At 40.0% G+C, this 229,568-nt stretch overlaps 2 protein-coding genes and 1 long non-coding RNA gene across 11 annotated transcripts; 1 reads left to right on the top strand and 2 right to left on the bottom strand.

Annotated features, from left to right (window-relative positions):
- Positions 1-6,260: 6,260 nt before the first annotated feature.
- SLFNL1 (schlafen like 1) lies at positions 6,261-11,866 on the bottom strand. The gene is made up of 4 exons (XM_004450666.4): positions 10,190-11,866; positions 8,025-8,564; positions 7,608-7,751; positions 6,261-6,914 (listed from the first exon to the last, which is right to left on the bottom strand). The coding sequence occupies exons 1-4, from the start codon at positions 10,625-10,627 to the stop codon at positions 6,792-6,794; spliced, it is 1,245 nt and encodes a 414-aa protein (XP_004450723.1). The 5' UTR covers positions 10,628-11,866; the 3' UTR covers positions 6,261-6,791.
- Positions 11,867-12,024: 158 nt separating this feature from the next.
- Positions 12,025-17,373, top strand: LOC131279784 (uncharacterized). Its single transcript, XR_009187239.1, has 2 exons — positions 12,025-12,114; positions 16,709-17,373. It is a non-coding gene; the product is annotated as an uncharacterized lncRNA (long non-coding RNA).
- A 652-nt stretch (positions 17,374-18,025) lies between these two features.
- Positions 18,026-217,010, bottom strand: SCMH1 (Scm polycomb group protein homolog 1). 9 transcript variants are annotated; one of them, XM_058303796.2, is made up of 17 exons: positions 216,821-217,010; positions 183,568-183,648; positions 167,393-167,519; positions 161,959-162,027; positions 160,221-160,244; positions 147,597-147,667; positions 141,120-141,354; positions 126,350-126,438; positions 118,803-119,046; positions 84,458-84,690; positions 80,920-81,046; positions 71,323-71,523; positions 69,006-69,197; positions 26,428-26,622; positions 23,547-23,612; positions 20,326-20,468; positions 18,026-19,229 (listed from the first exon to the last, which is right to left on the bottom strand). In XM_058303796.2, the coding sequence occupies exons 3-17, from the start codon at positions 167,403-167,405 to the stop codon at positions 19,104-19,106; spliced, it is 2,028 nt and encodes a 675-aa protein (XP_058159779.1). In that variant the 5' UTR covers positions 167,406-167,519; positions 183,568-183,648; positions 216,821-217,010; the 3' UTR covers positions 18,026-19,103. The 9 variants fall into 9 exon arrangements, with proteins under 9 accessions (XP_058159779.1, XP_058159780.1, XP_071073617.1 ...); XM_058303797.1 differs by lacking the exon at positions 183,568-183,648 and having other exon boundaries at positions 216,821-217,008; XM_071217516.1 differs by lacking the exon at positions 147,597-147,667 and having other exon boundaries at positions 216,821-216,961.
- Between the last annotated feature and the right edge of the window lie 12,558 nt (positions 217,011-229,568).

The raw sequence follows: 229,568 nt of genomic DNA, 5'->3' as shown, positions 1-229,568 counted from the left end.
AGAACTTCTACCACAATGCTGAATAATGTGGTGGCACTGGGTATTCTTGTCTTGCCCCTGATCTTAAAGGGAAAGCTTTCAACCTTTCCCCATTGAGTATGATGTTGGCTGTGATACATGCCCTTTATCATATTGGGGAACTTTCCTGCTATTCTTATCTTTCAAAATGATTTTATTAAGAGAGGATGCTGGATTTTGATGAATGCCTTGTCTGCATTGATCGAAATGGTCATGTGGGTTTTTTTTTCATTCAGTTAATGTGGTATATTATGTTAATTGATTTTCCTATGTTGAACCACCCTTGCATACCAGGAATAAATTCCACTTGGTTGTGGTATATAATTCTTTTAATATGCTGTTGGATTCTACTTGCAAGTTTTTTTTTGTTGAGAATGTTTGCATCTATGTTTATTAGAGAGATTGCCATGTAATTTTCTTTTCTTGTAGGATCTTTTGATGATGCTGGCTTCATAAAATGTGTTGGGTAATTTTCCCTCCTCTTCAATTTTTCGGAAGAGTTTAAACAGGATTGGTGTTCATTTTTCTTGAAATGCTTGGTAGAATTCACCTGTAAAGCCATCTGGTCCTGGACTTTTCTTTGTTGGGAGATTTTTGATGACTGATTCAATTTCTTTAAATGTGATTGGTCTGTGAGTTCTTGTAGAGTCAGTATAGGTTGTGCATTTCTAGGAATTTGTCTATTTCATCTAGGTTGTCTAATTTGTTGGCATACAGTTTCTCAAAATATCCTCTTACGATTTTTTATTTCTGATTTTATTTACTTGCACCTTCTCTTTTTTTGTTAGTCTAGGTAGGGGTTTGCCAATTTTACTGATCATCTCAAGGAACCAGCTTTTGTTTTTTTGAAATTCTCTAATGAGTTTTTGTTCTCAATTTCATTTATTTCTGCTCTAAATTTTATTTTTCTGAGTATGGGGATTCTGCTTGCTTTGAGATTGGTTTGCCGTTCTTTTTCTAGTTCTTCCGTATATTTAGTTAGGTCTTTAATTTTAGCTCTTTCTTTTTTTTTTAATATAGGCATTTAGGGCTATAAATTTCCTTCTCACAGCACTGCTTTTGCTGTATCCCGTAAGTTTTGGTAAGTTGTGTTTGTGTTCTTGTTTTCATTCGTCAAGAGGTATTTACTAATTTCCTTACAATTTCTTCTTTGACCCAGTGATAGTTTAGAAGTATGCTGTTTAGCCTCCACACATTTGTGAATTTCCCCCTTTTCTGTCTATTATTGATTTCCAGCTTTATTTCTTTATGATTTGAGAAGGTGCTTTGTATAATTTCAATCTTTTTATGTTTATTGAGACCTGCTTTATGACCCAACTTGTGGTCTATCCTGGAGAAAGATCCATGGTCACTTGAGTAGGCTGTATAACCCGATTTAGGATGCAACATTCTGTGTAAGTCTGGTAGATCTAGCTCCTTTATCATATTGTTCAATGTCTCTTTTTTTTTTAGCAAATTTTTTAAATCGTCTTTTTAAAAAAGATACATATCAGAAAAAATGTTACATTAAAAAATATGAGGGAAACAGATTTGGCTCAATGTGTAGAGCATCTGCCTACTATATGGGAGGTCCAGGGTTCAAATCCAGGGCCTCCTGACCCATGCGATGAGCTGGCCCATGTGCAATGCTGATGCACGCAAGGAGTGCCGTGCCACACAGGGGACCCACGTGCAGGAGTGCGTCCCATAAGGAGAGCCACCCAGCGCGGAAAAAGTGCAGCCTGCCCAGGAGTGGCGCCACACACACGGAGAGCTGACACAGCAAGATGATGCAACAAAAAGAGACACAGATTCCCAGTGCCGCTGACAAGGATAGAAGTGGACACACAAGAACACACAATGAATGGACACAGAGAGCAGACAATTGGGGGTGGGGGTGGGGAAGGGGAGAGAAATAAATAAAAAATAAATTAAAAAAACCCACAATATATATATATTTATATATAAGGGTTCCCATATACCCCATACAATCCCCACCCCCCACCCCCACTCCTCCCACATCAACCACCTCTTTCATTATTGTGGCACATTCATTGCATTTGGTGAATACATTTTGGAGCACATTACATTGTATGGATTATAGTTTACATTGTAGTTTACCCTCTCCCCCAGTCCATTCAGTGAGTTACAGCAGGATATATAATGTCCTGCATCTGTCCCTGCAATATCATTCAGGACAACTCCAAGTCTGTTTCTTTTTTGATCTTTTGTCTAGTTGTTCTATCTAATGGTGTGAGCAGTGTATTGAGGTTTCCAACTGCTATTATAGAGATGTCTATTTCTCCCTTCAGTTTTGCCAGATTTTGCCTCAAGAATTTTGGAGCACTCACTCTGGTTACATGCATAGGTATTTATGGCTGTTACTTCTTCCTAGTGGATTGTCCCATTTATTAGTATATAATGGCCATCTTCATCTATTACCACATTTTTGCACTTAAAATCTATTTTGTCTGATAGTAGAGTAGCTACGCTTGCTCTTTTTTTTGGGTACTGTTTGCATGGATTATCTTTTCCACTTCACTCTCAGCTGATTTATATACCTGGATATAGGGTGAGTCACTTAAAGATAGCATATTGATGGCTCATTTTTTGTTTTTAATTTTTTATCCATTCTGTCAGTCTATATATTTTGATTGCGGAGTGTAATCCATTCACAATCAATGATATTGCTGTAAATACAGTATTTGCTTCTACTGTTTTATTCTTTGGCTTTCATATATCATATTTTCATCAGTCTTTTTACTCTTTTGGTTATACTTTCTGTTAGTCTTCCCTTCTACATTCTCCTCCAAGCCTCTCACTTCTCTTTCTTTTGGGCTGTAAAGTTCCCTTTTTTAATGCTTCCTGCAAAGTCAGATTTTTTAAAATGAATTCTCTTAGTTTTTGTTTGTGGGTATTTTAATCTTCATATTTGAATGACTATTTTGTTGTGTAAAGAATTACTGACTGGAAATTTGTCTCTTTCAGTATCCTACTTATATCATACCACTCTCTTCTCGTCTCCATGGTTTCTGATAAGAAATCCATGCTTAGTCTTACTGGGTGTCCCTAGTATATGATGGCTTGCTTCTCCCTTGCTGCTCTCAGAATTTTCTCTTTATCTTTGTCATTTGATATTCTGAGTATTATGTGTCTTAGAGTAGGTCTATTCACATTTATTCTTATTGGGGTACACTTCTTGAACATATAAATTCATTTCTTTCATAAGAATTGGGAAATTTTCAGACATTATTTCCTCAAATACACTTTCTTCCCCCTTTACCTTCTCTTCTTCTTCTGGAACTCCCACTACATGCATGTTGTTGCACTTTGTGTTATCAATCAACTCCCTGAGACCCTGCTCAATTTTTTTTCCATTCTTTTCTCTCTCTTCAGTTTCAGCTGTTCTGCCTTCTGCATCACTTATTCTTTCTTCTATCATTTTGTGTCTTCTGTTGTATGCCTCTAATGTTTTTTTTTCAATTCATTTTTCATAATCACGCATGTTTTGACATTCTGCCTCCATATGCTTTTATGGACCCCTGTGTTCTTGGGCTGGGACTGAGCCTGTGCCCAAGGCTGCCCTGGAGGTGTGCGCAGAAGATGTGCTCTTTCTGGCTGCCCCAGGGACCTTGTGTGTGGGCCCGGGTATGGAAAGGAGATGCTGGATGTTTCCCTTCTAAGTCTTCAGCAGACACACACACACAAAAGACAAGGATACTTTTTATCTTAATGACTCACCCTGTTACACAAGGTTCTAATGTGGTTTTTAAAGAAATTTTTATTTTTAAAAGATACATAGATCACACAAAATGTTACTTTAAAAATGTAGGAAGTTCCCATATGTCCCACTCTCCACAGCCCCCACTTTTCCCACATCAACAACTTCTTTCATTAGTGTGGTACATTCATTGCATTTGATGAATACATTTTGGAGCACTGCTACACAGCATGGATTATAGTTTACATTGTAGTTTACACTCTCTCCCAGTCCATTCAGTGGCTTATGGCAGGATATATAATGTCCTACATCTGTCCCTGCAATATCATTCAGGACAAGCCTAAGTTATTTTTATTCTTACTTATTGTGTCTTTCATTCCTGTAAGCTGTTATTTTTCTATTCAGGTTTTCAAATTCTTCTTTGTTCTTGCCCAGTGTCCTCTTGATGTTCTTTCTCTCTTTAGGCATATTGCCTTTCAACACATTGATTTGATTTAGATTTATATGGACCTTGTTGATTAGCTGTTCCAAAACCACGTCTCATAGGAAATGGATGTGGCTCAACTAATTGGGCTCCTGTCTACCATATAGGAGGTCCAGGGTTTGAGGCCCAGGGCCTCCAGGTGGGGACGAGCTGGCCCACATGGAGTGCCAGCCCATGCAGGAATGCCGCCCTGCACAGGAGTACCTCCCTGCATGTGAATGCTGCCCAGTGCTGGAAAGCCATCCTCTGCAGGAGTGCCAGCTGACACGGAGAGCTGGCACAGCAAGATGACAGAACAAGAGATACAGAGGAGAGAAATAAGAAGACAGCGGAGCAGGGAGTTGAGGTGGCGCAAGGGAGTAAGTGCCTCTTTCCCATTCTGGAAGGTCCCAGGATTGGTTCCTGGAGCCGCCTAAGGAGAATACAAGCAGACAAGGAATGCTCAGCTAATGGACAGAGAGAGTAGACAATGGGGGGAATAGAGGGTGATGGTGGTGAGAAATAAAATAAATCTTTAACAAAACACTGTGTCTCATCTGGGTTTTTGATATAATCATTTGCTTGGGCCATATCTTCTATTTTCTTAGTATGGCCTGTAATAACTTTGCATATCTGTGCATCTGATTATGATGGTGATTTTACTCTTGCTCAATATCTCTCTCTTTCATAAGGATTTAGTTGCAGGAGTCTGTGTTATTGCCGTTCTTTGATTCTTGGTTCAACCTGTTCTAGCTCTTTAGGATTATTCCTGTTTAGTTGCTCGGGTCCAGGCCATGAACTCAGTAGTGGGCTGCAGACCTACTTCCGAGGGCCCTGGGGCAGAGGCTGTAAAGGCCATCATAAGTCTCATTTAATTTTAATTTCCTCACATGCACTTCTTTGGTTCCCAGCAGATGGCATTCTTCAGCAACCCTCTCATTTCAAACCCTGGTTGGAATGTGTTTGCTGCAACATCAACTGCAACAATATGACAGAGGATCCTGCCACAAGGCTATTTACAGCCTCACAAATTAAAGTTTCTCAGAAGCTGTTCTCCTACCTTTGCCAGCTACCCCTTTTTCCCGGGTAGGAAATAATTCCTCTCCCCTCTACGTCCTCAACAATTAGTCCCAGTCAGTATGGAGGGTGTTTGTGAGAGTTGGATCTTTTTATTTCCCTGCTGGCTCCCAGGACCAACAGTTGTGCAGCCCCATCAGGCCTGGAAGAGTTTGTGGGACACAGCAGTCCAAATTTGTTGGCCAAAAGCTGCATCAGCCTTAGGCTGCATTCCTCCCTTTCCCGCTTCCTGGAGAGGTGGACTCCTATGGCCCCCTGTCTGTAGTCACTGGCCAAAGGCCAGAGAATTTAAGGCTGTGTGCTCTGAGGGTGGGGGGGATGGGCACCGGCAGCCCCAGTTGCAACTTTAACTCACAGTTTTCCTATCAACATTCTTTTCCTTTGCCCTCTCTCTTCTGGGTGGTATCCAGCCTTCCCCTGGTGCCCTAAGCCCTAAACCACTCTTTTTCAGGCCATTTCCGCCTGTCCTCTAGCTATCTTTCTGGCAGAGAAGTGAGTCCTGTGTCTCTCTAAACCTCCATCTTCCCGGAGGTTTTAATCGGGTCTCGGGCTGTGCTGGTGGAGATGGCAGGGGATAAGGCCAGGGCAGCAATCCTCTCCAGTGGTTGGAGGGTATTTGAAATGGAAGTCGAACCCTTCCTGTGCAGGTGCTGCTCAGTGCCCTATCTGGCATGTGCTGGAGCGAAGTGGGACACTGGCATGATGATGACGACATGCCCCTACCCCTGCCATTTTCTCAACAACCCCACCCTTGAGGCAGGCATTGTCTCTATCTTATAAGTGAAGTAACTGAAGCAAAGAGGTGTAGCAATTTGCTCCAAGACACCCAGTCTTTAAGGCAGAACAGGACTGGAGCCTGACTTCTGGGGTTCAGTTCCTCCACAGCTGTGTGCTAGGAGCCCAGGACCGGCTCTGCTCCTGGACAGAGGTTGACTGGGCATGGGAATCATGCCCCATGCATCTAACTGGCTGACCAGGTGGCCTAGAAATAATCATTCTTGCTCCAGATGTATGTCATTTATTAAGGACTTTGACAATCGCAAGTTACAGCAAGCCAGGGGCAGGGGACCAGGGCGGAGTTCCCCAGTGTGCCTGCCTCCTAGGGAGGCCGAGATGACAAATTCCTTTCTGGCCCCATCAAGCCCCTGGAGGCAGAGACCCCAGCCCAGGCAATATCAACATTTTAGGGAGGGGGAAGTCCCTTAGAGCTTGGCCTAGGGTACCTCTAGCCACATTTTTACAACCTCTTTTTAAGAGGCAGGGTTCCACTGGGGATGGTGCTACAGGTGATTTCTTGGCTACACGGACAGAACCGATCTGCTCAGGGTTGCAGCCAGTGAGGCTGGTCCGTTCGGCCCATGCGCAGTGTTGAAGGAGAGGAAGCAGAGAGCTTCCGTCCGCCACTGAGCAGCCCACTTGCCAGGTGGGTTTTATTAGGACTTAGGCTCAATTAGGAAATTCCTGCCTTTCTCCCTGGGGAGGGCACTGGCTCATCCCCATCCTGCCTGAAAGCACTGCGCCACCACTGCGCGCTCACAGGACGCAGCAGGTGCAGGAGACAGGCCTGTTTTCCTTTAGCTGCTGCTGGAGCTCCGCCTTCTCTGCTCTCAACACCCTCACCTTCTCCTCCAGCTTGCCCAGTTCCACCATCCATTTCTGAAGGGGACATCAAAGCAGCAGATGTCCAAGCTGGCTTTGCCTCAGGCCTGTCCACCTCCCCTCCCTGGGTTTGAATGGATGGAGAAAAGCCCACCCAAGGTTTTGCCCAGGACCCTGGGCAGGCCACCACCTCTGACTGGGGCAGCCCTGGGGCCTTGAGGAAAGCTGCCTGACACGAGGGTCCTGCCAGCCTCCCAGACCCTGGACCGGCCCATCCTCTGAACAGGTTGCCTAACCCAGGAAGGTCCGTCCCAGGGCCCATCAGCCCCCTTGCCCTCTGCCTTTGCCACCACCCGACATTTCCTCCTTGAAAAGGCCTTTCCTTGGGACTGTGCCCAGCCCACCCCGGCCCCCTCTCAAGGGCTTCTCTTAAGACGCCGCCCCAGCCCTCTGGGTTTTCTCGTAACCTTTCCATGTTACAATCTCCCCGTCCCCAGACCACTGCCCGAGTCAAGGGGGAGGGGTATATCAGGCACATGGAATGTGGGGTAGAGATGTTTTAAAGGGGAGCACTGGAAGCCTTGGCCTTGCCCCCAGTCACGCAACAGTGGAATACAGGGGGCATGGGTCATTTCAGTCTGGTCCTTCCGGTGTATGTTACAAGGTGATTGGAGGACCAAAGGAAACTGAAGGCTTGCTCAGGAAGGGGGGGTGGGCAGCCCCCGCCCTCGGCGGCCTTGGCCTAGTTACCTGCCTGCACCACTCCTGGATGGCGCTGCAGGACAGCGGGCCCTGGATACTCCCGTCTCGCCGCAGGAACACCTCTCCCTGGTCTGTCTGGTAGAGTTGCGGCTCGCTCTGCGCCCTGGGGGCGTGCACCGTCAGGCGGATCACCTGGGGAAGGGCCACAGAGCTGCAGGGCTGCGCCTGCCCAATCCCAGCAGGCACCTGCCTCACCGTCCGTGGGTTCCTTAGGGCAGCCTGCAGAGGCTGGGGGACAGGGGTTATTTCCAGACTCTTCTCCAGTCACTCCTTCCCCAAATCCCCTCCTCCAGGACTCCCTGCCCCAGCATTGCTCAGCTCGCGGCTTCGCAGAGTAGATATGGGCCATCATTTGTCGAGTGGACAAAACTGAGAGCCAGAGACCCTCCTGTCGGACAGGCTCACCTTGAGGGGGACTGACCCCTTGGTCACGCTGGTGCTGACCACGGGGATGAAGGAGAGGTCATAGGCGTCGGGAAAGACCTGGGGCTTGAAGGCCTGCAGAATGGAGTCCACCAGCAGGCGCACGCGGTCCTCGTCGCGGTGGCTGCAGCGGATGCCCTGCACCAGGCCGCTGTCCTCCACGCCCACGAACAGGCTGCCGCCCTCGCTGTTGAGGAAGGCGCACACGTAGCGCCGCACATGGTGCTTGAGCGCCAGATTTAGGTACTCACCGCCGCCACGCTTGAACTCCAGGTTGCGCGTCTCGCTGCCCAGGGACGTGCCCTGGAAGAGCTGCTTCTGGCCCCGGATCTCCTGGTACATGATGGCGCTGTCGGAGAGCGTGCCACTGGGCCGGTTCCGTGAGTGCATAGAGCTCAGTCCCCAGGCCAGGCTGGGCAGGGTCTCCATGGGCTGGGCTGGCGGTGGGTGGCTGGTCCCCGGGCTGGGACCAGGGCTTGGGCCGCTGTCCTCCTCCTGCTCCACCAGGGTCAAGAGTGGGATCTGTGGGACCAGACTGCTGGAATCCCCATCCCAACCTTGCTTGGGGTCCAGCACCCTGTGGGCATCCTTGTGCCCCCTTCCAGACCCAGTTCTGCCCACCCCTCCTGCAGCCAATGAGGGATCCTCTGGAGGGCCCCAGGCATCAGCTGGTTCGAGGGTTCAAACCAGCCGCTGCTCTGTGCTCTGCTGGGCTGGCCCCTCTTCCACTGTGGGATCCCTGGGTAAAGAGAAGGGATTTCTCCTTCCTGGGGCAGGGAGCTGGGAGACCTGAGGACCAATCTTTTTCTACTTGGATTGTGAACAGGCCTCTGAGGCTAAGGAGCAGATCATTCCAGGAGGTGCCTGAGCACCCTGGGGCTCCCTGTGACAGAGCTACAGGTCGCTGAATTGAGAGGATCTCCCGGAGAACCCACCTATTTCCTGATCTCCCTGAAGCCCTTGCTCTTGTTCTCTGGACTGCTGACAAGTTCTGAATCTCAAACTTTCTCTGCCCGTCTTAAGCCTCTCCCTGGTTCTGCTCTGTCCTTCCAGGGCTCTGGGCACAAGTATCCTCATGGCCACTGTCCTTGTCTGGGCCTCATCAGTCGGTCCCTGGATGACTGTGGCCTCGGGATGACCTTGTCAGCCCCTCACTGGGGCTGACACTCCCCCTGCCTCCAGGCTCTGGCCCTGCATCCATCCTTCCCTGTGTGAGCTGGGATGGAGAGGGAGCCCTGCAGCTCTCCTAAGAAGACTAATGTACCTGTCTTAGAAAGATGATGAAAGCATCACGCAAACATAAAATCAGGCATAAAGGTCTTGAAATGAAGTTACAGATCTGTTTAGTCCTGCAACAGTTTAAACTCCATCCCAAAATAAAAGAAAAAACCAGGCCACCGGTCGCATGGAGTGACCCGCCATGACCACGGTGCATTGACCATCCCCTCGCCTCCTACACAGAAGCCAACTCTCAGCCCTGCTCTGCCGCAGTCTCACGGCCCTTCCTGGCCCTGCTTCTGCCCTCTGCCCCAGCGCTCTTCCTTGGTACCCTCCACAGCCTTCAGCCCCAGCTCCAGGGTCATGGAACGGCTTGTCCTTCGGCACACTCAAGCTTCCCCTTCACCCCATTCCTGTGCGTGTGCTCTGTCCCTCTGCCTAAAACGTCCTTGTCCCAGAGCAGCTGTCACACTCCCCAAGTCTAGCTTGGATTTCATCCCCAGAGAGCAGTGAGGACCCTCAGGTCTCCTCCCCCGGCTCGAGGCAGCCACCTCGCAGCTTCATAACTGCGGGCTCCTGGAGGGCAGGGCCTGGCCCAGAGCAGCACTGGGCTTGTCAACTGAAGGCAGGAGGTGGGCCAAGGAGGAAACCAGGTCCCCTGTGCGCCCTGAGGCCTGGGGTGGCCGAGGCCCAGATGCTGGGGTGCAACGGGACCCAGGGAGGAGTCACATCTGCTTCCTGGCTGGAGGTGAGTGCTAAGGGTCAGCACTCCTGGATGAGCTTCTAGGTGAAGCTGCAGCACCAGCTTTGGCCACGGCCATGTCAGTAGCATCGCCCCAACTTGCAGATCCATCCCCGGCTCCTCAGATACCCCTCCCCCACCCAGCGCAGGCACCCACACCACGGAGTCTGGGCGAAGCCCCCCGTACCTCTTTGTGGCTGGGGGAGCCCCAGCCATCTGTCACCACGAGGTCCTTCCCACGGGCCGCCAGCTCCTTGAAGATGAGGTGCTCCTCCGAGGCCAGCTGCAGGCGGCTGGGCAGCGAGGCCAGGGTGGCCCTGGGCACGGTCACCTGCACCAGCGCGTAGGCCTTGCGCGGCCGCCTCACCACCTCGATGTGCTCCCGCTTCACGGGCAGCTCGAGCCGCTCCAGGGTGTCTCGCAGCAGGCAGGCGAGCACGGGCACTGAGAACTGGGGGTTCAGGTGGCGCACGCAGAGCATGCGTGGGGTGTACGAAGCCCCGGGCTCTGCCTCCTCAGGCAGGGACCCCTCCAAGGGGGGTTTCTTCAGGGGCTGCTTGTCCGGGGGCTCCTCCTGCATCTGGGCTTGTGACGGTCTCTTGTAGGTCTCTGGAGGGGTCTCCATTGGAAGGGATTCTGGATTCCTCACCCCCGGCTGCTCCCCGCAGGGCCCTGGCCTCTCAGCTGGGCCCAGGGTCTCCCAGAGGACACAGGGGGTGCACAGGCTCTGGTGAGGTTAGCAGATGGGCAGGGGCTGGGCAGGGGAGGAGAGCAGAGGGCCAGCAGGGAGGTGATGGCCGCCTGCCTGGGGCCTCCGCAGCAGAGCAGAGTCGTGCAGGGCTGGGCCAGAAGACAGGGCGTGTGGGCCTCCCCTCAGTGCTCAGAAGGGAAGGCCGAGGCTCAGAGGAGGGGTGTGCCCGCAGAGCTAGAGCAGAGGGGACCAGAACTCAGGTCCTTTCAAGGGCCACAGAAGCCCTGTCTTCCCTCCCCAGTCGGTCTCCCTCCCCAGGTGCCGGCTCAGTTTCCTGCCCACCAGACCACTGCTGCCTCCAGGCACTACAGAAGCCTTTTAAAGGGGTCTTTTGGAGAAGAGGCCTGAGCCCGGGCTCTGGAGGAGAACTGGCAGGTGGTCCCATCACTGCTTCTCCCTGCCTGGGCCCAGCAGAGGCTCTGAAACTAGACAGGGCTGGCTCGAGGGTTTTAGAATGGAGGTTTCTATGTTTGTTTTTTGGGGGGGCACACTGATGAAAACCATGTTTTCTCTGCAGAGAAATGGCCATATGCATATGTACGAACAACGTGAGGAGGTTCTTGGGCCCTGGTTAAGAACCGCTAGTGTGGACCGAGTCCTCCGTTTTTGGTCCAAAGAGCAGAAGCGAGCCAGCCTGAATAAGGGCTGGAGCCGAGTGAGGCCTTGCCCACCCCACCCTGAGGGCCTCACCTAGGAGCTGTGGACACACACCAGCCCACACTCACAGCCCCTCCACTCACCCCCACGCACCCAGCCTCCAGTTTGTGTGGTAGGTGCCACCGGCCCGCATTCTTTCAGATTGGATCCCTGAGGCAGTCAGGGCATGGGGGTGGGGACACAGGGCAAACGGGAATGGGAGGAAAGGGGAGTCTTAAGACCGAGCGTCATGCCCCCAGGGTTCCTGGCTCTCCCTGCCCCCTGGCTGGTGGCTGCCAGGGCACTGGGACGCACACTCACCCTTGGCAGGGGCTTCACGCACCACTCTGGAGGAAGTGGGTGGGGCCTGCTCATCTGTGAGCTCATGAGGGGCAACAATGCCTTCTCCATCAGCCGCAGGCAGGCAGGCTGGGGGAGGCAGGCAGGAAAACTGACACCCCCAACACAGCTGACTGAGCTGTGCACCCTCTGAGCAGCTCGGCATGGGGCCCCTCTGGGCAGCTCCCAGAATCCAGGCGCTGAAGACATCCTCCCTCCCTCGGTAACGCCTCTCCAGGCCCAGTTCACACAGGCCCCGCTTCCATCCCTCTCTCACAGCCCTGCTGCCTAGCCCAAAGCTCCGGGTCTTCTTCAGCCACTAACTCCTGGCCCCACTAACTGTTGACAGGGCCCAGCTTCTCCCAGGATGGAGCAGAAAATACACGGTCAGTTCCAGGGTGCCCACAAGGCCCTTCTCTGTGCCCGAGACAGGCTTAGCTGTCCAGAGGAGCCCTGAAGAATGGGTCAGGCACGGCCATCTGTTCTGAAGGGCAGAGCTGTCGCCTGCTGTTTGACAGGAACAAAGGCATGGATGAGACACATGCCTTTATTAATGCAGAAATCTGTTTTTGGGGGAGGCCTTATGAGAGGAATTTCGTTTTCCTTAGGAACTTAGGCATAAACTTGGGTGGAGATCTTGAGAAAGAAGGCTGTGGTGTAGGGGCACGGAAGAGGCCCCAGGTGCAAAATGGTGGCAGAGGGGAATGGATGTAGTTCAAGTGGTTGAGCACCTGCTTCCCATATATGAGGTCCTGGGTTCGATCCCCCGATCCTCCTAAAAATCTGTAGCAGAGTGAGGCTTTGGGGAGAGCCAGCCAGCAGGGAGTCCCAGAGAATGGACCTGGCTAAGGGATTACAGGTTCCTTGATATCTGAGAGCCAGGATTAAGTCCTCCCTCCCTAGCCTGGCGTCAGCTCTACTTTGGCAGAAGGAACTTCAAGGTGACTGGGGAGAGCCTGGAGTCCAGGTCCAAAGGGAGAGGTGATGGGCGGGTAGGCACCCAACTCCCTGCAGACTGCCGGGGTGGAGTCCCAGAAGCCTAGAGAGCAAGGGGATCCTCTGGTAAGGCGATCAGTGGGCCGGGTAGGAGTGAGTACAGATCCAGACCTGGACCCTCAGGAGCCAGAAAATGGATGGCACTCCTTTTCCCTCCAGCTCCTCCTCTGGGGAAAGCCTCCGTTCATTCTGCCTCCACCTATTCAACTGGACAGTATTTATTGATCTTCTGAGGGTACGAAGCCTCACCCCCTACTCAGGGCTCACACTTTTCCCATGCTTGTTGGAGTACCTGCCCCCTGGCCTGTCAAGTGCCGTCTTCTGCCCACCCCCCAGCCAGGTCTGACTCATCTCTGCAACCACAGCTCTGGAAGCTGCAGAATGCTGGCTCTCCCTGCCTCCCCCAGCTCCAAGGAGAAGTCCTCTTCTCCCTCAAGCCTTTCTTGACTATGTCATCCTCGAGTTGCTCTCATGTCCACTGTACAGCTGAGGCTAGAGCTATACTGAGACTGCTAACTCAAGTCACACTGAGTTGCACAGAAAACAACCAGCCACCAGGAGAGGCACGTCACCAGAGGCACCCTCCCTGCTTATCTAGACCCCTTGTTATCAGGCAGCTATTCTGCATAATATTTTCCAAACTGGTTCGAGTGCCAAGACTTTTCCCATTCTTACTGGAAACCTCTTTAAACTACTGTGTTACATTTTCCTCTGGAATCTTCAATAATCTCATGTAAGCTGAGCCTTATGTCAGTTTTTTACTTTTAAACGCAGGAAAGAGTGTGTAAAATTGTCTTTTGTTGTTAAGTACTATTTAAATAAATTTGCAAAATAGTTTTTAAGTACAGAATTGTATCCCAATGTAATTGGGTTATGTGCAGCATCCCAGGCTTTCTGGCAGTACTGATGGTGCTCAGCAGACAGCCAGGGGCAGACAGACATGAGCTCAGTGTTGTGTGGTAGGCAGCCACTCTTAGTCCTCTCACTGGGTGTCTGTGATCTTCTTCACAAACCTCATTTAGCATTGGAGAAAAAAAAAGACAAATCTTGAATTTAAGGTTTTCTCTGAATGTGAGGTGGGGCCCAAAGAAGAGGGAAAGAGGTGGCTGCGGACGCTTCCTTCTGTGTTTCCGATGGACACTTCTCCTCACAGTGCCCACCTGGTGGTCCACATGGCCACAACCTCTGAAAGCACATCAGGGATGGGAGTCTGCCTGCTCTTGGATCATCAGTTTGCACTAATAACTCAGGGGGACGGGCCAAGGGGTGGAGGGACAGGAAGGGGCCTGAGCTCGGGGAGAGAGTCTGCTGCCGTCATTGGGAGAGGACAAGGATGTTAAAGAAGAGGCAAATCTCGGGAAACGGACTTTGGCCCAGTGGTTAGGGCGTCCCTCTACCACATGGGAGGCCCGCGGTTCAAGCCCCGGGCCTCCTTGACCCGTGTGGAGCTGGCCCATGCGCAGTGCTGATGCGCGCAAGGAGTGCCGCACCATGCAGGGTGTCCCCCGCGTAGGGGAGCCCCACGCGCAAGGAGTGCGCCCATAAGGAGAGCCGCCCAGCGCGAAGGAGGGAGCAGCCTGCCGAGGAATGGTGCCGCCCACACTTCCAGTGCCGCTGACGACAACAGAAGCGGACAAAGAAACAAGAAACAAGACGCAGCAAAAAGACACAGAAAACAGACAACTGGGGGAGGGGAGGGGAATTAAATAAATAAAAATAAATAAATCTTTAAAAAAAAAAAAAAAAGAGGCAAATCTCGGGAGGAATGCCATGGATGCGGCCTTTGCCATGCCGGGCCCCATGGCCCTCCAGCCTTAGTCTTGAGCCACATCAGGATTTCCTCAGGCTCAAGCCCTCCCCTTGGGTACTCTTAGCCATCCCATTGATGCCAACCAACCTTTGAGAGAGCGCAGTTCCACCCATCCATGAGGTATCTCTGAGATTAGAAGGGCTGTGGCCAGGGTCCAGCCACTGGCTTCCTCCTGGCGGCAGGTCTGTGAGCATTTGCAGTGGCTTTGGTATTGGAGGCACAAATACAGATCTCAGGCCTGCCTGGCTGTGACTGTCCCTGGGATGAAAGTTCAAAGATGTGGAACTTTCCTGATAGAAAGTGGTGGCAAGCCCAAATCCAGTGACTTGGGTGAATATTAGGGTCCGCAGTTTGCAAAAAGCTGGAGAAGAGGCAGGGAGTGTCTGGACACTCATCTAGGTTTCCTACATTTTTACTTTGGTTGTAAAAAGGGGCAATGGTCCAGGAAGGCCGAGTCCCTTCTGGCTCTACCTGAGGAAGGATCACAGCATCCAGTGTGAAGGCAAGAAGAGTGTCCACTTGGCCCACCAGTGCTGCATCTCAGGGAGATCCACAGAGGTGCCAGGGTGGAGTGCTTGCAGACACTCCTTAGGACAAATGGCCTTGACAAAGACAGTGGAGAGGTGATAATGATTGTGTGACTAGCAAGTAGGGACGGGCCAAAGCTGGGGAGGGGAAGAGATTCTGGAAAAATATCCAATATTTTCCTGGACTCGGCCCCAAGTGGAGTCTGGACTTTTCTGCTATCCCCTGGAAGTGTTTGCTTCTTTTCCTCCAGATGTTCCTCAGCATTGGATTTAGTGAGGACAAGTGTTAAGGGTAGGCATGGGAAGCTGGTGCCATGAGGCCTTGTCCCAGTCCCACTTTCCTATATGCCTTCCCACGTGGCTGGGCTGCTGTGGTCAATGGGGTGGTCTCTCCTGCACCACAGGGCCTGCCTGAGACCAGTCCAGCCTCTGTTGATGACTCTGCTAGAAGGCTTGGCTTTGTGAAACAAGTCGAGGATTTTGTTTGTTCTTAAATAACATTTAATTCTGACCTCAGGTTAGAGCAGTATGAATAAAGGGTAAACAAACCCTTCCTTCTAGCATGAGCATTTGACATTTGGTTACCTTTCAGTTTTGTTCCCCTGGAAACCAGAGAAAAGTGGAATGTCCATTGTCTCAAGGCAACATGACTTGTGACCCTTGATTTAAATCTGGACATTGAGTTCTATGTATGAACCATAAACATGTGCTAAAAGCCACAACCTTGGGCTTCCGGAGTGCAGTGACTCTTTCGATTGGGCAAGCTTCTTGTAAGGACCCTGGAAGCTAGGCCTCTGGAGTTGTTACAAGAGATACTGGCTTCTGGGGCACAAGGCTTCTAAGCCAAGGATTCTCTACTTCCTCCTGGTATGTCTGTTCCCTTGTACCTGAGCTGTCACCTGGGCAACTTAGGAGAACAGCTCCTGGATGACAGGGCTGCTGCAAGGACTTCTTCACTGCAGAGGACAGCATGAAGCTGTGTCCAGTCTGGCAGTTTTCAAAGAGAATGCAATGCCCGGTGGAGCCAATGGGATTCTTGAGACTGACTGTCGAGTTGGGTCTAAGACAAAAGTCCCCAGAAGAGTGTAAAATGGGGGTGTGTGCTAGGTATCCTGTGGGGTTGTTTGTAAATATATAAAGATATTTATGTTCTTTATACCCTTATAAAAAGAGATGGAGATAAAAATATGAAATATATAAAGGGAGCAGTGTGCAGTGGGTGCCGTTTTCTCCACAAGGTATTATGTCTGCTGCCTACATAACCTGGTTATAGTCAGTCCCTGTGTCTCTTGGGTAAAGGTCACATCAGAAGTTCATTGTTACGATTCATAAGGTTCTGCTTGGGAGTACCCCGGATGGACCGCACAACCCTACCAGACCCAAAAGTCCAGGAATCTGTGGAAAACGGGCTTATTCTGGTTTGGCAGCCCTGACCTTAATGGTTTCACCAGTGATCATGGTTAGAACCAAGTGGAATAGATATTAGAGCAGGGGTTCTTAACCTTTTTTGTTCCATGGACCTCTTTGCCGGTCAAGTGAAAACCATGGACACCTTTCTAAGTCCATACTATACTGTGTATTATTTAATAAATATATCACACCCACATCAACATGTCCCCAAATGAATAATGCTTTTTTGAATTTCAGTTGAAACTCATGGACCCCTTGTTAAGAATCCCTGAATTAGAATTTCGCCATGATGTCAGAACCAGTCACTGGTCATTGCTGGCAGGACCCTCAAAAATCTCTTCATCCTTGGGAAACGGATGTAGCTGAACCAATTGGGCTCCCGTCTACCATACAGGAGGTCCAGGATTCGATGCCCAGGGCCTCCTGGTGAGGGCAAGCTGGCCCATGCAGTGAGCTGGCCCACACAGTGCCGGCCCATGAGGGAATGCAGCCCCATGAAGGAATGCCGCCCTGTGTGGGAATACCACCATGCATGGGAAAGCTGCAAGAGTGCTGGCCAATGCAGAGAGCTGGCGCAATAATTTGATGCAACGAGACACAGAGGAGAAAAAATAAGAAGACAGCAGAACAGGGAGTTGAGGTGGTGCAAGGGAGGAGTAATTGCCTTTCTTCCACACTGGAAGGTCTCAGGATCGGTTCCCAGAGCCATCTAATGAGAATACAAGCAGACACAAAAGAACACACAGCCACAGTGAATGAACACAGAGAGCAGACAATGCAGGGAAGGGCAGGGGGGAGAAATAAAAAAAATCTCTTCATCCAAACCCCTCACAGCCAGATGGGCCTATGGAATGGAAATGACCTGTTCGAAACTTCACAATAAATCAATGAACTGACTAGAACCTTAGGCTTGGCCTTGGAGTATTATTGCTTGGCTTCAAATGGCTACTTTGGTACTTTCTAACTATATGATCAGAGTTTCAGTTTCCTCGCCTATAAAATGAGTTTGCTGTGAAGTTAAATGCGATTCATTTGGCACAAACTGATAAAACTTTTAGCTATTGCTATTATCAGGTTATATACTGCACTGCTGTCCCTTACACCCCCATTTTAAAGAAGGATGTGCAGCCCTGGCCTTGAGCACATGGCTCCTGGCCCAGCTGGCCCAGCTTGCATCGCTCCTCACTCCATAAGGACGAGGATGAACCCTATCATCGAGGCTCTTCAAAGAAGCTGACCCCAACACTGCTCCCTCTGCTCTGGTTTCCTGTTGCTGCTGTACTCACTGCTGTCTAGCTGTACCAGAGTGCAGCCCTTTGATGGCAGAGAGTGGACCCATACACTTTTATTCCCAGCAGCTTACACACTACTGGGTCCCCGGTGGGCATTTGGCAAGCTGCCTGTTCTTTAAGGATTGCTGGAATTAAAACACTTATGAATCATCTCATCCAAGCTCCTCACTTTATATATGAGAAAACTAAGAAGAAGAGAAGAGGAGTGACTTGCCTACTGGAGGTACAATTGTTTAGCTGTCAAGTGATTAAAAAAAGACACTGACATCTATACTGGTTTTTATTTATAAACAAATTGACATAAAATAAGTCCAGATGGCGGCAGGGGCATCTGTGCTGCTGACTTGCTTACAAAGGAAGCATATGGACAGCGGAGTGTGTGGAGCCAGCCTCTGGTCCAAGACACCCTCCCTACTACCCATCTTAGGACCTCCCCAGCCTAAAATCATTGGGTCCAATCTTCTTCAGCCATAATTCTGGCCAGCGCAAAGAGCTGGAGTAGGGGACAGACTGTCAGAGGACAGGGCAGGGTGGGAGGCTCCTATCCCCACAGATGAGGCCTGGGGCTACAAAGGGCCCCATGTGGGAAGGGAGGGGAAAGTGATAGGGAGCCTCTCCTCCCCGTGCTGTGCGATGTGGCCAAGGCTTTATGGGTCTGGCCATCCCAAAAGCAAGTGCTCTAGGGCAGTGTCCTGTGAAAAGGAGCCAGACCTGGAGAAAGTCTCTGGGGCCAGGGCAGGGCAGCCACCCTCCTCCTGAGACCCATTCTCCAGGGCAAGGATTTGTGAACTGGAGGGTTTGCCCAAGTGCCAGAAACAATAAGTTAACAATAAAAAAGATCTTTTTTTAAAAAAGGTAGAGGTTTGCACCATCAGTTTGAAGTCTGGGAGGCTGGTGGAAGAAGGCAGGTGCTGTGGGGCAAAGGGAAGGGGTGCCACACCGGACCCAGTAGGTGGTGAGGGGATTGGGCACAATTTAGGGCCCTGCCTTCTGAAGCCCCAGGGATTGGCCCCCTCCTCCATCAACTGGAAGGTGTCCAGTCTCTACTTCTGGTGAGAGGCCAGCCAGGCTTGAGAAATAAATACAGGGGACCTCAGAGCCAAGGCAGGGCTGAGGGGAAGAGCAGCACCAGCCCTGGGCCTCACACTCTCCCGTCCACAGTCCTTCATGGAAGAACACGTCTTGGCAGGAGGGGTAGTAGTGGCTCCACACAGCCTCCGGGTGTCCTGAGGCCCTGAATCCCACTGAGGTGCCCAGGAGTGGGCTGATGGCCCACCTTCCTGGGGAAAGAGTGCTCCCATCGGCTCGACCACGTGGCTGTCTAGGCTGCATCTTGCTGCTCAGAACTTGCCCTGTTTCAGTCGGTCAATGTGGTACGAAAGCTTGAGCGCAGGCCCCAGCTTCAGGCCCATGTACTTCATCATCACGTCACTGCGCAGCAGAAGCAGGGCCTTGCCATCGATCTCCTGGGGGTGGGCGGCAGGAGGAGCCATTAGAGGCCTGGGTGTCTGACCAGCCCAGGCTTTACCTGAGGTCTGCCCAGGGAAAGGCCAACCGCAGAGACTTGAATCAATGTGCTGCGACCCTGAAGCCCACCCTTCCTTCCCAACATCCCTCTCCCAAACATCTACTTTTGAGACCACGAGCTCAGGCTCTCCACACCTACCTGTGCCCTTTCCCTGTCTGTGCTGCTTGAGAGGCAGTTTTCCCCACCCTCCCAAACCTCTGATCAATCCCATCTCTTCCGGGAAGCCTCCCTAGTCATTGTACTTCTTTCTTGTGTCACAGACTGTATTTTTATTGCTTCTCAACTATTACTGAGTCATCTTACTTCTGAATGACAGAGACGCCTCATGCCTGTGTGAGCCAGGCACAAAGCAGGCACCTACTGAGCAGATGGGAAACCTTCAGGCCTGATCTAAGAGCACCCTCCAAACCCACCTGGTGTGAGAGAATTAATCAGTGAAAGGGAGCAGGCCTGTTTTGAGTACCCAAAGGTTCAGCACAGCACCAAAGAGTAGGGGCAGTGGGGAAGCAGCTGGAGTCGCCGATGCGGGAGTATGATCACTGCAGAGGGATCACGGCCATGGAGCCAAACTGTCACCTGAGAGATGCTGGAGGCTCACAGAGGGTCAAGGAGAAGACGGGGCTGATGAGGCCACTTGGAAAGGACTCTTCGTTTAACTGAGGCCTCTGATTCTCATGTCTAGAAAATGCCCAACATGAAAGTCATGGCGATAGTGGAACATGACTGACAGGCTGGAGAGGAGCTGTGAAGGCAGCAGCTGGGAGAGCAAGTGCCCGGGAAAAGAGATCCCTGTCCCTGGAACTAAGATCCCAGGACACACACACAGTGGGACTGTGGCTGAACCAGATCTCACACTAAAGGAAGGAGGTAAACTAGGTGTCCGGTGTCTGGTGAGGTCTGAGACCCAACTTCTGTTTCTAAGTCTTTGTGGTGTCTCTCTGGAACAAACACAGAGCCCACACCCATGAAGAGTCTACAAGCTGCAGAAGCGAGACTCCCAGTGAACACGGGAGAGGTCAGGCAGGGGCACCTACGTGTTTGCGAAAGAGGTCGGCGTGAGGTCCAAGCTGAGGATCAACTTCCCGGACAAACTGCATCACGTCCTCGACTGTCCACGAGGAGGGGTCCTGGCCACTCAGTCGAGGGGCATCCCGGTTTTCCAGGTATCGGTCTGACCCTGCAGGACAGAAGGACACCTATCATAATGGGCGGAGACTGTCTGTAACCCCTGCCACCGCCTCTCTCCTTGGCGTGTTGCAACGGCCCTCTAGGCGGTGCTCACAGCAGTGTGAGAGCAAGAGCAGAGGAACCGGTGGAGCCTAGAGAGGGAAGGGACTGTAGGGCCTTGAGACTCGTCCTAAGTCAAATCTTTGTTCTCTAAAGACAGATTTGATGTTTGGAAAGGGTCAGAGGAATTTTGCATTGAGGCTGTGATTTAGGAGTCTGGTCCTGAGAGAAGGGATGACAGTGAGATAAAGAGACTAACTTGGATTCAGTAGGGGTTGGTGGATGGGGCTGCTTCTGCCTTGGCTCTGGAGATGTAGAGAAAAAAAAAGTGGCAGACAGTACCTGGGTCCTCTTCCAAGGCCTGGAGAAGAGCTAACCTTGCCATAGTCTGACACACTAAGGCAGAAAAACACTTTTGCCTTGGCTGCCAGGAATCTCAAAGTCAATTTAATGTTCTGCTTAGAATTTTTATCTCAATCTGGACTTAAATGGAGCTCCTCCCATTTTCCCTGTAGGATTGGGATCTCTGTATTTTGATCATCACCTGCCACAGATCTCTTGCGTATTTTCCCCCCTCTTCCTGGAATGTGCCCTCTTTTGTCTCTTCAATTTTTCCTTTTCTTCTGGCAAACTGCAACTTAAGCAGATTCCAGCTTTAAGGACCAGCTCCTTTTTGATTCTGACCCCCAAAGAACTGGTCTCACAAAACATGTAGTGTAACTCTTGGTTATAGCTCATTCTCTATCTATTCTTTCTCCATCACACCATGCCAGTAATCTGTTCTCCCTCAAGTAGCCAAAGCAGCCTTTAAAAAGCAATAATTGGATCATGTCAATCCTCTCTAAAAACCTAGCGTAGTAGCCTCCCATTTCACTGAAAATGAAATCAGAACTTCTTAGTGTGGTGTAGGAGGCACCACATCACTTGGTCCTTCCTCCCTGTCTGACCTCTCCTCACACTCCTCATCTTACTCTCCATGCTCCAGACACACTGGCCTTCTTTCTGCTCCTCAAACAGGCCAAGTGCTTATCCTCTGACTGGCAACATGCTCTTCTTGGAATGCTTTTTCCAGATCTTTGTATACTGAACTCCTTCTCAACATTTAGGTCTCCTCTCAAAAACTGATTTCTCACAGAGGCCTTCCCTGGACTCCTAGCAAAAGTATTCAATTTCCCACATAGTCATTCTCACTCATCTATTTTTTTTCTCATAGCACATATTGCTACCAAAAATGATTTCATGCATTTATTTTTGTTTATTATCTGTCTCCCATCTACAGAACATACCTTGTTCTCTGTTATATCCCCAGCACGTTGAATAGTTCCTAGTCTGTCATAATAGATATTAAAATACATTTGGTGAAAGAAAGAATGAATAATATTATATAATAGCTCTTTGTGTATTTTTCTCTTTTACCAGACAATGTCTGTCTTACTCAGCACCCAGTAAATCAAACAAATGACTGAAAGAGAGCAAGTCATGAAACTACCAAGTGGTAGAGCTGAAACATGGGTGTGATGTAGAAGGGACTTAACTTTCAAATATCTCCTGCAAAGGCTAAAAATCTCCTTTTCTTCATTCTGGGTCCCAGTTCTAAAAATCAAACCATACTTTGCCTGGTCTAGCCCAGACCCTGCTCTCTGGCTAAAAGACTCTCCAGTTTATAGTTGGGAACTGACCAGACTGGGAGAGAAGTGGGCTGGAGCAGGGGTGAGGAGAGCCACAATTCCCATGACCTTTTCTTAAAGTAGACAGGAAGCTGGAGGAGGCCTGTGAGTCAGCCTTTTCTCCCTGCCCTAAAAGTCCACCGTGATGCTAAGAGAGAAACCAATTGCAGAGATTCTAGAGAGCAGAGAGAAGATATGAGGAGAGGGTATATACGCACACATGTATCTTTCTCGAGTCATCTTACCTATTTTCACTACTCAGAAGCTAGGAATCACACACACACACACACAATTATATATTTATGTGTTAGCCTACCTCCATTAGAATACATTAATAAATGCCATAGGGCAGGTGGTTGGGAAGTTGCTAATTTATATGGTGGTTAGGAGAAACATGCTCTGAGATGATAACATATGAGCGAAGACCTGCAGGAAAAGAGGGGAATGAGTCATGTTCTTTTGGAGAACATGCCAGGTAGAAACAATAGCAAGTGCAAAGGCCTTGAGGCAGAAGAGTGCCTGACCTTGACTAGCATCTTTGGGGCCTAGCCTGGAGGCCAATGGGCTGGAACACAGTGAATGAGGAAGAAAGTGGTAGGAAATAACATCCAAAAGGAATAACTGGGGGAGAGAGGAATGGTGGTGCATATAACAGAGGCCTGTGTATGCTACTGAAATGCTGTGGTGCTTGTGAGTGATCTAAGGTAGGCTTTGAGCTGAGGAGTGACACGAACCATTACAATGAGAAGGATCCACCTGATAGTCTGTGTTGAGAATAGACCTTAGGGGACAAAGATAGAAGAAAGAGAGACCAGTTATAAAAGAGCTACTATAATAATCCAGGCAAGAGACAACAGTGGCAGGCTCCAGAGTGGCAGTGGTGGACATGGCGAAAAGGGGTCTGATGCCTACTCCGGTTTCTGCAGACTGTCTATGCTGGGCTGCCTGCCCCCCCGCCTTGCCACCCCCCCATGTATACAACAGGCAGTTACTCTTCTGGGAAGGCTAAGTAACTCAGCCTGAAAATGAGGTAGGCAGGTGAGGCATATTCACAAGAGGCCAGGGCCAGGTAAGAAGCTGAGGTCTAACCATGAACAGGAGAGAGGAATGACTTAACATCTAAACTCTTGAGGTAAACAATTCTAGGGCCAACCAAGTAGAATCCTCCCACAGCTTTATGAAGTTCTTCATGGTTAAAAGACAGTTAGACCATGACCTGACAGACAGACTCACAATGCTTCAAAGGAAGAGAGGAGATGCCTGGGAGACAATACTGGCAGGCAGCCATGCCCATCTCATGAAGCACTCCTGTCAGAGACAGGGCCTTGGGGAAGGAACCATAATAGTAACTACCCTCATACCTGCGGAATGCTTTAGTTTCCAAAATGACTCCATAGCCCTTCTTTCACTGGATCTTTTTAACACTCCTGTGGAGAGACCAGGTTGATATCACCATCTCCATTTTGCATAGAAGGAAAATGAAAACCTGAGAGGTAAGATGACTTGCCAAAGTCTCTAGGGCAGGGGAGCTGAGCCTAGAATCAATTCTGAGCTCTACCTCTACTTCAGAGCTCTTTAGACTCTTGCTGGGGTTGAGGTATCAGTGGCTTCTTCCCTTGTCTCAGCCTTCAATAAAAGTGCTCTCTCCAGAGGACACTTCTTTCCCTTGCAGGCCCTGCTAAAGGAGTCTTCTTATTCTTTCACACGTCACAATCCCTGGGCTGGGGAAGGTCAGAGTGTGGGGTGTGGAAATGGTGTTCCCTTGGCTCCCCATTGTTGCTTCTGGACCATCCTTCTATTAAAGCTCATGTTCTTCAGAGGGCAAACATCTACCCAACCATCTGCTCTTCTAGTCCCTGACATCTGTAGACCTCTGGGTTGCTACCCATTGTTAAATGATGAACTTTTTCATACTTAGCTGATCCTTCTGTTCCACCCCAATTCCAGCCAGAATCCTCAGAGATTACCTCCTCTAGAGGTATCCCATTCAACCACTAGGCCTCCAGGGACTTTCACTGTGGCATTCTATGTGAATTTTCTACTGCCAAGGCCACTCTGGTTTTTGTAACCACTGGGAACAAATCCACTTCAGAATTTTAAACATTCCATCCTCTGACCCCAACCTACCAAATTTCCAACTCTTTACAGCTACTACAAATGTTGCATCTCAAAGACTTTTAGCATATCAGACTTTCAATTTCCTACATCCTTCAGCTTTCTCTCAGCCTGGCCTTCTTCCCCACTCTGCCTAGATCTGGTGGTTGATAATCTATACTGGTCTTGCTCCAGCTCCACTGACTCCCTTACATTCTCTCCTTCTTCCTTCCCTCTTCTTGCCCTACCAGCCAGCAAACTGGCAAACTACTTTGCAAGCACAGCTGGGCCCCTGGTGTTTCCTGAAAATCATTCCCTTTTCCTTGATCAATTTTCTCCCCTCTTCTTTATGACTAGTTCACATTTTTGGCACTCCCAAGCCCTTCCCTACTCAGCCCTCTCTCCATTTACACATGGTCACAGTGAACCTTCCCTCCAGTCTCAGAGATGATGATGTGCCTCCTTCTAGCTTAAGATTGATCCATTTGTCTATGCCCTTGACCCCTATTTCTTCCTATCACCTCTAAGACCTTACTTTCTTCCTTTTCTTATATTCCTAATACCTTCCTCCTGGAAGACTCTAGCTGTCTGCCAAACACACCCATAGTGTTCCCACTTAAAAAAACCCTTCTTTTGACTTGTAGTCCCTTCTAGCCACTATCTTTCTTTTTTTCTCATCAAACTTTCCTTGACATCATCACTCAATGCAATCTCCCTTACCACCTCCACCAGCCAGAAGCTGCTCTTGCTAAGATCACCAATTACCCACTAATTACCATATTCAATAAATATTTCTCAGTCTCTATTTTACTGAACCTTTGCTATGTTGTAGTCTCCTTAAAAATGTTACCTCTGGCCACCATAATGTTAAATTCTTCTGTGTCTCCCCACATCTGACTATTCCTTTGTCTCCTTGGTGGACTCCTTTCCTGAAATTTGCTGTTCTCCAGGATTCCATCTTTGGTTAACTGCTTTTTTTCATTCTTCCCAAACTCCTAGGAAGTGGGTGTCATTTACCTACAGTTTCAACTATATGCTGATGACTCCCAAATACTTAACTTCAGCTCAGTCTTCTTCCCTGAGCTTCAGACCTGTGTAGCCAAAACCCACTGGTTATTATCTAGGTGACCCATGGGCTCCCTCCCTCTCCTTCTTGCTTTTCTATGGCTCCTTCTCTCAGTGAATGGAACATCTATCCAGCTGCCCCACCTAGAAACCTGAGAGACATGGCCAACTCCCTTCTTCCTTGCAATCCTTAAATCTGGCTAAATTTACCTCTTGAGTAGTTTTCAAAACTACTGACTAATCAATAGAGTAGTCAATGAAATATTCAAAACATGAACTCTTGATGTCTTGTCTCTAATTAAAAGTCTTGAAAAAAAGAGATAATAATTTTTAAAAAGTCTTCAGTAGCTTCACATGGCCTACAACATCACCCCAAACACTTGAACATGGCATTTAAATCCTCTACATTTTGCCTCCTGACCTTTCCAGGTTTTTCTCTTTAAAGTTCCAGTACTGCATTTTATGTTTTAGCAATACCAAACTGCCCAAAGTTCCTGGTACAAACTAGGCATTTTTTTGTTATTTTTGCCCTTGTTCATACTATCCCCTCTTACTGGAAAGCTCTCCCTCCTCTACCACCCTGATATGGCCATTCGTACATTCACCCTTTAAGTCTCAGGCAAGGCGTCACTTCCTCAAGGAAGCTTCCCTCAAACACCAAGATTGGGTTAGGTGCCCCTTTTGTTTTCATAATATCCAAAGCACATCTCTGATACTGCACTCAAGATACTGTTTTATAATTATCTGTTTAAATGTCTGTCTTCCTCACAAGACTGAACTACCTGAGGGCAGAATCCCTATGTCCAACACAGAAATAGTGTTCAAATAGGTGGCTGATGGGTGAATGAATGAATCCCTCCCTGTCCCTTTGGCTTGGGATCTTGGCTCTTAGTCTCCATCATGCCCAATCCAATTCCAGAGCTCCATTTACCCCCCAGGTGTTTGGGCAGGTGAAGAGTAAGTCTGATTCCCAGTCCCATCACGACGTGGAGGCAAGAGCTAGGCCCTTTTTGGACTCCCAGAGCTTAGGAAGGAAGGAGAGAGTGAAGGAAGGCAGGAGGACCATAATTCTGGTAGGCTTACCCCTGGAGCACAGCCTATGCACAGCTGATGCAGTGCTCTGTGGGAGGCCACAGGTTGGAAGCAAGGGCCGGTACACGGGGGCTCGAAGATTTTGGGAAGTGCTGACAAGGTTGGTAGGAGTCAAGGTGGAGTCCATTGGGTCTGAGTGTGGCTCCAGGGACCGGGTCAGACTATTCCCCAGGACAAAGGCTTCACCTGGAAAACAGTAAAACCAGGGTTAGAGGAGAACCCAGTCCGGGAGGACTGCCAGGGTGCTGGCTTCCAGACACCTGTTTGGGATCTCTGTAGAATGGAAGAAGGGGCAGCAGAACAGAAAAGCCTGGGACTGGGATTCAGAGGGCTGTGTATCAGCCTTGGTTCTGGCTCTAAGTGACCTTACTCAAGCTTGCTGCCACTTTCTGGACTTTGGTTTCCTTAGAGACTTTCCCTCCTAGATCAGATGGTCTTTAAGACTTCTTCTGGTCTCGATGTACTATGCTTTCTCTGATTAAGGGGGACCCTAAAAAAATAAAGCTGTTCTTGGATGAAGAGGCTGCCTTACACACAGATCCTAGAGCAGGCAACCAAGATGCAGGAGAAGAGATACATTTACTTGGATTTAGGGTACTCCAGACTCTGACCCTCTGCTCAGGCAGAAGTGCTTCTTAATGCCTGGCCTATTGATAAAGGATCTGCTCCTACTTCCCCTCCCTCCTTTCATACATAGAAACATTCCAAGGTAACTGGCATTGTCAAAAACCTGGACAGAGACCAGAATCTAAGTTAGAATTTTGCTCTGTCACTCAGCAGGCAAGTTACTTCTCTCAGAACTTCAGTCTCCTCATCTGTAACATGGGAAGAATCGGGCTTGTAATATCAAAACAGAAGCCATTCACAATAGCTAAATGGTGAAAACAACCCAAATGTCCATCAAGAGATGAGGTGGATAAACAAAATGTGGTATATTCATACAAAAGGAATGAAGTTCTGAGACATGCTACAAATTGATGAACCTTAAAAACATGCTAAGTGAAATAAGCCAAAAACAAAAATAAAGGACAAATATTGTAAGATTCCACTTATATGAAATATCTAAAATAAGCAAATTCATAGAGATAGAAAGTAAATTAGAGGTAACCAGGGGCCGGGGGTGGGGGGGGGAATGGAGAGTTATTTCTTAATGGGTAAAGAGTTTCTGTTTTGGGTGATAAAAATGTTTAGTAATGGAAGGTAGTGATAGTAGTACAACATTGTAGAAGTAATTAATGCCACTAAATTGTACACTTAAAAATGGTTAAAGATAGCAAATTTTATGTTTATATATATATAACCACAATAAGCAAATAAACTAATTAAATATACAGGGTAAAGTTACTCCTACCCTGATGTTTATGCCATGGCCCATCAGAAGCAGCAGCCCCAGTCCTTGCAGTTCAGAACTGCAGCAGACTCCCTTTCATATTGGGTTCTACCCAAACCAAGCTGGCCACAGTGTTCTCTGTTGCGGGGGTTGTCCTGGGTACTGGATCCTAACACTGTTTTTTGTGGTTATTCTTAGAGATTGGGTGTTTGTTTATTTTAATATACTTTTTTAATTTTTATTTTTTAAAAGAAACTCAAATTACATAAAATGTTGCACAAAAAATACAGGGGATCCCCTCATTAGTGTGGTGCATTTGCTATAACCGGTGAACACATCTTAGAGCATTGCTGGTAAGCATGGATTATAGTTTACACTTTCTGCCGCACACTTTTGCAAGTTATTATAAGATATACAGTGGCCTATATCTGTCATTGCAATGTCATTCAGGATAATTCCCAAGTCCTGAAAATGCCCCCAAATTACATGTGTTTTTCCCTCTCTCTTCCCTCTCAGAACCTCCAGTGGCCACTGCCTCCACATCTATGATAAAAGTTCTTCCATTATGATATTTCCGGCCCCGCCACCTCACCCACTGTGCCCAGCTCAGCTGGTTACTGCCAAGCTCCTGCTGTGGGCACAGCAACGCCATGGAGCGTTTTGATAAGGCAGTGCTGAACATGTTGCAGTTGCCCGAATTCAGAACTGAAAGTTCATTAGCGTCTACCCTGAAGACGCTCCTGTTCTTCACTGCTTTAATGATCACTGTTCCAATTGGGTTATATTTCACAACTAAATTTTACCTATTTGAAGGTGCCTTGGGGATGTCCAATAGTGACGGCTATTTTTTTTTTTTTAAAGATTATTTATTTATTTATTTAATTCCCCCCCTCCCCCGGTTGTCTGTTCTCGGTGTCTATTTGCTGCGTCTTGTTTCTTTGTCCGGTTCTGTTGTTGTTAGCCGCATGGGAAGTGTGGGCGGCGCCATTCCTGGGCAGTCTGCACGTTCTTCGCACTGGGCAGTTTTCCTCACGGGCGCACTCCTTGTGCGTGGGGCTCCCCTACGCGGGGGACACCCTTGCGTGGCACGGCACTCCTTGCGCGCATCAGCACTGAGCATGGGCCAGCTCCACATGGAAATGACGGCTATTTTTATTCTGCTATCGTTGCAGTGGTAGCCGTCCATGTGGTGCTGGCCCTCTTTGTGTACGAGGCCTGGAATGAAGGCTCATGACAGTGGTGGGAAGGCAAACAGGATTAAAGTGACTATCACCCTTTAATAACATTAAATTGGTTTTTAAAATGGTAACTGCTTCTGGCGGCATTGATGATTTGAAAAAAAACTGAAAGAAGATGTTAAAAAAAAAGTTCTTCCACTGCTATGATCACAAGTCTACAGTAGAACAACTGTTAAGTTTACTCTAGTCCATCGTCCATTCTCCAATCCTGCGGATTCTGTGCCCATTCCACCTCTAATTGAGAGAGGGCTTAGATCTCATGGGACAGATGGATGGGACTTTCTTGCTTGCAGTTGCAGATTCTCTCTATTCCTTAAGATGGTCATTGTCAGAGATTGGGTGTTTAAATAATGCTTGGGATTTATTTAGGGTCTCCATTAGAACCCTAAACTCAAGCACATTGTCTGGTACACAATAATATCTCAGTGGCAAGATGGTTTAGGATTTTAGGACTACTTTCTAATACTCACCTACAAGTGCTCAGGAACCATGGGCTCAAAGCCAAATCTAGTACGAGACAAAGCCAAATCTAGTATTAGCCCTTCTCTCAGGAAGTTTGATTGATGAAGCACTTCCCTAGAAGTGGTTCTGAAGAGAGCAGTCTCTGAGGTTCCAGGGTACCTCAACCATCTCCAATCCCCTGCAGATAAGGCTTCTGATTCCTATTTTCCAGGAGAGATGACTGCAGAGTGTGTCCCACACTAAGACATGACAGGAACCCTGTCAGGAAATAGGAGACCTGGGCTCCTGCATTTCTGAGCACCAGTTTCCTCCTCTGTAAAATGGGGGAAAATCAGAAGAAAATGGAATGAGATAGACTTTATGAATATGAGGGTTAAAGTCACAAACCTAAGCTCTCTGTGATAGCTCAAGAAAAAGATCTAATCTAGTCCTTGCATATATCAGTAGGACAAACTCACTTTTCTAGCCTGCTTTTGCTTTTCTAATTTTCATTCTAGCAGCATATATATATATATACACAACCTAAAATTTCCTCTTTTAGCCACATTCACATATATTATTTAGTGTTAATTATATTCACAATGTGCTACCATCACCACCATCCATTACCAAACATTTCCATCATTCCAAATAGAAACACTGTACATTTTAAGCCATAACTTCCTATTCCCTATCCCCACCTGTCCCCTGGTAACCTATATTCTACATTCTGATTCTATGAGTTTGTTTATTCTAAATGTTCCAAATCATTGAGACCATACAATATCTGTCCTTTTGTGTCTGGCTTATTTGACTCAATAAGATGTCTTCACAGTTCATTCATGTTGTAGCATGAATCAGCACTTGATTCCTTTTTAAGGCTGAATACTATCTCATTTTTAATACATATCACGATTTATTCATTCATTCATTAGTTGATGGACACTTGGGTTGTTTCCACCTTTTTGCGATTGTTAATAAGGACACTATGAACATCAGTGTTTAACTATCTGTTCGAGTGCCTGCTTTCGATTCTTTTGGGTATATACCTAGTAATAGGATAGCCAAGTCATATGGTAATTCTACACTTAGCTTTCTGAGGAATGGCCAAACTGTCTTTCACAGCGGCTACACTATATTTTATATTCCTACTAACAATGAATTAGTGTTCTTATTTTCCTACCTCCTTTCCATCACTTGCAATTTTCTTTCTTTTTTTAATAGTAGCTATTTCAGTGGGTGTTAAATGATATCTCATTGTGGGGTTTTTTTTTGTTGTTGTTGTTAATATACACAGATGTATTAGTCATAACAAAATAAGGAAGAAATACACATAATAATTGCAGTCCTAATTTCTGCAACCGGACATGTGGATATGGTTCATATTTGTAACTACCATCTTCCACTACTCATTCCATATGTCCTGGACTTGCAGCAAGCACTCCAGTTGGTCATGAGTGCTTTTTTTTTGGCCTAGTTGGACAAACTGAACTTTCCTGAAGTATTTGGATTGTGATGTTAGTTTCCTATTTATTTTAATCACAAGTCAGGTAGTAGTTATGGATGTCCTTGTAATCTCCTGTATTCCTGTAATACTCTTTAAAAAAAAAAAAAAGATTTATTTATTTATTTATTTCTCTCCCCATCCCCCCTGACCCCGGTTGTCTGTTCTTTGTCTATTCGCTGCGTGTTCTTCTCTGTCCGCTTCTGTTGTTGTCACACGGGAATCTGTGTTTCTTTTTGTTGCGTTATCTTGTGGTGTCAGCTCTCCATGTGTGCGGCACCATTCCTGGGCAGGCTGCACTTTCTTTTGCGCTGGGCAGCTCTCCTTACGGGGTGCACTCCTTGCGCATGGGGCTCCCCTACGCGGGGGACACCCCTTTGTGGCACGGCACTCCTTGCACGCATCAGCACTGTGCATGGGCCAGCTCCACACGGGTCAAGGAGGCCCGGGGTTTGAACTGCACACCACCCATGTGGTAGACGGATGCCCTAACCACTGGGCCAAGTCCGCCGCCTGTAATACTCTTCTTTACCTCCATTGTGTAGTAGCAGTCCAACTTCTCCTTAATGATACCTCCTTTTCTTGCCTGTTGATTTAAAGGCATGAAGTGACAGAGTGGCAGTCTTAACATTGAATTCCATGGAATCAATGTTCTGTTGCCTATTGGAAGCACATTTCCCTTTTAAACTAAAATGTCTAGCCCAGCAGAGTGTGAGGTCAAGGGGATAGGAAGCAAAACTTTTGCAGTTTACCACCAGAGGTAATAGTGTGTGGTACTACTCCTGTTTCCAGTCCTTGATTCCTTCACCTGTGAATCCAGTCTACAGTAGAAACAGCAACATACAATGGGCACTGATTTAGCGCATATACAGTTTCAAAGGGAACACTTTCCTAAACTAGAAGGTATTTCTACCTAACCTGCTCCATAATTGAGTCTTCAAAGGCCAATCAACTATTCTTCATTCCAGGTGGTTCACGTTAGTTGGGACCATGGTAAGAAAAGGAATTTCCATGAGCATGGGCTGACGGCCATACTTCATTTCCTATGAATTAAGGCCCTTGTTCAGAAGCAACAATTCTGTGTAAAGAATGATGAAGTAGAAGAAGCATTCTACAAATTCATGGGTGACAGTTCTGACAGGACATTGTGTAAAGGCGGCAAATCCACATCCAGAGTAAGAATGAATCCCAGTAAGAAAATGTTGCCTTTTTCCATAAGGAATTGGCCCAATGAATTAATCTGCCATCAGCGAGCTGAATGATCACCTTGGGTGGTATACTATTAGGTTCTCAATATTGGTTTATGCTCTGGCAGTTTGCACACTCAGCAGTATTTGTAGACAGGACAGACTTGTTGATCTGGAGGTCCATTTGACTGGTCCCATGAATAATCTCCATCCCTGACACAATAGCCCCCTTTTTATAGGTCCATTGGGCAAAGACAGGAGTGGCTAGGGGTAGAGGTATCTACAGAATGGGTCATCCTAATCATGTCATTATTAAAATCCCCCTCTACTGAGGTCACCATTTGGTAAGCATTCACATGGGACACAAATATCTTCACCTTTACCCACATTCATAAAGTTCTTTTCACATACCATTATCCTAGACCTTGTCACCAATTACATTCCTTTATACCCTGTCCATCCAGCTAATCCCATAGGCACAGCCCATGAATCAATTCCAAGCAAAATGAAAAATCAAGTTTACTACTTGAAATTCTGTCCACAGGAAGGAATTCCCTTAGCCGCTTTCTTCAGGGGTGTTCCAGAAAGGGTCTCTTGTGTTACAGCTATTGACTTTTAGGTCATGCCTGCAAACAACACAGAGTTATTGGTAAACCAGATGCCAATTTTCTCTTCCTTGGTCTACTGTCTTAGGTAACTCTCCATGAGACTACAGGTATGAACTGGGAGAGAGGGAGAGAGATGTGGTAGGAGTGGAGGCCATGGGCATTTAGGCTACCTCCTCATTTAACTTTCTTGTACTTTGAAGGCCTGTTAAGGTCCAATCTCATATATACCAGTTTGTTTAAAAAAATTTTAAGAAATCAATTTTACAGATACATAATAATAAGGCATAAACTCATCCAAAGTGTATAATCATTGATATATGGTAAAATCACAGTGTACATTTATGACTTCAATTATTTTATAACATTTTCACTATTCCAGTAATAACAATAATAAAAATTAAAATGAAAAAAATCTACAAAACCAATCAACCAAACAAACATAAGTAATTACATTTATTTATTTATTTTTTTCTCTCCCACCCCCCCCCAAACCCCCTCCCCGTTGTCTGCTCTCTGTGTCCATTTGCTGTGTGTTCTTCTGTGACCGCTTCTATCCTTATCAGCGGCACAGGGAATCTGTGTTTCTTTTTGTTGCGCCATCTTGCTGTGTCAGCTCTCCGTGTGTGCAGTGCCATTCCTGGGCAGGCTGCACTTTCTTTTGCACTGGGTGGCTCTCCTTACGGGGCGCACTCCTTGCAGTGGGTCTCCCCTACGTGGGGGACACCCCTGCGTGGCAGGGCACTCCTTGAGCGCATCAGCACTGCACATGGGCCAGCTCCACATGGGTCAAGGAGGCCTGGGGTTTGAACTGAGGACCTCCCATGTGGTAGGCGGACACCCTATCCATTGGGCCAAGTCTGCTTCCCAGTAATTACCTCTCACTCACTCAATGCTTACCCTGCAGGACATAGCTGCTATTCTGTTCCCTTCTCTCTAGTTCATTAGTGTTTATATTTTGTAAAAAGTCTTATATATGCAAAATCACCCATATATGTATTTTTCATGAGGTTTCACTATGTTATACAGTCACATGTTACATTTTTTAGCTTTCCTTCTAGTAATATACAAGTCTTTAGTCTCATTGTGGTTTTGATTTGTATTTCCCTAATAGCTAATGATGTTGTGACAGTTTAAGCTGGGTGGGCCCCAGAAGATCATATGCCTTCAATGTTTTTAAATTTTCATTTTTCATTTATTGTACCTTTCATTCCCATAAGATCTGCTATTTATCTTTATTCTTACTTGTGCTCACCCAGTGTGTTCTTAATATTCTTAATCTCTTTAGCCATTTCATTGAATTTATTAAGGAGATTCGTTTGAACATCTATGATTAGTTGTCTCAATTCCTTTATATCATCTGGAGGCTTAGCTTGTTCCTTTGAATGGGCTATGTCTTCCTGTTTCTTGGTATGGATTGTAATTGCTTGTTGGTGTCTTGGCGTCTGATTTGGTAGATGTATTTATTCTGGGCTGTTTCTCTCTTTAGTCCAGGGCTTTCTGTTTGATTGGTTTTGTGCTATTGCACCTCTTTGATACTTGGTTCAGCTTAATTTGGAACTTTATAATGGCTCGTGTTCAGCCAATCTGAATTAAAAAAAAAAGATTTATTTATTTATGTATCCCCTCTCCCCCCTTGTTGTCTTCTTTGTCCATTTGCTGTGCGTTCTTCTGTGTCTGCTTGTCTTCTCTTTAGGCGCTACTGGGCATTGATCCTAGAACTTCCTGGAGTGGGAAAGAGTGCTCAATCTCTTGCACCACCTCAGCTCCCTGGTTTGCTGTGTCTCTCCTTTATGTCCCTTTTTGTTGTGTCACCTTGCTGTTTCAGCTCTCTGATCAGGCCAGTTTGCTGCACAGGCCAGCACTCCTGCACGGGCCAGCACTCTGCTCGGGCCAGCCTGCTTTCACCAGGAGGCCCCAGAAATAGAACTTTGGACCTCCCCTATGATAGACAGGAGCCCAATTGCTTTAGCCACATCCACTTACCCTGAATTTTTTTTTTTTTTAGCTCTTTTTCACCTGTTTTTTTTTTTTTTTTTTTTTTTGCCCTTTCTGCCTTGCTAATATTGTTGGTACTGTAAGCTGAAGGTGCCCGTACTGCTTTACGAACTGATGAAGACTTCTCCCACCTCTCTCCCTTGCTAGGGGTAGGGAAGGAGCTACAGCCATGTGCAGTAGTCCATGCCATGCAGGGCAAGACTATTTGCGCAGAGACTGATGAAGCTCCATGCCCCTTCCTCCCTTGCCAGGGGTGGGGATGGAGCCACAGATATGTGCCACAATCTTGTCTGTGTGGGCTGTAAGTGGCTGCTGGTGCCTGGAGTGGCTGAGGAATCACTGGCTCCCACCTATTGGGGGTGAGGAGGGAGCCAAAGGTGTCCAACAATCCAGTCTGTGTAGGCCGAAAGTGACTACAGTTTCCCAGGGAGGCCAGTGCAGGTCCCGCAGCCTCCTACCTGGCACAGGCAGGACAGGCTATGGTAGCTATCAAACCTGGGTGGAAAGAAGCTGGTCTCTACCATCACTGTGATTTTTAATCAGTCCTGCTTCATCTCATTCTGGGGGTGGAGTTAAAAATGGAGGCTACCATCCTCTTTCCAACTTGAAAAGGTTCAAACTTTAGCTGTTCTTAGGATTGGACTTTAGCCAGCCGAATTTAATAATCAGTAGCTGAAGTTGGTACCTGTCTCTTCTGCCTCCATTTTTTTCTTCATTTAAAAAAAATCTAAGTATATCACTCATACATAAACATATATAAACAATAAGTGTATAGTAATAGTTGTGAATGTATAAAACAAACATACATAACATCATACAGGGTCCTCATACCTCAACTCATCCTACCATCAATAGCTTGCATTGTTGTGAAACATTTTTAACTAATGATTAAAGAGCATCCTAAGAATATTACTAACCAAAGTATCTTACATTTGGTATATTTTCACCCAATCCAGCCTATTATTATTATTATTAATATTACCGTATCATTTATACATGAACACGCATAAACAAAAAGTGTATAGCAAAAGTTGTGAACTTACAAAGCAAACATGCATAACATCATAGAGGGGTCCCATACATTAGCCCACCACCAACACCTTGCACTGTTGGGAGACATTTGTTACTAACTGTGAAAGAATATTGACAAAATCTTACTACTAACTATAGTCCTTATCTTACATTTGGTGTATTTTCTCCCAACCCACCCTATTATTTTTAAAATATATTTTTATGGCAGAAGTTGTAAACTTGCAAAACAATCATGCATATGTGCAGGATTCCCATACAACACCCCTCTATCAACACACCACACCACACCATGGTAGAACATTTGTTACAGATTATGAGATAATATCATCAGACTATTACCAGGTCTATCGCATACAGTTGGTACACTTTTTTCCATACTCCCCCATTATCAAAACAGTACATTTTTGGCATAGATTCATGAATATTATATTATACTGTTAACCACAGCCCATAGGTCACTCCAGTTGTATTTTTTTCCATGCTTCTCCACATTCACACCACCATGCAATAGTGTTGTACATCTGCTCTAGCTTACAAAGGACACTCTTGCATCTGTACCATCAACCACAATTCTCATCCACCTCTGGGTTTACTGTTAGTCAGTCCCTAGATTGTTCTTCAGCTTTCTTTCAGTTGACATTTACATACCTAGACTACCATTTTCAGCCACATTCCCATTTATAAAGCAGCTGTTACTCACTATACTGTGTAACCATCAACTCTATACATTTCCACACTTTTACAGTAAAGTTAATTAAAATCTCTACATACTTTCAGTAGTCCATTTCAGTCCTCCTCTTATCTCCTTCAAGAATCCATCACCTACCACCAGGTCTTGAAGATATTTTCCTACATTTTCTTCTAGAAGCTTTATGGTTCTTGCTTTCATGTGTAGGTTTTTGATCCATTTTGAGTTAATTTTTATATAAGGTGTGAGATAGGGGTCCTTTTTCCTTCTTTTGACTATGATATTCAGTTCTCTCAGCACCATTTGTGGAATGGACTGTTCTGCCCAAGCTGGGTAGGTTTGACAGGCTTGTCAAAAATCTTTGGCCATAGATGTGAGGGTCTGTTTTTGAACTGTTAATTTGGTCTCATTGATCTGTGTGTCTGTCTTTATGCCAGTACCAGGCTGTTTTTTACCACTGTAGCTAGGTAATATGATTTAAAGTCTGGAAGTGGGAGTCCTCCAAATTTACTTTTACTTTTTAAGATGTTCCTGGCTATTCAGGACACCTTACCCTTCCAAATAAATTTGATAATCATGTTTTCTATTTTAAAAAAAAAAAATGCTGGTGAAATTTTTATCAGGATTGCATTGAATCTGTCTATCAATTTGATAGAAATTGACCTCTTAATGCTATTCAGTGTGCCAATCTGTGAGAATGGAATGCTCTTCCAATTATTTAGTCCTTTTTTGATTTCTTTTAACAATGAATTGTTTTCTGAAACAAGTGCTTATTAAATCATGTTAAGTTTATTCCAAAATATTTGATTTTATCTGTCATATTTTTTCACCACTCTTTTGAGACTTTTAGCTACTTTTTCTGATATAATTGTCATTTCTAGACACTCCTCCAGGCCTCTCTCTCCTGTCTTTTCTTTTCAGACTGTAATGCACCCTTTAGTATTTCCTGGAAAGCTGGTCTCTTGGTTACAAACTCTCTCAGTTTCTGTTTATCTGTGAATATTCTAAATTTGCACTCATTTTTAAAAGACAATCTTGCTGAATATGATTCTTGGCTGGAAGTTTTTCTCTTGCAGTATGTTTTTTTTTTCCTTCTCATTTTCTCCTCTCGGGCTCACCAGGATGCAATCGTGGGGTCCTCTGATGTGGAGAGAGGTTCTCTGTCACTTGCACCAGCTCAGTTTCTGGTTTCTTTTGCATCTTGTCTTGATGCTCCCATTTAGTCTTTTTGTTGCATCATCATCATCATCATCTTGCTGCATGGCTTGCCTGGCTCATGGGCACTGGCTTGCTGCCTGGGCACAACTTTACCAGGAGGCCCCAGGGATTGAACCTGGGTTCTCCCACATGGTAGATGGAAGCCCAACCACTTGAGCCACATCCACCTCCTCTTGCAGTATCTTAAATATACCACACCAATGTCATCTTGCCTCCATGGTTTCCAATGAGAAATTGGCACTTAGTCTTTATGGGTATCCCTTATATGTTATGAATTCCTTTTCGCTTGCTGCTCCCAGAATTCTTGGTCTTTGGCATTTGACATTCTTAGTATGTGTCTGGGAATTGGTCTATTCAGATTTAATAGGAAGGAAGTACATTGTGCTTCTTGGGCATGGATATCTATGCCCCTCAAGAGAGTTGGAAAATTTTCTCCTATTATTCCTTCAAATATTCCTTCTGCCTCTTTCCCCTTCTCTTCTCCTTCTGGGACACCCATGACATATATGTTTGCAAGTCTCTTGCTATCATTTATTTCCCTGAGAACTTGTTCAATTTTTTCCATTCTTTTCCTCATCTCTTCTTTTGTATGTTCGCTTTCAGAGGCCATTTCTTTAAGCTCACCAATCCTTTCTTCTGCCTGCTCAAATCTGCTATTATATGATTCCAGTGTATTTTTAATTTCATTTATTGCACCTTTCATTCCCATAAGATCTGCTATTTTTCTATGTATGCTTTCAAATTCTTCTTTGTGTTCATCCAATGTCTTCTTAATATCCTTAATCTCTTTACTCATCTCATTGATTTTGTTACGGAGATTGTTTGAACACCTATGATTAGTTGCCTCAACTCCTTTATGTCATCTGGAGGCTTATCTTGTTCCTTTAACTGGGCCATATCTTTCCATTTCTTGGTGTGGATTGTAATTGTTTTTTGGTGTCTTGGCATCTGGCTTACTAGATGTATTTATTCTGGGTGCAGTTTCTCTCTTTAATTTAGGGCTTCCTTGCCCTTTCTCTTGCTGGTTGTGTAGTAGAAGTCAAGGATATAATTGGTGCTGCCAGCTGGTGAGGCTCAAGCTGAGCTCATTGCCCAAGGGAAGGATGAAGCTTCTCTCAACTTTCTCTTTTCCCAGGGGTAGGGAGAGAGTCACAGCTGTGTGGAATAATCTAAGTTGTGCAGGCCTAGACTGTAGTTGCCCAAAGAGACTGATGAAGCTTCACATCCCCTTCTCCCCTGCCTGGGGCTGTGATGGAGCTACAGGTGTGGGCAGCATCTATGCTGTGTGTGTACAAAGTGACTGCAGTTGCCCTGGTAGATTTCTGACAGTTCAGTCTGTGCTAGCCAAATGTTCCTATGGTTACCTAGAGACACTGGTGCAGAGCTTACCAGCTTCCTCCCTACTAGAGGTGAGACTGAAGCCGAGGCAAGGGCTGAAGTCCGATCTGGGTGAAAGAAATGGGTCTCTACTGTCACTGTGGTTTTCAGTCAGCTGGGCTTCCCCTCATGCTGGGGTTGAGTCAAAATGGTGGCTACCAGTCTCTTTCCAACTAGGACAGGTTCTAACTTTAGCTCTTCTTAGGGTTATATTTTAGCCAGCTGGATTTACTGATCAGTAGCTGAAGTCATCACCCAACCACCTCTCCTTCCTGTTTTTAGGAAATGGAGCTTCCAATTCCAGCCACAGAACAGCTCCCAGGGCAGCTTGCGCCACCAGAGTAGGATGATCACCGGCCTTCGTGGTGTGGCCTGTATTTTCCTGGAGAGGCTGGTGTAGGTCCCCACAGCTTCCTCCCTGCCAGAGGCTGGGCTGGGACTTATGCTAGGGCTGCAATGTGATCTGGATGGAAAGAAGCCAGTTCCTACCAGCACTGTGATTTTTCAGTCCACCCCGCTTCCCTTTGTGCCAAGGGTAGAGTTAGGATGGCAGTTACGGGCCTCTTTCTGACTTGAACAGGTTCAAACTTTAGCTGTTCTTAGGATTATACTTTAGCCCGACAAACTTATTAATCAGTAGCTGAAGTTGGTGCCCAACTGTCTCTTCCTCCCATGTTTTGGGGGAAGTGGAGCTTCTAATTTCAGCTGCCAGTGAAAGATGGGCACCAGCTTCTATGCTGTGGAGTGCTCTCCTTATGTATCTTCTCTGCAGATGGGCAGTCTTCTCCTTCCATTCCTTCAAGGATGTTGCAGGATGCTCTTCTGGTCTCCTGGATCCCCCTAACAGGTGCTTAGATAGCTCTGGGTGGTTACTAACTGCTCTGTAGCACAAGTTGACTCTAGGAGCTCCTTACTTTGCTGCCATCTTGCTGGCTGTCCTTCTTCCCCTATTTTGGGGAAATGGCGCTTTCAACTCCTGCCAGGGAAAAGCTCTCGAGGCATCTTGCATTGCCTGCAGGGGTTAGGCACTGGACTCCGCAGTGTGGAGTGCTCTACTCATGAATCTTCACTGTAGATGGGCAGTCTTCTCCTTTCCTTCTTCCCATGATGTTGCACGATGCTCTTTTGGTCTCCTGGGACCCCCAAAAGGTGATTTAGATAGCTCTGAGTGATTCCCAACTGCCCTGTGGGACAAGCTGACTCTTGGAGCTCCTTACTCTGCCGCCATCTTGCTTCTCCTCTCTTGTCCCAGATCTTAGAGGGAAAGTTTTTAGGTCTTCCACCACTGAGGATGATGTTAGCAGTGGCTTTTTCATACATGCCCTTTATCATAGGTTGAGAAAGTTTCCTTCCATTCCTATTTTTTTTAAGTGTTTTTATCAGGAAAGATGTTGGTTTTTGACAAATGCTTTTCTGTGTCAACTGAGATGGTCATGTAGTTTTTTTCCTTTCATTTTGTTAATGTTATGAATTACATTAATTGATTTTCTTATGTTGAACCACCCTTGCATACTGGGATGAATCCCGCTTGATCATGGTGTATAATTCTTTTAAATGTGCTGTTCGATTCAATTTGCTAGTATTTTGTTGTCAATTTTTGCAATTATATTCATAAGAGAAATTGGTTTGTAATTTTCTTTTCTTATAATCTTTGATAGGGTGATTTTCGCCTCATAGAATGAGTTAGGTAGTGTTCCCTCCTCTTCAATTTTTTGGAGAGTTTGAGCAGGATTGGTATTAATTCTTAGAAAGCTTGGTAGAATTAATCTGTGAAGCCATCTGGTCCTGGACTTTCTTTGTAGGGAGGTTTTAGATGACTGATTCGATTTCTACTTCTAATTGGTCTGTTGAGATCTATTTCTTCTAGAATCAGTGTAGGTTGTTTGTGTGTTTCTAGGAATATGTTCATTTCATTTAGGTTTCTAATTTGTTGGCATACAGTTATTCCTGGTCTCCTTTTATGATACTTTTTTATTTCTGTTGGGTCAGTAGTAATGTTCTCCCTCTCATTTCTGATTATGTGTGTCTCTCATTTTTTCTTTATCAGTCTAGCTACGAGTTTGTGAATTTTATCAACCTTTTCACAAAACCAACAATTTGTTAATGCTCTCTTGTTTTTTAAATTCTCTATTTCATTTATTTCCACTCTAATATTTGTTATTTATTTCCTTCTGCTTATTTTGAGTTTAGTTTGCTGTTCTTTTTTCTAGTTCCTCCAGATGTGCAGTTCGGTCTTTGATTTTTAGCTTTTCAAATTTTTAATAGCAGTTTTATTGAGATATATTCACATACCTACAATCTATCCAAAGTTTACAATCAATGGCTTTTAATGTAATCACAGTGTTGTGCATTTATTACCAAAAAACTTTTTAGCCCTTTAAAAAATTAAGCATTTAGGGATATAAATTTTCCTCTCAGCACGGCCTTTGCTGCATCCCATTAGTTTTGAAATGTGTTCTCATTTCCACTCATCTCAAGGTACTTACTAATTCCCTTGTAATTTCTTCATTGACCCACTGATTCTGTTTTAAGAGTATGTTATTTAACTTCCACATATTTATGGATTCTCCAGTTCTCTTCTTGTCATTAATTTCCAGCTTCATTCCATTGTGATCATAGAAGATGCTTTGGATAGTCTTAATCTTTTAAAATTAACTGAGGCTGTTTTGTGAACCAAGATGTGGTTTGTCCTGGAGAACGATCCACATACACTTAAGAAGAATGTATATCCTGCTCTTTTGGGGGTGCAATGTTCTGTATATGACTCTTAGGTCTAGTTCATCAAACACATTATTTATGTTCTCTGTTTCCTTATTGATTTTCTCTCTAACTATTCTATCTATTGATTAGAGTGGTGTATTGAAGTCTCTATTATTTGTAGAGGTGTGTACTTCCCCCTTCAGTTTTGCCAGTGTTTGCCTCACGTATATTTTGGGCACTGTGGTTAGGTGCATAAATATTTACGATTGTTATTTCTTCCTTTTACAATTTTTTCTTTGCTCTTTTGACTTAGTCTATTTTGTCTGATATTAAGTAATGGCTACTCAAGCTCATTTTTGGTTACTATTTGCATGGAATATCTTTTTCAAACCTTTCATCTTCAACTTGTTTGTGTTCTGGGTCTAAGGTGAGTCTTGTAAACAACATATAGGTGGATCATGCTTTTGGGGAGTTTAATCAATTAACATTCAGTGTTATTACCATAAAGACAGTATTTATTTCAGCCATTTTGTCCTTTGTTTTTTTTTTTAAAAAAAGGTTTATTTTTATTTATTTCTCCCCCATTTCCCCTCTTGTCTGGTCTCTGTGTGCATTCACTGTGTGTTCTTCTGCATCTGCTTGTATTCTATTTAGGCAACTCTGGGAACCCATCCCGGGACATTCTAGAGTGGGAGAGAGGCGATTACTCTCTTGTGCCACCTCATCTCCCTGTTCTGCTATGTCTTCATATTTTCTCTTCTCTGTGTCTCTTGTTGCATCATCTTGCTCCATCAGGTCTCTTTGTAGACTGGCACTTCTGCGTTGGACGGCCTTCCTGCATGGGGTGGCATTCCCATGCAGGGTGATACTCCTGCACAGGGCCACATTCCCATGTGGGCCAGCTCATTGCGTGGGCCAGCCTGCCCTCATTAGGAGGTCCTGGGCATTGAACACTGGAACTCCTATATGGTAGATGGGAGCTCAATTGGTTGTGCCACATCCATTTCCCCGTCCTTTGGTTTTTATGTGTCATATCTTTTTTGTCTCTTTTCCTTTATTGCATCCTCTTTTTCTGTATAGTTGTTTTTTTGTAATGTACCTGTCTGATCCCTTTATCCTTTCTCTTTCTGTATATTTTTAAAATCCTTCCTTCATGGTTATCCTGCAGTTTGTATTACACAACCTAGTTTTATAACCTAATTAAAAAAGATATCAACTTAGCATACATGTTCTGTCTTCCCATATCCCACTGTTTCCCCTCTTTGTTGTTTTTGTCCCACATTAACACACTCTCACTCTGTCTCTCTCTATATACATATCTTCAGTAAAGGTTTTTATTTTAATTAAAAAAATTTTTTTATTTAGGAGGCACCAGAGATTGAACCCAGGACCCTGTACATGGGAGGCAGGTGCTCAACCTACGTTTGCACCAATAGTTCTTTATATTTTGAGTGTCAATTATCAGGAAATATGACTTTTTATTGTTCAGCTGTATTCTGACTCTTAGAGGAATTAAAGAGTAGAGCTATATATTGAAGATATATAGTTACCTTTACTGAAGATCTTCACTTCTTCATACTATTCCAAGGAACTCTCTCCTCATTTTTCCTTTGAACCTGAAGAACTCCCTTTAGTAATCCTTGTAGGGCATATCTTTTGTTGACAAACTCTCTCAGTTTCTGTTTATTGGTGAATATTTTAAACTCACCTTCATTTTTGAAAGACAGTTTTGCCTGATAAAGAATTTTTGGCTGGCAGTTTTTCTCTTTCAGTATATTAAATATATGATACTATTGCTTTATTGCCTTCAGGGTTTCTGATAAGAAATCAGCACTCAGTCTTATTGGGGATCTCTAAAGTGTGAGGACTTGCTTTTCTCTTGCTGCTTTCAGAATTCTCTACCTTTGGCATTTGACATTCTGATCAGTATGTGTCTTGAAGCAGGTCTACTAGGATTTATTCTGTTTGGAGTATACTGCACTTCTTAGACATGTGTATTTTATGTCTTTCATAAGAGTTGGGAAATTTTCGGTTATTATTTCCTCAGATATTCTCTCTGTCCCCTTTCAAAACATTTATTTTTCTGGGACACTCATGATGTATATGTTTGTATGCTTCATACTGTTACTCAAGTTCTTGAGACACTGCACAGTTGTTTTTTGTTTTTTTTTTTAATTCTTTTCTCTGTGTGTTCTATGATTTCTATTCTCCTGTCTTCGGTTCGCTAATTCTTTCTTCTGCCTGTTGTATGCCTCTAGTGTATTTTAAATCTCCATTATTGTGCCTTTCACTCCCATAATTTATGTTTTGCTTCTTTTTAAACTCTCAAACTCTTCTTTATTCTCACACACTGTCTTCTTAACATGCTTTAGTTCTATATCCATCATTAACTTATTTCTATCCATATTTTCCTTCATCTTCTTTAATTATTTTAGGGGATTTGTTTGAACTTCCTTGATTAGTTGTTCCAAAATCTGTGTATCCTCTGAAGTTTTAATTTGTTTCCTTGACTGAGCCATATCGTCCTATTTCTTAGTATGGCTTGTAATTTTTTGCTGATGTCTGGGCATCTGATTGTTTTAATGTGTTAATTCTGACGGTCAGTTTTTCCTTCTTTCCTAGGGTTTTACTGTTAATTGGCTTTATGTTAAGGCTCTTCTTTGATGCATAATCCAACTTATTCTGGACCTGTACAGTGGCCTGTGTTTAACGGTGCAGATTTTCTCAGCTCCCACACCTGATTCTTGCCTTGACTATATGGTACAATTTTTAAGATTGTCTTTTTATGTGCAATTGTTTCACCTCCAGGAGCAAACTTCCTCTTCTCTGACTCTTCTCTGGGAATCCTGATCTGTTCTGTGTTTGTGTAGAATTTTCTTCCCAGTTCCTATGAGTTGTTTAAATTCTCTCCTTCACTCAGTGCTCCCTTATCATTATACTTTACAATTCTGGGACCCATCATGTCTTACAGTAGTTATTTCCCCTTCCCCTCTTTTTTCCCATGGGGCCTTTCTGCCTCTGGTTTCTTCCCCATTAGGGTATCCCACCCTGGAGAGCTAGGGGTCAATCCAGAAAGATCTGTTTTGTACTTAAGTGGTCCAGCAAACAGAGACAAGACTTAATGTGTGCACCTCTTGACAACAATTCTGTCATGGTCTTTTTTTTCCCTGGGGGCACTTCTGTATGTGGCACTCCTCAGTTGCTTGTGTTCTGCCCTGGATCTCTGTGGACCTGGTTCCCTGTGCCTGAATATGGATAGGGTTCCAACTTGCTGCTGTGAGTCACTCTACGGTCTGCATCTGTGGCAGGAAAGATCAGGCTGTGCTACCTCTGTGTGACTCTTAAGCTGTGCGGGATGGTATGAGAGGGAGGGGTCTGGACTGGTGGGTCCAGGACATAAATCTCCTACCTGATTTTTGTGTTTTATTTTCTTTTTCTTCAGTTCGGCATTTTGGAGTCCTTCTCCAGTATCTATTGTACTCCAGAGTTCCAAGCAAGTGGGATTATCCTTTTATTAACTAATAAAATTCTGAGGGAAGACTTTTCCAGGGGATGTCTTATGTCACCATGTTGATGATGTCACTCTAATCCTCATTTTACTCAGCTAAGACTAGGGATAGTACCATCTCCCTTACATAAGCTAATGGATATGAACTAATATGATGAAAAAGCCAGGGGCTCACAGAGGCTGATGCAAATCAGTGGGTAACTTCCTGCCAGCAATGCTAAGAATGTTGAGATCTAGATTCTAAGTTAAAAGGTCTGAAAATCTGGACTGATGGCACCTGGACTAGGCAAGTTCTTATCCTAAGGTGATACCTTAGAAAAATGAAGCAGCATGCCCAAGGTTCTGGGAGGGCCTAGCCCTCTTAGAGCTGATCACCGGAGTTCTGGCTGCCTTTAAGTAGGGCAATACCAGAGTAGAAAACTGCAATGTTTCTGAACAGTGCTCCATAGCGCTCTAGGGGTATTCCACAAGGGGAGGCCAAGTGAACAGTGCTCTGGGCCTCATCCCAGTGTCTATCCAAACAGCTCTGGTTATAATGGAGTTTTATATAATCTTACCTTTGCTAAAAAGGAGTTCTACTGGAAACAAACAAACAAACACAAACGAACTTTGAAACCATTGGTCCAGGGGTCAGAGGATGGGGCTGTAATACTTAAGCTCTATTTCTGGTATGATCATTAGTCAATGATCAATGTTTTTTTCTGGGCTTCAGTTTGCCCATCTGTAAAATGGAGATGAAAAAACCTTAACCACATATGGTCAATGTAAATTAAATTTACTATTGACACTTTGGAGACATGGGAACAGTTAGCATGAGAAAGAGTTTACTCATTCATTCATTCAGTCAACAAACATTTGTTGGAGACCCTTTGTGTGCTAGTCACTATGCTAGGTATGGGGTATGCAGAGGTAACAGACAAATAAGGACCTTGCTCTTATGCATTCATTTTCTGTGAGAAGCAAATCTCTAAGTATTGCGTTGCAAGGCTGACCTTAAAAAACTAGTGTTTCCAGTGGATGATGACAAGGATGTTGGTGAGGAGCCTAGAAAACATGGCAAATGAGAAAAGGCCTGGGAATGTATAGCCTGGAGAAGAAAAAACTCAGAGCTCTGAGACAGTAGTCTTCAAATACTCTAAGGGCAGTCATGGAAAAGAAAGAAGGCTGGATTTGTTCTTTTGGAATGCAGTAAGCAGGAATCTGTACTGGGGCAGGATTCATAACAAGGATGATCTCAGGTCAAAAGGAAGGGCATTTTAACAATCAGACTTGTCCAACAATAAACTCAATTGCCAAAGGAGATAGAGAGCATCTTATCATTAGGAGTATTTAAGCAGAGATTAGATACCACCTTCATCTGTTGGGCTAGACACTAGATTATCTCTAGAGCCCTTTACACTTCTGAGAGCCAAAGATACTGAGCTTATAACCAGGTTTTCCCCTTCACAGGGATGAGCTAAGTAACCAAGAAATTAGAGCTGTGGGAAAAAAATTCTTACACCAACACAGGACCTGGAGACTAGCAAAGTCATTGTGCTTGCTTAAGTCTCTCCAAATTAAAAAAAAAATCCCTATCTGAACCAGAGGTCCCACATCTACTATCATTTTTTCATCCAACAACTATTATAAATTATGTACTATGTGACAGTTGGGGTTATGTATACTGAGGATGCAATGGTGAAAAAGAAAGTTATTCTCCCCTCATAGAATATTTAATCTAGTAAGGAGGATGATAAAAGGCAAGTAAAAAAAACAAACAAACCTGAAACTATTGTAAATATTATGAAGGAAAGGAATAGAATTTTAAGACAGAAAATAACTGGGGGACTTTTTTTTAGAAAAGGAGATTCAGGGAGGTCTCTCTGACAACTTGATGTTTAAGCTGTGATCTGAAGAAGAGACCATCTGAAATGTGGAGGTATGCCAGGCAATATGCTTCATTTTAGGGTTCATCAGAGGCCCAAATGGAATCCCAAGCATAATATAAATATCCAAATTCTAAGAAAAACAGCAAAGAATAGAAATATGGTCCAAGACCCAAGAGACCCTAGGTAATTGAATTGGTTTGGGTAGAACCTAGTCATGGGAAAGGATCTGCTATAGGTTCCCTGGTGCAATGGCTAGAGGCTGCTGCCTGGTAACACAGAGAAAGACTCTGAGGTAGAAAATAGCTTTGAATATGTATGAAACTGAGGGGAAAACAGTGGAACTAAAATGTACAGCATAAAGGGATATGTTTGGAGAGATAAGCAGTGACCAGATCATGCAGGACACTGCAAATCAAAATAATATATCTGAATTTTATTATAAGTACAATAGAAAACTACTAAAGAGTTTAAGTGGGAGAGTGATACAATTAATTTAAACTTTAAGATGATCACTTGAACTATTAAATAGAAAATGGAGCAAAGAGGAATAAGAGACACAGTAAGGAGATGACACAGGTCAGAAAGAATCTCTTAGGCTAGGAGAAGGAGGATGTTGTGAAGGCAGTAGAGATGGTAAGATGTTCATGGAATCAAGATACACTGACTTTCTGTTGCCAGCTAAGATGGAGTAACAGAGACCAAATTTATCCTAATGCCTGGAACAAGTAAAAGAAAATACAAAATATACAAAATGCCACTCTTCAGATGTTGGATATCAGGCTGTGAGGACAGTGATTCCTGAAAGAGGAAGCAAATGAGCTGAGCCCTAAGCTTGTTCCTAGCTTACTGCCTGGATTGGGTTTCCAGGCCACAGTGCGAGGGGAGGAAAATCAGGCAGAGCCCAGTGATATCCTGAGTTAAGGAGATGGAAGTGAGAATACAAAGAGGCCAAGACAGCTAAGTTCATAAAGCATAGCACTGGAGAATATAACTATATTTCATATGCTCGAGAAAGGAGAGGAAAGACAGCATGTTAGGCAGAGACATTGAAGATAAAAAAAGACCTGTAATGAACCTCTAGAATTGAAAAATACCATGTCTGACATGAAAAATACAGGAGATGGATTAATAGCAGTTTAGATACTGCAGAAAAAAGATTAATAAATTTATACAAAGTTATAGAGTCTATCCAAAGTGAAACACACACACACCAAAAATACTGAAGAAAAATTAACAGCATCAGTAAACTGTGGGAAAACTTCATGAGGATTAATAGATGTGTAACTGTAGTTTCTAAAGGAGAGAAGGGAAAGAGGGGTGAAGAAATAACATCAGGATATTCCCAAATTTTATGAAAACTATAAATCCATACATCTAAGATCGGTGACCCCCCAAACACAAGAGACATGAAGAAAACCTCACCAAAGCACACTGCCAATAAATTTCTTAAAACCAGTGATAAACAGAAAATCTTAACACCATCTAGAGGAAAAAAACAGAAGAACAAAAAACACCTTATATACACAAGACCAAAAATACAGCATACTTCTTATCAGAGATAATGCAAGACAGAAGACAATGGAGCAATGTCTTGAAAGTGCTGAACAACATCAACCTAGAATTCTAAACACAGCAAATGCATCTTTAAAAAAAAAAACAAACCCAAAAAACAACAAAGCAAAAAAACAAAGGTGAAATAAGACTTTTTTTCAGAGATACAAAAGCTAAAAGAATTTGTCTCTAGTAGACCAAAACCATAAAAAATGTTAAAAGAAATCCTTTAGGCAGAAAGATGATATGAAACTCTGGATCTATGCAAAGGAATGAAGAATATCAGAAATGGTAACTATAAAAGGGTAAATATTTCAAAAAATATTTTCAAAAGACAATTACATATTTAAAGCAAAATAATAAAAATATAAAGTGGGCCTTCTAAGTACAATGAAATGTATGATAACAATAGTACAAAAGCTGGAATGGAGATTGTGAAAATATACTATTGTAAGGTTCTTACTATATGTAAAGAGATATGATATACTTTAAGGTAGACTGTGATAAATTTTAAAAGTATACTATAAACTCCAAAGAACAAAATAACAAAACAAAGAGTTATAGGTAATAAGCTAACAAAGGAAATATAACAGAATCATAAAGAAACACTGAATTAATCCAAATCAAGTCAGAAAAAGGGGAAAAAGGAAATAAAGAATACATGTAACAAACAGGAAACAACGAGATGACAGATTTAAAAGCCAACCAAATTAATAATTGAATTAAAATGTAAATGGTCTAAACACGACAATTTAAAGCCTGAGATTGGAAAAAACAAAACAAAACAAAACCTAGGTATATGCTACCTACAAGAAATGCCCTTTAAATATAAAGAAATTAATATGTTAAAGTAAAAGAATGGAAAAAGATACACCAAACTAACACTTATCAAGAGAAATCTTAAGTTGCTATTTTGATATAAGATAAAGCAGATTTCAGAGCAAAGACTCTTACCAAGGTTTAAAGTTGGTCATTTCATAAAGATAAAGAATAATAAAGAATATTATGCCATAAATAGAACATACTAATAAAACTTTTATGCACCTATTAACGGGAAAAAATAGTAAAATTAATTGAACTGCAAGGAGAAATAGGCAAATATTCAATTATAGTCAGATTCCACACCCAATTCTCAAAAATTAATTGAACGAGAAGACAGAAAAGCATTATCAAACAACAGCATTAACCAACTTGAAATCTGACATTTATAAAACACACTGTACCACAATGGCAGAAAACACACTGTTTTCAAGTGGAACATTTACCAAGAAATAGAACATAAAACATTTAATAAAATTCAAATCAGGAGTTCCGGGAAGATGGTGCCTGAATAAGCAGGCAGGGCTCAACTCCCTCACAAAAACAATGGAGAAAGGTCCAAAAGTTGTCCAAGGAACCTGCTTGAGGGGTCAGCAGACCAGGACAGTGCTGTGCAACCCCCAGGAGGATCAGGGACACAGACAAAGAGCCTGAAACAACAAATGTGAATTCCTAAACCCCTGTGGCACTGGGAAGGGCACCCGTCCCCATACTCAATACATTAAGCCTGGATAAAAGCACTGGCTCACTGCAGCCGCCTGAGAGGAGAACAGACGTCTTCCTCACTGTCAGCTGTTATTATAAGGGAAGAGGGAAGGTACATTGGAGGGCTGAGAGTGGTTTCTCTTCAGGGAATTCAGCCAGCACAGCCTGCTTTGAATGTTAGCTCTAATTAGGTTGGAAACACAAGTCATCAGAGGTTGAAAGAAACACTGCTGTTGAAAGGTTCCCTGATGAGTGCCATCATCTGGCTGGCTAGGAAACTGCAAGGAGAAAAAATGCTTTTAGTCTCTCTTTAGCCCCAGCTCATGGGAGAAAATCTGCACCCCATAAGCAAGACCCTACCTGATTTTGGGCAATTTTAAAGACTGAGAATAACTGAACCAAAAATCAGAGAAGAGCTGTGAAGAAAATAAAAACATTAGGCAAGAGAGAGAAATCGACCCCCAGAGTAAAATCACCAAAACATTCAGATGCCTAGACAGCAGCAAAAATTACAAGTCTTTCTAGGAAACAGGAAGAGATGGCCCAAATATCCTGATGAGATACAGGAGTTAACCCAACTAATGATAATCAAACAAATCTCTTAAAATAATTCAAATAATTGAAGGAAAATATGACTAATGAGATACAGAATATTAAGAAGATGCTAGGTGAGCATAAAGAACAATTTGAAAGCCTGCAAAGAAAAGTAACACAGCTTATGAAAATGATAGTTACAATGGATGAAAATAAAAATACATTAGACCACTTTCTCCACATCAGTGCTACAATTTCTTCCATTACTAATAGCAATAGTTTCATAGTAGAATATCAGTAAGTCCATTTTTGGATCCCTGGTGTGGTGGTTGACCTTCTTCACCTCCCTGTTAGCTGGCCAGGGTAAGTCCAATAAATCAGAGGGTAGGAGTTGCAAGTCTCCTGAGGCTCAGGGCCTAGCTGTCGCATGGACAGTCCAAAGATTCAGTAACGTACTGAAAGACCTGTATACTCAGGTTTCCAGAGTATACACCAACCTCAGCACCAACCACAGGTCCACTGAAAGTGACAGAAGAGTCATGTGTAGCACTGATGTACAGAAAGTGGCCACGGTAGCTACTGAGGGTAGGGAGAGGGAAGAAGAGATATGATGTGGGGGCATTTTTCAGGACTTGGAGTTGTCCTGGGTGGTACTGAAGGGACAGATGCTGGATATTGTATGTCCTGCCATGGCCCACTGGGTGGCCTGGGGGAGAGTGTAAACTACAATATAAACCATTATCCATGTGGTGCAGCAGTGTTCCAAAATATATTCACCAAATGCAGTGAATGTGCCATGATAATGAAAGATGTTAATGTGGGAGGAGTGGGGTGAGGGGGGTGGGGGGTATATGAAGACCTCTTATATTTTTTGAATGTAACATTTAAAAAAAAAATAGAGAGAGAGAAAAAAAAGGACTTTGTATCAATAATTTTTAAAAAATACATTAGAGGCACATAACAGCAGATTTGCATTGATCAAAGACAGAATTAGCGATACTGAGGACAGAACAACTGACCTGGAAAAGACAGGAGAACAGAAAGAGAAAATGGAAAAAATGGAACCTAGTCTCAGGGAATTGTCACATGACAATGTGAAATGCAAAAACATATACATTATCAGTGTCCCAGAAGGAGGAGAGAATGGAAAAGGGGCAGAAAGAATATCTGAGGAAATAATGACCAAAAACTTCCCATCCCTTAAGAAAGACATAAATATCAAAACCAAGGACAATGCACCCCAAACAGAATAAATCTGAATAGACCTACTCTGAGACACCTACTCTTCAGAATAACAAATATCAGAGATAAAGAGAGAGGATTTTGAAAGCATCAAGAGAAAAGCAAAGCATCCCACACAAGGGAATCTCAATAAGATTGTTTTGACCTCTCATTAGAAACCACAGAGAAGAAAGTGGTATGATGTATATAAGGTACTGAAAGAGAAAAACTGCCAGCCAAGAAGTCTGTATCCAGCAAAGCTGTCCTTCAAAAATGAAGGTGAGTTTAAAGTCTTCACAGACAAACAAAAACTGATAAAATTTGTTACCAAAAGACCACACTTAGAAGAGACACTAAAGGGTGTGCTGCAGCCTGCAAGGAAGAAACAAGGGTGAGAGACTTGTGCAAGAGGGTAGAAATGAAGATCTTTAAGAAGAGTAAATTAAAGTGTAAAAATATAGACAATAGTAAGATTTGATAATGGAAAGACAAAGGATAAAATGGATGAGGTAAGTAATGCCTTAACAGTAATAACACTGAATGTTAATGCCTTGAACTTCCCAATCAAAAGACACAGAACTGATGAAATGGATAAAATATGAGCCATCTAAGAGCTGTCTACAACAATCCCCCAAGTGCAAGGACAATGACCAGTGAAGGATGGTCTAAGGATGGGCCCTTGATACTGATGACTATGCTTATGAGCCTGTTGTGCTTGAAATTTCAACTTGACCTAGTGTTGCAGGGTGCCTAAGAGTTACCTCCTGAGAGCCTCCATGTTGCTCAAATGTGGCCACTCTTTAAGCCAAACTCAGCATAAAAATGCATTACCTTCTCCCCAGCATGGGACATGACTCCCAAGGATGAGCCTCCCTGGTGCTGAGGGATTACTACCATGCACTGGCTGGTGATGCAACTGGAAAAAGACCTTGAGTAAAAGGGGGAAATGGTAAAGACAAATGAGTTTATATGGCTAAGAGACTTCAAAATGAGTCAGGAGGTCATCAAATGGGTTGTGCTTATGCATATATCTCAGCAGGATCTCATAGGCAGCCAAAGTAGATACAACTCCAGGTAGTGGTGCTCCTGAGGGCTATGAAGACATCCAGTTCCTATGGTGATGGCAGATGGCTCTGGAGTCTGGTACCTTGCCAGTCAGCCCTATTTTGGAATTTGTGCTCCTGAGAGTGATGGAGTTGGACTCAGATGTGACTTCTCTACACATGACTCTTTTGTCCTTTTTATTGAACCTGTGGTTGGTGCTGGGGTTGGTGTATGCCCAGGAAACTTGAATCTCTGGGCTGTCCATGTGCCAGCTGGGCCCTGAGCCTTAATGGTATTGCAGCACTTACTCTCCAGTTTGTTGGACTTACCCAGGTCAGTTGACAGGGAGGTGAGGATGGACAACCACCACACTAAGGAAACAAGAGAGTGTACAGCTGTGGGCATGAAAATCCCATCCACCCATCCACAATGTAAACTATAATCTATGCTGTGTAGCAATGCTCTAAAATATATTCATCAAATGCAATGAATGTACCACAGTAATGAAAAAAGTTATTGATGTGGGAAAAGTGGGGGAGTGGGGGGAGTGGGACATACGGGAACCTCCTATATTTTTTAAAGTAACACTTTGTGTGATCTATGTATCTTTTAAAAATAAATGAAAAATATATTTTAAAAAAGAAAGGTCTCCACAAGATACTCACTTCAGATGTAAGGACACAACCAGTTAGAAGTGAAAGAATGAAAAAAAGATATTCCATGCAAATAGTAACCTAAAAAGATTTGCAGCAGTGATACTAATATTAGACAAAATAGATTTTAAATGCAAAACTGTTATAAGGGATGAAGAGAGCCATTATATATTAATAAGAGGGACAATTAACCAAGAAGTAACTATAATAAATATTTATGCACCTAACCTGGGTATACCAAGATACATGAGGCACCCACTGGCAAACCTGAAGGGAGAGACAGACATCTCTACAATAATAGTTGGAACATCTGGACAAAGATGTTCTATCCAATACTAAAGAAACAGAGAACTTGAATAACATCATAAATGAACTAGACAACATTTATAGAGTATTATACACCAAAACAGTAGGATATATATTCTTTTCAAGCATTCATGGATCCTTCCAGGATAGACCATATGTTGGGTCACAAGACAGGTCTCAATAAATTAAAAAAGATTTAAATTTTACAAAAACACTTTCTCTAATCATAGTGGAATGAAGCTGGAAATCAATAATGGATGGAAAAAAGGGAAAATTCATAAATATATATGGAGATTAAACAACAAACTCTTAAGTCATCAATGGGTCAAAGAAGAAATTGCAAGAGAATTCAGTAAATACCTTGAGATACATGAAAATGAGAACACAACATATCAAAACCTATGGGATACCACAAAGGCAGTGCTGAGAGGGAAATTTACAGCCCTCAAATGCTTACATTAAAAAAAGAAGAGCTAAAATTAAAGATCTAACTGCATACCTTGAGGAACTAGAAAACAACAGCAAACTAATCCCAAACTAAGCAGAAGGAAAGATACAGTAAAGATCTGAGGAGAAATAAATGAAATAGAAAACAAAAAACAATAGAGATCAACAAAACCAAAAATCAGTTCTTTATGAATATCAACAAAATTGACAAACCCTTAGTTATACTAACAAAGAAAAAAAAAAGAGATAAGATGCAAATAAATAAAATAAAAAATGAGAGCAGGGGGACATTATCACTGACCCCATAGAAATAAGAAAGATAAGAGCATACTGTGAACAACTGTATGCTAAAAAACAAGACAATGCAGAAGAGAGGGACAAATTCCTAGAAACACACAAACAACCTACACTGACCCTAGAAGAAACAGAAGACCTCAACAAACCAATCAAAAGTAAAGAGATTGAAATAGTCATGAAAAACCTCCCAAAGATGAAAAGCCCAGAACAAGATGGCTTCACAGGTGAATTCTGCCAATTATTCAAAGATGATCTAATACCAATCTTGCTCAAGCTCTTCCAAAAAACTCAACAGGAAAGAAAGCTATTAAATTCTACGAAGCCAACATCACCCTAATACCAAAACCAGATACACTATGAAAAAAGAAAATTACAGATCAATACTTTTAATGAAAATAGATGCAAAAATCCTCAACAAAATACTTGCAAACTGAATCCAAAAGCACATTAAAAGAATTATATACCACTATCAAGGGGGCTTTATCTCAGGTATGCAAGGGTTTTTCAACACAAGAAAATCAACTAGTGTAATAAGCCACATTAATAAATTGAAGAAAGAAAATCTCATGATCCTCTCGACTGATGCAGAAAAGGCATTTGACAAAATACAGCATCCTTTCTTTTTTTTTGTTTGTGTTTTCTATTGTTTTTTTTAAACAGTTTTATTGAGATATATTCACATACCATGCAATCGATCCAAAGTTTACAATGTATAATTACAATGTTGTGTATTCATCACCACAAAAAACTTTAGAACAATTTAATTACTCCAAAAAGAAAAACTCCATACTCCCTAGCAGTCACTTCTCAATCTTTCTATCCTTCCCCAGCCCTACAAAACCACTAATCTAATTCCGTCTTTATAAAGTCATTTATATTTACATTTCATATAAAAGGAATCAAACAATATGTAGTATTTTGTGCTTTATTTCACTTAGCATAATGTGTTTTTTTTGCCTAATAGTAACATCTTGTAATAGCAATATACATAATATTTGTTCATTTTCAAAGTAAAACAGTCTAATATATGCAGTATTACCCATATTCATATTTCACATGAGGTTCTACTATGCAAATGTTTTAAGAGATGTAACAGTCCCATGTTACATCTTTTAGCTTTCCCTTTAAGTAATACACATGACCTTAGACCTTCCCTTTCAACTACTCTTATACCCATATAATAACACAACTAATTACAAACATTCTGTTGTGCTTTCACCTAGCATCCTTTCTTGATCAAAATACTCCAAAAGATAAGAATAGAAGGATGCTTTCTCAATATGGTAAAGTATATATGTGAAAAACCTACAGCTAGTATTGTACCCAACTGTGAAAAACTGAAAGCTTTCCCACTGAGATCAGGAATAAGACAAGGATGCAGTTATTCAATATTGTGCTAGAAGTTCTACATAGAACAATTAGACTAGATAAAGAAAAAAGGTACCCAAATAGAAAAGGAAGAAATAAAACTTTCACTATTCCCTGATGATATGATTCTACCTCTAGAAAGTCCTGAAAAATCCACAACAAAGCTATGAGAACTAATAGACGAGTTTGGCAAAGTGGCGGGATATAAAATTAACACACAAAAATCAAAAGAATTTCTATACACTACTGATGAGCAATTTGAGGAGGAAATCAGAAAAAAATTCCATTTATAACAGCGACTAAAAGAATCATTATTGATGATTGTCAGAGTTGGAAACAACCCATATGTCCATTAACTGATGAACAGATAAACAAAATGTGGTATATACACATGATGGAATATTATGCAGTGGTAAGAAGAAATGAAGTCACAAAGCATATGACAACATGGATGAACCTGGAGGACATTCTGTTGAGTGAAGCAGGCCAGACACAAAAGGACAAATACTGTTTGACTGAGTTATTAATGAACAAAATATATTGTGTAAACTCATGGAGTTAATAATTAGCATATGGGTCACCAGAAAATAGAATGAGGTTAAAGAATGGAAAGCTGGGGGTTAATCTGTGCAGAACTGGTAAAAAAGGTTGTTTGTAAATCTTTGGAAATGAACAGAAATGGTGAAAGCATATCACAGTATTTGTAACTAGCACTGCTATTATATGGGTATGAGAGTGGTTGAAAGGGAAACTCTAAGAACATGTATATTATTAGAAGGAAGCTAAAAAATATAACATGGGACTGTATATAACATAGTGAAACCTCATGTGAAATACAAATATGTGTAATATTGCATATATAAGGCTGTTTTATAAAATACCAATACAAATAAACCAGAGAGGCAGAGACAGAATAGCAGCTATGTACAGAAGGGGAAGCACAGAGAGAATGAGAGGTGATGAGATTTTTGTTTGTCTGTTTTTTATGGTTATTGTTATTGGAATAATGAAAATGCTCTAATAATGATTGACATGATGAATGCACAACTATGTGATTATACCAAATACCACTGATTGTACACTTTGGATGAATCAATACTTTATTAATATGTATCAGTAAAATTGATTTGTTAAAAACATTCACATCATACAAAGTATATTCTCTGATTGTAATGGAATTAAATTAAAAATCAATAAAAGAGAACCTTGGGAAATTCCCAAGTATTTAGAAACTAAATAATACTCCAAAATAACACATGAGTTAAAAAGAAAGCCAAGGGGACGTTAGAGAGTATTTTGAATGGAAAAAAAGTAGAAACTTTACACATCAAAATTGGTGGTATGCTAGATTATCAGGGAATGGGGTCAGGGTAGGGAATGAGGAGTTAATGCTTAAATTTTACAGTTTCTCTTTGCAACATTGTGTGCTAGAGGGTGATGACAGTAGCACACCTTGTGAACATAATTAAAAGCATTGAATTACATATTTGAATGTGTTTAAAAGGGGGAAATTTTAAGTTATATACATGTTACTAGAACAAAAATTAAAAAAAAAAAAAACCATAGGACTGTGAACAAAATCAGTGAACCCTATTGCAAACAATGGACTATAGTTAGTGGTACAATTATAAAAATGTTCTTTCATGAATTAGAGGATGAGATGGGAACTCTGTATTTTATGCATGAGTTTTCTGTAAACCTACAATTTCTCAAATTAAAAAATTTTTAAAACTAGGTGGTACACAGCTAAAGCTTCAAAAGGAAATTTATAGAACAAAATGCTCAGATTAGAAAAGAAGAAGCATCTCAAGTGATTGACCTAAATTTCCATAAGTACCTTGAAAAAGAAGTGCATAGTAAATCCAAAGTAAGCAGGTTAAAGGAATAAATAAAAGAACAGAAATCAATGAAATAGAAAATATAAAAACATGAGAAAATCAATGAAACCAAGTGCTGATTTCTTTGAGGAACTGATAAATTTCCATTCAGACTGATCAGGAAGAAAAGAGAGAAAACACAAATTACCAATATTAGGAATGAGAGAAGATGACATTTTCACAGATTCTATAGTAATTAAAAGAAAAGGGAGGGGAAGTGGATTTGGCTCAACAGACAGAGCATCCACCTACCACATGGGAGGTCCAGGGTTCAAACCCAGGGCCTCCTCACCCATGTGGTGAGCTGGCCCACATGCAGTGATGATGCGCGGAATGAGTGCCGTGCCACACAAGGGGTGTCCCCCGTGTAGGGGAGCCCCACACACAAGGAGTGCAGCCCGTAAGGAGAGCCACCCCATTCGAAAAAAGTGCAACCTGCCCAGGGTGGCACTGCACACATGCGGAGCTGACGCAGCAAGATGACACAACAAAAAGAGACACAGATTCCTGGTGCCGCTGACAAGAATACAAGCAGACACAGAAGAACACACAGCAAATGGACACAGAGAGCAGACAACTGGGGTGGGGCAGGGAAAGGGGAGAGAAATAAAAATAGATCTTAAAAAAAAAAAAAAAGAAAAGGGAAATCATGAACTTTATGCCAACTTAGATGAAGTAGACCAATTCCTTGGAAGACATTTACTTTCCAAAGCTCACTCAAAAAATAAACAACTTGAATAGCCTATTGAAGAAACTGCATTAGTAATTAAAAACCTTCCAATGAAGAACATTCCAGACCTACAAAGCTTCACTAGTTAGTTCTACCAAAGATTTAAAGAAGAAATAGTGACATTTCTATACAGAAAATTGAGGAGGGGGTATTCCCTAACTTATTCTATGAGGTCAACATTAAGCTGATACCCAAACCAAGCAAGGATAATACAAGAAAAGAAAACAGACCAATATCCACAATTAATATAAATGCAGCCATTTTAAATAAAATTTTTGCAAATCCAAACAGCAATGACAGAATGACCAAGTGGAATTAATCCCAAAGATAGACAGTTGGTTTAATATTTAAAAATCTATTAATACAATAATAATGTACTAATAGACTAAAATAGAAAAAAAAAAACAACCCATGTGATCCTTATCTCAATAGATGCAGAAAAAAACATTTGAAGAAAATCCACTATCCATTAAGAATAAAACTCTTGGCAAACTAGAAATCAAAGGGAACTTCTTCAAACTACAATAAACAGCTAACATTACACCTAATCGCTGAATGCTTTCTGCCTAAAATCAGGAATAAGTGGTCCTGTCTTAACACTTCTATCCATCATTGTACTGAAGTGCTAGCCAGTCCAAGAGGGCATGAAAAGGAAATAAAAGGTATCCAGATTGGAGAGGAGGAAGTAAAACTGTATTTGAGGATGATAATCCTGAAGAATCTTCCGAAAGGTTACTAAAACTACCAAGTGAGTTTAGCAAAATTGCAGGACATAAAATCAATATACAATAATCAGTTTCATTTCTGTATCTTAGCAATAATCAGAAAATTAAAATTTGAAAATACCATTTATAAAAACATACAACGAAATACTAAGGAGTAAATTTGACAAAAGGTATAAAAAATGTCTATATTAAAAACTACAAGAGTGCTACAATTAAAGCCCTAAATAAGTAGATGGATATACTATGTGGATTACTAGATTCAATATTGTTCAAGATGTCAATTCTTCCAAAATTGATCTATAGAGTCAATATAATTCCAATCAAAATTCCAGCAGGCATTTTTTTTTCTTTTTGAAAAAAGTGACATAGTGATTGTAAAATTTATGTGGAAATGCAATAACCAAAATATCCAAAAAGCAGTCAAAGAAGAACAAAGTTGGAGGACTTGTGCTACCTGATTTCGAGACTTCTTATTAAGCTACAGTAATCAAGACAGTGTGGTTTTGGTGTGAAGATAAGCAAATAGAATAATAGATTAGACTAGAGAATTCAGAAGTAGAACTACATATTCATGATTAACTTGTTAAATTAATCAAAGGCACCAAGGTAAAAAGTTAAAATTTTCCTTTAGAGAAATTCTCAAGATTTAATTTTTTTGATCATCATAGTAATAAAAAGCATTCAGTAGAGAAAGGGTAAGGTATTAGTCTGCAAAGGAGTGCTGATGCAAAGTACCAGATATCTGTTGGTTTTTATAGCAGGTATTTATTTGGGGTAAAAGCTTACAGTCCCAAAGCTGTGGAAAATCCAACTCAAGGCACCATAAGAAGTACTTTTTCACCAAAGTCAGCCGCCATGTGTTGAAACAAGAATGGTGGGCAATCTCTACCTGGTTTCTCCTTCTCCTTCGGGCTTCCTCTTCCACTTGAGCTCCATGGAGTCAGCCTCTTGAGGCTTTGTGCTTAAGTGATCCTGTAGTCCTCTCTCTCCTGGCTTAGGGCTTCTTTCTTTCTTGGTCTTCTATATCAGTCTCAGTTGTTCTGACTTTTTCCCCAATTTCAGCTATAAGCTATCATTTCTCCCTGGGGCCTCAGCTGTTTGAACCGTCTCTGTCCTGTCACATGGCAGCATGAAAAGAGACCTCTTCCTGTGTGTCTGGGTGGGAGTCTGTTTATATCAAATCCAGAAAGGGGGCAGGGACTCAACCTGAGTCACACCCACTGATGGAGTCAAATCAAAAGCCCAAAGCAACTTAAAAGGTAATCTAATCACTTCCCCTCAAATGAATTTAATACAATCAAAGGGTAGCATACTCAGAGGAACAGATTAATTTACAAAGATAATCTTTCTTTTTTTGGGATTAATAAAATCATCTCAAGCTGCCATAGATAATCTTTTCAACAAATGGTGCTGAAATATTTTGATAGCCATATATAAGAAAATGAACTTGACTTTTACCTAATGCAGTCTACCAAAATTCACTCAGGACAGATCACAGACCTAAATGTAAGACCTAAAATTATAAAAGTCCTAGAAGAAAACAGGAGAATATTTTAGTGACCTTTGGTTTGGAAAATACTTCTTAGCATACTCAAAGCATGATCCATGTAAGAAAAATGGATAAAATGGACTTGATCAAAATTAAGAATTCTGTTCTTTGAAAGACACAGTTAAGATAAGGAAAAGGCAAGCTAAAGACTGGGAGAAAATACTTGTAAATCACATATCTGAACTGATGAAGGACTTACATCCAGACTATACAATGAACTCAATACTAGTTGAATAATAACTATGTTAAACAATAAAAAATGAACAAAAGACTTGAACTCTTTATCACAGTGAATGAAGAGATCCCAAATATGCACCTGAAATGATGCTCAACCTTATTACTCATTAGGGAAATGCAAAAACCAGAGTAAGATATCACTACATGCCTACTAGAATGGCTAAAGTTAAAAAGATTGATTAGACCCATATTGGTGAGGATGTGAAGCAATTAGAAGTCTCACACACTTATGGTGGCAATGTAAAATGGTTGGTACAACTACGTTGGCAAACAGATCAGCAATTTCTCAAAAAGAGAAACATACACCTACCATGTGACCTAGCCATTCTACTGCTAGATATTTACCCCAGAGAAAAGAATGCATTAATGCATATGTCTATACAAAGACTTGTATGCAAATGTCCATAGTAGCTTTTTTTTGGGAAACAAATGTCTACTAATAGGGGCATGGATAAAAAATATTATGGTTTATCCATTCAATGAAATATTATTCAATAATAAAAATGAACAAACTATATGCAAAAACATGGATGAATCAGAAAAAAATGTTGAGTGAAAGAAATCAGACTTGAAATAGCACATATTGTATGATTCTATTTATATACAATTCTAAAAAATCAGAAACTAATACATAGTGATAGAAAGATTTGTGATTTCCTGGAGATGGGGAAAAGGTAGGAAGGAGGTTTGGATAGCAGTGGTAGGATGGAAAATTACAAAGGGACATGAGGAAATTTCAGGGGTGATAGATTATGTTCATTATCTTGACACAAGTGCATACTTATGTTAAAAACTTAGCAAACTGTGGACTCTAAATATATGCAGCTTATTATATGACAATTATATTTCAATAAAACTATCAAGAATGGAAACATTTTAGAGGCAGAGTAACAGTATTTCCTCATGAATGTGGGAAAAGACATAAAGGGAGAAATCAAGAATAACATTAAAGTTTCTGCTTTAGACAACTGTATGGATACTGGGATCTGCCAACCTTCTTGAAAAAGTTATCTAAGTTCACAGTCTGCACTTTCTTTTAACTTATCCTCTCATTCTGGTTATATCTATTACCAATCCATTAAAACTGTTCTCATCAAGGTTATTTTACTTTCAGTTGCTGAATCTCAAAGACATTTGTTAGTCCTCACATTACTTGACTTTTGGCAGCAATCAATACCACTGACTCCTTCCCCTCCTTATGTTGAAATAATCTGCTCCTCTGAAATAATATATATTTTAGGAAGTACCAGGGATTGAACTCAGGACCTCATACATGGGAAGCAGGCACTCAACCACTGAGCTATATCTGCTTCCTAATGAGAGTTGGTTTTCTCGTTTGTTTGTTTGCTTTTAGTAGGTACCAGGGATCAAACCCAGTACACTGTACATTGGAAGCAGGTGCTCAGTCACTTGAGCTACATCCACTCCCCTCCTCTGAAACAGGAATGATTTTCCTGATTTTCTTTCTTCTTCTCTGACTATATCTTTTTCCTCTCATTTGAAGTGTTCTCTCTTTCTGCCTAATTCTTAAATGTTATTATTCCTCAGGGTTATGTCCTAGGACTTCTTTCTTTTAACTTTATACTTTCTTCCTGGGAAATCTCATTTACCATAACTTTAATAACCAGCTACTGGTTGTGAGTGATTTCTCTGCTAGGTGCTTGATTTCCAAATCTAACTCCACCTCTACCTGCAAGTCTCACAGGCATCTGAAACCTAACATATCCAAAACTGAAGTTATCATCTTCTACCCAACCATCTCCCTTGTACCTTGCCCTAGTTCATGGACTGACAGCACCATCTACTCAATTTGTCCAAAGAAATCTGGACTTTCCTCATCCCCATATCCAATCCATTACCAGTTTTGTCAATCCTGCTTTCTCAACAGCTCTCGAAACTATCCAATTTTTTCTTTCACTACTTCTGTTCTAATATGGGGCTAAATTATCACCTGCTTTTATAAAGGGACAAAAACCAACCAACCAACCCATCAGCTTGTGAGCTCTACTGCCTACTGTTCCTGTTTAAAAAGCTGGTAAGTGGGAGGAGGTAGAGGGATGCTCATCTGAAGTCTTCCCTAAGAATTAGATTTGGGTCATGTTAAAAAAAAATGTGTTTCCATGACTTTTGCTTTTTTGTTGTTGTGTTCCTTGAGTTGCTAAAAGTATGGGTCTGGGTTAGAGGTTCTTTCTTTTAGATAATTACTTTACTGGTACTTTTGGTTATGAAAGAGAAGACCCAGGCATTGTATAGAAGGGCAAAGCAAAGACAAAAAGAAATTAAATTATTTTGCATAAATATTTACAGAAATTTGGAGTTATTTGCTGATAGCTTGAAAAGGAGATGGTATGAGGATAGAGGTGAGAGAGAAATCAGAGGAGGAAGGGAATCCCCCTAAACTAGGTCTCATTAGCACGAATGACCCAAGAAAATGGCAATGAGCTTAGACACTGCCTCCTGCCACAAGCCAGCAAATGCTGCAGCTCAAGGGGTGTGGACATGGCTCAGGCTGTTGGGCACTCGCCTCTCATGTGGGAGGTTCTGGGTTTGGTTCCCGGTGCCTCCTGGAGAAGGCAAGAGAACAGTGAACAGACAGACGAGAGAACCACCTGAGGGAAAGAGGGATAAATAAAGAAAATTAAATTAAAAAAAAAAAATGAAAGAAAATGGCTGTAGGCTGAGGTGAAAGAGGCCAGTAAGATATAAATAAAAAATGTTAAGTTGCTTCCTGTTCTTTGCAGTAATTATCCTTCATTTCCCCCAAAACTTCAGAAAGAGTCTATTACATGTAACAGCCTTATGTGAGTTTTTTCTTAGGGAAAAAAAGGATGAGGAGCTGAAACAATGCTTGGGACAAAACACTATAGAGTGAGGACAGTAGATACAGGCGGTGACTGGGAAAGAAGGGATTAAAAACCAAGTCAGAAACAGGAATTCAGAGATAGAAATATGGGCAACTACCAGGAAAATATAACCTCATCTTGGATTTTGTGGGGTGGAGGTTTATTTTATTTTATTTGCATTTGGATATTAAAGGAAAGGATAACCCTCAAATCTAGAAGGATTCACACAGTTTCTAAAAAAATCTTCAACAGTTTCCCTGCCTCTTGTCTTGTTTCACTCCAAACAATTCTTCCACAGAGCATCCTGAGGGATCTTTCTAAACACAGATCTGATTATGTTACTTTACTGCTTTAAACACTTCAATGGGTCCTCACTGCTCACTGATACAGTTTAAAGCCTATAAGACGGCCAATTAGGTCTTTGATGACTGACTACCATTCCAGCATCTCTCATATTCTTCTCTTATACTTTCTATTGTGGCCATACTGAACACTCAGTTCCTCTGAAACAGGTCGTGTTCCTTCTTGCCCTTCACATTCTCCTGTGCTCCTCAGTCTGCAGTAACATTCTTTACCATTCTCCCTTTCCACCCCTCCCTCTTCCCTGTGAGTCAGTGGCATCTTCATCTGACTATCTTAACTCCTTCAGGGCAAGCTCAGATATCATTTCTCCTGGAAAATCTTCCCTGACTCACCAAGTTTGAGGTGAGTATCCCTCATCTGTGCTCAGTACACCCTAAACTTTTCCTATTAAAGCACTCATTACTCTGAATTATTTGTTTGCTTACTTTTCCATATTCTTCACCAGACTGTAAGCTCTGTGAGGGCAAGGGCCCTGACTAGTTTACAACTAAATCCCCATGCCCAGAGCAGGGCTGGGCACAGTGCGGTCAATAAACACTTGGACGACTGATTGTCTGACAGCTCTATGAAGAAACCTGTGTGGGGATGAGGGGGTTCTTAGGAGACTTCACAGTTCTTATTTGGCTTTAATCACTATGAATCTTGAGATTTTGGCAGGGGAACCACTTCATAACTAGTTCAAAAGACCTGGAGGGCAACTAGACAGAAAGGCACAAGGACCTCATTACCATGGTACAAATGAACTACTTTCTCCAGCAGAGAGGAAGCTGGGAAATCCGAGAACAGCAGACCCAGAGGTTAATACTGAGGAGATTCCATTTATGCCTAAAATTAATAGCAACTGGGACCAGTTAAATTAATCCATCATAATGGTGTTTATGTGTGATGAATCTGGACTCAGATGGGATCTCCCTTCATAAGACTTTCATGCTAATGTGCTGGAGGTGCAGTTAATGTTGGGGTTTAAGATATATTTAGGGGATTTGAATCTCTGGACTGACAATGTGATAGCCAGATCCTGAGCCTCAACAGACTCCAGCACCTACAATCTGATTTATTGGACTTACCACACTCAGCTAAGATGGAGGTGAAGAAGGACAACCACCACACCATGGAGCCTAGAGTGATTACAACTGAAAATGGGAGGATTGCATCCAGCATCCAGGTGGAATCTGAGCCTCCTCTTGACATAAAGGTGCAATGGACACAACCAATCCAGTGTCCACATAGAAGAGGTGGCATTGGATTGGGAAAAGTGGACATAATGGACAAAGGGTATGGGGAAAGGCAGGAAGAGATGAGAGGTGGAGGCGTCTTCGGGACATGGAGCTGCCCTGGATGGTGCTTCAGAGGTAATCACCGGACATTGTAAATCCTCACAGGGCCTACATGATGGAATAGAGGAGAGTATGGGCCATGATGTGAACCAATGTATATGAGGTGCAGAGGTGCCCAAAGATGTACTTACCAAATCCAATGGATGTGTCATGATGATGGGAACGAGTGTTGTTGGGGGGGGGGGAGAGGGGGGGTGGGGGGGGTGGGGTTGAATGGGACCTCACATATATATTTTTAATGTAATATTATTACAAAGTCAATAAAAAATAAAAAAATTAAAAAAAAAAAAATAAATTAATCCATCATCTGCCTAATATTATCAGTGTATTAGAGGGCCAGAAGAAGCCCCTTCTCAGTTAATCTTCACAAGCCTCTTACTTGATCCAACCATGTGGGAAACTCTAAAGAAGGGACTCTGCTCTGACGGTGCCTCCCTGGGAAACCTTCCCTGGCCTCTTCTTCTACCTTCCTCCTTGTCCATTACGCTTGCCTGAGCCCAAGTAGCTGTGTTCTGTACTCTTACCATACACATGTTTACATGCATCTCCCCCTCTCAGCTGGGAACTCTTTGAGAACAGGGATTGAGTGTTTCATCTCCATCTTTCCAGAGTCCAGTTTAAGATCTGCACAAAGTAAGTATTCAATAAATGTTTGATGACCTGAACCAAAACAACTGGCCTGGAGTCTTCAAAATGGCAACATTGTGCCATATAACAGGGGAAAATAAGTCTAAACAACTATTCTAGATTAAAGGAAACTAAAGAGACATGACAACTTAATACAGCGCATGAACCTTCATTGGATCCTGCATTAGGGAACTAAAATATCTACAAAGGACATTGGAACAATTGGGGAAGTTTGAATGTGGACTGAATATTAGCAAGTTATAGTTTATTATTGCTAAGTTTCTTGAATGTGGTAATAGTATTGTGTTCCTTGTTCTTAGAAGATACTTAGAAAAGCATTTATAGATAAGGTCCTTCATCAGCAGTTAACTCTCAAATGGTTGAGTAAATAAACAAAAATCATGTTTTTTAAAAGTATATACTGTGACTATCTGTTAGATTGGAATGTACATAGTCAGCTGGGCCAAGATACTAAGTGGTAAGTTAAGGCTGGAAGGAAGGGAGAGCCCAGATAACTGAGGTAGTACCTAAAGGTATCAAACCAGTAGAAGTGCATGCCAGGCAAAAGGGCAGGAGCAATAAACTCCAGATAGAAAGGGCAAAGCAAAAGACAGAAACATGTATAGATCAAGCTCTATGGCAGAGGTATGGGTAAGTAAACAGAAAAATGCAGCAAATGCTAAATAATCAGAAGTGGGGCAAAGGGTCAGTAAAGTAGGCCAGTAGGAAGGCAGGCAGAAAAGACAAGCTGTGGAGCACAGAGGAGTCAGAAGTCTCGACAAGGTTTAGTCTGGTCTGGGCACAACAAAACACTCATTTCATGGCAGCAGGCAGAAACGAGGGTGAGAGTAGCTGAGTTGATGAATTCCCATTATGAGAAATGGAGCTCAGAGAGCACAAAAGTGTACAGGGTTGGCTGTACCTGTCTGAAAATGGGAGAATGAAGTATGGCTGCCAATAGTGGAATCTGACACCCTTGGCCTTTGACTCTTTCTTAGTTGGTGAGGCAAGAAGGAAAAGTCTGGCTAAAGCTTGCTTCTTTTCACCTGGTATTTGAATCAGAGAGGTAGAAACTGGAGCAGAATTCCCAGGAAAAGTCATGTCACAATCCCAAACCACCTTCATGACTGCAGCCCCATGATGCACATCCCACCAATTTCTGAATGCTGTCATTGATATATTTCTCTTAGTTCTTAATGATAATATTCCATTTAAGAATTCTGAGTTGCTATTTCTTCGAGAAATCTCTTTTTAGACTCACAGCTGCACTCCTGGGCATGTTACCCCTTCATGTATATCTGCTCTTTCAGAATCCCAGGTAGGCCTAACTTTTGTTACTTCAGTGCAGCTCAGTTTCTGAACACCACAGCTGGGGATATTTAACAACCTGCCTTTGTCCACAATGACTTGTGCAGACTCCCATTGCAATATTCTAATGGCAAGCAAGAAGGTTCTCAGAGATTCTGGTGGTGAAAGAAAGCAATCTAGAGCAGATTAGGTGAGACCTTCCCTCTGAAGAAATAGATCAGTGAGGGGTCACAGGTACAGGTAAAGGGTTCCACAAACGAATATTTGATATTGAGGTATCTTTTTTGCCCTGCATGCAAGTCACATAAACAATGGTCATTTGGGTACAAAAGTATAAATGGGGCAGAAGAACTGAGCAAGCAGTTCCTTCTCTGAGAACATTTTCCAGAAGTGATCCTTTTATTAAAAATGATTCTGTTAAGACTCTGATGAAAGGCAGTGTGGCACCAAGACTTGAGTAGAAGGCCTGAAGTGGGCACTTTTCAGATCTGTGCTCCCCTATCAACCAATAGCACTGCCCCTATGCTGACGGTACAACCTCTCTATTTCTCTGGTTAGGGCATAGTCTGCAGGACTCTTTTTAAGGTCTTTTCTCCCTCTCTTAGCAATGGCCTCCCTCACTATGTCTCTGGCCAAGCTTTCCTTATCACCCTGTTCTTTTGTGCTCTGGGCTCCAGGTTAGAGATGCTGAGTTCCATTTACTCTTTAACCTCTCTGGGAAGTGCTTAGTCACTGATCCAGCCACGTGGCACCCTCTTTCCCATTGTGGGTCTGGTATGTTAACTCAGAAAGTTATTTTCCAGCCTAGTTAGAAATAGCAGGAACTGACTTGCTAGACTGGCAGTACTAGAAGAGTCAGGGCCACGTGCCAAAGGAAACAGTGGATGGGCCAATCACCAAGGAGCAAATTTCTCAATCTGAAGCCTGAGACTAAACCTTCCTGCTGGCAAGGGAGATCTAAGTTGGGCCTTTGCTGCCAGATTCACACTTGGAGGTAAAGTGTGATTTCCTGCCCATGTACTTCACGGTGGTGCCACATACAATTTGGAGCACAGAGGGAAAATAAAAAAAACCACCTTTTTCTAGTCTAGGGATAAGGACATAGTAGAAAGAAAGATAATCCTAGACCTGGGAGACAAAATTCTGAAGAGAGCAGTAAAGATCAGAGGAGGCTGAACAGTCCCAGATGTGGCAAAGGTGAAAGACAAAAAACCCCCAGATGTCTAGGTAGTAGGTATCAGGCTAGTAGGTCTGTGGGCTGGCCCTGAGCCCTCACTGCTGCTGCTGCTAGCCCTAGCACCCTCTTTCAGCCCAGGGTCCATCCCAGCTCCTACCTGGTAGGTACCTGTCGTGGTTGTGGCCGTACTCTGTGGCAGTGAGTGACGAGTGAGTCTGTGTAAAAGGCTGGTTGCCAAACAGACTGTCACTACGAAGGTTGTGGCAGAGTTTCTCCAGGAATCGGAGGACGTAGGTAATGCTGTTGACTGCTGGGAGGTTGAGGGTGTGCTGTTCCCGGTCAAACACGGCTGTGGAGTTAAGTAAACAGGGCTGAGCACGTCGGCAGTAGTGACGAGCAGCACTGGGCAGGAGTTCAGCCCACTGCTTACCTCAGCCTTTACCTAGCTATACAAAAGCAGTCAGTGCCCCAGGTTTCCTCCCTCCTTCCCTCCCCTTGCCTCCCTTCCTTAAGGGCTTTGATTTTTAACTCCAACTCCAAAGTGCTGGTCTTACAAAAATAGGTGTGGTCAGGCCAGGTATGTGGCACCCAGGGCTCTGGAATGATTTAATCCAACTTGTGAAAACAACTGTGAACATCATTCTATCTGCTCCATCACTTGGCTGGAACTATTCTAGGAAATCTGTTCATTTAGAGTGCTATTTCCACAAGAACTGATCAAGTTGGGCAGAAGAGAATACAACCATTGCCAGCAATGGTTTGGCACACAATTTCTGATCAGTTTAAGTATAGTAGAATTTTGACAACATTTTAAGTGTTCCATGCTTGGTTTTATTTTACCCTTTACTTCTATTAAAAAGGTATAATCCAAAAGGCCTGTGTATTTGTCTTTGACAGTAGCAAGGAAATGGGGAGATGGGGAGACAGGGTCCTTTCAGGAACATATTTTTGGGTAGAGGAAGAACCCTAGAGATGCAGCTAATAGCAGGTAAAGAGAGGAAGCAAAGAAGGCCGAAGAAGATTCAGAGAAGGAGAGACCATGGAGTGGTCTGGAACTGAGAAGGAGCTTAAGGCTTAATTTTCCATGTGCTCCCCAGCCTTCTACAATTGCCTCTCTGCCTGTCCCCATTCTCCACTTAGCTAATTATTCCCTATACTGAGCTCCCAAACCACCCGTACATGTTTCTCTTTTTTAACACATCTCACAATTAGCTGCTGTTTATATTTTTTCTTTTTTTTTTTAAAGATTTATTTTATTTATTTCTCTCCCCTTCCCCTCCATTGTCTGCTCTCTTTGTCAATTCACTATGTGTTCCTCTGTATCTGCTTGCATTGTCAAGTGGCACTGGGAAACTGCATCTCTTTTTTGTTGCACCGTCTTGCTGTGTCAGCTCTCCGTGTGTGTGGCACCCCTTCTGGGTGGGCTGCGCTTTTTTTTTTCACGTGGGGTGGCTCTCCTTGCGGGGTGCACTCCTTGCGTGTGGGGCACCTGTGTGCAGCAGCACTGCGCATGGGCCAGCTTACCATTTGGGTCAGGAGGCCCTTGGTATAGAACCCTGGACCCTCCATATGGTAGGCAGATGTTCTATCAGTTGAGTGACATCTGCTTCCTTGTTTATATTATTTTTTTCCCACCAGGGCAAAGCCTGAGTCTGTTATCTTCATTCTCCCACTTCTTCCCCGCCAGTGTATGGTGGCTAATACCTGACATATAGTAAGGGCTCAATAAATGTTTGGTAAAAGAATACGTTTCGGTTATTTATGGGGTCTGCTGTCAGCTGTGTTTCCTGAGGCTATTGCAACTTGTTAGGGAGGAGGGGTGGGGAAGTATGGAATGGAATACAGTTAAGATTGAAAGATTCTAGGTCAAGTCTTCACAGATTTGGTGGGTAAAGTATAGGGTTTGGGACATGGGAAAACTGAAATAGAACGAGGGCACAGTAGAAGAAGTGGATATTTTCAGTGAAGGCAAACTATACCATGCAGTTGAATTAAACTCTCCTAACAGGAAGGAAAGAGGGAATGAGTTTTCCCATTTTGCTCTGGGATTTGACTCATTTGAATCAGGGTGGGCTTAGGCCTGGGATGCTAAAGAATGAGGGATCCCTGAAGACAGGTGGGAGGCTATAGCAGGATGGAAAACTCTTGTTGCCACATTAGAGCCTATCATTTGGAACACCTTTAAAGCAACACACTCACATATTTTCTGTATGGAGAAGCTGAGCAGGTATACAGGACAGGAGTCCCTGAGAGGCGCAGTTAAGCAGAGTTTGTGTGGGTGTTCTACTTGGTAGAGGTATGCATCAGGCTCGGAGGGGCTCTAGGAGTTAAAGGTGAGGGCTCTCTGAACAATGGAATACCTTTTTCCCCAGAACCTATAGGTGTGAAGTTGGAGCCAGGATATCTTGTCAGAAGTTGGCCAGCTGGGAAGGCTGCCCCCCTGACTAGGAGTCATACCAAACCAAGGTGCTTACCTGAGATGACCTCTCCACCGTGGCCCTGTTTGAGGAAGCTGAAGACGGTTTTCTGGTGATAAGCACAGTCGATGCAAGCCTGGACAGCCTGCTGCAACACCACGGAGGCACGAGCAGGCCCAAAATGGTCAGGGAGCTGCTGGACCTTCTTCTTATCTAAGTGGGGGCCTGTGCTGCCGTTCTTGTTCAAGTAAATACAAACTGCAGGAGACAAAGAATTAAAGAAGCTTAAAGAGTCTCCAGGGTAGAGAAGTCGGGGAACAGTGCTTTCTTCTGTCTTGTTCACCCTGGGCTCTGGTTCCTAGCAGGATTCCCAGCTGCTAAGGTGGTGAAATATTGGGGGAGATAGAGGGTGGCTGTGTCCAGCTGCCGCCAGCCCAAATTCCAGGACCAAAAGCTCCGGGAACACAGCCTTCTGGGAGAAGAGCCCAGATCAAAAGCCAAGCACGGAACTTGCACTTTGTCTTCTGTGCACAGAAAAGGAAGTCTAAACAATTCCCCAGATTAATGTACTTTCGTTTTCTGTACTGGGTTGCCTCACATATTCATTATACCTCTCACCTTACATTTGTAAGGAGGTGTGGGAACACAGGGATATTAGCAAGAATGTGCTTAGGGGTGTATGTGTTTGGTATTGGACTTAGAATGGTCACGCCCCTGTCCACTAGTTTCGCTCTTTGTTCTGGCCTTAGGTCCCTTTCCTTTGTTACCTTCTATATCAACACTTAGGCCCAAAGGAAATAGTAAAAACAGAAAAAAAATTTGGAATGGAAAAAAATGAGGAGGGAAGGATCCCATCTACATGTATGTTTGTCTCTGCAGTTTCTCCTGTCAGGACAGCTGGGCGCTCTCCTAGTTGGCACCTCTATCTGGCATTGTGGTGGGGTAGGGGGAAGGCTGAGCACAGGAGAGAGAGGGAGTCCTAAACAGACTCTGGAGATGTCCCACAGCAGCCTGCTGGGCAATGCGTTCCTTTCCTTAATCTGTCTTCCAGGCGCCCCCTTGAGGAGGGGTACTCTTCTTTCTCCCCTGACATGACTCACTCACTGAAGGAGCGGGAGGGCAAAAGCCTTGTGGCTCTCTGGACCTCAGGTTTATACTTGTAAAATGAAAGACCTAAGCCAGATGCTCTCTGAGGACTCTTGCACATTTATAATTCTAATTCTAAGGGGAAGCAACATGGAGAGAAGAGAAAGGAAAAGAGAAAAGGTGGGGGATATGGAGAAGGTGATAGAGAGGAGTAAAAAGAAAGAAGGAAAAAATCGATCGGTGAAGATGAATTAAACATAGACATTTAAGTCTGTTCTCTCCCAAAACCCCTAAAATGATAGTTGAATAACAAGAAGAGAGACAAAATAAAATTTTGGAGGCTGGAAAGCAGATTGAAACAGTACCGTCTGACAAAGCAAACTAAAGAAAGCTGACTCATGGGAAGCAAATGTGGCTCAAGCAGTTGGGCACCTGCCTACCACATGGGAAGTCCTGGGTTCAGTTCCTAGTGCTTCCTAAAGAAAACGAGCAAGACAGTGAGCTGATGTGAGAGGCTGGCATGGTGAGCTGCTGCAACAAGATGATGCAACGAAGAGACACAGAGAGAAAACAACAAGAGGAGGTGGAGATGGCTTGAGCGATTGGGCACCTCCCTCCCACATGGGAGGTCCCAGGTTCATTACCCAGTGCCTCCAAAAAAGAATATGAACAGAGAGCAGTCAAATGCAAACAATGAAAGGGGGGCAGGGGGAATAAATAAAATAAATCTTTAAAAAAGAGTAAGAAAGAAAGTTGACTCCTAAACCAGAAAAGTATAATGATGACCAAAGGCCTAGGAATTGACACTAGGTGCCGCTGGAGGTGAGTGTAAAGGTAGGTCTGTCTAATAAGAGAAGGACTGGTTGAAGTCTGTTAAGAATAGTTAGGATTTCCATGTCCAGTAACATGAGTCTTCTACTGAAAATGGCAAAAAATGCAGAAACTCAGATAAGAGTGATGAGCATAAATAAAAACATATGTCTAAAGAAAGAAACCTATAAAAATGTGCATAATAGTTTACTTATAATATCTCCAAACTAGAACTGACCCATATGTCCACGAATACCATTTGGCAGTGAAAAGGAATGACCTATTGATAGGTACCACATGGGTGCTATGCAAAAACATTATTTTGAGTGAAAGAAGATACAAAGGAGTATGTATAGTATGATTTCATTTATATTAAGTTCAAGAACAGGAAAAACTAATCTATGGTGATAGAAATCAGAACAAAGGTGGGGAATGGAGATTATAAGGAAGCATAAGGAAACTTTAGGGGGTGATGGAAATGTTTATCTTTATTAAGGTTGTAGTTATATGAGTGTTTACACTTATTAAGGTTCATCAAATCATACATTTACTATCTGTATTCACTGTATATAAATTTTATCTCAATTAAATGAACACACGAAAAGGAAAAAACACAACCAGTCCAGTGATGATTAAAAAAATAAATCCTAGGGAAGCAGCTGGGGCTCAATCAGTTGGGCTCCCGTCTACCATATGGGAGGCCCTGGGTTCATAGCCCAGGGCCTCCTTGTGAAGGCAGGCTCACCCGTGCACTGCAGAGAGCTGACGGCCCTTGCGCCGTGGAGAGCTGATGACCCGTGTGCTGTGGAGAGCTGCACAGCAAGATGACGCAACAAAGGGAGACAAGCAGATACAGAAAAAACGTACAGCGAATGGACACAGAGAAGAGACAGCAAAGAAAGGAATAAGCTGCAAGGGTGGGGGGATAAATAAATAATCTTAAAAATAAATAAATAAATAAATTCTATATGAATTAAAGAGTGAAATACACAGAGAAAACTATAAAACCTTTAGAAGACTGTTGCAGTTTTAAAACATGGCTCCCAAATTCTTTGACCCTTCTCCCATCAAGCTCTGTGACACTTGACTAATTTATTGTGGTAGAAAAGACCCTGGGTTAGTTTCTGGCCCCAGCGGTTCAGAAACTGGTAGTTTTCAATTCTCTTCCTATTTCTTGGAACATGGCATTTGCTCTTGGAAGTCAACCATCATGATTGAGGAAGCACAAGCACATGCCACCCTATGGAAAGACTCTTGAAGATGGAAATTGACAGGTAGCACCAACCTATCAGCCACGTGGCGGAAGTAGATCCTCTCTTTAGTTCTGGACAAGCCAACCAGTTGACACTGCATGGAACAAAGACAAGATGTCGCCACCCAGCCCTGCCCACATTATTTTAAGCTATGATGGTGTGCAGTAGTTTGTACCGATAGTAGGGTTACCGCAGTAACAAACATCTAATAGGCTTTAGGACTAGGCAGCAAGAAGAAGCAGTAAGGGCCTTGAGGAGGTTGTCAGTGGGGGCTTAAAGGAAAGTAAGGAAAATCTTACTGGAACATAGAAGAAAGAGGACAGATGCTAGAATATTTGGCAACACTATTAACTGCAGTAACATCGAAAACAGGAAATATACTTGATGAACTCAATTAAATGGCTAAGGAGATTTCAAGACAAAGTAATGAAGTGCCACATGACTTCTCCTCACTGTCTATGATATAATTCAGGACAAGAGAGATGAACTCAAAACAAACAAACAAACAAACAACAAAACCCACCACAAAATATAAAAGAGCTTAGGACTTGTAGGCTCACAAATATAATTGTTTCTCATTGCCAGTCTCTCCAGAGGCAAAAGATTCTAATTAAGAAAGGCCAAACCCCAAATCCAGAATGGGACAATAAAATCCTTTGTTAAAATGTCAGAAAGGTAAGATCATGATTAATAGACTCTTTCAAATAAAAAACCCTCTATGGGGAAACAAATGTGGCTCTACCAATTGGGCTCCCATCTACCATACCGGAAGTCCAGGGTTCGATGCCCTGGGCTCCCTAGTGAGGGCAAGCTAGCCCACGTGGAATGCCAGCCCATGTGGGAATGCTGCCCAATGCAGGAGTGCTGCCCGGTTTGGGAATTGCCACTCAGCACCGGAATGCTGCCCCGTGCAGGAGTGCTGGCCGACGCGGAGAGTTGGCACAGCAAGATGATGCAACAAGAGACACAGAGGAGAGAAAATAAGAAGACATAACAGAACAGGGAGTTGAGCTGGTGCTAGAGAATAATCGCCTCTCTCATTCCGGAAGGTCCCAGAATTGGTTCCCAGCGCTGCCTAATGAGAATACAAGCAGACACAGAAGAACACACAACATATGGACAGAGAGCAGACAACAGGATGAATGGGGGTGGGGGGGAGAGAAATAAATAAAAGAAATCTTAAAAAAAAAAAAAGGGCCCTGTAAGGATTCTGAGGGGAGGGAGAGGGAAGAATAGGTATAATATGGGGCATTTTTGAGACACTGAAATTGTCCTGCGTGACACTGCAATGATGGATACAGGCCATTACATATTTTGTCATAACCTACAAAGTTGTGTGTGATAGAGTGTAAACTATAATGTAAACTATAGTCCACAGTTAGTAGCAATGCTTCAATACGTGCTCATCAGTTTTAGCAAATGTACGACACTAATGAAAGTTGTAGATATGGTAAAGTGTGGGAGGGGCAGGGGGTGGAGCATATGGGAATCCCCTATATATTTTATGTAACATTTATGTAATCTAAAGCTTCTTAAAAAAATAACAACAAAAATAAAGCCCTCTAAGGATCTTAAGGGCATGCCTCATAGATTTTCTCCCTTAATTAACATAACTTTTAAGAATCTTAAGAGCATTGTCATAGAGCAGCTCTATAGGAAACCCAACACAGAAGAGCTTATCTTTAAGAGATTTGTTGTAGCTTTTTCTAATGAAGTAAACCTGATAATATTCACAGAAAATCCCTCAAGGTTGTAAGAGAATCATTCTGGTGGAATCACTACCAGCTTGGACAAAAAAGGGACAGTATGGTACAAATTGAAAAGAATCCTTTGGATCGCGACCTTTTACAGGCAGAAAGACAGCTAAGAAAGCAACCTCAATTTTCTTACAGAAAGGATGATTCAGAGGACAAAACCAAGAGCCATGGAAAACAACTCCCAGAAAGTTAGATTGAACCTAATTAAGAAGTTGGAAAAAATAAATAAATTTGGATAATGGGAAAAAAAAAGAAGTTGGCAACATGTGACCAGCTGGATTTCAGCATTTCTATAGACCCAGGACTGCTGCGTCTTGAGTTTTCCTCCCTTTTGGATGGAAGTATCTATAAAAGTTATCCTATGCCTGTCACTTACTATATGTTGGGTCTATGAGAAGCAGACAAGTTGTTTCTTCACTTTTTAGTTCACCATCTAGATCAAAAAGAATCATACCTGAGAAAGTACACCTGAGAGGCCTCATATGCACCTTGGACCAGATTTACATGGTGAGATCCTGAACCCTGAGCCTGTTGCTATTTTGATGGGGAATCTTGCAAGGGGAAGAATAAATTTGCAAGTGGAAAAAACATAAATAATGTATTTCCAGAGAGCAGACTGAGACTGAGGCAGCTCTATAATATGGTTTCAAAATTCGACACTTCTCCCATTGAGAGGTGTGGTCTAATTCCCCGCTCTTGAATCTGGGCTCTGTAACTGATTGTTCAATAGATTATAGTGGAAATGATCCTAATTTCTAGACTCAGGCCTTAAGAAAATGGGAACTTCACTTCCTGCCCCTTGGTATACATATGCTTGGAACCCAGCCACCATGATTCCAGAAAGCCTAAACTACCCTTTGGAAAGGTTATCTGGAACCAACAGCCAGCACTGATTTGGCTAGCCATGTGAATGAGCCATCCTAGAAATGGATTCTCCAGTCCCAAGTGAGACACTCCAGGTGATGCCCTGTACAGAAGCAATGAATTGTCTAAATTTTAATATAGTTGAGGATATCACTCTTTCCTTTTTTGGTTTTATGCTTATTGTCTTACTTAAAAAGTTCTTTTAATCTTGAGGTCATAAAGATATTTTTCTATAACATAATGCTTTGGTTTTCTTTTGTATCCATGAAATTAGAATTGGATGCTGTTAAAAAAAAAATTCAGAGAACAACAACAAAAAAGAGTTCTTGATAGCAGATGTAAATTTCCAAGAGTGGGGAAGTAGATTATAAGCATTTCCCAAATGAATGTAGCTACATAAAATCCTTTTATGCAGAACAATTTTGCAGGACTGGTTTTCCACCAAACATATTTTGGGAAATTCCACTGATGTAACAAATAATTTTAAAAATAAGATGACAAATTAAACCTCAGTACATAGTTTGGAAGATACAGTTGAAAAAGACTTGAAGAAAGTTGAACAAAAAGAGAATAGGAGAGAAGGGAGAAGGGGTAAGAATATTAGAGGGCCTGTTTAAGAGGTCCAGCATCTGAAATATGAGGTATGCCAGAAAGAATAAAGAGAGAAAAAGGAGTAGGAGAAAATCGTTGATGAAATAATTTAAGAAAATGTCATCAAACTAAAAAATGGAATGGGCCCATCAAGTGTCCGATAGGTTAGGTGAAAATTCTCATATCCAAGATGGAATTTTAGAATACTTGGCAGAAAGAGACACTTCAAAGAAAGTAAACAGGTTTCATACAACACTAAGAATGAAACTCTAAGAGGAAGACATGGGAAAGAGCAAACGAGGGATCTAACACAAAAGAACTAGCAACTCTCAAAGAACTCAGAAGATTTCGAATAGATTCTGATGTGGATAGAATATCTAATGTGTTTTAATGTTAGAGATATATATAGTAGGAAGAGAGTTTAGGGTTGAATTAATAAGTACATAGAAAAACAAATAAAGTAAATAGATAACTTTCTCTTGAAAACAAAGTGTTACGCACCAAAGGAAAAGTAATCATAGTACAGTACATGGCTCAATTGAGAAGAGTATTTAAATAGTCATAATAACAAAAACACTGAATTTTTATCTAATCAAATTTATATTATCACTATATTGGGATACAGAAGTATGTATGGGTAGGTATGGGGCAAGATTAAGGAGAATTAAATCCTCATCTTCTATAGTAGGTAATCAATAGAAAAATGTCTAAAGCTGAAAAAGATATATGGAGTTGATTAAAAGAATCAGCTGAATTGAAAGAGACTGCCTCTGGAGATCAGTAAGTAGCAGGGGACTGGGGAGAAGTTTGTTTTGTTTTTGTAATACGTCTTGTAGCTCTACTGTTCTTTAAACTATGACCATGTATAATGCTGGTAAAAAAACATATACAGGGCGGCGGACTTGGCCCAGTGGTTAGGGCATCTGTCTACCACATGGGAGGTCCGCGGTTCAAACCCTGGGCCTCCTTGATCCTTGTGGAGCTGGCCCATGCGCAGTGCTGATGCGTGCAAGGAGTGCCATGCCATGCAGGGGTGTCCCCTGCATAGGGGAGCCCCACGCACAAGGAGTGTGCCCCGTAAGGAGAGCTGCCCAGTGTGAAAGAAAGTGCAACCTGCCCAGGAATGGTGCCGCACACACAGAGAGCTGACACAAGATGACGCAACGAAAAGAAACACAGATTCCTGTGCCGCTGACGACACAGCAAATAGACAGAGAGAACAGACAACTGGGATGGGGGGGTGGGGGAGAGAAATAAATAAATAAATATTTTTTAAAAACCATATACATATATTTTTAGGAGGTATCAGCGATTGAACCTGGGACCTTGTACATGGGAAGCAGGTGCTCAACCACCGAGCCACATCTGTTTCCCTCAAAATAATTTTTAAAAGGTTATGCAGGGAAGCAGATGTGGCTGAAGCAACTAGACTCCCACTTACCACATGAAAGGTCCCAGGTTCAGTTCCTGGTGCCTTCTGGAGAAGACAAGAAAGACAGTGAGCTGTTGCGATGGGCTGGCGCAACAAAATGATGCACCAAGAGACACAAGGAGGAAAACATAACGAGACACACAACAAAGCAGGGAGTGGAGGTAGCTCAAGTGATTGGGCATCTCCCTCCCACATGGGAGGTTCTGGGTTTGTTCCTGGTGCCTCCTTAAAAGGAAGACGAGCACACAATGAACAGAAACAGTGGGTGCAGGCAACAAGGGGGTAAGGAGAAATAAATAATAAAATAAATCTTTAAAAAAATGTTATGTAGGTAAAAAAATGAAAGGTAGGTAACAAAGGATACAGTGTGACATATAGCATTCAATATAAGATAGCTTTTATTGTTCATATTTGAAGGGAATATAAAGGCAACTATGTCTAATCACATTATTGTATTGAAACTGAGGCTCAGAGGGGGAAGTGAGATTAGTATTACATAGAGTGAGCCAAGGCCCAGTCATGAGACAGTAACACAGTGATTAGCCAAAACTGCTATCACCTGGCATGAGCAGGAGACAAGGATACAAAGAAGCTTCCACCTTAGCTAGACTGTGAGATCCAGGCAAAGGGAGGGAGGCTAGCAAGAGATTGCCAGTACAGATAGTGTGCATTATTTAAAAGGAATAGTGAGGCACAGTCATGAAAGTCCTGGTGCTGGGGGTCTTATTATTGTTGAAAAGGCACCTAAATGGTATCTGGAATGAAGTGGCCTAAAACAAGCAGGTATACAGGCATCTAGGGGGCATGTAATCAGATTGGAAAATGTCATCAGTATTTTCACCCAGGTGGACAACTGTCCTTACATTCTCCTCTATGGAGCTCAGGGGTAAGGCGCCTGACACTTTTAGACTAAAACAAATCTAGTAATTGACTGGAGCTGAATGCAGATAACATATTTGGAGAAATCATATGATAGGACCCTGACTACAGATGTATACATGCTACAGGCAGGCTCCACTGACTTCTTAAGGTTATTTGGAGAGGAAATAATGACAGGGCCTTTCCTTGAAGTTCTAACATTATAGGATTTAGGCCAAGACATACTCAAACCATTCTAAGAAAATGACCATCCTAACTTCCATGGACATCATTCCAATTGCTTAGACCTCTCTAAAGATGGCAGAGTGTCTGCAAGTAATAAGAGTAAGGTTTGACACAGGTATTTTAATTTATACATAAAACATGAAATGAGTATTGTTCTTTATAGTTATCTCATTGGGAGGCTATACATCCATTCTAAAGGGGTAACTCATAGCTTTCAGAGTTTATGAAATGGGAATAGATATACATAACTCAGACCTATTCACCTTAGCACCACATTTTGCTTTGAATCAACCATTTGGTGGATGGTCTCCAAAATTAAGTTCACTATCCTAGAACTAAGATTTGTCACCATCAGTGATGTTAAAATAAAATCAGAGGAGTTCCAGACATACTTGAGTGGTGGCAGCACTACTGTGATAAGCACATGGTCTGTGGAAGACACCTCTAACAAGGCAGGGTCCCTAACTGGGAAGGATGATTATTGTTACAAACTGGGCCAGGGATCTCCTCGTGCTGGGCCTGCACCTGCTCCAGGTCCCCAACACCAAGTTCAAAGAACACCTACCCAAGTTTCTTTGATTGTTATGACAGATCGAAGGTTTCTCTCAGACTATTTCAAATGCCAAAGATAAAAAATTTTTAAAGACTCTACTTAGGTTTACAAATGGACAGGGGCTAATTATTGGTGTGAGGTAAGAAAAAGTATAGATTCTGGGGCCTGGAGCTTGTAACAGCTAGTTCCGTGATCAGCTCTTACCTGTGGGGGCCTGCATGGCTGAGCTGGGGATGGTGGCAGCATCTTGGGGCACAGTGCTGGTATCCGGTTCAGGGGTGCTGGTTGTTGGTGAGGTGGGTGGTGGGTTCAGCAAAGTCCGAGGTTTCCTCTGTCAAAATGGATGGGGAAAAGTTTGCTACCCATGATAGGTCACTTGTCTTCTCATTCCTCTATTCCTAGCACTTAATTCATTCATTTGTGCATGGGACTGTTTTATCTTTCTACACAGGCTCTAAACTAATGTTACACACATAGTAGATGCTTAGTAAACACTTTCTTGTACAAGACTCTGAGCTTCTGCAGAGCCAGAGCTTAACTCACTGCTTTTTACACAAGATTCAATATTACCATATAAAGGTCTAGATCCTTTATTAGTTGTGAAGACAAAAACAAAAAGGAAAAAAATATTGCTATGGCTTAAGTCTACCTTTTTTTTCTTGATTTTTTTGTTTTTGTTTTTTTTAGCTTAAGCCTGCTTTGATGTTATCTTGTACTTTATTTCTCTCCCTTTAAAAGTGGAAAATGTCCCTTCCCCTAATTCTACAAACTACTTCCCTGCCTGCCTCTTTAGATCATTATGTTATTCCTACCTTAGATCTTATATTCAAGTAATATCTAACTATATTAGTTCTCTAAAAACTGCAGTTTTACCTGCTCCATGCCTTTACAATAACAAACTATCCCTTCTGCATAGAATGACCTTTTTTCCTTTTTGCACTCTTACAAATTTCTGTTCATTCAGGAAGCTTTCCAAAATTCCCAAGTTAATTACTATCTCTTCTATGCTACTTCTGTACTCTGTGTTGTTGCATTTATCACAATAAATTGTCATTATATGTTTACATACCAATGTTCCCTATTGCCCTACAGCTCCTCAAGGGTCTGATTCATCTCTGAGTTCCATGCTAGGCACGTACCATGCTAGGCATATAATAAGTCTCAATATTTTTCAATGAAATATATAGTATAGGTCACCATTAATGGGGGAAGTAATAAGGAAGATTTGAGAGAAATCTCTTATCTCTTCTTTGCTGTTGAGGTTAGGATCTGGAGAGAAGTAGTTGTAGGATATCAGAAGTTTCTTTCCAAGAAATAGTTTCTAAAAGACTTTCTGAATGCAAGGAAAACAAAACCATCACCAGAATTCAGAAATCTCTTTTTACTAAATCTACCGTACAGATTCCACTGCTAGGAGCTGTTTAATGCAATCTGCTTTCTAGAAGTATACTATCTAAAGAGACAACACCAATGACAGCAGGTATATAAAAGGATGGCCTTGTCTGTGAAAGCAATAAGGCTGCAAACCCTTTTACAACATTAAGCTCCAAATAAGTAATGAGTCAGGGAAGAAGGCAAATACCAGCTAAACTTCACTGAGCTGGTGGTAGGATTTCATGGGTTCCTGAAGGAAAAAAGCAGAAAGATGGAAGGCATCATTACTGTTTGAGAGAGATGCATTTACATGTACTATTCCTATTGGCACATTACCTCATCTCCATTTTATGAATGAAAGCACTGGACCTCAGAGAAACAAACCCAAGAAAATTCCAAAGTCATAAAGTTGGTAAACAATGGAGTCTATCTGGCTTCAAAGCCTAGGCTCCAGCCACAGCACCATTTTACTTCTGAAAGGCATATAAGGCTTGTGGGTGAAGTGGAAGAAATATACACTTGTAGGAGAAGGTAAAAGAACAGGGAGGGGAATTAGGTGGTCAATACCAGGACATCAAATATAGGATAATGAGAATTATGATTATCAAGAAGGTTGGAAAGAAATAAAGAAGACTGTTCTGTCTGAGGGCACAGAGCAGAGGCAATCATAGAATCATAATTGTGGGTTTTCTTAAACACCATTTAATTCAACCATCCATCCAAAACTTCTACTTCTTTCTCCCTGAAAACATCCCCTCCAAATGGTAATCCAGTCCCTGATGAAATACCTCTAGAGATGGGGGGCTCACTACTTATGCTTTTGGATAGATTTAACTTTTCCTTTTATGTTAACACAAAACCTATCTGCTTGAGTTTCTGCTTATTGGTCTGGTTCTGTCTTCGGAGCCCCACTGACAAACCTGCTCCCTCTTTATCTTGATTGTCTTTAAGATGTACTCATATTCAAATTATGGCTTCTCTGGCCTCAGCATCCCTTAGGGCCTTTAGCCTTTCCTCTACAACTTTAGAGTAAAAAGAGAGTAATAGAGACAAAAATGAATCAGGTCCTAGGTTAGAGGTTAATGGTGAAAGATCAGAAGAGGCATATGTGCTACACAAAGGTCAGGATATGACATCGAGAATTCAAAGCCAATAAATAAGAGAAAACTGAGGTTGGTAACATTATGATGAAAATCATCCATTCATCCATCCATCCACCCCCCCACCCACCCATCCATTTTGTATCTACCCAACATCTTACAAGTGACTAAGATGCAAGCTACTGCAGGAGAAACAAGATAAAAAAAATTAAGTTCTTAATCTTGAGGTTACATTCCAGGAAGACAGAAGTCAGCTGGAATGACTAAACAAACAAACAAATGAACAAACAAACAAACAAATAAAACCTATAGAAGAACTTATCAGACTAGGGAATGACATGCCAAGGAAGAAGTGATATCAATACCACATTGGAACTCATGCAGTCTAATTCTGGAGGGAGATTCAGAGAGTGGAGGAGATAATGTCAAAGGAGGCTCCAGAGAGCAGCTGAGAAGCTTTCTTTCTATATTGATGGCTCGCCTAGGGAGATAACTAATGAAGAACAATCCTAATGAAGAACTGTCCTGACTAAGAGGAACTGATACTTTCAGTAACAGTAACTGATAATTTCAGCACTTTCAGTGCTCAGTGACGCATGACTCAGCAGTCTTTTCCCACACTAGAGGTAAGTATTATCTCCCTCAGAAAAAGTGAGAGTGACTGTGGTAGGGCAGCAGTGACCTGCAGTTAGAAGAGCTGGGGACCAATCTCTGCAGCCTTTGCCATTTACTAGCTATCCTAGGGAAGTCATTTCACATTTCTAAGTCACAGCTTAACTGTAAATAAGAGTAATACTACTGATTTTATAAGGGGTTTGTGAAGATCATGTGATAAGTAGGTAACAGTGTCCAATACAAAGCATGAAACCTGGTAGGTATTCAATAATTCTTTTTAGAAGAGAGGATGAGGATAGAAAAATAAATACATTATAGAATCAATTTTCTCTCTCTCTTCACATGCCTGGGCATCGACTTTTGGGAAGGTTAACATAGATCATGGCCTTCTTACTTATGGAAGATGTTAGATCAGAATCCTCTCAAAAGTGAGAAACTTTCCTAGTCAAAATTTATTTCCCATCCCATCACTAATATTATCAACTTCCAGGTAAGTAGGATAAGTGAGGGTGATAATCTAGGTGATTCTTCTTCAAAGCACACACAAGGTGGAGAAGAGGGTCAGACATGCCCTTTTCCAAGATGGATGATATAGATGAGTTATCCCTTTTTAACCACTATTCCTTTCTATGGAAATCCACATTTTTACCTACCTTACTGCCAGGTTTGGGACCCCTCTTCTTTGGGAATTTCAAAGGTTCAGCTGACTTGGATGGGGTGGAGATGGGATGGGGAATTAGGGTCTTGGGTGTCCGGCCCCGCTTCTTTCCTGGTTTACGCCCCCTCTGCCCTGGTTGATGCTCCAAGACAGTTTTGGTGCTGCTCTGGATGCTGGGCTTCTCAGTGTTCACATCAGACGCAGGATAGGGATTCTTTGGAATCACAACTGCAAGAAAAAGACTCATGCTATCACCTCCTCCTTCCCCCTGAATGCCCATCCCAGCCAGAAGGAAAAAGGACTTGCCAGCTCTGCTCAGATAGTTTTATACCTAGGAGCTAGTTCCCTGGCATTTGGCCCAATGTTGGAAAAATCTCAAAAGAGAAATGAATTTAGTTTGGCTAGAGTTGGAAGTTTTAAATTATTTCTGGCAGATGAGGAAAAAATGATAAAATTTTCTTTCCAAGGTATCTTAGAGCTAAGTTGAAGTCGAGGCATACCAACAGAACCATAGGCTTGGAGTTGGAAGTGTACAATCCTCTCCTGCTAAGAATGAAGATCTGAGGCTCAGAAGAGGAAATGATGCCTTCCCCAGGTCACACAGTAAGTGGGGATAAGGACTGAAGTTTTGAGACTGAGCCCTAACAACCAAGTCAGGGGCTTTTTATATTAATCTACTTGAAGTTTTAGTATACTACTGCAGTGTGGAATACTGAAACAGATGGAGATATAAATCTGACAGCATTTCTCCTTACCTTAAAAACCTTTGCTCCCTATTACTTTTAAGGCAAAAACGCACAACCTTTACCCTGTTATCGAAGCACTTTGTGACTCTGCCCCTACCTTGTTCTTCAGTCATATCTGATGTTACTTTCCACCATCCACCTCTACAATCCAACTACACTGTTTTCTGGACACTATTCCTTTACAAAGCTGAACTCTCAATCCTCATCAGTGTCAAATATATCAACACTAAGGGACACCACCTTATTGAGACCTTCTCAGACCAGCTCCCAACTAAGTGAAAATTCCCTCCCACCACCCTGCATCTGCAAAGCATTAGGTAGATATCTCAGTTAGAGCACATCTCAATTTTACTCAAATCATCTGTTTCCTTCTAAAACTGAGAATTCTTGAGGTAAGGGATATCTAATTCATTCCACAAATACCTACTGAGCAGTTACTACAGGTTAGGCACTGTTCTAAGCCCTGGGGATAGAACAGTGAACAAAAAGACATCTTTTCTATGCTCATGGAGCTTACCTACTAATGGAGCAGACAGAAAATAAACGAACAAAGAAATATACAATACAATGCCAGATAGTTGTAAGTACTATGATGAAAACTAAAATAAGATAAGGAGATAGGTTGGGAAGGGGTACTATTTTAGATAGAATAATAAGGGAAGTTATTTCTGAGGAGATAACACTTGCATAGAGCCCCAAAATGAGGTAACCGCACAAGTTTTATGAAGATCTGATGGAATAAAGTTCCAAGTTGAAGGTATAACGAGTACAAAGATTCTGAGGTGGAAATGTGTTTCAAGAATAGAAGGGAGGTAAGTATGGCTAGAACTGACTGAGCAAAAGTGAGAGTGGAGGAAAATTAGGTTAGAGAAAGAGTAGCAGTAAGATTGTACAGAACCTCATAGGTTGTGAATGAATGTGAACTTATTTTAGTATGAAGGAAAGCAGGGGAGGAACACTACACCAGGGGTTCTTAACCTTTTTTGTTCCATGGACCCCTTTGCCAGTCAGGTGAAAGCCATGGGCCCCTTACCAAGTCCATACTATACTGTGCCTTATTTAATAAATATATCATACCTGTACCAACATGTCCCCACAAGAATAATGTTTTTTTGAATTTAAATTCAAGCTCATGGACCCCTTGTTAAGAAGCCCTGCTCTACACTGTATGTATGGGGGATTATGGTGGTTTGAAGCTGAAATACGTTCTTAAATCTAATCCATTCCTGTGGGTGGGAACCCATTGTAAGAAGGACCTTTTGATGAGCTTACTTTAGTTAAGGTGTGACCCACCTCAATCAGGATGGGTCTTAATCCCATTTTTGGAATCCTTTATAAACTAATGAATTAAGATGTGAGAGAGAAAGCCACAGAAGTAAGAAGCTGAAATCAGTGAAACCCAGAAGAGAAGGGAGGGACCAGCAGACACTGTCATGTGCCTTGCCTTGTGACAAAGGAGCCAAGGATTGCTGGCAGTTGGTCTTTGGGAAGAAGCATCATCTTGATGCTCTGATTTGGATATTTTCCCAGCCTCAAAACTGTAAATGAATAAATTCCCATTGTTTAACCTGACCCATTTCATGGTATTTGCTTTGAGCAGCCTACAAAACTAAAACAGGGATTTGGGGGATTTTATTAAGTACCTCATAAAAGACATATCCAAGTCTTAATTCAATTCCTATGAGTGTTAGCCCATTTGTAAAACAGTAGTTTTGAGTATGTTAAGATGAGTTGGGGGGGGTGTAGAGAGTGGGGTATATGGGAACCTCTTATATTTGTTAACGTAACATTTTGTGTGATCTATGTTATCTTTAAAAAAATTTTTTAATATGGTGAAAAAAATACAAAAGAAGAGGTGAGTTAGAGTTGCGACTCATTTGTGAACAGGATGTTCAAAGATCAATTTAGGTGTGGCCAAACAGAATCAAGATGGGCCTTAATCCATATGAGGCCTTATAAAGAAGAAACTGGACATGTGAGTAGAAGTCAGAAATCAGAGAAAGACACAGGAAGAAACCAAGGATGTTACCAGGTGATGGAGGAATGCTATCATCAGAATGTTGCTAACTCTGGGAGAAAGCATGGCTTTGCCAATATCTTGGTTTTGGACTCCTAGCCTTGAAACTATGAGCCGATAAATTCTTGTAATGTAAACCAACCCACTGTGTAGTATTTGTCATAGTAGCTCTGGCAAATTAAGATAAGGGGAAACTGATTAATAAGCTATTGTAGTGGTAGATAGTAGATGATGGGCAATTCTTATGCTTATAAGCATATAATAGATCATGGCAATGTTGCTGATGCTACAAAAAGAAAAAGCCAGATAAATTCTTTTAAAAGACATTGCAGAGCTACAGAAATCATAATTAGATGAACTATAATTCCAGATAGAGGAAACGGCCCTTTTGATGGAGCTGGTATTTTTTCCTTCACTGAGGGCATATGCCAATTTTAGACATGGACTATGCAGAGGAGTTCTACCTGGATATGTGTGGCCAATTTTTCCCAGGGGCATTTGCTGAGTTATGAGCCTACACATGGGACCTGCAAAGCTAGGCTGAGAGCTTAAAGGCAGAACAAAATCACCCATAATCTTGTGGTTTTAGGAGACAAAGTCCCACTAGAAGAAGAAGGCCTACTTCAAACACAAAGCTGCTCTCTGCATCAAGATATATGCAATATTTTGGAAGTACTAGGATTAAAAGGTAAAAATACTAGGTCTAGAGCCTCTCAAAGATAGGACAATCTCCTGCAATTTTTCATGAATGAGACAGAGATCTGTTGGGTTCTCAATTAAAAGCCCAAGAGGGCCCATCCCCCAGGAACAGGGATAAACTAGAGGTACAATCCAGCCCTGATCAAGTTCAATCCATGATTACCCTATTAGTCTAAGAGAGGAAAGGAAGAAATCTTTCTGATGGAAGATATGAGCTGGAACTTCAATAGTTATCTTACATAAAATTCCCAATATATATTAAAAATTATTAGATTAAAAAATAGGGGAAAAGATGAACAAAATGTAAAACAGATGGATAATGCCTAGAGAAAATTGGAATATATAAAAAAATTAAATGTACATCCTAGAGATAAAAAGTAAAATATTAGAAATTAGGAACTCATTGGATGGGTTTAAGCACAAATAAGATTCAGCAGAAGACAGGATTAGTGAACTTGAAGAAAGGTCAATAAAAAACACCCAAAGTAAAGTAGTAAGAAAATGAATATGGAAAAGTAGATTAGATTCCTGATTTCAAAACTTACTATAAAGCCAAAAATCAAAATAGTGTGGTACTTACTTGTATAAAGGTAGACATATAATCCAATGGGATAAAACTCAGAATCCAGAAATAAACCCACATACCCAAAACTGAATGGTTTTTGACAAGGATGCCACATCCATTCAGTGGAAAAAGAATAGTCTCTTCAACAAATGGGGCTGGGAAAATTGGATATCAACAAGCTGAAGAAAGAAACCAGATGCCTACCTTACACCATACACAAAAATTAGCTCAAAATGAATCAACATCCTAAACAGAAGAGCTAAAACCATAAAACTCTTAAAAGAAAAAAATAGGGTAAAATCCTCATGACCTTGGATTTGGCAATATATTCTTAGATATGACAACAAAAGCATGAGCGACAGATAAATTCAACTTCGTCAAAATCCAACTTCCGTGCATCAAAGGACATATCAAGAAAGTAAAAAGACAACCTACAGAATTGGAGAAAATAGTTGCCAATCATGTCTCATAAGTATTTAATATCCAGAATATATAAAGAATTCTTATAATACAACAAAAAAGAAAAACTACCCAGTTTAAAAAAAGGCAAAGACAAGCTAACACAGAACCAATTTGCAAAGGCCATGAAAGGTGTTTTTCATTTGGTTTGTTTGGTTTTGTTATCTTCTGGCACTCAAGAAATCTGTTATAACAGGAGCTGGATACAAACTCAAGGAATAGATAGTTCAGGGACTAAATGCCAGAGTTAACACTTTAAAATAATAAAATGAATAGTGTGTAACAAAAGATTAAAAGACAAACAAAGAAACAGGAAATGATGGCAAAGGAACAGGATAAAAATCTAGGAAATATCAACAATGAAGATCAGACTGGATATACCAAAGACCTTAAACAACACATTTGAAATGAGTTAGGCTGAGGAACAGAAAGAAAAAACAATTAAAAACCCCAAAATAGGCTAAAAGACCTGTGGGATATGATCAAGCATACTATTACATACATTATGGGAGTCCTAGAAGTAGAAGAAAGAGAGAAAGGGGCAGAAAGAATATGCATAGAAATAATGGCAAAAAAATCCCCGAACTTATCAAAAGACTGACTATTCATACCCAAGAATCCCAAAGAACCCCAAACAGGATAAACTCTAAGAAAAACATGCCCAGAACATAGTAGTCAAACTGTCGGATGCAAAGGAGAAGGAGAAAGTTGTAAAAGCTGCAAGAGAAAAGCAATGTGTTATGTATAAGAGTCCTAATAAGATTAATGTCAATTTCTCATCAGAAAGGCGAGAATGCAGTGGGACTAAATATTTAAAGTATTGAAATGATACAATTACCAATCAAGAATTTTATATTCAGTGAGATTATCTTCCAAAAACAGGGGAGAGAGTAAGATATTCCCTGATAAGCAGAAGTTGAGGGAGTTTGTTAACCCTGGATGTGCCCTACATGCCCTGCTAAAGGGAGTTTCAGAATGAAAGGAAAGGACACTAGCCAATGCATCAAAGCAGAATAAAGAAATAAAGATCCCTGTGTAAAGATAATCACATGGCTAATGATAACAGACAATACTATTGTACTGTAATGTTTGTACACAAGTCTACTTTTTACTTCTTACAGTTTCTAAAATGTAAATGCATAAAAAGCAATTCTATGATTCTGGATATACAATGTATAAAGATCTAATTTTTAACAACTACAACAAAAAGGTAGGGGATGGAAAGGTATAGGAACAGTGTTTGCATATGCTATTGAAGTTAAGTTAGTACAATATCAAACCTGACTGTTATAGATTTAGGATGTTAAATTTTATCCCCATGCTAACAAATAAAATATATGAAAAATACATACAAAGAAATAAGGTACTCAAAATGATACAATACAAAAAATTAAATAGGAAGATGGCACTGTCAAGAATAGTTGGTATCCATGTCCGAGGTCAAGCAACATCCACCCAGACACACACAAAAAATCAAATAAATATGAAAGGAGGCCTTAAGGGAAGAACTGAGAGGCAAAATAGGTATAAAACTTACAAAAACCAGGTAACAAAATGGAAGAAGTACTGCATTATCAGTAATGACTTAAAATGTAAATGGATTAAATTCTTCAAACGGCAGAGATTGGCAGAATGGATAAAAAAGCATCACTGAACTATATGCTGCTTACAAGAGAGTCACGTTACATTCAAAGACATAAGTAAGTAGAAAGTGAAAGGATGACAAAAAAATATACCATGCAAACAATAAATAAAAGAGAGAAAAGTAGCTATGTCGATAGCAGATAAAATAGATTTAAAGTCCAATAGTGTTATGAGGGACAAGGAAGGTCACTATATACTGATAAAGGTGTCAATTCAACAAGAAAGCGTAATGATTATAAATACATACACACCTAATGGCAGAACTCCAAAATATATGAGGCAAATATTGATAGATTTGAAGGGAGAAACAGTTCTACTTAAATAGGAGACTTCAATACACCAATTTTAATGATGGATAGAATATCCAGACAGAATTTCAATAAGGAAATAAAAGACTTGAATGATACTATAAACCAACTAGACCTAACAGCAGAAAACACATTCTTCTCTAAGGTACATGGATCATTCTCCAATATAGATCATTTAGGTCACAAAAGAAGCCTCAATAAATTAAAAAATATTGAAATGGTACAATGTATTTTCTTTGGTCACAATATAATGAAACTAAAAATTAGTAATGGGGGAAAAATGGAAAACATACAGAATGTGGAAAATATGCTATGCATGCTTAAACAACAAGTGGGTCAAAACAAGAGAAATTAGGAAATACCTTGGGGCTAATGATAATGAAAATACAACATACCAAAACCTTTGCAAGGCAAAAAAGGCCATGCTGAGAGGGAGATTTATAGCTCCAAATATTAATATTAAAAAAAAAGAAATATCTCAAATCAGAGACCTAAACTCAGAACTAGAGGATATGGGAAAAGAAGAGCAAATTAATCCCAAAGCCAGCAGAAGGAAGGAAATGATAAAGATTAGACATAAGTGAAATAGAGAATAAAAAAATAACAGAGATTCAATGAAACTAAAAGTTGGCTCTTTGAAAAGATCAATAAAATTGATATACCCTTAGCTAGACTGACAAAGAAAAAAGAGAGACCATGCAAATGACTAAAATCAGAAATGAAAGGGGGACATTACTACCAGCCCCAGAGAAATAAAATGGATTATAAGTGAATACTATGAACTGTATGCAACAAATTAGATAACTTAAATGAAATGGACAAATTTCCAGAAATAACACAAACTACCTACAGTGGCTGAAGAAGAAAAAAAGCATCACAATAGATGAATAACAAATAAAGAGATGGATTCGGTAATCAAACACCTCCCAACAAAGAAAAGCCTAGGACTAAATGGTTTCCCTGGTGAATATTACCAAATACTTCAAGAAGAATTAACACCAACCCTGCTCAAACTCTTTCAAAAAATTGAAGAGGAGTAACATTCTCTAACTCATTCTATGAGGCCAGCATCACCCTCATACCAAAGGCAGATAAAGATACCATAGGAAAAGTAAATTATAGACCAATATTTTTTATGAATATAGATGTAAAAAGTTCTCAACAAAATACTAACAAACCAAATACAACAGCACATTAAAATAATTATACAATGTGATCAAGTGGGATTTATCCCTGGCATGCAAAGAAGGTTCAACGCAGGAAAATCAATTAATGTAATATACTACATTAATAGAATGAAGGAAAATTCAAACCACATGATCATCTCATTTGACACAGAAAAGGCATTTGATAAAATTCAGCACCTTCTTGATGAAAATACTATAAAATTAAGATTAGAAGGAAATTTCTCCACCATCATAAAAAGCATATATGAAAAACCCACAGCTATTCGACAGTGACAGACTGAAAGCCTTCCCTCTAAGATCAGGAAAGATAAGAATGCCCACTGTCACTACAGTTATTCAGTATTGTATTGGAAGTTCTTGCCAGAACAATTTGTCAAGAAAAAGAAAAAAAAGGGCATCCAAATAGGAAAGAAGTGAAACTTTCCCGATTTGAAGATGACCTCATCCCATATATAGAAAATCCTGAAAAATGTACAACAAAGCTAAAAGTTAATTAATGAATTCAGTAAAGTGGTGTGGACTAAGATCAACAGGCAAAAATCAGTAGCATTTCTATATCCTAGTAAATGAACAATCTGAAGAGGAAATTAAGAAAAACAATACATTTTTATTAGCAACTGGAAGAATCAAACATCTATGAATAAATATAACCAAGGATATAAAAGACATACATGGAAAATGACAAACTTTTGCTATAAGAAATCAAAGAAGATCTAAGTAATGGAAGAACATTCCATGCTCATAGATTGGAAGACTAAATATTATTAAGATATCAATTCTACCCAAAGTGATTTACAGATTCAATGCAATCCCAATCAAATTTTTTTGCAGAAATGGAAAAGGCAATCATCAATTTACATGGAAGGGTAAGGGGATTCAAGTTGTAAAACCATCTTTAAAAAGAAGTAAGTTAGAGTACTCACACCACCAATTTAAAAACTTGTTACAAAGCTGCAGTGATCAGAACAGCATGGTCTGACACAAGGACAGACATACAGAACAATGGTATTTAATTGAGATATTAGAAAAAGACTCAATTTCACAACAGTGTCAACTCTACTCAACTGGAAAAGAATAGTCTCTTCAACAAATAGTGCTGGGAAAACTGGACATCCATACACAAAAGAATAATAGATGACTCCTATCACACAACAAATACAAAAATTAAGTTGAAATGGATCAAAGACTTAAATGTAAAAACTGGTAGTATAAAACTCCTAGAAGAAAACACAGGGCAGGATCTTTAGGATATTGTATTACACAATGGTTTTTTAGACTTTAAACCAGAAGCACAAGCAAGAAAGGCAAAATAGATAAATAGGGATCCATGAAAATTAAAAACTCTTGTGCATTAAAGGACTTCATCATTCCTATAAAAAGACAACCTACTCAATGGGAGAAAATATTTGGAAACTACATATCTAATTAGGGTTTAATATCCAGAATTTATAAAGAAATCCTACAACTCAACCACAAAAAGACAAACAACCTAGTTAAAAAATGGGCAAGGGAAGCAGATTTGGCTCAACTGATAGAGCATCCACCTACCACATGGGAGGTCCAGGGTTCAAACCCATGGCCTCCTGATCAGTGTAGTGAGTTGGCCCACGTGCAGAACTGATGGGCGCAAGGAGTGCTGTGCCATGCAGGGATGTCCCCTGCGTAGGGGAGCCCCACTTTCAAGGAGTATGCCCTGCAAGGAGAACTGCCCCGTGTGAAAAAAGTGCAGCCTGCCCAGGAGAGGCACCGCACACATGGAAAGCTGACGCAGCAAGATGACACAACAAAAAGAGATGCAGATTCCTGGTGCCGCTGACAAGAATGCAATTGGACACAGAAGCACACGCTGCGAATGGACACAGAGAGCAGACAATGGGGGAGGAGAAGGGGAGAGAAATAAATAAAAAATAAATCTTTAAAAAAATGGGCAAAAGACTAGCATAGATGTTTCCCCAAAATGTCTATTTATGGACAAAAAAAGCACATGAAAAAATGTTCAATGTCATTAGCCATTAGAGAAATGCAAATCAAAACCATGAGATATCATTTCACACCTACTAGAATGACTACTACTAAAGAAGTGAAAAATAACAAGTGTGGGAAAGAATGTGGAGAAAAAGGAACACTTGTTCATTGTTGGTAAGAATGTAAAATGGTACGGCTGCTAAATGGTACGGCTGCTGTGGAAAACAGTTTGGTGGTTCTTCAGAAGTACTGAATTACCATATGACTCAGCAACCTAACTTTTAGGTATATACTGAAAAGAATAGAAAGCAGTGACATGAACAGAAAATGCACGCTGATGTTCATAGTGGCATTATTCAGAATTGTCAAAAGATGGAAGCAATGCAAGTGCCCATCAACAGAAGAATGGATAAACAAAATGTGGTATACACATATAATGTAATATTATTCAGCAATGAAAAGGAATAAAATTCCGATACAAGTGACAACATGGATGAATGTTAAAGACATCGTGTTGCATGAAATAAGCCAGAAAACAACAGACAAATATTCTATTAACTCAGTGATACAAAATAATTAGAACAAGCAAATTCATAGAGTCAGAAACTAGAATACAGGTTACCAGGAGCTGGGGGAGGTGTATAGAATGCAAAGTTAGTGCTTAATTGGTACAGTGTTTCCTGTTTGGGATGATGGAAATGTTTTGGTTAATGGATGGTGGTGATAATAGCACAATATTGTGAATGTAATTAACATCACTGAATTATATATCTGGATGTAGTCAAAAGGGAAATTTTAATTTGCACATATATTACTAAACTAAAAAGACAAAAAAACAGCCAGGGGACTGCACAATACAGACTGTGAAGCCCAATATAAATTATGGACAATAGTACAATTATACAATTATAATTATATATAAATACAATTATAATAATAGTCTCTCATCAACTATAACAAAGGTACTATTTAATACAAAATGTTAGTAATGAGGACAAATAAATGGGAACTCTGTATTTTCAGCATGACTTTTCTGTAAACCTATGTAGCAGTTTGATATGGTTATAAATTCCAAAAATAGATATTGGATTATGCTTGTAATCTGATCTGTACCTGGGCATGATTGTGTTATGATGAAGGCATGGCAAAGAACAGAGTTGAGGATTTCTGTTGTTGGAGTTTTGATGTTGGAGTTTGATGCTGAAGGCTTAAGCTAGAGCCCCAGAAAGTAAGCATGCAGAGAAAAGAGAAGCCAGCCCTAGGAAGAAAGGAACCTTGAACCCAGAGAAAAGCAAGCCCCAGGAATGTAGGAACTGAGGAAGCCTGAACCCTCACAGACATCGGCAGTCATCTTGCCCCAAATAGACTTTGGTGAGGGCAGTAACTTATGCTTTATGGCCTGGTATCTGTAAGCTCCTACCCCAAATAAATACCCTTTATAAAAACCAACCAAGTTCTGGTATTTGCATCAGCACCCCTCTGGCTGACTAATAAAACCTATAACTACTCTAATAAAAAATAAAAACAAAACAAAAAAGGGGCAAAGGACTTGAATAGATAATTCTCCAAAGAAGATATAAAATGGCCAATAAGCAACATGAAAAGATGTTCAGCATCATTAGTCATTAGAGAAATACAAATCAAAATTACAAGATACCACTTCACTCTAAGATGGTCGGTATATATATATTTTTAAATGGAAGAAGTGTTCTTGAGGATGTGGAGAAATTGGCGTCCTTGTATATTGGTGATGGTAAGTATGAAATGATGCAGCCACTAAGGAAAACAGTTTGGTGGTCCCCATTTGAACCTGGAAATTCCATTCCTAGACACTTACCCCAAAGAAATGAAAGCAGGGACTCAAATAGATAATTATTTGCCAGTGTTCAGATATAACAGCATTTTTCACCATAGCCAAAAGGTGGAAACAAAAACCAAGTATCCAAAAACTGATGAATGGATAAACAAAATGTGGCACAATACAATATTGTATTGTATTGTACAGACAATATAATACTATGCTAAGTGAAACAAGCTAGACACAAAAGGACAAATATGGTATGATTCCATGAAGTAAGGTATCTATAATATGGAAATTCATAGAGACAGAGAGTAGATTAGAGATTACCAGGAGCTGATAGGTGGAGGGGAAGGAGAATGGGGAATTGTTACTAGATGGGTACAGAGTTCCAGTTTTGGGTGATGAAAAATTTGGTAAATGTACTGATTTTGATATGGTACTATTGTTAGAAAATTTTCATTTAAAAAATACACACTAAATTTGAGGTGCAAAGGTACAGTATAAGTGCAGTTAATGTCAAATGGCTCAGGAAACAAATGTATTATACATAGAGAGAGACCGGTAATGCAAATGTGGTAAGTTAATATTTGGGATCTTGATGAAGTTAGGTAAACAGAAATTCTTTGTACTATTGCTGTAATTTTTCTATAAAGGTGAAATTACATCAAAATAAAAACTTTAAAAACTTCAGAGAGAGAAGACAGCATAGACACAGAGTTGCTCAAAAACAAAAAACAAAAACAAAAACAAAAACATGACTATAGGAAGACATATGGATAGTTTTGTGGGGCTAAGTCCCTAAGGAGCAGCAAGTTAAAAGAAAGGCTGGAGTCAGCTTGAGGAGAGTCTAAATGACACTTTGGAACCTACACAGGGTGGGTACTAAGATTATATATAGGGAAAAGGTATTACTAAGGTCCACTGTAAAGGTAGAAGCACATCTAAGGCAAGGCAGTCATTCTAGTAGCAGCACATAAAGGTATACAGAAGTGGTCTCTCTTCCTTGACAAACTTATGATCTGTGCACATATGTATATATCTATTTCTTATTCCCCTGGCCATAATGACCAATAATGGTGCTAAAAGGCAGACAGAAACTGTTAAGACCAAAAACAGAGAGGAAGTAGTTTGTACATGGTTGCTTCCTAATGACAACAGTTGGTTATTAATGGAGTTAATTTGGCTTAAAAGGAATTGGCATTTATTGAGGCCCTACTATAAAAGAGGTACCATACTGTGGGCAATAGCAAAATAGACTGTCATCATTGCCACTAAAATTTACTAGGGTGCATAAGCAAAATATACTGACAGATAACACAGTAGACTTTGAAGTTATGCTTCTTACGAATATATTTAGAAAATTTAAAAAATAAAGAAAAAAAAAGAAAAAAGAATATATTAGTATCCCTATTTAACAGATGAGGCAACTGACAGTTAAGTAACTTGGCCACAATCACATAAGTAATGTGGCAGGGCTGGAATTGGAATCCAGAATGTCTAACTCCAAAGTCTTTGCTCTTTCCATCATACCATATACCTTCCCACTTACTATTTTAAGATTCATTCATTAATTTAATTTGTTCATTCATTCATTCATTCAACAAACATTCTGTATTTTGCTAGGTTCTGTTGCATGAAGTAGGGGTACAGTGGTGAACAAAGTTTCTGCTCTCATGGAGCTTGTATTCTAGTATAAGACTGACAATAAACAAATAAATAAAAAAGTAATATCAGATGTGGTAAGTATTCTGAACAAAATAAAACTGAGCAATGTGATAAAGACTAATTGAGGTATGGTTAAAAAAGGCTCTTTGAGGAGGTGACATCTGAGCTGAAACTGGTATGCCAAGAAGGAATCAGATATGTGAGCATCTAGGGCAGTGTTCCAGGCAGAGGAAACAGCATACGCAAATACTCTATTGGAAATAATGAGGCTTGACTTGTTTAAGAAAGGAAAAGAATGCCAGAGATGACTTCAATAGGGTGATAAATGGAAAGAAGGGTACAAGATGGAGTCAGAAAAATAGGCTGAGTCAGATCATGTGGGGCCTCCTCGGTCATGGTAAGGATATGATAAGATTTACTCTTGAAAAAGAGTACCCTGTATACTCTGTGGAGAATGAAATATAGGAAAGCAAGATTGGAACCAGAAACATCCGGAGGCTACTGCAGAAGTCCATCCAAGGAGTAGTAGCTGAGATTAATGTGAAAGCTGCAAGGGTGAAAAGAAGTAGATAAATACAAGATATATTTTGTAAGTAGAGTTGACAGCAGTGCTGAATTAGATGGAGTGGGAAGAGAGAAAGAGGAATTCAGGATGAAATTTAGAGTTTTGCTCATTTACCTGGTAGGGAAGACTAGACAGAGCAGGTTCAAGAGGAGGCAGATTAGGATTAAGAATCTGTTTTGGCCATGTTATATTCCAGATTTAGCTATCCAACAGAGATGACAAGTAGGTAGCAAAATAAATGAGCCTGGAGCTCAGCAGAAAGGTCAAGGATAGAGATATACCTTTGGTAGACAGTATATAATGACATGGGATGAATGAAATCACTTAGGGAGAGAATGTATAGAGTAGAATAGAAGGAGGCCTAGGACAGAGCCCTGGGACACTTCAACAACTAGAGGCTGAGAAGAGAACACCAGCAAAAGGAGACTGAGAAGACATAGTTACCTAGAGAGTGAAATATCCTGCAAGCTGAGAAAGGGAGTATTTCGAGAGAGAGGCAAGTGATCAACTGTGATGAAAGTTGAAGAAGCTGGGCAAGATGAGGACAGAGAAGGATTTTTTTAAAAAATTAATTAATTTATTTTTAATGCTACATTAAAAAAATATGAGGCCCCCATATACCCCCCACCCCCCTTACCCCCCTCTTCCCATAACCACAACCTCCTCCATCATCATGGGACATTCGTTGCACTTGGTCAATACATCTCTGAGCACTGCTGCACCACGTGGTCAATGGTCCATACTATAGTCTACACTCTTCCCCAGGCCACCCAGTGGGCCCTGGGAGGACATACAATGTCCAGTAACTGTCCCTGCAGTACCATCCAGGACACCTCCAAGTCCTGAAAATGCCCCCACATCACATCTCCTCTTCCTATTCCCACCCTCGGCAGCTACCATGTCCACTTTCTCCATCTCAGTGTTACATTTACTTCCACTACTAATCACATTAGTTCCAGAATAGAGTATCAGTAAGTCCACTCTAATCCATACTCTCTTCCTCCATTCTGTGGACCCTGGGATGGCTATGTCCACTCCACCCCTCTATCAAGAGGGTGCCTCGACTCCACTTGGATGATGGATGCAATTCTCCTGTTTGCAGTCTTGGCTCCCTGGTGTGGTGGTTGACTTTCTTCACCTCCCTGTTAGCTGGCTGGGGTAAGTCCAATAAACCGGAGGGTAGGAGTTGCAAGTCTGAGAAGGATTTGATAACATGGAGGGCAATGCGTTCTTGGAAAGAGCAGCTACACTGGAATGGTGGGGGCAGAGGAGCAATTAGAGAGGTTGAGAAGAGAATGAAGTCAAGGAAATGGAAATAGTGGCCATAGATCTGTTCTGGCTTTTTTTTTTTTTTAGAGAAGTTTCACTGTGTGTGTGGTAGGCAGAATGACCCTCCAAAGATGTCCATGCCCTAACCCCTGAAACAGTAAATATGTTACTTTACATGTCAAAGAGATTTTTAAAAGTAAGTTTAAAAAAACAGCGTATCCTAGATTATAAGGTGGGTGCAACCAACCTAATTACATGAGTACTTAGAAGCAGAGAGGTAGGAGAGATGAGGTAGAAGGGAAGAGCAAAGAGATTGGACATATAAGGAGTGTTGACTTTGAAGGTGAAGGCGGCCATAAATAAGGGGATGTGAGCAGTCTCTAGAAGCTGCGTATGACCCCTAGGCAACACACAGCAAAGAAATGGGGACCCTAGTCCTCCAACTGTGTGGAACTGAATCCTACCAACAACCTGAATGAGCCTGGAAGCAGATTCCCTCCTGAAAGCTTCCAGATAAGAGCCCAGGTTGGCTGGCAATGATTATGGCCTTGTCACACCTGGAACAGAGAAATCAGTTGATCTAACCAAGACTTCTGATCTACAGAATTGTGAGAAAATAATTTTTGTTGTTTTCAGTCACTAAGTTTGTGGTGATTTGTTAAAGCTGCAACAGAAAAGTAATACAGTAGAACTTCAGAGACATGAGGAACTAGCTAGAAGGGAGATGCAAGGTCAATGGAGAGTTTTGAAAGATGGAGATAGAACATGTATTATGCTGATGATAATATTTTAGGAAGGAGGAGTTGGGGGAAGAAACCAGTGCTATAAATGAGAGAGGAAAGAAAGGATGCAAACAAGAGAACAAGGAGAGGGGTTGGCTTTTGACAGAGCAGGGACTCTTTATCTATTGTAATAGCAAGATAGGAACTATAAACTTAGCCATGGCTTCCCTGTGCTGTTCTGGTGCAGTTCTGCAAAAGCCTGCCTCTGGGGAATCAATGGTGACACTGAACTCTTCCCCTTGGATGTATACTATTGGTTCCTTAGAAGCAATTCATTCAAATACAAAGATCTCTTAGGAATATGGAGGTGAGAGTGCACCTTACATTTCTTTAGGGTCTTTTACACAGTGCATCATTCCAGTTCAGCTTGGATGAATGGCTAACGAGTGTGCTTTGGAGACATACAGACTTGGATTTAAATCCTATCTCCAATACATACTAGCTGTATGATATTGGGCAAGTCACAAACTCTTGGGGCATTAAAAAAAATCAGATTAATAATATTTATTTCACAACATTGTATGAGTTACAATAACCTAATTATAGTAAGAGAGTGATGTGATTCAAAAGTCAGATTCAGTGAAAAGTTTGTGGGCTTTGGAATAAAAAAGATCTGGTTTCTACCTTGGATCAGCTATCCCTAAGAGGTATGATCTTGTATAAGTCCCTTAATGTTTCTGAGTCTACTACCTCATCTGTAAAATGGAGATAACCTCCCTTATAGTGGTGCTTGAAAATTAAGTAAGCTGCAGTAAAGAACCCAAGACTTACCAGGTCCACAACCAATGTTTACTGTATTTCCTTCAATTCTCTTAATCCTTATGTCCTGGACTTTTGGTGAAATAAAGTTTTGTTGATGTTTTTTAAATTGCTAGTAACAGGGATTTACCCTTTGGAGAAGAGAAGTGATAGAAGTGGTAGACAGAGAATTCAAGTTTCTTGATTCCTGGTCCAATACACTTTCCTCACTATGCTACAATGTCCTGAATTCCTATAAAGTTCCTCACTTTGACTCATTTTTCCACCCTTAAATACATATACTCAATGTGTGTGCAAGCACATGTGCATGCACACACACACACACTCCCTACCTCACTATATTATAATGTAACACCACATTTTGTTGTACTTCACTTTATTGAGCCTCACAGATACTGGATTTTTTACAAACTGAATGTTTGTGACAAACCTGCATTGAGCAAGTCTAATGGTGCTATTTTTCCAACAGCATGTGCTTCCTTCATGTCTCTGTGTTACATTTTGATAATTCTTGCAATATTTCAAAGTTTCTCATTATTATTATATCTGTTATGGTGACCTGTGATCTTTGATGTTACTATTTTAATTGTTTTGGGTGCCACAAACCGTGCCTATAAGACAGCAAACTTACTTGATAAATGTGTGTGTTCTAATAGTTCTACTTCTCTCCCTCTTCTCAGGTCTCCCTTTTCCCTGAGATACAACAATATTGAAATTAGGTGAAAAATAGCCCTACAAAGGCTAAGTGAAAGGAAGAGTTGCACATCTGTTGCTTTAAATTAAGAGTTCAAAATGGCTGAGCTTAGTGAAGAATGCATGTGGAAACCAAGACAGGGTGAAAGCTAGGCCTCTTGTGCCAAACAATTAGCTAAGTTGTGAAGACAAAGGAACAGTTCTTGAAGAAAATTAAAAGTGCTACTCCAGTGGACATACAAAAGATAAGAAAGTACAACAGCCTTATTGCTGATACAGAGAAAGTTTTAGTGGTCTGGATAGAAGGTCATATCAGCCACAATATTCTCTTAAACCAAAGCTTAATCAAGACCAAGGCCCAAACTCTCTTCAACTCTATGAAGTCTGAGAGAGGTGAGGAAGCTGCAAAAGAAAAGTTTGAAGCTAGCAGAGGATGCTTTATGAAGTTTATGGAAAGAAGCCACCTCCTTAACATAAAAGTTTAGGGCGAAGCAGCAAGGTCTTATATAGAAGCTGCAGTAAGTTATCCAGATCTAACTAAGATAATTGATGAAAGTGGTTACACTAACCAATAGATTTTCAATGTAGACAAAACAGCTTCAAAGGACAGGCTGACTCTTGTTAGGGGCTAATGCAGCTGGTGATTTTCAGTTGAAGTCACTGCTCACTGACCATTTTGAAAATCCTAGGGCCATTAAGAATTATGCTAAATCTACTCTGCCTATGCTTTATAAATGGAACAACAAAGCCTGGATGACAGCACATTTGTTTACAACATGGCTTAATGACTATTTTAAACCCACTGTTGAGACCTCTGCTCAGAGAAAAACACTCCTTTCAAAATATTACTACTCACTGACAACACACCTGGTCACCCAAGAGTTCTGATGGAGAAGTATAATGAGAATGTCGTTTTCATGCCTGCTAACAAAAGAGCCATTCTGCAGTCCACGGATCAAGGACTCATTTAAACCTCAAGTCTTATTATTTCAGAAATATATTTCATAAGGTAATAGGCTGCCATAGATAGTGACTTCTCTGATGGATATGGGCAAAATAAATTGAAAAACTTCTAGGGGAATTTATCATTCAAGATGCCATTGAGAACATTTGTGATTTATGGGAGGAGATCAAAATATCAGCACTGGAAGGTGTTGAATTCCAACCCTCATGGATGACTTTGAGGGGCTCAAGACTTCAGTGGAAGAAGTGATTATACATGTGGTGGAAACAGCAAGAGAAATGGAATTAGAAGATGTGACTGAATTGCTGAAATCTCCTGATAAAACATCAGTGCCTGAGAAGTTCCTCCTTATGGATAAGCAAACAAAGTGGTTTCTTTGAGATGGAATCTACTGCTGGTGAATATGCAGTGAACACTGTTGAAATGACAACAAAGGATTTAGAATATTACATAAGCTTAGATGATAAAGCTGTGGTAGAGGGTTTGAGTGGACTGACTCCAATTTTGAACGAAGTTCTACTGTGGGTAAAATGCTAAGAAACATATAGCAGGGGAAGCATAGAGAGATTGAGAGGTGAAGAATTTTCTTGTTTGCATTTTTGTCTATTATTGTTGAAATAATGAAAATGCTCTAATAATGACTGAAGTGATGAATGCACAACTATGTGATTATACCAAATACCACTGATTGTACATTTTGGATGAACTGTATGCTTTATAAATATGTACCAATAAAATTGATTTGTTTAAAAAACTGTTAACAAAACAGAGAACTCTTTTGTGAAAGGAAGAGCCAATTGATGTGGAAAAGTTCAGTGCTGTTTTAGTTTAAGGAACTGCCACACCCACCCCAACCTTCAGCAACCACCACCATGGTCTGTCAACAGATATCAACATCAAGGCAAAACCTTCCCACCAGCAAAAAGACTACGACTTGCTGAAGGCTCAGATAATGGCTAAAATTTTTTAGCAATAAAGCATTTTGTAATTAAGGATGTATATTAGTTTTTAGACAAAATGCTATTGCTTACTTAATAGACTAAAGTGTAAACAAAAGTTTTACATGCACTGGTAAGCCAGTAGGCCAAAAGATTCATATGTCTTGCTTTATTGTGATGGTCTGGAACTGAACCCACAATACCCCAGAGGTAAGCCTGTATTTGGTCTAAATCCACTCTACTGTTTATATTTTCACCTCTAAAATATTGATTCTAATCAATAAAACTGTCCCAAACTTTAATTTGCATGTTGGCCTTAACCAAAAGTATTTTGGCTAAATACCACATTAACATAATTTTATGCCTTGGGGAATGGGAGTAGAACTGTTCATTTTCCAATTACTTTTTTTTTGAACTTACCTTTTTTTTTATTAGTAGTTTTTTTGTATTTTTTAAAGATACATATATCATACAAAATGTTATATTAAAAAATATGAGGATCCCATATACCCTCACTCTCCACCCCACCCCCCACTCCTCTTACATCATCAAATTCTTTCATAGTTGTGCAACATTCATTGCATTTGATGAATACATTTTGGAACACTGCTACACAGCATAGATTATAGTTCACACAGTAGTTTATACTCTCTCCCACATCTCCTACATCTGTCCCTGCAATATCATTCAGGACAACTCCATCTCAGCAGGATCTCAGAGACAGCCAAAGTAGACACAACGCCAAATATTGGTGCTCCTGAGAACTACAGAGACACCCAGGTCCTATGGTCATGACAGATGGCTCTGGAGTTCAGTGCCTTGCCAGTGGGCCCTATTTTGGAATTTGTGCTCCTGCATGTGATGGAGTTGGACTCAGATATGACCTCTCTACACATGCCTCCTCTTTTTTATTGCACTAGTGGTTGGTGCTGGGGCTGGTATATGCTTGGGAGACTTGAATCTCTGGACTGACTGTGTGCCAGTTGGGCCCTGATCCTCAGCAGAGTTGCAGCACCTACTCTCTAGTTCATTGGATTTACCCAGGCCAGCTAACAGGGAGATGGGGATAGTTAGCCACCACACCAGGGAACCAAGAGAGTCTACAATTGCAAGCAGGAGAATTCCATCCATCAGCCATGTGGGATCTAAGGCCCCTTTCGAGTTAGATGTGGAGTGGGCATCGCCACCCAAAATTAAATATCGATTAGATTGGACTTACTGGTATTCTACTATAGAATTATTGTGACTCTAGCAATGGAAGAAACTGTATCATTGATGTAAGACATTCAAATCTGTGATCAGAAGAAAGTTCACAACCTCAAAATGAATCTTTACCAATAAAATAGTTAAGGTGAATACAAATAATGAGTTATTAAGAAAATAAAATTTCATAATGAACATAAATGAATTATGTTTCCAACCCAAAAAGAGTTGGAGAAAGGAAACAAAGTAAACCACAAGAAAGCACAAGGAAGGAAATCATAAAGATATATGTAGAAATTAATAATGTAGAGAACACAAGACTATTAGATCAATTTCAGAAATCAAAATCCTGGGTTCTTTGGGAAAAATATCAGCAAAGTAGACAAATCATTAGCTCACTGAATTAAGAGACTGAATCAGTTATCAAAAACCTCCCAACAAAGAAAGCCTAGGAGCAGAGAGATTGCCTAGTGAATTCTTCCAAATATTTAAAGAATTAACACAATTCTCAAACTCTCCCCCAAAAATTTAGAAGGAATACTCCCTAACTCATTCTATGAAGCCAGCATTCCTGTTACCAAAGCTATACATAAATACATATGCAAAAATCCTCAAAAGTGGCATTTTTTGCAGAAATAGAAAAACCCAACCTAAAATTCATACGTAATCTCAAGAGATTCCGAAGAGACAAAACAATCTTGAAAGAGATGAACAAAGTTGGAAGACTCAAATTTCCTGCTTTCAAAAAACTTACTACAAGAGCTACTGTAATAAAAATAGGGTGGTACAGGCATAAGGCTAGACATATAGAGCACTGGAATAAAATATAAAGCCCAGAAATAAACCTTCATGTATATGATCAATTTATTTTTGATAAGGGTGCCATGACCATTCAATAGGAAAAGGACTAGTCTTTTCAACAAATAGTGCTATAAAAACTGGATATCTACATACAAAAGAATGAAGTTGGATCCTGCATTATAGCATATACAAAAATTAACTGATAATCAAAGACCTAATTTTAAGACCTACGTGGAAAATCTTCATGACCTTGGATTTGGCAATAGATTCTTAGATGTGGCATCAAAAGCATGCGCAACGAAAGAAAATAATAGAAAAATTGGTCTTCATAAAAATTAAAAATGCTGCCAGGAGAGTTATTAGACAACCTACAGAATGGGAGAAAACATTTGCAAATCATATGTCTGATAAGAGTTTAATAGGAACCGGACTTGGTCCAGTGGTTAGGGTGTCCGTCTATCACATGGGAGGTCTGTGGTTCAAACCCCGGGCCTCCTTGACCTGTGTGGAGCTGGCCCATGCGCAGTGCTGATGTGCACAAGGAGTGCCGTGCCACCCAGGGGTGTCCCCTGCATAGGGGAGCCCCATGCGCAAGTAGTGTGCCCCATAAGGAGAGCTGCCCAGCGCGAAAGAAAGTGCAGCCTGCCTAAGAATGGTGCCGTCCACAAGGAGAGCTGACACAACAAAAAAAGAAACACAGATTCCCGTGCCACTGACAACAACAGAAGCGGGCAAAGAAGAAGATGCAGCAAATAGACACAGAGAACAGACAACCAGGGCTGGGGGCGGAGAGGGGAGAGAAATAAATAAATAAATAAATCTTAAAAAAAAAAAAAAGAGTTTAATACCCAGGATATATAAAGAGTTACTCAACAACAAAACCAATTTAAAAATGGGTAAGGCACTTAAATAGACATTTCTCCAAAAATAAACAAATGACCAACAAGCACATGAAAAGAAGCTCCACACTGTAAGCCATTAGAGAAATGCAAATCAAAACCCAGTGAGAGGAAAGCAGATGTGGCTCAAGCGACTGGGCTCCTGTCTACCATCTGGGAGGACCTGGGTTCGGTTTCTGGATTTTCCTGGTGAAGCTGGCCCGAGCCCATGGAGAGCTGAAGGCCTGCACCTGTGCCCGTGGAGAGCTGATGGCCCATGACCATGGAGAGCTGGCATAGCAAGATGACGCAACAAAGGGAGACAGGTAGACACAGAGGAATGTGCAGTGAACGGATTCAGAGAGTGGACAGTGAGCACAAGCGGCAAAGGGTGGGGTAAATAAATAAAATAAATCTTTAAAAAAATACAAAAACAATGAGATACCACTTCACACCCACTAGGATGGCTATTATTAAAAAATGGAAAATTTCAAATGTTGGTGAGGATGTGTAGAAACTGGAAGTCTTATGTATTGTTGGTGTGAATGTAAAATGGTGTAGCTGCTGTGGAAAACAGTTTAGTGACTGCCTGAAAAATAAAACAGAATTACTGGGAAGCAGATGTGGCTCAAGCAATTGGGCTCCCACCTACCATATAGAAGGTCCAGGGTTTCAGTACTGGGACCTCCTGGTGAAGGCAAGCTGGCCTGTGTGGTGAGCTGACCTGAGTGGAGGGCTGGCCCACATGGAGTGCTGGCCTGCATGGAGAGCTGGTGCAGCAAGATGACACAACAAAAAGAGACAGAGAGGAGAGACAATAAGAGATGCAGCAGACCAGGGAGCTGAGATGGTGCAAGAGATTGAGCGCCTCTCTCTCACTCTAGAAGGTCCCAGGATTGGTTGCCAGTGCTGCGTAAAGAGAAGACAAGTAGACACAGAAGAACATGCAGCGAATGGACACAGAGAGCAGACAATGGGGGGGAGGGAAGAGGGGGAAGGGAGTGTGGAATAAATAAATAAATCTTTAAAAACAAAACAAAAAAGATTATTATATGACCCAGCAATTTCACTTCTAGGAATATATCCCCCAAAATACGAAACAGGTACTCAAGCAGGTACTTGTACACTAATGTTCATAGCAGCATTATACACAATAGCCCAAAGGTGGAAACAACCCGAGTGCCCCAAAACAGATGTTTGATGAAATAAAATGTGGCATATACATACAATGGAATATTACTCAAACATAAAAAGGAATGATGTTCTGCTAGATTCAACGACATGGGTAAACCCTGAAGATGTCATATTGAGTGAAATAAGTCAGACATAAAAGGGCAAATAATACATGATTTCACTTATATGAAATAACCAGAATATGCAAATTCATAGGGATAGAAAAGTATGAAAGAGGTTACCAAAGACTGGGAGGAAGGAGATATGGGAAGTTACTGATTCATGGGTACAGAGTTTCTGTTTAAGATGATGAAAAAGTTACAATACTGTGAATGCACCAAATGCACTGAATTGTACACTTAAAAATGGTTAAAATGATAGATTTTAAGTTATGGATATTATACCATGTGATGGTTAAGTTCATGTGTCACCTTGCCTAGGTTATGGTGTCCAGTTGTTTGGTCAAGGAAGAACTGGCCTATTACTGTTAGGATATTTTGTATACGTAAATAATCAGAAAATTGATTACATCTATGGCTGGTTACATCTACAGTCAACTAAGGAGATTGCCTTTAATAATAAGAGAAGTCTCATCTAATCAGTTGAAGTCCGTAAAAAGAAAAGTGATGATTTCAGCAAGAAGGGAGAATTTCTTTCTCTAGTCAGCTAACCAGTTTCTCCCAGGGAATTCATCAAAAACCTTCAGTGGAGTTCCCAGCTTAGGGTCTGTCCCACAGAGTTTGGACTTGCCTATCCCCACAGTTGTGTGAGCTAATTTGTAAAATAAGTATCATAATAATTGTATCAGTGTGTATGTGTATGTGTGTGTGTTCTGTTTCCCTGGATAATCTTAACTAACACAGATTTTACAATTTAAAAAAAAGAAGAAAAAAGAGAAGAGCATGACTTTTTCCAGAGAAATTGTCTGTTTGTCTCAAATTCTTTTCTTTCAACTCTACTGCTAAGACCTAAGATTAGATCCTCATCATCTCTTGCCTTAATCAATGAAATGACCAACTATCTCAGCTACCTGCCTCTGGTTTACCCTGACCCATTTTTATCTCTATACTTTATTTAACAGGTCATAAAGATCTGTTTAAGGCACAAGTGTGACCATGTCACTCCTTGGTTAAAACCCTTCAATGGTCTCTTCTTAGTTCCTTTGAGCAGGCCCTGTTTATTCTCTGCATAGGCCTTGTGTTTCCTATTTCTGCATCGTTTTTTCTCTCTTGGCTTGTGCCTTGCCCATGTTAGGTCCCCTGGAACATCCTTTCCTATTGTTTCTCACTTGGTTACCAACTCTAGACATCCTAATGGTTATCTCTAAATCCCTTTGAGGCTTAGAGAAGTGAAATGTGGAATAGGAAAAAGAACATTGATTTTGAAGTAAAAAACCCATGGAGCTAGGTTCAGGCCCTTGCTCTATTTCATAATAGCTGTATAACCTAAAGCAAATCATGTAACCTCTCTGAGTTATGGGATATTATGAGGTTTAACTGAGACAAAGTTTGAGAATGTGGATGTGATAAACAGTGATATGAAGTAGGGATTCAAATTTTAGTTCTTATTCTTGCCTCTAATCTTTCTCAGCTTTGGTTTCCTTGTAGGCAAAAAAGGGCATATACCATGATCCCCCAAATGGGGGTACACATGGAGGAAGGGTAGGGAGCTTTACTGAGATAGTGTATCAAAACACCTGTAACTGTATTTGGCATCTACTGTGATCACTGGAGAATATGAATAGAAAAATACAACCCTTATCCTTCAATGAATCAGGCCACAGTATAGTCCCTTCTCTAAGGGAAGTGAGAGTGCACCAGTTAGACCATTCCTATAGCATTGGGTTCACTTTAGTAATAACACTCTAAACTGGACTGAAATGGATCAAGAGAAATGAGTTCAAGATGATGAGGGTTTTAGAAACTATCCAATCTTAGAAATGTATGGGAAAAAAAAGAACTGGAGGAACAAGAGTACCAAGAGCTATCTGAAAAAGTTACAGGTGAAAAAATAAACATTATTAGAACTAATTGATAGATAGTGGGGGAGAGCAGACACCAGCTCAAAAAAAAAAAAAAAAAAGGATATTTTTTTAGCTATTGGAGCTATTTCCAAAATACTCCTTTGAAAGGTTGTAATCTCCCTGTCCCTGGAAGAATTTAAATAAGTGCTAGATGAGCATTTTAGGGGATGTTCTCAGGGGGAGCCTTGAATTAGGTGGGAAGTTGATTTAGATAACCTCTGAAGTCTTCTAACCCTGAGATTCTAGGATTCTATATGGCTTTTTACCTTCTTTATGCCTCACAAACAGTACTGAGGAAACTAACTGAATCTTAAGCAAAGTAATTTTTAGATGGGAAAGAACACAGTAATACTGAAGACTTTAAGAAACAGGAAGCTGTTAAACTCATGTTGGTAGGTATAATTTTCAAGTTCTAGTTTTGGCTTGAAAGCTTGACAGCAAATACTTAACAGCTGTCTTCCTTGAAGTGATCAAGCGCATTTCGTTTTGAAAAAATATCTGCCAAATAGCCAAGTTAGTTCTTATTTTAAGAAAAGATGGTGTTCCATGGAAAAAAAAAAAAAAAAAAGGCTGGTTCCAAACAATCCACACACATACTGCTCTCCATACCTGGATATTTTAAAGATGGAGAAATTGAACTCAGAGTTTCAAAGACTTGCAAAAGGCCACACAGCTAGAGCTAGGTTTTGAACTTAGCTCCTTTGGACTCCAAAGTCTATGCTCTTTCCACTACGTTACCCTGAAACCAATAAACAAACAAAGAGTGTACACCCAAAATAAAGGAAAGAAAATAAGAACTAAATATTCCTAATTATAATAATGATAGGTATCAGGACACTTCTGTCTTCTAAATTTTTGAAATAATCCTTAGTTAGCAGTCTTAGTGGCCCATTGTCAGCTCTTTATTCTCTGCAGCAACAACTTAGCATGCGGAATTGGAAACGGATTCATAAAACGTAAGCAAGCTCAGCTTGTGTGTGTGTCTCTACGTGAACAATGGAAATGAACAGGGGGAAACCCATTTGGTTTATCAGCTTCCTGGACTAGGATCTTGTTTTCACTCACTGCAGTGCATCATTGGCCTTAGCATGGTAATTTAGAGGATGTGTTCTTTATTAGCTTTGCTCAACTTGGCTGGGTTCATCTATGTCTTGCCAGCTGGGCCAATACCAAGGTTGAAACTCCACTCCTCTAAGTTCCAATTCCTTTAATAAAGTATGGGTTTCCTCCTGCTCTCATCTAGCTCAGTTAACAGTTTTGGTTTTCCATATCCAACTCCTTTCACTCCTGACTCACTCCTCAGCATGGGTAGAAGACCTCTGCAACTACAAAGACATTCCATGTTTTCCTGGGTACTTTTAGGCTGATATATCTGTAGAGAAAGGGGAAAACAGAAGGATAACTGAAATCATGTGTCATTGGGTCAATCCAACTTCAAAAGGCTCCTACTATTGAAACTCAAAAAAGTGACTGACCTTAGTTGTCTAGGGCAATAGGGAAGAGGATTTCAGCAAGTGGGTGGCTATGCTTCTCAGAAGATAGTCTATTAATAGTCTGGCCAAACCCAGGTCCCTTAGCAAGATGGCATGAAAGCACATTGTTAACCAGTCACACAAACACACACATTCCAGCTTTCCTTAGCAAGAGAGACAATGGATTTTAAAAGCTTACAAACTCCTGCCTTCTTGCAACATCACCCTCATAACCTCCTGCTTTTCTTTGCTGTTTAAAGAAGTGCCATCTTGATACACATGAATGTCTGTTTTGTTTTTCTTCTAGTAAGTTACTATTAAGACTTAGAAAATCTCATTTGTAACTGTAATATCTCCTCAGAAATCATCCAGGGAAGTAAGGAAAAAACTTAATACCATAAAGCTTATATTATCTGTTTCTAATATGATTTTCCTAAGAACCACATATACTTATTTAAAATAGATTTTGCAGATTCATGTATATTGATGCTGGCACATTGCAGGTGTTACAATAAAAACTTGCCAAAGAAAATTGCGAGGGTTCTGTCTTCTTAAGAAAATAGGTGTGGTCAAATTTACAACCTGGCTAAGCCATATCTCCCTACTTCTATGAGTTTGAGAGATGTTACCATTCTCAAGCATCTGGGTTTGTTGAAGGCAGGAGAGAGAGGTAGGCAGAGCCACGGAACAGATTAGAGAAGCTGAAAGAAAGAAATGGGACAGGATTTTTCTGCCTCTTGGGCAGATATAATTAGAATAAGTGGGAGAACCCAGATCCCCTGCTTCAAATGTAGTTCCACTCATCTCATTTCCCCATATTCCTATTCCTCTTTGTGTAACATAGCATTCAATGAAGAGAAAAGCAGTTTATGTGAGTACTGATTCATTGCAGAAACATCATCTCATACATATGTTTATTTTTCCTGACCAAAATAGAGCACCTTCATGCTTTTATGTGTGGTTCTCTTTTCTAGAGGTGTTTGGGCATCTCAGTTCTACATGGTGCTCTGCAACTGCGCAGCCCTTTTCTCATTTCAATCACTCAATCAAACTGGGAGGTAGGCACTTCTCTATGATCTCCACTGAGTCTAACACTGCTATCCTGAGGCTGCTCTACAACTGTTGGGTAGAGTTGCCAGATATGATTACATAATAAGACAGAAAGCTGGAATAAGTTCCCAGACAGTTAAGACAGAGTTTGTGTGTGTGTGGTCATGAGGGGAAGATGGTATATTAAATAAAAGTCAGGCCTGGAGACCATATATCTGATAGTGAAAAGCAAAACAGCTGAGTGACTGGTCTTATTAGGGGCACCAAGATTTTGATTCGCTAATTTTTTTTTTTTTTTAAGATTCTATTTATTTCTCTCTCCCCCCTCCCCCCCCCTCCACCCCCTGGTTGTCTGTTCTCTGTGTCCATTTGCTGCGTGTTCTTTGTCCGCTTCTGTTGTTGTCAGCGGCACAGGAATCTGTGTCTCTTTTTTGTTACGTCATCTTGCTGCGTCAGCTCTCCATGTGTGCAGCGCCATTCCTGGGCAGGCTGAAATTTCTTTCATGCTGGGCGGCTCTCCTTATGGGGCACATTCCTCGTGCGTGGGGCTCCCCTATGCGGGGGGCACCCCTGCATGGCGTGGCACTCCTTGTGCGCATCAGCACTGCGCATGGTCCAGCTCTACACGGTCAAGGAGGCGCGGGGTTTGAACTGTGGACCTCCCATGTGGTAGGCGGACGCCCTATCCACCGGGCCAAGTCCGCTTCCCTGATTCACTTATTAAGCATTATGACTACACTTTTTCTGATATGGCTAGTGAACATACCTCAAAAGACAAACTCAGAGAAGGGCATATTGGCAGCCAGAAGGAGAACATATCCTCCTGCCTGTTGTGATTTATTAGAAAAGGTGTATGAATAATGGTTTTAGATGAAGAGACAGAATAGAAATGGAATCTGAAAATAAGGCACTATCTATTTCACTCAACAAATACTACTGAATAACGACTATGAACCAAGTGCTGGGGCTTTAAAAATGTAGTTAATAAATTAATTCCATTTAACATGGAAACCAGGAAGAAACAAATCCTAACTTCCTAGACATGAAAGAAGAAATTTACCTTCTGCATAAGTGTTTATACGAAAACAGCGTGATTTTGCATGTTGTAGGGTGAAGTGTTAAAGAAAATAAGTAGATATGATTGATGTCAAAATAAACTTTAAGGCCTCTTTGACTTCTTTATTCAAAGAATATGCTCTGTGCCCCCAGGCTTCTTATCCTTCTCACCACAAGGTCAAGGCCTCAATTCTACCTCTCACCTGGAATATTACAACAGCTTGTTAACTGTCATTTCTGCCTCCATTCTCTGGAAGCCACCCATCATTTCACTGCTGCTGGAATATTCTTCTAAAATACAAAACTGACTTGTAACTCACAACAAAGTCCATCCAATACCTCTCACTCCTCTTAAAGAACCAGTTCCTTAAAATGGTCTGCTAGGACACTGGAAGCCTATCCTGACCTCCAGATTCCAATTCCCTTGATATAGGTCAGGGACCCTTCTGCACTTTCTTTCTCCAATGTTGTAATTATCTATTGGTCTATACTCTCACCAAACCGTAAGAATTCTCATCAACTGATCTAATAATCAGCACTTAATTATGACTTCATAGTTAGAACATGAAAGACCAGCTGAGTGGATGGATGAAGGAAATCAGACAGACCACGAGTTGACCTATATACAGCCTTAGCTTTTATTCTTATCTCTAAGATTACAATTTAACCAACTCTCTTTCTGACCGAGAATCCCAAAGTTACTACAGGAGTTTCCCATGTGGTTTTACAAAAGGAAGAGATCATCCATAAAGGATGCTTAAATATGGAAAACATTTTTAAAGTGTTTCACAGGAAAAAAAAAAAAAAAGGAAAAGACAATTAAAAAGTTTTATTTTTTAAGTATCAAACTCCAGACCAGGTGAAAACTCCTACACATCAATCATAGCACTGAGTCAGATTTTGAAGTTTTGTAGGATGAAATTTTTCACAGGTAGAATTTTTCACAGCTAAGAGGACAAAGGAGTTCTGGCTCACCATTTACTCCAACAGGTGTACTCAAGGGCAATACGTCCATGAACTCACATATTTATATTAGCATTTAGAGAACAGACATGGTTTACATGAACTCAGAAGAGGCTGGTGTATAACCCACTATAGTTTGGGAAGTAGCTTGGATCTCATGTTCTCTTTCTATTGTACAATTAGGAAGCTAAACTATAATCTCAAACTGGCCTGCCCAGCCTGAAATCAGAGGAAGAGGAAATGAAGTGGATTGGTATGATAGCTAATGGCCCGATTAGCATCACAGACATGCCAAGTATACTTAACTCTTATTTTGCTTTCTAAATTTAAAAAGTAAAGCATGCCTCTGTTCAGTTTTAAGTCACAAAAAAGTGAAAGGTTAAAAAAAAAAAGACCTTTTATAAGCATGTACTCTGGATTAGTTGGAAGTTTGGTAGTTGCTACCCCTCCAAATGGTCTCCAGTAGTTTAGGAGTCAAAAAGGATACTACAGGCTTAGTAAAAGAGAAAAGGAGAGGTAGCAAACAGCTGGAATGCAAGGGACCCCTTAGATAAGCAGAGCCATATATGGATGGAGGCAGAGGTAGTTGCTAAGTGAGCTGATCAATCTGGATTCAAGTAGAAGGTAAGAGTTCCAGGAGTCACTTGTTATTTAATCCCCAAATCATGGAACTATATAGTATTAAAGAGGTGGAAGGGCCCTTAAGGGTTATCTAGTTCAATCTCTCACATATAGGAATGGCTTGCTCATAAACACAAAACAAATTTGCATCCCACTTGGGACTAGAACCCAGTTCAGAGCTCTGACATCACACCACATTACTCCTTTCCTATTTCATATCAAAACCTGGAAGCCAAAGTCCAGGATCTCAAATGATTTTTGAAGATAATAACCCAAAGGAGAATGGGGAGAATATAAGGAAGACATATAGGAAGTCAATATGGCTCAAAGTGATGTTGGTTCTGACAGCTGGCCCTATCAAAAAATCTCCATGGTTTCTCTTTCTAGATTCAGATACCAACAGAGTCCAGGCATTTAATCCACTCAGCTTCTGTTTTCTTATGAATATAAAATGTATCTGAAAATAATTATATCTAGTTAAGAGTTACCAGGAGGATAAAATGAAATAATATGTGTAAAAGAACATTAAATGAGTATTATATTTTTTCCTACTTACTGCTAGCAAGAAATAACCTCATCAAACTTTGAATTTTTTAAACATTTGCACACTAATGACCAGAAAGTAGGAAGAAAGGAGATAGTATGATTAGAAAGAGAAACAGGCTCACACACAGAGAACATCTTGTTTTGTGCATATGGGTTGAGTAACCACATTTTTTCCAGATTATGTCACTTGCTCCTTAGCCAGGACATTGAGATGGCTAAACCTCTGCTGTTACTAAAAGCTACAATGTAGGACCTCTAGCAGGATATTAGGTCAGGGAGGAGGGAGCTGTTAAAGGAAATAAAGTGGCAGCTGGAATGATGACCAAAGGACTAGGTCTGGAAAAAGCATCTGAAGAAGGTCTCTCTCTACCTTCTCAGCCTGGTCCTTCTGGACATCACTTGTTAAAAATCTAAGCACAGCCTCCAGACAGACATAGAAGAGAAAACAGACAGTAAAGTTTTCTGGAAGCATCAATCACATAATATTTCTTATCAGCATGGTGTGCAGCCAGAAAGGAATGTATGTCCAGTGATTCCTAAACACAAAGACCCTCTGCTGTCTGATCTGGAAAACTACTTAATTGCTGTAGGAGATTTACCAGACATAATAGCAGAGAAGTTCTAGGCAAGAAAGTAAGAAAGTCAACCGACTAACTGAATAAAGCCTGAAATACGAAGGCCTATCCTGTTTAGGTCTCAAGTAAACAAAAATGACTCCATTACCACTGTTAAGAATCTTGTCTTCTTGCTGCTTCCAGAGATAGCATTTCATAGGGCTTATAGAAGGATGGCAATGGACTTCCCACACCAACCCTGGGGCCCACAGAAGAATGATACTCTCCTAAGTCTCACTCATACCCTACCCCAAGTTCCCTCCATCTCAGTGCCATTATCCTAATCCAAGCAATCCTCACCCCTTCCCTCATCCATAGTTACCACAGCACAACCCATTATTCTCTGAAGTGCAGCCCAAGTGATTTTTCAACATAAAATTCTTATACTATAAAATCCATCCGTTTAAAGTGTACAATTCAATGACTTCTAGTATATTCAGAGTTGTGTGCAAACATTTCCCTTATTTAATTTTAGACCATTTTCAACACCTCAAAAAGAACTCCGTACTAATCACTCAGTACCCAATTTTCCATCTCTCTAGCCCTGGCAATCACTAATCTACTTCTATGGATTCACCTATTCTGGACAATTCACATAAATGCAACCATACAATGTGTGGTCTTTTGTGACTGGCTTCTTTCACTTAGCATAATATTTTTAAGGCATATCCATATTAGTGGGTCAATACTTCATTCCTTTTTATTGTATGGATATACCACATTTTATTTATCCATTCATCAGTTGACAGACATTTGGGTTGTTTCTACTTTTTGCTATTATGAATAATGCAGCCTGGAATATTCATATATACATTTTTGTTTGGACATATGTCTTCAATCCTGTTGGGTGCATACCTTGGAGTGGAATTTGCTGGCAAGTGGTAACTCTATGTTTTCACATTTTGAGTAACTTCCAAACTGTTTTCCAAAGTGGCTGCAGCATTTTCTAATCTCACCAGCAATATATGAAGGTCATAATGTCTCTGTATCTTCATTAACACTTGTTGTTGCCCATCTTTTGATTATAACCACACTTAAGAGTGTCATTTGGTAACTCATTGTGGTTTTGATTTGCATTTCTCTAATGACTAATGATGTTGAGCATCTTTTTTGTGCTTATAAGTCATTGGTATATCTTTGGAGAAATGTCTACTCAAATCCATTGCCCGTTTTAAAAATCAGTTTGTCTTTTTATTGTCAAAGTCTAAGTGTTCTTTATATATTCTGGATACAAGCCCAAGTGACTTTTAAAAGAACATCAGATTTTGTCACTTTCCTTTTTAGAACCCCTCATGGTTCCCTAAAACATTTAGAAGAAAATCCAAAATTCTCATTCTGTTTTACAAGGTCCTACATGATTTGTCCTCTGCCTACTTCTCCAACATCATCTTGTATCACTTTCCCCTTCTGCATGCTAGCCATACCAGCTTTCTTTCTGCCCTTGAAACACAACAAGCTCTTTCATGGCTTAGCACCACTGTATTCAGTGTCTTGTCTGCCTGCCTGGAATACTGCTTCTCCTCATTCAGGTCTCAGTTAAATTACCTTTTCAGAGAAATATTCCTGGAAAGAAATTCTATCTAGAGAAGCTCCTCCTCAAAGGGCCACAAGGAAATTTAGGGATGATTTCATGGATGTATATGTATGTCAAACTTTTCAAATTGTACACTTTAAATATGTGCAGTTTATTTATATAAATTATACTTCAATAAAACTGTTAAACAAAAATGCTCCCCATATCCACATTTCATCACTCTCTTACATGCAACTGTTTTATTTCCTTAGGAGAAATGATCTTTTCTTATCACTCTAGAAATTATCTATCTTATTTATTTCTTCATTTAAATGTTTATGGTCTGAATGGAGGTGTCACAAGGGCAGGGACACTGTTCATCCTCTTCACTGCTGTATCCTTGGCTTGACTCACAATAGGTGCTCAAAAAATACTTGGCTAATTGAATAAATGGATTCAACACAGATTTGGAAAAGAGTCCCTCAGACAATAGACGGGTGACTTTCCATTCTTTCAGAGTCATCAGTATTTTTAGACTTAAGGCGATGAATTTTATTATTTTCTTTACTAAGAGCAGCAATCTCAAAATCTTCCTGGATCATCTCCACCATTACGATCACAAGAACTATCCTTTACTGTTCAATTATTCTAGTACTTTATATATACTCTCATTGGTAGTGGTTATTTTTGTACTAATCCATTATAAAAGTGATAATAAATCATATTATATCATAACTGTAATATAGTATATAAAACTATAATAAAAACATTTAAGTCTTGCTATTTGCCAAACATTATGTAAGTATTTTACCCATGTAATCTCATTGTATTTCCCATAATAACTTTATGACGTAGGTATGCTTTAACAGATGAGGAATCGGAGGTTTAGATGTAAATTAACTGCCCAAAGTCACACAGCTGGTAAAAGCAAAGCTGGAACTCAGATTGTTGTCAACCTTACTTCGAAGTCCATGTTCCTTCCACTCTGCTACAGGGCTTCTCAAGCATTTTACAACATGATGGTATTCCAACTCACATACAAAGCCCCTAAAGCCTGAGGAAGATGTCTACCTTGAGAATGACACTACTCAAATGCTGAAGGGGGTTAGGAACAAAAGTAAAAGCAATGAGCGGCTAGTTGCCTGAGCATAGGTCAGCATATCTAGAACAAAAAACGTTTACTTTATCCCCAGCTCCATGGCTGGCTTCATTTGACACTTAATTCTTACTGTTTCTGATGACTCTCTGGTAGAACTCCGTTTTCACCTAAACTGCTGCTTCCTGCCCCTTCCCTGCTTACTCTTGAGGTTTGCTGATGAAGATACGATGACCATGAGCAACCTAGATAATATCCCTTATCAACTGGGTCCTGGTTTCCAGGGCCACAGATGGGGCCTTTACCTTTTGTGCCAGGTGGTTGCAGGTTGTCTCCAGTCAAGGAACACCAGCCCACTGGGAAGATGTCCCGGGAGTCAAAGCGGCACCAGTAGTCAAAGGCCCCTCTCCATCCATCGAAAGTGACAAGCACCTCCGAGCCCCGCACCTCCCCAATAGTGGCTGGGCAGATGAAATGAGGATTCTTCCTGTCCACAGCTTCTAGCTTCATTCCCATTTTGAAGAAGTTGTGGGAAGGAGATGGTGGTTCCTGGATGAGAAACAGAAATATACAGTCCTAGACACAAAGAGAGAGGACATGTACACCAGGAGACTGCATCTATACCTCAACTGAACTACTAAAAATAAACTACTATCATAAGATTTATAATGGAGATTAAGTCTTTCTTTTAATTTAATAGTGTACCTAGTATTACTTTTTTCACCCTAACATTTTGACAAAAAGATTATGGATCTTTTTTGAAAATGAAAAAAAAGATGACACATAAAGCTGAATAACCCCCCTCTATACCCTTTCCCTACCCAACTCCCCTTCCACCTACCATGGAGGTAACCGTTACCCATGAATGGTTTTTAAAAGTAATGTCACTGCAAAGATCAAATGTCCAAATATGTGTTCTATTCTTTATTCATTTCCCTTGGTCTTACCATCTGATCCTGTAGTAGAGTAACAGTCTTATTAAATGAGTATCTGGTAGGAAAATTCCCTCTACTTTGTCATTCTTCAATATTGTTTTGGTTATTCCTTCGATTTTTCATACGAAAATTAGAATCACCTTTTCAAGTCTACCCCCCACTCCCAAAACAAAACAAAACAAAACCCTATTAGAATTTTAACTGGAATTACAATGAATGTATAGATTAATTTGAGAAGAAATAATCTTTGCATTATATTGTCTTTCCATCCATGAACATGATAGTCTTTTCCATTTTTAAGGTCTTCTTTAATGTAGATTTCTTCTTTAATATAGATTCTTAAATTTCCTCTATAACTATCTCATGTTTTTAAAAAAAGAATTCTCGGGAAACCGACTTTGGCCCAGTGGTTAGGGCGTCGGTCTACCACATGGGAGGTCCGCGGTTCAAGCCCCGGGCCTCCTTGACCCGTGTGGAGCTGGCCCAGGGCGCAGTGCTGATGCGCGCAAGGAGTGCCGTGCCACACAGGGGTGTCCCCCGCGTAGGGGAGCCCCACGCGCAAGGAGTTCACCCATAGGGAGAGCCGCCCAGCGCGAAGGAGGGAGCAGCCTGCCGAGGAATGGCGCCGCCCACACTTCCCGTGCTGCTGACGACAACAGAAGCGGACAAAGAAACAAGACGCAGCAAAAAAACACAGAAAACAGACAACCGGGGGAGGGGAATTAAATAAATAAAAATAAATCTTTAAAAAATAAAAATAAAATAAAAATAAAAATAAAAAAAGATTTCTCACCAACTCTACCTCCCACCGTGTGTGCATGCTGTCTGCTCTCTGTTGTCTCTTCATTATGTGCTGTATCTGCTCGTCTTCTTTTTAGGAGGCACCAGGAACTGAACCTGAGACCTCCCATGTGGGAGAAAGGTGCCCAGTCACTTGAGCCACCTCCACTCCCTACCTGTTGTTGTGTCTCTCATTGTGCTTCCTCGTTGTGTGTCCTCATTGCATCAGCTTTCTGTGCCAGTCTATTGCGTCAGCTCACTGTCTTGTTTATCTTTTTTAGGAGGCACTGGGACCTCTCATGTGGTAGGCGGGCACCTAACTGTTTGAGCTACATCTGCATCCCTCATGGTTTTTTATTAACATTTTTTCTAGGTAAGATTTTATTGCTATCATAAATGTTATCTTTAAAATTTTTATTTTCAAATCATTGTTGCTGTTAGAAAAAAATAACCAAATGATTTTATTTATACTGATTAGATTATGTTAATTAACCATTTTTTTGCCTGCTTGATTTATCAATTGTTGACATATGTATTAAAATTTTCTCTACTAATGGTGGACTTCCCAATTATTCCAGTTAATTTTGGCAAACTTTTTATATACTATGGGTCTGAGTTTTTAAGGAAACAGAATGTAGGTTGAGAAGGGGGAGATGATGCTGAATGTATGTAGCATGTTTAATAAAGAAGATTGTCAATATGTGGAAATAGACAGAGTTGATGATAATATATTATAATAATAACTAACATTGCTGATTTACAAATGTGAATGTGGCTGAAAGGGGTAGTCTAGGGATTGTATATGACAGTGATTTTGGGGAAGCAGACTTGGCCCAGTGGATAGGGCGTCCATCTACCACTTGGTAGGTCCACGGTTCAAACTCTGGGCCTCCTTGACCCGTGTGCAGCTGGCCCACGTGCAGTGCTGATGCACACAAGGAGTGCCGGGTCACACAGGCGTGCCTCCTGTGTAAGGAGCCCCACGCGCAAGGAGTGCGCCCTGTAAGGAGAGTCGCCCAGTGCAAAAGAAAGTGCAGCCCGCCCAAGAATGGCACCGCACACATGGAGAGCTGACACAGCAAGACGACGCAACAACAACAACAAAAAAGAAACACAGATTCCCGTGCTGCTGACAACAAGAGAAGTGGACAAAAAGAATAACACATAGCAAATGGGCGCAGAGAACAGACAACTGGGGTGGGGGGGAAGGGCAGAGAAATAAATAGAATAAATCTTAAAAAAAAAAAGATCTTATTAAAAAAACAGTGATTTTAGTGGTAGATGATAGTTGTGGTTAACAGTACAAATACAAGACTGTTCCTCTATTATAAGGTGCTAAGAATATGGAGATACATGGGAAAAATATAACTAATACAATGTACAGACTATGGTTAACAGTAATATTTCATATTTTTTACAACAATGACAAAGAAGGTACTGTATCAATAATGGGGACTATATGGGGATAAGGGATTTTTCCTTTTGTAGTAATGAAAATGTTCTGAAATGGACTGAACTGATGACAGCACAATTCTTTGATGAAACTGAGAGCCACTGAGTATACAATTCGGATGGACTGTACGAGGCAGGAGAATGTATAATACAGTGAACCCCATGGTGAATGATGGATTGTGGTTATCAGTAAAAATACGAGAATGTTCTCTCATAACAATAATAAATATACAATACTAATACATGGTGTTAATAATAGGACAGTTTGTTGGGAAAATTCACCAAATATAAGCTATGGACCACAGATAGCAGTAATAGTGTGATGATGTTCTTTCATCATTTCTAACAAATGTGTCTGTCACAAGTAAGGTGTTCGTGGTGGGGTGATGTACGGGAATCCTATATTTAAAAAAAAAATTCCAAACTCCAAAAAAAATTAGTCAAATGATTTTATACTACTAGCCTATATTAATTGATAAATCAATTTTTTGTCTGCTTATCAGTTGAGAGATGTGTATTAAAATTTTCCCTAGTAATTGTGGATTTTCCAATTTTTCCAGGTAATTCTGTCAAACTTTTTACATACTGTGAGCCTGAGTTTTTGAGTAGTAGCATGATTTATAACTGCTTTATCTTCTTTTTTTTTTAAGATTTATTTTTTAAATTTATTTCTCTCCCCTTCCCCATCCCACCCCACTTGTCTGTTCTCTGTGTCCATTTGCTGTGTGTTTTTCTTTGTCCGCTTCTGTTGTTGTCAGCAGCACCAGGAATCTCTGTCTCTTTTTGTTGCGTCATCTTGCTGCGTCAACTCTTCTTGTGTGTGACCGCAATCCTGGGCAGGCTGCACTTTCTTTCGCGCTGGGCGGCTCTCCTTACCGGTCGCACTACTTGCGCGTGGGGCTCCCCTACGCGGGGGGCACCCCTGTGTGGCACAGCACTCCTTGCGCACATCAGCACTGCACATGGCCCAGCTCCACACAGGTCAAGGAAGCCTGGGATTTGAATCACGGACAATGTGGTAGACAGACGCCCTCTCCATTGGACCAAGTCCACTTCCCATGCTTTATCTTCTTGGTGTACTTGTTTTCTTTTATAATTAGATCTAGTGACCTCTAATGCTTTTGAGCATCAAAGTCTCTTTTGTCTGTTTCAGTTTAGTTAACATCACCTTTATTTTGATAAAGGTTTGCCTTGTATATCTTTCATATTCTTTCACTTTGTTTATTTTTGTGTCATTGTTTTAACGGTATCTCTTCCAAACAGCATATAGCTAGATTTAAAAAATTATTCTATGTCTGACTACACTGATGAGTTTAAACTCACTTCTTATGATTAACTGATGCATTTAGACTGTAACTCTCTTCTTGTCTATATTTCTATTTGACCCGATTTTCAAGGTTCTTTTTTCTTCTTTTCAATCAAAGGAATTTCTTCCCTTTTTTCTTCTCCAATGATTTAGAAGTTAACCCTCGATTTATAGTCTTTTAGGGGATCCCCTTAAAATTTTAACTGCATAGTCAACATAGCAAACTCTAAATCTCATCTTTATTTCTGGTCTCAAACAATACAAAAAACTTAGAATACTCTTTAGTTACATAGGTGTTTGACAATTTAATTTCACTTTCTTATACTGCCAATTAATCACTTTTGTTAGTATAACTGGCTTATGCAGTACAAAGAATGTTTGATTAGGTTTTCCCATTCCACACCATTACTTCTTTTTTTTTAATATTTAATTTATTTTTTAAAATTATTCTCTTTTTTAAAAAGATAAATAGATCACACAAAACGTTACATTAAAAAACATAAGAGGTTATATAGGAAGGGAACCATTACTACTGGTATCACATTCTTACTTTCTGGATTCATTTTCTATCTTCCTGGAATATATTCTTCTGTTATTCTTTCAGTGGATAATCTTACATCCACTCATACTGGTTAGTTTGAAAATGTCTTGCTTTTACCCTCATTCTAAAATACAACTATACGTAGGTGATCAACTATTTCCTCTCAGTACTCTGAAGATATTATTCCATTATCTTCTGAATTGTGCTGCTACTGTCAAGAAATATGCTGTCAGCCTAACTATAATCTCTTTGAAGGTAATGTTTAATTACTTGCTCGGATTTTCTCTTTTGACTTTAGTTTTCTACAGTTATAGTATGATATTTTAAGGAGTGTGTATTTGTCAGTGTGCTCCTTAGAACTGAGTATTTTAGTAACTCAGGAAAATTCTCAGTTATCACCTCTTCAACTATTGCTTCTTCTCTATTCTCTCTAATTAATCTTTCTGGATTTTCTCTCTATATATGACCTTGTAATGTTATTCTCTTTGTCTCAACTTCTCTTTAACTCTCTAATATCCTTACATATATTTTTCAGTTAATTCTTTGTCTAATCTGCTTAGTCATCTACTAATCTTTAATTCTAATGATCAAGTTTCAGTTTTAGATGTTCTATTTGGTTCTTTTACAAATCTGCCTCTAAAAATAAAAGTATTTTGTACTTCTGTCATTGTTTTTTTTTTTTCTTTTTTTGAGGTACCAGGGAATGAACCTCGCACCTTATATGTGAGAAAGCCAGCACTCAATTACCAAGCCACATTGGCTTTCCCGAGATAGTAATTTTTTCCTCATTCATTTTGCTTGTGGTTTGTTTTTGTTCTTTCAGGAAGCACTGGGAATCAAACCTGGGACCACCCATGTGGGAGATGGGCATTCAATCACTTGAGCCACATCTACTCCCCTTGTCCTTCTTTTAGTTCTTAAGTCATTTCCAAATAATTTATAATCTCCACTGGATATTTCTATTATCTGAAAGTCTTTAGATTTATAATCTCACTGCTTGTTGTGTGTACCAATTCCCTATTCAGTTGGATTGTTTTGAGAGATTTTGAGGGTTTTATAATTCTGGACTGAGTGCTCGTCTTCACTGGTACTTCCATCTTTGGGATTTCTGTGACATCTTGGTTGGAGGCATGTTCCTCTGGAAAGGTTTTGGGTTTGCTTCTGCCAGGCACCCAGAAATATTTCCATACAACACTGGAGCTCCTCTACAACATAGGCTCCATACTGAATCCTGGGCTTACATGGGGGAAAACTGTTTTAATCAGAGGCGATTTCTATTCCCATCTCAACACTGAACCCAGGCAAAGACTTTCTGTCATCATATCATAATCTTTTCACTAAGGAGTAAACTTTTGAGGGATCTGAGCTGGCTTTTATATGGCAGTCTTATGTTCATATCTCTGCCTTGCACAGTCCCAAGGCCTCATCTTCTGTCCAAATGTGGCTATTAAAAGACAAGGTACTTGGAAAGGATCTGGCAAATTCCCGTAAGCCAGCTGCAGGTTCACTGTACAAATGTAGCATTCTCGGTTTCCTTCTTCATTTTGGTCCCCTGGAGATTTTTCTTATTTTTTGATAAGCCCTCAGCAAGCATTTAAAAGAATATCTGTTAGTTTTTATTTTTCCCCAGTACTTTGAGGTTTCTTGTATGAAACGGTTTCCAGTTACTCAGGACAGTGGGAACCAGAGCAGCCCTCTTAGGGTTTAGACTTAGACAGCAGCAAAGGCAGACCTAATTCAGTTCCCCTTTACAGCAGTTCTTGCCCCATTAAAGAATTCAAATGATGGCAAATGACTCCCTCACCCCTTGAGAAACAATGAAGAATGAATAGAGGGTTTGGATCCCTGTTCTATTACTTATTATGTGATTTTGGGCAAGTTCTTTATGCAAAAATCATTTAATTTCATGAACTATTAAATGGAAACAATAATTCCAATTTCATAAAATTAGAGCTATGGGTATTAAGTAAAATAGTATAAATAAAGCACCAAGCATACACTCAAAAAAAGTCTCCTTTATATCTCTCTAGAACTTGGACTACATAGAACTCCAGAATCTATAAAAAGAATAACTCTTTTACATTTATATTATATTTTATATGCTCAACTAATGAACCCATTTTAACTTCTTTTTTTTTTTTTTTTAAAGATTTATTTATTTAATTCCCCCCCCTCCCCTGGTTGTCTGTTCTTGGTGTCTATTTGCTGCGTCTTGTTTCTTTGTCCGCTTCTGTTGTCGTCAGCGGCACGGCAAGTGTGGGCGGCGCCATTCCTGGGCAGGCTGCTCTTTCTTTTCACGCTGCGCGGCTTTCCTCATGGGCGCACTCCTTGCGCGTGGGGCTCCCCCACGCAGGGGACACCCTTGCGTGGCAAGGCAGTCCTTGCGCGCATCAGCGCTGTGCATGGCCAGCTCCACACAGGTCAAGGAGGCCCGGGGTTTGAACCGCGGACCTCCCATATGGTAGACGGATGCCCTAACCACTGGGCCAAAGTCCGTTTCCCACATTTTAACTTCTTAACATCTCTGTGAGGTAGACAGAACCTCACTTTACAGATAAGGTCAAAAGACACTTTGGACTTTGCGACAAGTGAACATAGTTTATTATTGACAGAGTTGGAACCTAAGAAGCAGGAATCCTAACTTAAAGTCTAATATTATTCCTCTGGGGACAAGTGGTGCTTCATAAGGTGCTAAAACATCCTTTTGCTGAATGAGTTTCTGAGAAGGTATTCTCAGGTCATAAATATTAATATAATGTAAATATCAGAGGCTTGGTAACTGAGAGAATGTTTCACCTTTAGCAGCTTGGAGTTGGTGATATTTGAGGGGCACCATACCTTGTGGAAAATCCTGATGGGAGCCATCTCTGCTCCATTTAGAGTCTTCAAAAGGAACATGGGCCAAGAGGAGGCATTCAGTCGAAATCCTGCCGCAAACATAATGAGCAACAGATGAAAAACATGTTTCAAAGGGAATGGCAACATCAAGTACTCCCTTTGGAATCCAAGTACTCTTGCCCATAATGCACACAATGATAGTTGCAGAATCAGATTGTTAGGAAAGGACTTCAAGTTCAATAGAAGAAATACCTCAATTAGACACTGAGGAACGTGAGGCATAGAGAGAGGGAATGTAATTTGTCCAAGGCAGTATTGCAAAGTAGTGGGACAGAAAACACAAAGTTTCCTGACTCCAAGACAAGTATTATAGAAACATACACTAATGCCTAGAAAATTTACCTCGAAAATTCCCCAAAAAGGATGTGATAGGATTAAGCAATATTTAGAAATGATTTAGACAGCATAGTGTGAAAGGGGATATAATCGCCTGTCAAGAAGAAACCAAATATATCAATAGTTAAGCCCAATATACAAGTAAATCTTTGTGTGTTTGTCTCAATATAAACTAACTCACTATTCCCCTCTCTCCACTCTGTCTCTGTCTCTGATTTACACAAATACACACACTAAATATAAAACACTTTCTTGGTATTCCTTGTTTACTTAAACAACTAAGGACGAGAAAAGATGAAGATAGAAAGTATCATCCCATCGAAAATCTTCATTTCCATAAACACACAAAAGAAGCTTAGAGAGGTTTACTGTTCATAGCCATTCAGCAAATAAGAACCACTAAGAATGTACCATTTAATTACTGAATTGTAAAAATAAAATCATTATCTCAGGTCTTCCAATTGGAGCTCCAAGTGCTTCTTCAATTTGGTTTCAACTCTCCATCCTCATAAGAATATTTCCTTTTCAATAGTCTCCCAACCTACCTCTGCCTTCCCATCCCAGACAGAAGAACAGACAGGCTTCATCAAGACTACAGAACCAGAAAAAACAACATCTGATATTATTGGGTAATTACTGTGTGCTAGGTACTATGCCAATCACTTAACGCTATCTAATTTTATAGATGAAGAAAGAGGTACAAAATTAAATAAATTGTTTAAGATTTCACATTGTGCAAATGCCAAAGACAGGATCAACACTCAGGTAATCTGACTCCTGAGTGCACATTCTTAACCACTATGTTAAACTGTTCTATATGCAGGCAAAATGAAAAGGAAGAATCAGCTTCAGGGAGTAAGCTTAATTAATAATCCTAATTAAATTAAGATGGAGGAGGAGAGAAGAGAGAAGAGAATGGAAGCAAAAAGAATGTTACCTCTCCAGATGATTTAAACTTTTACTTCCAAAGCTGACTAGGCTAAACCAAGCTTTCCAAGTTCAGATTTCTTGGGACAGTTCATTCATATTAACAATGGCAATAGCATTGTGGACACTTCTGTCACTCAATTTAAAACTCCATCACTTTTTTTCCTTTTTGAAAAAACCCCGAACTCTGTTTGGATGATTTCATGAGGGTGTCAATTACATGGCCATCCCTACCTGGCTATGGGGTGGAAAATAATTTAAGCATGCCACTTAGGAACATCAGGTACCCCTAGACCAAGGGTTATGTATGTATATATGTTCCAAGTTGGGCTAATGCTTTTCTGTGATGACAAGATACTGGAGAGAGTCTCTCTTTTTCTGAGACCATGCTTATAAGTATGTCTGTAGACTTGGCACTGCCACATGGAGACTATGTCTGAGAATAAAGTCAAGACAGAGCAAGAGATGTAGAAACATGATAGTATTTAAAACCCTATATTCAAACATATCTAACACCACACAAGTACTTAGATTTCTTGGTTATGTGAGTTAATAATCCCTACCTTTTCCTTTTTCCTCTCTAAACCAGTTTATAAGTTGGGTAGCACTCATAGCCAAAAGACTTCTGACCACTTTTCCTCCTTTGATCATTGTTTTTAAAAAAATCCCTCCAGAATCGGTCTGTATAGGGAAAACAACCCTCCCTAGGTCAGGGAATGGCTGAAGCAAGCCAAACCTAGAGCAAATTTGTCATGAACTGCTTAGTACACCAATAGATAAGGCAAAATAAGACATAACTGTTTTAGAGAAGTGTTCCTTACACATTGATAAAAGAGAGGAGCAAGGAAGTGGCTGTGGCTCAATCAGTTGGGCTCCCGTCTACCATATGAGAAGCCCTGGGTTCGTGTCCCGGGTCCTCCTTGTGAAGGCAGGCTCACTAGCAAGTGCCGGGGAGTGCTGCCCAGTCCACAGATGCCGTGGAGCACCACCTGGGCTGCAAGAGCCATGGAGAGCCGACTCAGCAAGGTGGTGCAACAACAACAAAAAAAGGGAGACAAGCAAAAAAAAAACCACAGAAGAGCATGCAGTGAATGAACAGAGAGAACAGACAGCAAGCAAGCCTTGAGGGGGGAGGGGAAATAAAATAAATAAATACAGACACAGAAGAACACACAGCAAATGGACACAGAGAGCAGACAGCATGCAAAAAGTCACAAAGGGGGGTGGATTATTAAAAAAAAAAAGAGAGAGGAGCAGAGTAGCACGACTGCACAATTAGAGAATTCAGGTTTCGGGTCCTCAGTTCCCAATGACTGGAGGGTCCAGTAAGAGTTCCTAATTCCATTTTTCTGGAAGGGGCTTCTGAGGGCTGCTCTCTCATCTGGAACTTCAGGAGCTATGAAATCCTCTTAGCTCTGGGAACCCTTACAATTATATCATAATAGTTAATGTTATTGAATGTTTACCTTGTATTAAACACTTCTCATGTATTTTCTTACTCAATATTTGAAATACCATGAGTTAAGCACTTTCATTATCTCTAGATTAAAGATAATAAACTGAAATTCAGAGAAGTAGTTTGTCCAAGCAAATGGCAGACAGATTTCAAGATATGATAGTCTTCAGATATCATGGTTCTTAACTGTTATGCTTCACTATTTCCTAGCAAGCTTCTCCAAGAATAGAAAGGCAAAACAGAAATGTTATCGATTCAAAGAATTACTGAGGTATCTTATTTGCCAAGCCCCCAGGGTAAAGGGGACACCCCTTACCAAATTCAAGTGTATTTCAAATTTACCTTAACATATTTCAAGAGTCACAGCACAAAAATTTTAACACTGAAGGGATTTTAGAGGCTACCTAATCCAAAGATTTTATTTTGAAGAGGAGGTTCCAGAGATGCTAAGAAACCTCTCCAGGTCACACAAGTTATCTTTATAGTCAGGCTTAAACCCTAGGACTCTTAACTTGTCTGGTTCTTACTCACTATGCTAACTCCCAAAGGAAGCATTTATTATGCACATATTATGTGCCAAGCCACATGTGCTAATAAGCACTTTAAGTGGATTATCTCTTTTAATCAGTACTACAACTCTGAATTAGAAACCAGAAATGTAGCCCAGGTTCTGGAGCCAGGCAGCCTAGATTCAAATCTAGCTCTGCCACTTATCAGGGTGGTAATTTACAGCAAATTATAAACTTCTCTCTGGCTTCAGTTTCCTCAACAATGAAGTGGGATGATAATTACTGCTTCAATGGATTGTTCTAAGTATTAAAGGGGTTAATACATGCGAAGGACTTAAAACACTACCCAGTATATAATAAATATTTGATCATTGCTGGCTATTATTTTTATTATTAGATATTAAAAGACTCAGGCATAGAGAAATTAAGTAAAATATCCAGGGTTACTAAGCTAGAAAATAACAGAGCCAGGATTTGAACCTAACTCCTCTGTCTCCAGAGCCTTCATTATTAACCAACACATTAATATCTTCAAATATTTCATCACTTAGTCCTACCATACAGTCCCTTGGTTAAAAGAACATGTGAAAGAGGAAAGGGGAAATAAAAACAATGATTTGGGGGTCTCTTCAAATCAAACGATTGCCTGGACTACTTAAAAAGAAAAGGACAGGTAAAAAATCCTGACTTCTAAATGTGGGAGAACCACAGTGCTCAGCCCATGGTTCTCTCCTCTTCTTGGTCTTGACTGTCTTCCTGTCAAATGTGGTCAGATATTTATCTTTAGTCAAAACCTCTGCCCTGAGTTTCATGATCATATATCCAACTGCCTTATTCTCTAACTCTAAATGGACATCTAAGGGATCTCAAAATGTGTAAGTCTAAACAGCAGAACTCTTGATTTTACTACTTCCTCTAAACCTGCTCTTTCCTCCAATTATCCCATCTCATTTAACGGCATCATTTATTAAACACAGGTACTCAGGCCACAAAGCCTAGAAGTCACCCTTGATTCCTCCGTTTCCCTCACCCACCCCTCAAATCCAATTCGTCAGCAAGTCTTAATGGCTCTTTCACCTAACATATCCTGAATCAAACTATTTATCACCATTTCCACTACTGTACCACCTTAATCTAAACCACAATCAAATCTTGCCTAGACTACTGCAATAGCCTTCAAACTGGACTCTGTTTCCACTTTTGCTTCCATACTGCCTATTGTCTATATAGCAGTCAGAATATGTTTATGTTTTTAAAAATTTAAATCAGATCACATCACTCTAATACTTACATCCCACAACACTTAGAATAAAATCTAAACTCTTTATCCATGTTTACAAGGCTTACATGATCTGGAGCTGGATCTTATTACTCATCTTATATCACTCCCCCATCTCTACATTCACTGGAATTTGTTCCTAAAACACACCAAACTGTTTCCCTCTGCCTCAAACACTCATTTCTTCCATCTACATATACTTGGTTCTTTGCTGACATATCACCTCCTCAGAGAGGCATTTCTAGACTATCTTACTTAAAACAGCTTCCTAAATCTATCCTGCTGCCTTCTTTATTCCTAGTCCTTAATCACTGTCTGATTTCTACCCTTTCTTTTTTCTTGTTATATCTAAGTCTTCTACAACAAGGATATAATAAACTCCATGACAGTTTTACTGAATGAAGGGGAAAACTCTACTTATGGATACCAGGGATTGTTTGCCTATTCCTTTTCAGTGGTTCATTTCTCAGTCTCAGCAGTTTTTTCAAACACATGCACAGATCAGTATTAGGCAAAGACTCAAGAGGACACTTTTGTAGCTCTCCAGAGATCTTTCTGTGACACTTTCTTCTCTCTGGCATTCTATCCCTAATTCAAGCTTCCTTCTGAACTGTGCCTTCTCAACTCAGTAAGCTGTTCCGGATGACCCTCCTTGTGCTGGTTCTGGAGGCTCACCCCAGGCAATGAGCTGGGGAAACTCAACAGGCTCACTTCATTTGTTTCTTTTTTCTCAGGGATCACTGTCTTGCACTGCCTTGTGAACAATAACTGAAAATTGTTATACCACATATATTTTTTCTGGTTTTCTAATTGTTTAAATCAGGCAGGTAAATCCAGTCCTGTTATGCTATCATGGTTAGAAGATGATGGTCTTACTCTTGCATTTTTATTTTAATTTGGGTCAAGTAAGAGTTGGAGAGAATTGACATCTTTGTGATATATAGCTGCCTCATTTAAAAGAAAAATGTCAGTGTAGCTAAAGGTTTGTCAATTTTATTGATCTTTTCAAGGAACCAAGTTTTGGTTTTGTTGATTCTTCTATTTTATTTATTTCTGCTCTAATTTCCATTATTTCCTTCCTTCTGTTCACTGTGGGATTAGCTTGCTCTTCTTTCTCTAGTTCTTCCAGTTTTGAGCTTCTGATTTGAAGCCTTTTTATTTTTTTTAATGTAAGCATTTACAGATATAAAGTTCCCTCCCAGCACTGCCTTTGCTGTATCCCATATATTTCGGTATGTTATCTTTTCATTTTCATTCACCTCAAGATATTCCCTAATTTTGCTTTCCTCTTTAACCCATTTGCTGTTTAAGAGAATGTTGTTTAATTACCACAGATTTGTGAAGCTTCCCTTCGTCCCTAATTGACCTCTTTTTTTTTTTAAAGATTTTATTTTTTATTCGCCCCCTCCTCCCCGGTGTCTTCTGTTCTCTGTGTCCATTTGCTGTGTGTTCTTCTGTGACCGTTTCTATCCTTATCAGCACCATTGGGAATCTGTGTTATTTTGTTGCGTCATCTTGTTGTGTCAGCTCTCCATGTGTGCGGCGCCATTCCTGGGCAGGCTGTACTTTCTTTCCTGCTGGGTGGCTCTCCTCAGGGGGCGCACTCCTTGCGTGTGGGGCTCCCCTATGTGGGGGACACCCCTACATGGCAAGGCACTCCTTGCGCGTATCAGCACTGTGCATGGGCCAGCTGCACACGGGTCAAGGAGGCCTGGGGTTTGAACCGAGGACCTCCCATGTGGAAGGCGGACGCCCTATCCATTGGGCCAAGTCCGCTTCCCTGTCTAATTGACTTCTAGCTTCATTCCTTTGTTGGTGGAGACTATATATTGTAAGATTTCAATATTTTTAAATCACTGAAACTTGTTTTGTGACCCAACATATGGTCTATTCTGGTAAAAGATCCATGTGCATTTGATAAGAATGTGTATTTCCATTGGGTGCAGCATTCTATATGTGCCTGTTAGGTCTAGTTGGTTTAGTGCTTCATTCAAGTCGTGTATTTCCGTACTGATCTTCTGACTAGATGTTCTAGCCATTAATGAGAGTAATGTGTTAAAGTCTCCTACCATTAATGTACAACTATCAATTTCTCCATTCAAATCTGTCAGTATTTGCTTCATGCATTTTGGGACTCTGCTCTTAGGTGCATATATAATTGTTACATCTTCCTGTTGAATTGTCCCTTTTATTAGTGTACAATGACTATCTTTACACTTTGTAACTGTTTTTGACTTAAAGTCTATTATAACCAATATTAAGTACAGCCACCCCAGCTCTCTTTTGGTTACTACTTGCATGGTATGTTATCTTCCATCCTTTTACCCTCAACCTACTTGTATCTTTGAATCTAAGGCGAGCCTCTTGCAGACAGCATACAGTTAGGTCATGCTTTTTTATCCAAACTGCCAATCTCTGCCTTTTGATGGGACAATTTAATCTGTATACCTTTAAAGTCATTATTGATAAATATGTGACTTTCTACTGCCATTTGGCTCTTTAGCCTTCATAAGTTGTAACCTTTTTTGTTCCTCAATTCCTACTTTTATATTTATTTGCTTTTTTTTGTATTTTTTTTTTTAGTACCTTGTCATTTCTATCTGGATATATTTTTCATCTATTTTCTTTGTGGTTACATGGGGTTAAAATTTAACATCCTAAATATACAACAATCTTATTTGGTTTGATACCAACTCAACTTTATAGTATGCGCATATGCCTTTCCATTTTTTTGCACTTGTTATCACTTGTATCTGTGTACCTTATAGGTCCAAAAACATAGATGTTTCATTACTTTTATGCATTTGCATTTTAGCACCTGTAGGAAGTAAGAAGTAGAGTTACATGACAAACAATACAATAATATTGGCATTTATAATTACCCAAATGGTTACCTTTACTGCAGGTATTTATTTCTTTATGCTTCTACTTCTTCATGTCTAGTGTCCTTTCATTTCAGTATGAAAAACTGTCTTTAGCATTGCTTATAGGACAGGTCTAGTGGTGATAAACTCCCTCAGCTTTTGTTTATCTGAGAATGTCTTAATCTCTCCCTCATTTTTGAAAGAGTCTCACTGGATACAAAATTCTTAGCTGGTAATTGTTTTCTATCATCACTTTAAGTATTTCAACCCACTGCCTTCTTGCTTCTTTGGTTTCTGATAAGAAATTAGCACTCAATCTAATTGTATGTAACATGTTGCTTTTCTCTTGCAGCTTTCAGAATTCTCTACTTGCTCTTTGCATTTGATAGTGTAATCAATATATGATGGGGTATATTTCTCTTCATGTTTATCCTGTTTGGTGTTCTCTGAGCTTCTTGGATGTGTATATTTGTGTCTTCTGCTAAATTTGGAAAGTTCTCTGTTGCTAATTCTATGACTATTCCTTCTGCCCCTTTCTCTCTTCTCTTTCTGGGACTATCATATGCACATATTGCTGTGCTTGAAGGTGTCTCATAGTTGTATTAGGCTATCTTTACTTTTAATATTTCTCTTTAGTTTCTGCTCCTCAGCCTGACTCAATCCAAGTATCTTATCTTCAAGTTCACCGATTCTTTCTTCCACCAGCTTCAATCTGCTCTTGAAACCCTCCTGGGTACTTTTCTTGATCTCTACTAGCCCTGTTGGGCTTCTTTTTAGAATTTCTACCTCTTACTTAGACTCTCATATCGCTCATTTGTATATTTTCTTGATATTCTTTAGTTCTTTCTCTATACTTTTATTTATCTTCTTGAGCATTATTAAGATCATTTTTTAAAAGGCTTTATTTGGTAGGTCCCCATTCTTGTCTTCTTAGATGGTGTTTTCTATATTGTTATTCTCTTCCTTTGAATGGGCTATCGTTTCCTGTATCTTTGTCTTGTACTCTTTTGTTGCACACTGTACATTTTAATATTTAAAAATGTTAACTCAGGGGTTTGTTCCCTGAGATGTCTGTTTCGTGGTTTTGTAACCAGATGGTGACAAGACAAGAGATTTTCTTGCGCTTCAGTCCTCCTATCAGGAAGGGCTGTCCAAGGTGGATGCAGTATGCAGGGCTTTCCCTGTCTTTCTGGGCCTCTGCCTTTTCTTGGGCTTTTTCTTTTTAGTTGTTTTGGAGTTCCCCTGTTGGTTGTGCCCTCCAACTCCCATGATATAGGCCTCCCTCTCCCGGGTGTTTGAAGCCAGCAGGCCTTTGTCCCAGACTGGTCCCCTCTATAGTTTTTTATAATCCTTGCTTTTTTTCTAGCTGCTTTTGCCTGGAAGACAAATTCTGAGAGAAGGGTCAACCCGGAGAGGACTTTCTGAGTCAGCCTTTTCCAGCCAAAACAAGGCCAGGGACCCAAGAAGGGAGTGCAGACTGGTTCCAAAATGCCCTGGGGAGGGGGTCAGGAAGGACACAAAAAAATCTCCTATGGCTCCCCACAGCTGCACTTTCCTGGTCTGCCCAGCAAATGCAGCCCTCGCTAACTGCACCCGCAGGCTTGAGGAAGCACTATGTCTTTAAATATCCATCAACCCCACCACAGTCCAGGGAAACAGTGGTTGCCACAGCGTTGTATGGGGTGGGTTGAAACAATAGCTGCCTTCAGAGCTGGACCCTCAGCAATCTGTATTTGCTAATCAAAAGTTGTGATCAGTGATTGGCTATGACCATTCCTGTACTTGGGGAAGAGGATTTTTATGTCCCTTTGTGTCAGGTGAGATAGCCAGGGGGCTGGACCCCATGGTAGCCTGTTCTGAGAGTGGGGAATGGGCACCAGTAGCTGCTGTACAGAGAGATCAATTTACTGTTCTATACTGTAGTTTATCAGCCTCTTCCTCCCGCTCTTCTGTGGATGCTTAACAGTGCTTTTCTGGTCTCTGGAGTATCAAAATAGTTGTTTCAGACAATTCCTGCCTGTTTAATAGTTACTTTACTGGAAAGACTGAATCCTGGGGCTCCCTACTCTACCATTTTCTCCAGAAGTCCTCTCTTTTTCCTTTTTACTAGCCAGTCTCTAACTACTTCAATTCTCTGTTAGAGTTAATAATTACATTCTATTTTTCTGTATTTAAATTACTGTATAGTTTCTCTCTCTCATTGGACCCAGAATGATATCCATACTACTCCAACCCTGGTCTCTACATTTTTGACTTAGATTGATCATCTCTTGATTGAATTAGGCTTTTTCTCCAATTGATTCCACAGGAAGGGCTTGGGGTTATAATATTCCCTAAGTTCTTGCATGCTAAGAACTGTTTCAGTATACTCTCAATATTTGAAGAATAGTTTTACTAGTTATGAAATCCTTGCTCACATTTTCTATCCTTGAATTTCTTGAATATATCGCTCCACTTTGTCTTGATTTGTATGTTGTTGTTAAGGCTGATACAAATCTGATCTTATTTCACTTGGAAAATGACCTGGATTTTTGGCCTTGAAGCTTAAATATAATTTTCTTTATTAGAGTCTAATAGTTTTACTAGACTATGATTTGACCAATCTGAATCAATTTGCCCAGGAATAAGATGGATGCTTTCACTATGTAGGTGAATAACTTCTTTAATTTTGGAAAAAATTTTTGCATTGCTGTTTTAAGTATTAAATATATTCTATTATTTTGATTTTGTTTATCTTCTTCAGGGACTCCAAATATTTTGTATACATATATACTTTCATTCATATATATATATACACACCCATATATATGCATACAAAGAAATATATATAAACATATATAGGAGCTGACTATGTTCTATATTTGACACTTCCTCCCTGGTCCTTTATTTCCCAGGATTTTTTTTATTAGAGGAGTTGTAGGTTTACAGAAAGATCATGCAGAAAATACAGAATTCCCATATACCTGCCCCCGTTTTTTTAAAAAGATTTATTTTATTTATTTCTCTTTCCTCCCCCCCCCCCCCATTGTCTGATCTCTGTGTCCATTCACTGCATGTTCTTCTGTGTCTGCTTGCATTCTTGTCATACCGCACCAGGAAACTATGTCCCCTTTTTTGTTGTTGCATCATCTTGCTATGTCAGCTCTCCGTGTGTGCAGACCACTCCTGGGTGGACTGCACTTTTTTTGCATGGGGTGGCTCTCCTTGCGGTGCACACTCCTTGCGCATGGGGCACCCCTACGTGTGGGACACCCCTTCATGGGACGGTGCTCCTTGAGTGCGGCAGCAGGGTGTGGGCCAGCTCACCACACAGGAGGCCCCGGGTATTGAACCCTGGACCCTCTATATGGTAAGCAGACGCTCTATCAGTTGAGCCACAACTGCTCCTTTGTCCCCATTTTTTTTTTAACATTTTGCATTAGTATAGTACCTTTGCTACAACTGATGAGTGAATATTATAATTCTACTATTAACTATAATCCATAGTTTACATTATGTGTTGTATAGTCCTATGGTTATTTTTTTAAAAATTTTTATTCTAGCAGCATAGATGATCCTTTTTTAATCTTTTTGACTACTTATTTTTATTCTCTTGTTTGCCTTTATATTTCTCTCTTCAATGCCCCTTACTTTATTTTCAGTTGAATCTACTGTCCCTTTGAGCATCTTGGAATTAAGTCTTCAAGTGAGATGATTTTGTCTTCAGTTTCTTCCTTGAGTCTGGATAACGGTTTTCTCTTTTCCTGCCTATTGTGTATTTCTAGTCTGACATTTAAAATTTACAGTTTAAGGCATTTTTCATATCTGCCAATATTTGTTCAATTCAAGTTGGAGGGTTGTGCAACAGTTTTCCTCTGCTTAGTCATTAGTTTTGGCAGTAGAATTTTCAGTGCATGAACTGTTTTTATCCTCATCTTCTCCTTTTCTTCATATAGAATCTTTTTTATGGATGTTGACTACAGTTTCCTTATCATTTTTTATTGTCTCGTATTTTCCTGGACCAGCAAAAAAAACAGGTGGCTCTATTTTGTCAGGGTTTGTGGGCCCTGAGTGTTCCTGTTGGCATAGGGAAATTAAGTTTCTTTAATAGCTGGGCCTATTTAGGGAAGGAGGGGAAGATGATGTATCTTTTGATTTTATTATTCTCTTTTGTTTCCGTATATCTCTAAACTACCACCCCTTGCTTCCTTCTTTCCCTTCAACATTATACCTCACTCTCCTCCCAAAAGTGGTATCTTCCCAAGACTACTCTCTGGTCCCTCACACTTGTATGCCTCTTCTTTCCCCCCCAGAAGTCAAAGCTCTAATCAACTAAGTCTCAGCTCTGTTTTCAGTATTTCCCCACTTTGGATAGGACTGTTTTTGATCTGGTGGTGATTTTGGCTGAGCTGGACCCCCAATGCCCCCTCTTCTTCTTTATACAGTTTCCGCCTGACTCTTCATTCTGGTATAGGTCTGGTACTGACTCTTCTGGTTTCATATCCGTATTAATCCCCCACTTACATGTAATTGAAATTTGTGGTATTCTTGACCTTATGTTTAGGCATGAGTTATGGGTGGGGTTTGATTTGGTTTCCTTTTTCATCTGTAGATTTTGGTAAATTTTTGGAAAGATTTTAATTTAGATGGTCACCATTACCCCTGGGAAATTGTAATTTTTTTTTTTTTAAAGCTTCTCAAGATGCTTCCACAGTATGATTAATAATAACATAAGATGAGGGCAATGGAGTATTATGCAGTTGTAAAAAGGAGTGAGGAATACCTCAATACTAGAAGGGGGAGATATACATACACATATGCATACACACACATATTTGCTCATATTTTTAAAATGTAAGATTAACTATAGAAGTTAAACAAAGTGATTACCTACAGCAGAGGGGAGGAATAGGATGAAGAGTTCTCTGAACACAGTTTTATAGATTCAACTTTAAGAACAATGTATACATTTTATGTATTGACAAAGCAAAATTGAGGAAATCCCTAAAAATTAAAAATAAAACAAAAGAATCTAACTTTGTTTCAAGTTGGTTCACAGTCACCCAGAGAGAAATTAATCCAAATAACTCTAAAACACTGTTAGCACTCATAATGCTGCTAGTGTTAGTATTGTTACTCTGAGTCTGTTGTATGTGTATTATGGGATAAAGCAAATGAGTCATTTTATTAGTGTCATGGAGAACAAGGGTTTTGATGTGGTACAAAGGAGCCCTGGCACCTAGAAGAAAGAGTTGATTCTATATCTGGGGAAGGAAATGTACAAGATGAGTCTGGAACATTTTGAAATTCCAGAATTCCAAGAAAGCTATCAAATAGTACTAATGTGTCAAAAAAGAGGGAGAAACAACAGGAAGACACTCCTACTGGCCAAAGATGGGACAACTGAAGTAACAATAAGGACAATTAGTGCAATGGAGTATCTATGAATCCTTGAGTTTATGATTTTAAATAAAAGCAGCAATACCTTTCCTGGATATCTTTAGAGAATGCTAGTAAACGAACTCATTATTTTGAAAATTGGAAAATAAAGAAAAGAATCAAGCATTTAAATTGCCTTTTCAGTATGAATTATAACTCAGGTTAAGCAAATAGTTAATGAAAGCTTATTTAGAAGCATCTCATTTAATTTACATAGAAGGAACGACAGAATTAAAAATTGCCATTTCTCAATCATAATGAATTGATTATTCTAGATCAGAGGTCAGCAAACTACAGCCATCAGGTTGGCAACTTATTTTTTGTAAATAAAGTTTTATGGAACAAAGCCACATCCATTTCTTTATATATTATCTATGGCCGCTTTGTCACTACAAGGACACAGTTGAGTATTTGCAATTGAGATGTATGGCTTAAAAGTCTAAAATATTTCCTCTTTGATTCTGTAAAAAATTCACCAATCTCTGATCTAGACAATGAGCATCAAAGTCTAGAAAGATAATCAGAGTATATATATCACCTGATAAAGTAAACATTACCACCTATGAAATATTGTTATGAAAAAACTGAACCTGATTCTGATCAAGTCTCTAGATTTAGTTACAAATCTCTAAGAAACAAAAGACAGAGGAATAAGTAAAAGAATACCACAGGGATACAGTCAACAAAATCTAATTATATGATGTTTTAAAGGCAAAAGACCTAAGTTTTTCAACAAATTAAAGAAAAAAATTAGAGGGAGGAAAAACTAATAGATTAAAGAGAACTTAAGGGACATATCAATCAATTGAAGCATGTGGATCTTACTTGGCTCCTGAGTCAAAGAAACTATGAAAAGAGAGAGAGAAAAAACAATCAAGAGTATTTAAATATTGATTAGATATTTGCTGATATTAAGGAGTTACCATTAGTTTATTTACATGTGATAATGGCAGGTAAGCTTATGTTTTAAAAATGTCCTCATCTTTGAGAGATTTTAAAATATTTAATGTTGAAATGATACTATGTTTGGGCAATTAGGTAGGAGGGGGCAAGAGGCGTGTACAGGTGCAGGAGAAACAAGATTGACTGTGTACTGAGAATTACCAAGGATGAAAGACACATGGAAATACACTATGCTCCTCTCTCGATTTTTTCATATGTTTGAAGTTTTATATTCTTTACATACTTTTTTTAAAAATGGGGGTAAATGTTAAGCACTCATCTGGGGACTCTTTCAAATGATGGGTCCTCAATTAATCTAGCACAGTCTCCTGAGGGGAACATATCCCATAGCACAATTCCGTCTCCCCCACCTTGAGACTCACTGCAATTATGACTGACAGTAACTGATTGAATGGGCTGACCGAGGTATAATGAGTCAGTAAAAAAAAGGTGAATCTGATCCTGAAGAAAAAAATCTAGAGGGATCATTGGTTTAAGTAAAATAATGGTTACTTCCTTGCAAAGAATGGGTTCAAAGTGAGAAAATTGCAAGGACCAAGTGAAAATTCAGGGAAAAGGACATAAGAGAACCTTTATCAGTCCTTCCTTTCCACTGGGAGATTTATTTCTCTTTCACTCCTTTACATCATTGTATAATTTGGTTTAAGTTTTTTATTAAGATAGGTTAAATGGCAAGAACTTCCATTCTCTCAAAATAAATGGAAACTGACAAAGAAGGATCAAGGAGATGGTTTCTTGTTAGAAAAAGGTAGCATCTGAGAGAAAACTGGATATCATAAACTACAATGGAAATGGAGATTTCAGGATTTTGCAGCTCGTTTCATTAAGAGAGGTCCAGATGGACCTCTTCTTCAGGACCATATGTAAAAGAAAGGATAAGCAGGGAGTCCTAGGCTTTCCCATAACATAATTTTTTGAATGCTAACTGGCTAGGGAGAGCCCAGGTCTAGGTACTCACCCAGAGGGGGCTGCAGCATACCCCCGTTCTTCTCACAATTCCCAATAGGTTGAATTTCAGCTGAGTCAACTAGCCGCCAGAAGTCATTCTTGTTGTCACTGCCATCAAGGCGCAGGCGGAGGCGGGCACCTGTCAGTCCAACGACTGTGGCAATACAGGTTGATGTGGTGTTCCTGGGGTCCTGTGCCTCCAATTTCATGCTGATCTTGAACTCGTTGCTTGGAGGTGTATAGGACTGAGGAGAACAAGCCATGAGGATTAGGCAGATGGAGAGTAAACCACATTTTCAGTCAGGATGTTAGGAGGTAGAAATTGAAAATGTAGGCTTCAGATTCAAATTGGTTACTGCTGGTCCAGGGACAACTACCCGAATTATCCCCCAAGATTATACTTATGAAGGATTTCATGCAAAAGAAAACACTGGAAGATAAGACCAAAGACAAAAAAAAACAACAACTTTCCACCAAAGCATCAAATATTGACACACACCAGTAAGAGGACAAGAGTGTCTCAAATGGCCCAGTTACTTAAATGCTTTCTCATTCTATCTTTTCTCCAACCCTTACCCCTCTAAGCATTTATAAGGTTTTCTTTTCAGGACTATGACATTTTATTAAATTACCATGTCCTTAATGTTTCTTCATGGAGCATTTTAGTATATTGATCTGTATATCCACCACTCGGACTATCAGGGGTTGATTTTTTTTCTTATTTTGATATTAACTTAATTGATATTAAAAAACCTCTGAGTTATAGTTGACATAAAATAAACTGTATACTTTGGTAAGTCTTGATATATGTAGATACCAGTGATACCATATACACTGTATTCCCCTGTGAAACCATCAACATAATCAAGACAATGAACATGGTCATCATCTCCCTTTAGCCTGGACCCTACCCCAATCCCCGGCAACCACTAATCTAATTTCTGTCACTGCAGATTGGTTTGCATTTTCTAGTCTTAGATGGAATTATGTGATATGAATTCTTTTTTGTGTTTCTTCTTTCATTCAGCATAATTATTCACCCAGGCTACTGAGTATATCAATAATTCATTTTTTTTATTGCTAAGTAGTGTACCATGTTGACATTTAGTTTGTTTCCAGTTTTGGCTATTAAAAACGTAACTGCCCTTAATATCACATACAAGTCTTATATCTGTAAATATGATTTCTTTTCTCTCGGACAAACATGTAAAAATGGAATGACCATATCATATGGTAGATGTATGTTTAGCTCACATACCATAAAATTTACTCTTTTTAAGTTTATGATTCAGTAGTTTTAGTATATTCACAGGATTATGTAAATATCACCCCATCTCTCCCAAAATATACACCATACCCATCAAGTTAACTTCCCATTCCCCACTCATCCCAGTCCCTACCAAGCACTAATCTACTTTCTGTGACCATGGATTTGCCTATTATATGTATTTCTATGAATGGAATCACACACTATGAGGCCATTACATGAGTGGTTTCTTTCACTTAGCATAATGTCTGCAAAGATTCATCCATGTTCTTTTATTAAATTTCATTTTGGAATATTACCTTGTATGGATAAAAATTTTGTTTATCCATTCATCAGTTGATGTATATTTGACTTGTTTCCACTTTTGGCTATTATAAATAATGCTGCCATGAACATCTATGTGTATGTTTTTGTGTGAACATATATATATATGTATAGCCAAGAGAATTTAAAAAAACATGTCTTTATATATATATATATATATATATACACACAAGCACATGTTTTATATATATATATTTATATATATAAAAGATTGGACTGCTGGATCATATGGTAACTCTGTTTAACATTCTGAATAACTTCCAAACTGCTTTTCAAAGTGGCTGTAGCATTGTACAGCTGACAATGTATAAGGGTTACATTTCTCTACATTCTCACCCAAACTAGTTCTTGTCTATATTTAAATTTTATCCACCTAGGAGATCCATCTGACTATGGTTTTGATTTGCATTTCCCCAGTGATTAAAAATGTTGAATACTCTATGTGCTTACTGACCACTGGTGTATCATTGGAGAAATATCTATTCAAATCCTTCATCCATTTTAAAATTGGGTTATTTGCTTTTTACTATGGAGTAATGAGTTCTTTATGTATTAATAAGGGTATAAGTCCCTTATCAAATATAATGATCTGCAACTATTTTCCCCTATCAGTGGGTTGTGTTTTTCACTTTCTTGATGGTGTTCTTTGAACCACAAAAGCTTTTAATTTTGATGAAGTTCAATTCATCTATTTTTTGTCACTTGTGGTTTTGGTGTCATATCTGAGAAACCATTGCCAAATCCAAGGCCATGAAGATTTATTCCTATGATTTCTTCTAAGAGTTTTATAGTTTTATAAACTTAGTTTTGGCTCACTCTGGATCTATACCTGGAGTTATGTTTTGTATACAGTGTAAAGGAGGGTCCAGCTACATTCTTTTGCATGTGTATATCCAGTTGTCCCAGGGCCATTTGTTGAAGATCACACTGAATTATCTTGGTACTCTTGTTGAAAATCAATTGACCATAAATGGGTTTATTTCTGGGCTCTGAAATCTATTCTATTGATCTATATGTCTATCTTTATGCCAGCACCACAATGTTCTGGGTACCATGGCTTTGTTCTAAGTTTTGAAACTGGGAAATAATGAGTCCTCTACTTTTGTTCTTCTTTTTCAAGATTATTTGAGCTACTCTGGGTCTCCTGTGGTTTTAGATGAATTTTAGGATCAACTTGGCAATTTCTATAAGAAAAAAAAGGGCAGCTTTGATTTTGATAGAGATTGCACTGAATCAATAGTCCAATTCGGAGAGTACTGCTGTCAAATACAGGATGTGCAAAAATTTCTCCTAGTCTGTAGCTTGTATTTTCATTCTCTTACTAGTATCTTCTGAAGAAGAGAAGTTCTTAATGTTGACAAAGTAGTGATAACTCATTGAGGTTTTAATTTGTATTTCCCTAACATATAATAAGCATCTCTTCATGTGCTTATTTGCCACTTATATATTTTCTTTGGTGAAATGTTTATTCTAATCTTTCAATCTGGATTCCTTTTTTTTTTTTTTCCCTTTTATTGGCGTTATTGCACTGGTCATACAATGTTACATATAAGTTATGAGAGCAGACATCTTTGCCTTGTTCCTGATCATATGGAGAAAGCATTGAGTCTTTTACCATTAAATTTCAGCATGGTATCTTTTTCCATCCTTTTTACTTTTAACCTACTTGTGTCTTAATATTTATAAATTATATTTAAATGAATAAATTTACTTAAAGTGTAATTTCTCGTAGGCAACATATATTTGGGTTTTGCTTTTTAGCCATTGTGATCATCTTGGTCTTTAAATTGGGGTATTTGGATAATTTATATTTAATGTGATTATTGATATGATGGGGTTTAAATCTACAAACTTGTTATTTGTTTTCTATTTGTTCCATTTATGTTATTACCTTTTTCCTCTGTTTTGCCTTCTTTTAATTTTTTTATGATTTTTTAAAATGAAATTACATTAATTTTTTTATGATTACATGGATTATTAGCTTTACCAGTTAGTTTTTTTAGTTTTGTTATTTCAGAGGTTGCTTTAGAGTTTATGGTAAACATCATTAACTTACTAGGTCAATCTTAAAGTAATATTGAACTACTTTGGGTGTAATATAAGATTCTTACAATAGTATATACTTAACATTTCTCTCTTCCAGGTCTTTATGTTGTTATAATACATTTTACTTATACATCTGTAATTAACCCAACAATACATCATTATTGTTGTTTATACAGTTACTTATCCTTTATATATTTACTCTTACAATTACCCTTTCTGGTACCCTTTATTCCTTTGTATAGATCTGTATTCCATGCAGTATCATGTTCCTCCTTCTGCTTGATGGACATCCTTTAACATTTTTTAGTGCAAGTCTGCTGGTGATAAACATGTTTTCAGACCTACAAAAGCTGAATTTATTTCTCCTTTGACTTTGAAAGATATTTTTTGCTGTAGGAGTCTAGGTTGACAGTTTTTCTTTCAGTACTTTAAAGATGTTCCACTTTTGTCTTGTTTGCATTGTTTGACAAGAAATTTGAGATTATTGTTATCTTTATCCCCCTGTATGTAAAATGTCTTTTTCCTCCTCTAGCTGTGTTTTAAAAAACATTTATTTACTTTATTTATTTCTCTCTGCCCCCCCACCCCCAGTTGTCTGCTCTCTATGTCCATTTGCTGTGTGTTCTTCTGTGTTCACTTCTATTCTTGTCAGCAGCATGGGAAACTGTGTCTCTTTATTGCATCATCTTGCTGCATGAGTTCTCCGTATGTGCGGCACCACTCCTGGGCAGGCTGGACTTTCTTTCACGCTGGGCGGCTCTCCTTACAGGGCATACTCCTTGCGTGTGGGACTCCCCTATGCGGGGGACACCCCTGCGTGGCACAGAACTCCTTGCGTGGGTCAGCTCCACACCAGTCAAGGGGGTCCTGGGTTTGAACCCCGGACCTTCCATGTGGTAGATGGACTATCCATTGAGCCAAGTCCACTTCCCTCTAGCTGCTTTTAATATTTTACCTATCACTAGTTTTCAGCAATTTAATTATGCTAGGCTTTAGTGTCATTTTCTTCTTGTTTCTTAGTTTTTTTAAATTCATTGTGCTTCTTGGAGCTGTGGATTTATTGTTTTCTCCAAATTTACAGTCACTATTTCTTAAATTGTTTTTTCTATCCCCTGTTGCTTCTCTCCTTTCTACTAAGCCACCTGAAGTTGTCCCACAGTTCACTGACGCTCTGCTTATTTAAAAAAATTTTTTTTTTCTTTTTGTTTCATTTTGGTAGTTTCTATTGTATATCTTCAGGTTTACTAATCTTTTTCCTGCTATTAATTTCATCCATTATATTTTCATTTCACTCACAGTAGTTCAGTGTAAATGTTTTTTATATCTTCCACGTCTCTACTTAAGTTTTGAACATTTGGAATATAGGCTAAAATAATTGTTTTAATACTTTTTTCTGCTAATTCTAAGCTCTGTGTAGGTTTGGAAAATCAGATTCAATAGTTTGATTATCCTTTTCATTACTGGTTGTGTTTCCCTGCCTCTTTGAATGCGTGGTAATCTTTGACTGGATGCCGGACACTGTGAATTTTACCTTTCTGGGTGGTAGATACTTTTCCATTCCTATAAATCTTCTTTATGCTTTATTTTCAGATGCAGTTAAATTACTTAAAAAGTTTGATATTTTTGAGCCTTGCTTTTATGATTTGTTATGTGGGTCTGGAGCAGTGTTCAATCTATGGCTATTTTATTCTCCACTGAGCAAGACTTTCTGAGTATTCTATCCTATGCCTTTGGATTACGAGATTTTCCAGCCTAGCTGGTGAGAAAAGGCACTATTCCTAGCCCTGTCTGAACACCAGGTTCTATTCCTTCTAATACTTTCAGATGTTTTTTTCCTTGGTTTTGAGTAGTTTCCTTACATGCGTACACTAAACTGTTGTATCCCACTGAATACTTGAAGGGGTCCCCTGAAGAGCTCCATGGTTTTCTTTCTGTGCAGCTCTCTTCTCTCTGGTACTTTGTCCTGTAAAAGTCTAGCTTCCTGGGTTTCCCTATACTCTTAACTCCATCTCAAGTTAAGGAGTCTGATGGGCTCAACCAGGGTTCCCCTTTCCTATGCCATGGCCTAGAGCAGTAAGTTAGGAAATCATAAGGTCGACCTCATTTGTTTCCTATCTCTCAGAGATACAGCACTTGGGTGCCTGATAGGCCATCCAGTCCCTATTACTTCAAATGAGGAGAAGTCCTCAATTTGTGTTTCTTTTGTGAAAGTATACAAAATTTCAATTCAAAGTGAAATACTGACAGTTTAAGGAAATAAGCATTAAATACTAAAGGAAAGAATATGGTATTTAGCTCTATTTAGCATCAGTACACCTCTACTTTTCAGTCTTATTATATACTGATTTGTCAATATTATCTGTGCATTGTCTAAGGCACTTAATCTTACGTGAAAATCTCAGGATGACCTCCGATGAGCTCTGAAAATGCTTACCAGTGGGTTTCAGTGCCAATAACCTTACAGAAAAATAAAATTGTGGCAAAGGTTTGAGTACAGAGAAACTGACACTGAGTTACTTTTAAGAATTGTCTAAAGGCTGTTATAACTCTCTTGGCTATTTGCCTGAATTAAAAGTTATAGAAAAATTAAAAGTTGTTTTCAGTAACAGAATATCCTCAAGGAGGTGAAGAAGGAAAAGCTGTTAATTGGGATAAAGTTGGGGAGAATATCTGCTGCCAAAACTCAGTGATCAAATTTTATTTTCTGAGTGGTATTCTTCCCATAGAAGCTTACTCTAGGATCCTCAGGTAAGACGCCAAGGGCTCCCACCTCATGTTGTGTAAGGACCGTTAAAAAAATATATTTGTCTATTTGCCTCCCACCTTCTAAAGATGTTGAGAATCAATTACCTGCTTGAAGCAATGGACAGGCGCTGGGACTGAACATGTTTCTTTTAGGTATTTGTCCCAGGTAAAATGACCTGTAAAGGAAATAGAAATCTCTATCACAGTCAACTTCCTAAAAATGCTTTCAGGAAGTAAACTACACTAAACATTAAGCCATTTGCAGACTGGTCAGTGTGCAAGAAAACTTATTTTTCCTGTTTGGACTCAAAGGAGTATTAAGAAAATGAAATATAGTCAACTGAAGGAGGAAGAATCTAGACGATGGGTCATTTAAATCAATATTTTAAAAACCATGGTCTAAAGATGATCTGAGGTGTTTTTTAAGTTAGTCCCTAAAGGGATCCAAAATGCCAGACCAAGATATATCAGTTTCTTGAAGAAGTGCCCAGGCAGTTCATGGAAAATAGAGGTAGGTGAGAGGTAGGTGGGGATGGGGTGGGGGCGTTGATTCCTTGTGAACAACCTGTTCTTGTAGAGGTTCCCTGCTGCTGTGAAGTGAGAGTTTTTAACACTCAGTATGGTTGGATCCCAGCATCTCAGCTCAGGAAGAATGAAGGAGAGGCTATCTTCATCCCTGAATTGTTCTGAGGTATAAAATGTCAAGAATCTGGTAAGTTAGAGAAAAGTAGCACCCAGAGAGCCTTTCTGCTAATGAAAACTAAGAACAAGTTGGGGAAACTACAGATTGAAGTTGAGTAGAGCCTCTCAAAATTTGAGCAACACTCTGATAAGGAAACAATCTTTAAGGTGACACTATGCTGGGGCTGGGAAAGCAATTTAAGGGCCAAGCTGTTGAATACCTATCTCATTGGACCATAAAATATTACCAAGGTATTTATTTAAAGCTTAAACCAATGACTGACCTCCCCCTAATACCAACCTAGAGGTGACCCCATGATGAAGCAGAGAACATCCCAGAGACTCTCATAAGCTAAAACACTGTAGCAAACCAGCATTTCTTGAAGTTTTCTCTGGATTGGAGCAGCACAGTCCCCTTTTGGGCCATGCAAAAAGCATTAAATGCTGGGAATAAAAAAAAGCCACTGAATGATGAAATCTAAATCACACCAAAGATGATGCCAAGACTTTATACTCTATTGACTTTATAGCTTGATTTAAAACTGGTGTCTTTCCTACATCTTTAACTAAGCAAAATAGATTTGGCCAGAAATCAACCTACCCAGTTCTAAATCGTTTCATGAACTGGCCAATGATTAATCATCTTTATTAGGCAGTCCTTAGGGTAATGAGATGGATATTTCCTGGAGTCAAGGATTTAAGGATCTTACCAGAATTTAATAAAGAGTTTGTTACCAGCTTACAGAGCCCGAAAGCATAGATTGCATATATAACTATGCTATTAGAAAAAGAAAACATTACAAATTACTATTCTATCCTTACAAATGAAAGATTAAGTTTAATAGTATGTTTTAAATTTGACTGGACTGTGACTCAAACTCTAGTGCCTAGAGTAGTACTATCCAATAAAACTTGCTGTGATGACAGAAATGTTCTAAGTCTGTGCTGTCCAATAAAGTAGCCATTAGCTACATGTAACTACTAAACACTTGAAATATGGCTACAGAAGTGAACTTTAAATTATTTCCATTTTAATTAACTTAACTTTAAATATAATACCTACATGTGGCTAATGGCTATTCTATTAGACAGCACAGGTCTACAGTTTGTTCGGTTCTGGATAATTACTTGTATTAGCTTGAGTTCTGATAAAATGCACCCAAGAGACTTTGGTTTTAAGAAGTGGGACAGCTGCAGGGGTACTAAAATAATTAGGGTATTAATTACAGTTCTCTATTACACATCTCATCTATGGTAATCAATTTCTGGGCTGTAATGTATATTAGTGGGAAACCTCAGATCATCCACCATTTAGAGAATACCCTATTAACAATCAAATGAAAAGGAAATTCTTTCGTTAGAAGCATTCTAGCCACTGTAAGTGTTGAGTAGCTTGAACCATAGCTAGATTAGTACTTTTCTTATATTTGACTGCTTATTAGTCCATTATTACCAGGAAAATGGCAAAATAAGATAATTTCTACTAACTCAATAAGAATATTTGAGCACTTAATATATGCTTATCATGGAGCCAGATATCATATGTCTTCCATATCTTTAAGCACTAAAAGAATCATGAAATAGGACATGCAACAAGGTACAGGTCAAGGGTCAGCAAACTTTCTGTATAAGGCCAGACATTAGAAAATGTTAAATGGTTTTACAGTGCCTGTCATGACTACTCAACTCTGCTATTTTAGTGTGAAAATAGCCATAGATAAGTAATGAATGAACAAGGCTATGCTCCAATAAAACTTTATTACCAAAATAGGCAGCAGGCTGGATTTGGTCTGTGAACATTAGTTTGGTGACTTCTCATATAAATCATTCCCGAATGTTACTCATCATTAGAATCTACTGAGTAGTTTTTCTTTTTTCTTCTTTCTTAAAACAAAAAAGAGTCCTAAGCCCCCCCATTCAGAGATTCTTATTCGGTAGGCTCCAAGTGTGGCCTAATAATCTGTATTTTCAAAAGTTTGCTAGGTAATTCCGGTTAACACCTGTGTCTAAGAACTATTGGTGTAGCTGAAAGAATATAATTGAAAGAAAGATTGGGAGTCAGAAGAAATTGGTTAAAGTCTTGTTTCTATAACTCTTTGATCTTGGGTAAACTACTTGATCCTTCCAAGCATTAGTTTACTTATTTTGAAAGATGGTGGTAATCACAAGACTGTACATACACATGTATATTCAACAATATTTATTAAACTCCTATGTGGAAAGCACTGTGTTAATGTTAGGGGAACGTGATATATGTGGCTCCTACATTCAGGGAGCTTGCAGTCTAGAGATAAGTAAAGATATTAAATAAATAATTACACAAACAATCTGTTACAACTGTGATAAATTCAAATTAATGAGGCAATACATGTTGCCCTGAGAATGCAGAACATGGAAATCTCATCTATATTTGGGGTCAGGGATTATTTGTGAAGATTAATATAAATAATATGTATGAGTATAATGTTTTACATTTTATAGAGTGTTCTCAATTATGCACTCAACAGATGCTTATTGAGTATTCTCTATGCATCAGGCAGTACTCTAAGTGCTGGGATAGAGCAGGAGGCTGCTGCCCTCATTGAGTTTACATTCTGGTGCATGGTGAGACACAATTAACACAAACAAATAAACAATGTAATAAATGTAAGTACCTGAAGGAAATAAAATAAGGTGATGCTATAGATTAGGAGCTATTTTAGCTAGAGATGCTATAGACAGATGCTGACACATAGTCATGGCCCAGATTTGAGAGTTTACGACCCAGAGGTAACATCTGAGCTGAGACCTTACAGATGAGAAAAGCCATCCTTATTTACATCACTGAATAATGCTTATGAAAGTGTTTTATAAACTAATGCACAAGGTATGATAGTTATATTTATTACTAGGAAAAAAAGATGCCTGCCCTAAAGGGATTTATAAATACTACATATTTTACTACATTAAAAGTAAAATAATTAAAACTTCCACAAATTTAAGGCCTAAGAGGTCACCTAGTCTAATGCTTGAATCTCCTTCTCTATTATTCATTCAACAAATATTTCTTGAGCACCAACAATATGTAGCACACGATTCTAGGCATAAATGATACATAGTAAAGAAAATAGCTGAACCTCGGCCCACATGGAACTTACATTCTAAGGAGTAAGAGAGTGAATAAATAATAAATAAATATCAGTTGATCCAGAGGGTAACAGAGACAACAGATAAATAATCATACAATTCTTGGCTCTTTCCAATTGAAGAAAAAATAAAGTAAGGCAAGAGGGAAAGAGAGTGCTGAGTGCTGATACATACTGTTTCAGACAGGAGGGTCAAAAATGGCTTCTTAACGAGGTGGGCAATATAAAAGTTGAGCCTTTACTTTGAGTATTTTTAATGATGAGACACTCATTACTTGGCTACCGTTCAATAGTACAAATGAATAGACTCTAATATTTATTATAGTCAGCCAAAGTCTGCTTTCCTCTACTTCCACCCAGACATATATCTAATCTCTCCTTCTCTAAACATGCCCTAAATCCTTCAGCTGTTCCTTGGCATGGTCATGCCAAACACTTGCACTCATGCTGTTATTCTGGCCACATTCCTCTACAAAGAACTGCAGTTTGTTCCACCTGAAGTATGGAACCCAAATTCATAAGAACAATAAGCAATAAAGATAAGTACAGCCCTTAGAGCAGAAATTCTACTCCACGATAACTGTCTGAATAGTTCATTGTTTATATGTACTACAATTTACATAATTTAAAAACAGTGTTAAATACTATTGATGAACATTTAAGGTTTTTTTCCTAATTTGTGCTGAGCATCTTTGTGCATCCATCTTTTAACACTTTTACGATTATCTCCTTAGAATAAATTTCTAACAGTGAGATTAATGGAAAAAGGGTAAGCATATTTTTTATTTTAATACAACATATATTGCCAAAATATCCTCTCAAAAGATTATACCCACTCATATTCCTACCAACAGGGCATGAGAGTGCCTGTTTCCTACATCCTTGTTAAAGCTATTTTAATAATCTCTATAATTTTAGTAAATATAATCAAAGAAAAAATGAAATACTGTTATAATTTTATTTGCATTTCTTTGATTACTAATGAATTGAAGATCTTTTTAGGTTTATTAGTCAATTTTGTGTTTTATTTTTGTCCTGATTTTTACCATTTTTCTACTGAGGTGTTTTTTTGCCTTTTCACAGATTTTTAAGAGTTCTTTGTAGATTAAGGTTATGTTGAAAACATTTGTCTCAGTCTGATATGTTTTGTCCTTAAAATGTTTTTAGTTTTCCTGTAAACAGATTCTCAATCTTTTCTTTATGGCTTCTTGGTTTTCAGGTTATATTTGCCTCGTCTCAATATTATATAAAAATATTAACCCATGTTTTCTTCTACGATTTCTCTGGTATCCTGTTTTTACAAGTAAGTGTTTTTTCTGTTTGGAATTTGTTTTGTGAGATGAATAAGACAGGGGTCTGGCTTTCCCTCCCTACCTTTATTCAGTAAATGTGATCTAATACCACTTACTAATTAAATTATCTTCCCACTGATCTGAAATGTCATGTCACCCTGATTCTATTTGAACTTTTTTATGTGTACATGGATTTACTATTTGACTCTGTATTCTATTCCCCTGATTAGTCTGTCTATTCTGGTACTAGGGGCACTTTGTTTCATGGAATTTCATAATCCATTTAAGTATCTGATAGAACAATTCTCTTCATAAGTTATACCTTCAATCCTACATTTTCTTGCTGTTGTTTTTTTTCTTGCATCAGAACAAATTTATTAATCTAGGTCTCATAAACAGAGATTCTGAATTCAGTGTTATAGCTCAAGGGATTATTGGCTGAAACACAGACCAAAATATGGGCTACACTAAATGAAGCAATGAGATGCCTGAACTGCCTTGATGTACTGTAGAGTAAAATTTCCAAAGGCTTAGGGAGACTGGAATAATAGAGTAGATTTATCATATAAGACTTGTTCATCCACACATATCTCACCACTACTACGTGAAATAAATTTGTGAGAGGAGACCAGTGTCCTTGAAGAGCTCTGTGGTCATTCTTCTATAGATCAGATATTACAGGGCGAACTGCTGTCATTGAACTGAGATCCTTAAATATAATGAGGATAATTGAATTCCAGGGTGTCGGCAGATAAGTAGTAGCACTTAACCACCAAAAAAACAAGGTGGGTGTAGTTAATATGACCTGCAGAGACCCATGCATAGGCTAGTTGATCAGAGTATCCCTAGAAGGGAAAAAGATGGGCAGTCTACCTAACTGGAAGATTTCTAGGTCAAGTGAAGTCTAATTTGAACCACCAACACAGAGTCATGCCCCAATTTGAGAGTTTACAGATGCAGAACCCCTTGAATGCAGAGAAGGCCAGGTCCCCTTGAGGAAGAACCTTACTATACTGCAAAAATTTTTTATTAATCTTTCTCCCAGCCTTCCCCAAAGAGAACTACATACAGCCTTTTACCCGGGTGCTTATGCACTGATATGAGGAAACAATCAGACTTTCCAGGGATTAATAGATACTAACTCTAAACTGACAATTCCAGGAGACCCAAAATTGTCACTGTGGTCAGAGTAGGAGCTTATGGAGTCAAGATAATCGATGGAGTTTTAGCTCAAGTCCATCTCACAGTGGGTCCAGTGAATCCCTGATCCCATTCTGTGGTTATTTCCCCAGTTCCAGAATGCATAATTGGAACAGACATAGCAACTAACAAGATTCTCTACATTGGTTCCCTAACCTGTGGAGTGAGGGCTATTATGGCAGGAAATGATAAGTGGAAGCCACTAAAACTGCTTCTACCTAGGAAAATAGTAAACCTAAAGAAAATTCCTGTAAAACTGGACCCCAGCCCAGGCTGACATGGCTGTTATCACTGCCGATTGCCCATTCTGCCAGCTTTCTTGGTGCTTGTCAAATGGTTAATAAATTGTGGCACATCGAGTACTAATAAAATGCAGTTATTCTAAAATGTCCACAGTTAAGTTATAAAATAAACAGTAGTCTTTGTCAAAACATGTCCACAAGCCTTTTTAGATCAATAGCTTGTTATTTTTAATGCATCATCTAAAGGTGAAAATAACAAGCCAAAAAAGAATTTTTGAAAACAAATAATAGGAACTGAATTATATCATTAATGTCCTTTTAAGTATACCATGAAACAACTCCCTAGATAAAAATCAAAGAGCTCATCAAATTTCCCGGATGAAAAAGAGGGGTTTCAGATAAAAGCTCAGCTCCCAGCATCAATACAGTAGTTTCTTTAGTATACATTGCTACCATCTGGTTTTGATTTTAAAAATACATGCAAAGAAGAGTAAGAGTGATTTAATATGCCTCGCCAAATTCACCAAATGCCTCAAGCTGGGATAGAAGATTGAGTTTAAAAAGATAGTTTTAACTGTGATATTGCCTCAGTAACATTTTCATGCATTTTTCTCTTTAAAAAAGGAAAGGAAAAAAAGGAAAAGTCACTTGAGGAATTTTATTTAATAGAAATAAAGCATCTAGAGCAAGTCCAGTGTTCTTCTCACTATATCACAGTTACTTCTGAAAGGATATAGACTTTTAGACAATAGAGAGGCTTTTATAGAAGAAATCAGGTTTTTTTTTTTTTTTTAGGATCCAGACAAGTAGCCTGAAATGAGAAAGGTCTGGATTTGGGAGGCTTTACAGATACAGAATCACAGTATTCAAGCTAGAAAGGATCTTAGAAATTTCCTAAAATAAACTTCTGGCTTTCCTAGCCCTAAATCTTTGCCCACGTCGTTCCTCTTACAAAGTGAGTAAAAGTGCCTCAAATGCAAAAATGCCACTTTCTCTATAAAGCCTTCTGATTTTTCCTGTCTCTCCAGGACAAATCCCATCATATCCTTATTTCCTACCACATCCTGTTCGCATCCTGATTATCATCACACCATATCACCATGAATAGTTGTGTAACTCTTTATGGGTAAGGACTATCTTTTATTCATTCTTTAATCTACACTTTTAACATAGAGCCTGGAACTTAATAGAAGCTCAATAAAAAAAGCTTTTGAGAAAATGAAAAGAAGAAATGAAACAAACAAGAAATCATCCTGTATTTTCCTGGACTAGTAAAATCACACCAGCAATATCACATTTTGTTCTGGGAGCTACGCTTTGCGAGAGAGAGCAAACCAGAGCCTGAAAGGCAACCAAGTAGTAAAGGAACGCAAAACCACACCTGAGCACCGGACGAAGGAGCAATGGATATTTAGTATGAGTAAAAAGAAAAGTCTCAGAGACATTTCCCATCCATCCACCCACCCACCCATCCATCCATCCAACAAATATTTACAGTGTATGTCAAAGCATTGTGCTAGGTGCTATGGCTACAACCATAATCTCACAGAGATTCAGTCTAGTAAGAGACCGAGACAAACACTTAACTATAATATTCTGTGATAACTGCTATAATTGAGGAGATAGAGGATGCTACAGGAGCACATAGAAGGAATTTGTGGAAGGCTTTCTAAAGGAAGTAACCTCTAAGCCTCTAAGCAAAAGTGTAAAAGGATAAGCAGGTATCAGCCAAAGACAGAGGAAATTTTTTTCGTTTCAGACAGAAACATAAGCATGTGAAAGACCCAGAAGTGAGAAAAGGCTGTTCTAAAAACTTAATCTTTTGGTAAGGCTGCTGTGAGGAGTTTAAAGAACCGTGTTCAAGTATCAAAGAGCCTCATATACCTCATTAACGAGAAGAATGAAAGCATTAAACAGTTTGCAGGTGTCATCATTCTGGCTGCAGTCTGAAGAATGGTTTGGGGGGATAAGGCTGGAGGTAGAAACACCAGTCGAAAAGCTGTTCTAGTAATTTTGGCTTGAACCAGAAAGTGTCAGAGTGACAGTGAGAAGGAAATTCTTATAGCTTCTTTCTAAAAACTAAAGGCTGGTGAGTGAAAAATAGGTTAAACATGTTCCATATGGCCCTAAAAAATACAAGTATGACTAAGAAATTACAAGGACTCAGATTTTGCCTCAATAAGTATCTGTCTAAATATAATGTCACTTGCCTGAGGAGGTTGTAAGTAACAAATTGAGGAGTTCAAGTAGAGAGTGGATGATAACCTTTGGACAAGGCATTTTCTAAGAACTTCAAAAATTTAGATGGTGGGCCAAATCAGATTATTTTTAAGGCCTCTTCTAACTCTGAGATTTTGCAAATCTACATTTTATTCCAGATTGATATTTGGGGCTACTCTTTATGCTTGAGAGGAGAATGACATACACATAATTACCTTGCCAGAGGATATACCTGACTGCGCTACCTATACCTTCATAAGGAAAACAATGCTTTCAAATTTTAACATCGGTTAGTAACTGATGTACATTTATGTTAAACTGAGTAGCCACTGATTATGAGGCCTTTTCACAATTCACTGTCAACAAACAGGTTATTTAAAGCATGCCTTAATCTGTCAATGAATTATAAATGTTATTATCATTCATATCATTATGAAGCCAAATCAGCAGCTTTCCTTGAGTGCCTTCTATTTGCCTGCACTGTGCCAGACTATTTATGTTCGATACAGATGTTCATAATAACCTGAAGAGTAGATTTCGCTTCCATTTTATAGATAAGGAAATAAGCTCAGAAAGATTAAGCAATTTACTTAAAGTCACAAAACCGGTAAGAGGGAGAATAGGAATTTGAACCAAGAGCTGGCTGACTCCTATGTCCATGCTTTCTCCTCTATACACCAATACTTTAGAAAACTTGAAGAAAGTTTTAATGAATAATTTTAAAATGGCTACGATTTATTGTTTATCCAGTGCCAGGCAGTTTACCTGCATTATTTCATTTCATTCATTTCTTCTGCTCACATTCCTATAATGCTCACCACAAAGAATGTCACAAGATTTGACTTAGAGTAAACTCTTAGTTGTTGAACAGAATAAAAATCGTAATAATCCTCTAAGATGAAAAGTATTTAAGAGTTTTAAAGATGTTTTCACCTCTATTAACTCATTTATTTGTCTTAACAATCCTGTGAAGTAGGCAGAATGGGATTATCCCCATTTTACAAATCATGAAACTAAGGATCAGAGTCCCAAAGTTACTGGGTGGCAGAAGTAGCTCTCAAAGAACCCAGGAATTCTGATTCCTAGTCCTGTGTGCTACTACTTTATGTTATCTTCTATGTCAGTGGGCAATAGTAAGGAATATGGAACAGGAAGAAAAAGCAAGAGGAAGCAGATTAATAGAGTTAGACACATGAAGTTACAGTGACAAAATATATAAAAATATTTTAATAAATAATTGATAAAGGCATCCAGATACCAATATTTATGTAACATGTAAAAGGAACCCCAGGTATTGGTTCTTTTGAGGGATAAAGAGACCCATGGGTTCTATGGTCATGGCAGATGGGGTTCACTGCCATGGCAGATGGCCCTTCTTTGGAGCTGGTGTTTCTGCATGATGGAATTGGACTCAGAGGGGATCTCTTCTCACAAGACTTGCATGCTACTTTATTGGAATTGTAGTTGGTGCTGGGGTTTAAGATATATTTAGGGATTTGAATCTCTGGACTGATAATAAGACACCCAGGCCCAGAGCCTCAACAGACTTCAGCTCTTACACTTTGATTTATTGGACTTACCTCACTCAGCTTACATGGAGTTGAAGAAGGTCAACCACCACACCATGGAGCCTAGAGTGTCTACAACTGAAAGCAGGAGGAGTGCATCCAGTATCCATGTGGAATCTAAGCCCCCACTTGACATAGATGTGCAATGGACACAACCAATCCAATGTCCACAGAGAAAATGTGGAATGGGTGTGGGAAGGGTAGCCATGGTGGCTGCTGGGTTTGGGGAATGGGAGGAAGAGATGAGATGTGGAGGTGTTTTCGGGACGTGGAGTTGTCCTGGGTGGTGCTTCATGGACAATTACGGGACATTGTAGATCCCCCCAGGGCCCACTGGATGGAATGTGGGAGAGTGTGGGCTATGATGTGGACCATTGACTACAGGGTGCAGTGATGTTCAGAGATGTACTTACCGGGTGCAATGGATGTGTCACGATGATGGGAGAGAGTGTTGCTGTGGGGGGAGTGGGGGGTGGGGGCGGTGGGGTTGATTGGGACCTCATATTTTTTTAATGTAATTTTTAAAAATAAATAAATAATTTTAATTAAAAAAAAAAAAACTGATGACCCTCAAGACTATTTAAAGAGGAAAAAAAAAAAAATACTACCTGGGACATGACTCCCAGGATGAGTCTCCCTGGCACCAAGGGATTATTACCAAGCTCCAACCAGTGACGATTTGGAAAAAGACCATTCCCAAAAGTGGGAAATATTAAATGCAAAAGAGTTTTTATGGCTAAGAGATTTCAAGGTAAGTTGGGAGGTCATTCCAGAGGTTACACTTATGCATGTCTCAGGCAGATCTTACTAACTGCCAGAGTGAACAAAACCATAAATAGGGATGATTCTGAGGGCTCTAGAGCCATCCAGACACTATAGGCAAGGCACTCAATACCTTGAAATCAGCACCTTTGTTGGTTGGTCTTAAAATATATGACAACCTATTTCCCTAATGTAACAGACTCATTTATAATTTCCCTACACCTGATTATCCTACCACTTTTATTTGGGCCTATAATTAGCCCTAAACTCATTAAACATATGTCCCAGAGACTTAAATATTCAGTATGCCTATACGCCAGTTGAGCCCTGAATCTCAGGAGAGTTGCAGCCAACACCTACTCTCTTGTTCATTGGACTAGCCCAGGACAACTAACAAAATGATAATGATGGACAGCCCTCATCCCAAAAAGCAAAGAGTATCTCCAACTGCAAACAAAACAGTCCTTTCCATCTACCCCAGAAGATCTAAGCCCCTCTCAGTCTGAAGCAAAGAAGGCAACACAATCCCAAAATTCTCAAGATTGAGGAATGAACAAACATAAGGGGGAAATGCAAACATGGACCAAAGTAGACTTATTATTATTGAAGTAATGGAAGAACTTGCAACATTGAAATAAAGATAGTGGGCACCAGAGGTTCTGAGGGGAGAGGGAGGGAACAATGGGTGGATCAAAGGGCATTTTTAGGGCATTGGAATTGTTCTGCCTGTTATTTCAATAATGGATACAAGCCATTATACATTTTGTCAAAACCTATAAAGTTGTATGGTGCAAAGTGTAAACCATAATGTAAACTATAGGCCAATAATATTCATCAATTGTAACAAATGCAGTACACTGATGTAATATGTTATTAATGAAGGAAAATGTGAGGGGGGGAGGAGGTGGAGTATATGGGAATTGCCCTTATTTTCAATGTAACTTTTCTGTAATCTAAATCTTCTTTAAAAATAAAGTTAAAAGAAGAACTATGCTAAAAACAAAAACAAAAACAAAAACATGTAAAAGGATTTTAAATGATTCTAAGTTAAAACTAACATTTTGGTAGGAAACCTGAAAGGTGACTGAGAAATATCATTAATAATTGTTTTACTCTTCAAATTCTAGTCATAAAGTGCACTAAAGAGGGATGATAAACCAAATGCAGTATCAGTCTGATTCTAGTTCACTTGATATTTTAATATTTCAGATTTTCTTTCGCTATTTAATTTAGAAAATATTTAAGTTTAATTTCAGTTCAAATTATCCCATGAACAATTTTCTTTGGAAAATTTCTACCAACTTCTGATTTATGGATGATGGGGGTTTATTTTAATTCTGGATTCAGTGAATTAGGAAGTTACTTTGAGTTTGATTAATTCCCTTTTCTCCCTGTCTTCTATACAATTAATGTCCCTAGGTCTTTTTGTTAGCTTAGTCTGTGGCTTCCTGATAAGGAGGACTTGACATGACATCTGAGATGAATTACAGGGGATCGTTAGGAAGACAACAGCACAGGATTCATTAGTTTACGAGACAGAACACATGGAATTCTTTACCTAGTTGATTAAAACTGGTTACAATCTATGCCCTGGTTTATTAATTCCTCTTATTTAACAGAAACACAAGAAAAATCTTACCTAGCTCCAGGATGTCAGCAGCTTCTATTAAAGAAAAAAAAAAGTTACAGCATAAATCATCATGACACATATATCAAAATGCTAGAAAGGTGAAATTCTGAGGTAAAATGGGAGTTTAAGAGTCTGCCTAGTCTAATTATTTCATTTTTAAAGTTACTGAGCTTATTGTTAGTAGTTGTGGAAGTATACCAACAAATTCTGCCTTATTGAGCCTAAACTCTCTTTTTTTTGTGCATACGCATCCACATTTAATTATTGCTCTAAGTAAGATATTCATAATTTTTCCATTTTCAGTACGAATGTTTAACTTGTAGTGACAGGAAGTGGGTTTTAGTACCAGATCTTCTAATTAGTTGTATGGACCTAGACAAGCCATTTTAGATGCCCACTTTTACCCAGATCAAAAAGGGATAATCACAGCTTTTTAATCTACCTTATAGGTAAGCAGACATAAGATTTACATGAAAGCATTTTGCTAATGTCATTAAACAAATATAAGGTAAAATGTTAGGTTTTATCATATTGACTATTTTCTAATATTTGGTTGACATTTTTATAATTTAACCAAAATAAAGATTGTATACTTTCAGAATTATAAAATTCAGTGTTTATATAAAGTAAATTAAAACAGTAAAGCTAGTTCTAATAATAAATTCATTCATCCATGGTTTCATTTAAATACATAAAGAAATAATCATTATAAAAATAGGTAAAATTGCAGCTTACTGGCTTAAAATATCCTCTCCTTTGGTGTGGTCTCTTTTGGGGACCAATTGGGAGAAAGAGAAACCAATAACACAACTGTTTTGATACTGAAAATTGACAAGTTTCTTTTTGAAATAAAGAACCAATCCCTCCAACCCTCAAAAAAAAAAAAAAAAAAACAGGTAAAATTTCATGGAAATATTCCTATATATTTTCGTTTAGGAGTTCTGGCCCATATCAATGGACTGTCTGGCATCCACCACTGTGTCAGGTACTCCAGCAGTCATTTAGTCTATATTCTTTGGCAAACAGATTTGGCAGCCCAACCATGATGTGTCTGTTAATCCACAGGCCAGATCAAGTATGTCATTCTCCTCATCAGTGATTATGTGTAACTTCTCAGACACAGGCTCCTCAAAGATGACATGACAGGTGGAGAATGCTAAGTTCCTTCCATGCACCAAAACTATCAATATCTAAATTATTTTCAACCATAACATCTAGTAGTCACCAACTTTTCCTTTGGTTGTTAATGTTTCACTATCTCACGGTTTATAAAGTGGACTGTTATTTTATATTCTGAGATGCTCGGTGCTGGCATCAACATGCACAGCGAACTCCTCCCCTCTGTGCTCCTGCTGGGCCTCTGGGTTCCCAGGAGCCCACAGACTCCTTTGCGGGATCTGGCAAAGAATAGCCACAAGTAGGCAAGGCACAGGGGCCGGGCACTCCCGGCAGCAGCCATTGCCCACAGACTGGTCAGCCTAAATGCTTTAAACACTATAGAAATCGAGATAAACTAAACAACTGTGCCTAAAGAAGGTAATTTGGTACTACCTGTACTCAGAATTGAAGTTTCCTGATTTCCAGCACAAACAAAACATACTGCTTTTGATTGATACCACTATAAATTACAATACTTGCTTTTCTCTTAAGCAATGAGTTTTTTGTAAACGTAGACTTCTAAGAAGAAAGGCTTTATGGTGAAACATATCAAATAAAATTTTTGCATGCTAAATAGTTCTTTTCTTACCTTGATATTGGGATGAAGACTCTGATAGATGACCATATTTGTGTTTCCTAACCTCATTCCAGTCTATTACTGCAGGAAGAGAGAATGTAGTCATGTGGAAAGAAAATACAAGATCAATACTTCTCGATTTGGCAGTAAGAATCAATAGTTTTTGATAAAGTAAACTCACTTCTGAGATTCTAATCTAAGGAAATAGTCCAAAATACAGGAAAAAAAATGTCTATTATAGTATTATTTATAATAACAAAAAAGTGGGGAGGGGACCACCTAAATATTCAAAAGAATAGACTGGTTAAGATACTGTAATACCAACAGCAATGAACAATCTGAAATGGAAATTAAGAAGACAATTCCCATTTACATTAGCATCTAAAAGAATAAAATACTTAGGAATAAATTAAACCAAAGAGATGAAAGACTTGAACACTGAAAATTACAAAACATTTATGAAAGAAATTAAAGAAGGCCTACATAAATGACAAGATATCCTGTGTTCATGGATTAGAAGACAATATTTTTAAGATGTCAGTATTACCCAAAGCAATCCAGAGATACAATGCAATCTTATGAAAATTCCAGCAGGCTTTTTTGCAGAAATAGAAAGCAGATCCTCAAATTGGTATGGAATCACAAGGGCCTTAAATAGCCCAAACCATCTTGAAAAAGAACAAATTTGGAGGTTTCACACTTCCCAATTTCAATACTTATAACAAAGCCAAAGTAAATATAACAGTATGGTACTAGCATAAAGAAAGACATATAGATCAATGGAATAAAGCTGAGAGTCCAGAAGCAAACCCACAAATCTGATTTTCAACAAAGGTGCCAAGTACATTAAATGAGGGAAAGAACGGTTTCTTCAACAAACTGTGTTGGGAAAAGTGGATAGCCACATGCAAAAGAATGAAGTTGGACTCCTCCCTCTCACCATGTACAAAATTTAATTCAAAATGGATCAAGGATTTAAATGTAAGAGCTAAGGTCATAAAACTTAGAAGAAAATAAGGGGGAACTTTCATGACCATGGATTTGGCAATGATCTTTTAGATATGTTACCACAATAAAGAAGAAACTGTAATACAAGCAATTCACTAGATATTTTGCAACTATTAGATTTTTTGCAAAGGCTACATAACAAAATGGGGAAATGTTTACATTATAATATTATCTAGTAAAATCTGAGAACAAAAATTATACTCATGGAATAATCATGATTATGCAAAAACCTAAAAACAAAGAAAACCACAAAAATTATGACTTAAAAAAAAAGAGAAGTAAACACAGCAAATATAAACACCTGTTATCTTTGAGAGGTGGTACTGTAGATTGCCCCCCCCACCATTTCCTAATCTACATGTCCAAAGTCTGTAAAGAGGATGCGCTACTTATATAATACAAATATATTTTCCTTGCCTGAAAATTCAGGTTAGTCTACTGGTCCTACCACTTTCTCACCATCAATCACTCCATCATGTTTTCACTTCTCTTCTTACCCAGCATAGATTCCATGGCCCCTCGTTATAAACACTCCCTGGCAAACACTCTTGACTCCCTTCCAACTTTTTTGGGTCAAACTTGCTTAGCAAAGCCTCAATACTAACTCTGGTTAAAGCCCATTATCTACCTATGCCATGCCTACTGCAGCAGTGCAAGACTAAAGAAAAACAAATACAAGTTTAGTTGTCTCACTTCAAATAATGGCTATAATTCTCAAATGCCACCTAACACTGCCCAGAAATGTTAGCACATTTCCCAAGTTTGCTGCATTCATATCCGTTTCACATTCAACTAACACCTACCATTACCATGTACAAGGCCCAGTGACAGGCATTTTTATATACATCTTCTCAGGTATTATCAGTAACTTTTTACAGATGAAGACTCTTGGGCTCAGTAAGTTTAAAAGTGCTATGGAGGTGAAGGACTGATCAAGGAATAGCAAGCAAAGATATGTAATAGTTCACAAAGGGAATATATCTACAAATAGAGAATTGAATTGGATTAAAGCCTAGTGCTAGACTGAATTACATACTCCAACGTAGACACGTTCTTAATCTTAACCCACATTCCTGTGGGCATGAATCCATTGTAAATAGGATCTCTTGAAGATGTTAGTCAAGGTGTGGCCCAACTGAACGAGGGTAGGTCTTAATCCAGATTACTGGAGTCCTTAATAAAAAGAAGAAATTCAGACTGGGTCAGGAAAGCCACAGGGAGGGGCCAGAAAAGAAAGGACAGGACATTACCCTGTGATGGGAAAGCCAAGGAACCACAAAGATTGCCAGCCAGCCAGAAAGTTACTGACCCAAGAAGGAAGCAAACCCTCTAACTTCTGAAACTGTGAGACAATAAATTGTTGAAGCAAACTCATTTGTCATAGCAGTTCTGGAAAACTAAGACAGCCCTGAATTCTGTTTATGCAGATTCATTCATTCACAAATATTTATCAGCTATTTATCAGGTACTATTCCAGAGCAATAGAGATATATCACTGAATAAAACAGATAAAAATCCCTGCTTTTATGGTACTTTCTACTGGAATAGCCCCAGGGGTTTCATAAAATATGCTCTTTTGATTGGAGGCTTTTTGAAAAAGCATTCATTGCAGAAATGCAGATATCAGAGAGATACTTTCTGGCAATGAGAACTGTCCTGCAGAGTATGGATTATTCATCCCTGCAAGTGTACAAGCACTAAGGCTGAATGACCACTTGTCACCAAAGATACTGAAACTTTTCCAAACTGAGAGGTAATTAATGGATTAGAAAGGGAATTAATTGGATAAAATTCTAAGATCTCATTCAACCTTGGAATTCTTTTTCTAAGCACCAAACAATACTATGGAGGCTGGAATAGTGGCAATATATCCACACCGTGTGTGTGTATGTTTGTACATGTGTACATTTTGACAGTGAACTATTTATCAGCACAGATTATGTCTTATTCTCCTTTATATCACCCATATCTAGGTCAAGGAAATGAATGAATGAATGAATGCCATGTCATAGGTTTAAAGAGCAGTGAATTGCTTCTTATTAAATCTTATTCAATTTGACATTTAAATTCCATTCCCAATTCACTGTTTTCAAAATCCTTCTCTACAGTCTTTACTATCTCCATGTGGAAGTTATACTCATTAACTCCAAATAAAAATTCATTGACTACATATCAGTTCCAGCCCTGTGCTAGATAATGGAGATTCAAAAAATATTCTCCCTTCAGCCTAGAAGAGAGAGAAAGTTACATAAATAAGTGTGATAAAGTATTACTGGCTCTGTGTTAAAAGAATGTATAGAGGTTCAGAAGGTGAAGTCAAGGAGAGAAGTCAGTTTTACCTCTAAAGAGAATGGGAAAAGAAGTTTAGAGGACTTTATGGAAAAAAGGCATTTGAATTGAGTATTGGGGATTGGTGATGGGTTAATAAGAAAAGTATACCATGGAGAAGTAGTAATATAAATAAATGATGTCATAAACCGCCAAGATACGATTTGCTCTGTACAATATGGTAGCCACTAAACACATGCATCCACTGAGCAGTTGAAATGTGGCTACTGTGACTGAGGAAGTGACTATTTTAATTTATTTTTTATTAATTTAAATTTAAAAACTGACACTCCACTTAGCTATTGCGAAAACTTTTAAATGTCTGTAACAAAACTGGGTATGAGAATCTTGTCTTTTAACTGTAAATTTTTTGACAACTAAATACAGATCAAGTATTTCTGATGATAATTTAGTGTCTGAATTTAAATGTGGTGTAAAACATACACCACACTTCAAATACTTAGAATGATAAAAAGAATGTAGAATACATTTTTATACTGGTTACAAGTTGAAACAATATTTTAGTTTTATTACATTACGTAAACATTAGAATTATTTCCCTTTGTACTTTTAAAAAGCAGCTGCTGAAAAATCTTAAGTTACATATGTGTGTATTCTATTGGACAGTGCTATGTTAGATGACCACCGTTCAGTGTGGCTGGAGCACAAGCATATGGGGGGATGGTAAGAGAAATAAAAATTGGACAATGCAAGTGCCATACTTTTTCACTATAATGGAGAAAGCAGATCTACAATAAGCAAGAAGAAATCAATGGGCAGAGAGACGCAGAGCTGAGGGATGAAGGAGAGAATATATTAATGGCCTATGCAAGCTCAGTTCTGGAGGCCCATTATACCCTTGCTTTTCACATGGCTTGGTTGTTCAACCTCCTTAGTAATGAAAAGAACCCTAAGTATTTAAGGTTTAGAGTCAGAGGAATGGGTTTTGGAAAAAATATCATGATTTTAGTGTAAAGTGAAAAAGCAAGCCTAATAATCTCATGCAAGACAAATCATCCCACTGCAGTATTTCTCAATCAAGGGATAAAAAGAGTAAACAAGAAAACTCTGCTTGAACATAAAGAGATCTTATCTCCAAAGATTTTGGATAAGGGTCTTAGTTTCTACAAAGTTCAACTTGATTTAAAATCTAAACCCTGAAATTTCTAAGATATTTTTCTAATAAATTCAACTAATACTATCAAAAATTAATACTATACTAATACTATTCAACTAATACTGTTTACAATGTTACTCTAAAAATTGACAAGAATGCATACCTTCCATAAGTGGTTTTAAGTGCTAATGACAGTTAAGAAATACAATGATGACAACATGATATGATACATAATATAACATAACATAACAATCTAGCATGGTGCCTAACACAGAGAACAAATTCATTAAGCGAAGGGGTATTTTCCTTTCTTTTCTTGACCTTTTTTTTTTTTTAGATTTATTTATTTCTCTCCCTTTCCCCACCACGCCCCCACCCCCCCCGAGTTGTCTGCTTTCTGTGTCCATCAGCTGTGTGTGTTCTTCTGTGTCTGCTTGTATTCTTGTCAGTGGCACCCGGAATCTGTGTCGTGTTTTATTGTTGTTGTTGTTGTTGCATCATCTTGCTTTGTCAGCTCTCCGTGTGTGCGGCGCCACTCCTGGGCAGGCTGCACTTTTTTCGCATGGGGCGGCTTTCCTTATGGGGCACACTCCTTGCACATGGGGCTCCCCTAAGCGAGGGACACCCCTGCATGGCATGGCATTCCTTGCTCGCATCAGCACTGTGCGTGAGCCAGCTCATCACACAGGTCAGGAGGCCGTGGGTTTGAACCTTGGACCTCCCATGTGGTAGGCAGATGCCCTATCCGTTGGGCCAAATCTGCTTCCCTCTTTCTTTTCTTAATAATAATTTCTAATGTAAATGAAGAGCTATAGAAATATTTTGAAATATTTAAAACACAGAACTTCCAAACTGGAAAATTCATGTTAATGACAAAATCATAAAGAAAAGGGTAATTAGTGTTTTAATTAGTAATGAATAATTCCTTAAATTCAGTCCTTGCTAGTTCTCCTAATCCCTCTTACCTCCAGGAGAGGGTAAAAAGATACTTACCACTAGGCTGCATAGTCAATGGACTGAAAACTGGTCAATGAGTTAAGAAGTTTAACATTTATCCCTGGATCCACCAATACCTTGCTCTGACTTTGAGGAAGTCAGCTCTGTATGTTAATTTCTCCATCTGTAAAATGGGAGGAAAGAGGAGACACATTACCCTGAGAACTTTCCTATTAATAAATTGTGCTGCATTATAAGGAAAGTAGGACATTTACATACCTTTTTTTTTTTTGATCTTTGCTATTAGAAAATCTCAGGGTTAGAAGGTACTTTACAGCAAGTATCATATGCTTATTTAATTTTATCTTATCCTCTATACTCCCAGAAATACAGAATAGAGATATTTGTTATATTTGGTCTCATGCAAACACTTAGTATAACTGTAATTTTTAACTAACCAGGTGAGGCCAGAAAATCAAAAGATAACTAAAAACCCACTAACATGGTGACAGGACAAATGAAGCTGTAGCAATTCTTTGAGAGAAGCTTATGCACTGAACCTCAGCTTTCTTATCAGTAAAATGGTAATGATAATCCAAATGCACTTGGTTCAGCATGGTTGTGAATCACAAATGAAAAATGTCTTTAAAATACATAATATTACAAAAAAAAAAGGTAAAAAAGTGAGTAATATAGATAATAGAATTGTGAAGGAAAAACATGCTATTTACTGGGTTTCTCAGGGGAAACTCAGATCCTAAACAATACAATGTTCTTTTTGAAAAAGGACATTACAAGTGCTTGTTACTAGTTAGCCCCTGAGGAATCTACTATTCACAATTCGAGTACCCTATGGAATACCTGCTAGAATTACTTCTACTTTGGCTAACTCTTAATGTTGACTGGGACCTTTAAAAATTATGGTAACGTGGGAAGCGGACGTGGCTTAAGCAGTTTGCGCCTGCCTACCACATGGGAGGGTCCCGGGTTCGGTTACTAGTGCTTCCTAAAGAAGACGAGCAAAACAGTGAGCTGATGTGAAGGGCTAGTGCGGTGACCTGAGCAACGAGATAATGCAATGAAGAGACACAATAAGGAAACACAATGAGAGACACAGCAAGGGGGAGTGGAGGTGGTTCAAGTCATTGGGTGGCTCAGTTCCATGTTAGGTCCCCAGTTTAGTTCCTGGTCTTCCTAAAAAAAAAAAGAAGACAAGCACACAACAAACAGAGAGCAGACAGCAAGTGCAAACAACAAAGGAGGGGGGAGAGAAATAAACAATAAGCAAATCTTTTTTAAAAATTATGATAATGCAAGCTTCCCTAAATATAAGGAAATGAAAGTGCCTATCTTTATCCCAAAAGATAATAATGGCACTAAGGGGCTGGAGTAAGAAGAGTAACCTGAATCTTTATTTTTTTTTAAAGATTTATTTATTTATTTCTCTCCCCTCACCCCCACCCTGGTTGTCTGTTCTCTGTGCCTATTTGCTGCATCGTCTTTGTCTGCTCCTGTTGTTGTCAGCTGGGTGGCTCTCCTTATGGGGCGCACTCCTTGTGTGTGGAGCTCCCTTACGTGGGGGACACCCCTGCGTGGCAGGGCACTCCTTGCATGCATCAGCACTGCACGTGGGCCAGCTCCACATGGGTCAGGGAGGCCCGGGGTTTGAACCATGGGCCTCCCATGTGGTAGACGGACGCCCTAACCAGTAGGTCAAGTCCGCCGCCTGAATCTTTAAAATGAATGTAAAGACTGTGATATTTCTGGAAACACTTTAGAGAAAGATAATATACAGTGGAAAAATTTATGAGGCCATGTAAGCATTCTTTCAAAAATATGATGAAACAATCACAAAAGGCTACCCAATGAAGCAAGGAGAAGTAAGAAGAATTCTTACATATTATGATATTTTAAGAACTTTAATGGGGAAACCAAGACAGCAGAGTAAGGAGCTCCTGGGGTCAGCTCGTGCTCCAGAACAGTTAATAATCACCCAGAGCTATCTAAAGCACCTGTTTGGGGGCCCCAGGAGACCAGAAGAGTATCCTGCAACATCTTTGAAAGTATGGAAAGAGAAGACTGCCCATATGCAGAGAGGACTCATGAATAGAGTCCTCCATGCCACAGAGGTTGGTCCTTGTGGTGCACGCTGCCTCGGGAGCTATTCTGTGGCTGGGGTTAGAAGCTCCATTTCCCAAAAACTGGGTGAGGAAGACACAGTGTGGCACCGACTTCAGCTACTGATTAGTAAATTCAGTGGACTAAAATATAATCCTAGGAACAGCCATTTTGACTCCACCCCTGGCACGAGGGGAGTGGTGCTAATTGAAAATCACAGTGCTGGTAGGGACCAGCTTCTTTCCACACAGATCGAACTGGAGGTCTAGCCTAAACCCCAGTCCCACCTCCTGCAAGGAGGAAGCTGGGGAGACCTGCATCACCTCTCTGAGAAACTGCAAGCCACTCTGCAGACACCAGTGCCCATCCTATTCTAGCGGTACAAACCACCTCAGGGGCTATTCCGTGGCTGGAGTTAGAAGCTCCATTTCCCATAAGTGGTGGAGGAAGAGAGAGTTGTCCACCAACCTCAGCTACTGATAGTGGGCTAAAGAATAATCCTAGGAACAAGTAGGATTTGAGTCTGCCCAAGTTGGAAAGAGTCCAGTAGCTGCAATTTTGATTCCACCTTTGGCATGAGGGGAAGCCTGGCTGACTGAAAATCCAGTGAAGTTAGGGACTGGCTTCTTTCCACCCAGATCAGACTGCAGCCCTAGCCTAGGCTCCAGTTCCACCTCCAGGAGAGAGGAAGTTGGCAGGACCTGCACCAGACTCTCCAGGCAACTGCAGGTGCTCTGAGTAGTTGGTCACCTGGGCCTGCATGCCTGTACCCCAATAGGACTGGAGAGGTGCTGGATATCCTTGGCCTCTCTGGGCAAAAGCAGGAGTTTTCAGTCCACAAGAACTAGTTTGTTGAGTGCCTTCGAGTCCATCTCCACCTCTGCGCCCCCATAGGGTAGGTGTTCCCTTAGCCTCACAGGGCAACTTCAGCAGCTTTTGACCTGCACAAACCCCAACCTTGGACACCTGTGGCTCCACCCCCATCCCCAAGAGGACAAGAGACGGACTGTGTTTGCCCAGCCTCTCTGGATAACCGCAGGTGCTTTTGACCCATACAACCTGGACTAGTGGGTACTTGTGGATCCACCCTCACCCCCAAATAGGAAAGGAGGGGTCTGATGTTTCCACAGCCTTTCTGGTCAAGGGCAGACACTTTCAGCCTACATGGATTGGACTGTTGGATACCTATGGATCCACCACCCCCACCAGCAATAGGACAGGAGGGGTCTGGTGTCTCCACAGCCTCTTTGGACAACAATGGCTACTTTCGCCCTACAGGGACTTAACTGTTGGGTGCTATGGATCCAACCCCATGCTCTAATAGGATTGGAGGGGGCTGGTGTTTCCTCAGCCTCTCCTAGCAACAGCAGGTATTCCTGGACTAAAGGGACTGGACTATTGAGCACCTGTAGAACCACCCCCACCACTCAATAGGATGGAAGGAGGCTGGTGCTCCCTCAGCCTCTCCAGGCAACAGTGGGTACTTTCAGCCTACAGGGACTGAAATTTTGGGCACTGGGGGTTCTGTTCCCCCTAAGAAGGGACAATACTATCTCACTCTTAAGGCAACTGCAGGCATATTCAGCCCACGTGGATTAGCTCATTGGACACTCCAGAGGGTTCATTCCCACCCCTGGCAGGGAGGGGGTCTGGTGCTACACCAGTTTTCCTGGGCAACTGCGGTCACTTTGGACTCACACAGCATAGATTGCTGTCTATAACCATAGCTTCATCCGTGCCCAAGGAAGGGGAAGAAGGGGCATGAAGCTTCATCAGTCTCTCCAGGCAACTACAAATAGTCTTGTCCTGTCCCACTTGGATTATTATACAAGGTTGCAGCTCTGTCCCTACCCCTGACAGAGGAGAAAGGTGGGAGAAGCTTCATCAATTCCTGAGGCAATGTGGGTAGCTTCAGCCTCCATATCTTACAGCGCCATTACATCCTCAACTCCTACTACATAATGAGCAAGGGAGAAAAGACAAGAAAGCCCTAAACTAAAGAGAGAAACTGTACCCATAATAAATACTCTAGTAAGCCAGAGGCAAAAACACCAACAAAAAATTACAATCCATACCAAGAAACAGGAAGATATGGCCCAGTTAAAGGAACAAGATAAGCCTCCAGATGACATAAAGGAGTTGAGAACTAATCATAGATGTTCAAACAAATCTCCTTAATAAATTCAATGAGATGGCTAAAGAGATTAAGGATATTAAGACACTGGGGGAGCACAAAGAAGAATTTGAAAGCATAGAAAAATAGCAGATATTATGGGAATTAAAGATGCAATAAATAAAATTTAAAATGCACTGGAGGCATAAAACAGAAGATTTGAGGAAGCAGAAGAAAGGATCAGTGAGTTCGAAGAGATGGCCTCCAAAAGCGAACATACAAAAGAATGGAAAAAATTGAACAGGGTCTCAGGTAACTAAATGACAGGAAGACATCCAAATATACATGTCATGGGTGTCCCAGAAGGAGAAGAGAAGGGAAAAAGGGAAGAAGTATTTGAAAAAATAATAGTAGAAATTTCCCAATCCTATTGAAAGACATAGATATCTGTGTCCAAGAAACACAACGTACTCCCATCTGAATAAATCTGAATAGACCCAAGGATACCAATAGACTGAAAGTGAAAGGTTAGAAAAAGATATTCCACGCATGCAGTAACCCAAAAAAAGCTGGGGTAGCTATACTTATATTAGATGATAGATGACTTTAAAAGCAAAACTGTTATTAGAGACAAGGAAGGACATTACATATTGATAAAAAGGATGATACACCAGAAATAACAATTATAAATGTATATGCACCTAACCAGGATGCCCCAAGATATATGAGGCAAACACTGGCAAAACTGAAGTGAGAAATAGACATCTCTAAAATAATAGCCGGAAACCTCAATACACCACTCTCAGAATTGGATAGAATATTGGGGATGAGGATCAATAAAGAAACAGAGAGCTTGAATAATATGATAAATGGACTAAACCTAATAGGCATATACAGAACACTGAACCCCCAAAAAGCAGGATACATATTCTTTTCAAGTGCTCATGGATCTTTCTCTAGGATACAACATATATTGGGTCACAAAGCAGATCTCAATAAATTCAACAAAATGGAAATTATACAAAGCACTCCCTCTGATCATAATGGAATAAAGTTGGAAATCAACAAATGGCAGGAAAGGGGGAAATTCACATATATATGGAGATTAAACAACACACAAATAATCCGTGAGTTAAAGAAGAAACTTCAAGAGATTTCAATAAATATCTAAAGATGAATGACAATAAGAATACAATATATCAGAACCTATGGGAAGCAGCAAAGGCACTGTTGAGAGGAAAATTTATAGCCCTTAATGCTTATGTTAAAAAAGAAGAGCTAAAATCAGTGACCTAACTACACAGCTGGAAGAACTAGAAAAAGAACAGCAAACTAATCCCAAAGCAAGTAGAAGAAATGAAATAACAAAGATCAGAGAAGAAATAAGTAAAATTGAGAACAAAAAATTAGAGAGAATTAACAACACTAAAGGTTGGTACTTCAAGAAGATTAACAAAATCGACAAACCCTTCACTAGACTAAGAAAAAAAGAGAGAATATGCAAATAAATGAAATAGAAAATGAAAACAGTAATATTACTACTGACCCCACAGAAATAAGAGAAATCATAAGAGGATACTATGAACAACTTTATGACAAAAAACTAGACAATGTAGGTGAAATGGAAAAATTTCTAGGAACCTACAAACAAACTACACTGATTCTAGAAGAAATAGAAGACCTCAACAAACCAATCACATGTAAAGAGATTGAAACAGTCATCAAACAGCTCTCCAAAATGAAAAGAACAGGACCAGATGGTTTCACAGGTGAGTTCTACCAAGCATTAAAAGAATATTTAATACCAATCTTACTCAAACTTTTTCCAAATAATTGAACAAGGAATGCTACCAAACTCATTCTATGAGCCAATATCACCCTAATACCAAAGCCAGATAAAGATATTATGAAAAAAGAAAATTATAGACCCATTTCACTAATGAATACAGATGTAAAAATCCTCAATAAAATACTTGCTAATCAAATCCAACACCACATTAAAAGAATTACTCACTGGGAAGCAGATTTGGCTCAACAGATAGAGTGTCCATCTCTCATATGGGAGGTCCAGGGTTCAAACCCAAGGCCTCCTGACCATGTGGTGAGCTGGCCCATGCGCAGTACTGATACGGGCAAGGAGTGCCATGTCATGCAGTGGTATCCCCTGCATAGGGGAACCCCATGAGCAAGGAGTGTGTCATGCAAGGAGAGCTGCCCCGTGCAAAGAAAAATGCAGCCTGCCCAGGAGTGGTGCTGCACACATGGAGAACTGATGCAGCAAGATGACGTAATAAAAAGAGACACAGATTCCCAGTACTGCTGACAAGAATACAAGCAGACACAGAAGAACACACAGTGAATGAACACAGAGAGCAGACAACAGGGGGTGGGGGGGGGGTGTAGGGGGGAAGGGAGGAAGGGAGAGAAATAAATAAAAAATAAAAAATATATTAAAAAAAAGAATCATGATCAAGGGGGTTTTATACCAGGCATGCAAGGGTGGTTCTACACAAGAAAATCAATCAGCGTAATAGACCACGTTAATAAATCAAAGAAGAAAAATCACATGATCTTATTGATTGAGGCAGAAAAGGCATTAGACAAAATGCAGGATTCTTTCTTGATAAAAATACTACAAAAGATAGGAATTGAAGGAAACTTTCTCAACATGATAAAGTCCATTTTGAAAAACCCACAGCTAACACTGTACTCAATGGTAAAAGACTGAAAGCTTTCTTGTTGTGATCAGGGACACAAGACAAGGATGCCCATTGTTACCACTATTGTTCAGTATAGTCCTAGAGGTTCTAGCTAGAGCAATCAAGCAAGAAAAAGAAAAGGCATCCAAATCAGAAAGGAAGAAGAAAAACTTTCACTATTTGCAGAAGATATGATCCTATGCCTAGAAAGTCCTGAAAAATCTACAACAAAGCTTTGAGAGCTAATAAGCAATTTCAGTGGAGTGTCAGGATACAAGATTAATACACAAAAATCAGTAGTGTTTCTATATACTAGTAATGTGCAATCTGAGGAGGAAGTCAGGAAAAAAAATTCCACTTACAATAGCAGGTAAAAGAGTCAAATATTTACGAATAAACTTAACCAAGGATATAAGGCACTTATATTCAGAAAACTACAATGCATTGCTACAAATAATTGGAAGAACATTCCATGCTCATGGATTGGAAGACTAAATTTCATTGAGATGTAAACTGTACCCAAATTGATATACAGATTCAAAGTAATCCCAATAAAAATTCCACCAGCATTTTTTAAACAAATGGAAAATGCAATTATCAAATCTATCTGGAAGGGTAAGAGGCCCCAAATAGCCAGAAACACCTTAAGAAGGAAAAGTGTAGTTGGAAGACACTTATTTCCAGATTTTAAATTATATTATCTAGCTACAGTGGCAAAAACAGTATGGTATTGGCATAAAGATAGATACAAAGACCAATGGAACCAAATTGATGGTTCAGAAACAGACCCTCTCATCTATGGCCAAGTGATTCTTGACAAGCCTATCAAACCTACCCAGCTGGGACAGAACAGTCTATTCAGCAAATGGTGCTGGGAGAACTGGATATCCACAGCCAAAAGAAAGAAGACCCCTATCTCACACCTTATATAAAAATTAACTCAAAGTGGATCAAAGACCTAAATATAAAAACAAGTACCATAAAGCTCATAGAAGAAAACGTAGGGAAACATCTTCAAGACCTAGTGGTAGGTGGTGGATTCTTAAACCTTACACTGAAAGCACAAGCAAGGAAAGAAAACATGGCTAAATGGGACCTCTTCAGACTTAAATACTTCTTTAATTCAAAGGACTTCATCAAGAAGGTGAAAAGGCAGCCCACTCAATGGGAGAAAATATTTGGAAGCCACATATCCAATAAGCATTGGATTTCCATTCTATATAAAGAGTTCATACAACTCAACAATAAAAGAGCAAGCAATCCAATTAAAAAATGGGCAAAAGATTTAAATAGACATTTCTCCAAAGAGGAAATACAAATGGCCAAAAAGCAAAAAAAATTCTTCGTATCATTAGCAATTAGGGAACGCAAACCAAAACAACAATGAGATATCATCTAACACTACATAGAATGGCCATTATTTTAAAAGAATAGACAACAATAAATGCTGGAGAGGATGTGGAGAAATAGGAACATTTAGGAACACTCCTTCACTGTTGGTAGGATTGTAAAATGGTGCAGCCTCTGTAGAAGACAGTTTGCAGTTCCTCAGGAAGCTAAATATAGAACTGCCATATGATCCAGCAATTCCTCTACTAGGAATATATCCAGAAGAACTAAAAACTATGACACAAACAGACATTTGCACACCAATGTTCACAGCAGCATTATTCACAATTGCCAAAAGATGGGAACAACCCAAGTGTCCATCAACCAATGAATGGATAAGCAAAATGTAGCATATACATACAATGGAATACTATACTGCAGTAAGAAGAAATTAAATTGGGACACGTATGATAACATGGATGAATCCTGAAGACATTATACGAAGTGAGAGAAGCCAGACACAAAAGATCAAATACTGCATGGTCCCATTAATATGAACTAAATACAAAGAATAGGGAAGCGGACTTGGCCCAGTGGTTAGGGTGTCGGTCTACCACATGGGAGATCCGCGGTTCAAACCCCGGGCCTCCTTGACCTGTGTGGAGCTGGCCCATGCACAGTGCTGATGTGTGCAAGGAGTGCCCTGCCACGCAGGGCTGTCCCCCACGTAGGGGAGCCCCACGCACAAGGAGTGCACCCCATAAGGAGAGCCACCCAGCATGAAAGAAAGTGCAGCCTGCCCAGGAATGGTGCCGCACACAGAGAGCTGACACAACAAGATGACGCAACAAAAAGAAACACAGATTCCCCTGCCACTGACAACAACAGAAGCAGACAAAGAAGAACATGCAGCAAATAGACACAGAGAACAGACAACCAGGGGGGGAAGGGGAGAGAAATAAAAAAAAAAAACAAAAACAAAGAACAAACACATGGCATTAAAACCTAGAGTATAAGTTATTAGGCAACAAGAGGAGGGCTGAGAAGATCTACTAATGCTTAATGTATGTAGATATTTTAACTAACTTGATTGTAAAAGTATGGAAATAGAGTTTATGGTAACACATTATCAAGAGTAGCAACTGGTTTATAAATGGGAATACAGCTGAAAAGGGTAGTCTGGGGAAGTATATGTCAATTGGAAGAAAGTTAAAGAATAATCTAGGGATTGAATAACACAGTGAACCCTGAGGTGGATGAGAATTGTGGTTGAGGGTACAAATGCAAGAGTGTCCTCCTGTTAGCTACAGCAGATGTACATCACTATTGCAGGGTGGTAGGATTGGGGTGAAGCATGGGAACACTACAATTGGTGTGACCTATAGACTGTGGTTAACAGCAATACTGTAACATTCTTGCATCAGTGCCAAAGATGTACTGCATTGATAATGGAGGTGTATGGAAAAAGTGTGCCAAATGTACACTATGGACCATGGTTGGTGGTAATAGTCTGATATTATCTCATGATCTGTAACAAATGTTCCACCATGGTGTGGTGTGTTGGTGAAGGGGTGTTGTATGGGAATTCTACACATGTGTATGATTGTTTTGCAACTTTATAACTTCTGTAATAAAAATATATTTTTTAAAAATAGGGTGGGTTGGGGGAAAAATACACCAATGTAAGATAGGGACTTAAGTTAGTAGTAATATTTTGACAATACTCTTGCATAGTTTGAAACAAATGTTTTACAACAATGCAAACTGTTGGTAGAGGGGTGATGTATGAGACCCCTGTATGATGTTATGTATGTTTATTTTGTAAATTTACAATCTTTACTATATACTTATTGTTTAAGCATGTTCATGTATGATGATATAGTTCAATAAAAAATATATTAAAAAATAAAAAAATAAAAGCCCTGAAAAAAGTTAGTTATAAACTGTTACTTATTTATTAACAATAGTAATACTAATTACCATTATCATTATTATAATAGGTACCATTTATTATATACTATGTATCAGATTACATGAAGTATTGTGTAAAATATTTCAATGACTTCATCTTGTTGAATCTTATTTACTAAGGAGGAAATGATACCCAGGGTAAGTAACTTTCTTAAAGGTCACAGTCAGTAGAAAAGTCAGGAGCTGAACCCAAACTATCAAACTATTCTCTTAACTACATTGTCTCCCTCCCCCCCTCCAAAACAAAACTCACAAAGAAACTCTACAAATATTTCTAACATGAAATAGTCTAGCTATTTCATGTTATAACCACATGTGACTGTGTATATCTGACCCATTTTATTATGGTAAAAAGTGAAGCACTGATGCTCATGAGTTTGATCCAGAATTAATAAGATTAGGCATAGTCTGGGATTTAATGAGGCAAAACTAGATTAAATTTAGGGCACATTTACTCCAAACTATCAATTCATAGGTACATGTTTTAGATATTTATAGAGCTCAGAAAATGCAAAAGCAATAATGCAGGTTGCACAACACACAAATAAGAGAATGAGAGAGGAGGAGAGGGAAAATGAGGGAGGAAAGGTAGGGTGTTTCTCCCAGAAATGGGAACTAGGGAATAGAAAAAAAGAAGCATCAAATGTTCTTCTCAAAACCCATTAAGATAAGACAACTCTTTCAGTGTTAAATACCAGTTATGGTTTTAATAAACCATAATCCTATCCTATATGCACAGAGATCAAACAAGAAAAGCTGGTGCAGAACTTCTGCCCCTCTGTGGTCATGGAGGACAAGCTACAGGGGAGGCAGGAAACAGAGGACTGGTCTGGGATGTGCCACTTATCAGCCACTCTCTCTTCTTAGCAAGTATTCACAGTGCCTCTCAGCTGATTCTCTGCCTCCAGCTCTCCTTCATTTACTTTTTACTTTATTTGGAGATAAGTGTGATGAGATGGTAAAAGTTCTTTGGGATGATCCACAAAAAAATGGGGAGGGGAAATAAGCTAGACAATCTCTTTATAAAAAGGAGCAATAAATCCTGTCTTATGCATGAATCAGATGCAAACAAAGAAGATGAAACAGATCTTTCCTTGGCAGTTGTCCTTCCCCCCACTCACTCTGTAGCAATTATATATCTCTGCACATGCACACAGAAAGAAGAACTCCAGAGAACATTATTATTTTCTGTAACAAGCAAAGCTGATAGCAATGAATGGCTAACGTTAAGTGAAGAGAGGTTCTGCTTCTCTTTCAGGCAGTCTTAGTAGGCTTCACCTGTGCATATAATGTTTGAGAAGCTGGTACTTTTTTAGAATGCTTCTGATTCATACTTCCTGAGGAGGGAAGAAGTTTAGTGGTACAAATGGCTTCCCATTATGCTTCCTGGCAGATAGTATATGGATCTCATGTCATGAAATAAGTAACCCAAGGGGAGTTAGAAGTCTTTATCATCATCATTGTCATTACTGCTGCTGCTATTATATTATTACTATTATTCCAGTTGCCTGGAATGAAGGAGATGACAGTCCTGGATGCTCTGTTCTCTGCCAATAAGAACACATTGGAAGTAGAGTTTTATGTTCAAATTTAGGTCTTATATTCTGAATGAGAGATAGGCAAACAATATCATTTAAAAGAAAACAAGGATACTGAGGGTTTAAGAAACTGGAAGGCTTAGCCAGGAGAAGAGATAACTCAGGGGAAACATGAGAGTTGTTTGTAAGTATCTGGAAGGTTCTCATGTTGAGAAATGAGATTTTTTCTACTTGTTCTATTTGATCCCAAGGAAGAGGACCAGACTAGTGGGTGGAACTACAGGTAGAAAGATTTCAGCTACTTATCAGGAAGAATTTTCTGGCAGTTAGAGATAACCAAATGCGGGATGAGCTCTCTAGAAGGTAAAAATTTGCCATCATTGTGGATGTAGAAGCAAAGGTAAGATAACCTCTTGATGGTGATAAATCACTTAGGAAGAAGAAGGAGGCTGAACTAAGTGACCTTTACAGTCTCTTCAAAATCTGAGATTCTATAATTTTATGAGCATACCTCCTGATTTCATCATTACAATATTGTGCAATTTTAGGTTTTATAGCATGGACAATATATATATATATATATCTAAAATACCAACTTTTCTTTCTGAAGGCTTTTAGAGGTGTGACATGGGCAGACTAAATTACATCATCATTATCATCGTTATGTTCTTCTTCTTTCCCTTCTATTTTTTTACCTACCACTTAATGGCACTGTGGTAGGCACTTTACATACCTTATCTCCAGTCTTTGTAAGTCAAGTTCCAGGCGGTGGACTTGGCCCAGTGGTTAGGGCGTCTGTCTACCACATGGGCGGTCCGAGGTTCAAACCCCAGGCCTCCTTGATCTGTATGGAGCTGGCCCATGCGCAGTGCTGATGCGCACAAGGAGTGCCCTGCCACGCAGGGGTGTCCCCCGCGTAGGGGAGCCCCACGTGCAAGGAATGCGCCCTGTAAGGAGAGTCGCCCAGCGCGAAAGAAAGTGCAGCCTGCTCAGGAATGGTGCCGCACGCATAGAGAACTGACACAACAAGATGACGCAACAAAAAGAAACACAGATTCCTGTGCCGCTGACAACAACAGAAGTGGACAAAGAAGACACAGCAAATAGACACAGAGAACAGACAACCGGAGCGGAGGGGGGGGGGGGAGAAATTAAAAAAAAAAGAAAGTCAGGTTCCAGTTGTGACTCTGAGCCAGTTATGTTATCTTTGGTTTTTATTTTCCTCATTTGTAAATTAAAGGGGTTAAACTTCATTCATAATCCTTAAGTTTCCTTTACAATCTATCATATTGGGCAGTAGCAGCAGGGCCCAGCTCAATTATTTCCTTCCTTTCTATAGAACTTGGCAACTCCTACTTTTTTTCTGAAATAACAAGCATTCTGTACCTGCTTTATTTTATACAGTTAATATAGTCCTGAAAAGTTAAGTGTAAATAGACTTTTTATTTTAAAATGAAGTATATTTTGAGCATACCATGATGGTTAGCTGTTTAAAAGAAATCTTAGTAAAAATAAGTCAATGTTCACTGTAAAGTAAACTGTTCTGTAAATTCAGATTTATATTTATATAATGGATTTTCTCTTACACCACTTGGTCCACCAGTCAAGTCAACAACACATTAAATCTTTGCTTTTCTTTGTGCTTAGTAGAAACACAGAACTAAAGGTTTAAAAGGAATACTAAGTCATTCAGTTTAACACCTCCTCCCTCTGTCTCCAATCCTATCAACTCTAGCCAACGTGTGAATCTTCTAACAATCCATCCAAGTCTTTCCTAATACCTGCAGTGATAAAGATCCCACATCCCCTTCAGAAGTGATTCTCAATCATTTTTCTACCTCAATAACCCTGAGGGAATTCCAGCACATTTCATTCAGTAATAGTAGTTTCACTACAGCCAAAGTTTATTAATGGAGGTTATCTCCACAGAGCAGGATGATGATGGCAGGGAATCTTTCACTTTTTATTTGGTATACTCTGGATGGCAAATTTTTCACACTGCATATGTGTTTGTGTTACTTCAACACATACATATTTATATACATACATACTACATATATACATTAAAAGGGGTCCCAAGGGGTAAATGTTTTGTCACTGCAGTGGTAGGGAGTTAGATGGGAGCCAAGTCTTCCTAGGGGAACAAAACAGAAGGAGAGGAATAGGTTTATACGATTTGACACCTCTACTAAGTGTAATACCCTAGGGTGTAGAAGAGTATATGTTTGGGAGTGAAGGATTTTAATGCCCCTTACCTCCTTGAAAATCACTGCTACTGTTTACCTCAATTGGGTATGCCAGCTCTTCTAGTATTTTAAAAGCTTTCATGAGTGCAAGAGTGAATTGCTGCCTGGTTTCATCAGGGGTAAACTCAATGACCGACTATAACATGTCAGTTATTGTATATCTGCCTCTTTTTTCTTCCCATTCTGTCTAATCCATAGTGTACTTTTCTAATTGTTCACTGCTTTTCAATACTACTTTTCTATGGTCTGTTCATTTTCTCTCTACCATGATGGGACAGCACATTTACTAATTACTCAGACTAAGTACCTCACTCCACGCTTAAGGATGCTTTTACCAAATATCCCCAGTTTTTCCTTCTTCTATCATGACAACTTTGCTGCCAGATTTCCTGGGTTGAGATCTGGTTCCATCATTTATTAGCTATATAACCTTGGACAAGTAAGTAACTTAAGCCTTTGTGCCTCAGCTTCCTCATGTGCAAAATAAAGACAGTAACAGCAACTCCCTCATGTAGTTGTTGAGAAGATTAAATAAATTACATAAAGCACTAAGAACAGTGCTTGACAACAGTAGACAATTAGTGTTAATTTGTACTGTTGCTATTATCATGATCTTCATCAACACCATCTTATGCTCCTACTTAGGAAACTATTTCACTATAGGTCTAGAGCATTCACTTGAAAATTTCTTTCCAAGAATTCTATGTTTCCTCTTTCTTGATCCAAAAAACAATCTTGACATTTCATTTCCTCAACATCTTCTTCTCGGACAAATCATATTAGAGTAGGACTTTCTCACCTAGCAAGCTATGACCTGTTTTTATTGCATTACAATGAACACACATGCTTTACCAATGCATAGTCCTCTACTTCTCATATCTCTAGTCAAAACCCATCTCCTACAGCAGGGTTGACAAACTTTTTCTGAAAAGGGTCAGATAGTAAATATTTTCAGTTTTTATGGAACATACAGTCTCAGCTGCAACAACTCAACTCTGCCACTGTAGCATAAAAACAGCACAGATAATATGTAAACAAATTAAATTGGCTGTGTTCCAATAAAACTTTATTTACAAAAATAGGCAGCAGATGGGATTTGGACTGCAAACTATTGTTTGCAGACCCCTGACCTAGAGGAGCTCTTCCCTAAATAACTCCACCTGATTCTTATCATTCCACTATTCTACTTCAAGTATGCACTACATTCATTTACATATATATATAAGCCTCTAAGTATTATGAATATGATCACTCTCCCATTTATATTAGTATGCAGATTCTTTAAGGAAAAAATAGTAGCTGTTATTTTTATTCATTAAACAAAATATATCTAAGTTTAACAGTAATGTGCCAGGCACTACAATGGGTGTTAAGGACACAAAGACAAGTCCCAGCCTGAGGTCACAAAGAACTCACATATTAGTAGGAGAGATAGCAATTCATACACACAATCATAACAAAATGTTATTTTTTATATAATAGAGATTTGCTATGCAAAGTGCTCTGGGAAAACAGGAGTGCCTGATTAACTTCCTTGGGAGAGTTGAGGGAAGTTTCATAGAGGAGATGAATTGAGATAGGATCCTCAGAAGAAGGATGAATAGTCATTCCAGCAAACGAAATATAGTATTAATACAAAAGTACTAAGGCATGGAAATGGACAGTATGTTTGGATAAAAGCCAGGCATTTATTACAGATGGAAAGGGGTGGGGTAAGCTACAAAGATGAATTATCAGAATTGGGTGAGAGGAGGCTAGAAAAGTAGGTAGGTGGCAACTTGTGAAAGGCCTTGTTTGCCATACTATGACAATGATATATAACACATTGAGGACTCTGGCATCATCCCAAAGATTATATATTAGACATATTGAATAGGGTAAGATTTAGAGGCAAAAGGTCTGGGACTAAATATTGAAGTTAATAGTTACAAGATTTTGAATAAATCTCTTAACCCTTCATTGTTTCTATAAAACAGAAATAGGAACAGTACCTACTTTACGAAGTTACTCTAAAAGACTATATTAGATAATTATGTGAAGAGTACTTTGCAAACTATAAAGAACTATAGAAATGATATGCAGCATTTATTAAAATTATAGGGTAAGTAGGGTAAGATTCTTTTATTCACTCTAATCATCTTTAGTGATACATACATTCATATACAGTCTAATAGAGGATAACTCTCTATTTCTATGATGTATAAATATAGGTTCTGACCTTTTTGAGGATCTGATTTTTGCATGATACCATCAGCAATACCAAATAAGAAAATGTTCCTCCTTGGCAAAATGGAGAAATCTAAAAGCAAAAGATTAAAAAAAAAAAAAAAAAAAAAAGATATGTGAACTGCTGTAGATCAAAGGAGACATGCAGTAAAATTAGTTTTTTATCAGAGGAAACCAGCAAGCTGTTCACCCAGATAGGGATACCCAAGGGCAGCAATTTGGATAGATCCTTCCTCAGCTTTGTAGGTTATGTTAAAATTAAATACTCTTGAAGGCAGATTTGAAGGTCATAAAACACTGATGTATAAGTTAGAATGCCAACTTATTAATTACTATGAGAAATATAACTGCCACATGAACTAAAATATTCATTGATGCATGACCAGAGTTATTCAACTCTAAAGGCACAACTACACAGAAATCCAAATGAGAACCAGAAGATTTCTTGAGCAGCACAAAGCCCAGAGCAAGGGCAAGTTATCTAACTCAGGGGTTGCAAACTTTTTCTGTAAGCCAGATACTAAATATTTTCAGCTTTGCAGACCATATGGTGTCTATCGCCACTCCTCATCTGTTGTTGCAGCATGAAAGCAGCCAAAAATAATATTGAAACAAATGGGCATGGATATGTTCCAATAAAACTTTAATTTCAAAAACAGGCAAGAGGCCAGATCTGTCCAATGGGTTGTAGTTTGCCAACCCCTGATCTAACTGTATCAGGGTTTGACAGCCCCCAATATAACAGAAGTACGAAGGGACCTTCAAGAAATTAAGACCTTAAGTCATAACATTCATTCCGTTTCCTGGATAGTCCTGGATATGACCTGCTATCAATTTTCTCTATAACTTACTAATTTAGCATGTTTCCAAGCTGACTATCTTCTTATAAACACATTTTTTTCCCTTTGGATAATGTTATTATCTATAGCATGTGGTATAGATGGGCTTTAGGTTTGTGTAACAACTCTATCATGAGCTATATAAACTTGGACAAGTTACTAAACATCTCTCCGCCTCAGTGCCTGAATGTTTAAAATAGAAATAATAGAGCCTACCTCGAAGGGTTTGTCAGGGTTGAATGACATGAAACAATATAAATAAGTGTCCGGTATATAATAGGTATTCCATGTCCTCCTAACTCTATATCCTGTTACTGATCACTAATGATGTCACTGGCATTTCTCTCTCTTGGCTCTATATGCATTCATATAATCATCACCACAGCTCTCTGTGGCTGAAAGCGCCTACCTAGTTTCTATATCAAACACCTCTCAAATACCAATATCAAAAAGAGCAAAAACAAACGTGGCCAAATTCATTTCCTGCCTACCTCACAAATCAGAAGCGTCTCTTCTACAGGATTTCACCCTCCTTTAGGCAGACTGTCATATGCTTATTTGATATAAGCAAATAACACTGCTTCACAGTGTTCAAGAAGAAATATCTTTCTCAATTTTAAAAACTGACTTTTCAATAATTTTAAGTTTATAACAGGACCTTGCTTAAGTTTCCAAGATTGCAAGTACTTCTATACTTGAAGAAAAAAAAATAAGATAAAAACAGTAAGCTTGGTTCTCTTTCAGTGATAGGAACCTAAGCAAAAAATGTAAGGTGCCATAGGGTATGATAGGGACCATTTCAAAGCCTGCTGCACTATAACTGGCTTGTATTAAAACTGAAAAATAAATAAATAAAATCAGTATCCCACCATGAAAAAGTTGATAATGAGGTAGATCTAATATTAGACAAAATTACATGACATAAATCAGAAAAATCTCCATTTAAAAAGAGAAACACCCGAAGATCAGAGTACACAGTACTGTAGCAGTTTGACATTGTTTATGAATTCCAAAAATAGATATTGGATTATGTTTGTAAACTGGTTCGTTCCTCTGGGCATATTACATTAAATTGGATTCAGAGGTTTCAATTTTACTTGATTAAATAATGACTGAGGTTTTGATTGGGCCATGTCAGTAGGACATTGAGCCCTGCCCCCTTGGTGGGCGGGGACTCACACAAAAATCGTACCATAGAGAAGCAGAAGGCTCAGTTGACACAGCAGAGGCCCCTCGAAGACAGATGAGCCATTTGTCTGATACTCTAAAGCTGGCCTTGTGGAAAGAGCAGAGGAGCTGAGTCTGGAGAGAAACGAGCCCTGGGAAGAGAGGAACCCAGGAAGCCTAAACGCTTGGCAGACGTCAGCAGCCATCCTGCACAAACATGTGGCATCAGACTTTGGTGAGGGAAGCAACTTATGCTTTACGACCTGGTAACTATGGGCTTCTACCCCAAATGAATACCCTTTATAAAAGCCAACAGATTTCTGGTATTTTGCATCAGCACTCCTTTGGCTGACTAATACAAGTACCAAGTCAAAATTCATATTCCTTATTTCCCCCTAGATCACAATGGTCAGACATTCAATTTCACATGGTCTAACTGACCTAAACTCCAACTACACCATTAGGATTACCATCAATATATATTTATTAAACACACCTAGGTAAAAAATTAGAGAACCATTACAGAACAAATAAAAAGAAAGGTTAAAAGGAAAAGAGGGTAAGACCATTTTGTTAAAATGGACTTTTAAACTGTTAACTTGTGGAACCATTGTGAGCTAGATTCTGTCCCAGGCATTCTGAAAATAACTTTTTATTAAAGTATACTATACATACCCAAAAGTGCAAATATCATAACTATAAAGTTCAATTAACTTTTGCAATGTGTAACTAGTTTCCAACCAAGATAGAGATAATTAATAGCATCCCAAGAAGTACCCTTCGTGCCCTCTTCCAGCCACTACTCCACGCAAGAGTAACCACTGGCCTGACTTATAACATGATATATTAGTTTTGCCTGTTTGGAACTTTATATAAATGAAATAATCTATGTGTACTCTTATATGTCCCCTTCCTTCCAACTCAACATTTTGCCTGAGATGTACATGGTGTTACCGCTAGGCACTTTCACCTTTGTTATCTGAGTTAACTCACCCAACAATTCTGGCATTATTGTTTCCATTTAAATTAACAACAAACAAAGAAACTGAGGTTCTAAGTTAAGAGAGGTTAATTAAGGTATACAAGGTCATAAAGCTATTACATGGAAAAGCTAAAACTAAGGACTGTCTAATCTAAAGTCCATGTTTTCTTTGGTTCCATTATGCCTGCCTAATATAGTTTAAAAACAAGATAAATCCTCTCTTAGTTTATTTATCTTAGACAAAATACATGTATAGAAGCTTGGCAAACAGTCAAGAGGTATGCAAATGTAAGAAATTATTATTAGCACAAAGAAGGAGAAATTATTATTAGCACAAAGAAGGAGAAAGCAGTAGCTTTCAAACTTTTTTGATTGTGACCCACAGACTTAAATACAGGTGTTTTTAAAATATAAATTTCTGTATATAGAACATAAAAATTATGCATTAAAAATGGGATTGTGGGAAAAATAGAATTAGGAATACACTACTGAAAAACCCATGGAACTTTGTATCCTTTACATATACATACACATACAGACAGACTCACACAGAGAGAGAAGAAGGATCTGAGTCATCAAGAAAAGGTCAAATTAAGCTCAATAAATTAGATTTTAAAAATGAAGAAGGGGTGAAATCCATTTTAGACTAATTTCAAACTAAAATGATTTTAAAAGATAGTTTTAATGTATAATAGAACAAACTTGTAGCTCTCCAGAACATCAAGCTTTGAAGAATGACTTATTTCCCCAGGGTTCCCTGGAGTGAAGATTTGAATGCATGTCACCATCTGCAGACAGGAGCCACTTAATAAAAGCTTTTCATAGTGACAACATGAAAATCTGAGGTCAGACTCACATGGCTTTGGGGACCAATAAGAGACTATTAACCTTTAACATTTTTTTTAATCAGTTCACATATCACCCAAGCAGACCTTTGAAAGATGTTTGTGCTACAAGGTACCAGAGAGCTCAAGATCAACTTTATCCTACTAGTCCTATTAGAGACTAATGCTAAGACTTACCTTAAGGGGTTCTTAACAAGGAGTTAAGATTTCAGGGGGTCCGTGAGCTTGAATTGAAAAAAATCAACTCATTATCTTTATTTTCTCTGACCTCTAACTGAAATATACCATTTCCTTCACTTACGAATGTATGCAGTTACAGTAGTATTCATTTCATATCACATTACAGTTGTTGCATATCTCAAAAAATCACTTATGCTCATCTATACCTCGAAATTACAGTATTGTTAGACTTGATGGTAGTTAAGTATCATAAAACTATCTGTTGCTACATTCTGAGAAGGGGTCTGTGGTTTTCACCTGACTGGCAAAGGGGTCCATGGAACAAAAAAGGTTAAGAACACCTGGTCTAATGGGATAGAATCCTGTATAGAAAACTACTTCCTTGGACATAGAGCCCTCAGAGTACATTAAACCCTTAACTGTTTGGGCCATGGAAACAGGTACATAAAGTAATTGGGCTCCTTTACAGAGTGATATCTATAAACCATTCTGTAAATCTCCCCGAAGTCTCAGGTTATTACCTTGAAAAAAAAGTAAGTTATGAATCCTTGGCATTATCTGTGGTCTTATATGAATCTTACAGAATTACAAACTTGGGGCAACCATGGTTTCTCTGTACCAAGAGAGATGAAAATTAGATCTAGATTTGGCCTAGTTTGATCTATGTCACTGAGCAGTCACTTTCTCAGAGCCTGAGTTTTCTCACCTAAAAATCAGAAGGTTCGGACTATTTACTGTACACTAGCTACATACCTGTTTCCTCATAATCCACTTTCATAGTGTCTGTTTTTATGACTTCATAGAAAATCATATTGTTACTGAAATAAGGAAAATTTATCAAGGGATATCAGTTGTCATACTGAGAGCAACTCAGGTAATTGTCCTGATACCCCTTTCTGAATGGGAAAGTTTGAGACAACCTCTTTTCTCATTGTAATAGTAAGGCCACACAGACTACAAAGGAGTTTCCAGTGAAATGGTCTTATGTAAACCTGAAACAGTACAGCAATCTTAAAAAGAGGTTCTGTTCTCTAGAACATTGTCTTGATAATGAGGGCAAAGAATAACCGTTGCATTGTGGTATTTTGCCACGGCATATCAATGATTTTAAAAAATACTAATTTGGGAATGGGGCAGAAAGAATATATAATAAGCATTTCTTACAACTCAGGCAGAAGAGTGGTACCATTTCTAACAGTCATTCAGTTTTTACTAGGAACTCTCTTCATGCTAACTCCTGAGAAAAAAGAACCCTTAAGCAAACCAGAAAACCTTAATGTATTATATAATGACAGAACCAGTAGGGATCAAGACACATGAGAAGAATAATATTTATGTTCAGTTTCACTTCAAGGACAAAAGTTTATGCTTACTTAGATTTTCAAGATTTTTCTTTTTTTATTCTAGAAATTTAGCTTCTAGAACACTAGATACGTTCCTCAACTTCCTCAGCTTTTGACCCAGTAATTCATCCCTTAATTAAAATCTACGTTCATTCTTCTCCACTTTAAATCTCTGGGGTTCACTAGATCAGGGTTATTGGTAGACTTTACTTCAGAAAAGAACAGTATATGGTAGAACTAGCCAGAGAACTAGTCCAGAAAGTTATTTCATTAAAATAATTGGTAGGACCAAAGGTTCTGAGGGGAGGGGAAGGGAATAACAGATGGAACATAGGGCATTTTTTGGGCACTGGAATTAAGTGTAAAGTACAAAGTAAACTATAGACCTTGGTTAATGTTACCAATTGGGGAAGATGTGGGAGGGGGAGTGGGTGGGGTATATGGGAATACCTTTTCCTTTCGATGTAACTTTTCTGTAATCTAAAACCTCTTTAAAAATAAAGTTTATTGTATTTTAAAAATCATTGACAGGTATCTACCATGCACAATATCCTTCAGCATAGCATAGGGATTCATAACTTTTCCCTACCCTGACATAGCTGAAGAATACAAACACTCCTATATGGGAGGGTAGGTTCACTACAAGCATAGATTTTTAGCTAGAGGGTAGAGAGCAGGATGGATTTGATGGGGAGGAAGGGCTCCAGTGGCGCAGGGCTTTCAGTACTTAGGAGTATGTGTGTACTTTCCTCAATCCACATGTTTTTACTGCCCCCTTATCCAGGGTCTGGAGTAGGGCTGTCTAAGAGAAATATATATTCAACCATGCAAGTAATTTTAAGTCTTCTAGTGGCCAAATTTTTTTAAAAAAATAAAAAAAGAAATAGTTATTGAAATTTTTTTTCAAGAAAAAATATTTTTAATATTTTACAGTAATGGGGGAAAAACATATCTTTGCCAAGTTTGTGCTGATGTCAGTGGCCTAGAGTGGGAAATTTATTTTCTGGATCTCACTGCAGCAAGCCTACTATTTCATTGTAATCCCTTCCTCAGAATTGAAAATTAAGTAGCCAAACAGAGACCCTTTTTTTTAATATAACTTTATTTCATATTCAAAAAAATAACAGAAAAAGGCAGCTCAACAAGCTAGGTGAAAGTAATTTTAATAATGTATTCTAACTCACATAAAAATATTATAACTTCAGCATGTAATCATTATAAAATTAATGAAAATACACTTTTTTTTATAGCAAGTCTTCACAATCTGGTATGTATTTTATACTTAGAGCATATCTTGATTCAGATGCTGTGATGATTAGGCTAATATGTCAATTTGGCCAGGTAATGGTGCTCAGCTGTCTGGTCAAGCAAGCACTGGGCTAATTGTAATACAAGGGCATTTCATGGACTTTAATGATCAGTAAGTTGATTGCATCTTGACTGATTACATCTACAATCAAAGAGAGTGCTTTCGTCCAATCAAGTGAAGGCCTTAAAAAAGGAGAAGTATTTCAGCATTCAGGTAGAGAATTCACATCTCTAACTCAGGCAGCCAGCATCTTCTTCATCAAAGTTCCTGGATTGCAGCCCACTCCACAGAACTTGGACTTCTGCATCCTCCCACTCGAGTGAAACAATTTTATGAAATCTCATACTATTTCCTGATACCTTCTGTTGGTTCTGTTTCCCTAGAGAACTCTACTACAGATGCTAAGTTTTAATCAGAAATACTTCATCTGTATTTCAATTTCATAAAAGTTACAGTTAAAAAAGATTCACATACCCAAGTTGTTCTAAACATATTTAAGAGCTTTTCTTTTTTAAAATTTATTTATTTTATATATTTTTAGAGATACTTAGATTATATAAATATCACATAAAAAATACAGCAAATTCCCATATGCCCTGCCCCCCAATCTTTCCACATTTTCCCACATTAACAACATCCTTCATTAGTGAGGTACATTCGTTGCAACTGATGAACACATTTTGGAGCACTGCCACTAAGTGTGGATTAATGTTTACATTGTAGTTTACAGGGGGGAGCAGACTTGGCCCAGTGGATAGGGTGTCCGCCTACCACATGGGAGGTCCGCGGTTCAAACCCGGGGCCTCCTTGACCTGTGTGGAGCTGGCCCATGCGCAGTGCTGATGTGCGCAAGGAGTGCCGTGCCACGCAGGAGTGTCCCCCACGTAAGGGAGCCCTATGTGCAAGGAGTGCACCCCGTAAGGAGAACCGCCCAGCGTGAAAGAAAGTGCAGCCTGCCCAGGAATGGTGCTGCGCACACGGAGAGCTGACACAACAAGATGACACAACAAAAAGAAACACAGATTTCCAGTGCCACTGATAAGGATAGAAGCGGTCACAGAAGAATACACAGCGAATGGACACAGAGAGCAGACAACTGGGGAGAGGGGGAAGGGGAGAAAAATAAATAAAAAATAAACCTTAAAAAACAAAAAATCACTGCACAAAGGTAATGAGGGAATGGAAGGTGTTGAGGGACCTAATCATGAAAATAATTTAGCTTTTCAAAGACTTTTCAGAATAAAGTCCTCACAGACCTTATTAAGGAAACTCATATACAAAAGCAAATTCTATCCAATTAAGCCCCATTTAAAATACATGCATTGAAATTACAAAAGACTTTTTAAAAATATGAAAAAGCACATAACATAGCTACTTTATCAGCATTAGAAAGCAGGGAAGAGTGCCATCAAAGAACCTGAAACTTTGAAGACTTTCTATAACATATCTAAATAGAAGCACTTAATAGAGAAAATCAATCAGTGCTGAGTGCCTCTAACCAAACGTAGACAAAAGATTGTATTTACAACTAGGATATACTAAATAGTCTAGTTTTCCTGGATTAACTCCAAGCTCAGAGACAAGAAAGAAATGGAAACTGATGGAAGAGATAACTGACATTTTAAACTTGTGGTGGTACCCCACACTAAGCTAAAACTTCTAGCTGCAGTGTTAGCCACCAGGCACAAAATTCACAGAAATATTTTTTATTAATTTTTAAAGATACTGTATTAGTCAGCCAGAGGAGTGCTGCTGTAAAGTACCAGAACTCTGTTGGCTTTATATAGGGTATTTATTTGGGGAGAAGCTTACAGCTACCAGGCCCTACAGAGTCCAATTCAAGGTACTGTAAGAGGTACTTTCTCACCCAAAGTAATTTGCCACATTTTGAGCAAGATGGCACACATGTCTGCAAGGGTTCAGCCTTCCTCTTCCCCTTAAGGCTCCGTGGTCCCAGCTTTTTCCAATCTCAGCTGTAGGCTGGGATAAGTCTCATCTCTTTCACTTAGGGCCTGTTTCTCTCCCAGCTCAGCTGCAGCTGCAGGCTATCAGGCTCATTCTCTTTCCAGAGCCTCTGCTGTGTCTAAGGAGCTGTCTCTATTCTTCTGTGTTATTCTCCTATGTATTTACTTCCAGGAGCTCCAGCATCAAAACTCAAACTCTCTCCTCTGCCATATAGTTTTCTCTTTGAGTTCCCACTCACTAAGGGGGCAGAGACTCAACATCTTACTGACATGCTCAAATCAAAGCCCTAATCATAATTTAATCAAGTAAAAGAGGAACCTCTAAATTTGATACAATCTAATATGCCCAGAGGAACAGACTAGTTTACAAACATAATCCAATATCTATTTTTGGAACTCATAAACAATATCAAACAGCCACACATACTTTAAAAGGAGAAAGAGACAATACGGACTACTATAAAGAACGTACTCTAAATGTGACATTGGAAAAAGATGAACTGAGGGCATTCTAGGAAAATGCAAAAGGGTTATGTGCATGCCAGCAAATGATTAAGGGTAGAAATGATAGTGCAGAACCACTGACAGTACAGATAATGAAAACCTAGTGAGTGAAATTTATTACAGGGATAAAGCAATGTAAATAGGAAAAGTATTTGCATTTCTGGTCTCCAGATCAATTATAAATCCCTTACAAAAAAATGCCAAGGAATCACAAGAGAAATTTCAATACAGTTGGGAAGGTAGGATAGACAAACAGACAGATATGTAATATTAAAAGTAATGGTATAATCTAGGCGGTGGATATGTTGTTCACTGCAAAACTATCTTTAAAGTTTTTCATACATTAAATAAAAGCTTGAATTGTCTTTTTTGTATCACAGTTATCTGTAATCATCTTTTACATTTCTTTTAGTATTGTAATTCCCTTGGAGTTAGGATCCAGATCAGATTTATTTCTACATTCTTTGAAACACAGTGCCTGGAATTGTAGGTGCTTAGTAAATGTTTACTGCAATCCTCACAATAGATGTGGTAGGTGGTTAGGACAACTATTCACATTGTTCTAACTTAAATGGGCAGAGCAAAGTCTGGTGCTATTTTTCAGCTACACAGTTCATTTGATGAGCTACAGCTCAGTCACTTCCTAGTGCACCAATGACTCCAAAAAAGACTCTAAGCCTGATTCTCCAATTGAGCGTTTGGCAGTGTGTTCAAAGGAAAAAGCTGTAGTTATGCTATTTTTAAAATGTTTGGAAAGTCCTGAAATATGCATCTTAATGTGAATATAAAATGTCTGTAAACTTTCTTATTTCTTTCTGTTTTGTTGGAGCAGTGTGTAGAAGAAAAATGAAAACTGCTTCATAAAAATCTTATACTGGGCTGTAATTACCTTCTACGAGTTACCTAAAACAAGATGAGAACAGAAGTGGAAACACAGTAACAGTTAACATTTAAATTCAGCTCTTCCTTGCAATTCCATGTGTATATTATTTTACTTGACTTTTTACAATACTTGGTCAGAGATTACCATCATTTCCAATTCACCATGAAGAAACTTCAGAGAGAATTAGTTCAGAAAGTTAGTAGTAGGTGGTTAAACTTGGATTTGAAGCAATCTAGGTCATGTTCTTTGTAGGCTATTATGCTGTAATTTCCTTGCACTGACTATTCAGCAGTCTTGTAATGTGGTTCTGTCTCCTCCCGTTCCATTTTGTGTATGGCAATCAGAGTAACCGTTCTAAAGTAAAAATTGTTCTTCTGCTTAAAACCCTTCAATAGCTCCATGTATAGGATGAAATCCACCAGCCTCATTTACTGCCCATCTTTCCCTCTTTGCCCTATCCCCTAGGTGATTCCAAATGATTTGCAGTCCCTTAACTCATCTGCAAGGAGGTCCTCTTACCCACTATACCCCTGTGGCAGTTTGAGATTATTTATGAATCCCCAAAAGAAAAAGATTGTTTGTAAACAATCTATTCTTCTGGGTGTGATACCCTTTGATTATACTGAATTCAGTTGAGGGGCCCTTGATTAAAATTATCTGTTAAGATTAGAGCTTTGATTTGACCACATCAGTAAGGCAAGACTCAATGAGTCCCCACCCCCTTGATGGGCAGATATAAATGGACACTCACCCAAGAAGACATAAAAGAAGAGAGAGCCCTGTCAGTTTTGATCCTGGGGCCCCAGGGAGAAATGAGCCATTTGCCTGATAGTTTATAGCTGACCTTGTGAAGAGAACAGAGCAGCTGAGAAGGCCTGGAAAGAAACAAGCCCTATGCCAGAGACTGATATAAGAAGCCCTGAGACACAAGCCCTATGCCAGCCTACAGCCGAGATCAGGAAGCTGGGTCCACAGAGTCTCAAGAGGAAGAGAAGCCCTGGAAGGAGAGACCTGGCAGAGATCAGCAACCATCTTGCTTCAACACGTGGCAACTGACTTTGGTGAGAAAGCAACCTTGAGTTGGATTCTTTTTGTTGTTGTTCTTGTTACATAAATTAATCCATTTATTACAGGCTAGAGATGGTCCAAATTGTGGCACTCCTACTGGTCTTTCAGTTCCTTCAGTTGCCTGATGGCAGACTTACTGTGACTGCAGAAGTGGTGTTGTAGGTCCAGGCACCATCAGCCACAGCCACTCTTTTCATGTAGGAACCACAATGCCAGATCCCCACAGCTTTTCTCTTCATTTTGGTCTTGCCACAGAAAGAGCATACTTGACATGCTGGCTGATTTCAATTTTCTTCACCATTTTCCGAAGGGAGGTGCCATATGGGTTCAGTATTTACCAACGATTCCAACCTTCTTGGTGCATCTTGCCATGTTGCCGCGAACTGACTCCAAGCCGAGAGAACGAGTTGGATTCTTTAGGGCCTTGTAACTGTAAGCTTTTACCCCAAATAAATACCCTTTATAAAAACCAACAGGTTTTGACAATGTTCTTGCATAGTTTGTAACAAACGTTTCACACCAATGCAAAGAGTTGGTGGAGGGGTGATGTATGAGACCCCCGTGTGATGTTATGTATGTTTATGTTGTAAGTTCACAATCTTTACTATACATTTATTGTTTATGTGTGTTCATGTATGAATGATATACTTCAATTTAAAAAAAAAAAAGAAGGAAAAAAGCCAACAGATTTCTGGTACTATGCATGAGCACATCTTTGGCAGACTAATACAATCTCCAACTCGTCAACTTACAACTCATCCTTCAAAATTTAACTCACAAATCAATGAATCCCCTCTTCCTCAGCCTTCCTAAATCTTCTCCCCAAATAATAATTCCCTACATTTAAATCTGGTTCATACTTATAACATTTAAACATCATATTAAAATTATTTGCTTATGTATTAAATATCTTGCCTCCCTATTTGATGGTGAGCCCTGAGGGATGTTTTATCTTTTACATCTGTGGGGTCTAATACACTGCCTAACAGTAGTAGGGCATCAAATATATGCTTGTGGAGCTGAATTCCAGACTCACTTAGAAAGTATGCAAGTGTTAAAACAAGATTTGTTTTTTGCAAAATACAGATGTTTCAAAGAAAAAAAGCCTGAAACACTTTAACTGAAATGCATACAATGGCAGTTGCCCTGAAGGTCCCTGCTAGCACTCCATGCCCCAGCTGGGTGTCCAGGAGGTTCATTACTTTCATATTACCACTATGGCAATTTTTAAATGAGCTCAATGCAAGAAAGACAAATTGAAATGACAGCTCTGGCAACTGACATTTCTTATTTAACATTAGAGCTCTCAGTGCCATGAATATACCCTCTTCAATGTAAAACAATATTTATAGAGTATCTTCTAAGAGATCTGCAAACACTGTGATTGGTATTTAAGGGGAATACAAAAAAAGTACAGGTCCTCATTAATACAGGCAAAGAATGTGTTCCTGAAAAACAACACAAAACCTAAAAATACAGATATCCATTAGAAGTAATGGTAAAAAAATAATTCATCTTTTATGGGTCAGTTGCCTGTTCCAGGACTGACAGAAGAGCAACCTCTTCCAGTTTTACCCTGATGCAGGCAGGAGTTATAAGATTGTACAAGAACAGGAGCCAGTACTAGGCATTCTAGAAGGAAGGTCTGTAAAACTGAAGTCCCCAACCTGGTTTAGAAACCTTTGGTTTCATAGTTTCTCGGTATCAGAGGTTTCCTCCCAATGATCAGGCTGCTCTCCTGAGATAATACAAAACCAACAAAAAAAACCCACCAATAAGCCAAATCATAAGCTGTTAACATAACAAAAGCAAAATTTATATTCAGCCAAATGCAAACATGGTTTAAAAGAAAAAGAAAAATGACAGGAAACCATGTGGATAAAGGGAGATGCTGTGCACTCACTGCCTTTCACTAATGGCTAAATTAATTCTAGGAAACCCTCTTAATACTTACTATGTGCCAGGCACTGTTTTGGGTATTTTATACTGATGATCTCATTAAATCCTCACCACAAACCACAAGGAAAATAAGTTACATAAATGTTTTACTATACTACTCTTAACCTCTATACAGCTTTCTCTTATGTACCATTACTGAGTCCTGGGGTTACCCAGTACGACAGTTTGAAGTTCTTTTTTGAATCCCAATAGATTATGCTCGTTAATCCATTCCTGTGGGTATGGGGCCCTTTGAGTGCATTAAATTCAGTTAAGAAGACTTTGATTAGATTGCTTGATAAGGTCAATTTAGGGCTTTTGATTAGACTATGACAGTGAGGTGTGAGCCAGTTTGGGTCTCTGCCCTCTTGTTGGGTCTAATATAAATGGAGACATCCAGAGAGACATAAACAGAGAAAGAAGCTGCTATTTTTGATCCTGTCATGTAAGAGAGGACTTGAGGATCACCAGCAGCCAAAACTTAAGCATGGAGTCCCCAAAAGGCTGGGCCCACAGAGCAGCTCAAGGCTGAAGAGACATACACCTTATAGCTCACAGATGACCTCGGAAAGAGAGCAGAGCAGTGGAAACTGAGAGAGGAGGCCCAGAAAGAGATAAGCCCTATGCCTGGTTGTCCACAGCTGAGATCCTGGAGAGGGGCAGATTCTGGAGGTGAAGGCAAGGACCTCAGCAGAGACAGGCCATGTGGCAGGACACCAGGATCACCAGTAGCTGACTTTGGAGAAAGCATCTCTGATGATGCTTTGATATGGACGGTTCACAGTCTCGAAACTGTAAGCTTTTGTCCCAAATAAAATTCCCATTATAAAGGCCAACCCATTTCTGGTATTTTGAATTGGCAGCCCATGGCAAACAAAGACACCTAGTATACTCAACAGTAACCAGTGATATTAAATTAAAAATATGGGCTATTTAGGATATGTCACTAGGTCTTTCAGGTATTTGACCTTCATACAACCACTTTCTTTCACACATTATATATCAATCAACACTCCTAAAATTTTTCTCATATGCAGAATTGGGCTTTCCATTATTTCCCTTGAGAAATAATGACTTTGAGCTAATGCATGTGGACACATCTACCAGGAGAAAGAGTTGGGGTATATGCTAGGTATTCGGGGACTGGGGAGTTAATGTGTAGAAAACTGGTAGTAATGGAAATAATTCCTGTCCATTGAAATATAAATTGTGTCCATAGAATGCAAGAGATGGTTTCCCTACGGATATTGACCAATTTTGCATCCATTTGTAAAATTCATTTCAGCATTCCCTGGCTATAAATATGTGGTAGGGACTGTGACTTTTCATAATGGTTTGGTGAAAATAAAACTTGATTGGGAAAATCAAGTTTTATTTATACATGTTAAATAAATATTGATCATATATGGCCTTGGCTAACTTCCACAGTACCATCTCTAATTCTCAAATATAATTAATACATGTCTTGTCAATTTTCAAAGGCCTGCTGTGAGAATCCAATAACTGAATAAACCTGAAAGCATTCAGGTAATCTGTATAGTTCCCTGGTCCATCATTCACAATTTCTCTAGTAAATGAATAATCTCCACTCACTGTCATTTCTTACCATTATTATTTCTCAATTCTAATTCAGGGTGGGGCTGGAAAAGAGGGTGATGATAAAGCAAATGTAAATTGATTGATAATCAAAATATCCAGGGCAAGCTGCTAGATACTTCCTAAAAATAACTGAATTTTCACAATAAGCGTACTGATGCAGGTCTTATTATTCCCATTTTATAGTAGAATAAATTGAGCTACAAAGAATTTAATTTGGGAAGCAGATATGGCTCAACAGATAGATATAGGAGGCCAAGTGTTCAATACTCAGGGCCTCCTGGCCCCTGTGGCAAGCTGGACCACATGGAGTGTTGCCCCATGCAAGGAGTGGCCCCCATGCAAGGAGCCTCCCAGGAGTGGTGCCACCCATACAGAAAGGTGATGTAGCAAGATCATACAACAAAAAAAAAGACACAGAGGACAGACAATATGAGATGCAACAAACTAGGGAGCTAAGGTGGAGCAAGAGAATGATCACCTCTCTCCTACTCCATAAGGTCCCAGGATAGGTTCCCAGAGCTGCCTAATGAGAACACAACAGACACAGAAGAACACAGTGAATGGACACAGAAAGGAGACAATGGCGGGGGCGGGGGGGAGACATAAGAAAAAAATAAAAATAAAAGCAACCTCGAGGGTCTTTCATTTAAAAAAAAAAGTATTTAACTTGTCTGAAGTCAAGGAGTTGGAAGTAAATGGGGCAAGTTCTGTTGTACACTTTCTAGGGTTTACTTGGCACTTTCATGGCTTCTACTTCATATGGCCCTCAAAATCCTGTGAACTACATTGCACAAATGTTAGTATCTCTGTATTACACAAAAAGAAAACAAGGTTCTGAGAGTTTAAATGACTTGTAAAGGTCACAGAGCTAGTGACTACTAGATCTAGGACTAGAATATCTAGGTCATGTAACACTAAATCTTGTACTTTTTCCATAGGTCAAACTAGTAAGTAAGAGATCACTTAAAGGTCGTTCATAAAACTCAGGGAACAGATAAATCTAATTAAAATAAAACAAAACAAGGCTGCTATTTTAAAAGATCAGATTCCAAATTTTTCAACCAAAACCACTGTACTTACCAACTTTAATTTCTTCTCTTTATACCCCATGCACACCCAGAGCTTCAATGCAGGCTCACACAGACATCTGGGTAGAAGACTCATTACTTGCATTTTCTAGGATACATATTTTAGCCCTTGTTATATATATCATACTTAACATCCAGGGATTGCTCCCCGAGTGAGAAGAAAATCAGAAAGCTGGCCCAGGACCAAATAAAAAAGTTTCTATGTCTGAGATACAAGCCAAATACTGATGACTTTCCAAATTTACCCAATCAATACTTATTGAGTACTCTATGTGCTAGTCCGTGGGATAGCGAATAAAACTTTGTGTTAATTTAGATATGGAGGTAGGCAAGCAAATACATTTAACAATAACAATATGATATGTATATGTTTTCAAAAGAATGTTAAAATTGGAAACCAATTCTGTCTAAAGGAATTGAGAAAGACTTCACAGGACATGACTTCTGAACCAGAAATTGAAGAATGCATCTTATTCCAGACAGAAAAGGAAGTTTAACACATTGCAAGCAATGGGGATTAGAAAAGTAATAAGTAGTGAAAGACCTTGTAGGGTGTATGGTCCTGAGAAAAATGGTAAGTAGTTTGAACTTTGGATATATGGTGGGAAGCAGTGAATGAACTAGAAAACTAGGCTGGAACCAGATCATGAAGAATCTTAAATGCCATTCTAAGAAACCAGGAATATACCTTGCATATGGGAGGTTTTCAAATGTTTTTTAGTCAAAGGACACAGTATTTTCAAACAAACAGTTACACAAAACACGGCAATAATCTACAGAGCCTACCTGGCAGAAGGGGAGTTAAGGAAGCAGACCCCATCTGTTCTACCTCACCTTCACACTCGCTTCCTGAGAAGCCCTATAGTGCCTTCAAAGAGACCTAGAGCAGTATTAGTATTTAATGTGTGGTCTCCATCAGCAAACTGGCATGTTTGTCATATGCACAGAAAATGGGAGTAAGCCCTTAGAAACTTTGCACAGCAATTTAGCAGTGTAACTTTATGTCTGTTAAAACTAATAAAAATTTGAGGTTTTATACTTAGTCTTTTTTAAAATTTCATCTACCAATTCATTTTTACTGAATTTTAAAAAATGATTAGTTTGTGATGATGGAAAATAAAACTGATTCTTCACCATATATAGTTTGAGAAGTACTGCCCTAGAGGTTACACAACTGATCACAGTTGTTATTTAGAAAGATTAAAAAATAACTATTAGCAGTTATATAGAAGGGGGAAAACAACTGGCAAATGTAAAGCATAAACAGTATGAAAAGCTAAATAACAGAAATTTTCAGATGACATAAAGATTACTTGTGTAAATGCTAAACATTTAGCAAACAGTGAAAAAGGACTTTTAAGTTCACAGAAAGAGGAGATCTCTACAGGCGAATGTAGTCAAGGAACACTCAGATATGGCAGTAGATTTTTAGAGAGGTAGACCTTAAGCCATCAATTTCCAGACCTAGACTCAGGTCAATATTATTATATACATAATATTATTTACTGAAACACCTAGTACATACTAGATTATGGGGATACAATATTGAACATAAGGTATGTTTCCTGGGAGAGCAGATGCAGCTTAGTGATTGAGTTCCTGCTTCCCATGTATGAGGTCCTGGGTTCAATACCTGGTACCACCTAAAAAAAAAAAAATATATATATATATATATATATATATATGTATATATGGTCCAGGGAGCAAATGTGGCTCAAGGGGTTAAGTGCTGCTTCCTACATGGGAGGTGCCGGATTCAGTTCACTAAAACAACAACAACAAGAAAAACAAGTGAAAAAAAAAAAACAACAACTCAGGCATGCCACTGTGGCTCAGTGGTTGAGCACCAGTTTCCCACATACTAGGTCCCAGGTTCAATCTCCAGCCCCTGGTACCTCAAAAAATAAAAGTAAAAAATACATTTAAAAAGTAAAAGATATGGTCCCTGATATCCCTGAGTATGCCACAATGATGGGGGAGGTTGGTGGTGTGGGAGGAGTGGGGTGGGGAGGTGGGGAGTATACGGGAACCTCTTATGTTTTTTAATGTAACATTTTTTGAGATATATATCTTCAAAAATATATAATTTACAAAAATGATGGGGGTGGGGAGTGGGTTATATGGGAACCTCTTCTGTTTTTTAATGTAACATTCTTTGTGATCTATTAACTTTAACAAAAAAAAAAAGATATGGTCCCTGATGTCAGGGCAGACAGACATTAATCAATCAAAAATACAAACTAATGCTTCATTTAAAATGATGATAGATACTACAAAACAAAGTTACAGAGTTCTATGAAATCATGTAACAGAGATAAGATAGAGTTAAGATCCATCCTGGGAGATAAAGGAAGGATTCCTTGAAGAGGTGATGTCTCAGTTGAAATCCAAAGAATGAATAGAAATTAACCAGACAGAGAAAGGGAAAGAATATTCTGGCAGAGGAAACACACCTGAAAAAATATCCTGAAGCTTTTGTTTTTTACCCCACAGAACAGAAATAGAAAAAAAAAAAAAAAAAGGCAGTATGGCTGATGCTCATAAAGCAAGGAGGAAAGTGCTAAGAGGTCAAAAAGACAGAAAGGCTAGTTCATTAGACGTTCTATAAGCTACATTATAGTTAACAGAAGCATAAGAAAAATTTATGAAGGGTAGTATGATTATCAGGCTTGAAGTTAAAAAAAAAAAATTAACCCTAAAAGCAACATGGAGGCTGGATTAAAGGGGAGCCAGAAGGCAGTGGTTGGCAGAAAATGGTTAGGATACAAGGGAAGAGATGACAGAAGCTTGGACCATGTTGATGGCCATGAAGAGTCATTCAATAAAATTTATGGAATGCCATTATATGCCAATTGCTGTGATAGGTATTAGATATGAGAATGAGACTGGCAAGATCCCTGACCTAGAACTTATAAACATAGTAAATAAATAATTACATTTTGTAATTAAGGACTAAGATGGAAATAAACAGAGTGATTGTGGAAAGAGCAAGTCAGGAAATGCTGCAATGACGAGGTGATTTTCAGCTAAGAAAAAACTAGGCAAGAGTCAGAGGAAGACCCTCCTAAGCAGAGAGCATGTGCAAAGTCTCAGAACCAGGACAGAGCTTCATATATTTAAGGAACAAAAAGGTAGGCAGTGTGACTGGAACTTAGTTAGCAGATGGCGGTACCACATGAAACTGGTTAAGAAACTTGGCTCAGAAGTGGACACGGCTCAAGCAGTTGAGTGCCTACTTCCCACACAGGAGGTCCCACTTCCATCCAGTGCCTCCTAAAACAAGCAAAAAAACAAATGAAAAAACCAACTTAGGGCAGCCAATGTGGCTCAGTGGTTGAGTACCAGCTTCCCACATCCAAGGTCCCAGTTCAATCTCAGGCCCTGGAACCACACACACACCAAAAAAGAGTAGGTTCCATATCATGTAGACTACAGGGAAAATACTGTTTCTATTTTCAGTACAATGGGAAGCCACCAAAGTGTTTTAGGCAAGGAGAAGACACAATCTTGGCCACTGCATTGGTGAGGGGCAGAGTGCAGAAGTAGAAGCATGAAAACCATATTAGAGACTTAAGATACAGTAGTCCTAACAGGTATTAGCAATGAACTGAAACTAGGGAAAAGGTGATTTCAGAAATGACTCCCAGTTTTCGGGCCTGGGCAAAGAGATGAGGTAGAGGGCCATTTGCTGAAATAGATAATGTGCAAGCATCATAATGACCTGGAAACCATTTAAAAAATACTAATTCCAGGGCTCCATCCCCTTGGAGATTCTTATTCAATATATTTTTTTATTGGTACACGGGATTTTTAACTTTAAAAAGCTCTCCAGGTGTTTGTGATAATCAGCAAGGTTTGGAAGTAACTGCTGTAGAGACAAAGTTCAGCAGAGTTGGTTTCTACAGCTTGTTACCAAAAGAAGCCTAGAAGATACAGAAACTGGAAGAGAAGTGGTACAAATGGCAGGCCCTAAAAGGTAGACTTAGCTGGATCGAGGCTGAGAACAGATCAGTGGAGACCTCTTATCCCAGGCTAAGTGGCTCTCCATCCTTATAATGTGCTATTAGCTTTTCTAGGAAAGGTTCTTTCTGCCTACAGCTGCACAGGAGCCTTGCTGAGTTGGAAATTTCTACCTAGGGCTAAAGATGGTATAAGCAAAGCCAGAAAAGCAGGACCAACAATTATGGATAAGCCTGAGATTTAGGAGAGGCTTGATTCCTCTAAGGTCCTCAAAAGCAACTCTGTTATGCATTCCCTGCCTGATAACCCTGGAATACAATCCAGAAGCAAAGGGCAGATTATTATTATCTCTCTTCCCCAGGCCCTATTTCAAATTAAGTGAGCCAATAAATTCTTTTTTTTTTCTCCCTCATTTAAGTTTAGGATTTCTGCTCTTTGCAACCAAAAAAGTATTAATTCTCTACCAGAATTTAATAAACTGGAGCACTGCTTCTTTCGAGAATCACCAGGGGCACTACCCCAAATCTACTGAAACAATCTCCAGGTCAGGGTACCTGTTATTTCGTAATGTATTCCAGATGATCCATATGACCAGAAAAATTGGGGAAACACTAGCATAGGCTAAAGTGTACATTGAACAAAAGTCTGGTTTTATCTTCCCAGAGTCTATGAAATGGGTGCTCTACTCTTTTCCAGAATAGAGGAAGGACATTATAACAGTATTTATTTAAACCATACAATAAACCCACCACTGTACCAGAAGCACACCATGATATATGGTATGGCCTACAAGGCCTTCCAGGATCTTGTATTTTTTAATTTGTAGAAAAGGCACGGCATATAAATATGAAATTTAGCAGGGACTGCCAAACCTGACTGATCACTAGCATCATCTAAAGACCTTTTTGGTAGAACAGGGGTGGAAGACATGGGATTTAAATTCCTTATCCACAAGATAGCAAGGCTATTTCCAATATATTGTCACTGTAAAATACAGTTCTTTCTCAATAAGATGAAGGAGCATCCTGAAAAAAATTAGGTGTGATGCAAATAGTTCATTAATTCAGATTTGGATTTAATTAACATGTCCTGAGCATTTCCCATGTAAGCATTCACTGTATTAGGCATCTAAATATAGGTTTTCATTAATAACTAATAATCAGGATACCAGCAAATTAATAAACTGCCTGAATTGACACCTCTTCTCAGCCTAATGGTTTATTTAAAAGCCATGATTAGGGTATTTATTTATTTTGATATTTATCATATCAAAAGAAAATTTTGTTAATGTAGGAAATAAGCAGTCAACAAAAACATTATTTAATATTATACCAAAGTTAACTAGCAATTCTCAAGAATATAGCTGTTTTTGTGTGATCTATGTATCTTTAAAAAAAAAGATAATAAAAAAAATTTTTTTAATTAAAAAAAAAAACTGTGACACCTAAGTGTTGAGGTCATCATAAAAACAAAACAAAGCAAAACAAAAAACACAACTTATTGTTTTGTTAAAGCTAGTTAGTAGAATTTTGTCCAAACAACCAATCCTTATTTAATTATTAACTAAAGCTGCATTAAGTAATTAAGTTTGAAGGTACTGTGGAAATCTGAGCGTTAGGAGTTACAGAGTTTGGAGAGTAGGAAAGAAACAAAAAAGAAGCAAGAGTTTTGCTAGTTCTACTTGACGTTTACTCAGTAATATTTTCTAAGCTTTCTATGGATAACTGACATCTAAGGTCATTAAATAATTATTTACAGAATATGTCCTAGAAGACAGATTTCTTTAAAGGATATTCTTTCAATATAGGCATAACCATAACTGAAGATGAAAACATACATAGTAGATCAATAAACTCCATTTTTCCAGATATTTCTTAATCAACAACTTTTTTCGTAAAACTAAATCCAAGACTTCTAAATTTACCTGACTCTTCCTAAGTATTATGACCAAGAATCATACTACTTTTATAAAGCATTTGTATAAAAATAAGTATGAAACATACACTTTTTTTACTGTCACATAACACAGCTCAAATAAAGTAACTTTTCTATATGAACTGGATCATTCCTGTTTATAAGCCAATATGAGGACTTATTCATAAGCCTTCCATATAATGGCACTATTTTGAATTAACAAGATTATGTGCTAAGAATTTTTTACATTTGTCTGAGTCCTCTCTATTGACTACCACTTGGCATACTTTGTCACCCACATGTATGACATTTTTTCTATGTGACAATCTACCTAGCATACACTATGGCACATGAATCAATTATCAACAGACAGCTTGACAGTCCCATCAGAAGAGTCAATGGAACTGGGAACATCATTTTATGAAGAATTATGTTTTAATTATTAATATATCCTGATAAATTATTTTAATTTTATTATAACTTTTTAAAAATAAACTTTTAATTTTAGAATAATTTTAGATTTACAGAGAAATTGTGAATATAGTTCAGGGTGTTTCTATAAATCCTGTACTCAGTTTCTTCTTAGTAACCTTACATTAGTAGGGTACATTTGTTACAATTAAAGAACCAATTATTATTATCTAAGGTCCACACTTTCTTCCGTTTTTTTCTTAGTTTTTACCAAATGTCCTTTTTCTGTTTTACAGGCCCATGCAGGATACCACTTTATATGTAATATTTATGTCTCCAACATCTCTCTTTGGCTGACAATTTCTCTGACTTTCCTTGTTTTTCATGACTTTGACAGTTTTGAGGAATATTGGTCAGGTATTTTGTAGAATGTCCCTCAACTGAAATTTGTCTGATGTTATTCTCATGATTAGACTAGGGCTATGGGTTTTGGGGAGGAAGACCAATGCAAGTTATTGTAACTTTTAAGTCCTAACTACCTGGATTACCTGGGTAATAACCTCGATGAAGAAAGGAGCCATCTCTTTTTTTTTTTTTTTTTTTAATTATTTATTTATTTTTTAAAAAATTACATTAAAAAAACATGAGGTCCCATTCAACCCCACCGCCCCCGCCCCCCACTCCCCCCACAGCAACACTCTCTCCCATCATCATGACACATCCATTGCACCTGGTAAGTTCATCTCTGAGCATCACTGCACCCCATAGTCAATGGTCCACATCATAGCCCAGACTCTCTCACGTTCCATCCAGTGGGCCCTGGGGGGATCTACAATGTCCCGTAATTGTCCGTGAAGCACCATCCAGGACAACTCCACGTCCCGAAAATGCCTCCACATCTCATCTCTTCCTCCCGTTCCCCACACCCAGCAGCCACCATGGGAGCCATCTCTTATTCCCACCCTTAGTAGGTAGCTGGTAAACGTTAATTGGTTGAGAAGGGGGAAGTGGATGTAGGCCAAAGGTTGGGGGAGGAGTAAGAAATTTAGCAATTTATTAAAACATGAGTACTCACCCAAACAAGAAAACTGCTCATATGACTATTTAAATTTAAAAATAACCTTGACTCTGATTCACTAAAGCATTTCATTCATCTATTCAGGGATCTTTCTAAGTTTGCCTACACAGTTTGGTGAGATAGGATATATTCAATCAAAAAAACAAATAAGTAAATTCCTGTAAGAAAACCTTGCACCCTATACTGATAAAGTCTCAGAATTATAACACTGGCTATGGAGAGTACAAATGGTGAAGATGGAAAGGGTATTAGGGTTAAAGTTAGGCTGGCCTCGTTTTGAAAACCAAGTCCTATCACTTATAAATTGCATGATCTTGGACAGACTTCAGTGTCTCAGTTTCCTGACATATAAAATAGAGCTAACAATACCTATATTTAGGTAGATGAGAATAATGTATATTTACAAAAGTAGCCTTTTGTGTGATAGATACTCAATCATGTTATTCCCTTTCTTAATATGATATGTTAATACAGAATGGGTCTGCATTAAATACATACTGGAATAAGGCAAGATACATATAAACGAACACAGCAGATACTGATTATTATTTTTATAGGTTGCATAAAATAATTCTGAAGCTATATTCACATGCCTTTATATTTTTTCAGGTACCTAGTATATTCCTGACATATAATAGCCACTCAAGTGTTTGATGATTCTTCCATCAGATTTCCTGGACCAAGAGTCAGGAAAATCAGATCCTAGTTTTTGTGACCATGGACAAACAGTATCCCTTCTTTAGGCCTCAGTTTCTTCATCTGCAAAATTAAATCATTGGACAAATGACAGAACAGTTGCAAAACTGAGGACTGGCAGAGATCTTAGCGCTCACTACCTGCAATCCCCTCAGACAATGGCAGGTGGAGACTTGAATCCGGACTCCTAACCACTAAACCATAACTCCACAGTCCAAACAAGTCTTTTACCTTCTCTTCCATGGAATATTGGGAATTGAACTATTGATCTTTAGAATATCATCCAATTCTGAAAATCCACTAAATTAACAGCTTAAGTTCTATCTTTATTAAAACAAGAAGGTATTAAAAAAATAAGCAAAATTGTCCATATGTAATCCTAGTTAGCATTTTAGAGAAATTATGACCATGGACAGCAGAGGAATAAAATTATTTTAATTGTGTTGATATCAAATATTTAAATATAGAGAAAGGATTCTATTTTGAATAATTTCCAATGGCATCTTCTTCAATTATAATCACTGGCCCCCACATCTGATAGATATCTCTATTATATTTGCATTCCTTACAATACCTTAGCACAATGATTTTCTTTACACACAATGGTCTCTTTTTAGTATTCCTACTTTATCTCCCTGGAGCCTTTCACATGGTTATTTCTCCTTGAAACTTACTGTTGTTCTGTTGGACCACTTCCTCCTGATTTTGCTTATAGTGTAAGGACTCAGAATACAGTTTAATGGCCAAGCACTTAGACTCTGGACTCAGATGACCAGAGTTCAAATCCTGATTCCACCACTTTTGCTACTCTGTGTGTCTGTTTCCTCATTCATAAAACAGAGATAAAGAGTACTTTCCTTGTAAGGTTGTAGAGAGGATTACATGAGTTAATACATAAATGCATAGTAAGTGCTTATAGCAGTTTGATATGGTTATGAATTCCAAAACAGATAGTGGATTATGTTTGTAATATGGTCTGTACCTGGGTGTGATTAAGTTATGATTAGGGCTTTGATTGGGCCACATCATTAGGGCACTGAGTCCCCAACCCTTGGTGAAGATAAAAGGCATGGCAAAGGACAGAGTTGGGGGTTTTTGATGTCGGAGTTTTGATGTTGGAGTTTGATGCTGAAGCCTTAAGCTGGAGCACTGGGAAGTAAGCTCACAGAGGAAAGAGAAGCAAGCCCCAAGAAGAGAGGAACACTGAGCCCAGGAAGAAGCAAGCCATGGGAAGAGAGGAACCCTGAACCCAGAGAGAGGCAAGACCCTGGAAGGGAGGAACCCAGGAAGCCTGAACCCTCCCACATGTTGGCAGCCGTCTTGCTCCAACATGTGAAAATAAACTTTGATGAGGGAAGTAACGTATGCTTTATGGCCTGGTATCTGTAAGCTCCTACCCCAAATAAAAACCCTTTATAAAAACCAACCAATTTCTGGTATTTTGCATCAGCACCCTTTTGGTTGACTAATACAGTGCTATACAGATATTTGCTGCTATTGTCGTTCCCCATCTAACCCTGTCTTATTCTCTACCGTCACTGCTTTTCTTTGACCTCTACAAATGAATGGGGGACCCCATTCATTCAAAGGAGTCTTTACCTTTTTTCTTTCTGGGAGTCCATCTTTCTTCCCTTCACTTATCTGGTGAATTCCTTCTCAATCTTTAAGATCTAGTTCAAATGTTATCCCCTGCTTCTTGGAGCTTTCTGTTTTCACCTCCTTCCTCCTGCCTTGGTAGAATCAGTTGTTCCTGACCTGTGTTACAGTACTTTGAATATATTTAAACCATAGAAAAAGTGGCAATTTTATATGATTCATCCTAATAACATCTCCTTATCTGTCTGCTGCCCCCTCCCTGCATTATACCACAAGAAGGACTATATGCTATTATTCTTTAAATATATATACACATACATATATAGTGAGTGTAATCAACAGCACTGAAACATATAGGTGAATGAATCAAAAGAGGAAACTGTAGGATATATATATTACTAGAATAAAAATTAAAAGATAAAATATAGGACTGTACAATATAGTGAACTTATTGTAGATAATGGACTATAGTTAATAGTACAATAAGTAAGTAAATAAATCTTTTTTAAAAATTATGGTATTCATCTTTGTGAATGTACACAATACAGTACCTGGCAGTTAGGAGACATTACTAAATATTTGTTGAATGAATATGTGTTCTTATTCAGAACACATACACATACAAAGAACACATACAAAGAAATAAGACAACCTTTTTAAGCTCCTATAGTCCCTTAATTTGGAATTTTGTCCCTCTATGCCTACTAGATTTTGTAAACTTTTGTACTCCTAAATTAATTTTAGATACTCATTTATTTTTAAACAAATAAATTTAATCTCATTTGGAGACTTTTCAGCAGTCTCTTTTTAAAATGTTAACATCTAGGTGAAAGGCTGTACTATTCTTGTAACTCTGCTACAAATCTGAAATTATGTCAAAATAAAATGTTAAAAAAAAAACAATACAACACCAACTATCCATTTGTGAACCTAGGATAGGCCAATGTGGCCTATAAATAATCAGGAAACCAGGCCACTGAGGGGCCATCTCATTCACTTTTCTAGGAAGAGTTTCAACATCTTCCACTCCACCCCTCTTCTGCTGCTATCCTATATGATCGCAAAAATGATGTGAATCATCCATCCTACAGGGGGCCTCTCCAACATTCCCCTCCATGTCAGCTCAGTCACTTGCTCTCATAGTCACATCCAGAGCCACCTCCAAAATCACTGCTCAGTCATCATCTTCCCATCTGTCCACCTGCTCACTCTATAATCTTTACTGCCCTGCCCCCTGCCATCCTTAATTCCAAGTTTAATATTTAAACAGCATTTTTGCCAATATCATCCACTTGCTCCCTTGTCTCTCCCTCCATCCCACACATCTGGCAAACCCTAATTCTGTATGAAACCAATCATATTTCTTCATTTGAGATATACTTGGGCTGCTGGGTTGTGCTGGAGAAATCACATACCTGAATAGATGGGCTTCCCTACATAGTCATTGTAACTAATCCCAAGGGGGCCGTCAATGCTTCAGCACTCTCTTGAGGCAATGGAGACATGGCAAGGCACCACAGCCTAGGAGCAAAGACAGGCAAGAGAAAGGAAGCCCTCACTCAAATAACACTTGAGGTGTAAGGGTCAGGGAGGAACCAACACTGAAATAGACCAAAGCCAATAGAAAATAATGTTCCAAGGAAGAGGGAATAATGATGAATGCAAAATGCTACTGAAAATTGTACCCCTGGTGTCAGTAACAAGGAGGTACCTGGTGACCCTATCAGAACAGTTTCTATGTGATTTGTACAAGTCCCTAAACCCTTAAACCTCAGTTTCCTTTATTTGAAAAATGAGACTATCATCTACTTCTCATGAATGTTTGGAGGAATAAATGAGATAAGTAGCAAAATAACAAAAGTAACATATATGAATGTAACATATATAACATTCCGACCATATGCTATATACTGCACTGAGCTTTTTTACATAGACAATCTCATATAGATTACTGCATTTTAAAAAAATCACAAACCCCCATTTTCAGATGAGGAAACTGAGACTTATTATTACTGAGTGATAGAGACTAAAGCTGGAATACAGTGAATTAAGAAGTGAGAGTGAGAAAGTTTATATATCAAACTTCTTGAGTTCTATCAAATTCATGTAACTCAAAAAGTTTGAGTATGAAAGGTGGGTAGAATATTGAGTGGTAGCCAGAGGGAAACATGGGCTTAAAATTTTAGTTAGATTTATTTCAAGATTTAAGACTTCTAAGCAGATTTACATATGAAAGAAAAGGAGCTAAAAGAAGTTGAAAGCAAGGAAGAGAGGGTTCACAGATTTAGCATTAGGCAGGAAGAAGCATCAGGAAAACATAGGTAGAGTTTGAAGTAACTTGGTTTACTAACCTGATTTGCTAGTGAGATAGACCTCCTCTAATGACTTCTACTCTTTCTTTTAAGAAGTGAGGCTATTTGCTGAGAGCAAAAGGGGAAATGTAGGGTGGGGTCAGAAGCAGGAAAAGAGAATAGGTTTGAAATAAGACCTCATGGAGAAGAGGGCAAAGAAATGACTACTTATTAAGACCCAATGGCAGCAAACTGTGTAATTTTGTCATTTTTCTCCAGCAGGGCTCAGCAGAGCTAGTATAGGCAAGAAGAGAGGTTAATTTAATTCAACAAGGTTTCAGCTTTGCCCAGACAGGGACAGAAGGAAATGAGGGATAATAGCAAGAGAGTGACTAAATGGTAGACTAAGAAAATTAAACTGGATAGGGAAAAATGTCAAGATAGAACAGATTTAGTGGAGATAAGAAAGAGGCAGGTAGGAGAGGTTTTGAACAAAATTACAATTTTGGAGATGGTATATCTCTGGTGATAATAGGCCCATGGTGTGACTATGGGAGTGATGAGCCAGGGAGTGGAGAGGATCACTTGAGTTGAAAGGTCATGAAAATTAAGGGTCGATGTGATGGGGGAAAAGTCATCCACGTGAATACTGAAGTCACTCAGGATGAAGGCAGAATTCAAGGTGGAAAGGAAGACTGTGTGCCAAGTTCTAAACAATATACTGAGGTCAGAAGAGTATGGGACATATAATCTATGGCTCCCTAGTGTTCCTAGAATCAGGTCCAAACTCTGTATCTTCAGCTTTTAGTACTATGTCCCCAGCCCATCTCTCCAACCATATCTCTTACTACTGACTTACACAAATACAATACTGAACTGTGTGGCAGTTAACAATTTTTAATACACATACTCTACATGTTGCCTGAAAAAAAAATTTGTTCTCCAACACTCAAATGAAGTTCATCTTAAGTGTGATAAACCCTTTTTGCCAAATGTTGAAAAATGATGGTTCTCCCCTGGTGAACTCCTGTGTTACTTTGTTTTTACCCTTCCTTCAAATAATTATTACATAATTTAGGTAGAAAGGTTTTACTTTAGCTTGCAGAGCATAAGTTCCCTAATTGTATGTGAGAGGAAACTAGCATTTACTTAAATTCCATGAAGCACCAGTTGCTTTTCTAGGGATTTCATATCTTATTTCATGTAGTCTTATACCATCCTTTGAAGTAGGAATTTATTTTTTACAGATAAAGAAACTAAAGCTCACAGAAGCTAATCAACTTGCTTACAGTCATAAGGCTAGTAAGTGGCAGAGACCAAATCTGAATCTTTGCCTTTTAAGTCCAATGCCTAGGTTTTTTCCACTATACTCTTCCAAGAAACCAGGGATTTGTCCTCACTGCTTTATGTGATTGTTTCCTATCCACCTATTGATCATCAGAGGAAAAACCTCCACTGTCTTTTGCCACTCTAAGTATTAGAAGAAAAGATTAGATATAGGGTATTTGCCCTGTTGCTTTCTAGGACTAAGAACACTCTTCAGAGCAGTGATTAACAGGAGTCCTAAATAAAGATGAAGAGATCAGAAGACTGCTTCCAGGAAGCAAAAGTGAAAAAACCATTACTTACCCCACTCAGTTAACATGGAGATAAAGAAGGTCAACTACCATACCAGGGAGCCAAGAGTGCCTACAACTGAAAGCAGGAGAATTGCATCCAGCATCCATGTGGAATCTAAGCCCCCTCTTGACATAGATGTGGCATGGACACAACCATTCTAAGATCCACAGGATGGAGGAATAGAGTATAGATTAGAGTGGACTTACTGATATTCTATTCATGAACTATTATGATTAATAATCAAAGAAAATGTGGCACTGGTGTGGAGAAAGTGGCCATGGTGGCTGCTGAGGGTAGGGAGTGGGATGAAGAGATGTGATGTGGGGGCATTTTCGGGGGTTGGAGTTGTCCTGGGTCGTGCTGCAGGGACATTTACCGGACATTGTATGTCCTCCCATGGCCCACTGGGTGGACTGTAGGAAAGTGTGGGCTATGGTGTGGACCACTGACCATGAGGTGCAGCCGTGCTCAGAGATGTATTCACCAAGTGCAATGAATGTCTCATGATGATGGAGGAGGATGCTGTTATGGGGGGAGGAGTGGGGTGAGGGGGGTGGGGAGTATATGGGGACCTCATATTTTTTTAATGTAATATTGAAAAAATAATAAAGAGAAAAAAAAAAGATAACATGAAAAAAAAACATTACTTTTCCACTCTTGTGTTTAAAAAATTTCTCCTCCTTTGAGATTTATGCCTTCTGGCTATATCACACTACCCCTCCTCCTCATCTGTCACATACCACCCTCCTGATTAATCCCCTATATTCCCTGCACCTGGGTCACAATTGTCCTCTCATCCCCACACCCTATCATCCTAAATTACTTCACTATCCACAGAGATGACATTCAGTACAATAGCTCCACAGTTCCTGGTCACACTCAGTTTCACTGACCTGCACTGACCCAAACACAGAGGCGTAGCTATCACCAAAATGGCTCCACATCAGACAACTTAACTCTAATATTCTGCTTTCTCACCACAACCTCCTTCCCCACCCCACCCTCCCAGCTCACTCCCAGTACATTTGCTCATTGATCTAACAGAGAACTCAAGAAATCACAAAATTGAACTCATCATCCAGTCTTTTCTGTCTCAGTTAATGTTACCGCCATCCTCCTAGTCACCCAAGCCCAAAACCTGAGCAACACACTGGACTCCTCACCCTCTAATTTGTAAATCTAATCAATCACAAAGCCTCACAGATTTTCTGAAATTCATCTCTTTCACTTCATCTCTATGACCACAGGATGATCTTTTTCAAATGTTACTTCATCCATGTCTAATAAAAACTTTTCAGTGCTTCATGACTGGGCCTTTGCCTATACTTTCAGCCTCACAACTTACCACTTAGGTCTTCACTGATATATTCTTAGCAGTCCCAACCTGCTTTTAGGTCTCTACGCAAGCTATTTCTTTTCTCACATTGATGCCTTTCCTCAAGCTATTATCTTTGTTTGCAACATACTCTCTACTCATCTATGCCTAACTCATACTTACCATTTAAGATTTGGGCCAGATGTCATCTCTTCTCAAAGCCTTCTCTCAATTACTAGGCAAGCCTAACTTTCCTTACTTTTGGAGCCATAACATATGCACAGCTCTCACCTATTATTCTGAGATGACCTTTTTAGCATCTAATTTACCAGCCCAGAAGAATTGGAAATTTATCTCATTCGTCTTTGCATATCCACCTAAGCATAGTACCAGACACACAGCAGGTATCTAAAGTGCAGAATGAAGGTCAGATTATGATGAGTTTAAATTTTCAGTGGGAAATTCACACCAGTTCTTTCTCAGCATTCAGTATCCCCTGCCTTTAACTCCAAGCACTTTGAAGGGAAGAAACCACAGCCTTTCCCAAGTCTGGACAGATTGGTGCTAAACAAAATTTTACCCAACTTACAGAAAAGGAAAAGAGCACTTGCACAAACATACCAAATATCAAAACTTGACAAATGTCCTAAAAGCTTCAAAACCACTGACCAACTTAAAAAATGAAGACATAAGAACAAAGGTAAAAAACCAATTCTAACTGCTGGTATGCGCTTGCCTATGTTATAAACTGTGAAACTTTGCTTAGAACTTGAACAGCATCCCAGACACAAGAGCTTGGCATTTTATCCACAGGCCATTACTTCTTTGCTGGGTTTAAAAATTACTAACCTGCAGGGTTGCTTAGGCAGGAGCTCAGAAAGGTGGTAAAAGAGCCTTTTTAAAAACTCAACCCCTGCACCACCAATGCTAAGTGAAGAAAAAAACGAGAAAAAAAATAATGCAAATAAGTGTTCTTTTTCATAGTAATTTTGGGCCATCTGCTGGCATCAGAAATGGAGCAAAGAGTTCAATGCAACAAAGCATTTCTTTCTCCAACTAAATATTAAATTGCAATGCTGCACCAAACTAGGTGTCAATTCTTTTTCAGAGTAAAAATAAGCTTTTCTATTTGCATAGTGCTTTGCACTTTAAAACTCTTTGATATACATTAGCTCACTTGATAAAGTGTTTATAGACATTAAAGGGGGGGACCAAAATAGGACAAAATAGACTTCTACTTCTCTTGAACAAACAGTACTTGGTGGGTTTTTTGTTGTTTTGTTGTTTTGTTTTTTAAGTTAAAAAAAATAACAGAAATGGGGAAAGGAATACAGTAGTTTTCCTTGGAGCCAAGGAACTTCTCAGAGAAACTCACTAGGTTTTGTCACCTCGTGCACATTAAGAAACTCTCCTTTGAAGGGGATGTAGGCAAACTAGAGCCCAGCCAGAGAGACCAGAGACTCACAGCATGTGAGAAACAACTGAAAGAATTGGAATTAGTGGGGAGAAGACAAGACTCTGGGGACATGATTACTATCTTCAGATATCTAAATCTAAACCGCTGTTGACAAGGAAAAAGTAGGAAGAATGGGAGGCAGCTGTTTCCTTCAACCAAAAAAAAAAAAAAAAGTAAAAACCAAAGCCGTCCAGGAACAGAATGGGTTTCTTAGGAAGCAGTAGTTTCCCATAGCAGGAGGTGTTTAAACAGGTTGGTCAAATTACTAGAATGGTGTTTGGGATTTTCAAAGACACTCTGGCTTGGGATGGGACAGTGGGACCCTAGATGACTTCAATTCCCTTCCAGTCCAGAGATGTTCTGGGGTTCACCCATCTCCTGGAAACCACTTTCAATCCTCTCGGGGCTGGCCCACAGTTGTGCCCACGTGTGCAGCCCTCCGGGCCACTGGCTCACCTCGGTGCCCGGCTCCTCCCGCCCGAGTCTGAGGCTTGAAACCTGCTCTGCAGGCCGGTTTCCGGCGGGGCTCCCATGCAGGCGGGAGTGGTCCCCGTGCCGCCCCGGAACGGCTGCTGACAGCTCCGGGCCCTTGGCGCCCCCGATCCTCAGTCGGACCTTGCAGCTCGCCGACCTCGGTCCCCACCTGCCTCGAACCTGGACTCCGCCACAGAGAACCCAGAGGCTTTCGCGAGAGCAACCGACAGACCCGCGTGCAGACAGACATCCCACACGGACCCCCGGCCTTCGGCTCAAAAACAGCTCATCCGGGTCGACTCCAGCTCCGCTAGCGTGGACCGAGGGACCCCGCACTGACCGCCCCATGATCCCAGCCCTCCGAAGGGCCCCCTGTCCTTGGATTTCCCGCGCCGGGGTCCCCGGGGCGTCCCGACCGCGTCAGGGCCGCCGGACGGACACTGGGCCTCGCCGGCCGGGCCGAAGACGCAGAACCGCCCGCCGGTGATCCGGGCCGGGCTGACACCGCCCGAGAAAGGCCACGGCGGCGCGCGGACCACAGCCAGGCAGGCAGACCCCGACGGCGACCCCGACAGACAGAAAGGCAGACACTCGAGCCCAGAGGGGCGGGGGCAGCAGCCGGGCCGGTCCCACCGCTGTCTTCTCTCCCGGGGCTGTCCCTGGCGGCCCAGACCCCTCGGGCACCGGCTACCTTGGCCGGCGGGGGCAGCCGCAGAGGCGCTTACCTGCGGGCGCGGCGGCGGCGGCGCTGGCGGCGTGGGGCGCGGGGCGCGGAGCGGCTCACTCCCTTCCCGCCGCCATGTTTCCGCTGCGCAGGGAGGGAGGGGGAGAGGGAGGACGGAGGAAGGGGGCGGGCGGGAGCGGCTCGGGAGAGCAGCGCGCGGCTGCCGGGGGCTCGACCGAGGCGGTGGCTGCGGCGGGGGGCGGGGGCGGGGGTTCCCCTCGTTCCTCCGGACTCCGCCCCGTCCTGTCCCCGCGCCTCCCGCCGCGGGGCGGCGCGAGTCTCGGCCGTTGGGCTCCGGCGCTGCGGCAAGGGCGCCTCCGCGCGGCCCGGCCCCGCCGTCCCTGACAGCTTCCCTCCTTCTGCCGGACAGGGTCCCCGACTAGCGTCTCGGGGCGCTCGGGTCCGCGACCCAGGGAAGGGTAAACTGAGGCCTGGCGAGGACTCCGCCGCCTTAGGTAACCCTCTGAAGCTGCTCGTGGGTGACGAGGGAAGTATCTGTTGGACCTAAGAGCGGTCGGGTCTCGGAGCTCCTCCTGCTAATGACTAGTCGTGTGACGTCTTTGGGCTAATTACCTCGCAGCTCTACCCCAGGTCCCTCATCTCTAAAATAATAGCGCTTACCCACAAGGGTTGTTATGAGGACCAGATAAGTTAATAGTTGTGAAGCCCACGGAACAGCGCCCGGCACAGAGTAAATAAATGCTCAGTAAATATAAGCTTCCACGTTCCTTCACTGGTTCATCCGAGGATTCAGACAAGTACGTATTCATACAAACATGTGCCAGGCACAGTACGGATCATTCATTGAGTGCTTATCAACAATCTTGGCTACCCTCTTCTCTTTAACCGCCACATCCTCCCTGTGTTATCCCTATTTTAATAGTGAGGAAACTGAAGCTCGGGGAGGTGAAGTTACTTGTCCAAAGTCACCTAGCTAGTGAATGACTGGCTTTTCATCTCCAACCTGTATTTTCCAAGCCTGTGCTCTCTGCCTGCAGCAAGGAGTGGTCAGGTCTGTTAAGTTGGGTCAAGGAAGTATCCCAGAGTCAGACACATTCAAGTTGGTTCTTGTATTTGCAAGGAAGAAGCTAATTTCAGGCAGAGGGAAGGATGTGTGCAAAGGCATATAGGCATGATACCATATGGCTGGAAAGTAATTAGCTGTGGCTGGAGAATGAGTTACAGGAGTAAGGTGATGCTGCTGCTGAAGTTAGAGGGAAAGGAAGCCAGAATATGGAAAGAGGCCCTTGTATGTCAAGATAAAGAGCTAAGAGTTTATTTTATAGGCTAATGGTTTTCAAAGTGTGGTCCTGCGACCCCTGGGTGTTCTTGAGATTCTTTCAGAAGTCAGCTCAAAATTATTCTCATCATCATAGTAAATATCTTTGCTATTTCATTCTTTCAGAGTGTACAGTGAAATTTTCCATAGGATATAAAACATAATATTGCAGCAAAATTAAATGCAGAAACATTTTAGCATCCAGCTGTCTTCTTTTAAGTCAGATGTTAGAGATTTGCACAGATATAAAACACTACTTTTCTCATTCATTTCTTGTTTTAGAAAATATTTCTCATTTTAAAATGTGTTTAACATAATTTGAGTGCAATTTTAAAATGAATTAATAAAATTTGGTTGTTCCTGTTGTAATTTCTAAAATGGTAAATATTAGCATATAAAAGCAAATAAAAATGCTCTTCGAGGTCCTCAATAATATTTTTAGTGAATTTTTTATTTTTAAAGAAACTTTACATTACATAAATTTTACATCAAAAAATAGGGGATTCCCATAAACTCCACCCTTTCCCCCTCGCACACTTTCCCCAATTAACAACATCTTTCATTGATGGGGTACATTTGTTGCAATTGAGGAACACATATTGAAGCATTGCTACTAACCATAGACTAGAGTTTACATTATAGTTTACACTTTGCACAGCACAATTTTATTGATTTTTACAAAATGCGTAATGGCCTGTATCTGTCATTGCAATATTATACAGGACAATTCCATTGTCCCCATAGTATCCCATGTTACGTTTATTCTTCCCTCTCCCTCCCCTCAGAACCTCTGGTGGCCCCTTCCTTCCTTCCTTCCCTCCTTCCTTCCTTCCATTTTTTACAAGAGAAAAATCCACAATTTTATTTACTTTTCAATAAGTTTAAATCCTTGAGGGGTAAAGCATCACATGGATTTGGTGTCCAGTGGCCTTAGCTAGAAGGTTGTTTTGGAACTTAGCACAAACCATACCACTATTTCCATGGCACGAGTTACCTTTCCCCAGATTACTCTGGTTTTGTTAGGTTTGCCGCCAGGAGTCACTGTGTTGTTTTTTGCTTTGTACACATAAGCACATCTCTTGCTCAAATAGAACTCAGTTTCATCTCAGGCAAAAATGCCTTCGATTTTAAGAAGGGCTGTGTGCTCTCTCTGGTTCTGGAGCCCCCACTTACAGCTAGCAAAAGTGGGTTTGGACCACAGCCTTCCAGACATATTTGCCGTTTCAGAAGTCCTCTTCCCAGCAGGCCGCCACAGGCTCCAAGATGGCAGAAAGAGCCACTGCCTTTATATCAATGATACAAGTTCTTCCATTGCTAGAATAATCATAAGTTACTTAAATCAATAGTTTCATTCCCCCCTTATATTTGCTCATTCCTCAATCTCGAGGATTTGGAGATGGTGATGCCCACTCTGTTTCTGATTGAAAACAGGCTTAGATCCCCTGGGGCGGATGGGTAGAACTATCTTGCTTGCAGTTTTAGATACTCTGTTTTTGGGGATTGACGTTGTCCATCATCATCTTTTTGTTTGGAGGCTCAGTAACTCTTAAGTGGGAAAGGTGTCCTGAGACCAAAAGGTTTACAAATGCCTGCTATAGGCAATAAGAAGCTATTGAAGAATTTTAAGCAGGGAAATGACTTCCTCAGATTTGCATTTCAGAAAGAGCTTTCAAAACTCAAGCTCCATGATTTATCCCTTTCAACAACTTGATGAAATGGGAATATGCTTATCTCACTTTTATGGAGGAAGAAACTGAAACCAGAATAGGTAAGGCTAATTCCATGGCTTATAAGCAACTGTCCCACTCTACTCTCACTGTGCTTTCCTTCTCAGTGCTTCATCCCAGGACAATCCCTCACACCCTTACTCAGAGACTGGCTATCTAATGTGATTCTAATAAGCTTGGATTATTTACCTGCTTTAGCAGATTAGAAGCAGGTATAAAGGAGATAGGCATAATGACATCAAGAGGAGTGGCAGCTGAGAACTAGAAATTTTAAGAAACCATGAACTCCCAAAGCATAGCATTCTGGTGCCATTTATTAAGGAGGAATGTAGTCTTTCAACCCTCATTAACTCTACAGGATTTCCTAATAATAAAGCCTGCTACTGATTCATAATGAATCAAGAAAATATTAAATTTCTTTCCATATATTCAAATTAGGATGGCTAGGGGTTTTATGGTACATCTTTAAAATATTTTTTATCTGAAATGGATTTTTTTTTAATGTTAAAGGAACAGACCCTCAGGACTCCAGGGCACTTATCTCCAAAAGAAGCTCTCTTGACAGCAAAGATTTGGGTACAATTGATTTTCCTCTCATTCACCCGAAGAGCCCTAGAATTATGTGAAGGACGCCCTGGGCTATGTAGCCTTGGGGGCCCCTCTGCCAGGGCTCCCATGCCCATTCCTCCTTGGTAACCTCTTCCCTTGCTTGTATTTGCCTCTCTGTCCTGCCTGCTTCTCAGAAAATTGATAACGAAGAGAGGTAACAATGTGCTGGGGTCAGAAACAGTGACAGCATCCTGAATGATGATGCCTTTGTGAACAATGCTCCTTGAAAGAAAGTCCACTAAGCCAACCTGAGGGAAGGACCCATTTCCACAAGTCTGGGTTAAAAGCTGGGCAGCTGAGGCAGAGTTACTTGTGCTGTCTCTGGAATAGGCCTTATGGCCTTTGAATGAAGAGGAACCTCTACCTATTGTCTGGGTATTGGTCTCAGTATCAGTCTCACCATCTTTGGGAGGAGGGAGTGGACAGAGTATATCCAGGTCCTGATCTGTATACCTGTGTCACATTTAAACATTAACTCGTTGGAACTTTAGGGGAGAACCTGTCTTATGACTAGCCCTAAGGTTACAAAGTCAGTAAGACACCATCTGGATCCAAGGAGCGCACAGTTGAGGAAATGAATATGTGAACAGATAATGAGAGGACCATGTTGTAAGTTCTTATATTTATTTCCAATTGCTACATAACAAATTACCACAGATTCAGCTGCTTAAAACAACATGCTTTTATTAGCTCACATTTCTATAGATGTCTGGCACGGCATGGCATGGTATGGCTTGAAAAGGTGGTCTCCTAGTTTCTTCAAGTTTTTGCAGAATCCATTCCTTGTGGTTGTAGGACTGAGATCCCCATTGTCTTGCTAGCTGTCAGCCAGAGATGACTCTCAGGTCTTTGTCAACTTCCGTCTCATCAACAGAGAACCTCTTTTGCATTGAATCCCTCTCACTCTATGATTCTCTCTGACTTCCCCTTCTTCAACCTGAGAAAACTCTCAGCTTTTGAAAAACTCATGTATGTGGGACAGGCCCACCCAGATAATCTCCCTCTTTGAAGGTCAACTGTGCCATTTAATATAACCTAATCATTGGAGTAAAAATTATTCTACTTCACTGTTCCAGAGATTATTCAAGACATGTATACCAGGAGGTGGGAATCTTGGGGGCATCTCAGAATTCTGCCTAGCACACTCAGCAAGAAATGTTTTCTTGAACATTTCTCTATGAACTCCCCTGGTAGCTTGTTCTATAATTCTCTACAACAGTACAATGTGCATTGTATTACCATTGGTAGGGCACATTTTAAAATCTTTTCTAGGCTGAAACTTCTCCCCTCTACTTCCCCATGGCTCCCTTGTCTGTTTAGCTCGTTGTTTTCACTAGTTTGTGCTTGTTGTCTGCTCACTATTTGTTTTTGTTTTTGTTTTTCTGGTTGTCTGCTAGCCATCTGTTTTTCTTTAGGAAGCACCAGGAACCAAACCTGTGACCTCCTATGTGGGTGGTGGGTGTTCAACTGCTTGAGCCACGTCCGCTACCTGCTTGTTTCTGTTTTTGCTCATTGCCTGCTCATCATTTGTTTGTCTTCTTTAGCAGGCACCAGGAACTGAACCCAGGACTTCCCATGTGGGAGGCGGTCACTCAACGGCTTGAGCCACATCCATTCCCTAAAAGCATCTTGAAATCAAGAAACTTTTGTTCACATCTGTTGTCCCAATTCCTCAGACAAGGCTTAGCATGAAGGAGGTTGTGACAGTTAAGTACATGTATCAACTTGGCTAGGTTATGGTATCTAGTTCTTTGGTAGAGCAAGCACTGGCCTGATGGTTACTGTGAGGGCATTTTGTGGATTAAATCACTAGTCAATTGATTTGTATCCATAGTGTAGCAGTTTGATATAGTTATGAATTCCAAAAATAGATACTGGATTATGTTTGTAATCTGGTCTGTACCTGGGCATGACTGAGTTATGATTAGGCATTGATTGGGCCACACCATTAGGGTGTTGAGTCCCTGCCTCTTGGTGGATGGGGACTCACAGATAAAAGGCATGGCACAGACAGAGTTGAGCATTCTTAATGTTGAAGTTTTGATGTTGGAGTTTGATGCTGAAGGCTTAAGCTAGAGCCCCAGAAAGTAAGTACACAGGAAAGAGAAGCAAGCCCCTGGGAAGAGAATAACCCTGAACCCAGAGAGAAGCAAGGCCCTGAAAAGGAGGAACCCAGGAAGCCTGAACCCTCGCAAATGTTGGAAGCCATCTTGCTCCAACACTTGAAAATAGACTTTGGTGAGGGAAGTAACTTATGCTTTATGGCCTGGTATCTGTTAGCTCCTACCCCAAATAAATACCCTTTATAAAAACCAACCAATTTCTGGTATTTTGCATCAGCAACCCTTTGGCTGACTAATACACATAGCTAATTATATCTTCTAACAAAGGAGATTGCCTTCAGCAATGAGAGAACTCTCATTCAATCAACTGAAGGCCTTAGAGGGAAAAATGATGATTTCAGCAGTCAGAAAGAAGAATTTCTGTATCTACTTCAGCCAGCCAGCTTCTCCTGGAGAATTCATCCAAACTTTCATTGGAGCTCCCAACTTGTGGCTGCCCTGTGGAATTAGGACTTGCCAGTCTCCAGGGTCACATGAGTCAATTCCTATAAAAAATCTCTTAATATTTTATATATGTATGTGTGTGTGTGTGTATATATATATATATATATATATATATATATATACACATATATCCTGTTGGTTCTGTTTCCCACTCTGACTAATTCAGGTTTTGGAACTGAGAGTAGTTCTTGCGAAACAGATTCTTAAGGATGACATTTCAGAGTTGATTTTGGAATTTTAGGAATTTGTTGTCTAATCTAGTTATATTAAAAGGCACTAATGACTATATTTCCAATAATCAAGATAGTATTGGGAGTTCATGGTGTGACTTAGCAATAGAGATGCACAAAATATCACCATTGAATACTGCTGCTCAATGCTTTTAAGAGTCAAGGCTCTGGGTGACAGTGTATTTGATACCTTAACAGAGTTTTATAGAATTATACAGTCTGATGTTGGCCGGCCATTCTGGAAAATGCTGGATACAGTTGTTGAAAGGAATTGAGCTCAAGGCTTCAAATTCCCAGCTCAAGCACTGTATGAAGGATATGAAAATTCCTATATGTGCCCTGAAAGAAACTCTTATTTCTTGAGATTTCTGAACAGCACAAAGTCTCATTGTGTGAGTGGCTGAATTACAATGCAAATTGAATTCCCAATCTTGCAAGGTGTCTGCTGTTAAAATGAGGGCATTGATTGGGATCCTGAAAATTGAAGAGGGAACATATGGGCTGACAATGATGCTGCTGGAGGCATCGAAACTCTAGATTCTTCTGAATTGTCTTTGCCACATAAACTTGTAGTGGTTTTCCTGAGGAATCATTTATCAGGCCTCCATCTGAAGAGACTAACCCTGCTCTACTGGATAACCCTATAACTGCCTCCCCTAAGGAAACAGCTGTCACTCCTCCTTTTGAAGAGATTAACCCTCTTTAACCAGCTGAAACTATGGAATACCCTGCGGTAGTTGACTTGTAAGACTCTGCTAATTCCTTCCATTACCCACTCCATCACCCCTCTTTTCTTCCAGAGAGCATAACTAGACTAAACTAAAGTCCCATCAGGCCTTGAAAGGTGAAGTACAAAGTGTGACCCATGAGGAGATGCATTGTATTCCAAGAGAACTGCTTGAGTTTTCCAGGATATATAGATAGAAATCAGGGAATACGTTTGGGAATGGCTATTAAGAGTGTATGATAATTGTGGAAGGAACATAAAGTTGGATCAGGTCCACAAAAAAAGGGATTCTGGATTCAGTGTTGTAGCTTGAGCTGTTAGATAGGGCTGTAACTGTTTGTTTGGATGGTTGGTCAAAGCATAGACCAAAACGTGGCTTATGTAACCTGAAGCTGAAATGCTAGAACTGCCTGGTATGATGTAGATTAGGGAAACCAAAGGCTTAGAGAAATTGGAATGTTAGAGTGGATTTCTCATGTAAGATCTGCTTGCCCATTCCAGGAATGTCCACAGAACAAACCTTTCGGCAGGACTGTGAGGAATAAATTTGTGAGGATACCTCCATCATCCCTGAAGAGTTCTGTGGTTCCTCTTCTATGTAGATCACATATTACTGTGGGAATTGCTGCCACTGAACCGTGGATCCTTAAACACAGTGGGGATGATTGGATCCTGGGTTGACAGGAACCAAGTGGCAGCACTTAATCACCAAAGACAAGATGAATGCAGCTACCATAATGGACGGGTGCGGCTACCATAATGGACAGCAGACTCAGAGCAGTAATCAGAATAGTCTGACTCACAGAGACCGATGGCATTGGCTAGTTGATCGTGGGGTACCTTGAACTAAAATAAATGGTCAGTCTACTAAATTCTTACTTAATCTGTATAAGCAGAAAAATTCTAGGTCAAGTGAACAAAAGTCCAACTTGAATCACAAAAACAGAGGCATGGCCCTTCAATCAATTCCCAGATTTGAGACATTTTACAGACCCAAAACTCTGTGAATGAGGGGACGTCCAGGTCCCCTTGAGGAAGGACCTTATACGCTGCTAAAAATTCATCCTCCCAGCCTTCACCTGAGGGACAGATGGACTTTACCAGAGTGATTGCACTGGGGAACAGGGAATAATCAGACAATTGGGGGATTATTAGACACTAGCTTGGAACTGACATTAATTCCAGCATAACCGAAAAGCCTCTGTGGTCCACCAGTCAAAGTAGGGGCTTATGGAGGTCAGGTGATCAATGGAATTTTAGCTTAGGTCCATGTATCTAGGGGGTCTGCAGACCCATTATGTGATTATTTCCCTAGTTCTGGAATGCGTAATTGGGATAGCCATACTCAGCAACTGGAAGAATACCCACGTTGGTTCCCTGACTTGTAGAGTAAGGGCTATTATGATAGGAAGGGCCAACTTGAAGGTATTAGAGTTGCCTCTACCTATCAAAATAATAAACCAAAAGAAATACTGTATTTGTGGAGGATGCAGGGTGGCGATTCCCACCACATCCTGAAAACAGATGGATTTTGGAGGATGACAGAGGTTAAAATTAACCAAGTGGTGACTCGAATAGCAGCTGCTGTTACAGATGTGGTATTGTTGCTTGAGCAAATCAACACATCCCCTGGTACCTGCTATGCAGCTATTGATCTAACAAAGGCTATTTCTTCAATACCTGTTTGTAAAGACCACTAGAAGTAGGTTGCTTTCAGCTGGTAAGGCCAGTGATACAACTTTACTGTCCTACCTCAAGTGTATGTCAACTCTCCAGCCCTATGTCATAATATTGTCCACAGGGATCTTAATCGTCTCTCCCTCCCACAAGATATCACACTGGTCCATTGTATTGATGACATTATGCTGATTGGACCTAGTAAAGCAAGAAATAATAACTACTTTAGGCTTACTGGTAAAGCACTTATGTGTAAGAGGGTGGGAGATAAATCCAACAAAAATTCAGGGTCCTTCGTCTCTGAAATTTCTGGGGGTCCAGTGGTATGGGGCATGTGGAAATATTCCTTCTAAGGTGAAGGATAAGTTGTTGAATTTGACTTCTCCTATGACCGAAAAAAAGGCACAATACCTCGTCGGCCTATCTGGATTTTGGAGACAATGTATTCCTCATTTGGTTATGCTACTCTGGCTCATTTACTGGGGGGTGATCCAAAAAGCTTCTAGTTTTGAGTGGGGAACTGGAACAAGAGGAGGTTCTACAATAGGTCCAGGCTGCTTTGCCACCTTCTCTGTCACTTGGGCCATCCAATCCAGTATATCCAGTGGTGCTGGATGTGTTAGTGTCAAATATTGGCAGGCTGCTAGAGGAAAGTCTCAGCACAGACCTTTAGGATTTTGGAGCAAAGCCCTGCCATTCTCTGCAGATAACTCCTCTCCTTTTGAGAAACAGCTTTCAGCCTGCTACTGGGCCTTAGTAGAACTGAACACTTAACCACTGATTACCAAGTTACTATGAGATCCGAATTGTTCATCATGAACTGGGTGTTGTCTGTCCCAATGAGCTATAAAGTTGGGTGTACATAACAGCACTCTGTCATCAAATGGAAAGAGAACATATGAGATCAGGCTTGAGCAGGTCCTGAAGGCACAAGTAAGTTACACGAGAAAGTTGCCCAAATGCCCATGACCCTCACTCCTGCCACACAACCTTCTCTTTCCCACCTCAGAGCTCTGACTTTTTGGGAAATTCTCTATCATCGGTTGACTGAAGAAAAGAACATTTGGGCCTGGTTTACAGACAGTTCTGCACATATACAGGTACCTTCCAAAAGTAAACACCTGTAACATTCCAGCCTCTTTCTGGGGCATCCCTGAAGGACATCGGTGAAGGGAAATCATCCCAGTGGATAGAACTTTGAGCAGTGCACTGGTTGTTCATTTTGCTTGGAAGAAATAGCCAGAGGTGCGTTTGTATACTGATTTGTGGACTGTGGCCAGTGGTTTGGCTGGATGGTCAGGGGCTTGGAAGGAACATGACTGGAAATTGGGGACAAAGAATTCATGGGCAGACCTTTCTGGATGGGCAAAAACCTCATCCACAATGCTCACCAGAGGGTGACTTGCCTAGTGGAGGATTTTAATAATCAAGAGGATAAAATGACCCATTCTGTGGATACCGGTGACTTCTTTCCGCAGCCACTCCTGTCATTGCCCAATGGGCTCGTGAACAAAGTGGCCATGATGGTGGGGATGGAGGTTATGCATGAGTTCAGCAACATGGAGTTCTACTCACCAAGGCCGACTTGGCTACATCTACTGCTAAGTGCCCAGTCTGCCGACAGCAGACACCTACACTCAGTCCCCAATATGGCACCATTCCCTGAAGTGATCCCCTTGCTACCTGGTGGCAGGCTGATTGTACTGGACCACTTCCATAATGGGAGGGGAAGTGTTTTGTTCTTACTAAAAGAGACACATATTCCAGATATACATTTGCCTTCCCTTCTGACAATGCAGGAACCCATTTCACAGCAAATGATGTGTGGGAATGGGCATATGCCCATGGAATTCACTGGTCCTACCATGTTCTCCATCATCCTGAAGCAGCTGGATTGGTAGAATGGTGAAATAGCCTTTTGGAGACTCAACTATGGCACTAACTAGTTGGCAGTGACTTGCAGGGCTGGAGCAATGTTCTCCAGGAGGCTGTGTATGCTCTAAAGCAGTGTACCCTCTAGGGAGCTGTTTCTCCCATAGCCAAAAGCGATTCCATTGAACTGGAGGTTAAGATTGCCCACCCCACCCCCACCCCCAGCCACTTAGGGATTCTCATGCCTCTGAATTAGCAGGCAATGATGGAGTTACTATACTGACTGGGATGATTGATCCTGATTTTCAAGGGGAAATAAGTATGCTACTACACAATAGAGATAAAGAAGCATTTGCCTGGAATGTGGGAGGGCAACTCTTAGTACTACCATGTCCTATAATTAAGTCAATGGAAATCTGCAACAGTCCTATCCTGTCAGGACTGTTAATGCCCCAGGACCTTCAGGAATGAAAATTTGGGTCATCCCACCAGGCAAAGAATCACAATTAGCCAAGGCTCTTGCTGAGTGTAAAGGGAATATGGAATGGATCGTGGAAGAAGGTCATTATAAACACGAGCTACAACTAACAGAAACGAGGTTGATAATGGTTATGAGTATTTCTTCCTGGTTTTGTAATAAATGTAAAAAAAAGCACAAAACCTCCTCAGAGCTGCTGCAGAGGTTGAAAACCACTGGCATCAACTACTCGGAGCTGTACAAGGCACTGGTCAAAGAGAAGCTGCACCTGGATCTGGACAGCAAGATTGCCAGCACTGGCTTGTGGGTCTCCCTCATCTGGTAAAGATGCAGCTCTTGGTGCCCTACCTGTCAGAGACCTGTACCCATTCACAGTGCTTCTACGCCGTCTTCTACTTCTAGATGAATGTGAAGAAGCCCATCTGGTTGTGCCCAATGTGCGACAAGCCAGCCCCCTACACAACCAGCTCATGTTAATGGTCTCCTCTCTAAGATCCTGAGCAAGTCTGAGGATGCTAAAAGATCAGCTTCCTAGTGGACACCAATAGGCTCCTTCCCACCCTAGTGTCATTGGCGGCAGCAGCACTGCGGTCGGCAGCCCTAGCAGTGGGGCCATGTGGTCAGCCGTATGGAGAATGGGAAGCTGAGCGTGGATGTGGTGAGTCTCATGCTAGACAGCTCATCATTCTTGGAGGAGGACAAGGACAAGGAAAAGGACAGGGATGAGGATGGCCCCCAGCTGAAGCACCGCTGCGCCTTCCAGAAGGGCCTGGTGTCCGCCTGTTAACCTTACGCTGCTACTAGACACCTGACTTCCTGGTGCTCAGCATGAAGGGCGCAGACGGGCCTTAGGGCTTGTGGGACAGAGTGGTTTCTTATTCCCTTTCATTTTATTTTTCCACTCCTTACCCCAGCCCCAGCACTGGTATGGGTATCTCTGGCCTCTCCTATTGGAGGATTAAAAAAGTAAAATGACAAAAAAAAAAACAACAACAAACAACCACCACGCACCAAGTACATAAAGCAAATATCTTTGTTTTCTTCCCTATCTTCTTCCTTATCATATAACATAAATTGTATTAACTTTATGACATAGCATTTAAAATATAGGATATCAAGTTTAAGAGTGAATATTATCCAAGGACTTGCATCATCTTCTGGAGATAAGGTTAGTGTGTTTCTGGTTGTATATAGGACAGATGAATTATGTTAGGCAAAAATATGACTGTTATTGTTTTTGTTTAGAGATTAAGTATGCCTTAAAGAGATGTATATGGATGTAGAGTTGACAAGGGAGGGACTATGATGGTTAAGCTCATGTGTCAACTTGGCTATGTTATGGTGTCCAGGTGTTTGATCAAGGAAATGCTGGCCTGATGGTTACTGTGCGGCTATTTACATGGAGTTAAATAATCAGTTGATCATATCCATGGCTGATTTCATCTACAGTCAACAAAGGAGCTTGCCTTCAGCAATGAAAGAAGTCTCATCCAGTCACTTTAAGTCCTTAAAAGAGGAACTGATGATTTCAGCTGTCAGAGAGAATTTTTATCTCTACTTCAGCCTGCCAGTTTCTCCTGGGG

This window comes from Dasypus novemcinctus, chromosome 9 (genome assembly GCF_030445035.2).
Source record: "Dasypus novemcinctus isolate mDasNov1 chromosome 9, mDasNov1.1.hap2, whole genome shotgun sequence".
NCBI lineage: Eukaryota > Metazoa > Chordata > Mammalia > Cingulata > Dasypodidae > Dasypus > Dasypus novemcinctus.
Note: the sequence above shows the minus strand (reverse complement) of the source record. Positions and strands in the feature narration are given on the sequence as shown.

Coding starts and splice junctions, on each gene's coding strand:
- SLFNL1 (XM_004450666.4), bottom strand. CDS start 10,627: ATGGAGACCCCTCCAGAGACCTACAAGAGACCGTCACAAGCCCAGATG. Junction 7,752..8,024: donor AGGGGTCAGTCCCCCTCAAG/GTGAGCCTGTCC, acceptor GCCCTTCCCCAG/GTGATCCGCCTGACGGTGCA. Junction 6,915..7,607: donor TCCAGGAGTGGTGCAGGCAG/GTAACTAGGCCA, acceptor TGTCCCCTTCAG/AAATGGATGGTGGAACTGGG.
- SCMH1 (XM_058303796.2), bottom strand. Junction 81,047..84,457: donor GTCCCAAACCTGGCAGTAAG/GTAGGTAAAAAT, acceptor CCATTTTGACAG/AGGAAACCTCGGACTTTGCT. Junction 20,469..23,546: donor GAAACTAAAGCATTCCGCAG/GTATGAGGGTAG, acceptor TCTGTCCTGCAG/GGTCAGACCGATACCTGGAA.